Raw genomic sequence first — 288,358 nt, 5'->3', positions numbered from 1 at the left:
TCAGCATCATCTTTCAGGATTTGAAATAGCTCAACTGGAATTCCATCACCTCCACTAGCTTTGTTTGTAGTGATGCTTCCTAAGGCCCACTTGACTTCACATTCTAGGATGTCTCAGCATACTGTAGGTATTTAATAAGTACGTATTGAATAGTAAGCTAATCAAGCATCGTAGATCCATGACCTCTAACCCTAGACCCCTGCCCTATGATATCCGAGCCTCGACCTCTGACCCCAGACCAGACTGACCTATGACCTTTGACATTTGAGTCATGACCTGCTGACCTGTAACCCTTGACCTCTGACAATGGTTGAACCCCTGCCCTATGACCTCTGACCTTTGACTTCTGAGTACATAGCTTTAAATCGATACTGATTTGGGACTGTGTCACCAGGACATCAGTGTTTCATTGTCATTGTGTTTTTAAAAATTAAAACAGTTAGTTTGGGGGAGAAGGTCATAGTTCAAGAGTCAGGGATTGGAGCCAAAGGGTCAGAGATAAAAGGTCAGGGAGTCAAAGGTCATAGGGCACGGCCTGGGGCCAAAGGTCAAGGCTCAGATATAGAAAGTCGGACAGTCCAAGATCAAGAGGATTGAGAATCAGAGGTCAAGTGGCAGTGTTCCTAGTTAGAGTTCAATGGTCAGTGGCTAAGGGTCTTGGGGATCATAGGTCACAGTTAACCATCAGATCCACAGGGAAGCCAGCTGGAGAAGGCAAATTCCTGCAGGGTCAGGTGGTGACAAATAGATAAATTTTTCGTCTTTGGTGTTGACTTCATTCTATGTTCATCTGCTGCATGATTCATCTGGTGTGTGAAGCTTTATTATTTTTTTGCTGTTTGTATGTTATTTGATTAGATGTGTAGGGGTATAGATTAGGACTGGGGTCAGAGGTCTTGGGCTCTAAAATCACTGCAAATGGTGATTGCAGCCATGAAATTAAAAGACTCTTGCTCTTCGGAAGAAAAGCTATGACCAACCTAGACAGCATATTAAAAAGCAGAGACATTACTTTGCCAACAAAGGTCTGTCTAATCAAAGCTATGGTTTTTCCGGTAGTTATGTATGGGTGTGAGTGTTGGACCATATAGAAATTTGAGAGCCAAAGAACTGATGCTTTTGAACTGTGGTGTCAGAGAAGACTCTTGAGAGTCCCTTGGACTGCAAGGAGATCCAACCAGTCCATCCTAAAGCAGATCTGTCCTGGGTGTTCATTGGAAGGACTGATGCTGAAGCTGAAGCTCCAAATACTTTGGCAACCTGATGCAAAGAGCCGACTCATTTAGAAAAGACCCTAATGCTGGGAAAAATTGAAGGCAGGAGGAGAAGTGGATGACGGAGAATGAGATGGTTGGATGGCATCACCAACCCGATAGACATGAGTTTGAGCAAGCTCCAGGTGGTGGTATAGGACGGGGAAGCCTGGCATGCTGCAGTCCTTGGGGTTGCAAAGAGACAGACATGACTGAGCGACCAAACAACAACAGAGGTCAAGGGCCAGAAGTCAGATGTCAGAGATTAGAGTCAGTGGTCAAAAGCTCAAGGGTCAGAGGACAAAAGTCTGAGGTTGGGAGTCAGGGGTCAGAAGCAAGGTGGTCATGGTCAAAGGTCAAATGAACAGGGTCTGGGGATTGTGTCGGTCTCAAGCCATCTGCTCCCCAGGTGGCACTAGTGGTAAAGAACTCACCGCCAATGCAGGAGGCATAAGAGATGTGGGTTCAATCCCTGGATCAGGAAGATTCTTGCCTGGAGACCTCCATGGACACAGAAGCCTGGTGGGCTACAGTCCATGGGGTCTCAAAGAATCAGACATGACTGATTGAAATGTACACACACAAGCCATCCCCATGGGTCAGGATCATGTGTACCCAGAAACTCCATATCTGCTCTTTTCATGCAACGTGTCTTGTCCCCTCTGACATTTCCCACGTCTGAATTGAGGGTGTTGCCCTGATTAACCTGTGGTCCTTTTTCTTCTCTTAATCTTGTTGCATTCATATGAGGTTGGGTACCTTTGAGTGGGTTGCTACTATGTATTCTGCTGAGTGAAAATCTTTGGTGGTATCATATTAATATCATAGCCTATTACATATCTAGGGTCATCACAGTCTGGTTTCCCCTAGACTGAGCTCAGATCATCTTACTAGCAATTTAATTGTTATTTTATATTGGAGTAGAGTTGATGTCCGATGTTTTGTTTGTTTTAGGTGTACAGGAACTTGAAGCAGTTATGTATAGATGTATATCTATTTCTGCTTTTTTCCCTCATATAGGTTATATAGTTTGTTCAGTAGAGTTCCCTGTTCTATTCAGGAGTTCCTTTTCCATTATCAACTTGATATATATTAGTGTGTATATTTTCATTTCAAACTCTTAATTTATGCTTCCCTTCTAACTTTCTTTAGATAATAATAATTTGGTTTTCTCAGTATGTAAGTCTGTTTCTGTTTTGTAAATTAGTTCATTGGTATGAATTTATAGATTCCACCTGTACGTGATGTTTTATGATATCTGTCTTTTTCTTTCTGACTTACCTCACTGAGTATGATAATTTCTCAGTCCATCCATGCTGCTTCCAATATCTTTATTTCTTTCTGTTTTATGACTGAATAGTATTACAGTGTATAGATGCACCACTTAGTCTTCATTTTGCTGTCAATGGACATTTTGGTGGATTCTATGTCTTGGCTATTTTAAATAGTGCTACCCTGAAAATCAGGGTGCACATGTCATTCTGTATGATAATTTTTTTTGGATCTAAGCCCAGGAATGGGGTTGCAGGATCATATGATATCTCTATGTTTGGTGTTTCAAGAAACCTCCATACTGTTTTTCCATAGTAGCTTCACCTTTTACATTCCCACCAAGATGGTAAGAGGATTCCCTTTTCCATACATTCTTTGCAGTATTTATTCTTTGTATATCTGTTAGATGATGGCCATTATGACCAGTGTGAGGTGGTACCTCATTGTTGATTTGATTGGTATTGATTTAATAATTAGTGGAGTATCTTTCCATGTGTTTTTATTATTTTACACCTTGTGAGTAAATTTATCTCTTGAGACTGGCTTCTTGAAAGTTGGCCCTGTTTTGGATTCTTTTCTGATGATTTACTCCAGGACATTTCTTGAGGGCAGATGACATTTACAGCCCTGTCAGACTTGTGACTATTAAGAGCCCTTCAGCACCTGTTTTAAGGTGTGTATATTGATCTGAACCAGCTAATTACTCCCTGTCCCCCCTTTCCTTTTTGGTAACCATAAGTTTCTTTTCTAAGTCTGTGAGGCTGTTTCTCTTCTGTAAAGTTCATTTGTATCCAATTTTAGATTTTACCAAAAGTGATAGCCTATGATACTTGTCTTTCCCTGTCTTATTTCAGTTAGTATGATCATCTCTAGTTTCTTCCCTGTAACTGGAAATGGCGTTATTTCATCCTTCTTTATGTCTTAGCAATATTGCAATGTGTATATGTACCCCATCTTCTGTATCTATTCATTTGTCCTTCTGCACTTAGGTTGCCTCCATATCTTGGCTATTGTACCTAATGCTGCCATGATCTTTGGAGTGCTGGTGTCTTTTAAAATTTTGGTTTTCTCTGGATCTGTGTCTAAGTGTGGGATTGCTGGGTCACTTGGTACTTCTGTCTTTTGCTGATTTATAGTTCCACTAATGGTGTAGGGAGGTTCCCTTCTCTCCACACCCTCTGCAGAATTTATTGTTATAGGTTTTTTTACATTTGATTTGCCTTGAGGGTTTTCCAGGTGGCACTAGTGGTAAAGAACCTGCCTGCCAACACAGTAGACATAAGAGACGTGAGCTTAATCCCAGGGTCAGGAAGATATCCTGGAGGAGGGCATGGCAACCCGCTCTAGTATTCTTGTCTGGAGAATCCCATGGACAGAGGAGCTTGGAGGGCTATAGTCCATAGGGTTGCAAAGAGTCGGTCATGACTGAAGCAACTTAGCACAGCACAGCACAGAACAGCATGACTTCTTTGGAGAAATCTGCATTTAGATCTTTGGCTAATTTTTTATTGGGTTGTTTATTTTTTGATATTGAACTGTCCAAGTTGTTGGTATATGTTGGAGATAAATTCCCTGTTCTTTGTTTGCAAGATTTTTTTCCATTCTAAGGGTTGTCTTTTTCTTTCACTGATGGTTTCCTTTGCTGTGAAAATGCTTTTAGGTTTATTAGGTCCCACTTGTTTATTTTTGTTTTATTTTTCATGATTCTAAGAGGTGGATCAAAAAATAACTTGCTGCATTTTATGTCAAAGCTTGTTCTGCTTTTTCCCTCAAGAGTTTCATAGTATCTGTCCTTTTATTTAGATCTTTAATCTATTTGGAGTTTATTTTGTGTATGGTGTTAGGGAGTAGTCTAATTTCATTCTTATTTTCATTGCTAAGCAAGCTGCATGCTGTCCTCCAGAGTCGCTACTCCAAGTTTCCATTCCCAGCACCAGTGTAAGAGGGTTCCCTTTTGTCCACACCCTCTCCAACATTTACTGCTTGTAGAGTTTCTGCTTATGGCCATTCTGACCTGTGTGAGGTGATAACCTCCTTGAAGTATTGATTATTTGCATTTCTTTCATATTCAGCGATGTTGACATCTTTTCAGGTGATTTTTATAAAACATACTTTTTCAAGTTGGCTTCATGAATGACTTCCCTGTTTTAATATTTTCCCAATGACCTCCCCTAGGACATTTCTTGAGGGCAAGTGTTTTTTAACTTACAGCCTCTCAGGCCTTGTGAATGTTAAGTGCCCATGAGCATTGGTTGTTGTTATGGGAAATGACCAAAGGCGGCAGTATGTCTTTATACCCCACTCTGGCTACTGGGAGAACCAGTGCCTTAGGGAAAGTACTGTTCCTGGATTGTCTATTAGGGTGGAATGTGCCAGAAGAAACACCCAGGGCTTGTGTCCCATTCCTTCTTCCTTCCTTACCCCTATCCCCTGGACACATCCCAGATCCTGTAACATGACTCTGTGGAGGGTGCTTTCATCCATCCATAGGTGGGGAGACCCTAAAGAAGGAGGCTGGAGGTGGGAACCTGACCGCCAGGAGAAATGGAGCCCACGCGACTTTGTGAAGCTCTTCCAGCACAGAGGCTCCACATCCTTTGGGTGCAGTAGGCATAGTTTCGCTGCAGGAGGACCTGTTTGGAACTGGAGGTCATGAGCCCATACAAAGGGGAATAGGCATATCAGATCCATAGGGCAGGGTTCATTAGCTGTCCCATCCTCCCCAGCTCCATCAGCCCCATGATAGTCCATCCTTGGGATCCAAGCCTGCTCAGGCTTCAGGGATGTGACAGCAGCCCAGGTCAGCAAGGCCTAAGGGGAATAGAGTTGCATTCTCTTTTTGTAATTTGTATTTTGTATTGGTGATTAGGTGACTTACAATATTGTGAAATGAAAGTTGCTCAGTCGTGTCCGACTCTGTGACCTCATCAACTATACAGTCCATGGAATTTTCCAGGCCAGAATACTCGAGTGGGTAGCCTTTCTCCTTTCCAGGGGATCTTACCAACTCAGGGATCGAACCCAGGTCTCCTGCATTGCGGGAGGATTCTTTACCAACTGAGCCACCAGGGAAGCCCAAGAATACTGGAGTGGGTAGCCTATCCCTTCTCCAGCAGATCTTCTCGACCCAGGAATCAAACCGGAGTCTCCTGCATTGCAGAAGGATTCTTTACCAACTGAGCTATCAGAAAAACCCTACAATATTGTAGTATGTAGTTTTTTTTTTTTTTTTTTTAGGTATAGAGCAGCATGATTCACTTACATGTAGATGTGTACATGTCCTTTTTCTGGTTCTCTTTCTGTGTAGTTTATTATACAATACTGAGTAGGGGTCCTCATCCTATAGTGGGTTCTTGTTGATTATTTTCTAAAGAGTAGTGTGTATATGTTCATCTCTACCTGTTCATTTAAAAAATCTGATTTTCTCCTCAATTACTCTTTGGAGGGTCTCTCTTCATCTCTTAAATGCAGTTTTTTATTCCTCTCTGTATTGACTCTTATCATTTACATGGCACTAGCACCATAACAGCGTTCCATTTTCTCCATGCCTTTTCCACTATTTATTTTTCATAGATATTTCATGATAACCTTTCACACGGGTGCAGAGTGATCCCTCGTTGTGGTTTTGATTTCATGTCTGTCATAGTTTATGATATTCAGCAAGTTTTTATGGGCTATTTTTTAAAACACGGTGAGTAGAATTTACTATAAAAGTTTCTTTTTCATAGTGTGCTCAGTTTAAAAAAATTATTTTCTATTTGTTTCCCCTGAAAAATTTTAAAATGCTGGTATCATTTAGAGCCCAGTATTCCCTGTGAATACAAAGTGTCCATGAACAATAGTTATAGGGTTGCTATTTAGAGCATAGCCACAGTACTGCAGAAATTCTTCTATTCCTAGACTTACTACTCTAGTAACCAGAATCTTAGGGTTAGTCCTAGTTCCTGGTTGTAAATTAGAATGGAATGTGAGAGTAGAAGCCACCAAAAGCTTGTGTCTCTTTAGTAGTTGTTTTACTTTAAATTATTTTGTACTTTTTATTGGAGTAAATTTGACTTACAATGTTGTGTTTCCTCTAGAAGTACAGAATCTTGTTCACTTGTACCCATGCAGGTATCTATTCATATCTGGCTTTTTCACATATAGATTATTACAGATTGGTTAGTACCCACCCTTGGTAATGTACATCCATGTTGACTATGTATTTTATATGTATCATTGGTATAAGTTAATCCCAACCTCTATTTATAACCCTTCCATTCACCGTTACCCTTTGGTAATTGTAAGTTTTTTCTCCTAAGACTATGTGGTTATTTCAAATGTAATTGAAGTTTGTATACTACAAAGCTACAGTCATCAAGACAATATGGTACTGGCACAAAACCAGAAATATAAACCAGTGGAACAAGATAAGAAAGCCCAGAGATAAATCCATGCACCTATGGGCACCATGTCTTTGACAAAAGAGGCAAGGATATAAAATGCAGAAAAGAGAGCATCTTCAATAAGTGGTACTGGAAAAACTGGACAGCTACATGTAAAAGAATGAAATCAGAACACCTCATAACACCATATACAAAAAAAATAAACTCAAAATGGATTAAAAACTTATTAATAAATGTAAGGCCAGAAACTATAAAACTCTTAGAGGAAAATATAGAAAGTACACTCCTTGATATAAATTACAGCAAAATCCTCTATGACCCATCTCCTAGGGTAATGGAAATAAAAGCAAAAATAAATAAATGGGACCTAATTAAACTTGAAAGCTTATGCACAGCAAAGGAAACAATAAACAAGATTAAAAACAACCCTCAGAATGGGAGAAAATGATAGCCAATGAAACTACTGACAAAGTATTAATCTCCAAAATAAACAAGCAGCTCATATGGCTTGAGATCAGGAAAACAAACAATCCCATCAAAAAATGGGCAGAAGACCTAGACAGACATTTCTTCAAAGAAGACATATTGATGGCTAATAAACACATGAAAAGATGCTCAACCTTGCTCATTATTAGAGAAATTCAAATCAGAATGTTTGTACTGTGTATATTCTCACCTCACACTGGTCAGAATGGCCATCATCAAAAATTTTACAAACAACAAACGCTGAAGAGGTTGTGGAGAAAAGTAACCCTCTTACACTGTTGGGAATGCAAATTGACACAGCCACTATGGAGGACAGTATGGAGATTCCTCAAAACACTAGGAATAATACTACCATATGACCCAACAATCCCACTACTGGGCAAATGCCCTGAGGAAACCATAATTGAAAAAGACACATGTACCCCAATGTTCATTGCAGCACTATTTACAATAGCTAGGACATGGAAGCAACTTAGATGTCCATCAACAGAAGAATGGATAAAGAAACCGTGGAACATATACACAATGGAATATTACTCAACCATAAAAAGGAGCACATTTGAGTCAGTTCTAATGAGGTGGATGAACCTAAAGCCTATTGTACAGAGTGAAGTAAGTCAGAAAGACAAATATTTAATATTAACACGTGTATGGAATCTATAAGGATGGCACTGACAAACCTACTTGCAACAGCAATGGAGACACAGATACAGAGAACAGACTTGTGGACACAGGATGGGGAAGGAGAGGGTGAGATATATGGAGAGAGTAACATGGAAATATATACATTACCATATGTAAAATAGATAGCCAGTAGGAATTTTCTCTGTGACCTAGGGAGCTCAAACCTGATGCTCTGTGACAACCTAAGGGAGTGGGATGGGGTGAGAAGTGGGAGAAAGTTTCAAGATGGAGGGGACATATATATATATATATATGTATATACACCTATGGTTGATTCATGTTGATGTCTGGCAGAAACCAATGCAATATTGCAAAGCAATTATCCTCCAATTAAAAATAAATTAATTAAAATGAAGAAAGAATGCTAATAGTTTAGCCAGTCCAGTATAAATTAACATGTTTTTACTGATATTTATATCATTGTCTATTTAAATGATTGTAAAATTTTTCACCTAAAAATGATCGCACCAGGAATAACAGTAAGCTAATAAAAAGTGCCAAACTATCCCCCAATTTTCATACTTTAAGTAGAAATAAACTGAACTTTGAGAGATTGCTTTTTGGTTCAAAAGATCATATTTCACTTAATAGTAAGCATAATAAAGATTATTTACATAACATGTTAAACTTATCCTGTGTTAGGTATTTGTGTGGGTCAGTGGTGGGTAGTGAAGACATTGAATATGTTCTCCCTGTCTCTCTGTCAGTATAATTGAAAAACTAAGGTTTTAAATAAGATGAATTGAGAAGACTTCATGGAATGGAGAGAATTTGAATCAGGCCTTGAAGAATAGGCAGGACTTTAAAATATGGACATAGTTGGGAGACAGCATGTCAGGGAGAGAGAAAATCCATGCTTGGTTGTCTGAAATAACCCAATATTTTTCTTGTTTCAGGTTCAAGTTTTGAAATTGCTTTTGAATTTGTCTGAAAATCCAGCCATGACAGATGGACTTCTTGGTGCCCAAGTAAGTACTTGCATATTTTTTTTGTCTATACAGAAGTATGGATTTGTCAGACAGATTTGGAAGGAAAGATTTATCCCAAAATATTAACAGGAATTATCTCTGAGGAGCAATATTAGAAGTGGTTTTTCCTTCTGTTTTGGGTCTTTTTGCCTATATGAATTACCTAAATTTTCTGTAATGAACATATTTTACTTTTGAAAACCAGTTTGAAAAAGTCTCCCTGTAATAATAAATTATAATTTTTGTGTCTCTATTCAATTCGGGGTACTTATATCATCACATCTTTTATACTTGACCTCTTTATGTTCAATGTATCTTAGTATCCACTGAAACTCTAGTATTTATGTGCCTGATGTCTGGCTGAATGTCAAGATACACCGGTGAGTATAGCATGACATTGTGCCTGTCCTCATGAACTTACAGTTTGGGGAGAAAACACAAAAAATGTAAGAAATGAGAAAGATCATTAAAAGCTGTGGTGTTTTCTTTTTTTTCAGAGTGAGGTCCCTTTATTTTTTTAAATTATTATTATTTTTAAAATTTCAATTGGAGGCTAATTATTTTACAATATTGTATTGGTTTTGCCATACATTGACATGAATCCACCCCAGGTGTACATGTGTTCTCCCACATCCCTCCCCATATCATCCTTCTGGGTCATCCCAGTGCACCAGCCCCGAGCATCCTGTATCATGCATCGAACCTGGACTGGCGATTCATTTCACATATGATAATATACATGTTTCAATGCCATTCTCTCAAATCATCCCACCCTCGCCCTCTCCCACAGAGTCCAAAAGACTGTTCTATACATCTGTGTCTCTTTTGCTGTCTCGTATACAGGGTTATCGTTACCATCTTTCTAAATTCCATATATATGCGTTAGTATACTGTATTGGTGTTTTTCTTTCTGGCTTACTTCACTCTGTATAATAGGCTCCAGTTTCATCCATCTCATTAGAACTGATTCAAATGTATTCTTTTTAATTGCTGAGTAATACTCCATTGTGTATATGTACCACAGCTTTCTTATCTGTTCGTCTGCCTATGGACATCTAGGTTGCTTCCATGTCCTGGCTATTATAAACAGTGCTGCAATGAACATTGGGGTGTGGTGTTTTCAAGGGAGTATAAGTTGCGTTGTGGTAGAATGTCCTATAGAAAAGGGACCCTGCCATATTCATCTGCTCAGCCCTATGCCTGTCACACTGTGTGTGCTGTTAGCAATTTGTGAATTAATGAGTTTCTATGATGACTATATAAAATTAATGAGTTTCTATGATAACTATATGATGAATCTTAATGAGGAAAAATGCATTCTTTGTTTGTTCAGTTGCTCAGTTGTGTTTGACTCTTTGCGACACCATGAACTGCAGCATGCCAGGCTTCCCTGTCCTATCTCCCAGAGCTTGCTCAAACTCATGTCCATTGAGTCGGTGATGTCATCCAACCATCTCATTCTCTGTCATCCCCTTATTTTTGGCCTTTAATCTTTCCCAACATCAGGGTCTTTTCCAATGAGTTGGCTCTTCGCATCAGGCCAAGGAAATAGTATTGTTTAGCTAAAATGCAAAACCTCTTGTTTCCATTAGTTTCTTACACTGTTTCAGAATATAATGAACTGCCTCAACAAAAAAAAGACCATTTAGCTATTTAGCCAACTTTCATGGAAGGTTCACTGTTTTACCTGTTGTATGTAGAAGAATGTGCCGAAAATAAGAGCTTTAGTTTATCACCATGATGCAAAGGTGAAGGAAAAGGTAACAGTGATACCAAAATTCTAATTGATCATATTTTTCCAAAGAGTAATGTAGTCTAGAGGTAATACACATAAATTTCTCATTTTCCACCTTGTTTACAAAAGGATTATTTTGACTGCTGAATTTAAACAATAAATGTCATTTACTGTAAATATCTTTCATTATTAACACAGTTACAACTTGCCATGGTCTTCTGGTTTATTTTGGACCATTTTATTGAATGGTCAGTAAAGCTCAAATGAATATGAGGTTGTTCTGAAACCACTTTGTTTTTATTTTGCTTTAGCTATGCTACTCCAGTTATTTCCTTACACAGTGACAGTGACCTTTTTATGTGTAAGCTACCCTTCCACTGTTGAAAATGACTTGCAGTTACTCATCTGGTACAACAACAGTATGTTTCATGACTGCCCTAGGAAGGACCTTGTTCTTCTAGTAGTAATAAGATCTTATACTCCCAACCCCACCTGCCACTCTGCTTTCAGGTCTGTTCTGATCATTAGAACCTATTTTAGTCCATGAAAACTTTAAACTGTTAGGATGTTTCCTAATGTTTCCTGTTTCCAAAATGTTTCCTAATACTCACCCACTCCTGTTTAATGTGTATAACATACTGTGTGTATTAGTCGCTCAGTCATGTCCGACTCTTTTGTGACCTCATGGACTGTAACCCACCAGGCTCCTCTGTCCTTGGAATTCTCCAGGCAAGAATACTGGAGTGGTTTGCTATTTCTTTCTGCAGGGGATCTTCCCAACCCAGGGACTGAACCCACACTGCAGGCAAGTTCTTTACCAAGTATGAGCTACCAGGGAAGCCCTATACTGGGGTCAATCAAATCCATCCAAAGGCAATTGGTTAAATCAGTTATCTAGTCTTTAAAGACATTGCATCCATTGCACTGCATTTTGGACTCTTTTGTTGCCTATGATGGCTACTCCATTTCTTCTAAGGGATTCTTGCCCATAGTAGTAGTTGTAATGGTCATCTAATTAATTCACCCATTCCAGTCAGTTTAGTTCGCTGATTCCTAAAATGTTGATGTTCACTCTTGCCATCTCCTGTTTGAACAATTCCAATTTGCCTTGATTCATGGACCTAACATTCCAGGTTCCTATGCAATATTGCTATTCATAGCATCAGACTTTACTTCCATCACCAGTCACATCCACAACTGGGTATTGTTGTTGCTTTGGCTCCATCTCTCATTCTTTCTGGAGTTATTTCTCCACTGATCTCCAGTAGCATATTGGGCACCTACCAACCTGGGGAGTTCATCTTTCAGTGTCCTATCTTTTTATACTGTTCATGGGGTTCTCAAGGCAAAAATACTGAAGTAGTTTTCCATTCCCTTCTCCAGTGGACCAGGTTTTGTCAGAACTCTCCACCTTGACCTGTCTGTCTTGGGTGGCCCTATACAGCATGGCTCATAGTTTCATTGAGTTGGACAAGGCTGTGGTCCCTGTGATCAGATTGGTTAGTTTTCTGTGATTGTGGCTTTCATTCTGTATGTCCTCTGATGGAGAAGGATAAGAGGCTTATGGAAGCTTCCTGATGGGAGAGACTGACTGAGGGGGAAACTGGGTCTTGTTCTGATGGGCGGGGCCATGCTCGGTAAATCTTTAATCCAATTTCCTGTTGATGGGTGGGGCTGTGTTCCCTCCCAGTTGTTTGACCTGAGGTTAAACTATGGTGGAGGTAATGAAGATAATGGTGACCTCCTTCAAAAGGTCCCATGCAGGCACTGCTGCACTCAGTGCCCCCAACTCTGCAGCAGGTCACTGTCAACCCACACCTCTGCCGGAGACTCCTGGACACTCACGGCCAAGTCTGGGTCAGTCTCTTGTGGGGTCACTGCTCCTTTCTCCTGGGTCCTGGTGCACACAAGGTTTTGTTTGTGCCCTCCAAGAATCTGTTTCCCCAGTCCTGTGTAAGTTCTGGTGGCTCTATAGTGGGGTTAATGGCAATCTCCTCCAAGAGGGCTTATGCCATACCCAGGTCTACTGCACCCAGAGCCCCTGCCCCTACGGCAGTCCACTGCTGACCTGTATCTCTGCAGGAGACACTCACACACAGTTCTGGCTCAGTCTCTGGGGTCTCTGGGTCCTGGTGTGCACAAGGTTTGTTTGAGGCCTCTGAGCATCTCTGCTGGATATGGGGTTTGATTCTAAATGTGATTTCACCCCTCCTACAGTCTTCTGGGGCTTCTCCTTTGCCATTGGACATGGGGTATCTTTTTTTTGGTGGGATTCAACATTCTTCTGTTGACGGTTGTTCAGCAGCAAGTTGTAATTTTGGAGTTCTCGCAGAAGATGAGCGTATGTCCTTCTACTCTGCCATCCTGGAAATGCAATCTCAAAAACAACAGAATGATCTCTGTTTGTTTCCAAGGCAAACCATTCAATATCACAGTAATCCAAGTCTATGCCCCGATGAGTAATGCTGAAGAAGCTGAAGTTGAACGGTTCTATGAAGACCTACAAGACCTTCTAGAACTAACACCCAAAAAGGATGTCCTTTTCATTATAGGGGACTGGAAAATAAGGAAGTCAAGAAACTCCTGGAGTAACAGGCAAATTGGGCCTTGGTGTACAAAGCAAAGCAGGGCAAAGACTAACTGAGTTTTGCCAAGAGAACACACTGGTCATAACAAACACCCTCTTCCAATAACACAAGAGAAGACTCTACACATGGACATCACCAAATGGTCAATACTGAAATCAGATTGATTATATTCTTTGCAGCCAAAGATGGAAAAGCTCTATACAGTCAGCAAAAACAAGACTGGTAGCTGACTGTGGCTCAGATCATGAACTCCTTACTGCCAAATTCAGGCATAAATTGAGGAAAGTACGGAAAACCACTAGACCATTCAGGTGTGACCTAAATCAAATCCCTTATGATTTTACAGTGGAAGTGACAAATAGATTCAAGGAATTAGATCTGATGGACAGAGTGCCTGAAGAACTGTGGATGGAGGCTTGTGACACTGTACAGGAGTCAGTGATCAAGACCATCCCCAAGAAAAAGAAATGCAAAAAGGCAAAATGATTGTCCAAGGGGTCCTTACAAAAAGCTGAGAAAAGAAAAGACATGGAAGGTAAAGGAGAAAAGGAAAGATATATCCATTTGAATGCAGAGATCCAAAGAAAAGCAAAGAGAGATAAGAAAATCCTCCTCAGTGATCAATGCAAAGAAATAGAGGAAAACAGTAGAAAGGGAAAGACTAGAGATCTCTTCAAGAAAATTAGAGATACCAAGGAAATATTTCATGCAAAGATGGGCACAATAAAGGACAGAAATGATACGGACCTAACAGAAGCAGAAGATATTAAGAAGAAATGGCAAGAATACATAGACGAACTATACAAAAAAGATCTTAATGACCCAGATAATCATGATGGTGTGATCATTCACCTAGAGCCAGACATTTTGGAATGAAGTCATTTGGGCCTTAGAATCACTATGAACAAAGCTAGTGGAGATGATGGAATTCCAGTTGAGCTATTGCAAATCCTGAAAGATGATGCTGTGAAAGTGCTACACTCAATATGCCAGCAAATTTGAAAACTCAGCAGTGGCCACAGGGCTGGCCAAGGTCAGTTTTCATTCCAATCCCAAAGAAAGGCAATGCCAAAGAATGTTCAAACTATGAGCAATTGCACTCATCTCACACGCTAGTAAAGTAATGCTCAAAATTCTCCATCCAGGCTTCAACAGTATGTGAACTGTGAAATTCCAGATGTTCAAGCTGGTTTTTGAAAAGGCAGAAGAACCAGAGACCAAATTGCCAACATCAATTGGATTATTGAAAAAGCATGAGAATTCCAGAGAAACATCTACTTCTGCTTTATTGACTATGCCAAAGCCTTTGACTGTATGGACCACCACAAACTGTGGAAAATTCTGAAAGAGATGGGAATGCCAGACCACCTGACTTGCCTCTTGAGAAATCTGTATGCAGGTCAGGAAGCAACAGTCAGAACTGGACGTGGAACAACTGCTGCTGCTGCTGCTAAGTCGTTTCAGTCGTGTCCGACTCTGTGCGACCCCATAGACGGCAGCCCACCAGGCTCCCCCATCCCTGGGATTTTCCAGGCAAGAACGCTGGAGTGGGTTGCCATTTCCTTCTCCAATATATGAAAGTGAAAAGTGAAAGTGAAGTCACTCCGTCATGTCCGACTCTTAGTGACCCCATGGACTGCAACCTATCAGGCTCCTCCTTCCACGGGATTTTCCAGGCAAGAGTACTGGAATGGGTTGCCATTGCCTTCTCTGTGGAACAACAGACTGGTTCCAAATAGGAAAAAGAGTACGTACAGGCTGTATATTGTCACCCAGCTTATTTAACTTATATGCAGAGTACATCATGTGATATGCCACACTGGATGAAGCACAAGCTGGAATCAAGATTGCCGGGAGAAATATCAATAACCTCAGATATGCAGATGACACCACCCTTATGGCGGAAAACGAGAAAAGAACTAAAGAGCCTCTTGATGAAAGTGAAAGAGGAGAGTAAAAAAGCTGGCTTAAAACTCAATATTCAGAAAGCGAAGATCATGGCATCTGGTTCCATCACATCATGGCAAATAGATGGGGAAAGAATGGAAACAGTGAGAGAATTTTGGGGGGGAAGATCCAAAATCACTGCAGATGTTGACTGTAGCCATGAAATTAAAAGACGTTTACTCCTTGGAATAAAAGTTATGACCAAACCTAGAAGGCATATTAAAAAGCAGAGATATTACTTTGCCAACAAAGGTCTGTCTAGTCAAAGCTATGGTTTTTCCAGTAGTGATGTATGCAAGTGAGTTCAGTTCAGTTCAGTTGCTCAGTTGTGTCCGACTCTTTGTGATTCCATGGACTAGAGCAAGCCAGACCTCTCTGTCTATCACCAACTCCCGGAGTTTACTCAAACTCACGTCCATTGAGTTGGTGATGCCATCCAACCATCTCATCCTCTGTCGTCCCTTTCTCCTCCTGCCCTCAATCTTTCCCAGCAACAGGGTCTTTTCAAATGAGTCAGCTCTTTGCGTCAGGTGGCCAAAGTATTGGAGTTTCAGCTTCAGCATCAGTCCCTCCAATGAATATTCAGGACTGATTTCCTTTAGGATGGACTGGTTGGATCTCCTTGCAGTCCAAGGGACTCTCAAGAGTCTTCTCCAACACCACAGTTCAGAAGCATCAATTCTTCAGCGCTCAGCTTTTTTAGGGTCCAACTCTCACATCCATACATGACTACTGGAAAAACCATAGGTTTGACTAAATGGACCTCTGTTGGCAAAGTAATGTCTCTGCTTTTTAATATGCTATCTAGGTTGGTCATTAATTTCATGGCTGCAGTCACCACCTGCAGTGATTTTGGAACCCCCCAAAATAAAGTCTGTCACTGTTTCCATTGTTTCCCCATCTATTTGCCATGAAGTGATGGGACCATATGCCATGATCTTAGTTTTCTAAATGTTGGGTTTAAGCCAGCTTTTTCACTCTCCTCTTTCACTTTCATCAAAAGGTTGTTTAGTTCTTCTTTGCTTTCTGCCATAAGGGTGTTGTCATCTGCATGTGTGAGATTATTGATATTTATCCCAGCAATCTTGATTCCAGCTTGTGCTTCTTTCAGCCCAGCATTTCTCATGATGCAGTCTGCATATAAGTTAAATAAGCAAGTTGACAATATACAGCATTGACATACTCCTTTTCCTGTTTGGAACTAGTCTGTTCTGTGTCCAGTTCTAACTGTTGCTTCCTGACCTGCATACTGGTTTCTCAGTATGCAGGTCAGGTGCCCTTGTATTCCCATCTCTTTCTGAATTTTCCACAGCTTGTTGTGATTCACACAGTCAAAGGCTGTTGCATAGTCACTAAAGCAGAAGTAGATGTTTTTTTGGAACTCTCTTACTTTTTTGATGATCCAACAGATGTTAGCAATTTGATCTCTGATTCCTCTGCCTATTCTAAATCCAGCTTGAACATCTGGAAGTTCACAGACGTGAGAGTTGGACTATAAATAAAGTTGAGCGCTGAAGAGTTGATGCTTTTGAACTGTGGCGTTGGAGAAGACTCTTGAGAATCCCTTGGACTGCAAGGAGAGCCAACCAGTCAATCCTAAAGGAAATCAGTCCTGAATATTCATTGGAAGGATGTTGCTGAAGCTGAAGGTCCAATACTTTGGCCACCTGATGCGAAGAACTGACTCACTGCAAAAGACCCTGATGCTGGGAAAGATTGAAAGCAGGAGGAGAAGGGAGTGACAGAGGATGAGATGGTTGGATGGCATCACTGACTCAATGGACATGAGTTTGAGTAAGCTCTGGGAGTTGGTGATGGACAGGAAAGCCTGGCATGCTGCAGTCCATGGGGTCACAAAGAGTTGGACATGATTGAGTGACTGAACTGAACTGAGTCTTTCAAGAGAATGAAGCAAGTTTGAATGTGCTAATGTGTAAAAACATCCATGACATACGGTTGTTTTTCAAAATGTTGTAGGGAAATATGTATAATATGACTCCATGTTTTGTTTTTTAAATCTGAAAATGTGTGTTTCTATATGGACAGAATACTTCTGTCATTCGTATGTAGGCATTTTGATATATGTAGAATGAAACACAGACTCCTGAGAGTAAGACTAGAGAGTCAGGAAATGACTTTTCTTTGTACAGGTGCTTAGTCTAGGGTTTAAATTTACTCTGAGCATACATTTTATAGGTTTTTATTTTTCAGTAAAGTAGAAAAAAGTCACAAGATCATTTTCTCCTCTTAACTGAAAGAAGTTTTATTCATTAATTTTCATCCCTGTTTTACATGACTAAAATTCCAAGATATAAAAATACTCAGCAGTTACTTTAATAGTATTTTTCTCCCATGAGCTACTGTAACAATTTGTTGATGTATTTGAATTCAGCTAGGTTTTTTCCCCTCTACCCACCCCAGATCCCCAGGTGTTTGTTATATTCAAGTTCATAACCACCACCATGCTTAATTATTAAGTAAATCAATTTTTAAGCAGAAGGTTTCCTATTCATATATTTAAGGCAAAGCTTTAAGAGAAGCGTACTTTAAATTTCATTTGTAAATACATAGATTTCCATAGGAAGTCACAAATCCTCAAACAGAAAAATGTGCTTTCTCAGAGTTAACCTGATACAGAAATAAAACTTGGGAGAAATATTTTTACAGTAGAAAAGGGATTCAGTATATGATGAAAACATGAAAATCCTCAATTAGCTACAGTAGTAATAATGTACATTATTAGAGCTAAGAATCATTATTAGTGATGCAAACATAAGTATTAATTCCCTGAAAGGCGTGTGTGAGTGCTAAGTTGCTTCACTCATGTCTGACTCTTTGCAGCACTATGAACTGTATACTGCCAGGCTCCTTGGTCCATGGGATTCTCCAGGTAGGAATACTGGAGTAGGTTGCCATTCCCTTCTCCAGGGGATCTTCCTGACCCAGGGATTGAACCTGCATCTCCTGAAACTCCTGCATTGCAGGCTGATTCTTTACCTCTGAGCCACTGGAGAAGCCACTGAAAGGCACATTTCTTTATAAAAATGTTGCTTAGTCTTCCTCCTTGTTTAATGAAAATAAGTATTCAAAATGTACACACATTAAAACCAAGATTTGATATGCTGTTGCAGCATTGGATTCTAAAACTCCCTCTCTTCTTTTCCTTTATTATTAGTTTGAACAAATAACATTTTCTGGAGATCAGAGCATTGTGTTTGAAATGTCAAAATGTTAGAGAAAAAGAGGAAGTCATTTTAACTATCTAGAAAGATTTGCACAGTGAAAGTACACAATTAGATCTTTACCTATGTAGGTCATGGCACATCTTACCCTTTTTTAGGTGGTCCTATTTGATGGTTCCACCCTCTTGGGCAATGAGTATCAAAGTGTTCCTCAGTTACCACAGGAGAAATGGATTTCAATAAAATCTTACATGTTGGTATGGATGCTGGCTAATCAAAGAGGAATCTAGGGCACATTAGTTTTTGAAAGGCAGAAATAGACTTTTTCATCAAACCCATGGGAGAGCAGTGGAAAAACACCATAAAAAGCCTAACGTAAAGGACATGACACTTGCCTGGAGAAAAGTTTTCGAGATGAAATTATTCACTTATTACCTCCTCCTACCTTCTTCCTTTCAGATCAGTCATATCCATGGAACTGTGTCTGACCCCTATGGTTCATCTTGATAGCGCTCCTATTTGGCTTCTTTATAACATTTTGAGTATCATTCAAGCTAACCCTGCACTATATGTGACAATGTGTCTTTTGAGTATCTTAGATGTGTGAATCATGGTCTCTGTAATGAAATTTTATTGTCTTTTGCACATAGACCATGTCATTTTTTTGTTTTCCCTAGTTTCTACCATGGCCTTAGGTATACAGTAGCATGTTGGGATAATATTTTAATAAATTATCTTCTCTCTGTGTGTGTCCTTACACCTAGCCCTTCCCATATTCAGCAAAGATATTTCATCACCTAAGAGAAAGGTTATTATAGCAGAAGAGCAGAGAACTTAAAAGTTAATTCGCAGCCTTTGAGCTTTAAAAAGCCTATTAAGAGTTTCAGGAACCAGGGCTTTTGAGCTTCAGAAGCTTAAGCCCTAAAGAACCCAGGTCATACACTTCATGACATACATAATAGATTTGAAAGGATACAGGATCAACCTGAGCCAGTTTTGTTTCTCCCCAGACTAGATGAAAATTCCATGGGTTGTGAGAGGAGTGAGTTAGGACAAAATTCCTTGGTAAGACCCTTAACAGAGATGCAATTACCTGCCCTGTGGGGCAAGACCCAAGTGGAAGACAGAGGAGAGAGGGTTGGAGAAAGCTGAGTGGATGGGGCTGTGCCTGGCCTCTCCCTCACAAAGAGGGAGGCAGCAAGCTCTGAAGGGCTCTCCTAAGTCCAACCTGGCTCCAGCCCTGTGGACTAGAGTTGGTTGTAGCCTTATCATTCCCCAGACTCCAGTGAGTTCTGGGGAAGAACCCAGTGTTTTCTGAGTAGTGCTGAGTGGCCTCAAGACCTGAGGAAACTTCAAGTCAAGGTTATGGGGACATGGCAGTGATCTGACTCCAACTGAAATTGAGGCCTGGCTGGAATTTAAATATCCTTGCAACACATGTGCAGGGACAGTTAAGGCTATCCGTGACAATGTACCTGTCCATTTAAGAGAAAAGTGAATCAGAAGACAAGAAGCCCCTGCTGAGGGTTGGGTAAATTAGTACGTATTGAAGTGCTCCGTGAACTGTCCTCGCCTTAGTATGCTTTTACTCCAACACTTCTCAGCTTCTTTAGTCCTCAGCGGTGACCATGGTGTTGCAAATACTGAATACTGCAATACCCCTGGTTAGCCAAAGGAGAGTCAAGCTAGGGTCACTCAACTGTTTACTAGGGCAGGAGGGTGAATTCAGGCATTTTAGAGTTCTCCCAAACATACAAAGGTGGAAACAAGAAGAGGTTTTAATATAAGTCTCAGATACCCAACTTGGTGTGTAGTTACAAATGTATGACTTGATCACTGATTTTTAGCAGGTAAGCAGAACCGGGCAGGTTCATATTTTTAAGTGGGCCATAGCCTCAGTATTGCATATGGTAGGACCACATTATTTATTAAATTTTGTGGGCCTGCTCTGATTGTGCTATAGAAAGGCAGAGGTCTCCAGAGTCAATTGGGGTTGTCGAATCACATTCAATGAATGTCCTAGCATCTCAATTGAAGAATTCTGCTATTGAGGGACTCCCCTGGCATAATCAGTTAAAAGCAGTAGCATTAAGCAGCTAACGGTGCTGGGAAATCAATACCGGCATGGGGAAGAAACAATTCCCTGCAATGATTTCTATGCAAATTTTGATTCTTGTACCGAATGACATTAGGATCCACTAATGATACATAACTCAATGAGGAGCTTCTTTCCCAGTTAAGTGTGAAGCACATTTTTGCCCCTACAACCTTGGTGGCCACTTGGGAGGCCTACTCTCACTCCTGGGAAGCCATAGATGAGGGAAAGGCAGCCCAGCTTTCTTTGTATGTATCAATCCTGTGGGAGAGATGGGTCTCAGATAAAAAGAAGGACTTTCTGGAGATTGGCATGGGTCCCTGAAAGGGCCAAGACCGTTCCTTCTTTCATTTACTGAGCATTTGTCCATGCTGGCCCTGCACCTTTAATTGTTCCTTCTCCACTTATGGCCAGAAGAATCCAGTAAAAGACACCTGAAGCTCAGCTCAAACTGCTTTGAGACTTTTTCCAGATTCCACTTCTTCTTCACAGCCTTTTGCCCCAAAATGTGAATCGAAAGAAATGTTGTATTTCTTTTGTTCTGTAAACATGATTTGGCTTCCCAGTGAGGTCTGGGGAAGAACCTAGTGTTTTCTGGGTAGCACTGAGTTCCCTCAAGACCTGAAGAAACTTCAAGTCAAGGTTCAGGAGACATGGCAGTGATCTGACTCCAGCTGAAATTGAGGCCTTGGTGGAATTTGAATATCCTTGCAACACATGTGTGGGGGCAATTAAGGCTATCTGTGACAATGTACCTATCAGTGGTTCCAGGGTGGACAGCAGAAAACAAAAGATCAGATGGCGCTAGTGGTAAAGAACCCACCTGCCAATGCAGGAGACACAAGGGACCTGAATTTGATCCCTGGGTTGGGAAGATCTCCTGGAGAAGGAAAAGACAACCCACTACAGTGTTCTTGCCTGGAGAATTCCATGGACAGAGGAGCCTGGTGGGCTACCGTCCATGGGGGTTGAAAGAGTTGGACACAACTGAAGCAACTTAGCACAAACATTTAATCTGTTTAGAGACCACAATGTTCTGTGCTGTGCTTAGTTGCTCAGTCATGTCCAACTCTTTGTGACCCCATGGACGGTAGCCCACCAGGCTCCTCTGTCCCTGGAATTCTCCCGGCAAGAATACTGGAGTGGGTTGCCATGCCCTGCTCCAGGGGATCTTCCCAACCCAGGGGTCAAACCCAGGTCTCTTGCATGTAGTCAGATTGTTTCCTTTTTGAGCCACCAGGGAAGCTCAAGAATACTGGAGTGGGTATCCTATCCCTTCTCCAGGGAACTTCCCGACCCAGAAATCAAACCAGGATCTCCTGCATTGTAGGTGGATTCTTTACCAGCTGAGCTACCAGGAAAGCCCAGAGACCACACAGCCTCACCCAAATTTGGTAGAAAATTCAATGTCAGGATTATTGAGGCCTCCAGGGTCATGTTAAATGATGTTTCCCAGACCATCACTGGGAGTGCTCAGATTTTCAGTCTACACCCTGGATGGTCTCTTCAAGGCTAACAGCTCTGCTGATTCTGCTTAAGCTGAGGTGGAGGGTTTCTGTCCAGGCTGGGAGCCCTGGATCAGCCTGCAGTGTAGCCTTCCTTGGATACCACTTGGCCATTTTCTTCCGAGGTCTTGTCACCTTCCTGTGCACTGTTAGGAAACAGGGTGCATAAATGCTCTACTTGTAGAATTGGAAAAACTTCAGTAGCCTTGCCAGTTTGGAGGGTCAGTCTTAAAGCTCTAGGTCCCTCTTTATTTGAGGTACCAAACCTCAGAGCCACTTCAATTTCAGCACAGCAGTTTAGCTCTTTGATTCATTTTGCCTTGGCTTTACAACACACCATTCTTTTAACTTTGACCTGGGAGCTGTTGAATCCCCAGGTTTCTAGGTCATAAGGCTTGTATTACTCTTGACCTGTGGTATTGGAGAAGACTCTTGAGAGTCCCTTGGACTGAAAGGAGATCCAAACAGTCCATCCTAAAGGAAATCAGTCCTGAATATTCATTGGAAGGACTGATGCTGAAGCTGAAGCTCCAAACTTTGGCCACCTGATGCGAAGAACTGAATCATTGGAAGAGACCCTGATGCTGGGAAAGATTGAAGGCAGGAGGAAAAGGGGACGACAGAGGATGAGATGGTTGGATGGCATCATCGACTCAATGGACATGAGTTTGAGCAAACTCTGGGAGTTGGTGATGGACAGAGAGTCCTGGCGTGCTGCAGTCCATGGGGTCACAAAGAGTTGGATACAACTGAGCAACTGAACTGAACTGAGACTGTGTGCGCCTGTATGTTTGCACATGCGTGGGTGGATATTGGAAAGGAGAGAGGGAGGAGCTCTCCTGTTTGAATTTCCCCTTCTCATCCTCCCTGTTCCTTCACCCTGCTTCACTTAGCAAACTCTTAGCCATCTTTCAAGACTCAGCTTATGTGTCACTCTTTTCGATGTTTTCCGTGGTCCCTTATTCTAATTAGGCTCCCATTGCATGAATGCATAGCACCTTACAGCTATTCTACGTAGCACGTACCATAATGGTAATGAGTTATTAAAGTGATTGTTAATATTAGTTAATATTAATATTGGTTTGTAAGTTCTATAAGGATAGGAACTAATCTTTCTGTTCATTGTTATATTCTTATTGCCTTCCAATATCTGACATTTAGAAGATGAAAAAGAATGGAATAAGTGAATAAATGAAGGGTGAAATTTGCATATTTTTGAAGTAATGCAGAAGTTATTTTCTAATCTTTCTTTAAGTTTATATAGTAGTGATAGCTTATAGGATGAAAATAGACTGAGTCGACTATTATGATGAAAGAGTTGGCATAGAATTGTTTATATTATCCTTTTCAACATATATAGTATCTGTAGTGATATCTTTTTTCATTCCTTGTATCGGTAATTTGAGTCCTCTCTCTTGGACTTTATGAAATAAAAAATTTCCTATTCATCTAAGAAACACCATTAAGAGAATGAAAGGCAAGCCAGTGTGGGAGAAAATATTTGAAATCTGAATAATGGGTAAAGGGCTTATATTCAAAACATATAAACAAATTCTACAAATCAATTTAAAAAATATAGATAGCAATTTAAAAATTGTAAGGGCTTGAACAGATATTTCACAAAATAAGGTTTTGAAATGGTCACCAAGTGTCATTAAAAATCAGAGAAATGCAAATCAAAACCACAATGAGATATCACTACACATCTATCAGGATAAAAGACCAACAATACCCAGTAAAATCAAGGATGGGGGAGCTGCTAAAACTTTCATGCACTGTTGAATGGAATCTTAATTGGTACAATCATTTTGGAAAATTGGCAGCATCTACTCAAGTTGAATATATATGTGTACCCAGTGGTCTTACAAGTCAATCAATCTCTCTCTCCAATAGAAATGCATATGTGTGTGCACCAAAAGATATGTGCAAAATATTCATAGCAGCATTATTTGTGATAGCACCAAACTGAAAGAAACCCAAATGTTCATCAACATTTGACTAGATAAATGCCTTGTGGTATATTCACATCATGTCATATCACAGAATAATTAGAAAAAACAAACTACTACTAAACCAAACACCTGACTTAATTTCACAGGCATAAGGTTGAGAAAGAAGCTAGATGCATAAAAGTCCATTTATATCAAGTTCATATACAGACAAAATTAATCAATGATGATAGAGATCAGAATAATAGTAGACCAGGAGGGACATTAGAGACACATTTGGGAAGCTGATTAATGTTCTAAGTCCTGATCTAGGTGGTGGTAACGTGTGCTCAATTTATGAAAGTTAACCAGTCTGTACAATTAAGATTTCCCTTTATTGTATATATGTTATACATTGTGTGGTGTGTGTGCTAAGTTACTTCATTTGTGTCTGACTTTTTGTGACCCTATGGATTGTAGCCCACCAGGCTCCTCTGTCCATGGGATTCTCGAGGCAAGAATACTGGAGTGGGTTTTCGTGCCCTCTTCCAGGGGATCTTCCCCACCCAGGGATCGAACCCATGTATGTCTCTTTTGTCTCCTGCATTGTCAGGTGAGTTCCTTACCACTAGTGCCACCTGGGAAGCCATGTTATACTTTAAAAGTTTTTAAAAATAAAATGAAAATGAATATATCAGAGAGAGTTACACTGCGTGATTTTTAATGTTCCTTACAGTGGGCCTTGGAAAGCATCACTACGAACAAAGCTAGTGGAGGTGATGGAATTCCAGTTGAGCTATTTCAAATCATGAAAGATGATGCTGTGAAAGTGCTGCACTCAATATGCCAGCAAATTTGGAAAACTCAGCAGTGATCACAGGACTGGAAAAGGTCAATTTTCATTCCAGTCCCAAAGAAAGGCAAAGCCAAAGAATGCTCCAACTACCGCACAATTGCACTCATCTCATACGCTAGTAAAGTCATGCTCAAAATTCTCCAAGCCAGGCTTCAGCAGTTCGTGAACCGTGAACTTCAGGATGTTCAAGCTGGTTTTAGAAAAGGCAGAGGAAACAGAGATCAAATTGCCAACATCCGCTGGATCATGGAAAAAGCAAGAGAGTTCCAGAAAAACATTTATTTCTGCTTCATTGACTATGCCAAAGCCTTTGACTGTGTGGATCACAATAAACTGTGGAAAATTCTGAAAGAGATGGGAACACCAGACCACCTGACCTGCCTCTTGAGAAACCTGTATGCAGGTCAGGAAACAACAGTTAGAACTGGACATGAAACAACAGACTGTTTCCAAATAGGAAAAGGAGTACGTCAAGGTTGTATATTGTCGCCCTGCTTATTTAACTTCTATGCAGAGTACATCATGAGGAATGCTGGGCTGGAAGAAGCACAAGCTGGAATCAAGATTGCTGGGAGAAATATCAATAACCTCAGATATGCAGATGACACCACCCTTATGGCAGAAAGTGAAGAGGAACTAAAAAGCCTCTTGATGAAAATGAAAGAGGAAAGTGAAAAAGTTGGCTTGAAGCTCAACATTCAGAAAATGAAGATCATGGCATCTGGTCCCATCACTTCATGGGAAATAGATGGAAAAACAGTGGAAACAGTGTCAGACTTTATTTTTTTGGGCTTCAAAATCACTGCAGATGCTGATTGCATCCATGAAAATAAAAAAGACGCTTACTCCTTGGAATCAAAGTTATGACCAACCTAGATAGCATATTATACAGCAGAGACATTACTTTGCCAACCAAGGTCCGTCTAGTCAAGGCTATGTTTTTTCCAGTGGTCATGTATGGATGTGAGAGTTGGACTGTGAAGAAAGCTGAGAGCCGAAGAATTAATGCTTTTGAACTGTGGTATTGGAAAAGACTCTTGAGAGTCCCTTGTACTGCAAGGAGATCCAACCAGTCCATTCTAGAGGAGATCAATCCTGGGTGTTCATTGGAAGGACTGATGCTAAAGCTGAAACTGCAATACTTTGGCCACCTCATGTGAAGAGTTGACTCATTGGAAAACACTCTGATGCTGGGAGGGATTGGGGGCAGGAGGAGAAGGGGACGACCGAGAATGAGATGGCTGGATGGCATCACCGACTCGATGGACATGAGTTTGAGTGAACTCCGGGAGTTGGTGATGGACAGGGAGGCCTGGCGTGCTGTGATTCATGGGTTCACAAAGAGTCAGACACGACTGAGCAACTGAACTGAACTGACAGTTCTAACATGCTATGATTTTGAGTGAAATTTCTTTGAAAATAGTGAAATCACATACAAATAAACAGTCTTATTATCAGTGGTAGTTGAACTTGAATTCCTAGTGATTTCTTGATCAAATGGTGGCAAATAATCTTTAAATTTCTATATATTTATTTCCAACTTCACAAATTTGTTACTTCTCTCCTTTTCTGGCTATTGTTCATTTTCCTGTTTCTTTGAACTTTTCTGTCAAGACCCTGGATGAGAAACCAGAGACAAACATCATGGAGGGTAATCTTGGACCCACTTAAATTTTGAGCTGGCAATGTACAATGGCAAATCCTTGAAAAGTTTAAGGAGAATGGTTCATGATTCTTTGAGTTAGCTGTGGCTTTGCATGCCTTAGACAAGGTTTTCTACTTACATGCATAATGTAGCATTGGGAATAATAATGATTTTCCCAATCACTTGACCTCTGTTAGGAGTTCATAATTCTAATGTCAGGTGAAAATAATGCTGGAAGAATAATAAGATACATTTGCATTCATTTCCAAAAGTAGTCATTCAAATTGTATTATTTTATCATTGCCATTACTTTTCTTTCCCTCAGCCTTGCCAGTAAAATTCAGTTAATGAATCTACTAGTAAGCACAGTTAATAGAGAGGCTGACATTTTCTCAGAGATGAGGCTTTGGCTTTACCGAGGCCACTGAATTTGTTCAAAACCCAATATATATTTTTTCCCTTGTAAATGTTTCTGTCTTTCAGGTATTCATTAAGAACTCAACTTTCTAGGTATCTAAATGAAAGTTTCCTTTAAAGGTATATCACCTAATTCTTGGGCTGGGAAAAGATGTCAGAAAATTCTTTAAATCTATCTAGTAAAGTATTTTAAATGCTCATCTTGCACTTTTGAGTGAAGTGTAATTTACATTTCATAAAAGTAGAAGCTGAGCAGCAAGCTGTAAGTAATTATCATATAATTAAATGTCTACTGTGAAGGGAAGAAAAACGTGAGTGCCTTCGTGCTTTCCGTGACTGGGTTATGCAATGGCAAATTAAATTTCATCTTTTTATCTGAGGAAGGCTCCAGGGGAGCTACTCAGGGTTTGAAGAGATACCTCTGAGTTGCCAATATAGTTGCAGTTGGGAACTGAGGCGATCCCTTTGCTGTCCAAGCAGACCATATGAAAATGGATTCCTTAGCTTTGCCTTTAGAAATGGAAACCAACGTGTCTATTCCTCTCAGTGACTTTGAAAACCTTTCCCCCTTATGTTTAACATTTATAAATAGGAAACCACTATGATAATTAGTTCTTAATAATTACCATGGATGAGTTTTTTCTTTTTTTCAAATTCACAAAGCAGTTGGCTTGGGGGATGATAAGCAAATGCCAAGTGTGTTTGTAATTAGGTGAAATGCTCCCCCTGATCTAATTTTGTTTAATATGTATTTAAAAATATTCATTGAGTTCAAGATGCCATGGGGCATTCAAAGGTCAAAAAAGACATGGTCCCTGCTTTGTGGGAGATTATAGTCAGGAAGGGGATAAAAGCTATGCACACAAATAACTATAAAACAAGGCAAAATTGGATAGTTATCTGAGAATCCAAGTCGTGGAGGTGCTCAGGGGAAAAAGTAATCACTTCTTTTTCTGGCTATGTTGAGCTGGTCAGGTTTAAGGAAGACAGTATATTATCTGGTATATGAAGGATAGACTTATAAGAAGAGATATTGAGGAAACCATGAGCAATGATAGATGTGGGAAACCAGCCCAAGAGCTTCAGGGAGTGAAGTAGAACAATTTGGTTACATATTCAACAGTCATAGTGGCAATTTATCTCAATTTATGAATAATAAGTGCTGGGTTTTACAGACTTTCTCCCTAGTTGTTTTGACTATAATGTGATATTCTTGACTGTTTACACTGTTTGGGGGCATTAGATATACATGTAGGGTTATAGTGTGAGATATAGATGAAAATGGACCATGGAATTGAATTGCAAAGACTCTAGGGCACCAGTGTTATGGATATAGACTTTACTCAGAGAATCATTTACTTAAAAAGATCTTATTGGTGGACTATTGTGTGCCAGACACTTTAAAAGGCATGTAGAGTAAAAAAGAAAGAAAAGGCATGTAGAGTACAGTGCTGAATACCTTTTCTACCCACAAGGAAATTAATTTAGTGGGGGCAGTGGGTGAGAGGTGCTGAGGACATCTGTTCTAGACCCTAGACAGGATGTAAGGTGTCAGGAGAGGCATTCTAGAAGTGGTAATGTCTGAGTTGAAATATAAGAGTGTGGCTTTTCCTGAAACATGGGATAGAGGAAGGGTGTTTCAAGCAGAGAAATGGGAAGGCTATTTTGAGCAGTAGAGCAGGTAGTCATAGAGGTGTAGAGAACCTGGAGTGTCCCTGGCAGAGCTGGGTTTGAACCTAGGGTGTGAGCTGAGTGGTAAAGAGAGAACACTGGAGGACTCAATAGGGACCTGATCATGAAAAGCCTTAGAGAGGCTATTACAATCATGCATGTGGAGCTGATATGATCTTGAGTTACAAATACAACAGTGGGGAGAAAGAAGGGGGGCATGCATTTGAGAGATATTTAGGGGCTAGAATTGGCAGACTTGCTAACCAATGGAATGCCACTGACAAGGTGGATTATAGAGTGCGAAGATCAATCTGAGGCTTGAACCTGGGTGTCAGGGAGTGCCATTCACTCAGAGGAGGAACACAAGTGGATGAGAAGAACTGAGGATGAAATCATTAGCTTTGTTTTACCCATGTTGAGTGTGAGGGCCCATCAGATATACAAATGGAGATGATGGCCAAAAACGTACTGTATTATTTGGAGTACAGAAATGTAGGTTGGGCTGTAGATAGAGTATTGAGGGTCACAGTATTGGGAGTATCCAAATGTCTACAGGATCCAGGTAGGTAACATAAATGGATGATTCTGCCTGGGGCTGAAATGGGGTTAAGGCAAGAGATATGCACGGGCCCTGCTTAAAGGCAGTCACATTTTTTAAAAGTCTGGTAAACCAGGTAAATAAAACCTAGCTGCAGGCCACATGAAGCTTCAGGCAGCGTTTTCCATCTTTGATATATAGAGTAATTATCCATTAAAGTGAGTGTAGAGCGTCCATGCAGAGAGAATATGTAGAATACAAGAAAAAGTCAAACACATAACTCCAGAGGAGCAATAGAAAGAACAGGCAGATATGTGTATGTGTGGGGGGTAGGGTGGGGGAAAAGTTGGCAGAGAATTGTGTTAAATTCAACAGAGTTAGATAAAAAGTGTGAACTTTCTATAGGAATTTGCACCATAGAGGGGATTGCTAACTTTAACCGAAGTCTATTCAGTGGTATGGTGGTGGCTAAAGCCAGAATGCTGTGGCTCGATAATTTATTGGAGAAGAGGAAGTGGAAACTGTGTATAAAATTCTTTCAAGAAACATGGTTGTGAATGGGAGGTGGGCAGTTGGGTGGTGGTTGAAAATTAAAGTGAAGTCGCTCAGTCGTGTCCAACTCTGCAACCGCATAGACTGTAGCCTACCAGGCTCCTTTGTCCATGGGATTTTCCAGGCAAGAGTACTGGAGTGGGTTGCCATTTCCTTCTCCAGGAGATCTTGCTGATCCAGGGATTGAACCCAGGTCTCCCTCATTGTAGGCAGACACTTTACCGTCTGAGCCACCAGGGAAGTTTATGCAGGCATACCAGGAGAGACAGGAGCACATTTTGTGCCAGAGGGAGAGGGTGGAGGTTGAAAATGTAGGAATGAACAGGATGTATTGATGAATCTGAAGTCCCTGGAGCAGCGGGAACAGAAGAGATCCAGAGCACAGGTGGAAGAATCACCCTTAGGGCACCAATCTACTGATATTAAAGATAATTTCATTTAACACAGAGCTTTTACACCCTATTAGACACTGTTCTTGGTGCTGAAGTGTAATTATTTAAAGAAAGTGAAAGTTGCTCAGTCATGTCGACTCTTTGCGACCTCATGGACTATACAGTCCATGGAATTCTCTAGGCCAGAATACTGGAGTGGGTTGCCTTTCCCTTCTCCAGGGGAACTTCCCAACCCAGGGATCAAACCCAGGTCTCCCTCATTGCAGGCAGATTCTTTACCAGCTAAGCCACAAGGGAAGCCCAAGAATACTGGAGTGGGTAGCCTATCCCTTCTTCAGGGGATCTTCCTGACCCAGGAATTGAACCAGCGTCTCCTGCCTTGCAGGTGGATTCTTTACGAACTGAGCTATCAGGGAAGCCCAATTGTTTAAAGAAGTAAGACAAAAATTCTTGCCCTTATGGAACTTATAGTCCAGAAAGATTGAGTATGTATAAGAGAAAATATGTGTAAACAGGGATGGGGCAATGGGAAAGTAGTCAAAGTGTTCTTTTTGTTTGTTTGGTGATAAAATGCCTTTTAAAAAAATCTTTAATTGTAGGACAATTGTTTTACGCTATTGTGATGGTTTATGCCATACATCAGCATGAGATGGCCATAGGTATACATATGTATACATATGTCCCCTCCCTTTTATACTCTCTCTCACCTCCCTCCCCCTCTCACCCCTCCAGGTTGTCACAGAGCACTGGCTTTGGGTTCCCTGCATCATACAGCAAACTCCCACTGCCTATCTATTTTACATATGGTAATGTATATTATTTAAAGACCTCTATTTTCTCTGTGACCAGAGGAAGAGATATTAGGGTAGGAAGCTTAGAAGATATTGGAGAAATTTTGAAATAACTACTGTGATTCACATCAAAGAGGAGTCTAGGAACAAAGGACTTCTGAGCACCAAGATCCATATGTGTCTTGCGATAGAGGAGGGATCCATAAGTTTTTTCTGTAAAGAACTAGACAGTAAATATTTCAGGCTTTGTAGGCTGGAAGATGCCTATAATAACTGACTATTCAAATCTGTTGTAGTTCCAAAGCAGCTATAGAGAACAGGTAAATGAATGGGCATGGCTGTGTTCTATCCAATAAGACTCATTTACCAAAACAGGTGGAAGTCTGGATGTAGACTGTGCTGTAGTAGAGTCTTCACAGGGTGAGAGCTGCTTCATAAAACAAATTTATTCGGCAGGACCCTGGAGGTGGGTAGGAGGGTGGATGCTGTTGCATTGATTCGGTTAAGAGTTAAGAGATCTGAACTAGCATGGCAGCACTGAGTATGGAAAGGACGGGAGAGTGAGGAGAGATACAGAGTCGTGCCAGTAAGGGAGGAGTCGACAATGTCAAATGCTGCAGAGAGCTCTAGCAAGCTGAGGCTAGAAAAGAGGACTTTGTTATTGGCTTTGCTATTTAGGAGGTCGGTGCTGAGTGTGAAAGCAATTAATATCGGCACAGGGAGTGGAAGCCACATTGCTCCCATCAGGAGTGCTTCCACTTTCTTAAAAATTTTATCAAGTTTCCTTAAAAATGTTACCAAATTTTATCTGAATAATACATGAAAATGAAAGTATTAGTTGCTCAGACATGCCTGACTCTTTGCAACTCCAAGGACTGTAGCCCTCCAGGCTCCTCTGTCCATGGAATTTTCCAGACAAGAATACTGGAGTGGGTTGCCATTCCCTTCTCCAGGGGATCTTCCTGACCCAGGGATCGAACCTGGATCTCCTGCATTGCAGGCAAAGTCTTTACCATCTGAGCCACCAGACAAGTCCAGAATAATACATTTACAATGGTAAACATAAAATAGTACCAAAGTGCTTTCCAGATAGCAGGCCCCTGCCCATTGCCTCCTTCCTTTCACAACCAACTTGCTAGAAAGCTAACCCTCTCTCGACTATTTCTTGAGGTATTTTCATTTGTGTAAATAATAGACTTTCAGTGCTATTTCTTGGTATATGGTCTTCAGGCAACATTCCACTGATATTCTATTATGAATTATGAAGATTTAGCATTTTACATCACTCCATGCTCATCTTCTCTTCCCCACATACTATCAAGATAATTAAATTATCTTTGTTCAAATCTGTATTCAGCATTTGCCTTATTATAGCTATGTAAGTGTGATTTTACTGTTGAGATGAGTAGTGGTTTCACTATGCTGATTATGTCTTTCTGTGTATAACTTTTTGTTTATCCTGGAGTCAACAACTGCTTCACTTTTTTTCTCAATTAAAATAATTATTTTAATAAAAATTCATACTAAGAAATGTACATGAACATTCTAAGAAATAATAAAGGAACTTCCCTGGTGGTCCAGTGGCTAAGACTCTGTGCTCCCAATGCAGGGGGCCTGGGTTCAGTTCCTGGTTAGGGAACTAGATCCCGCATGCCACAACTATGAGTTTGCATGCTACAACTAAAGGTCCTGCATGTCACAACAAAGATGAAAGATCCTCTGGGCCACAACTAAGACCCACCACAACCAAATAAAATAAAACTTAAAAATATTAGTAAAGTGGAGTAATACAGAGAGAGCCCATGTAACCTTTATCCAGTTTCTCCCAATGGTAACATCTCGCAGAACTATACTGTACAGTCAAAACCAGGATTTTGACATTGACACAGTCAAGATACAAAACATTTCCATCACCACAAGGATCCTTTGTGTTGTCCTTTTAAAGTCACAGCCACTACCTTTCTGCCTCCAACTGTTCCTTAACCTCTGGCAACCACTAATCTTTCCCCCATTTCTAAAATTTTGTTGGTTCTCAAGAATCTTAAATAAATTGAATAATATAGTATGTTAACTTCTGAGACTGATATTTTTCTTTTCACCTGGCATAATTCCTAGGAGATTCATCTAGGTTGCTGCATATATCAATAGTTTCAGCCTGTTATTGCTGAGTAGTATTTTATGGTATGGATGTATCACCATTTGTTTAACCATTCACTCATTAAAGGACACCTGCATTGTTTCCAGTTTTTGTCTATTATGAATAAGGCTGCTATAAACATTTGTGTACAGGTTTTTGTGTCAACCCAAGACTTCATTTCTCTGGGGAAAATGCCCAGGAGTACAATTTCTGGGTTGTATGATAATTACATGTTTTCTTTAGAAGAAAGTGCTCTTTACCACAATGGCTGTTTCATTTTGCATTCTCACCAGCAACATGTAAGCAATCTAGTTTCTTTGCATCCTCACCCGCATTGGGGTCATTATTTTTTATTTTAGCCATTGTGACAGGTCTGTAGTAATATCTCATTAAAGTATTAATTCGCAGTTCTCTAATGGCTAATGATGTTGAATACATTTTCATGTGCTTATTTGCCATCTGTATATTCTCTTAGATTAAGTGTCTCTTCATGTCTTTAGCCCATTTTTTAATTGTATTATTTTTTACTTTGAGTTTTTAACAGTTCTCAATATATTCTAGATAGAAGTCTTTTGTTGGATATTGTACTCTGCAAGAATTTTCTCCCACTCTGTAGCCAGTTTTTTCATCTTCCTTAATAGGGTCTTTTGTAGAACAAAAGTTTTAAATTTTGATAAAGTTTGATAAAGTCCTAGGCTTGTTCTTGATCTTGCATGCATGCTCAATTGCTTAAGTTGTGTCCAACTCTGCAATCCTGCAGACTGTAGCCTGCCAGGCTCCTCTGTCCATGGGATTCTCCAGGCAAGAATACTGGAGTGGGTTGCCAAGCCCTCTTCAAGAGGATCTTCCTGACCCAGGGATTGAACCTGCATCTCCTGCATCTTCTGCATTGCAGGTGGATTCTTTACTGCTGAGCCACTGGGGAAGCCCCTTCTTGATCTTAGGAGGATATCATTTAGTATTTCATTATAAAGTATTAATATGATGTTAGCTATAGATTTTAAAGTAGATGCTCTAAATCAAGTTGACAAAAGTTCCTCTATATTACTATTTTTCTGAGAATATTTTTTATCATGATGTGTGTTGAATTTTGTCAAGTGCTTTGAATCAGTTGATATGATCATGTGATTTTTCTTCTTTAACTTATTAATATAGTAGATTACATTGATTGATTTTTTCCTAATATTGTACCAGCCTTGCATCCTGATATAAACTGTACTTGATCATGGTGCATACTTATTTTTGTGTGTTGCTGAATTATTTTTCCTAATATTTTGTTAGGGACTTTTGCATCATGTATTCTTGCCTGGAAAATCCCGGGGATGGGGGAGCCTGGTGGGCTGCCATCTATGGGATTATACAGAGTTGGACACAACTGAAGCAACTTAGCAGCAGCAGCAGCATTCATGATGAAAACTGGTCTGTACAGTTTTTTGTGCTGTCCTTGTTTGGTTCTGGTATCAGGATAATACTAGCTTTATAAAATCAATTGAGAAGTGTTCCTTCTTCTTCTGTTATCTGGAAGAAATTGTATGATATTGGTGTTAGTGTATTAAGTGTTAGTTGCTCAGTTGTGTCCAACTCCTTGAGACCCCATTGAATTATACCCATCAGACTCCTCTGTCCATGGACTTCTCCAGGCAAGAATACTGGAGAGGATAGCCATTCCCTTCTCCAGGGGATTTTCCTGACCCAGAGATGGAGCCTGGGTCTCCTGCATTGCAGGCAGATTCTTTACCGTCTGAGCCACCAGGTAAAATGAGATTGGTGTTAATTCTTATTTAAATGTTTAGTATAATTATTCATTGAAACCGTCTGGACTTAAGAGATTTGTTGTGGGGGAGTTTTGAAATTACTAAGTCAATTTTGTTATAATGATATTCAATTTATCTATTTAATATTGGATGAGGTTGTGTGCGAAGAGTCGGATGTGACTGAGCGACTTCACTTTCACTTTTCACTTTCATGCATTGGAGAAGGAAATGGCAGCCCACTCCAGTGTTCTTGCCTGGAGAATCCCAGGGATGGGGGAGCCTGGTGGGAGCTGTCTATGGGCCATGACTGAAGCGACTTAGCAGTAGCAGCAGAGGTTGTGTGGTGGGGCTTCCTAGGTGGCGCTGGTGGTAAAGAACCTGCCTGCCAATGCAGGAGATTGAAGAGATGTGGGTTCCATCCCTGGGTCGGGAAGATTCTCTGGAGGAAAGCAGGGCAACCCACTCCAGTATTCTTGCCTGGAGAATCCCATGGATAGAGGACCCTGGAGGGCTACAGTCCTTAGGGTCACAAAGAGTTGGACACGACTGAAACGACTTAGCATGCATGCACACATGAGGTTGTGTGGCATTGTATTTTCTTAGAATCAGCCCATATCAACTAAGTTGTTGAATTTATGTGTGTAGAGTTGTTTATAGTGTTCCCTTATGTCTGCAAGGTTTGTAGTGATGTCTCTTGTTTGATTCCTTATACTGCTAATTTGTGTTTTCTCTTTTTTTCTTTGTCATTTTTTCTAGAAATTTGTCAACTTTATTGCTGTTTCCAAAGAACTGTCTCTTTTTTAATTTATTTTCTCCATTGTGTCTTTGTTTTCCATTTCATTGAATCTGTTCTTTATTATTTCCTTCCTTCTGATTGCTTTGATTTTCTTTCTTTTTTTCTTGATTCTTGAGTCAGGAGCTTAGATTATTGATTTGAGACTTTTATTTTTTGTAATGTATGCATTAAGTGCTATAAATTTCCCTGTTAGCTATGTCCCACAAACTTGAATATGTTGTGTTTTCATTTTCATTTATTTTAAAGTATTTTTGAATATACCCTTAGATTTCTTCTTTGACTCATGGATTATTTAGGACTGTGTTATTTAGTTTCAAAGTGTTTAAATATTTTCCTGCTATTTTTCTATTGCTTATTTATTATATGACTTCCTTGGTAGGTTAGTCACTCATTTGTGTCTGACTCTTTGCAACCCCATGGACTGTAACCCACCAGGCTGCTCTGTCCGTGGAATTCTCCAGGCAAGAATACTGGAGTGGGTTGCCATGCCCTTCTCCAGGGAATCTTCCTGACCCAGGGATCAAACCCAGGTTTCTTGCATTGCAGACAGATTCTTTACCATCTGAGCCACTATTTATTTTAAATTTGTTGGAATTGTAGCATGTATTTTATCATAAGTGACCAGTCCAGGTTCGACGCATAAATTTTCCTCTGTTCATTTCTTTGCATTTGTGCTTTTTTAATAAAATTCTTTTTTAGAAATAAAAAAAAAAATTTGTTGAGTCTTGTTTTATGGTCCATGATATAGTCTATATTGGTATATGCTCCTTGGGCACTTGAAAAGTGTATGTATCTGTTATTATTGGTTTTAGTATTCTGTATATTACATTAGGTCCTGTTAGTTGTTTGTGATGTTCATTTCTACATCCTTGTAGATTTCCTACCTAGTTTTTCTATCAGTTGTTGAGACCTAGAGTGTTGAAGTCCGTTACCAGTGCTGTAGATTCGTCTGTTTCTCTAGGGAAAGAATTCTGTCTTTACAGCTTTAAAACCAGTTCATCAGTTTTTGCTTCATATATTTTTCAACTTTGTTTTTTGGTAAATACACATTTGATATTGCTATGTATTTCTGCTATGTATCCTGTTGTCATTATGTATTGCTGCTCTCTGTCTCTGGTAATTTTCTTTGCTTTGAAGTTTACTTCATCTGATATTAATATAGTTATTCCTAGTCTCCTTTGATTAATGTTTACATGATATATCTTTTTTCTCCTTTAACTTTTAACCTGTCTATATCATTATATTTGAATGAGTTTCTTATAGACAGCATAAAGTTGAGTCATACTTTTACATCTACTGTTCTCATCTCTGTCTTTTAATTGATGTATTTAGGCCATTTACATTTCATGTGATTATTGATATGTTAGGGTTTAAATCTGCCACATTACTTTTTTGTTTTCTGTTTGTTCTGTTTTTTAATTTCTATGTTTAATTAATTAATTTGCTTTTCTGTGGGTTAGTTGAACTTTTTTAGGCATATGTTTTAACTGTTCCCCATCTGACCTTCACTCATACTAAAAGTATGGGTGTGATCTCGTTATTGCTGGGCAGTGGTGAGAGCCCTGCCTCTCCCCTAGTCTTCCTCTAATACCACTCCAGTGGAGACGGGGAGGGACATGTTATTCCTGGCAGTGTGTGGAAATCCAGGCTCTTCAGGTGATCACCACTAATGGAGGCATCATCACCAACCAAACAAGAATGAAATCCCAGCTCCCTACATGGTTTTCTTTTTATTTATTTATTTTTGGCTGTGCTGGGTCTTCATTGCTGTGCATGGACTTTCTCTAGTGTGGCAAGTGGAGGCTATTCTCCAGTTGCAGTGTGAGGGCTTCTTATTGAGGTGGCTTCCCTTGTTGGGGAGTACAGGCTCTAGAGTGTGCAGGCTTCAGTAGCTGTGGTGCATGGACTCAGTAGTTGTGTCACACAGGCTTAGTTGCCCCACTGCATGTAGGATTCTAGTTCCCAGATCAGGAATCGAACCCATGTCCCCTGCACTGGCAGGTGAATTATTAACCACTGGACCATGAGGGAAGTCCCTACATGGTCTTCTTTGGTGCCGTGAGAGTGAAGGATTGGGGGCAGTACCTTACAACCTTGTAAGAAGTCTAGGCTTCTCATTCAGCCTTTGCTGGCATAGGTAGGGGTGGGGCTACATTTTTTTCTGTGGTGCTTGACTGGAGCAGAGTGGTAACTGACTAAAAGTTTTGTATCTTGGTAGGCTTTCCTGGTCCTTGGGCCAATGAAAACAGGCTTCAGTTTGTGCTTTCTTTTTGTTTACACTCATTCATGCTTCTGGGTTGCCAGCTTCTTCATCTCCAAGTCTGAGATATATGAAGCAAAAGAAAACTCAGGGAACTTGCTATGATGTTGTTATTTAGCTCCTGAGGTCCCTAGCTAGTCTCCCTTCTCTCCACCTTCAAGAATCTTCCTGTTTGTTTTATATGTACTTTCCAGGATTTTTAGTTGTAATTAGTGTAGGGAATAAGGGGAAATATTTATTCCATCTTCCAAGAAGCAGAAGTTGCATGTTTTTTTTTTTAAAGAAAAGTAATTTATTTGCATAGTTTAAAAAGTTAAAGAATATCTGACAAGAATCTGCAGTCCCTTGCCCCTTCCTCGTGCACTCCTGGGTTTAATGTTTTGGAAACAACCAGTTCCAACATTTCAGCCCTTTTTTTTTATTATTTACTTCCATGTTTCTAAACAATATGCTCACTCTGCTACTTACTGAACTAAAAAAATTTAGTATCTATTGATTTTCTGTGGTGGTAGATAATGATTTAGGTTTCTCATATATTTTACATAATTTTTGTGATCCTTTGAATATAGTTATATCACTATTTTTTAATCAACTGGTATCAGTGATTATATCATTACAATAATGTAAATAGTATTCTTTAATTTTTTCCAAGTTGTTCCATCCAATATACTTCACACCTGTCCTTTTCTCCTCCCTCAAACATTCCATTGTATTAACTCATCTATCATAAGATCCTCTTTACTGAAGATTTTCCTCCTTTAATGTCCTTTTCTTTCTTCTTCCTATCTGAACTGATCACTCCCTTAGCCTGCTTGGCTAATCAGCCTACCTACCTAATTTTATACCTACCTACTTACCTATTGAAATTAAGCAAATTTAGCAGAATACTAGCAGTTGTTGAATCTAGGTGAATGATACATGGGTATTACTCCTACTTATCTTTCCCCTAGTCTGTGTGTTTAACATTTTCAAACCAAAATGTTTTGAGGAAGAGTCCTATGCCATTTTGATTCTTATTCCTTTGAATGTAATTCGCCTTACCCTTCCTGTGTGAATCATGTATGAGATTCCTTTTAGAAACTTTTCTCTTCCCCAGATGTTCTGAAGTTTCAATGCTGTGACCTAGGTTTAGGGTCTTTGAACACTCACTATGTTGGACCCTTTGTGAGCACTTTTAACCTGAGACTCATGTTTTTTGGGACTGGCAAATTCTCTTATGGTATTCATTTGATAATTTCCTGCCCTTTAGTTTTTCTTATATTTTACAACCAAGGATTAATTTTTTGGATATTGGATTTCCTGAATTGATTTTATAAGACACTAATATTTTCTGCTTTCTAACTCCTTATCATTTTATTCTACCTTTTGGAAATAAATTTTCTGTTTTTTTCCTCAATTTATATTGTTTATATCATGAAAAGATGTTGAATTTTGTCATATGGTTTTTATTTTTTATTCTCTTAATGTGATATATCACATTTATTGATTTGTGTATGGTGAGCCATTCTTGCATACCAGGAATAAATCCACTTAATCATTGTGCATGATCCTTTTAATGTGCCATTGAATTTAGTTTGCTAGTATTATGTTGAAAATTTTTGCATGTATATTCATCAGGGATGAAGTATTCTTTTCTCACAGTGTTTTTAAAAACTTTTTTGGCCATGCCACGTGGCATGTGGAATCTTAATTCCCCAACCAGGGATTGTATCCTTTGCACTGGAAGCATGGAGTTTTAACCACTGGGCTGTCAGGAAAGTCCCTCTCATAGTGTTCTTTTCTGGCTTTGGTATCAAGGTACTGCTGGTCTCACATAATATGTTTGAAGGTGTTCCCTCCACTTAAATTTTTGGAAGATTTTGAGAAGGATGATCATTAATTCTTTAGAGGTTTGGTAGAGTTCACTTGTGAAGCCATCTGGTCCTGAGCTTTTCTTTACTGGAAGGTTTTTGATTACAGTTTCAGATTTCTTAGTCATTATTGGTATGTTCAGAATTTCTATTTATGATTCAGCCTTGGTAGTTTATACATTTCTAGAAATTTATCCATTTCTTTTGGATTGTCCAATTTATTGGTGTATAATTGTTCACAGTAATCTCTTATGATCTTTTGTATTTCCATAGTATCAGTTGTAATGTATTCTCTTTCCCTTCTGCATTTATTTATTTGAGTCTTCTCCTTCTTTTTCTTGGTTAGTCTAGCTAAAAATTAGTTAATTTTGTTTATATTTTCAGTGAATCAAGTCTTAGTTTTCTTAACTGTTTCTATTGTTTTCCTTTTTCAGTTTCATTTATTTTTGCTCTAATCTTTATTATTTCCTTCCTTCTGCTAACATTGGACTTAGTTTGTTCTTTTTCTGGTTCCTTGAAGTGTAATGCTATTAATAGGTTTTTTTTTTTTTGAGATCTTACTTTTTTCTTAATGTAAACATTTTTTAGCTATAAACTTCCCTCTTAGAAATGCTTTTGCTGCATTCCTTAAGTTTTGGTAGGAAATTTTTAAAGGATAGGAAAATATAACTTTACAGTTAAATTAATTCTATAATATTATATTTTCTCAAAGAAAAACTGCCACTCTTATAAAAATACCCAGTCAACAGTTTTGTACCCTGATTGTGGTGCTGTGCTGTGCTTAGTCATTCAGTCACATCTGACTCTTTGTGACCACACGGACTATAGCCTGCCAGGCTCCTCTGTCCATGGGGATTCTCCAGACAAGAATACTGGAGTGGGTTACCATTTCATACTCCAGGGGATCTTCTTGACCCAGGGATTGAACCCATGTCTCTTGGGTCTCCTGCATTGGTCAGTCAGTTCAGTCACTCAGAATTTTGTGTATTATCTCATCAATTTCTCATAATAGTTCTCAGTGGTCAATACCATTATCACCCCATTTAACAAATGAAGAAACAAAAGCTTAGAGAAATAACTTGCCTAAGGCCATATATTAATAGCTAGTAAGTTTCAGAACTGAGATGTAAGCTAAGGTCTGTCTAATGTCTAAACTCAAGTATTTTGTCTTTTACTACATTAATTCTTCTAACAACCCCATCCTGATCAAGCTTAGCCTTTCTTTTTCTAGTTGCTGAAATGTGAGCTCCCTGAATATTGAATTTATTGTTCCAGATAGATATCTCAATGGTTCCCATCAGGATGACTATACACCACCAAAACTACTTACTCAATCTTAGTCTCCATTCTAATAATTCCCAAACTTTCCACATTTATTTTATTATCTTCTGAGATTTACTTTGATTTCCCAAATTCTTCCTGTGTCTTCTTTCACTACAGAGTAGCTGCCAAGAGCTTTCACCACTTATAGAATTTTTTCACTAGCATATTTCCCTTTGGCTTTTATATTTATAACTTTTCACTTTGTATGACTCCAGCTTCTCCGGCCTTCTGTGCATAGTGCCAGGTTGATATCATCTGAAAAATATGTAACTGGCTACATATAAACCATCCAATTTCATCTTTACATTCTGCTTCTCTCACACATGGCATCATTTTCCATAAGAGAGGTGTGCGTGCGTAACAGACTACATATAATGGTAGCTTTTCCTTGCTCTACTATTACATCAATTTCTTCCCTTACCCACCCATTGCTATGTGCTATCTTCTTCAATTTTATCAATACATCTGGCATTTCATTTCTCTGCGAGAGTTTGAGAAGAAAATCATATACCAAAGGCTTTTCTTCATCCAGACACATTTCACAGCCTTTGACATTTAAAGAATTTCAGAGAAATGCTAGTACTTGTCAGTCAAATATTGCCTATCCTTTGTTACTGTTTCTAGCACTTTGAGGAGCATGCATTCTGCCAATTTTAGCACTGTCTGAAGTTAGATTCCTTGTGTCACCTTGATCATCATTTCCTTTTCCTCTCAGGGGCCATTGAAAACAGTAGCCTTCAAAGCTTTGCTGAAGCTGCTATCCTCCAAAGTCATGTTGAACTCAACAGTGAGGCTGGCAGGACTGGGAGCATTTCTCTACTTCAACAACTGGATCCTGCTGCTGTTCACTTCTGGAGCTGTCATGTCAGTTTCAATATCAGCTGTCTCTTTCTCCTTTGATTGGGTGCTTCAACATAAAGCCATGGCCCATCCCTTCTCTCTGCTCCTAAAAAATTCTGAAAAAACTCTATGATCCAAATTTCTCTTTTTGTACTGTCATTCTGTCCAATTTGTCCACTAAGGCCACCACCAGCCAATATTCTTCATTACGCACCCATTCTCAAATGTTCATAGGTCCCACCTTTAGTTTTGCTTTAGCTTTTTGCTTTTCACCTACGTCCTTGATTCTGTATACAACTTCTCCTTACTTGTTCTTTGATTTTTGCCATTTTGCTTTTGTTCTTTCTCTCTTTGCTCTCCATTACAACACACCTACGTTTTGGAATTTGTGTTTGACTCTGGAAAGCCATTGGTTTGGCCCTTTCCCTTGGAGAGTTTCCTTGAAATGTTATTTTGCAGGTCTCTCCTGTCACATCCTAAAACTGTCATGAAGCTTCTGAGAATTTATTCTGGAAAAAATAGTAATACATGTGCATGAAGATATAGATGTACAAGGTTTTCAGCACAATACTGTTTACAATGTAAAAAATTATGCACGACCAAAATTTATATCAAAAATTATTAAATAAATTTTGGTACTGCCTTACAATGAAACACTAAAAGTGCATTTGAAATAACAATGTAGAGTTATATTTATTGACATTGAAAACTTCTTCAAAAATTTTCACAGGCAGGTTACAAAGTATCAATACACTATGATTATATATATCATGTTATATATATAGTATATTTGTTAAACTCTACTGAATCTAGTCAGGCAGATTTCATTGTGAATATCAGCTTGATGATTTATTAGCTGTCTGACTGGGAAAATTATTAACTTCCCCATGTCTTGATTTGCACATTTGTGAAATGAGGATGCCCCTTCACAGATCACTGCCTTGTCATGGAGAAGGGGCTTGCATAACTCAATGAAGCTGTGAATTGCCATGTAGGGCCACCCAAGTTGGATGGGTCATAGTGGAGGTGGAGAGTTCTGACAAAATGTGATCCACTGGAGGAGGGATCACCCCAGTATACTTGCCGTGAGGACCTCATGAACTGTATAAAAACAGAAAAAAGATATGACACCGAAAGATGAGTCCCCCAGGTTGGAAGGTGTCCAGTATGCTACTGGGGAAGAACAGAGGATGACTATTAATAGCCCCAGAAAGAATGCAGCAGGTGGGCCAAAGCAGAAATGACACCCATTCGTGGATATGTCTGGTGGAGAAAGTAAAATCTGATTCTGCAAAGAATAGTATTGTATAAGAACCTGGAATGCTGGGTCCCTGAATCAAGGTAAACTGGACGTGGTCAACTAGGAGATGGTAAGAATAAACATTGACATCTTAGGAATCAGTGAACTAAAATGGATGGGAATGGGCAAATTTGATTCAGATGACCATTATACCTACTATTGTGGGCATGAATCCCATAGAAGAAATGAAGTAGCACTTCCCCTCTCAGAGGATGAGATGGCTGGATGTCATCACTGATGCAATGGTCATGAACTTGGGCAAACTCCGGTAGATGATGATGAACAGGGAGGCCTGGTGTGCTATAGTCCATGGGGTCACAAAGAGTTGGACACGACTGGGTGATTGAACAACAACAAAAACGAGGATGATAATAGTATCTAACTTGTAGGATTTATGTGAAGATTAAGTGATATAATTTGTGTTAAGTGCACAGGACAGTGACTGGATATTATTTACAGTCCAGTCGACTCTTGAACGATGCAGGTTTGAACTGTTCAGGTCCGTTATACATAGATTTTTTTCCATAATAAATCCTATAGTACAACACGGTCTGATCCATGGTTGGTTGAATCCACAGATGTGCAACTGGGGTTACAGAAGGCTGACTGTAAGTTATACATGGATATTTGACTGCATGAAGGATCCACACCTCTGACTCCTGAGTTGCTCAAGGGGAAACTGTATTTGAAAATTAAATAAAAATGTATATGAAAGTGTGTTGAAGAGCAGAAAGTGAAAGGTGATTGATAAATATTGAAACATATTATGGGTTTGTACTGATCATTTTGAGTATAGGAGAAAGGTCTCCTAAACTCTGAGATGTTCCATCCTCATGATATGCCACATAAGGATAGGAGGACTTCCCCTCTTAATAAGGGAGGAGAGTAAGGGCATTGCTACCCACAGGAAGTTACAGTTTTCTCAAAACTCAAATGTTTATGTCTATCATTTTTGACAAAATCATGGCTTAAGTAATTTATTTTGTTCCAGCTCTCAGAAGCCCTCCCTTTTTTGCAGTGTCTAATCAAAAATCAGGCCTTCAGTATCATCACAGGACAAAGTGATTGTAGGGATTTCTGAGAGTTTGTGTCACACAAGGTGGCAGGTGGGATAGAGAACTTTGTGTAAGGGGAACTTTGGGCTATGTGTGAAGGAGACACAATCGACCTCAACTATTTTGATATTTGAAGTTGTTATCATAGCTAAAGAGGTTTGTCACAGGAGGTCTTCATGGAGCACTCAGGCCATCTTCTTGAGCAGGAAGCCATTTCCCATGGATGGGAGAACTGCTCTTTCTTGTTTTCTCAGCATTCTTGGTTTGGCTGTTTCCTTTCTTACTCAATTTTCTAGACCTTAATTGTTCCTAGACTTTATAGTTACAGTTCCTAAACTTTATTCTGACGTATTCATTTTTAGGGAACAAATTATTTTATTAAAAAACAATGCTTTTTTTTCTGGTGGGGGGAGCAAGAAGAAGCCTGTTTTTGCTTAGCTTAATTTTTCTTCCAAAACAAGGCAAGCCAGCTATTGGAATCTTGCTGCCATCCTTCTGGTCCTCCCATCCTAAAAATAGGGGACTTTTCCTACACAACCCCAGAGACAGGAGGGACTTTCACACTGGTGCTGAGGGTCCTAGGGGCTGCTGGAAGTCCTTATTCCTTTCCAGAACCATCCATCCCTAGTAGAGCACAGAACCTGAAGCCTGGGCCAAGTCCCTGGTCTTTTCTTACAGTGCACAGAGTTTTTTTTTTTTTTTTTTAAGCCAATCTAATCCCAGGAGAGAAGAGGCAACAAAGCCAGAATATGAATATAACTTTAGTGGACCAATAATAAAATGCAAGAAGCCGCCCCCACAAATGTTTTTTTATAACCATCTTCAATTAGAGGTTTCCAAAGGAATAAGGAATGCCCAGTTAGTTCTGAGTTATATGGTGGGTAGTGCCAATTTTCTGGATATTTGTTAAGAATATATGGCAGGGAAACATCAGTTGAAGATACATACATTAACCCAGTGAAATTTTTGTGTTACATATGAGTAAAGCTTTATTCTTCATTTATTCAATAAGCACTGTAATATCCTACAATGTAGGAGGCACAGTGTTAGATACAATGAACTGAATGCGTAGCTGAAAGAGACACAAACTGTTTATAGAGTCTGGAAGGGGATACAAGATGTGTAGGATGTAATGAGTATCACAGAACCAAGGAAACTAATTGTTCTAGGAGTTTCAGGAGATACAGTGATCTCTTCTGATTGAAGGATTCATGGAGGAGATATATTGAAGGACAAGATGGAGAGGCATTTCAAGGAAATGAAATGGCATGAGCAAACACTGGAGAGAAATAAGGTTTTTTTTCAGGAACTATACATAGAGCTGGAGAAGACACTTGATATTGCCTTGGACTGCAAGATTAAACCAGTCATTCCCAAAGGAAATCAACCCTGAGTATTCTTTGGGAGAACTGATGCTGAAACTGAAGCTCCAATATTTTGGCCATCTGATGCAAAGAGCTGACTCACTGGAAAAGACTCTGATGCTGGGAATGATTGAAGGCAGGAGGAGAAGAGGGTGACAGAGGATGAGATGGTTAGATAGCATTACCGATTCTATGGACATGAATTTGAGCAAACTCCGGGAGACAGTAAAGAATAGGGGAGCCTGGTGTGCTGCAGTCCATGGGGTTGCAAAGAGTTGGACGCAACTTAGTGACTGAACAACAATAGTGCACAGTACATACGAATAGGAGGGGCCAAATATCTAGATTGATCAAATCACAAAATGTCTGGCCCTGAAAGGACATTTGAGATAATTGAATGTCATTTTATAGGTGAGGAAGCAAACAATTTTTTTTAAAGTAATCAAACTGATTTGTACTACTTTGAGGTTAGATTATACATAGCTTTAGATATTAGGTAAAAGATATTTCAGATCATTTGATAGGCAATGGAAAACACTGGGGATTTCTGATCAGCAAAGTGACAGCAACAGACTAGAGCCTATTATACAGAGTGAATTAAGCCAGAAAGAAAAACACCAATACAATATACTAATGCATATATATGGAATTTAGAAAGATGCAAATGATAACCCTGTATACGAGACAGCAAAAGAGACACAGATGTATAGAACAGTCTTTGGGACTCTGTGGGAGAGGGTGAGGGTGGGATGGTTTGGGAGAATGGCACTGAAACATGTATATTATCATATGTGAAACGAATCGCCAGTTCAGGGTTGATGCATGTTACAGGATGCTCGGGGCTGGTATGCGGGGATGACCCAGAGGAGGGAGGTGGGAGGGGGGTTCGGGAGGGGGAACTCATGTACACCCGGGGCAGATTCATGTCAATGTATGGCAAAACCAACCAATATAATATTGTAAAATAATTAGCCTCCAATAAAAATAAAAATTTAAAAAAAGCTCATTATAATAAATGTTTTGTACATTTACTATGTACGTGCCTGGGGCTAGCTTATATGTGGTACTTCATTTACTGTACTCTGTGAGATAGATATCATTATTAGCCATATTTGATAGATGAATGAAGTAAGGATCTTCGAGATTAAATGATTCCCCCAGATTCACAGAGCTCATAAATAGTTTGAGATTTGAACTCAGTAGTCTGGCTGAATGATAGTGCTAAACTACCACCAAGGTGTTGGATGTATTAGGAAGTGGTAGAAGGCCAGAGGAGGAACTGGAATAGGAAAAAGAATAGATTAGTTAGGAGACCATTGTAATAATTTTGGCAAGAGGTGTTCAGTTCAGTCACTCAGTCATGTCTGACTCTTTGCAAACCCATGGACTGCAGCACACCAGGTCTCCCTGTCCATCACCAACTCCCAGAGTTTACTCAAACTCATTTCCATTGAGTTGGTGATGCCATCCAACCATCTCATCCTCTGTTGTCCCCTTCTCCTTCTGCCTTCAGTCAATCCCAGGTCTTCAATCTTCATCAGGGTCTTTTCACATGAGTCAGCTCTTTGCATCAAGTGGTCAAAGTATTGGAGTTTCAGCTTCAACATCAGTCCTTCCAATGAATATTCAGGACTGATCCCCTTTAGAATGGACTGGTTGGATCTCCTTGCAGTCCAAGGGACTCTCAAGAGTCTTCTCCAAAACCACAGTTCAAAAGCATCAGTTCTTTGGTGCTCAGCTTTCTTTATAGTCCAACTCTCACATCCATACATGACTACCGGAAAAACCATAGTTTTGATGAGACGGACCTTTGTTGGGAAAGTAATGTCTCTGCTTTATAATATGTTGTCTAGGTTGGTCATAACTTCCCTTCCAAGCAGTGTCTTTTGATTTCATGGCTGCAGCCACCATCTGCAATGATCTTGGAGTCCAGAAAAATAAAGTCAGTCACTATTTCCTCATCTATTTGCCGTGAAGTGATGGGACCGGATGTCATGATCTTAGTTTCTGAATGTTGAGTTTTAAACCAACTTTTCACTCTCCTCTTTCACTTTCATCAAGAGACGCTTTAGTTCTTCTTCACTTTCTGCCATAAGGGTGGTGTCATTTGCACATCTGAGGTTATTGATATTACTCCTGGTAATCTTGATTCCGGCTTGTGCTTCATCCAGCCCAGCATTTCTCATGATGTACTCTGCATATACGTTACATAAGCAGGGTGACAATATGCAGCCTTGACATACTCTTTTCCCTATTTGGAACCAGTCTGTTGTTCCATGTCCAGTTCGAACTGTTGCTTCCTGACCTGCATCCAGATTTCTCCAGAGGCAGGTCAGGTATTTCCATCTCTTTCAGAATTTTCCAGTTTGTTGTGATCCACACAGTCAAAGGTTTTGGCATAGTCAATAAAGCAGAAATAGATGTTTTTCTGGAACTCGCTTGCTTTTTCAATGTTCCAAGGGATGTTGGCAATTTGGTCTCTGGTTCCTCTTCCTTTACTAAAATCAGCTTGAACATCTGGAAGTTCACGGTTCACGTACTATTGAAGCCTGGCTTGGAGAATTTTGAACATTACTAGTGTGTGAGATGAGTGCAGTTGTGCAGTAGTTTGAGCATTCTTTGGCATTGCCTTTCTTTGGGATTGGAATGAAAACTGGTGTTTTCCAGTCCTGTGGCCACTGCTGAATTTTCCAAATTTGCTGGCATATTGAGTGCAGCACTTTCACAGCATCATCTTCTAGGATTTGAAATAGCTAAACTGGAATTCCATCACCTCCACTAGCTTTGTTCGTAGTGATGATTCCTAAGGCCCACTACTTCACATTCTAGGATGTCTGGCTCTAGGTGAGTGATCACACCATCGTGGTTATCTTGGTCATGATGATCTTTTTTGTACATTTCTTCTGTGTATTCTTGCCATCTCTTCTTAATATCTGCTGCTTCTGTTAGGTCCATACCATTTGTGTCCTTTAATGAGCCCATCTTTGCATGAAATGTTCTCTTGGTATCTCTAATTTTCTTGAAGAGATCTCTAGTCTTTCCCATTCTATTATTTTGCTCTATTTCTTTGCACTGATCACTGAGGAAGGCTTTCTTATCTCTCCTTGATATTCTTTGGAACTCTGCATTCAGATGGGTATATCTTTCCTTTTCTCCTTTGCTTTTTGCTTCTCTTCTTTTCACAGCTATTTGTAAGGCCTCCTCAGATAGTCATTTTGACTTTTTGCATTTCTTTTTCTTGGAGATGATCTTGCTCCCTGTCTCCTGTATGATGTCATGAACCTCCATCCATAGCTCTCCAGGCACTCTGTCTTTCAGATCTAATCCCTTAAATCTATTCCACACTTCCACTGTATAAACGTAAGGGATTATACATACCTGAATGGTCTAGTGGTTTTCCCTACTTTCTTCAATTTAAATCTGAATTTGGCAATAAGGAGTTCATGATCTGAGCCACAGTCAGGTGATTAAGACCAAATCATGTGTGGGAGTTATTCGAATAGAGAGGGAGAGACTCAAGAACTATTTTTAAAAAAGATCTGATAGCTGTCTTTTCACCTTGCTTATAATTTCCTTTGCTGTGCAGAAGCTTTTGATTTTAATTAGGTCCCATTTGTTTATTTTTGCTTTTATTTCCAATATTCTGGGAGGTGGGTCTTGGAGGACCCTGCTGTGATTTATGTCAGAGAGTGTTTTGCCTACGTTCTCCTCTAGGAGTTTTATAGTTTCTGGTCTTACATTTAGCTCTCTAATCCATTTTGAGTTTATTTTGGTGCATGGTGTTAGGAAGTGTTCTAGTTTCATTCTTTTACAAGTGGCTGACCAGTTTTCCCAGCACCACTTGTTAAAGAGACTGTCTTTTCTCCATTTTATATTCTTGCCTCCTTTGTCAAAGATGTTCATTGCAGCATTGTTTATAATAGCCAGGACATGGAAGCAACCTAGATGTCCATCTGCAGACGAATGGATAAGAAAGCTTTGGTACATATACACAATGGAGTATTACTCAGCCATTAATAAGAATGCATTTGAACCAGTTCTAATGAGGTGGAGGAAACTAGAGCCTATTATACAGAGTGAAGTAAGCCAGAAAGAAAAACACAAATACAATATACTAACACATATATATGGAATTTAGAAAGATGCAAATGATAACCCTGTATACGAGACAGCAAAAGAGACACAGATGTATAGAACAGTCTTTGGGACTCTGTGGGAGAGGGTGAGGGTGGGATGGTTTGGGAGAATGGCATTGAAACATGTATATTATCATATGTGAAACGAATCGCCAGTTCAGGGTTGATGCATGTTACAGGATGCTTGGGGCTGGTGTGTGGAGATGACCCAGAGGGAGGATAAGGGGAGGAGGGAGGTGGGAGGGGGGTTCAGGAGGGGGAGCTCATGTACACCCGGGGCGGATTCATGTCAATGTATGGCAAAACCAACCAATATAATATTGTAAAATAATTAGCCTCCAATAAAAATAAAAAAAAAATAATATTGCTGCCACAAAAAAAAAAAGATCTGATAGATTGGATGCAGTGATGGGAAGGAGGAATGAAAGGGGTTGGGAAGCTCAATGAGTTGAGAATATGAGATGATTTTCAAAGAAGAGGAATGCAAAACTTAAAAACCATCAATAGAAATTTAATATCTAGAAAAAGAAAAATAACAGCTTTGCCTTAATCAGTTATTATCAAGTCAGCTTGGGCTTCCTTAGTAGCTTGGCAGTAAAGAAACCGCCTGCAATGCAGGAGAAACAGGAAGCATGGGTTCAATTCCTGCTTCAGGAAGATCCGCTGGAGGAGGGCATGGCAACCCACTCCAGTATTCTTGCCTGAGAATTCCATGGTCAGAGGGGCCTGGTGGACTACAGTCCATAGGATCGGAAAGAGTTGGACACAACTGAAGTGACTGAGCATGCACGAATGCAAGTCAAACTTAAAACATTTAGTCCTGAAACTTGACGAGTGAGATTGACGAGCCAAAGCATGTTCAGTAAAAGCTGACTAGGATAGTGAAGGACTTGGTGGCTAACAGTCATAGAAATAGGGCTTGAATAACTTGTAAAAAGGAAGGCACAGGAATGGTCATGATAACTGTTCTCAGACATCTCAAAGACTGGAGAGAAGAACAGATTCCTCTTCTTATGTTTTTCTTTAGTAAGATATCATGAAGCAGACCCAGGGCCAATGAGTAGAAGGAACCAGGAGAGAGATTTTTGGCAGAATACAAGGAAGAAATATATTGAAGTGGGAGTCATGCTAACATGGAAAGGCATAGTACAAGATGTTGGTGGAATGAACATTCCACCTTGGGAAATAGTGGTTACCCTGGCCTTGTCTCTGGAAATTTTCTAACAGTTACTGAATGACAATTTGTTGAAGAGGCTGTGAGGGAGACCAAGTAATAGGTGGGTGGCGGACTAGGTAAATTTTATAGGTCGCTACAGCACTGAGATACTTTGGAACTGTAGTTGGAGAAAGTTTGAGAGCTTATTGGTTCTCAAATATGATGAAATGAAGCTTTTTGGTAGAATTGAGGACCAGCTATCTTTGTAAAGACAATAACTCTAGTATATGTGGTTCAAAAATTGAAAAGACACAACTCAGTAAGATGCTTTCCAGTGACTGAAGGACATACCCAGAAAAGTAGGGTGCCACTGTGGGCTCAGTCACCACTGTTGGTCAGTCATTTCTAGGGGATGGTAAAGTCAGTTGAATCTTCTGAATTTTTTTGAGGGAGGGAGATTTCTCAGTGGCTGTTCATAGAAAACAGGAGGCTGAAAGTACTCAGTGACTCATGCAGCAAAAGGCAGAAAGATGTGAAAATATATCCAATTGGCACAAAACCATGTTAGTTCCAATAGTAGGCAAATAGTAGAGCAGGTGGCCTGGAAATAATACTTTCCTGCTTTCTCCGCATCGCTGCTAAGGCTGCCTGTGTCTACAGGGGACTGCCTATACACATGTTTTTATTTGCCTCAGGTCCTACCCTTAAGTTGATTTCTCCCTTCCTCTGGCCTCAAAAAATGGTCAGAACCATAATGATCCTCTTTCCAGGCACAATCTGCTGCTCACTTCATGGATCTCTCTGGAACAAAGATAATAAATAGGTTTAATCTTTTGGGCCAATTCTGATTGAATGGTAGTGGCTGCATAGGGCACTGTGGTGAGAAGTCATTCGAGGTCTCATCTGAACACAGCAGAAAGGAAAGCCAGGACTGATTCATGATGTGTAGGTCTGGCATGGGATCTGGACAGCATACATGCCTCCAAATGTACTACTCTTGGGGTAGAAGAGAAAGTTGTACAATATAGTTCTGCCCCAAACTATTATTATCTGTGTCATGCTTGGCTTAAGGGTTAGAACACAAAACTACTGATCCCTAGGCCTCATGTACTTTCTGGCCATCAGAATCAGATATAAGTTGAGTGTTGATTCTGGCCACAATATTGTTTCCTAAGTGTAGTTAAAGATGAGTCCTGGCTCTAGTCACAGATTGAGCCCCAAATCTGGCCACAGATGGCACAGACACAAATGATCATTATCAAAAGGGTTAAGACAAAGCTCTTTTCACCATTGGAGACACAACTCAAGGCCTGTATTTTACTAGAGGTGGGTCAGTAGCTGTGCCTTTTGGTGGTGAAGGACAGTGCATTATTGATATAGCAATATGCCTGTCAGTGTTTCTTCTTCAATTATCTAGCTGCAGAGAACACAAATGCTTTATTGCTGGAGTAGACAGTCTTTTCCTGAAATAGAATAAAAAAGGAAAGAAAGAAATGAAACTAAAGTGAAAGAAGTAATTTCCTGTGACTGTGAAAACATAAAGCAAATGCCTGAATATGGTTTTAGATGGGTCTGTGAGTGTGGCTGATGGACGGAAGATTTCTTGGAAAGGATGTCTACCATTAGTACTGCTGGGTACAGAGCACATTAGGGGGCAAGGAAGCCAGGAATCATGTGCTGGAAATCAGTTTCTATTAAATGAATAGGCTTCATACAGCTACCAAATCCAGTCTGGATAAATGGTTCTGTAGAATAATAATTTTAAAAAAAATCATGAAGTGACTTGATAAGGTAGTAATAAAGCTGTCAGAGTCTATACTTGGACTGAAGTTGAAGTGTAATAGGGGATTTTAAAAAATGTCTAAATCTTTGCAGGATGCAGAAGAGGGAAGCTCAGGAATGAGAACTCCGTATGACTCTTGCACCTGGGGGGCTAGGGAGGTGGGAGCTTTGGAATTGTGAAAACAGCTCTGCCCAATAGAACTTCCTGTGGTATTGGAAGTAAGCTGTATTTACACTGTCCAAAATGGTAGCCACTGGCCACCTATGGCTATTGAGCACTTGAGTGTGGATCGTGTTATAGATGACTTAAACTTTTAATTTTAGTCATAATTAATTAAAAACTACATAGTCACATGTGGCTAGAGGCTACCAGGCTGGATGACATAGCACTCAAATGTAGGTCAGTATCCAGATTCAGGAATCACAAAAGTCTAAGGAAAAGACAGAACAACCAGCAAATCCATATGTCTGTGTGCAATTTGTATCTCTGTTGAGAATAGGCTGTTTTTAGCTGTAGACAGAGAGGCACCTTGATTTTTTTAAAAAAGTGTGTTGTTTTATTTTATTTATTTACTTAGATTTTTGGCTGTGCTGCGTGGCATGTGGGATGCCACTACTCTGACCAGGGATCGAACTTGTGCTCCCTGCATTGAAAGTGGGAAGTCTCAATCACTGGGCCACCAGGGCCATCCCTGTACCTTGATTTTACATGAGAGCATGCAGTCTTGGTGGAGCATGTGTCTCTGTGATTAGTCTAAGGCTATGGAAAGTTCAAGTACATTATTTTTTACTAATGGGCATTAATGACTTTAATTAAAGTAATCTATCTTGTTTGGTGCAGAGAAATGAATGTTTCACAAAAGAAATGTAAATAAAATTTTGATGAAAGAATTTGGTAATATTTCTTCTCTGCTCTGGGTATAATAACCCAAGTTCTATCTTTATGTGGGGCATTTATAATCCAGTCAAAAAAAAACTTAATATCTACTTCAATATCATACTATGGGTGACTTGGACTACAGAATGAAATAAGAAAAAATGATATGCCAGAGGCCAAATTAATGTCTTTGCCTATAGTTTGGCTAATGAAGCAGATCTTAGACTTGATTGTCTATTTGTCCCACTGTCATTTAATGATTATAATTCTGAGGTTCAGGTCTTGCATTTGCAAAGTTGCCCTATGTGCTACCTTTATGCTTTTAAAAATTTCCCACTTTATTATAGTGCATTCATTCAGAAAACTTAGAAAAGTCTAGTGTATCTGGTGGATTGAGGATAATGGGAAATCATAAAAGACAATGGTAGGGCCTGATCATGAAGGACTTTCAAGCCATTTTGAAATATTCAGACTTTGTCATAGGAGCAGTGAGAGTGACATGAGAATTTTCAAAAGCTTAGGTGCTTCTGTGTGAGGAATGACTTGGAGAACAGGGAAGATGAACCCCTGAGTGGTTAGAAGTTTAGTGCTACGTTTAAGGTGAAAGGTAACGATGATAATCTAAGACGATGGGGGCAGGCAGTAGAGTTGGAAGGGAGCAGACAGATTCAACAAACAATTGACATAGCATTAGTCAAACTTGGTGAGTGGCCAAGTTCCTGGATAAAGAAAGATCAGACTGTACTCCCCTTGGGTAACCTCTGCTCTTGCCCTCTGCTCTTCCTAGGACAAGATTAGGTGCTCTGTCTCCCGTCCCCTGAAAAATAAATCCACCTACTTCCCAAAACATTAATGGGGAATGAGCTTTTTGCTGAATATGTCACTATGAAATGGACAGCGTGGTTACATTGCACACCAGAGTGAAATTGAATCTAATTCTCTCATTGGACATCTCTTTCCCAGTCCTGGTCATCCCTTTTCCTTCCTCCATTGGTCCTGTCTTCTCAACTCTGTTCTCTCCTAGATTTGATTTCACATCTATCCTCTTACTTATAGAGATCAATTTGCCTTTTTTTCTGGGTTTCTTTAACTTACAGCCTCATATGGCAGCCCACCCATTTTGCTTGAGAATCATCTTTAGAAGGCAGGGACATGATAAATAGCAATCAGTATTACTGATACTTTTCTTTTGCCTCAGGTTTCAATACAGCTAGATACGGGCCTGTTACTGATCCTATCTTTATTTAATATTTGGATACTTTATTCAGTGTGTATTTTTACATTATTTTTAACTCAAAAATCTTACATTAAAATGTTATTCATCTTATTTCTGAACCTTATTGCCCCTTACATTTTTATAATAAATTTTTGGAAATTTATATTTTGTTAAAAATATAACAAATAGCATAAGTAATTTAAATTATAACTGAGGAGCAAGAGTGAATCTATGAAACAGGTTGTGTCCAATAAGTCTTCTTTTTCTTATACAGCAAGTAGAAAGGAAAAAAAAAATTCCTGTCACATTGAAATATAGTCTATCGCTGTTTAGTTATGTTCTTAAATGTACCCCTTAAGTTTTGTGTTCAAGGGCAGTACCTTACTGGCCTTGGCCTTTGATGACTTGTGGGGAGTTAAAAATAATTTTTCGTGCTTTATATGAGTATAATTTTCCAGAAATATAGATTTTCATGGGCCACTCAGTCTGACCTTTTGCATATGCATGCTTCTTTCTACCCACCAGAAGTCTAGTGCAGTGGGAGAATTCATTTTTACTCATTGGACAAACATTCTTTGAGCTCTTATTTTATTCCAGGCACTGTGTGATGAAGAAGATCTTTTTAGTGGATGAAACAGAGAGGAAGCAAATAAACATGCAAAAAAATCACTTACGACTTTTTTTTTGACCAATAGGTACTAAGTACTTACTATAAAGTGTCAGGGATAATACGGCTTCTGGTCCTACGGAACTGACGACATTCTTATAGGGGAAGAAAGAGAAAATGTTCAGCTCGTTTTTGTTGTTGTTGATGATGATGATAAGGTGATTTAAGTGTAACATTACTTAGAGAAAATCATACAGAATACTGCTCTGCTTTTATCACTAGAAAAATGGTTTTCTTCCAAAGCTTAACTCAATTAATGTCTCATCTCCCCCAGTATGCCAGAACCACGAATCCTGCAGGGTGTTAGTTATGCATTAAATTCACCTTCTCATATTCATGATGGCTAAATCATTTTTACTTTTATATTGCCTTCTTCCTGATATTTTGCCAAATTCACATATGCACAGGAAGAAAGTTGATATTTTCTCTCTGTTAGCAGGAGATGCTTTATTGCTGAACTCAATGGCACCACATTAATTCAAAGGGAGAGAGTCCAATGAGACTGGAAATCAAGCCCTTCAATTCCAAATTTCCACATTTATTGCATTTGAGGATGCCAAGGCATAATGATAAAGTATTTCAGCAGGCAGAACTCACAGTTTTAAACCTATTTACTCTGCTGTAGCTGAATGTCGCTGCATATGACAAATGTTGTGAATAAGTATGTTTCAAGGCCAAAGAGCTCTATGAGAAATCCCATCATTATAAAGATCACAAAATCATTTCAGAAATTGAACAATATTACAGGAACTTAATAGCAAATTTGAATCTTGTGTCTCCAACAAGTCGAGTCCTTTAAAGCAACCTGTGGATTGTTTATGCATAACAGCCAGCATTCTTTTCCTTTGGACCTTCCAGTAACCGAAACTTAAATTCTCCCAAGAAGAGAATCAACTCACGAGTCGGTTATCAACAAAATGTTCAAGGTTCTCATGGTGGATGAGCTCAGGAAGTGAGGTGTTGTTATCATGAAAGAATCGTTTTGAAGGACCAGTGGGTCCATCATACAGTTCGAGATTAGGGAATTCATTTCTGGCTTTTAGAACCCGAATCCTTCATGTAAATCAGTAAAAATCATTACCTGAAAAGCAATGATTACTTCCAAAATTTAAAAATGCAACCAAAGCCTAATAAAACAAGTGCCTGAAATCCCTGCTGTTTTTTAAAACTTTTATTTTGTGTTGGGGTATAGCCAATTAACAATATTGTGATAGTTTGAGGTGCACAGCAAAGGGACTCAGCCATACTTATACATGCATCTATTCTCTCCCAAACTCCCCTCCCATCCAGGCTGCCACATAACATTGAACAGAGTTCCATGTGTTGTACAGTAGGTCTTTGTTGGTTATCCATTTCAAATATAGCAGTTTTATTTAATATGTGTACATCAACCCTATGTTCTAAATTTTCTGGGATGAGATCTTTAAAAAAAAACACAACTGTTCTCTTAGGCTCATTAACTATTGACATTTCCAAAACACTCCTGCATTTTCTCATGTGGATTATTATCTCCCTGACAGCTTTTTATATTCTGAGGCAGTATAAACATCTTTCATAAGATGGCATGAGCCAAAGTTGGTGTCAGCTTTGTTTACCATAATTGGGATTTTCAGTTTCAGAAAATATAAGGAAATCATTGCTTTGGAGCCTCTCTATGTCAGGGGGATGCAGACAGAAGGCAACCCCAAACTTACCTGGCTTTCCCAGACCTGACTATGATAGAAGGGACTCAACATTTAAGTCTGCTTTTGGGAAGAGGGTAAAATAGGAAGGAAAATTAAAACCACTTGGGAAAAGATATGGCCTTTACTACGTGCTTTAAGGAAGAAATGTGGTGCATATTCCTCACATGCCTTGTTTCAACGTGAAACCAATTGCACTGGTCTATAAAGTGCTCTTTGGCTTTGCTGTCCTGATTTTTTAATTTACTGATGATAAAGTCTCCCCCCAAGCATCATCAGCTTTTAATTGTGAAAGTGTCCCAGGGTTGGTGGTGTGGTTTGCACAAACCCTAACTGAACCGCTAACACACACTGAAATCTCGGCAGGATTAATTTTTTCACAGTTTGAGCGATTTTTTTTATCAGATTAATTACCACCTCCTGTAGTCCAATCTCTCACTCTCTGCCAACCCACCCTAAGAACATAGATCTATTCCTGGAGCTGTGAGAAATCTGTCATGATGCATTTAGTTGAACACAGTTTTTTTTTTTTTTTTTGGACAAAACTAGGTTCCTGGAATAATCTTTGCTGGGCTGGTGGTTGAAAATTGAGATGTTACATTGAAATAGGTACAGTGCTTTCAAGCAAACAGCAAAGTGCTTTTGTTTGAATTTTGGGTTTATTACTAAGAATAGTTGCATTTAATGGGCATTTTGTCTGGTTTAACCCCTCCAAAAGGACTTCCTATAGGTCTACTAGGTTTTTCCCCCTTTATCACTGGATAATCACACCTTATTTCTCTCTTAAAATGTGAAAACTCTTCTGCATATATATGGAACCTCTGCAGGCTTCCATCATAATATTCTAGTCATTCCCTATTGTGACTAGCAGAGCCAGATGTAGAAACTATTAAAGTTCATGCCAAAAGTAAATAAATAAAGAAACAGATAGTGGAAAAGGGATTCCTAACAACAGAATGCCAACTGATAGACGTGGAGGGAGTGGTGGAGTTGGGAAATCATTGTAGTAGAGAAGGGTTCAGGAAAGAATCATCCATAGATGCTAACTTTGGCAGATGGAATCTCAATGAGGAGCTAGATATATGTATGTTCTCCAAGTGTTTCCTCCTAGATTGCTTTTTGGTAATGAAGTGAAAAAGAGTACACAGCAGGAACACTGAACAATGCCTTGCTGCTGCTGCTGCTAAGTCACTTCAGTCGTGTCCGACTCTGTGTGACCCCATAGACAGAAGCCCACCAGGCTCCCCCGTCCCTGGGATTCTCCAGGCAAGAACACTGGAGTGGGTTGCCATTTCCTTCTCCAATGTGTGAAAGTGAAAAGTGAAAGTGAAGTCGCTCAGTCGTGTCCGACCCCTAGCGACCCCACGGACTGCAGCCTACCAGGCTCCTCCATCCATGGGATTTTCTAGGCAAGAGTACTGGAGTGGCTTGCCATTGCCAATGCCTTGACCAGTTTTCAATCTCATAGACAGACATTGTGTCCTGCAAACATGATGCTCTGAGTGGGACACATCACTTATGTGGTTTTCTGGCTGGGAATGCATTAACCAAATCTAATCCTAAGGAGGTGAGGCGAGGCAAAGTCGCTCAGTCATGTCCAACTATTTGCAACCCCATGGACTATAGCCTACCAGGCTTTTCCATCCATGGGATTTTCCAGGCAAGAGTACTGGAGTGGGTTGCATTTCCTTCTCCAGGAATCCTAAGGAAGACCCAGACAAATGAAAATTGAGGGACAGTCTATAAAGTAGTAGGCTTCTACTCTTCAAATATGTCAGTGTCATCAAAGACAAAGGCTGAAGAACTGTTTGAGATGAAAGGAAACTAAAGGTACATGACAACTAAAGGCCATAATGACGCTAGGTTGCTTGAGGAACCAAAATGCTATAAAGGACATTACTGGGACAATTGATGAAATAATATGAGCAGTAGATAAGATAAAGGTATTGTAACAATGTTACATTTTGTGAATTTAATAACTGTGCTGTGGCTATCTAAGTGAATATCTTTGTCCTTAGGAAATACAAACTGAAGTATTAGGGGGTTAAGGGAATTGATAGATGTAATCTACCTTAAAATGGCTCAGAAAATAAATTATATATGAGTATACTGTGAAGAAGGCTGATCGCCGAAGAATCGATGCTTTTGAACTGTGGTGTTGGAGAAGACTCTTGCGAGTCCCTTATACTGCAACCAGTCCATTCTAAGGGAGATCAATCCTGGATGTTCATTGGAGGGACTGATGCTAAAGCTGAAACTGCAATACTTTGGCCACCTCATGCGACAAGTTGACTCACTGGAAAAGACTCTGATGCTGGGAAAGGTTGGGGGCGGGAGGAGAAGGGGACGACAGAGAATGAGATGGCTGGATGGCATCACCGACTCGATGGACATGAGTTTGAGTGTACTCCGGGAGTTGGTGATGGACAGGGAGGCCTGGCGTGCTGTGATTCATGGGGTTGCGGAGAGTCGGATACGACTGAGCGACTGAACTGAACTGAACTGAACTGATATTAAATAAATCTATATGGAAATAACTATATGTAACAAATTATATATACATACATGCTGTATGTCAGAGGGCATCAAGGGGTGAGATGGCTGGACAGCGTCACTGATGCAATGAACATGAACTTGGGCAAACTCTGGGAGATGGTGAGGGACAGGGAGGTCTGATGTGCTGCAGTCCATGGGGTCACAAAGAGTCTGACATGACTGAGTGACTGAACAACAACAACAACATATGCTGCTGTGCTGTGCTTAGTCGCTCAGTTGTGTCTGACTCTGTGACCCCATGGACTGTAGCCTGCCAGGCTCCTCTGTCCATGGGGATTCTCCAGGCAAGAATACTGGAGTAGGTTGCCATGCTCTCCTCAAATATATACATGTGTGTATGTATATATACAGTCTATGCTTTTATTCACTATTCTATCTGCATTCCAAAACAAAGCTGTGTATATATACATATGCATATGCATATATACACACACACACTCATAGAGAACAAGATGGACCTGGGTAGAGTATCTAGACACATACTCTGTGCTTTTGCAACTGTTAAGTTTGGAATTGTTTTTCAATTGTATACTGTGGATTCCTATTGTCATTCTGTCTCTGACGTCACACACTACCATTCTCCCTAACCTGTCAAGTCATCTTCCTCGATTCCTACCTGGATTTCCAAGTCCAGCTCCAGTGTGGCATCCTTCTATGCACCACTTCCTCTTCTGTGTCACTCTAGCATGACTGGTCTCAATATCATTTGGCACGAAGCCTGAGCCTGTCAATTGGGATTCAAACAGCATAGTGGCTAAAACACAGACTGTGGAGTCAGATTGTCTGAGTTCAGGTCTCATTTCTGCCACTTACAATCCAAGTCCTGTTCCTCTGACAGGAAGCAGCATTTCAAGAGGGCAAAAGAGCACTCACTGGGGGTCCAGAGGATTGATTCTAGGTGTCCCTTTGTCACAGGGCAGTGACTTTCTGAGTCTTAGTTTTCTCACCCATAAAATAAGGTTGTTGGATGAATAAGTGGTTTTCCACCCTGGCTGACATTAAAATCATCTGGGGAGCTCTAGTATATACATAGTATATATCTGGTCAGGAGTGAGTCCCAGGCATGAGAACTTTTAAAAGCTGGCAGACAACTTTAACGTGTGGGTTAAAATTCACAGGCTGAGAACCACTGAGGCAGGTGGTTTCCAGCTTTACAAGTCTATGACTCTATAAAGAAGTACTGCTGTGAAGTCTTTGTTGTTGGTATTGAGACCCTTTCTGTCTCCCCCACAATGTGTACCCTAGGGCTTGATCGCACATCAGGGACACACAATACCAATATGTTAACTGAAATAATAATCAGCTAAGATTTCCCTCTCTTTTCTCTAGCTAGAAGAGACATCTTTGACAATCTCAGCATCTTGACAGAATGATTACTGCCTCCTAGAATCCCCCACTAGCCATAGGAAATTAGCTGTAGCCGTGTATGCTCTTAATGGGAATCTAGCATGTCAATGGGCTATTTCTGTCATTGTGGTTTAGTCTGATATTCCAATATGCCCCTGCTGCTTTTCATGATCTTAGCAAAAAAAGAAGAGGCGGCAGTTCCCCCTTGGTTCACATTTGACCAATTGCTATGCTTGAGGCAATCACAAAACACCATAGGTGTTGAAAATGATTAGGGACAATTAAGATAGTGCAGCCTCCAAGGAAAAAGCCACTATCAAGTCTTCGATCTTCTCAATGCATAAGTTGTGTGTTCCTGCAGCTGCAATGACCTAAAAATATCTAATACTTAATTACTTCCAAAGTGTCAGTCTTCATAACCGGGTATTAGAATATTCTAATTGATAGCACAGCTGCTGCTTCCCTGCCTGACACTGGCATATGGCTTGCAATACTCTACCTTAATCAGTTTTCTTTCTTCGTAAAGCTCATTTACTGCAATCTACCTAGAATTGGAATTAATGCACCTTTTATTTTGGTTGTTGTTTTTGCAATTTACTGTTTCCTTCTTTGAGTGAGATGGAAAAATACCAAGAAAGAGAGAAAGAGGGAAGGAGTGGGGGAGGGAGGGAAGGAGAGAGAGAGAGAGAGAGAGGAAGGCCAGGAAAGAGAGAGGGGGAGGACAGGAGAAGGAGGGAGAAGGAGAGAAAAGGAAAGTAAAAAAGAAAAAGAGAAAAATGGCTCAGAGGACTATGGCAACTGAATTGTGTTGGGAAACATTCTATTTTGCTTTTGCATTTCACTTTAAGAAAATCCTATACATTTCCAGTCATCAACTAGGGTCACCCTCATTATCCTTAAAATTGAAATAAGTTTGGCTGGAACCTCTATCAGGCTTTCCTCTGGTGGCTCAGCTGTAAAGAATCTGCCTGCAATGCAGAAGATGATGACTCATTCCCTTGTCAGGAAGATCCCCTGGAGGAGGGCATGGCAAGCCACACCAGTATTCTTGCCTGGTGAATTCCATGGACAAAGGAACCTGGTGGGCTACAGTCCATAGGGTCGCACAGAGTCAGACACAACTGGAGCGACTTAGCACACACTCACAGCGACTCTATCCCAGAGATCATGGGAAGTCCGAAGCCCTGTGTAAGCTGTGAATTTCCAGGGTGCTGACGCTATACAGTTGCCTGAAACCCTGAGTGCTTGCTATTTGGGAAGCTTTTTTATTTCAGGGTCTTCTTACTGTGCTGTACATACTCTTTCTCTTCTATACCATGTTGACTCAAACTCAGAACACAACTCAAGTTCTTCGTTTCCTAACAACCCACTGACACAAGGAAAGTGTGGCAGATGTTACTGAAGCTGGGGGTGGGGGCGGCAGGTGGAGAGATGTTACCACAGTTACAAACAACTTCAGATGGGGTGGTGGCCATCCTTGTCCTTTCGAGTCCCTAAGCCATTTCTGCAACCCTAGCTCCAGTTTCTCACCATGTGGGTTAGCTTCCTTCCTCTCTCTTCACGGCCTCATCCCTTTTCTTTTACTTTTTGCTTTGGCCCTCTCAGGAGGAATATAGAAGTATTACAGATTTTCTTTGTGCAGAACGATTTGTCTGTCTCTAGGGTCAATACTAACTCCAGAACTTAGCTCTGGGCCTCCCTGTGCCTACTCCTAATTGTGTACTTACTGCTTAAAAGGGCCCATCTGATTGGGTTTGTTCTATAGCATATAAATAATTAACGGCCTTTTTCTGGTGGCTATGATAGTAAAGAATCTGCCTGTAATGCAAGAGCCCCAGGTTTGATCCCTGGATCGGGAAGATCCCCTGGAGAAGGAAATGGCATCCCACTCCAGTATTCTTGCCTGGAGAATCTCATGGACAGAGACTGTAGCCTGATGGGCTACAGTCCTTAGGGTCACAAAGAATCAGACACAACTGAGCAAGTAACACACATACATAAACACACACACGCACATCTCTCCAAATTTATAAAATGTATATGGTATACCAATTACAACTTAATCTTTTATTTTGCAGTTGGATTTCCTATAAAAACAGACTCCCAACTTATGTGCAGGGCTATAGTGTCTTTCTAGCCCTAATTGATTCTCCACACATCTGTCAAATGAATCTTCTAGAAACTTTTTTCATGTTAGGTCTCTGCATACCACTCTTCATTAATATGGTGATCTGGTGAATATTTAAATGTGAGTGGTTGATAATGGATTAATGTACTATGCTCAGATAACATGCATTTTATCAGGGACTTTTAAGTCTTGAACTAGAGAAGTGAGTCATAATCTAAAATGTATGATATAATTAGAAGAGCTCCTAGAATAGAATAAGTGCTCAATAAGGCTTAGTGACTAATATTGTTATTGTTATTATATTATTCTTGGGGATTTGGTGTGGTGGTGGCTGGGTCAGTGAGAGGAAGGTATTGATAAGTCAGGGGGACTTAGAGGTGCTGCTCAAATTCCTTTATTTAAACAGCTTATTGTGCCTGTGAGTGATGTCAGAGCTAGGATTCACAAGTAGCCTCTTTGTTGTCACTGCTGCCCACCAACTTTCCCTGACCCAGTCAGGTGTGTGTGTGTGTGTGTGTGTGTGTGTGTGTGTGTGTGCTCATGCTCAGTTGCTCAGTTGTGCCCGACTCTTTGCGACCCCATGGACTATAGCCTGCCAGGCTCCTCTGTCCATGGAATTTTCCAGGCAAGAATACTATAGTGGGTTGCCATTTCCTCCTCCAGAGCATCTTCCCAACCCAGGGATCGAAACCAAGTCTCTTGTGTCTTCTGCATTGGCAGGTGGATTCTTTACTACTAGCGCCACCTGGGAAGCCTGCCCCAGATAGGAATTACCATTAAATGAACTTCCAAACTCTTCATTCTTCCACGTAACATCTTGCATGATCAGACCCATCTATTTCTCCAAACTTCAATTCCTCTGCACCCATACACAGAATTTTATGTTCTACTTATTCTTGTTTTATACCTGCAACCTAACGTATTATACTTGCTTCCCTGGTGGCTCAGACGGTAAGGAATCTGCCTGCAGTGTGGGAGACCTAGGTCAGGAAGGTTGCCTGGAGAAGGAAATGGCAACCCACTCCAGTGTTCTTGCCTGGGGAATTCCATGGACAAAGGATCCTGGCAGGTCACTGTCCATGGGGTTGCAAGGAGTTGGACATGACTGAGTGACTAACACTAAGGGAACCTTAACTGGGAATTCTCATTTTGAGCTGAGGGAATTACTAAACTGGGATCTACCAAAGGGATGGCAGTAGCTGGGGGTAGGAGATTCAGGAGTCAAGCACTGTTAAAGTTCCCCATTAGTATTCATTTCCTATTTTCTAAAGGTGGCCACGTTGGACTTCCCTGGTGGTGTAGTGGTTAAGACTGTGCTCTTCCACTGCAGGGAGTACAGGTTCAATCCTTGATTGGAAAACTGAGATCCCACATTCCATGTGGTAAGGCTGAAAAAATTAAAATAAGAAAAATTAAATTTAAAAAATGAATTACCTTTCATTGAGGTATAGTGTTCCTCAAACTTGAGATTAAAAATGTTTTCTTAGCTCCTCCAATGGCCATGCTGTCTCATTGAGCAAGGGTGCTTTCTTCTGCTCTGACTTTAGCCCCCTCCATAGTGAGGACACATAAGACCAGGGTAGGTGATCTTCACCAGAGAAAGGCAGGGTTATGTGTCTGTTAGCAGAACCAGCAGAGGCGAGGCTGTCTGTGAAAACCTCTGAGCACTGGCAGGTGGGAGGTGGAGCATTTGGACATGCTTCAGCAGACTCAGTCTCCACCTGAAGATTGTTCCAAGGACAGTTACATCCTGCCGAAGTCTGGCTCATTTGTTGGTCCACACTTTAATGAATGCTATCAATCAAAAAGCATGCTGCTTGCCCATAACGGAGTTTATTATTGTTTTCCTGAAATGCTTTCATTGGCCATCCTGTCCCCAAACAGAATTCCATATTGGAGACCATATTGAAAACACTGTTTTTTTGTGAGATGGTGAAATTGGCCCATCTGTTTCTCTCTCTGCTTACCTGTAGACCGGGAAATGGTCGGAGCCGCCTCTCGCCATGGTCTGTACTCACACCAACACGCTCCACCAGCCAGAGAATCTCACCTCATTTATTTCTGGAGATTGTTTCCTTTCACAAAAAAGAAAATAAGCTGCTTTGGGAAAGGTCACCATCCCCTCACAGGTATTTTTTCTGAGCAGACTCAACTGAGTGGAGAGGTGTAGGACAGGGAAGTCTGGATTAGGAGGAGAAACTGATGGCTGGCCATGGGGCCTGATGGGGCCAGAATACATCAGTATCAATGCCTGAATGCCTTTTTTTTTTGGTTGCATGACATGACATACAGGATCTTAGTTCTGTGACTAGGGATCGAACCCGTACCCCCTGCTTGGAAGCATAGAGTCTTAACCACTGGACTACCAGGGAAGTCCCCTGAATGTCTTAAAGGGACTGGGTGGGGGCAGGAGGGGGAGTTTGGAACCTGGAGATGCTGACATCTGTCTGGGTGCTAAAGGGTCAGACTGTAAAGATATTCTTCTCACTTGTTACCTCTCCTGTATCCTGGCCTGAAGTATGAAGTTGCTTCCTTATCTGTATCAACACCCTGCCTTGGAAACTCCACAAGGTTCTGGTGAAGATCAAGAGTGGTAATCATTGTGAAAGTCTCTGCAAACAGGTAGGGACTTGACTGGAAAACCATAGTATCTTAAGATCTGGTGAGACTTGAAAGGTCATCTAGTCCAATCTTCTGTCCTATGCTTGAAAAATCCACTCTTGTTATATTGACTTGAAGATTTACAAAGAAAAGCATTACTTGAGGAGTGACTGAGTCAGTCAATGAGTATTTATTGAGTACCTATGGTTTTTCAGATGCTGTTCTAGAAACTGTAGATAAAACAGTGAAACAGACAAGGTCTCTGCTCTCAAATAGCTTAAACTTGGACCATATAATCTGAAAAAGATTATATATGTGTGTATATATATATATATATATATATATAAAATTTCTCAGTGATACTTGGTATTCTTGCTTGTTGGTGTTTAGTCGGTCAGTCATGTCCAATCTTTTGTGACCCCACGGACTGCCAGGCTCCTCTGTCCAGGGGATTTCCAAAGCAAGAATACTGGAGTGGGTTGCCATTTCCTTTTCCAGGAGATCTTCCCCATCTTTCAGAAATCAAACCTGCATCTCCTGCATTGCAGGCAGTCTCTTTACCACTGAGCCACTGGGGAAGCTCGATACATGGTATAAAGGTAATTAAAACAGGGTTTTGTGATAGCAGATGATGGGGTGGGTGTGCAGGGAGCAACTTAGATTATGTTGTCCAGGAAGGTTTCTCTGAGAAATGACACTTAAACTTAATTTTGAATGACAAAAAGCAGCCAGATTGCGATGACCAAGTGGAAGAACATTTCCAATTAGAGGAGATAGCAAATGAAAAGGCCCTGGGGGGTGGGGAGAAGGTAAGTTTGAGGATCAGCCTGGCTGGAACAGATTTGTGAAGAGGAGAGTGCTGTGAGACCATGGGCAGGGACCAGATGATGAAGCAGATTTTGAAAAAAGCAAACCAAGAATTTATATTTGATTCTAGATGTGGTAGGATGCCATTGGAGGGTTTTAAGCAAGAGGGTTACATGATCATTTTGAATTTTAAGAAGAATCCTCTGTGTTGAGAAAAAAATTAAAGGGAATAAGAGTGGAAACTGTGGATAGCCGTTAGGCCGTGGTCATTGTATATTTGTTCAAAAATATTTTTTTCCTACCTTGCCAAGGTATTCTGTACACTAAGTGTATTTTCCTACCCCTTTAACTTTGGGTTTGGTCATGTGACTTGATTTGGTCAATTAAATATGAGAAGACATAATGTAAAACCCATCAGAGCAGAGCTTCAAATGCACTTGTAGTGGTTGACTCTGTCGCCCGTAGACTTCTGTTCTCCACCATGAGGACAGCGTGGCTTTCAGCCTGGGTCCTTTGTACACATGTGGAACTCAGCTCATCTCAGCGAGCTCAGCTAAGTTCAGTCAAGCTGCAGCCCTTTATATAACTTGAATAAGAAATAAATATTTATTTTTGGAAACTCCAGAGATTCTAGGATTATTTAAGGGTAACAGCCAAAACTCCAAACCCCAAACCAAGAAAAACAGTAGCAGTACAAATGATGAGAAGTGGTTCGATTTAACATATGTTTGGAAGACTGGAGTACCAAGAGCTGTTGACGTTTGCAAGATGTGAGATGAGAGAGAAGAGTCAAGGATGACTTTTGAGAAACTGGGTAAATAGGGCCTCCTTTACTACCAGACTCGTGGAAGAGCTCTTATGAGGGGAATCAAGAGTTCATATTTGATCATCTTAAGTTTGGGTGATTATTAGAGATCCATATATTGGCCTACTTGTGCTGCCCCCCAAGTCTTATTTTATTTATTTCCTTGTTTTATTTCACTTTCTCTCCAAAATGAATATTTGATCATTGACATTAAAGTACTAGTAAATTCATTAATGAAAAGGGATCCAGAGGGAAAATTATATTGAAAAATTCTGGCAGAGGAAAATTACTACAAGTCAATACAATTAGTTTTGAGCTTCTTAGTAACCGAAATAAAGAGGCGGAAGCAATGAGTTATAAAATTCTCATTTTCTGAAGCAGTTGTTCTCCATCTTGGTTGCAGAGTATAATGCTGGCATTTGTCCAAGCACATGGTGAATACACAACTCAGCATCTTTGCCCAGTGCCCACTCCCAAAACTCCAAATTTAACTGGGCTAGAATGAAGCTGGCAGGGCAATGTGTTTAGTATTAGATGATTCTAATGTGCAGTCAGAATTGAGAACTACTAGTTTTGTGGAAGAAAGAACACCCATTGATATGAAAAGATAAACTTGTTCCTGAGCTCTAATTAAATTTTCCTCAGGCATCTTTACAAAAGGGGTACTGAGCTATGTCATGAATGATGCTATGGATAGCAATTTCACATGAGATACAGAAACTTTCCTCCTTTGCTGCTTGTTGTATGTATCTTCCCTGAAAGCTGAAGTCATAAGGTTAAAATTATAGTCATGTAAAAGCAGAAGCCAGGGTGATAGGGTCCAGTTAGCTTTCTGATATAGTGGCTTTTTGTTGTTGTTAAGTCTTAAGTCGTGTCTGACTCTGTGTGACCCTATGGACTATAGCCTGCCAGGCTCCTCTGCCCATGGGATTTCCCAGGCAAGAATACATGCCCTCTTCCAGGGGATCTTCATGACCCAGGGACCGAACCTGCATCTCCTGTTTGACAAGCAGATTTTGTATCACTGGCTTAGCAGAGTAATAAAGCTTGGAGAACCATGAAGAAGAAAGAGTTAATGAAGTTCTCATGAACACCCATAATTTCAGCAAGACTTTGCTCAGTTTGGCCATCAAGCCAATCTGGAAGTTTGTTCAAGGGGCTGAGCTTTTTGGCTTTTCTTTCCCCCTTAACTGAGGCCTGCCTGTGCTCAGATAGGGAGTGGTTTGTATTCTCCCTCCTTCTTAGTCTTGTCACTATTATGCTTTCCCATGCCAAGCAGGTTTTTCCTTTGGGGAAAGAAACTTAGGCAGAGAATGAAATTAAGAAAGAATGTAATGATGATGGCGGCAATTCTTCGCACAGCCTAAGAGCAGTTGGCTGCTAATTGTGGAGAGGTAATAAGGGGGGCCCTGGGCCATAAGGTTTGCACTTGGAACACCTGTAGTTTTCATTTAACACCATGGATCATTAAACAGCTGCTCAGAATGGCCTTATTAAAACAAACACAGTTGCACTGTTTTATTCATGTCTTACATTGCAGTGAGCAGATCACAAACAGAGGGATCTTGTAAACATACACACACACGCACATACACACAGAAGAGACACCCAAGGCATATTTAAAGGTGTTATCTCAAGAAGGCAAATCTAGTTGGGTGTTTTTCTGCCTTTGTGAAGCTGAAACTGATGGAACTGGTTGGACTTTGCCTTAAACCCTCTTTCTGGGGCTGAGGGGCATGGAAAGCCAGCTATTGAGTCTTCTAGGGAGGAGGCCCTCACTGAAGTCGCTGGCATTTCCTTAGACTGGCCTGTCAGGTGTGCTCCTTTCATGGATGAAAGCAAAATGTGCTGACATCCGTTTTGTGATGATAACCTTATGGGAAGAAGATGAACTTTCTGGAGCGTTTCCATCACTGGGTAGGTGTCTGTTCTGTGTCATCCACACTGTCACACTGACGTCCCCTTACGAGTTTTCTCACACGTTTGTAAGGTGACTAATTAAAATTAGATGCTGAGTTTGTGTCCAGAATCAGGGTGCAGACTAGAGCTGAGATGTAGACTTTTTCTTGATGTAAAAATAATTGGCCTTTGGTGGAGATATTTTCTAATTATTTGTCAAATAATGTTTTGGATGCTTTAGCATGCAGGAGTAGTAGTTTGGATAGGGACATGTTGGTTTTTTCAGGTATATTTTTACGAGAATGACAGTGGAGAATGTATGAGAAGTGTGTGTGTGTGCATGCCTGTGTAGGCAAGAGAGAAAGATTGAAAGTTTGATCCATCAGCATGAAGTGCCAGATATGCATTAATCCCTTCTATAGTCCACACATTTATGCCCATAAGTGACACTCGATATCTTATCCTAATTCTGTAGGAAGCATTTCATAGATATTATTTGTGGCCTTGATTTCATTGGGGGGCAAGAACCATACTCCTTGTGCCTTCTTGTTTTGTCATCATACAGTCCCAAGTGGTCTACAGACTGGAAAAGACATCTTGGTGTGTCTGGGGACCTGTCCAGGAGTCAAGAGAGGTGGGAAAGGGAGGAAAGACATATTTATCCATGGTCTGAATTACATTTACCGTAAAGAAAATTAGGAACAACCACGTGAACCTTGAGCAGATGAGTTTGGCTTATAGTAACCACTGCATAGGCTTCCCTGGTAGCTCAGTGGTAGAGAACCCTCCTGCCAATGCAAGAGACTCAGGTTCGATCCCCAGGTTGGGAAGATCTCCTGGAGAAGGAAATTCTTGCCTGGAGGATCTCATGAACAAAGGAGGCTGGCAAGCTACAGTCCGTGGGGTCACAAAAGTGTTGGACACAACTTAGCGACTGAACAATAAGAATCCTCCACATACCTGTCTGTCTCCTCTCTTCTAGTAGGTACCCTTTGGTGCCCCACTGCCCCACCTCATTTCCTGGCTCTGGTATCCATTGCAAAGTCAATCCTTGGCAACACTGGTAACACTGGCAGTTTGTTCTTGGTGTTCTTCACTTCTGCCTGCTGTCTTCCTTCTTTTGTTTTCTCTTGATGAGCCAGCCTTTTCTTCCTTTCCTGTTCCCTTACTCTCCATGACAGGTTCTCAGACCTCTTTGACTATCTTCTATCCCACCCCTATGAAATCCTGCTCTGGGAGAGGATGGGGAAGCTCTGCAACATGATGGGGAAACCTCTGATGCTTCTCAAAGGGTCACTGTAGCAAGAACTTGACCTTTAGTTAATGAGATGAAGTGCTACTGTTACACATGTAGGCATCTGTTAGCTGAAGGTGAGGTTGGGGCAGGGATAGGGTGGGACATTTTTGTTCCTTCCTGTTATATTCTGAGATTCAATCACAACAAGCAAGTGGTAATTTTCTGTGTTCTCTTGCTATGCTCAGTTTGTATCTCCCAGGGCAGAGTGTAGGCAGTGGTAGCCCTTCAGTTAATTTTTTTAACAACTTAATGAATGAATGGGCAGGAGGATCTTTCCCAGACCTCATTACCTCACAGTAGTAGCTCCGCCCACTTATGAGCTAGACCTCGAACATAAAGAGCAGTGCCTCCATGCCAAAGAGTATGATGCTGTCAAGAGCATGGAATACTGTGTTGTCAACAGCATTGTCTAGGACTCCAGTCTATTGTCACAGTTCAGTGAAAGATACTTCTTTGCTGATCATATGGCCCCCAAAATGCATCTGATTCCTTTTCCACAATAGTTGAAGAAGCAAGATTTCCCTTCCTCTAAAGAGAAAGACTTTATTTCCTTATTGGAGCATATTTGCTTTACAATGTTATCTGCTATACAACATTGTGAATCAGCCATAAGTATACATGTATCCCCTCCCTTTTGATATCCCTCCACCCTACCCCTGTTCCAACCCTATAGGACATCACAGAGCACCATGCTAAATTCCTGGTGTTCTACAGCAGCTTCCCACTGACTGTCTATTTCACACATGGTAGTGTAAATATGTCAATCCTACAGTCAATCTCAATTTGTACCACCCTCCCCTTACCCCGCTGTGTCCTCATGTCCTTTCTCTACATAAATTAAGACTTTATTTTTTAAATGCTTCAAGTTTATAGTAAAATTAAGAGGAAAGTACTGAAATTTCCCATCCAGCCTCTTCCCTCAAATAGGTATAGACTTCCCCATTATCCAAATGCCCCAACACTGGCATGTTATTTTACAATTGATGAACATACCTTCAGTTCAGTTCAGTTCAGTTCAGTTCAGTCGCTCAGTCGTGTCCGACTCTCTGCGACCCCATGAATCACAGCACGCCAGACCTCCCTGTGACACATCATAATTACCTACAGTCCATAATTTGCATTACAATTTACTCATGGTGTATTCTGAGTTTTGATCAATGTATGATGACATGAATCCACCACTGTGGCATCATACAGATTAGTTTTACCACCCCCAAACCCCTCTGTGGCCTGCCCCTTCATCCCTCCCTCCCCTGTAAATCCCAGAGAACTAGATGTTTAAATCTCCTTTCAGAGTGCTTAATCCAGCCTTGTCCATAAAGAATCTAACTGACCCAGCTCACTCTATTATCAACAGACCTACTAGGAGTCCAGAGATAACAGAAAGAAGAGATCATATCAGTCTTAGTTCTCAATATTATTTGCATGGAGACTGATTCCCATAAGTTTTTGCCTATTTCTTTCAGGTCACAGATATTTGGTTTCAAGTCAATTTTTAGCTTAAAAGGGTTCAGGATGGTGGGACTCGTGTACACCCATGGCTGATTCATGTCGATGTATGGCAAAACCACTACAACATTGCAAAGTAATTAGCCTCCAATTAAAATAAATAAAATTAAAAAAATCCGAAGTTACACACACATACACACACACACTTCCCAGGCAATCCATACCTTACTCCTTGAGTTTGCTCTAGGTTTCTAATCCATAAAGCTTGATTTGGCTGCAGGGATAAGTATAAAGTATTCAAACCACTGGTATTCCCTTTCCCACATATTCCTCATCACTTCTGGTTAAAAGCTTCCAGACCATTTGGGAAACAGTAGGTTGACCACACTGAGAATATTCCTGGTTCCAGGAATTACTGATTGATTAGCTCTCAGAGAGACATGTAAATAATCTGTGTGTCCATGAAGAGTTTCTTTCTTTCATCCTTAAGTTATTGCAAGTAGAATTATTTCTAGATAGTGCTATATAAGGAAATTTAGTTATTAGCTTATTCATTTTTTTCTCACTCATTTGCTCACTCTTGCCAGGGTGTGAGTTGGGCACCTAGGTTACAATGGAGAACCAAGCAGACAGGGTTTATGCCCTAAGGCCCTGGAAGGATGTGTTCATTCTCTTCTGCCTTGGCAGAAAAGTTTGAAAAGCACTGTCACCCAATCCATGAATTCCCTCTAAAGCAAGCATGCTGCTTTCAGGCTATTCCTTAAAGGAAATGAGTGGTTAGGTGAGAAAAATTCATATGCAATACCACTCATTTGGAATCTTTGTTGAGAATAATTTAAGTGGAAGAAAGTTTCTATTGGTGAAAGCCCTGATTTGTAATATCATATCTAGAGAACTATGTTGTTTTATTGTTTCAAGTATATGTAATAAATTAACTTAAAATTATTTGCATTGATAGATATTCTGCAATAGCTGTGATGCATAGGTATTAAGATGTTTTTATAATTATAAAGATGATATATATATATACTATAAAAATATTGAAAATACAGCAAAGTATAAAGAAATACAGTGTATAATTCTAGTATTCAGAAGCAACTGCTTTTAATTAAGGTCCACATCCCTTATCTTCTCAGTGTTTTTAAATTCAGAACTTTTCAGACCTTAGTAAGATAATCCAGTGTGTTAATCAAAGATTTTATGGCATCCTCAGCAGAGTGTGGGACAATGCTTTATAATCAAACACAGTAACATTTCTGCAGCAACCTGTATAAATATTTGTTCTATGAAGAATATGGACTATAACCTCACGATTGTTCCTATCATATTTTGCTAACAAATGAGCTATAAGTATCTTTCCATCCAAGAGCCCTTTGTATTTTGGAATTGCATATAAAGGATCATGGGCTTACATTTAGCACAAACTTAGACAATTTCTAAGTACTTACTACCTTCTAGGCATCATGGGAGGAGTTTAACATGCACAGATTTGTGCTCTTCAAACTGATAGAGGTATGTCTAAAAGATTGGGGTCTAGTTCCTTCAAAAGAAGCCTTATACTAAGGAAATGCTGTCCATAGGATTTGTCTGTATCCACCCTACTTGTCAGGCCTTTTATAGCTTTTTCTTCAGTTTTGCCCTTGAATATTGACTCTGGCATTCATTCACTTGGATCTGTCATCCCCTGCTGGGATGACCCTATATTTGATCCTAACTCTGCTCCCAATTCTCTTAGGCTCAAAGGCCAGACCATGGCGGAAAAAAAAAAACAACAAACCATCCTACCCTTGGTTTTACTTTTGCAAAACTATTTTGGCCCTGACGTTTCACAGTGACCCTCCCTGCTCTACTTGGTCAAGTTAAGACAAGCATGGCCTGAAAAATGGTTGAGAAAAAAATTAAGGTGAAGGTTAAGTGCATGCAGCTTTCATTCAAATCAAAGAGATGGCTTGAAAGGCAAGTGTCAGAAATTAAGCAAGTAAATAACAGAACACTGTGAGTCACTGGTTTATATCTTGATGGCCACTTGCCTGTACCTTTTTCTGTGTCTGTGCACTAGCTTTCAAAATTCTACCAGATAATGAGTATTTTGCAGAAGCAAATGTCACAGCTCTTTCTTTCATGCAAATGAAGACAGGAAAGTTGGTGGAATGATAATTAATGGAATAAAAAATGTTGAAAATCTGTAATTACCTGTGATAAACAATATGTTATTCTTTCTTTTCTCTGTTCTGAATCTGCCACTGTGTTTTTTCTTGCCCAATGCACTATATCAGGCCAGTATTGCCTTGCAATTATGTGTCTCAAGCTACAGTTCCTGCTGATAGTGAGAATGAAAGCACATTTTGGTTGTTATGTTTTTTCTTCCCTTCGTCATGGACTCCCAGTGCCTATATGCTAATATAAGCCCCAATGACAGGAAGTCTAAATGGAAATGTTATTACAAAGCTGTGGATATATAGTTAATGAAATATGTATGATTACGATATTGCAGAACGTGTGTAATATTGATGGGAACTCAACTGATCTCAATATTTAATAAAGGTTTAATTTAAAATATGGATATTTGAGGGAATAGGTTGTTTTATCCTTTTTGCAAATGCGGCACATGTTAATTTCTTGCTGAAAATTTGTCTGGTGAATTCAGTTTCCTTCTTTAATCTGATGTTTTGAATTTCCCCCTTTTTTTTTTTTGGAAGTATACTTCTTAATGCTGGTCTGGACTCTGGTATTCCAGAAAGCCTGAGGGTGAGAGAAAGAATGACAATATGCTTTGAGGATTCTGGAGCAGCTGAATGACCCATTCATGATTCCCTATAGTCTATTTTGATTGACATTTGAACCCACTCTCTGGAAATTTGGCCCAATGACTCAGCTTTAGACACTGTTCTCAAAAAACCTGAGTCTTTAGGCATTGGTTAAAATGGTGGATACTTGGAATTGAATTTAGGAGGATTGAAATTGTCTGTGTAGTTACTGAAGACTGTGCTCACAGATTGAGCTGTGGACTTTTTTGAATGCCAAGAAAATGACAGGCTATACAGATCATTAATATGAAACAGTGAAGGGTCATAGATAGACAACTGGAAGCTATGACCCAGCAAAATCCTGTCTCCTTGGATTTGTAGATTATTGTTATCTTTGATTTCAATTATTTGACCATCTGAGAATTTACACAGTTTCAAACAAAATGATAATATATTTTGTATCCTTTTTGCCAAATGTTTTCACATGTATGCTCATTTTTCCCTCATAAATCCATTGTGAAAAGACATCTGTGTATCCATTTTAGAGTGAGAAACTAAGTCACAGAAAGGTTAAGTAAATTGCCCAAGGTTGAACATGGAGCTAGGAAATGGCTGAGGTGGGATTCCAAGTTAGGTTTATCTGTACAGAAAGAGAAAACGAAAAATGGTTAGATCATCAGATGTGTGATATATAATGATATAAAGCAGGGGAAATAGAGGAAACGGTTTTGATGAACTGGTTAAGATTTATCTTCAAGATTTATTTACCCTTTATGGCCAATTTCCTTGTGAGACTGAGCCTTGGGCTGGAGTAGACAATGAGGATGATTTGGCTAAAGCCATCTTTCTGCTGGAGGACCAACTTACAATTAGTGTTCTATCCACACATGGGATAGAGAAGTTCTGTCTTGTAAGCCTGATTAAGTACCTTAAACTGGTGCTGGGAGAATTATTATGCTGCTCACCCATTTGCTGGAAGTAAAAGAGAGTGGATTTTCAATCAAACAGCACACTTACTTGACCAAGAAGAGAACTATCTGGATGGACAAGTTCATGAACAGATGCATTTTTGTTTAGCCTGTTTTCCATGTTGTATAGTGCTTTCCAGGATGGGCAGGCTGTGATGGAGTACCACTCTGGAGGACTCTGGGAAGCCAGGAGTTGATGCAAGCAGTAGGTGCACATAGAAAGCATTCAAAGTTAAGAAGTTCAACTCTGATGTCAGATGTCCTGGATTGGAACACTGGATCTGCCACTCACTGTGTAAACTTTCTGAGCCTTATTTTGCTCAACTGCAAAATACGAATAATAAGTACTTACCTAGTAGGGATTTGGGGGGACTGGATGCATTATTTTTGTTGTTTTTCAGTCGCTAAGTTGTGTCCAACTCTTTGCATACCTCATAGACTAGATGTGTTATTAAATGTAAATATTTAGAATGGTATCTGGTCTTACTATAGTAAGACCATATGGTAATGGTAAGACCATATAGTAATGGCCTTACTATAGAATGGTATCTGGCTTATAATAAGAATTAAGTGTTGACCATTATTCCAGTTCAAGATCTGGCTTAAACTGGAAATATGGTTCTATAGAAAAGTGACTTTAGGAAATTCCCTGGTGGTGCAATGGTTAGCACTCCACACTTCATTGCATGGGGCACAGGTTTGGTCCCTATTTGGGTAACTAAGATCCCACATGCCACGTGGCATGCCCAAACATTTATAAATAAATAAAAGAAAGGTGATTTTAATTACATAAAAAGCATTTTGGGAAATGTTTGCCTATCACTAAGAATTCAGCCAATGAGATGACTGACATTACCTGTGATATCCTGTGGAATTCCTATATTTATTCTACTTTTTAATGCTTATTTCTTTGGGTTTATATGTCGTTCTAGGAATCTTATTTTAATGCCTTATTTCTGTACTGGAACTGATGAAGAACATGTTCCCTGATTATGTCCCAGTGGAAACAGGTTTTTTAAAAAGTGCAGTAACGTGCTTTGAGGAGGAAATTGATTAACCAAAGACTTTAATTGACTTGTCCATGTGAGTTTGTCATTTTAATTATTAGCTTTTTGATACTAGCAAATCAACTGATTTGGCACCAAGGAAACAACTGCTGTTGTCACAGAGTAAATAATGGTATAGTCATTCTACTGTGAAGGTTATTTTTTTATAACATTTCTTTGTGCTAGCCTGTCTGATTTATGGCTGGAACCACCCGACCCTGGCTCTGGCCCCTATCTGCTTACACAGTAATTTTAAGCCCGTCACTCTCCCAAAGACCCTGCCAAAGTATTTATGGGAGTCCCTGGGGGTTATCTTACATGAGCTCTGATTTAGCCAGACTACCACCACTGCTGCTGATACTGTGCCCTGGACCCTCAGTGCTGTGGCTGCTGTCTGGCCAGCCTGCTGCAGCCTGCTGATTGGCCTGGCTATCAACACTTTTAAGGCTCACAGAACAATAAGACCTTGGCAATCAACTGCAAAGTCAGAAAGGGCAGAGCTTTCTCCTTCTCGCATTATGCTCCCTTAGGGGATCTCATGGCACGGTTATTTGGGTCCTGAGGTGTTACAAAGTTTAGTCAGCTCATTTGGCTTTTACTCACAGTCCTTATATCCTAGACTACACATTTGCCCAGTCAGAGTAGTTGGGATGAAGTGGATTTAGGCAACAACAACGATCCTGTAATTGGAAATTCTGCCTGCCCCTCATTCTCAGCCCCCCTTGCTAAATCTGATTCACTATACCTGACATGCTCCTTGGTGGATTAGTTCTTAGGGGTCTTACAATCTGTTCAGAAACATATCTTTTGCTGGGGTCTCTGCCTGTTAGAAATCCAAGAAAAGCTATGGCTGGTATCCTTTATACGGAAGATTTTGTACCAGTGCAAATCAATTGATGTAATTGGCTTGTGAGTGGGATGATAAAGAAGGCATCACTTAATTCCACCTGCCAGATGTAATTAAATTTTAGATATGGCCCAATTGGGACCATGATTTTGTGTTTACATCTTTAATCTGCATTAAAGATATAAAATTGACACAGTCTGGAATGGTGTATATAATGATGGCGTGTATGTGTGTGTGTGTGTGTGTGTGCATGTATGTGTATACCACATATTATTTTTTTCACATATGTCCCCTCCCTCCTGAACCCCCCTCCCATCTTCCTCCTCATACCACATATTCTTTATCCATTCATCTATCAACAGACATGTGGGCTGCTTTCATATCTTGGCTATTATAAATAATGCTGCAATGAATATAGGACTGCATATATCTTTTCTAATTAGTATTTTCATTTTCTTTGAATAAATACCCAGGAGTAAAATTGCTGGATTTTATGGTAGTTCTATTTTTAATTTTTGATGAACCTCCATACTGTCATTCAAAGTGCCTGCACAATTTACATTCCTATCAAGGGTGCATGAGTGTTCTCTTTTCTTCACAATTTTGCCAATACTTATACTTGTTATTTCTTGTCTTTTTTTTTTTTTTTACAATAGTCATTGGACAGATGTGAGGTGATATCTGATTGTGGTTTTGATTTCATTTTCCTGATGGTTAGTGATGGTGAGTGTCTTTTCATGTGTATTTTGGCCATCTGTATGTCTTCTCTGGAGAAATGTCTACTAAGTTTCTCTGCTCACTTTTTCTTTTTTATTTTATTTATTTTTTATTGAAGGATAATTGCTTTACAGAACTTTCCTATTTTCTGTCAAACCTCAACATGAATCAGCCATAGGTATACATATATCCCTCCCTTTTGAAACTCCCTCCCATCTCCCTCCCCACCCCACCCCTACAGGTTGATACAGAGCCCCTGTTTGAGTTTCCTGAGCCATACAGCAAATTTTGAGAAATGTCTACTAAGTTTCTCTGCCCACTTTTGAATCAAATTGTTTGCTTTTTAAATATTAAGTTGTGTGATTTCTTTATATAATCTGGATATTAACACATTATCACATTATCAGATATATCATTTGCAAATATTTCTCCTGTTCAGGAGTTTGCCTTGTTGATGGTTTTTTCTTGTTTGATTTTTGCTGTACAAAAGATTTGTAGTTTGATGTAGTTAAATTTGTTTATTTTTGCTTTTGTTGCCCTTACCTGAGGAGACAGATTCGAAAAAATATTGGTAAGGCCCATGTCAAAGAGCTTACTGCCTGTTTTCTTCTAGGAATTTTATAGTTTCAGGTCTTACATTTAGGTCTTTAATCCATTTTGAGTTTATTTTTGTATATGATGTAAGAAAATAGTCTAGTTTCATTCTCTTGCATGTAGCTGTCTAGTTTTGCCAACACCATTTACTTAAAAAGAGGCTATCTTTCCCTCATTGTATATTTTCCTCCTTTATCAAAAATTAGTTAACCATATAAATGTGGGTTTATATGGGTTATATAGGAAACTCCTGGGTTTCCTGTTCTCTTCCATTGATCTATATGTCCATCTTTGTGCCAGTATCATACTGTTTTGTCTACCATAGCTTTGCTGTATAGTTTGAAATCAGGGCATGTGGTACTTCCAATTTTGTTCTTTTTCAAGATTTGTTTGGCTAATCAGAGTCTTCTTTGGTTCCATACAAATTTCAGAATTATTTGTTCTAGTTCTGAGAAAAATGTCATTGGTATTTTGGTAGGGATTCCATTGTAGCCATAGACTGCTTTGGATTGTCCATTGAGTCGGTGATGCCATCCAACCATCTCATCCTCTGTTGTCCCCTTTTTCTCTTGCCCTCAATCTTTCCCAGCATCAGGATCTTTTCCAATGAGTTGACTCTTTACATAAGGTGGGCAGTGTATTGGGGCTTCAGCTTCAGCAGCAGTCCTTCTAATGAATATTCAGGGTTGATTTCCTGAATTCCAATCAGGATTGATTGGTTTGATCTTCTTGCTGTCCAAGTGATTCTCAAGAGTTTTCTGCAACACCACAGTTCAAAAGCATCAGTTCTTCAGTGTTCAGCCTTCTTTATGGTCTAAATCTCATATCCATACGAAGCTACTGGAAAAAACCATAGCTTTGACTATACGGAGCTTTGTCAGAAAAGTGATGTCTCTCCTTTTTAATACATTGTCTAGGTTTGTCATAGCTTTTCTTCCAAGGAACACGCATTTTTTAATTTCATGGCTGCAGTCACCATCCACAGTGATTTTGGAGTCCAAGAAAATAAAGTCTGTCACTGTTTCCATTTTTCCCCCCATCTATTTCTCACGAGGTGATGCGACCAGATACCATGGTCTTAGATTTTTGAATGTTGAGTTTTAAGCCAACTTTTTCACTCTCCTCTTTCGCCTTCATCAAGAGGCTCTTTAGTTCCTCTTCATTTTCTGCCATTAGGGTGATGTCATCTGCATATCTGAGTTTATTGTTATTTCTCCCGGCAATCTTGATTCAAGCTTGGGCTTAATCCATCCCGGCATTTCACATGATGTACTCTGCATATAAGTTAAGTAAGCAGGATGACAATAAACAGCCTTGATGTACTCCTTTCCCAATTTTGAATCAGTCCATTGTTCCATGTTCAGTTCTAAATGTTGCTTTTTGACCTGCATACAGGCTTCTCAGTTACTAACTCTGCTTTAAATGTTTGGTAGGATATGCCTGTGAAGCCATTCAGTCCTAAATTTTTGTTTATTAGGCATGTTTTGATTACTGACTAAATTTGCTACTAATAATCTCTCTGTTCATATTTTCTATTTCTTCCTGATTCAGTCTTGGAAGATCATATGTTTATAGGAATTTATGTATTCAATATTTTTTCTAGTTTTCCAATTTGTTGGCATATTGTTTCTTGTAGTAATCTCATAATATTTTGAGTGTCGTGTTGGTTTTTAACTTATTCTCTTTCATTTCTGATTTTGTTTATTTGGGCCCTCTCTTTTTTCTTGATGAATCTGGCTAAAGGTTTGTCAATGTTGTTTATCTTTTTAAAGAATCAACTCCTAGTTTCATTGATCTTTTCTATTTTTTGTTTAGTTTTTAAAATTAATTTTTATTGGAGTATAGTTGGTTTACAATGTTGTATATTTCTGTTGTACAACAAAGTGAATCATTTATGCGTATACATATAGTCACTCTTTTATAGATTCTATTTCCATATAGGCCCTTGCAGAATATTGAGTAGAGCTTTACAGTAGGTTCTTATTAGTTATCTATTTTATATATAGTAGTGTGTATGTGTCAATCCCAATCTCTCAATTTATCCTTCCTCCCCTTTTACCCTTGGTAGCCATAAGTATTTTTTCTCATCTGTGACTCTATTTTTGTTTTGTAAATGGGTTCATTTTGTACCATAGTTTTAGATTCCACACATAAGTGATATCATATGATATTTTTATTTCTCTAACTTACTTCACTCAGTATGAAAGTCTCCATGTCCCTCCATGTTTCAGCAAATTGCATTGTTTTACTTTTTTAATCTTTTTTATGGCTAAGTAAAAACAGTGACAGACTTTATTTTTCTTGGGCTCCAAAATCACTGCAGATAGTGACTGCAGCCATGAAATTAAAAGACACTTGTTCCTTCGAAGAAAAACTATGAAAACCTAGACAGTGTATTAAAAAGCAGAGACATTACTTTGCCAACAAAGCTCCATATAGTCAAAACTATGGTTTTTCCAGTAGTCATGTATGGATGTGAGAGTTGCACCACCATGAAGGCTGAGCACCAAAGAATTGATGCTTTTGAACTGTGGTGTTGGAGAAGATCTCCTTGGACAGCAAGGAGATCAAACCAGCCAACCCTAAAGGAAATCAACCCTGAATATCCATTGGAAAGACTGATGCTGAAGCTGAAGCTCCAATACTTTGGCCACCTGATGTGAAGAGCTGACTCATTAGAAAAGATCTTGATGCTGGGAAAGATGGAAGGCAGGAGGAGAAGGGGATGACAGAGAATGAGATAGTCGGATGGCATCACTGACTCAATGGACATGAATCTGAGCAAGTTCCAGGAGATGGTGAAGGACAGGGAAGCCTGTAGTGCTGCAGTCCATAAGGTTGCAGAGTTGGACATGACTGGGTGACTGAACAACAGCAAATGTCTTTATATTTAATGTGAGCTTCTTGTAGACAACATGTAGTTTGGTCTTATTGTTTTATCTACTCTGTCAATCTCTTTATTGTAATTGATATAGTAAGATCACTGATATTTGAAGTGATATTAAAAGGTAAATTAATATCTATCATGTTTGTTACTGTTTTTGATTCATTGTATCTGCTCTTTGCTTCTTTTTGGTTTCTATTTTTCTCTGCCTTCTTTGGTTTCATTGAGCATTTTGTATGATTCCATTTTCTCTCCTCTCTTAGTGTATCAGTTAAACGTCTTCAAAAAAATTTACTAGTATTTCCAGTATACATTTACAAATAGTCTAGGCCCACTTTCAAATAACACTACGTATTTTCATAGGTAGTACAGGTATCTCTTAACAGTATAACAGAGTATTCCCAATTCCTTCCTCCTGTCCCTTATAACATTGTTGTCACTTATTTCACTTATTCATATGCTACAATCTCCCAGTATATTATTGCCATTATTACTTTGAATTATTACTTTGAATAATCAGATCTAATTATCTATTAGATCAATTAGGAATAATAAAAAGGATACATTTTGTTTTACTTTCATTTATTCCCTCTCTAGTGATTCCTTTTTTATGAAGACCTGAGTTTTTGACCAATATCACTTTCCTTCTCTCTGAAAAACTTCTTTAACATTTCTTTCAAGGAGAGTCTATTGGCAGCAGATTCCCTCTGAGGGTCTTTTAAAAGATGAATTTGCTAAATAGTGGATTTTTTTTTCTTTCAACATTTTGAATATTTCAATCTTCTCTTTTCTTGCTTGCATGGTTTCTGAAAAGCCCAATGTAATTCCAATCCTTGTTTCTCTGTAGGTAAAGTGTGTTTTCCCCTCTAACTTTTTTGCAAGATTTTCCCCTTGTCTTTGGTTTTCTTCGGTTTGAATATGGTATGCTGAGTTGTAGATTTTTTTTTTTTGGTATTTTTCCTACTTGTTATTTTCTGAGTTTACTGTATCTGTGGTTTGGGGTCTGTCATTAATGTTGGAAAAGTATCATCCATTATAACTTCAATGTTTCTTCTGTTCCTTTCTATTATACTTATCCAGATATTTACAATTTTTTGTTCTTCCTTTATTCCTAAGATTCCAAATTTCCTCACAGTATTATTTTCCTTTTATCTGAGAAATTTCCTTTAGAAATTAAGAGCAGGTCAGCTGTTCATGAATTTAGTTTCCTTTGTTTGATAATATTTTTATTTTACCTGTACTTCTGAGGGATATTTTCACTAGATACAGAATTCTGGGAAGACAATTCTTTTTTTACCCCCCTGCACTTTATAGATGCTGTGCCACCTCCTTCTCTCCCCCACGGTTTTTAAAGAGAAATATACATTCCTTTGCAACATTGTCCCCCATAGGTTATACATTATTTCTGGTTGTTTTCTGGATTTTTATTGTCTTTATTTTTCAGAAATCTAGCTATAATGTGTATTGGCATGCATTTCATTGGGTTTATCCAATTTGAGGATTCCTCAACTTCTTTAATTTGTATTTTTTTCTTTTGTTAAGCTTGAGAAGTTTTCAGCCATTATTTCTTCAAATATTTTTTCAACATTTCACTATTTTTCTTCTTCTAGACACTGAGGACACTATTGTTAAAACATTTTTAATGTCCCACAGGTCTCTGAGGCTCTGTTCACTTTTTAAAACCTTTTTATTTTTGGTATCTACATTTTAGAATGGGTATTTTCTGTTGATTTCTCTTCAACGTCACAGAATCTTTCCTCTGTTCTCTCTATTTTGCTGATGAATTTGTCTAGTGAATTTTAAATTTATTTTCATATTATTCTATTTTGATATTTCTACTTGGTTCTTTTATAAATCTTTCATTTATTTACAAATAACTTTATATTTTACTGTTTTCTTTGAGAGTTTAAAATTGTTCATTTAAGCATTTTAAAAATTGCTACTTCAAAGTCTTTATCAGATAATTCCAACATCTGAGCTCATGACTGACCTCTTGATTGTCTTTTCCTAGATGAATGGAAATTTTTGTTGTCCTCCATATGCCTAGTAATTTTGGATTTTATCATGGACATTTTGAATATTACACTATGAGATTCTGGATCTTTCTATTGAGCATGTTGAAATTTTTGTTTTTAATCAGGTAATCCATCTTGCTCAGTTCAGACCACAAGTTCCTTTGTTAGTTTTCTAAACATTTGAACCTGCCTACATGTGAGCCACCCAGTGGCCAGACTGGGACCTGGGTAGTGGTCCATCTTTTAGTTCTGTTCTGGAAATCATTGGTATGCTGATGCAGACCAGATCAACACGTGCACAGTTTGGAAGTTCATAAGCAACTTTATAGGGTTACATTCATGAGCTCCTCCCTCTTCAAACTCCCCAATATTTCCTGGTTCCCTGGGGCTCTCCTTTTTGGTCTTTTAGCTACCTACTTTCACAATTATACTGTCAGGGCCAAGCAGCAAGAGAACAGAGAGAGTATACAAAGTAATGGGTTTAGCTCTGCTCTCTTGGAGCTACACCTCAGCCTAATGGAGAGAAAAGTTGCCTCCTTCAGAATTTTGGCTCTTGCAAGCTGCTGAGCGAAGTGCTGCTGCCACTGCCATTGCTATAGCTGCATGATCACCTGGAGGCTGATATGCTGGAAATGAGGAAGAAGGGAAAGAAACTAGGGTTTTCCTCCACTTTATGAACATTACTAGTTTCCTTTCCTGTACCTCTAGCCAGAATTAGAGAGCTTCATTTGGGACTTTCTCTATCTGTACAGTAGTGCTTACTTGTGGGTTTCTGTCTGCCTTGGTTTCTGGCAGGGAATATAGGAGGGGCTAAAATGGGAAACTCACTGCTGGGTTGGTGATGGCTCAAATTCTGGTGTTCTTCCTTGCAATCCCTGTTGCTATTTACCTTTTAAATATATGCTCCTGCAGTCTGCTCAGGTTTTGTGGTTAATTTCAGTGAGAAAAAAGGTCTTACTCCAACTTACCTGGGGTCCAAACTCAATTCCATTTTTTAGAGTAGTTTTGGTTTATTCCAGCAAATGATTCCTTTTCTCTTTGAAATCAAAGCAAAGTTTTTTTTAAAAAAAGCTAAAAATTAACTGAAGCTCTTGAAAATGTTTCTTCTGTTTTTAAAGCGATTTTAAGATTTTATTGGGGTGCTGCCTTAAGTACACCAAATATTCTACCTGTTTTGACCACTTTCTCTCGCCCTATTCTCCAGGTGACACATAAAAGATGGTGATTGAATGCAAAAGGCCAGTACACTAAATGGAGAAGTAGATTTTAATTTAAGTATGCCTAATGTCATGGCCTAAGTTTTTTGCCACCATGCACTGCTGTTAAGCTAGTGCTGCCCCACACCTGTAAATTTTACACAGTGTAGTACATTAACTGTTAATTTGCTTGGCCTTCCTTTCCAGTCTCTGTAAGAGGAGTATATTTCCTTACCCCACTAATGTTGAGTGTGGCCATGTGATTTTCTTTGGCCTAGTGATGGTTAGCAAAGGAGAAAATGAAAGATATACCCATTTGAATGCAGAGTTCCAAAGAGTAGCAAGGAGAGATAAGAAAGCCTTCCTCAGTGATCAGCACAAAGAAAGAGAGGAAAACAATAGAATGGGAAAGACTAGAGATCTCTTCAAGGAAATTAGAGATACCAAGGGAATATTTCATGCAAAGGTGGGCTCAATAAAGGACAGAAATGGTATGGACCTAACAGAAACAAAAGTTAAGAAGAGGTGGCAAGAATACACAGAAGAACTAAAAAAAGGTCTTAATGACCCAGATAACCACAATGGTGTGGTCACTTATCTAGAGCCAGACATTCTGGAGTGCAAAGGCAAATGGGCCATAGGAAGCATCACTATGAACAAAGCTAGTGGAGGTGATGGAATTCCAGTTGAGCTACTTCAAATCTTGAAAGATGATGGTGTGAAAGTGCTGCACTCAATATGCCAGCAATTTGGAAAACTCAGCAGTGGCCACAGCACTGGAAAATGTCAGTTTTCATTCCAGTCCCAAAGAAAGGCAATGCCAAAGAATGCTCCAACTACTGCACAATTGCACTCATCTTACACGCTAGTAAAGTAATGTTCAAAATTCTCCAAGCCATGCTTCAACATCATGGGAACAGAGAACTTCCAGATGTTCAAGCTGGGTTTAGAAAAGGTAGAGGAACCAGAGATCAAATTGCCAACATCCACTGAATTATTGAAAAAGCAAGAGAGTTCCAGAAAAACATCTATTTCTGCTTTATTGACAATGCCAAAGCCTTTGACTGTGTGATGCTGCTGCTGCTGCTAAGTCACTTCAGTCATGTCCAACTCTGTGTGACCCCATAGACAGAAGCCCACCAGGCTCCCCCGTCCCTGGGATTCTCCAGGCAAGAACACTGGAGTGGGTTGCCATTTCCTTCTCCAACGTGTGAAAGTGAAAAGTGAAAGTGAAGTCGCTCAGTCGTGTCCGACCCTTAGCGACCCCACAGACTGCAGCCTACCAGGCTCCTCCATCCATGGGATTTTCCAGGCAAGAGTACTGGAGTGGCTTGCCATTGACAGTGTGGATTACCACAAACTGTGGAAAATTCTGAAAGAGATGAGAATACCAGACCACCTGACCTGCCTCTTGAGAAATCTGTATTCAGGTCAGGAAGCAACAGTTAGAACTGGACATGGAACAACAGTCTGGTTCCAAATAAGAAAAGGAGTACATCAAGGCTGTATATTGTCACCCTGCTTTTTTAACTTATATGCAGAGTACATCATGATAAATGCTGGGCTTGAGGTTGCACAAGCTGGAATCAAGATTGCTGGGAGAAATATAAATAACCTCAGCTATGCAGATGACACCACCCTTATGGCAGAAAGTGAAGAAGAGCTAAATAGCCTCTTAATGAAAGTGAAAGAGGAGAGTGGAAAAGTTGGCTTAAAGCTCAACATTCAGAAAACTAAGACCATTGCATCCAGTCCCATCACTTCATGGTAAATAGATGGGGAAATAGTGGAAACCGTGACTGACTTTATTATTTTTTTTTTTTTTTCTCCAAAATCACTGCAGATGGTGACTGCAGCCATGAAATTAAAAGATGCTTACTTCTTGGAAGAAAAATTATGAACAACCTAGACAGCATATTAAAAAGCAGAGATATTACTTTGCCAACAAAGGTCCATCTAGTCAAGGCTATGGTTTTTCCAGTAGTCGTGTATGGATATGAGAGTTGGACTATAAAAAAGCTGAGCACCAAAGAATTGATGCTTTTGAACTGTGGTGTTGGAGAAGATTCTTGAGAGTCCCTTGGACTGCAAGGAGATCCAGCCAGCCACCCTAAAGGAAATCAGTCCTGAATATTCATTGGAGGGACTGATGCTGAAGCTGAAACTCCAATACTTTGGCCACCTGATGCGAAAAGCTGACTCATTTGAAAAGACCCTGATGCTTGAAAAGATTAAAGGCAGGAGGAGAATGGGCTGACAGAGGATGAGATGGTTGGATAGCATCACCAACTTGATGGACGTGAGTTTGTGCAAACTCTAGGTTTTGGTGATGGATAGGGAGGCCTGTCGTGCTGCATTGCATGGGATTGCAAAGAATCAGACATGACCAAGCGACTGAACTGAACTGAGTGATGGTTAGAATGTGATCCCCCTTGACTTTGGTCTTGGCCATATGACTAAGCAGATATCACAAGAGCAGAGGCTTGGAATGTGCTTTGTGCTTGGGCTTGTCCTCTCGCCCTTCTGCCATTACCATGAGAAGAACATGTCCCAGGGACCTTGCTGCTCCAAGGAAGGTGAGAGATATATGGTGCATATTCGGACCCAACCTGCAGCTTTGTGCCAAGCCCACAGAAGCCTAACCTAAGTGATTGACGTTTAAGTATAAATAAAATGATTGATGTTTCAAGCTTTTTAGTTTAGGGGTGGCTTGCTATGCAACATTATTGCAAGTGATAGACTGATTCTGACCATATAAATATTTGGTTGAAGACTCTATGTTTTCACATGAAATTTAAATGAACATTTGGTTTTGATTTAAATTCAAAAGCCTAGGGATTCCTCTTAAACCTCTACTCTCTTTACTGCTTATTCTATTTTGAGGCGTCTTCTCCTAGAAGGTAATTCTTACCAAAGAATGGGATCTTCTTTTTTATTTCCAGCTCTGCTAGTTCTGCCAAATCCTGCTAGCTTTATTTGAGACTTAAGGACCTGGTGGGGACTTGTATGAGGTATCCGACTTCCTACTTCCCTCAACTAAATTTGTTATTCTTGGTCTCCTTTCCAAATGCAGCATCAGCATCTGTAGGTCTCTTGATATGGATTCTGCTGACAGGAAGCCGCAGGTCACACGGCTGTGTGCTGGTGCGTTCCTTGTGACTCTCTTTTCTCTCACGTGGTGAACTTTAGAATAGAATCTAGACAGACTTGGGCTTGGCTGCTATTTGCATGCTTTTATATTTGCAAGACTAGGGGTAAGCTGCATACCATCTTTAAACCTCAGTTTCCTCAGATGTGAGGTGGGGTAATAATTTCTGGCCAGCCTCCCTCATTGCAGTGTAGTGAACCTCAGGAGCTTAGTAAAGGTTAAATGAATCTTATGATTCTTGTTATTTCTCCTGAGTACGTTCAGCAAGCTAGTAGCTAGTAGCAGTCACCACCCTGCGGAGATGGAGTTGTCAGGGAGCTGTGGCAAGGAAAGTCTATTTCACTCTTTCTGGCTTTTGACACAGTCTAGACACAGCAATCTCTTACTCTTTCCTTTGCATCCTTCTTCCACCACCTGGGTCGGAGGAGCCTAACCATACACGCCATCTGCTTAGGACTCAGAGGATCCTATTTTCTTGACAGAAATGCAGGTGTCAAAGCAAGTCAGCTTGGAGGAGCTGAAGCAGTGACAGGCTGCCCTTGGCTTGACATTGCTTTTGACTTCTGAGAGTTTTCCACACTAGTTGCTTAAAGGCAGAGCAAGTGGCTTAGAGACTAAAAAAATAATATCTAGACCAGTTGCTTTCTACTGGATTCACAGGCCCCATTGTTGTTTTGCAAAGTACGGCAACTCTTATCCCTCATTCTTGGTGGTATTTCAGAACCACACAACCTGAGGAGTCTGGAAAAAAGTATGATTGTTATATTTAGCCTTTGGTTCCTAAGCTTAGTTGATAGGACTTTACAGTGGAAGAGAACTCTGGTTATTATTTGCCATGTGTCAGGTGCTTTACAGTTCTCACATCATTTATTGTGATTTAGTTCTGACATCAGCCCTTTCATCCTCTTTTTTAAAACACATATTGCTTTTCCCATATATTTTTTTGGCCATGTGGCATGCAGGATCTTAGTTCCCAGACCATGGATTGACCTGTGCCCCCAGGAGTAAAGGCTTGGAGTGTTAACCACTGGACCTTCAGGGAAGGCCCCTCATGCCCATTTTACAGATCAAAAACCTAGGCTTAGAGTAAGTAAAAATTATACAGCTAGAGATTATCATCCCACTTCACATTTGAGGAAGCTGAGGTTTAAAGACGGTATGTAACTTACCCTAGTCTTGCAAATATTCAAGGATGGAAATAGTAGCCAAGCCCAAGTCTGTCCAGATTCTATTCTAAAGCTCACCACGTGGGAGGAAACAGAGTCATGAGGAACGCACCAGCGCACAGCCGTGTGACCTGCGGCTTCCTATTGAAGTCAGAGCAGAGTCAGACAGTACATACATATCTGAATCCAAAGCTTGTGTTTTCCATGACATTGTGTAGCCACTGCTTACCTTTTGCTTGTTTTGGGTCATTCTGGGAATATGGTTATATGTGCTCTACCATCATTTTGATAAACAGTGGTTAGAGCCCGGATATGGAATCAGACAGCTCTAGCTTTGAATTCTGGCTCTATCATTTATCATCTATATGATCTTGGAAAAAATTATTTAACCTCTCTGAGTCTCAGTTTCCTTATGAGACCAATACTGTGTTTCTCTCATGGGGTTTTGGGAAGATTAAATAAGATGATACAAGTGAAGGGCCTTGTGCAATGCTGGCACACATATTATGCATTATATGTATATATATATATATATAGAGAGAGAGAGAGAGAGCTTTTGGTTGGTCTTTACTAGAGCTAGGAAATACATACATATGTTTTTATGGTCAAATACATTATGAATTAATATTGGTACTTCCAATTCAAATTTATGACTATAAGGTTTTTACTTTAGCTTATCTATTTTACATTGATTTCTTCTTTTTTTGATATTTTAAAAAAAATTTTAATTTTTAGTTGGAGGATAATTGCTTTACAATATTGTGTTAGTTTCTGCCATACAGCAACATGAATCAGCCGTAAGTACATATATCCCCTCCCTCTTTAACTTCCCTCCCTCCTCCCAGCCCATCCCACCCCTCTAGGTTGTCACAGAGCACCAGGTGTGAGTTCCCTGCATCGTACAGCAAATTCCCACTGGTTATCTATTTTACATATGGTGGTGGATATGTCTCCATGTTACTCTTTCAATTCCTCCCTCCGTCTCCTTCCCCTACTGTATCTACAAGTCTGTTTTCTGTGTCAGTGTCTCCACTGTTGCCCTGCAAATAGGGTATCAGTACCATCTTTCTAGATTTTATATATATGAGTTGTTGTTGTTGTTGTTTAGTCACTAAGTTGTGTCCAACTCTGCAATCCCATGGACTGTAGCTCACCAGGCTCCTCTGTGCATGGGATTTTTGAGGTAAGAATACTGGAGTGGGTTACCATTTCCTCCTCCAGGGGATCTTCTTGGCCCAGAAATAGAAAGGACCCAGGTCTCCTGTTCCAAAGGCAGATTCTTTACCATCTGAGCCACTAGGAAAGCCGAATATATGAGTTAAAAATGATATTTGTTTTTCTCTCTGACTTACTTCTCTCAGTAGAATAAGCTCTAGGTTCATCCACCTCATTAGAACTGACTCAAATGTGTTCCTTTTTATGACCAAGTAATATTCCATTGTATATATATACCACAACTTCTTTATCCATTCATCTAGGTTGCTAGGACATCTAGGTTGCTTCCATGTCCTGGCTATTGTAAATAGTGCTGCACTGAACATTGGAGTACATGTGTCTTTTTCAATTATGGTTTCCTCAGGGTAAATGCCCAGTATTGGGATTGTTGGGTCATATGATAGTTTTAATCCTAGTTTTTTAAGGAATATCCATATTGTTCTCCATAGTGGCTATATCAATTTACATTCCCACCAACAGTGCTAGAGGATTCCCTTTTCTCCATATCCTGTCTAGAATTTATTGTTTACCGATTTTTTTGATGATGGCAATTCTGACTGGTGTGAGGTGATACCTCATTGTAGTTTTGATTTGCATTTCTGGAGATGCTGATTGCAGCCATGAAATTAAAAGACACTTACTCCTTGGAAGGAAACTTATGACCAACCTAGATAGTATATTAAAAAGCAGAGACATTACTTTGCCAACCAAGGTCCGTCTAGTCAAGGCTATGGTTTTTCCAGTGGTCATGCATGGATGTGAGAGTTGGACTGTGAAGAAAGCTGATGGCTGCAGAATTGATGCTTTTGAACTGTGGTGCTGGAGAAGACTCTTGAGAGTCCCTTGTACTGCAAGGAGATCCAACCAGTCCATTCTAAAGGAGATCCATCCTGAGTGTTCATTGGAAGGACTGATGCTAAAGCTGAAACTGCAATACTTTGGCCACCTCATGCGACGAGTTGACTCACTGGAAAAGACTCTGATGCTGGGAAAGGTTGGGGGCGGGAGGAGAAGGGGATGACCGAGAATGAGATGGCTGGATGGCGTCACCGACTCTATGGATGTGAGTTTGAGTGAACTCCAGGAGTTGGTGATGGACAGGGAGGCCTGGCGTGCTGTGATTCATGGGGTCGCAAAGAGTTGGACATGACTGAGCGACTGAACTGAACTGAAATGAACTGAATAATGAGTGATGTTGAGTATCTCTAATAATAAGTGATGAATTGTGGTGTTGGAGAAGACTCTTGAGAGTCCCATGGACTGCAAGGAGTTCAAACCAGTCAATCCTAAAGGAAATCAGTTCTGAATATTTGTTGGGAGGACTGATGCTGAAGCTGAAGCTCCAAAACTTTGGCCACCTGATGCAAAGAACTGACTCATTGGAAAAGATCCTGATGTTGGGAAAAATTGAAGGAAGGAGGAGAAGGGGATGAAAGAGGATGAGATGGTTGGAAGGTATCACTGACTCAATGGACATGAGTTTGAGCAGGCTCCGGGAGTTGGTGATGGACAGAGGGGCCTCGAGTGCTGCAGTTCATAGGGTCTGAAGGAGTCGGACAGAACTGAGTAACTGAATTGAACTGAGCATCTTTTCATGTATTTATTAGCCGTCTGTATGTATTCTTTCGAGAAGTGTCTGTTTAGGTTTTCTGCCCACTTTTTGATTGGGTAGTTTGTTTTTCTGGTATTGACCTGCATGAGTTGCTTGTATATTTTGGAGATTAATCGTTTGTCAGTTGTTTCACTGGCTATAATTTTCTCCCATTCTGAGGGTTGTCTTTCAATATATATTGACTGAAAAAGTAACCTGTTTCTCAAAGTAGAAGTATCATTGGAGCCCAGATATCTTGTTTGCTCTTACAAGACATTATCGGAGTTTTGACAATTTAGTTATAAGATGTTAGATCTAGAGGGGATCTTGGGATTGGCTAGTCTAAGCCCCTCATTTTGAATATGGTGACACTGAGGTTCAGAGAAGGGGAGTGACATGAATAAGTGTTATCTCCCACTGCTCCCAGTTGCACCTCCTTATAAAGCAATGACCTTGGTCGAAGTCATGTTTCTTGGTCTTGCTTTATCTGTTTGAAAAGGATAAACAAAGTAAGGATCCCTCTCCTTCTATTTACCAAGGCTGAGATTTATAAGGAAAAGGGTGAGATTTTAGGTATTTACAATTAGGAAAGCATATATTTCCTCCAGCATCCCCCCTTTTCCACACTCCATGTACCATATTTCCTAGGCCAGGCTTGCAATTCAAGGGGTGTCCTCCAGCCCTACATGTCTCTTCACCCTCTTCATAATCCTTAATGTCAAAATTTCCTTGTCCTGTGTCCCATTGCCTTTGGGACCTTTTGTCTTTTAAACTGCCTGATAAAGTGAACTATAGTTTAACATGTTAATAATCTAATAGTGTATTACTTTCCCCGCATATTATTAGCAGGATGAGTCCCTCAAAGAAATGATGGATAGTGGAATTTTATAGATGAAGGCGTTAGGTTATAGAAGAGACCAATTTGAATAGGTGGTCTTTCTTCTTATACAATCTGGGTGGCCACTTGGAAAATATCTATGCTTTGGAGCCTCCTTAATGGAATGTAGGGAATCTTCTTCAGGTGAGAATGAGGTGTGACTTTCCCTGTTTGACTATTGTATCAGCAGGTGGGCAAAAGTAGAAGCCGCCTCAGCTTTTGGTGATGGAGCATGGACTGCTTGGGTTCTAGGCTTGGAGGTTGGTAGTTGAGACCTTTTATAGAGTTTATAATGGGATGAGGATTGAGATGTGTTTGAATCTGGATAAACCCAACAACAAGAATCCTGTTATTAATCCAATCAAGGCTAGGGCATTTCCTGTCATTCTTTTGAAGGCAGTAGGTTTCCACAGGTCACAAGAGAGCTGGTGTTCATCTTCCTCATCTTCTCCATGCTTATCTGGAGAGACCTTAGTGTACTGTGCTGGCTGAACCTAAAGGCTGGGCCAGCCCTGGTAATTGGCAGGGGGACTGATTCTTCCCTATCAGTATGCCCAGTGAGGCACTGAGAAAGGGACTCTTATAGCATTGCTGTTAGTGTTCTGTCTCTTCCTATTATTAGTCTCACTATACGGGAGAAAGGGTTTGTGGATATTGTCTAGTCCAACACTGCTGGGGCTAACTTGCCAAAGGTTACAGAATGAACTCCTAGCTTAGTGAGGGCTATAGCTCAGGGCTCCTGCTGCTTTACTCTGTGATTTTTCTTGTGTAGTACAGTGTTTCTATTGTGCACGTTAAGATAGCACAGGTTTCCAGATGACCCCTGTCTTTATTTATGTAGGTATACATCTACACGTCTTCCCAGGTGGCACAGTGCCACAGAATCTGCCTGCCAATGCAAGAGGCACAAGAGATGCCAGTTCGATCCCTGGCTTGGTAAGATCCCCTGGAGGAGGAAATGGCAACCCACTTGAGTATTCTTGTGTCTGGGCAATCCCATGGACAGAGGATCCTGGCTGGCTACAATCCATGGGATCGCAAAGAGTCGGACACAATTGAGCAACTGAACACACACAAACATACATGTACATGACACACATGATGTGTGTATGTACGTGTGTGTATAGTGCTTAGGAAAGTTCAGTTCAGTTCAGTCTCTCAGTCGTGTCCGACTCTCTGCGACCCCATGAATCACAGCACGCCAGGCCTCCTTGTCCATCACCAATTCCCGGAGTTCACTCAAACTCATGTCCATAGAGTCGGTGATGCCATCCAGCCATCTCATTCTCTGTCGTCCCCTTCTCCTCCCTCCTCCAACCTTTACAGCATCAGAGTCTTTTCCAGTGAGTCAACTCGTCGCATGAGGTGGCCAATGTATTGCAGTTTCAGCTTTAGCATCAGTCGTTCCAATGAACACACAGGACTGATCTCCTTTAGAATGGATCTAAAGTTGGATCTCCTTGCAGTACAAAGGACTCTCAAGAGTCTTCTCCAGCACCACAATTCAAAAGCATCAATTCTTCGGCGATCAGCTTTCTTCACAGCCCAACTCTCACATCCATACATGACCACAGGAAAAACCATAGCCTTGACTAGACGGACCTTGGTTGGCAAAGTAATGTCTCTGCTTTTTAATATACTATCTAGGTTGGTCATAAGTTTCCTTCCAAGGAGTAAGCATCTTTTAATTTCATGGCTGCAATCAGCATCTGAAGTGATTTTGGAACCCCAAAAAATAAAGTCTGACACTGTTTTCCCATCTATTTCCCATGAAGTGATGGGACCAGATGCCATGATCTTCGTTTTCTGAATGTTGAGCTTCAAGCCAACCTTTTCACTCTCCTCTTTCACTTTCATCAAGAGGCTTTTGAGTTCCTCTTCACTTTCTGCCATAAGGGTGGTGTCATCTGCATATCTGAGGTAATTGATATTTCTCCCGGCAATCTTGATTCCAGTTTGTGCTTCCTCCAGCCCAGCATTCGCATGATGTACTCTGCATATGAGTTAAATAAGCAAGGTGACAATATACAGCCTTGATGTACTCCTTTTCCTATTTGGAACCAGTCTGTTGTTCCATGCAAAGTTCTGACTGTTGCTTCCTGACCTGCATGTAGGTTTCTCAAGAGGCAGGTCAGGTGGTCTGGTATTCCCATCTCTTTCAGAATTTTCCACAGTTTATTGTGATCCACACAGTCAAAGGCTTTGGCATAGTCAATAAAGCAGAAATAGATGTTTTTCTGGAACTCTCTTGCTTTCTCCGTGATCCAGTGGATGTTGGCAATTTGGTCTCTGGTGCCTCTGCCTTTTCTAAAACCTGCTTGAACATCTGGGAGTTCTCGGTTCACATATTGCTGAAGCCTGGCTTGGAGAATTTTGAGCATGACTTTACTAGCATGTGAGATGAGTACAATTGTGCGGTAGTTTGAGCATTCTTTGGCATTGCCTTTCTTTGGGATTGGAATGAAGACTGACCTTTTCCAGTCCTGTGGCCACTGTTGAGTTTTCCAAATTTGCTGGCATATTGAGTGCAGCACTTTCACAGCATCATCTTTCAAGATTTGAAGTAGCTCCACTGGAATTCCATCACCTCCACTAGCTTTGTTCTTAGTGATGCATTCTAAGGCCCACTTGACTTCACATTCCAAGATGTCTGGCTCTAGGTCAGTGATCACATTATCGTGACTATCTTGGTCATGAAGATCTTTTTTGTACAGTTCTTCTGTGTTTTCTTGCCACCTCTTCTTAATATCTTCTGCTTCTGTTAGGTCCATACCATTTCTGTCCTTTATCGAGCCCATCTTTGCATGAAATGTTCCCTTGGAATCTCTAATTTTCTTGAAGAGATCTCTTGTTTTTCCTATTCTGTTGTTTTCCTCTATTTCTTTGCATTGATCGCTGAGGAAGGCTTTCTTATCTCTCCTTGCTATTCTTTGGAACTCTGCATTCAGATGCTTATATCTTTCCTTTTCTCCTTTGCTTTTCGCTTCTCTTCTTTTCACAGCTATTTGTAAGGCCTCCTCAGACAGCCATTTTGCTTTTTTGCATTTCTTTTCCATGGGGATGATCTTGGTCCCTGTCTCCTGTACAATGTCACGAACCTCTGTCCAGAGTTCATGAGGCACTCTATCTATCAGATCTAGTCCCTTAAATCTATTTCTCACTTCCACTGTATAATCATAAGGGATTTGATTTAGGTCATATCTGAATGGTCTAGTGGTTTTCCCTACTTTCTTCAATTTCAGTCTGAATTTGGCAATAAGGAGTTCATGATCTGAGCCACAGTCAGCTCCTAGTCTTGTTTTTGCTAACTGTATAGAGCTTCTCCATCTTTGGCTGCAAAGAATATAATCACTCTGATTTCGGTGTTGACCATCTGGTGATGTCCATGTGTAGAGTCTTCTCTTGTGTTGTTGGAAGAGGGTGTTTGCTATGACCAGTGCATTCTCTTGACAAAACTCTATTAGCCTTTGCCCTGCTTCATTCCGTGCTCCAAGGCCAAATTTGCCTGTTACTCCAGGTGTTTCTTGACTTCCTACTTTTGCATTCCAGTCCCCTATAATGAAAAGGACATCTTTTTTGGGTGTTAGTTCTAAAAGGTCTTGTAGGTCTTCATAGAACCATTCAACTTCGGCTTCTTCAGCGTTACTGGTTGGGGCATAGACTTGCATTACTGTCATATTGAATGGTTTGCTTTGGAAACGAACAGAAATCATTCTGTCGTTTTTAAGATTGCATCCAAGAACTGCATTTCGGATTCTTTTGTTGACCATGATGGCTACTCCATTTCTTCTAAGGGATTCCTGCCCACAGTAGTAGATATAATGGTCATCGGAGTTAAATTCCCCCATTCCAGTCCATTTTAGTTCACTGATTCCTAGAATGTCGATGTTCACTCTTGCCATCTCCTGTTTGACCACTCCAATTTGCCTTGATTCATGGACCTAACATTCCAGGTTCCTATGCAATATTGCTCTTTACAGCACCAGACCTTGCTTCTATCACCGGTCACATCCACAACTGGATATTGGTTTTGCTTTTGCTCCATCCCTTCCTTCCTTCTACAGTTATTTCTCCACTGGTCTCCTGTAGCATACTGGGCACCTACCGACCTGGGGAATTCCTCATTCAGTATCCTATCATTTTACCCTTTGATACTGTTCATGGGCTTCTCAAGGCAAGTATACTGAAGTGGTTTGCCATTCCCTTCTCCAGTGGACCACATTTGGCTGTGGTCCATGTGATCAGATCGACTAGTTTCCCGTGATTATGATTTCAGTGTGTCTGCCCTCTGATGCCCACTCGCAATACCTACCGTCTTATTTGGGTTTCTCTTACCTTGATTGTGGGATATCTCTTCACAGCTGCTCCAGCAAAGCGCAGCCGCTGCACTTTACCTTGGACGAGGGGTATCTCCTCAAGGCCGCCCCTCCTGACCTTGAAAGTGGAGTAGCTCCTCTCGGCCCTCCTGTGCTTAGAACAGTGGCTGGCAAATATCCTCATACATTTTAGCTACACTACGATCACTGATAATAATTTATATACACAGAGCTCAAATGAAAGCCTTGAGACTCAATAACGCACTCTTCTTAGTTCATTGGTCAAAGCTTATGAAATTCTCTCCAATCCCTTAAGTCCTCAGAGCAGTCTCACAGAGTCAGCATTATTATTGCTATTATTGTTGCTGTTGTTATCCCAACACACAGATTAAGTAATAGGCTTAGAAAAGTTGAATGGCTGGACCAAGACATACAGCAAATCAGTGATGAAGTTGAGCTGACTGAGGCCAGTACTCAGGCTCCTACACCAGACCCTCCTTCCCAAGAGCTGCAGAAGAGATAGTGCAGTTGGTACAAGTCCAAAACACAGAACAGGTTGGCACTTGACCTGCAAGACAAGTTTCAGGGAAGAAAGGAGGCTGTTGTGTGTAAGCAGAAGATGCCTGGAAGAAGATGCAGAGCGTGGGGGCACCTTAGAGTATTTTTGCTTAGCAACCACTTCTGTTAAGACTAGCCATGCTCACGAGAGTACTTCTCATCTCAGCTCCCTCTCTATGTGTGCTTCAGAAATACCATCTAACTGGAATAAATCTGACCAAAAAATGAATTCAGATCAAACTGAGAGTCCCAGCTCTGCTGTGAGAACATAATATTGCAATGTATCCCAGAAAAAGAAGGTGGACATAAGGAAAGAAAGAACATGATAAAGGGTGAGAGAGATATATGAAAGCATTTCACAGGCAAGATCTAAACACATAAAATATAGAGGTGAAAAGCGAGCAGCTGTGTTAGAACAAAAGAATGTTCTGCCCCTCCTTATTCTGCTTGCTGCCCAGACTCTTCAACTGCAGCTTCTGCTAAATAATAATGTGGCCTCTCTCTTTGCTCCCAGCTCAAAGAGAATGCTAAAACAACACAACACTCACAGTTACACTACAGCCACATATAAAAGTTGATGACTTGGAAATAACACCGTTCGCCAACACATACACTTTAGCAACCCCTACTGGAGAAACACAAAAACAAATATAATGAACAAAGAAGGAAAAGACTGTTGAGCTAAGATGGGGAAAGGAGACTTTCTCTGGTTCCTGCTGGGCTGTTTTCATGACTGCTAATGTTTATAGTGCTCAGTTTTGTAGAAGAAAGGTGGAGTGGAAGGAGAGGCTAGTTACTCTGGTGTCTCAATTCTCAAAAGACTACAGCTATTTTAGAAATGAAAGTTACACATCAGATAAAATCACAGACATTAATTTCTAGGTTCTTCTGCGAGCTCTGAATTCTACCCATTTTCAGGAAGTCATGAGATGACTGAAAGAAATCCTAGTTTTTAGAAAGGACATAATGATGGATTGGTTGTATGAAATGCAGATTGGCAAACTTGATGTCAGTTTTGTTGAAGTAATATACCCAGAAGGTATGGGTACAGATCTGCAGCTGCTGCTAAGTCACTTCAGTCATGTCCGACTCTGTGCGACCCCATAGACGGCAGCCCACCAGGTTCTCTCGTCCCTAGGATTCTCCAGGCAAGAACACTGGAGTGGGTTCCCATTTCCTTCTCCAATGCAAGAAAGTGAAAAGTGAAAGTGAAGTAGTTCAGTCGTGTCCAACTCTTCGCGACCCCATGGACTGCAGCCTACCAGGCTCCTCCATCCATGGGATTTTCCAGGCAAGAGTACTGAAGTAGGGTGCCATTGCCTTCTCCGTGTACAGATCTGGACAGTGTTAATATGATGATTCCTAGTTACAAAGTACAGGATTCTGTCCTCAACCTTGTCCTGTTAAACATTTTTATTAATGACTTTCTTGAAGTTATTAAAAACATGCTCATCAGGTTTATCAGAGGGATAGCAAATACGATGGAAGCCAGAATTAAGATTCTGCAAATTTTGACAGGTTTCATAGTGAGCTGAATCTGCAAAATGAAATCTAACAGATGTAAGCATAAAATACTCTGGGGGAAGGCCAAGAAACTCGTTACCTAAATATGGAATGTGGCTTAGCAGAGTTCGTGTGAAAAAGGTTTAGGGGTTTTACTATACAGTGAGCTCAAATGTAAGTTAGGTAGGAGATGTGTCTATGCATTTTTTAAGATTTATTAATATGGTGGGTCATACCTTTGGCTTCCCAGGTTTCAAACCAGATTGATTGAATAAGAATCTCTGAGGGCAGAGCCTAGGACTCAATATGTTTAAAGCTCCCCAGGCTATTCCAATGGGAAACTTAAGTTGAGGATCACTGTGATAATAGAATGTGAGAGAATTTATAATCCTATTGTAATGTGTATTGGTCAAAGTACTCCTAGAATTTTTCATTTAGTCTTAGACAACCCCTTTCACAAGATGGAACCAATTCAGAACAGTGTGGCCAAGATGGTAAGGGGACTTGAAGTTATGCCTAGTATGTCATGAGGAACTGAATATGAGCTGTCTCAGGGAAGAAAAATGTTGCCCTAAAATGAATGTGACAGAGGCGTTACCATTGCTCTGTTTGTCTCCAGAGATAAGAACTAGAACCAAGAAGATGAAATAACATGGAGGCAAATTTTAATTCAATAAAATGAATAATATTCCATCAGGGCTGTCTAATGGGCCACCTCAGAAAGAAATGATTGTCTTATAATTTGGGGATGCTATCTGATCTGATGCTGTTTGGCTGCTTAACCAATGAGTGAGGAGAGTGTAGAGAAGGTTTTTGTTATTCAAGACTCTTGGTATACGACAGAAACCCAATTTAAAAAGCTTGGAAAATAGACTCAATTGCATCATATAACAAGGAAGTGACTTCAGAGGCTCCAATTAGAAGGATCAAGTGATGACATCAGGCTCTATCTCACCATTTTTGTGGCCCTGTTTGTTTTTGCTTTCCTTTATTCTGCATTCAGGCTCTACAAATGGTATCCTAGCAACACTAGGAGAGAGAAAAGTTTTTTTCTGATACTTCTAAAAAAAGTCCTGGGAGAAACACTGATTCTAAATGGACCAATGTGGCCAGAAAGAGGGCAGAGGGTGGTGTGTGTGTGTGTGCGTGTGCATGTGTGTGTGTGTATGTGCGTGTGTGTTGGAAGGAGGGTGGGGAAATGAGATGCATGAAACAATAGAGGCCTTAGGCATTGGATAAGGTTGTGTAAGTGAAGAGCCCTCTCAGCCTTGAGATTTTCATATTGCTTGACAGTATGGCCAGAATGCAGCAATAAGTATAGAACAAACACTAAGGCTTCTGCTGCTGCTGCTAAGTCGCTTCAGTCGTGTCCGACTCTGTGCGACCCCATAGACGGCAGCCGACCGGGCTCCGCCGTCCCTGGGATTCTCCAAGCAAGAACACTGGAGTGGGTTGCCATTTCCTTCTCCAACTAAGGCTTCTACAGCTCATCAAATATAATCTTTTCTCTGGTCAGGCCCATCTGTTCTTCATGTCCTTTCCCATCTTCACACCTTTGCTTGTGCTGCTCAATCTTTCTAAAAAGACCTCTGCTTACTACACTCTAACTCAGAGACATCTCAAGACCTGCTTCTTCCTCCGTCATAGCTGTTACCGCTGCACAGATCTGAACCTCCTTTGAACTGCTCCAGTACTCCCCACTATTATACATTTCCTGATATCATGTGTTGAATGTTTTTCTATTTTCAATATGTTAGTCTTATAAATAGATAACTTTATTGGAACTGTAAGTCTTGAGAACAGGGACAATGCCTTCTCCTTTTCTGTTCTTCCCATGCCTAACATATAGTTGAGGACATTATATGGGCTTGAAATGTATTGATTGATGATTGTTTTTATACATACCCATCCCTTATTACTGTGTCTGGAGTCTCTGCCATGCAACTAATAATGGATTAGATGGCAATGATGGGAGCATTGTCATCCGAGGGTCTCTGTGGAAAAAAAGTAGCACCACATGAAGAGAGAATTGTAACCCTTTCCTACCGGTATAAGCTTTGCCCCGTGCTCATGCTGCCAAGCTGGTCTCCTGCCTTTTGGATTCTAGAAATGGGTAGGTTTCCTTCTTTAGGGCTTTTACTCATTCACTTATTACAGAATAATTTATTAATCACCAAAGAAAAAGTAAAGAGTGGACAGGGAGGCCTGGCGTGCTGTGATTCATGGGGTCGCGGAGAGTCGGACACGACTGAGCGACTGAACTGAACTGAACTGAACTGAAGCTCCACCTCTCACCCAACTATACCTGGGGCACCCTAATGCTGCTTTTTAGCCCTTGAAAGACTACTGTTGCTTGGCATTTTCAAAGAGATCCATGCTTCTGAATATCTGAGGAGACACAGATATGCACAAAGATTCATGTCTATGTTTTACCAGTTTCAAATATTGACAATGATGAGAGAAATGTGGTGATTTTTCACTGGAGCACATTAGTGTTGTTTTGTTACTTAGTTCCCAAAGACACACATAGCTTTTGATCCTTCCACATATCAGGGGAAGCTCATAAATTATTGGGGAAATGTCAACAAAAATGAAGAAAATGACAGAAAACTCTTCCAGACCTGCAGAAAGACATTATTTTCAAATTCATGTTCCCCAGTATTAGGAAAAATCCCAGAGGCAACAGAAATTTGTGAGAGCAAATAAGCCACTGATCATATTGCTATTTATCACAGTGCTCAATTCTGCTTCAGCTTTCAGACCTTGTTGAATCAGGAGAATATTAAAATGTGAGCATCTGTGAGATTAAAGGGGTTTGGAGTTAGAAAGTAAAGTTCTAAGAATAGTCTTATGATTCTAGAAGCTACCAGCTGGCCCTCAGTCAAGTGGTTAAGACTCATCTTCTTTTTTGAGAGTCCTACTCCCTACTTTGGGCAACAACCTTCCAAGATGTTCATGTTGTCTGCACAGGGTTCCCCCAACCTCTTTTCCATTAGAATTCTCTATCCTCTGCCATCTTGAGAAGCAAAATGACATTTATGTCTAGACCACCAGTCTTTGCGAGCAAATGGGAAGCCCATCAATAGCACAACACTTTTATTTGCCTTGATTTGAGAAATTTAAAGGAATCTGAAGATAGAGTCTGAAATATTACATTGAATATGAATAATGCTTCATAGGTGGATCAGTGGTAAAGTGGTTATAAAGAGGTGGATACAACTGAGTGACAGAACAACAACAGTTTTAAAGAACCTGTTTGCCAATGCAGGAGATGCGAGTTCGATCCCTGGGTTGGGAAGATCCCTTGGAGAAGGGAATGACAAACCACTCCAATATTCTTGCCTAGAAAATCCCATGGATAGAGGAGCCTGGTTAGTCACAAAGAGTCAGGCACAATTGAGTGACTAACACTTTCTTTCAATGGCTAGACTAGAAGACAAAGCTCATATCTATGAGCAAGCAGGCTGTGCAGTACCATGCCCCAGTGTTATAGGGACTTATCCCCTTGGTTACAAGTTGTGCCATATCACTGCAGGATGTATTTCAGGGTCAGATCCCTCTCACTGTTTGGCAGAAATCAGAGCAGAACACACCTCCTCTGTTGTCTTCCATGTATTGGGCAGAGCTCTGTGTGAACAGTGCTTTGTCCCAAGCTTCATCAGTGACAGCTCTTCTCTATAGGTATATCAATATATTGAAAGAAACATCCAGAGTGGGAAGAAGGGTCTCCCCTAATATTCTTCCATTTATTTGTTAATATTTATTTTATTTGGCTGTGCCAGGTCTTACTTGCAGAATGCAGGATCCTCAATCTTTGTTTTGGCAGGCATTATCTTTAGTTGTGGCATGTGGGATCCAGTTCCCTGACCAGGGATGAAACCCAGGCCCCCTGCATTGGGAGCACGGAGTTTTAGCCACTGGACCACCAGGGAAGTTCCTCCTCTGTTTATTTTTTCTCTTAACTCACTGCAATTAACCATCAAGCCATCTCCATGGAGGTAGGAAGTCAGCAGTTTATGACGGTCCTCTCCCACCTTGAGGAGGCTCCTTCCCCAACAGCAATTATTGAGACCACTGATGGGCAGCATAAATAGATGGTAGTGCACCCAGAAGGTTCTGGAAAGTTTTCAAAGACTATATTAATGAAATTAATATCGAGATCACATCATGCTCAGGATGAAAATTTATTCCCTATTTTATTTCCCTTTTCAAATGGTGTCCAATTGCATTGTCTTAAGTTGCCTAAGGGAAGATATACAGTATGATCAAAGGACCATTAATAATAGTTGTGTGCTACAATAGTAATATGCAACAATAAGATGCCACTCATTTGAATATAATCTACTGTTATCACATTTCTGGAGGATGTTAATGTCCAAATATCAAACTTCCTTGTACTTTTCAGTTAAAGTCCAGAGAAATAAAAGTATACATTTCTTTTTTTGTTGGTTATGCAGTGTGGCATGAGGGATCCTAGTTTCCTGACCACAGATTGAACCCATGCCCCCTGCAGTGGAAACGGAGTCTTAACCACTGGATTGCCAGGGAAGTCCCAGTATACATTTCTTAAAATCCAAAGAACTTAAAGTTCAACATAAAATTTTCTCGTCTTCATGAGGGAAAACACACAAAAAATTAAAGACCAAAAGCTATTTCCCTAGCTTCTTATCTGCTCAACCTTAACTAGGAAAGTTCTCAAGACCTGTGAAGACTTGGTGTTCTTTAGCAGCTTTAACCTGTACTATTTCTTACTGGAATACATGTGGTCATTTCAGGGCCCCAGAATTTGTATTGGTTCAATGCCAAGTCTCTGATGTTTTACATAGTTCAGTGAACTAATAGAACTGATGAGACAATCATATTGCATGCGTGCCTGCTAAGTCGTTTCAGTCATGTCTGATTCTTTTCGACTCAATGGACTGTAGCCCACCAGGCTCATCTGTCCATGGAATTCTCTAGGCAAGAATACTGGAGTGGATTGCCATGCCCTCCTCCAGAGGATCTTCCCGACCCAGGGATCGAACCCACGTCTTTTAGGTCTCCTGTGTTGGCAGGCGGGTTCTTTACCTCTAGTGCCACCTGGGAACTGGCCCTATAATTCCCAATTGGTAAACAAGCACACAACCAACTGTCTATGACAGTCACCTCACGACTCGCGTTGATCCCTGCTTCCTGGAATTTAGTCCTTGTGGTGTCCTTTCCCCTTGTGTGTGTGCTGGGCCTTTTCTAACAAATAGAATATATCAGAGTGACGGGTGTTATTCAATAAAGTTTACAAAGGACTGTGACTTTCATCTTTGCAGCAGTCTCTCAGTCTCTGGCTCTTTTCATTTGCTTGGGTTGAAAACGTCAGCTGTCATGTTGTGCGGAGCCATAAGAAGTGGCCATGTGGCAAGGAACTTGGTATTAATACCGAGGACAAGGTCCTCAGTCTTTGAGGAACTGCATTCTGTCAATAGCCAAATGAGAGAACTTGGAAATGGATGATTAGAATTTGCAAGCAAGATTAGTTCATCTAATCTTGAGGTGATTTTAGCCAGGAATAACATTTTGACTGCAGCCTGTGAAGGACCCTGATGTGGACGGTCCAGCTGAGCTGCACCCAATTCCTGACCTACAAAAACTGAGATAATAAATGTTCTCATTTTAAGTAACTAAGTTTGGGGATAATTTGCTATGGATACTTACATAGGCCAATCCACAGCCCTTAGAGAAGTTATCCCAGGCCCAATTATATTGCCCATATCCAGTACTCAGACTTGCTAAAGACTATGGTGGAAACTCAATACTATCTGCAGGAAAAATGATAGATGGAAGAAATCTTGGTTTTGCTCTTGCCAGAGAGCCCAGTCTATTCAACTATCTGGAGCCCATGGTCTGTAAAACCTCAATTTGGAGAAATTTCTCACCAAGAAGCTAAATTTGGCTTTGTATATTTAAAGGCCAATTGCATAATTATAAAAATCAGACTTCTTGGCCCAATGTAAACCTCAACAGACTGCCAAGTTCAAAATATCTAAATATTGAAGTTCAAGGCCTACAACCAAGCGGCCCTGGCTCTACCTAGAGAGTCTCATGTTATTTTAGTTTGCTATTTCTGCTGCTGCTGCTGCTAAGTCACTTCAGTCGTGTCCGACTCTGTGTGACCCCATAGATGGAAGCCCACCAGGCTCCCCTGTCCCTGGGATTCTCCAGGCAAGAACACTGGAGTGGGTTGCCATTTCCTTCTCCAATGTGTGAAAGTGGAAAGTGAAAAGTGAAAGTGGAAAGTGAAAAGTGAAAGTGAAAAGTGAAAGTGAAGTCGCTCAGTCGTGTCCGGCCCTTAGCGACCCCACGGACTGCAGCCTACCAGGCTCCTCCATCCATGGGATTTTCTAGGCAATAGTACTGGAGTGGCTTGCCATTGCCTTCTCCGGTTGCTATTTCTAGTTCTTGTCTATTTCTCTATGTTCTAGGTCCAATGCATCAGGTGATTGGCTTTGCAGAAGTCTGATGAATAACACCTGGAATTCTGAACCGAAAGAGAAAGAGCAAGGCAGATGGGAAATGAAATTAGCCCCTTTTAGTTGCCAGGTAAGCTGATATTAGAAAATGTAGCTTAGATCAATGGATAAGTAAACTTGCTAATACTGCATACCAGATGTATCCAACCAGAGGTAGCATTAGACCATTGCATGGCCCTTCCCCTTCCTGTGGATATTTATGCCCATGTAAAACTTTCTGTTTAGAAGAGCCGAGCAGCACACACACACTCTGTAGACAGCTTTATTCCCAAGAACAGGGTAAGTAAAGGGGTTGGGACAAATGGGATAGGATTTTTCTGACCATTTAGGTGTGCCCCTCTTCCTGGAAGGAAGTGAGGACATAGAGTTATGGCGAGTTATCAAATAAGGCTAAGTAAATCCCTGGTGTGGTGATAATGAGTGGTTATCGTTCAGGATTCTTCAGGGGCTAGTGTAAAGTAAGAAGGAATTATGTGATTCTTAGAAATGGGGAAAGCCAAGAAGGCTGGCTCTCGGCAAAATTGTTTAGTTGATTATGTAATTTTATGTCCACAAGTCCTTTTAGCACCTGCTCTACCCACTCTAACCCCTAAATCCCAGAAGCCAGGACCTTCTTCAGACCTGCATTCCGTTCAGTTCAGTTCAGTTCAGTCACTCAGTCGTGTCCGACTCTATGCGACCCCATGAATCACAGCACGCCAGGCCTCCCTGTCCATCACCAACTCCCGGAGTTCACCCAACCTCATGTCCATTGAGTCGGTGATGCCATCCAGTCATCTCATCCTCTGTCGTCCCCTTCTCTTCCTGCCCCCAATCCCTCCCAGCATCAGAGTCTTTTCCAGTGAGTCAACTCTTCGCATGAGGTGGCCAAAGTATTGGAGTTTCAGCTTTAGCATCAGTCCTTCCAATGAACACCCAGGACTGATCTCCTTTAGAATGGACTGGTTGGATCTCCTTGCAGTCCAAGGGACTCACAAGAGTCTTCTCCAACACCCCAGTTCCATTGGTCATACCTAAATGCTCTGGTTCTACTGAGATAAGGCCCTCTTCCTAATAAACTAATATATGCACACTCCTCTTTGGGGGCAATCCCTTTTATTCTATTTTTTAAACATTTTTGGCCACACTGTGTGGCATGTGGGATCCTAGTTTCTCGACCAGGGATCGAACCCATGCCCCCTGCAGTGGAAATGTGGAGTTTTAACCACTGGACCACCAGGGAAGTCCCTGGGGACAATAACTTTTAACCAGCACCTTTGTGTTTTACTCTAAAGGAATGAATTCTGATACAATATGACCAGCTGATGAGGAATTATAAACATAGCTAATGATGCTGGCTCCAGTTTGTACTTAAAATTTTCTGAATTAATTTTCTGTTAATTATGTCAAAAGTCTGACATAGTACCTTTAACTTCTAAAACAGACTCAGCCAGGATCCATGGGAAAGTCCATCTTCTTGGGAAAACCTTTTCTTGTTTGGAAGGCTTATACTACCACACAGTCAAGAGGATTTGGCTTTGGGTTCTTTGGAAAATTACCAAGGATGACAAACCCTTCTGGAAGAGATTATAAATTGAGGAATAGGGTGGCATTTTGCATTGTCAGTCTCACATGTCAAACATATGACACAGCCCTTTTGTCTTATACAAAAATGCTTTACCAATGTCTGAATGAAATGTAAAAACCCATGGCAACCAGATGCCCTAGCCAGGATCTTCTGCTCCTTTGGAAAAGATCAACTTAACATCTAAAAGATTTTATCACACCTTATGGGCCACCAGAGTGTTCAGAAATAACCATGGCAAATCAAATATTCTCAGGAAGAGAAGTTTCTGACTGATTTTGTTCTGTGTTCAGCTTTTTTATGTTTATCAGTTCTGAGAAGCCTAGAAGTATTTTTACACATTTCTGACAACACCTGTGCTCCCTTTCTCATGCATTATTTCTTATCAAATGCATTTGACTACAGCACAACACAGCGTTCACCCTTGGCCCTACTGTAACATAACAGTATGATCTTTTGCACAGCTTACTTAGTGTTTAGAAATATTTGCTTTATGTGTGTGTTTGTGTTGTGGGGTAGAGGACTAGGATGCAGGAGGTCAGGGAGCTAGGGAGATTCGAATGACAAAGGCTTGTTTGGTTTTGTTCGTTTGTTGTTTTTCAAAATAACATTTCAAATAAGTTGGCTTGAAAGTCAATTTCTGGAATACTGAGCAAAATCCATTCTTCGCTTTTTTTCTTTTCCTCTTTGCCAAACAAACATACCAGTTGTGTCTGCATTTATACCACATAGAATAAAGCACTGCCTACAGAATGTGGGTGTACCCAAAGTAAAATTGCCCCCAAATGTCTTTCTTTGGAGGACAGCACTTTTGTTTTCATTATTCTTTGGGACAAATATTTTGAGTATCTTGTTAAAGTGCATGTATGTTATCTAGTGGAGATAACACATTAAGTTATCATTGGCAGCTTGAGAGGTGATCCAACAGATCAAGCAGATCAAGCCTTGAGGAGAAACGGGATAAATGTTTTGAGAAATGGCAAGGATATGATCTGGAAAACATATAATTAGTACTATGCTGTGCTTAGTCACTCAAGTCATGTCTAACTCTTTGCGACCCTATGGACTGTAGCCTGCCAGGCTCCTCTGTCCATGGAATTCTCCAGGCAAGACTACTGGAGTAGGTTGCCACACCCTCCTTCAGGGGATCTTCCCAACCCAGGGAATGAATCCAGGTCTCCCGCATTGCAGGCAGATTCTTTACCATCTGAACCACAAGGGAAGCCCAAAAATACTGGAATGGGTAGCCTCCCTTCTCCAGAGGAACTTCCTGACCCAGGAATCAAACCAGGGCCTCCTACATTGCAGGCAGATTCTTTACCAGCTGAGCTACCAGGGATGCCCATAATTAGTACTACTTCCCCCATTACACCATCATCATTTATTGGATGACTAGGATGTGCCTGGTATTTTACAGACATTACTTGGTAGATGCCACTATTATTTCATTTTACATTGAGGAAACTGAGGCTCAGAAAAACTCAAAGTAATTTGCATAGTGCTTCTTAGATGGAAAGTGTGAACTCAGGGTTTTAACTCAAGTCAAACAGTAGGTAAGTACCACAGGAGCCAATCTGGACAGTAGGTATGGAACAAACATTACCTTCTGGAACATTTTGCTCAGGTATGGCTCAACTTCTAGTCACAGGTGGGAAAAACATGCACAAGCTAAATAACTCAAATGCTATGAGTTTCACTAATTTTTTGTGAGGTGAATTTGGGCTCAGGATTCATAGACCCCAACTTGCGTTGGGCACCTACACTAGGAAACCTTATAAATTGTGAGAAAACACAAGTGTGATGATACAAATTCAGAATTTCACCATAAAGGTCTTAAATGCAAGCTGTAGCAGTTCCCTATTTTGTAATAAGTAAATGTATGGATTGATTGCTTGCTAGTTGTGCGATTGAGGGTAAACCATTTTACCTTTTTTTAATATTTATTTCTATTTATTTATTTATTTGGCTGCACTGGGTCTTAGTTGTGGCTCAAGGGATCTTTAGTTGTAGCATGTGAGATCTAGTTCCCTGACCAGGGATTGAACCCTGGTCCCCAGCATTTGGAGTACAGAGTCTTAGGCACTGGACCACCAGGGAAGTCTCTTCCATTTTACCTGCTAGCTCTCTTATTTTTTTCATCTGTAAAATGGAATGAAAAAGTCCCTGTTGAATTGTCGAAAATATCAATGTGTGTGAAAGTGTTTTGCAAAGTGTTTTGTGTAGGATGACACACAGATACGTAGATGACAACAGGTGGGTCATAATAGAAACCTCATTTCCTGATCAGAGATATGGTTGGTTGTGAGTGACACTGAGGAACAAGGAGGAAAAGGAGACTGGTGGCTACTAGCTTTCCCTGTTCTGTTGGGTTTCTGCAAGCCTCTGTAGCCTGTTAAGTGCCAGTACCCACTCATGTCACCTGGCTTGAGTTTCGTTTCTGATGGATGCTTTGTTCTCTGGAACATGCAGGCATTATGAGTGCTTAACACACTGTAGCAACATTATGGTTTGAATGAAAGTTAATTATATTACTCTGATTCTGGAAGACAGGATTTCAGGGTCCTGTATACCAGAGATAGGGAGAAACTATGGCTGATACTTATAAACTGGGGGATCTAAGAGAAATGTTTCTAGTTTTTAAGATTATTCTTTGCCCAGTTTTCTATTTTTAAAATATATGCATTTATTTATTTGGCTGTGCCAGGTCTTACTTGGGGCACACGGGATCTTTAGTTCCAGCACGTGGGATATAGTTCCCTGACCAGGGAACGAACCCAGGTTCCCTGCATCAGGAGCACAGAGTCTTAGCCTCTGAACCACCAAGGAAGCCCCCTAAGAGAAATGTTTCTAAGAGTCCAACGACTCTATAGAGCATGTTCATTAATTTCTGCATTGTGTTGCAAGAACATTCTCATCTCAGTGCTATCTCTGGGAACGTTTGGGAAGTCATTAAGCTTGTCTTTGGCAACTCTAACCTTTTAATAACAACAAATGCCATTTATTGAGCATGTACCATGTGCCAAAAACTGTGTCATGTGCTTGACAAAGGCTTCATCTAAACACATTTAATCCTTGTCAGCTGTTCTGAGCTGTCTCCTATGTGTCCTGCACTATGCTGTGGACTTTCTGTACTTTATCTTATTTAATCTCCACAATAAATTTATGAGGTAGGCACTACTATTATTTATGTTTTATAGAGGAGGAAACTAAAACCCAATGGAATTAAATTATTTGCTTAAAAACATATACATAAAGATTAGTAGAATTGAAAATTAAAATCAGGCTTTCAAGGAAAGACTTGAGTCCTATTCACACTAGGTTGATTTAGGATGGGTAGGAGAGAGAAATGTCTGGTTCAGACAAAATATTTTTCATATGATCATTCATTCAACTCCTTTTTCAGGTCATTCAGGTCAAAACTCTTGGAGGCACTCTTGATTTTCACAACCATATCAATTCTATTAGCTAATCCTTCAAAATATAGTGCATTGCCCCTTGAACAATGTGGGTTTGAACTGTGTGGGTCCATTTATATGCAGATATTTTTCAATAGTAAATATTACAGTAGTACATGATCCATGGTTGGATGAAGTCAGGGATACAGAACCTTGCATTCAGAGGAACTGTGGATTATGAGGGTGGGCTATAAGTTATATTCAGATTTTTGTCAGCACAGAGGGTTTGTGCCCTTAACCCTGATGTTGTTCAAGGGTTATGGCTATATTGGCTATACTGGCTTATGGCTATGTCCACTCCTCCTCCCCACCTCCACTGCCACTACCTTAGTCCAGGCCACCATCATCTTTCATTTGGATGATTACAACATCTCCCTTCTTTTGCCTTTGCCCTTTATGACAGACACCACTAGCTGTCCATTAAAATCCACTTGACTCTTATATAGCCAAAGGGGTCTTCCCAGTTGGCACTAGTGGTAAAGAACCTGCCTGCCAATGCGGGAGATGTAAGAGACATGGGTTTGATCCCTGGGTCAGGAAGATCTGGAGAAGGAAATAACTACTCACTCCAGTACTCTTGCCTAGAGAATCCCAAGGACAGAGGAGCCTGGCGGGCTATAGTCCATAGGGTCGCAAAGAGTTGGACATGACTGAAGCAACTTAGCACACACAGATATAGCCAAAGAAATACAGCTGAAAGCACAGCTGTCCTGCTAAACCACATCATCAAATATTGCTTGCAGTTAGCTGTGGGCATGTGACTAAGTCCTCATCAATGATATGTTAACAGAAGTGACATGTGCTATTTCTGAGTCAGGGGCTTGCTTCCTCCATAACTTCCTCCTGTTCTTCTATCTGCTCGAACCTGAATATCTGACAATCTGGCTTTAACCTTGCAGACTAGGACAAGGCCCTAATTGATAGTAGAGCGACATCTTGGAAAGAATCCGGGTCTATGAATTACCATGAGCAATAGACTGGCCCTGTGGACCTGAACCATTCACGTTACGGCTGTTAGTTCAGTTCAGTTCAGTTCAGTCGCTCAGTCGTGTCCGACTCTTTGCAACCCCATGAATCACAGCACTCCAGGCCTCCCTGTCCATCACCAACTCCCGGAATTCACCCAAACTCATGTGCATCGAGTTGGTGATGCCAGCCAGCCATTTCATCCTCTGTCGTCCCCTTCTCCTCCTGCCCCCAATCCCTCCCAGCATTAGAGTCTTTTCCAGTGAGTCAACTCTCCACATGAGGTGGCCAAAGTATTGCAGTTTCAACTTCAGCATCAATCCTTCCAGTGAACACCCAGGACTGATCTCCTTTAGGATGGACTGGTTGGATCCCCTTGCAGTACAAGGGACTCTCAAGAGTCTTCTCCAGCACCACAGTTCAAAAGCATCAATTCTTCCACGCTCAGCTTTCTTCACAGTCTAACTCTCACATCCATACATGACCACTGGAAAAACCATAGCCTTGACTAGACAGACCTTTGTTGGCAAAGTAATATCTCTGCTTTTTAATATGCTATCTAGGTTGGTCATAACTTTCCTTCCAAGGAGTAAGTGTCTTTTAATTTCATGGCTGCAGAAACAAATTCCTTTGTTCTTTAGTCTTTTTGTTACAGCAATCTAGCTTCATGCTAAGTAATGCACCCCTTAGAGGACATACTCTACACAGCAACCAGAGTAAACCACGTAGTAACATAAATCATATCATTGTGTTTCTCTGCTTAAAACCCTCCAGTGGATCCCCATTTCTTGGAGTATAAATGCCAACGTCCTTAGAATGGCCTACAAAGCCCAGTAGGGCTTGTCCATCCTCCCACACCTGTATTACCTCTCTTTTATCCAGTCATTTTTCCCACCGGCCCATTCACTGGCCTCTTTTCTGTTTTGAACAGGTCAGGCATCCTCCCACCACAGAGTCTTTGCTCATAATATCCCTTCTGCCTGGAAAGCTTTTCCCCAGATGTTTGCCTGCCTCATCCCCTCACTTCATTAAGATCTTGGCTCATGTATCACCTTTCTAGAGAGACCTTTCTGGACCACTCTCTATGAAATAGCACTCCATCACTACCTGGCCCTGGCTTTAGTTTTCTTCATAGCACTGATTACTGGTTGACTTATGTGTTTGTTTATTTTCTGCCTTCTCCCTTTATATTGCACACTCCATAAAAGTAGGAAATTTTGTATGCTATTAGATCCCTAGTGCCTAAAACAATGCTGGCCAATGCTAGGGGCCCGATAAGTTGGTGAATGAATGGCTTTGTTCATTCATCTTCCAACATCCACTAAGTCACTGGTTCTCTGACTTCAGTATGCAAAAGCATCACCTGAGGTGCCTGTTAAATTGCTGACTCCTGGGGCCATAGCCATTCAGATTCTGATGAAGCTGGTGTGTAGTCCTAGGAATTTGTTTTTTTGACTCCTACACCCACCTCCTAGAATTATATATATATTTATACATGGTAAAGTGACACCTCTTAGAGAAACACTGCGCTAGGTTGTAAGAATCATGAGGACTTTCTCAATAGTATATCCGTAAGGCCTTGAAGAGTGCCTCACACATAAAGTGTTCAACAAATGTTTTTAAATGATCAATGAACAAATATTTATTGTAGTCTCTTAGGTTCCAGGCACTCTGCTAGATGCCAAGACTCATCTAGTGGGAGCACCTTATCCTTAAACTTCTGTGTCCAACAGTCCAAGTCACTGGGACCTGAAAGTCTGCTCAGTGCTGTTACAGTGTGGACTAAGCTGTTCTTTTATTTATTTATTTTAATTGGAGGCTAATTATTTTACAATATTGTAGTGTTTTTTTCCATACATTGACATGAATCAGCCATGTGTGTACGTTCTTTAAGGAAGTGCTTCTCAAGTTTCATGTTCACACGAATCACCTGCTGTATTTTGTTAAAAGATTCTGTTCTAGCAAGCTTGAGATGGGCCTGGGATTCTGCATAGCTTACAAACTCCCAGGAGATGCTGATACTCTGACCTGTCAATCACTTTGAGTAGCAAGGTCTTAGGCTAAAACGTGGAAGTGGGGAGAGCCATCCAGGTGATTGCTGTTTACCAGGGGCACCTTGCTCCTTGGCTGCACAAAAACATCTTGCCTGGAGCCCAGTGGTAGCTGCTTAATTTTCAAGCTCTACCACCAACTTTATATGTTTTAATTAAAAAAGACCCCAAATCAATTAAGATAGACATCTCTGCAAACTATAAAATTCATGTATGTAAATTGTGTTGTTGTTTTTCTGAGGGGGGATGGAATAATGTTACTGTCTTTGTTTAATTAAAAATTGAGACAAGGGAGGTTTTGGAGGTGACAGACAGATGTCTGAAAGTGCTACAAAGAGCTTGGATGAGATCATTTCTGTCTCGTGAATGTATTAGTCTCCTAGTCTACCACAGACTGGATGGCTGAAGCAATAGACATTTGTTTCCCACAGTTCTGGGGGTTGGGAAATTCAAGATCACAGGATCAACAGGGTAGGCTTCATTCTGGGGACCCTTCTCTTGGCTTGTAGGTGGCAGCCTTCTTACCATGTGCTCACATGACCTCTTCATGTATGTGTTTGGGAGAGAGTCCTAGCTCCCTTGTGTGTCTTCTTATAAAGACACCAATCCTATCTGACTGGGCTCTCAGTCTTTTTTTTTAATATTTATTTATTTGACTGCACCAGATCTTATTTGCAACATGGAGGATCTTAATTGTGTCATGCGAACTCTTTGGTATGGCATGTGGGATCTAGTTCCCTGACCAGGGATAGAACCCAGTCCCCCTGCAGTAAGAGCGTGGAGTCAGCTGCTGGATCACCAGGGGAGTCCCAGGGCCCCACTCTTATGCTTCATTTAACTTTGACTACTTCCTTAAAGTGCCTATCTCCAAATATAGCCACACTGGGGGGCTAGGGGCTTCAACATACTAATATGGGAAGGACACAGCATTCACTTCATAACAGTGAACAAGACCTACAAACAGTACATCTCTTAATTTAGGCCATCTGTGTGGAGTAGTTTGGTCGCCTTTCAAGAAACCTAAAATTTCCATCATCACTTAATTATTTTGTCTTAATGCATTTAGATTCCAGAAGTTCCTCCTTGATAACTGTAATGCTCTAGAATTAGGAAAACAGTAACTACCTAATCATTGTGAACTTCTAGGCTTTTAACTCTAGGACTCCTTATTTAGGCTTTAGGGGATCTTTGAATTCCCCCAAATTTAATTAAATATTTATGTATGTACATCTGTATTGTCTATGGCATTTTTTCTAGGGAGAGAGTCCCTAGCTTACATAGAATTCTGAGATGGATCCTATGATCCCCTTAAGCTTCAAAATTTCCTTAGATATGAGGCTAATAGAGCTTAGGATAGGGGATTTTAAATGGTAGGGGAGAAGTGTACAACACTTTATTGCATTTTGTTTTGTTTATTTTGGGGCTTCCCTTGTGACTTAGCTGGTAAAGAATCCACCTGCAATGTGGGAGACCTGGGTTCGATCCCTGAGTTGGGAAGATCCCCTGCAGAAGGGAAAGGCTACCCACTCCAGTATTCTTGGCCTGGAGAATTCAGTCCATGGGGTCTCAAAAAATCGGACATGACAGAGCGACTTTCACTTCACTTTATTTTTATGTGTCTCTTTCCCTCCATTATCTTGTGTCTCCCTTGAGGGAAAGTCATACTCATCTGTGTATCCCTCATGCCCAGCATGATATCTAGCACAGAAAAAGTATTCAGCATATGGTTTTGAAAGCAGGTTGCTTGGATAAGGTGGGAGCTCAAGGAGGTGAGGGCACTGAAACACAGGGCTCTGGGTATCTAGGTCCTCACCTAGGTGGGCATGAGCAGAGAAGAGAGAGGGACAAGAGTATCCAGAGAAAACTTTGATTAATTAATGCCTATTACAGGACTCAGGGCTTCCCTGGTGATTCAGATGGTAATGAACCTGCCTGCCATGTGGGAGATCTGGGTTTGATCCCTGGGTCGGGAAGATGCCCTGGAGGAGGAAATGGCAGCCCACTCTAGTATTCTTCCTGGAGAATTCCGTAGACAGAGGAGCCTGGAAGGCTACAGACCATGGGATCCCAAAGAGTCAAACACAAGTGACTAACACCTTCACTTTACTTCACAGGGCTCAACTTTATATACACATGTACTTTTGGGAGGTCATTTTTAATAGAATGTAAAATCCAAGTCTAACATCTCAGCTCTTCTTGTTTCCTAGTTAAGATGTGCTGTTCAATCAATAAAAATGAATAATTTAAATTCAATATCCCTCTGTCACTATCAATAATACTTTTGTGAGTGATGTAGTACTATGGTAATTCAATTTGTTAGTCGCTGCCACACTTTCACATGACAGTCTGCTGAAGTTGTAAACTTAATTTACTCTAGGTATTTGACACAAATAACATTGATGGGTTTTGTCTTTAAAAGTATTGATTTTCCCCCCACCCCAAAATATCTCCTCTGTGTTTGTCTTTATTGAGTGAAGAGGCACCTGTCTGGTTAAGGAGACGTTTTTTTAAGCTAAGGAAGCCTCCCACTTGGTTTTACACATACCTTTGTTAAACAATTTAGGCTCACAACCTCAGAATTGGGAAAGACCTCAGATGTGTTGTTCTGTTTGCCCACTTCCAGGGACAGTTTCTTATCCTCTAGAGCACAGACTCCACTGCTGGATGGCTCTCATAGAAAGTTCTCCACAGAAGAGACAAAACCTCCTATTCTACAATTCAAACCCATTATTATTAGCTTCCCTGAGTGACACACTGTAAATCTATCCATCAATAGGTTTACTATCAATAGATTTACAATCTTTCCTGCTTGCCAATTCTTTCATATATTTGAAGGCTATTTGCATGTATACCCAAGATTCCTTTCCATTTGACAAGGTTTCTAGATCACCTCACTCATGTCATACTAAAAAGCTGCAAAAATATTTACTAGTAATCTGATAAATGGTTAACAACTGAAATATATAAGGAATTCATACAGCTCAATAGAAAACACCAGACATTTTCATGTTGATAATTATTGTCAGAACATTGATTTATAACATTGGTGACATTCAATGCCACAGAATTCTACTGTATATGGTCAGATAATGTCTTTATATGGGCTTCCCTGGTGGCTCAGAGGTTAAAGCGTCTGCCTCCAATGCGGGAGACCCGGGTTCGATCCCTGGGTCGGGAAGATCCCCTGGAGAAGGAAACAGTAACCCACTCCAGTATTCTTGCCTGGAGAATCCCATGGACGGAGAAGCCTGGTAGGCTACAGTCCACGGGGTCGCAAAGAGTCGGACACAACTGAGCGACGGAACGGAATGTCTTTATATTGTGCTGTACATGTGTGTGCGTGAATTCTAAGTCGCTTCAGTCGTGTCTGACTCTGTGTGACCCCATGGACTATCGCCTGCCAGGCACCTCTGTCTATGGGATTCTTCAGGCAAGAATACTGGAAGGAGTTGCCATGCCCTTCTCCAGGGTATCTTCGCGACCCAGGGATCAAACCCAAGTTTCTTATGTCTCCTGTATTGGCCAGTGGGTTCTTAACCACTAGCACCACCTGGGAAGCCCTCATGTTTTGTGGTTTTCTCAAGAATACTTGTCTTTTGTCTTTTTGATAATAGCCATTCTAGCAGATGTGAGAGTTTTGATTTGCATTTCCCTGATTAATGATGGTAAGCATATTCTCATGAGGCTTTCTCTTGACAGGAGGTAAAGAAAGCTTAGCCTTCTGTTGCCTTGTGAGCATCTATCTTTGCTTAAATTGAGTCCATATAAGTTGGACTATGCCAAAGAAGGAAAATAAACAAATTTTAGGCATAATTTGATTTCACTTTTATTTTTGAACATGCTATGTCATAAATAGGAAGAGTACATGAACAAGGCAAATATAACCATTGGTAATTCATTAAATGTATTTAAAAACTCATATAAGAATATATTTTTGAAGAGAATATATTTATGAAGAATATATTCTTTTATACATGTTAAGTATATTTAATATATTTAAAAATATATCCTTGAATATACTTTTGAGTATATTCTTGAATAAACTTAATGTTTTCTTCAATTGTTCCATGAATATAGTGACTAGATTTAAAATATCTTCTTAAATACATATTTGGATGCATTCTTGACTATGCTCTTGAATATGAAGAATTCTTATGAACGTAACCATGTTAAGATAATCTTGAAAAATATTCACAAAACTTCCTTTTATACAACAGTATATTCCCATGAATGTGTTCTCCTTGCACCCCCAGTCTCATTCTTTTTCTACCTCTCATTCTCCAGCTGTAGCAGAAAGAAGCTAAGGCAGAAATAAATTGAATATCCCTCAAAATGCTATTATGAAGACCAAAAAGCCCTAAAACTAAAAAGATGAAAAAACAAGGAACTTAAGTCAGTTGACCAGTCAACAAGTTGACTATGAAGCTGACTGGCAAATTTTGGTGATTTGACTTAGGCTTATGGGGGGGGTGGACTGTATTTATGGCTGGGAGACATAGCATGTCATCTGGTGCTGGCATTGGGGAGTTTATTGCCTTCTCCCTGGTCTTCTCTATCCCCAAGGTGAATTTTCCGCTGCTGTCAATCAATAAACAGTCCCACTCAGTCATAATTATTGAAATTATGTCTAAAATAAAAATGATATTGAGACCTCTCTGGCAGTTCAGTGCACAGAGTTAAGGCTCTGTACTTACACTGCAGGAAGCCTGGGTTTCGTCCCTGGTTGGTCCTGCATGCTGCATAGTGGACCATAGTGGACCAAAAAATAAATTTACCTTCTGAGTAAATTAAACCACATTAGAACATTGATACCATGATGATATATATTTTTGCTTCTTTGAAACTTGTTTTTTTATTTGTTATTTTTGCTTTGTTTTTGCTTATTTTCCTTTATTTCCATGTAATTGCAGATAAATAAGGTTTCTGGAAAAGTGATCTCAAGTTGAAATAAATATGAGAGATGTACTTCTGTGGTCCTCACAGATACAATAATTTGTTGGGCAGTTTATTTTAAAGTCTACAGAAATTCCCCAAATTTGTTATACTACTGCTAGAATCATTTACATTGTTTGATCTCTAGCTATACTTTTATCTTCAAAAGAGATCAAGTTTACTTTTTTTTCAAATTTACTTTTGAAATTGAGTTTATTATCATGTAATTCTGAAGTTTTGATATGGACTAGGCTCAAGGAAATTGATTTTAGATGCTATATGTTTCTGTCTTGTGCTTTAGGAAGCATTCTGGAGTAGGAAAAGGCATTAAAAGTCCAAACATGTCAGAACACCTAGGCAATCTGGTTCCCCAGCTAGGGAAAAGGGTTCGTATCAGATCCCAAGGAGGGTGATAAATACTAGGGGTAGGTATACTAAGCGTGTGGTCCCCAAATGTTAGAGTGCTCCAGAATTGACTTAAGAGCTTGTTAAAACACAAATGATTGGATCCTAGCCCCTGAGTTTTAGATTCAGTATGTCTGGTTGTTGTTGTTCAGTCACTAAGTTATATCTGACTCTTTGTGACCCCGTGAACTGCAATACGCCAGGCTTCCCTGTCCCTTACTATCTCTGAGTTTGCTCAAACTTATGTCCATGGAGTTGGTTATGTCATGCAACCATCTCATCCTTTATTGTCACCTTCTGCTCTTGCCCTCAATCTTTCCCAGCATCAGAGTCTTTTCCAATTAGTCAGCTCTTTGCATCAGGTGGCCAAAGTATTAGAGCTTTAGCTTCAGCATCTGTCCTTCCAATGAATATTCAGGGTTGATTTCTTCTAGGATTGACTGGCTTGATCTCCTTGCTGTCCAAGGGGCTCTCAAGATTCTTCTCCAGAACCACAGTTCAAAAGCATCAATTCTTCAGAGCTCAGCCTTATTTACGGTCCAACTCTCACATCCATACATGACTACTGGAAAAACCATAGCATTGATTATACAGACCTATGTCAGCAAAGTGATGTCTCTCCTTTTTAATATGCTTCTAGATTTGTCATAACATTTCTTCCAAGGAGCAAGCATCTTTTAATTTTGTGACTGTAGTTACAGTCTGCAGTGATTTTGGAGTCCAAAGACAGTCTGTCACTGTATCCATTGTTTCCCCATGTATTTGCCATGAAGTGATGGGACCGGATGCCATGATCTTAGTTTTCTAAATGTTGAGTTTTAAGCCAACTTTTTCACTCTCCTCTTTCACCTTCATCAAGAAACTCTTTGGTTCCTCTTCACTGTCTGCCATTGGAGTGGTATCATCTGCATATCTGAGGTTGTTGATATTTCTCCTGGCAATCTTGTTTCTGGTTTGTGAGTCATTCAGCCTGCCTTTTCACATGATGTACTCTGCATATAAGTTAAATAAGCAGGGTGACAATTTACAGCTTTGATGTACTTCTTTCCCAATTTTGAAACAGTCTGTTGTTCCATGTCCAGTTCTAACTCTTGCTTCTTGACCCCCATACAAGTTTCCCAGGAGACATAAAGTGGTCTGATATTCCCATCTCTTTAAGAATTTTCCATATTTTGCTGTGATCCACACCATGAAAGGATTTAGTGTAGTCAATGAAGCAGAATTAGATGTTGATTTTTGAATTCCCTTACTTTCTCTATGATCCAATAGATGTTGGCAATTTGATCTCTGATTCCTCTGCCTTTTCTAAATCCAGCTTGTCCATCTGGAAGTTCTCGGTTCATGTACTATTGAAGCATAGCTTGAAGGATTTTGAGCATTACCTTGCTAGCATGTGAAATGAGCACAATTGTACTGCAGTTTGAACATTGGTTGACATTGCCCTTCTTTAAGATTGGAATGAAAACTGATCTTTCCCAGTCCTGTAGCCACTGCTGAGTTTTCCAAATTTGCTGGCATTTTGAGTGCAGCACTTTAACAGCACCATCTTTTAGGATTTGGAATAGCTCAGCTGGAATTCCATCACCTCCACTAGCTTTGTTCATAGTAATACTTCCTATGGCCCACTTTACCTCATACTTAAGGTAATCTGACAATACCATTGTGGTTATCTGAGTCATTATGACCTTTTTTGTATAGTTCTTCTGTGCATTCTTGCCACCTCGTCTTAATCTATTCTGCTTCTGTTAGGTCCTATATAGTCATTAATTAATTATATTTTCCTTTGTAAACATCTCTTTATTCTCTTTATTACAAAAATTTGGCTTCATTAGTTTAGTTAATGTTTCATGTTTCTCTCTCTCCCTCCTTTCATATCTTTAATTATATTGTATCTTGAATTCTTTAACAAATGTAGAAAATAAATCAGTAGGGGAAGAAATAACCCTTTAGTGCCTGTAATGGTAGGAGGAACAGTAGATATAAACATTTGAGTAAATGGCCTTCTATACCCTGTATGCAGGCACCAGTTCCAGAACTCCTCTTCTACTTTCCTATGGGATAAAATAAATATCATTTTGGCATTGCATGTCTGGGTAAGATGTATCTGCTTGTACAGTGAATGGTACTCATTACATATTACCATAATATGCAATATTGCTAAGGTAGAAAAAGGGGCGTGAAATAGCTCTCCTGATTGTGCATATTTAAAAATACTTAGATTATGCCTATGCCTAATTATTCTAGATATATGTTATTTTCTTCTACTATTGGACCTTAGGTTTAGGAAACAGGGTTGAGGAACAAATCTTCAAAATATATAATATCCTATTTTCCACTGAAGAGCTCTCCATAATCAGAGACAATGAGAAAAACTGCATTCCTCAGAAAGAGGGCTTTCCATAATACCCTGTAAAGCATCGGATGCTCTTTAAAATTGACTTATTGATGTCGAGGGAGGGAGCATAATGAATACAGCCCAGACATGATCAAGAAATGTGGCCTATGTAAAAAAAAAAACATCTAATTGCTACTTGCTGAACCCATCAAATAAGATATGTTGTCCCAGGAGGCAGGCTTATGGAAAGAGAATTGCAAAAAGCTACACACTGCCACTTAAACAGAAGCTAAAATGAGACTCTCAGCATCAAATACACAGTGTCTCTATATGTTCATTCAACCCTCCTATACCTTCATCATCATTTTCTGTGTCTGGACATGGTCTTGGTGTTCAGATAATTGCCATTCAAGTTTGCCAATAAATGAAATTTTGTGAGGTTAGCTAGCCTTGGCAAAGTATCCTGGTTTGTGCCCTACTCTTCAACCCCAAAAATATTTATTGGCCACCTATGAGAGGAATAGGTGCAGTGCAAACATAACTATAGCTGATGTCAGAATAGGATAAGGTTCTTAAAAGGAGTACACACTATTATGGGATTTCAGAAGAAAACAAGATCAAAACTGTAGGAGTCAGGGAAGACTTTCAGAGGGAAGAATATGCACAGCTTAAAAAAAAGCAGAGAGCAGAGTTTGGTGGAGTGGGATGGGGTGGTGGTAGTGTATTTCTATTTTTATCTTTATAAAATTTTTTTAAAACTTCTGGAAAGGAATAAATCATATTTTGGGTAGGATGAAATGGGTACAGGAAAATTATACTTTAAAAAATTTTATTGGACTATAGTTGATTTACAGTGTTGTGTTAGTTTCAGGTGTACAGTAAAGTGAATCATATATTTATATATGTATGTATGTATATACATTCTTTTTCAGATTCTTTTCTCATATAAGTTTTTATAGAATACTGACTAGAGAGTTCCCTGTATTATATAGGGTAGTGGATTTCTTAATAAAAGAGTAACAAATTAAATAGATCCCAAGTCTCTTCTCCAAATAATTCTTTGAAATTTTGATTTTGTATATTACATATTTTCTTCCTTCCTTATTTTCTCAAGAACCCACTTTAATATGTGTTTTTAAATGTAGGGTTTCAAAAAGTGTGGTATGTGCAGTGACACTCAAAGAACATAAGTGATAGTTGTATGTGGTACACAGGTTGATATTTTATATTTTAATAGTCACATGTTTAGTTCGATACACAGTTGAAAAACATTGCCACTCATATATCAACCCCATGATTTCATGGATATTCTGGCTTAGGAGGTGTAAAAAGTAAACAAAGGACTTGATTTAAAGAAAATGTTGAAAAAATAAAAAGATCTGCAGAACTCGTTTTCCTAACTACTAGTCTATATTTGAGTATTTGAAACTATTGCAGAAACCTTAACATCTATGACAATGAAAATGAATGCAAAATTAAGCTCCAAATATTAGGAGGTACCATTTCTGCCCATTAAAATGATCATAATATTTTGTTTTAAAGAGATTTATGGTATGAGAAATATAGTGATGAAAAAAAATACAGTTTTTTGTCATATTGTCCCTAAACTCCCCTAATGCCAGACCCATTATTTGGCAGCAACAATGCTTTCCGATAATGAACTGTTTTCCATTCAAGGCAGCAAGTCAAATATTCGTTTCTCATTAATAATTCAATGTGACAAATTTATTACCTTGAAGGTGCTGCAAGTCAATTAGACAATGGGAAATTGTGTCTTCCTTTCAGCCCATTTAATTGGCTTCCAAGTGTGACATTCATCAAAACCTTGACTTTTAATGTAAACTTTATTATATGAGCTGGAGTTTGAGTTTGACACAGGGCACACTTGACTAACCCTCAGTGTTTGGGAGCTCCAGAGCCTTCAGAGAAGCCTGGTCAATCATTGCTGACATTTTGCTGTAGAATATCAGGGCCTGGTTGTGCAGTGTTACTCCTGCTGATGCTGGGCATGCAGAAAAGCCTTTAAGATCTTTTTGAACTCTATGCAATTTTTTTGTCATTTATACATTTATCTTTTTTTTCTGTTTTTTAAAATACATTTTAAATTGCAGTATAATTGCTTTACAATGTTGTGTTAGTTTCTGCTGTACAATGTGAATCAGCAATATGATACATATATCCCCTCCCTCTTGAGCCTCTTTCCCCCTTACTCCACCCCATCGCACCCCTCTAAGTCATCACAGAACGTCAAGCTGAGCTCCCTGTGCTGTGCAGCAGCTTCCCACTAGCTATCTGTTTCACACATGGTAATGTCTATATGTTAATGCTACTCTCTCAATTCGTCCCACCCTTTCTTTCCCCCACTGTGTCCACAAGTTTATTCTCTACGTCTGTGTATTCCTGCTCTATAAATAGGTTCATCAGTACCATTTTTCTAGATTTCATATATATGCGTTAACATTTTTTCTGGTTTTTAAAGAGTGTTTATACATGGGAGAATGTAGGAGCAGTGCTTAGAGTTGTAAACAAGACTTTAAACAGCTTGCAAGGCTACTGCAGGAATTTAGTAAAAGAGAAATCTGGTGGGTAAAGTATAGCTAAAGAATAATCATTTCAATGCCAAGTCAGCACATTTGAAACACTGCAAGTCAAATGATCCCCCTATTTTTGTTTCAGAATTCAAACATCTGTATCACTTCCTAATGAAATGAAATACTTCCTAATAACATATAACAATAACATATGAAATACTTCCTAATATCATATGCTTCATGAGATAATCACTCAAATCTCTTATAGTCGCTTATTTATCTTTGATACACTCTCATGATTTTCAAAATGATGGGGCTGAACTAGCTTAGTTTCCCAAAGTGTGGCATACCTGCTAATAATACATATTAAATTCTTTTTTATCTGGATTTTGGGGGTTTATTTGGATTATTTTAGGTTGTCACATAAATATTGGAAATAAAAATGATCATCTATATATGACCTAAAAGATTTCATATGACTGGCACAAAGACCCATGATTTTATAGATATTCTAGCACAGAATGAGACTAAAGTAGATATTTGAATAAAAGCTAATTTAAAGAAAGTATTGAGTAAATAATAGTACTGCTGACACATAATGAATAGAAAATCACAGTACTGGCAGTTGATGTATTTAAAGAATTGTGAAGGTGGATATGGGTGGCTGAATTTGGGGAACACTGCAATCTGTGAGCAAGATTGGCTTTATACATTAGGTAGACTTGGTAGGTGATGCAAAGTGTGTCAGGAGTCCTTAATCTAAAGGTCTTTTCCTCATCAGTCTGTCTGAAGGGATCCTCATCAGTTTTGCATGCTGAGCATCCCACCTAAGGCTTTTTATAACCCAAGATGGACAGGTCACGGTGGAGAGTTCTGACAAAATGAGGTCCACTGGAGAAGGGAATGGCAAACCACATCAGTATTCTTGCCTTGAGAACCCCATGAACAATATGAAAAGGCAAAAAGATAGGACACGGAAAGATGAACTCCCCAGGTAGGTGCCCGATATGCTACTGGAGATCAGTGGAGAAATAAGTCCAGAAAGAATGAAGAGATGGAGACAAAGCAAAAACAACACCCAGTTGTGGATGTGATGGAAATGGAAGTAAAGTTCAATGCTGTGAAGAGCAATATTGCATAGGAACCTGGAATGTTAGGTCCATGAATCAAGGCAAATTGAAATTGGTCAAACGGGAGATGGCAAGAGTGAATATCAACATTTTAGGAATCAGTGAACTAAAATGACTGGAATGGGTGAATTTAACTCAGATGACCATTATATCTACCATTGTGATCAAGAAGAAATGGAAGTAGCCCTCATAGTCAACAAAAGAGTCTGAAATGCAGTACTTGGATGCAGTCTCAAAAATGGCAGAATGATCTCTGTTTGTTTCCAAGGCAACTCTTTCAATATCACAGTAATCCAAGTCTATGCCCCGACCAGCAATGCTGAAGAAGCTGAAGTTGAATGGTTTGATGAAGACCTACAAGACTGTCTAGAACTAAAACCCAAAAAAGATGTCCTTTTCATTATAGTGGACTGGAATGCAAAGGTAGGAAGTCAAGGAACACCTGGAGTAACAGGCAAATTTGGCCTTGGAATACAGAATGAAGCAGGGCAAAGACTGATAGAGTTTTGCCAAGAAAATGCACTGGTCATAGCAAAACACCCTCTTCCAACAACACAAGAGAAGACTCTACACATGGACATCACTGGATGGTTAATACTGAAATCAGATTGATTATATTCTTTGCAGCCAAAGATGGAGAAGCTCTATCCAGTCAGCAAAAACAAGACTGGGAGCTGACTATGGCTCAGATCATGAATTCCTTATTGCCAGATTCAGATTTAAATTGAAGAAAGTAAGGAAAACCACTAGACCATTCAGATATGACCTAAATCAAATCCCTTATGATTATACAGTGGAAGTGAGAAATAGATTTAAGGGACTAGTTCTGATAGACAGAGTGCCTGAAGAACTATGGACAGAGGGTCATGACGTTGTACATGCAACAGAGATCAAAACCATCTCCAAAAAAAAGAAATGTAAAAAAGGAAAATGGCTGTCTGAGGAGGCTTTACAAATAGCTGTGAAAAGAAGAGAAGAGAAACACAAAGGAGAAAAAGAAAGATATACCCATTTGAATGCAGAGTTCCAAAGAATAGCAAGGAGAGATAAGAAAGCCTTCCTCACTGATCAGTGCAAAGAAGGACAGGAAAACAATTGAATGGGAAAGATTAGAGATCTCTTCAAGAAAATTAGAGATATCAAGGGAACATTTCATGGAAAAGTGGGCTCAATAAAGGACAGAAATGGTATGGACCTAACAGAAACAAGATATTAAGAAGAGGTGGCAAGAATACACAGAAGAAATAAACAAAAAAGATCTTCAGTACCCAGATAATCATGATGGTATGATCACTCACTTAAAGCCAGACATCCTGGAATGCGAAGTCAAGTGGGCCTTAAGAAGTATCACTATGAACAAAGCTAGTGGAGGTGATGGAATTCCAGTTGAGCTATTTCAAATCCTAGAAGATGATGCTGTGAAAGTGCTGCACTCAATATGCCAGCAAATTTGGAAAACTCAGCAGTGGCCACAGCACTGGAAAAGGTCAGTTTTCGTTCAAATCCCCCAAAAAGGCAATGCCAAAGAATGCTCAAACTACTGCACAATTGCACTCATCTCACACACTAATAATGCTCAAAATTCTCCAAGCCATGCTTCAACATTATGTGAACAGTGAACTTCCAGATGTTCAAGCTGGGTTTAGAAAAGGCAAAGGAACCAGAGATCAAATTGCCAACATCTGTTGAAACATTGAAAAAGCAAGAAAGTTCCAGAAAAATTCTATTTCTGCTTTATTGACTATGCCAAAGCCTTTTATTGTGTGGATCACAACAAAGTGTGGAAAATTCTGAAAGAGGTGGGAATACCAGACCACCTGACCTGCCCCCTGAGAAATCTGTATGCAGGTCAGGAAGCAACAGTTAGAAATGGACATGGAAAAACAGTCTGGTTCCAAATAGGAAAAGGAGTACATCAAGACTGTACATTGTCATCCTGCTTATTTAACTTATATGCAGAGTACATCATGAGGAACGCTGGGCTGGAGGAGGCACAAGCTGGAATCAAGATTGCTGGGAGAAATATCAATAACCTCAGATATGCAGATGACACCACCCTTATGGCAGAAAGTGAAGAAGAACTAAAGAGCCTCTTGATGAAAGTGAACGAGTGAAAAAGTTGGCTTAAAATGCAACATTCAGAAAACTAAGATCATTGCATCAGGTCCCATCACTTCATGGCAAATAGATGGGGAAACAGTGGAAACAGTGAGAAACTTTATTTTGGGGGGCTCCAAAATCACTGCAGATGGTGACTGCAACCATGAAATTAAAATACGCTTCCTCCTTGGAAGGAAAGTTATGACCAACCTAGACAGCATATTAAAAAGCAGATACCCTACTTTGCCAACAGTGGTCTGTCTAGTCAAGGCTATGGTTTTTTCCAATAGTCATGTATGGATGTGAGAGTTAAACTATAAGGAAAGCCGAGCACTGAAGAATTGATGCTTTTGAACTGTGGTGTTGGAGAAGACTGTCGAGAGTCCCTTGGACGGCAAGGAGATCCAACCTGTCCATCCTAAAGGAAATCAGTTCTGAATATTCATTGGAAGGACTGATGCTGAAGCTGAAACTCCAGTACTTTGGCCATCTGATGCGAAGAGCTGACTCATTTGAAAAAACCCTGATGGTGGGAAAGATTGAAGGCAGGAGGAGAAGAGGACAACAGAGGACGAGATGATTGGATGGCATCACCGACTCAATGGACATGAGTTTGAGTAAACTCTGGGAGTTGGTGATGGATAGGGAGGCCTGGTGTGCTGCAGTCCATAGGGTTTCCAAGAGTCGCACACGACGGAGCGACTGAACTGAACTGAACTGAAGGCTCTTGCCAAGGAAATCTGTATTTAAACTGGGTGAAAACTGCATGTCACAGAAAAATGTACCAATACATCATTCATGGTTAGTTTAATCTGGTTATCAAATCCATTATTTCTTACTTACTGCAACAGAGAGTAGGATCCTGAGTAAGAGGTACAAGGGGTCGGCAAGGTCTTGTTGGGATGGAGAAGGAGAAGTCATGATTGAATTTTTATTTGTGCTTGCCTGTGTATTTGGTTGGTTGCTTGCTTGCTAAGTCACTTCAGTCGTGTCCGACTCTGTGTGACCACATAGACGGAAGCCCACCAGGCTCCCCCATCCCTGGGATTCTCCAGGCAAGAACACTGGAGTGGGTTGCCATTTCCTTCTCCAATGCAGGAAAGTGAAAAGTGAAAGTGAAGTCACTCAGTCGTGTCCGACCCTCAGCGACCCCATGGACTGCAGCCTACCAGGCTCCTCCGTCCATGGGATTTTCCAGGCAAGAGTACTGGAGTGGGGTGCCATTGTTAGGGTGCCTCAAAAGGAGATCCTTTGCTTTCAGGACACTACTCTATTGTTTCAGTTTTACACTCACATAGGTCTTCCTTTAAGAAACTATACTCTATTGGGGCTTCCCTGGTGGTCCAGTGGCAAAGACTCCATGCTCTCGATGCAGAGGGCCTGGGTTCAGTCCCTGTTCAGGGAACTAGACTCCACATGCTGCGGCTAAAGAGTTTATATGCCCCAACAAAGATCCTGTATGCTGCAACTAAGACCTCGCACAGCCAAATAAATACATAAATAAATATATTTTTTAAAAAGAAACTATACTATACTAATCCAGCCATAGGGAATATACAAATTCAGTTCTGTTCAGTTCAGTCCCTCCGTAGTGTCTGACTCTTTGTGACCCCATGGACTGCAGCACGCCAGGCCTCCCTGTCCATTGCCAAATCCCAGAGTTTACCTAAACTCATGTCCATCGAGTCGGTGATGCCATCCAGCCATCTCATTCTCTGTCGTCCCCTTCTCCTCCTGTCCCCAATCCCTCCCAGCATCAGAGTCTTTTCCAGTGAGTCAACTCGTCGCATGAGGTGGCCAAAGTATTGGAGTTTCAGCTTCAGCATCAGTCCTTCCAATGAACACCCAGGATGGATCTCCTTCAGAATGGACTGGTTGGATCTCCTTGCAGTCCAAGGGACTCTCAAGAGTCTTCTCCAGCACCACAGTTCAAAAGCATCAATTCTTCAGTGCTCGGCTTTCTTTATAGCTCAACTCACATCCATACATGACTACTGGAAAACCATAACTTTGACTAGACGAACCTTTGTTGGCAAAGTAATGTCCCTGCTTTCTAATATGTGATTTAGGTTGGTCATAGCTTTTCTTCCAAGGAGTAAGGGTCTTTTAATTTCATGACTGTAGTCACCATCTGCAGTGATTTTGGAGCCCCCAAAAATAAAGTCTCGCACTCTTTCCCCATCTATTTGCCATGAAGTGATGGGACCTGATGCCATGATCTTAGTTTTCTGAGTGTTGCGTTTTAAGCTAACTTTTTCATTCTCCTCTTTCACTTTCATCAAGAGGCTCTTTAGTTCTTCAATTTCTGCCGTAAGTGTGGTATCATCTGCATATCTGAGGTTATTGATATTTCTCCCAGCAATCATGATTCCAGTTTGTGCTTCCTCCAGCCCAGCGTTTCTCAGGATGTACTCTGCATATAAGTTAAATAAGCAGAGTGACAATATACAGCCTTGATGTAGTCCTTTCCCTATTTGGAACCAGACTGTTTTTCCATGTCCATTTCTAACTGTTGCTTCCTGACTTGCATACAGATTTCTCAAGTGGCAGGTCAGGTGGTCTGGTATTCCCACCTCTTTCAGAATTTTCCACAGTTTGTTGTGATCCACACAGTCAAAGGCTTTGGCATAGTCAATACATATACAAATTAGGGGGAGATCATTCCTGTGATAAATCGATGATTTTGTTTACTGAAAGATTCCATGATGGGCAATTTTATATAGAGAATTTCCTTCCCACATTTTATATTGTTAGATCATAACCACTTTGAGAAAAAGACCAAAGGGAACAGCAAAACTTTAGAACAAAAATATTAGGACAGAATGTCAATGAAAGTTCCATCTAAAATGAAGAGAAAACATCCTGGAGAGTTAAGCAGAGAAGGTGGAGTTTCCTTTGTAGGAGCTCAGTTTGCTGCTGCTAAGTCACTTCAGTCGTGTCCGACTCTGTGCGACCCCATAGACGGAAGCCCACCAGGCTCCTCCGTCCCTGGGATTCTCCAGGCAAGAACACTGGAGTGGGTTGCCATTTCCTTCTCCAATGTGTGAAAGTGAAAAGTGAAAGTGAAGTCGCTCAGTCGTGTCCGACCCTTAGCGACCCCACGGACTACAGGCAACCAGGCTCCTCCATCCATGGGATTTTCTAGGCAATAGTACTGGAGTGGCTTGTCATTGCCTTCTCCGAGGAGCTCAGTTTACCTGCAACATATTCAAGTATTCCTTTCATTAAAGGAGACTCATGCTAAAGGGATTTGATTTACTTATACCATATTTTCCCCTTTGTTTTCCCAAGGCTTCCTGGACAACACAATGACCTATAAAAGCTTTCTTCTGGTCCTTTGCCTCTCAGGAAATGCTTTACTTCAACCCTTGCATGTGCATCTTAGCAGGATGTGTTTGGCCACAGAGATTCATACTAGTCTCTGTTAAAGTAGATGTTGGTCCTATTTTCAATCTACTGATGAACTTAATCTTTTCAAAAATTTCTTAAAAATGTGTTCTTCAGCCTTTGAGACCTAGAGGTCTTTCTCAAGCCTCACAAATGATATGAATACCCTGTCAATACAGGATACTTTGAGTAGTAAGAGTTCCATTAAGGTGGATCCATGGACCAATAGAAACCCTGAAGGCCTCTTAGCTCTCTGCTGTTGCTGCAATGCTTCAGCTTACTCCAAGATTCAAACTCTTAGATTCAGTAGCTCCAAGAATCAAACTCTTTCCCTCCCAATTTGACAGCTGTTGGGTATGTGAGTGTGAGGTGGATGGTGTAGTAAAGTGTGACATCTACATGTTGAGAAGTGAAAATGGGAGGTGCTTGAGGGATAGAAGCAGAAGGGAAATGTACATGATAAGGTAAAGAGAGACACTGAGGAATGAGAAATATTTATTTAAAGCCATGGAGCCCAGTAGAAACTATTTTCTCAATGATGTGTTCTTTTGAAATAAGTAAAGATTACTAGCCACAGGCCTCTGTCTCTCCCAGCCCTTCCTAACTGGATGTATGGCTTTATCAGGACCGCTGTAGTATTGAGCCAATTTCATCCAAGTCAGGGTGTTTATTAATAGTGTCCCTCTGAGCCATTATCCTCCAATTAAAAATAAATAAATTAAAAAATAATGTCCCTCTGCATCTCCTGAATACCTCTAAACAGCTTTGTGAAGCTTAGAATATGGTTACACTGACTAATACTCCTGTCTGCTTTTTCTTTTCACAAGATCTGAATCAGAATCTGAGTCTTGGCTCAAGAGATGTTTCCATTGAGGGCCTAGGATCATCATTCTCCTTTGGATGGAGTATTAGTCAGTGTTGTCCAGAGAACCTATAGGAAATATATCTCATATGTATATATGTGTGTGTGTGTGTGTGTGTGTATGTGTGTGTGTATCTCCTATTGGTTCATATGTGTCAACATTTGATATGAACTAGTAGATGGCGCTAGTAGTAAAGAACCTGCCTGCCAATGCAGGAGATGTAAGAGATGCGGGTTCAAACCCTGGGTTGGGAAGATCCCCTGGAGTAGGAAATGGCAACCCACTCCAGTATTCTTGCCTGGAGAATCCCATGGATGGAGAATCCCATGGACAGAAGCCTGGAGGGCTATGGTCCATAGGGTTACAAAGAGTCACACACAGCTGAAGCAACTGAGCATGCACATGCAATAGGACCTGGTATATCCTCACTACTGTGAGGAATTGGCTCACACAATTATGGAGGCTGAGAAGTCCCACAATCTGCCATCTATAAGCTGGAGGCCCAGGAAATCAGGTTGTGTCATTCTAGTCTGAATCTGAAGGCCTGAGAACCAGGGGAGTCAATGGTATAAATCCCAGTCCAAGGACAGAACAAGACTGGTGTCCCAGCTCAGGAGGCCAGCAGAAACAAAAAGGGTGGATTCCTCCTTCCCAGACCCTTTTGTTCTATTCAGGACCTCAGGAGACTAGATGATGTCCACGCACATTGAGGAGGGTGATCTACTTTACAGAGTCCACTGATTCAAATGCTAATCTCACCTGGAAGCATCCTTACAGACACACTAAAAAAAAAAATGTTTCATATGGGCACCCCTTGGACAGTCAGGTTGACACAAAAGTAACCATCACAAATGCTTTTCTCTCTGTCTTAAAGGTATATTCTCTGAACCTGAAATTAGGTTCTCAGTTCAGTTCAGTTCAGTCGCTCAGTCGTGTCCGACTCTCCGCGACCCCATGAATCACAGCACGCCAGGCCTCCCTGTCCATCACCAACTCCTGGAGTACACTCAAACTCATGTCCACAGATGGTCAAAATCTTTGAGAAGTATGTTTTCTATCAACTGGTGAAAGGATAAAAAAGTATTACACACACACATATATATACACTTATATATATATACATATATATATACATATGTATATATGGACTTCCCTGATGGTCCAGTGGATAAGACTCCATGGTTCCACTGCAGGGGTCACAGGTTTGATCCCTGGTTGAGGAAGTTCTGAATGTCATTTGCTTTCATCTTAATCTGCCAGCAGTGCAGGAGACCCGGGTTCGATTCCTGGTTCGGGAAAGTCTCCTGGAGAAGGAAATGACAACCCACTCCAATATTCTTGCCTGGAGAATCCCATGGACAAAGGAGCCTGGCAGGCTTCAGCCCATGGGGTCGCAAGAGTCGGATATGACTTAGTGACTAAACCACCACTACTGTATGTATATATGCATATGTATATATTTAATATTATTATTATTTGGACACAGAAAAACATGATGGTTGTTACTACATGGATGAACCTTGAAAACATTAAGTGAAAGACACCTTACACAAAAGGCCATTGTGCATGGTATGATTCCATTCATATGAAATGTCTAGGATACACAAATCTATAGACCGAAAGTTGGGTAGTCTTTCCCAGGGCTTGGGAGGAGGTAGGAGGTAGAAAGTGATTGGTAATGGATATGAGGTTTCTTTTTAAGATGATAAAATGTTTTGGAATTAGATAGCAGTGAAGAAAGCTGATTGCCAAAGAATTGATGCTTTTGAACTGTGGTGTTGGAGAAGACTCTTGAGAGTCCCTTGGACTGCAAGGAGATCCAACCAGTCCATTCTAAAGGAGATCAGTCTTGGGCGTTCATTGGAAAGACTGATGCTAAAGCTGAAACTCCAATACTTTGGCCACCTCATGCGAAGAGTTGACTCACTGGAAAAGACCCTGATGCTGGGAGGGATTGGGGGCAGGAGGAGAAGGGGACGACAGAGGATGAGATGGCTGGATGGCATCACTGACTCGATGGACATGAGTTTGGGTGAACTCCGGGAGTTGGTGTTGGACAGGGAGGCCTAGCGTGCTGTGATTCATGGGGTCACAAAGAGTCAGACACGACTGAGTGACTGAACTGATGCTTGGAAAATTTTGTGATACACACAAAAAACACTGAAGGGTACACTTTAAAATGGTGAATTTTATGGTAGTGAATTATATCTCAAGCAAGTTGTTTTTAAAAGTATGTATATGACCTGTCTGTGAGATCTTAGATAAGTCACTCAAGCTTTCTTTATCTCAGTTTCTTCCTTTGTCAAAGAAAGAAGAAAACAATCCATGACCTTTCTATCATGTGTGAATAGGAGATATAAAACATAAAATGCCTTATAAATTCAAAGGCTTATTTCTCTTTTCTTCTAATTCCTCTCTTGCACTTAAGACCAAGTGCCTCTGCCACCTAACCCCAACAGAATCTAGGTGGTTTGTATGTAGTTAGGGTTGGAATCATGAGGTAAGAAAGGCCAACACTTCATTCTCTTATCACCCCCTGTATGTCACCCCCTCCCACACACATACACACTCCAGCTGAAGAATACTTTCTGTTTCTCTGTTACAGGTTAAGGAAAGTCCCTGTAAAGTCTTTTTCCTTCCCAAAGGGAGAATTCAAGCGATTGCATTAAGATACAATGGCAAGCTTTTAAGAAACTTGATTTTAGGATGGAAAAAAATAAATACAGTCTATAGTTGAAAGCACAGCATGGGAGCCAGCAAAGTGGCTACGTGACTAATCTCCCTTTTTTTCTTAGAGCAGCCCTTTTTTATACTGTTCAATTTGTTTTAGATCAAATAATGGGCAATCAACCCCCCAAATTGTTGTGTGCTGTTAATTCTGCCTTCCTGACTGAATCCAGAAGACTGGGGTGTGGGTGGAAACTGGCAGTCCTACAAGAAGCACAGTCAAATGTAGCTGAAGGATTTGTCTATAAATACGTACAGAAGCACACAAACTTGTGCACATGTGTCTTCCTTTATTTTATTTGATTGTGCCATTTGTGTATAACCCCTCAAGGTATAAATCAGTTTAACATTAATTAAAATATATGAAACCTCATAAAATGGAATTAAAATGTTAGGCTTCAGTTGCCACCCCTTTAGCAAAGGCTTATAAAAAAGATAAATCTCATCCTTCTCATCTTTTCCACCCCATCTCTTTTACATTTGAACATAGATACACACAGAGCTCATAAGTTCCTTTTCTGATGGATTTTGCTTGAGTCTCTCCAGTAGCTTCCTGTTGCCACTGGGATCAACTCTGAGTGCTTCAGCCTGGTTTTTACGGCCTGGTATAAACTTGTTCTACCTTATCTATCCAAACCTGTCTCCTCTTTCTCCATGACAAAGATCTTCTACTTCAAGTTTGCATCCTTACTGCTTCTGGCTCATGTCGTGTTTATTCTCTCCTCCTCACTTCCCATGGCCTATCCATCCTACTCATTTTCATGAAGTCTTACCTTTTCCTTTACCTCCATGAAGGCACTTGGGAACTACTTCATTCCATAGTAATCTTCATCTTCTCTGAGCTTTTATGAGACCTGCAGTCTCTGCCAAGTGTTCTCAACCATGATATTGCAGTACTAATTGTGAAATGTGTTTTAATTTGGTAACAATAATAATAATTTATTTGGGGAGGGATTATATACATGTATATGGGGCTTCCTTGGTGGCTCAGATGGCAAAGAACATGCTTGCAATGCAAGATACCTGGGTTTGATCCCTGGGCCAGGAAGATCCCTTGGAGAAGGGAATGGCAACCCACTTTAGTATTCTTGCCTGGAGAATTCCATAGACAGAGGAGTCTGGTGGGATTCACAAAGAGTCACAGTGACTAACACACACACACACATACACACACACACGGGTATATGTATATGTGTGTGTATTCACGTGGATTAGTCCTACAATGGACATCCCTTTCAATCACTTTTATTCAAATGATATGATTATGCCAAGCATGTAAGATTAATTCATATATTTATTGAATAAATATTTATTGAATCCCTACTCTATTCCAAGTATAGGGAACATTATTCATTGTATATGTTGTAGAGGGTAAAAAGTTTGAGAACTGCTCACTTATACCACACAATTTGGCACCTAATTATATATTGTCTGATATTAGTCTCTAATTGTTTCTTGAGAATAAGTTTTGCTTCCCCAACACCAAGAGAAGTTTTCTGAAATCGGTGAAGTTTATTTGAATCCTCTGCAGCAACTAGTGCCAGAATGGGCATTCCATACATAGACGCTTAATAAATACTAGCAATTGGTTAAAATATCATTAGTGCGAGACAATATATTGGGGAAATTGTAGTACACATGAGAAGCTGATATTTATACCATCCAATTAGAATTATAAACTATTAAGTTGTTTTCACTGTGGCTTTTATTTCATTTTGTTTCTACCTGAAATTAAATTAATTAATGAAACGATTGTAAATCTGAATGTTTTAAGATGTTTAATTGCTTCTCTTTTTATGTATCTGAAATTTGCTAGTTTAAGAATCTTAAAAAATATATTTAGAAAATAGGATATGTGTAGATGAAAGGGGGATTTTTAAATTAAATATATAATTTTCTAGTCATTTGCATTTGAATGCAAAATAGAATCAGATACTTTGAGAGTCAAAAGAAACTTTAGCTCATATCTAGTCCAAATCACTTATTTTGTAAGTGAGGAAATTGAGGTCCAGTGAGGGTGAGGACTTGCTCAAGGTCACACAGTCTGGGGGCAAAATGAATGTTCTCAGTTATCTGGATGCACATGGATGGCTCCAGTACTCTGGATTTTATTTGTTAAGAATGGCAGAAGCATAGAAAGATAGAATGAATGCATATCTATTACCTGGGAAATAACCTGCAAAATGACAAAGCTGACACACTCATCGACATGGTAAATTATAAGTGGCTTAAAGGAATTGCTAACCATTTTTCTGGCCAAATGGTGCAAAATGAGGAAAGATAATAAATAATCCTGAAATGACTGATGTCATGATGGTCTCCTGAAGAAGACAAAAGGCTAGCTAGTTAGTTCCATACTTCTCACCTAATCACACTTAATCATGGATTATTTCCTAAACTTCTGGCAAGATCTCAGAATACATTAAACAAGGAAGTGATTTTAAATAAGAAACTGTGCCATTCTTCTGGTTTTCAGCATAGGTATGTTTATATCTGTTTCTTTCTTTCTTTTTTTTTTCATCATCCCTCCCAAACTCAGTGGAAAAGCAATTTTGTCTTTACTATCTGGTTGATAATTATTTTCCTTTTTAATTGTAGCCTATGTTCTAAATGTATACTGTACTCTACAGTCTTGCTGTTATAGTCCTGAAGAAAGAGTAGCTTTTGGCATAAAAAGGACTAGAATTGAACCTTATTTTAATTCTTCTTGGTTCATTGGGGTATGATTACATTCTTTGAGAGAATATCTGGTACCAAGAGAGCCCCCCTCTGAGGTGAGTTTGCTCACCACAGAGCCCTCTGGAGCTGGACTGGACCTGAGAATAGCCAGGGAAGCAGTTCTGAGTGTCAAAGTGTGTTCCGTGGAATGTTACCTCTGGAATGTGATCGGTGCAAGGGGTTCCTAGATCACTTGAGTTTTGGAAACACACAGCCCAGTCTGCTTCCTTCCTAGAGGTTCTCAATCTATGTGAAAACATTTTAAGGCCCTGAGAAGCAGCATGGTAAAGAAACCTGCCTAACTCTAGCCAGTGTTACAGTCTTTTGTCCATAGCATCTACTAACATTCCGATAAACAAGATTCTTGAGGGGGAAAATCTGGTTTAGGAAATCTCACTGATTAGAAGACTGAGGATCTTCAAGGGAAAGTGGCTTACTCAAGGCTGCTAGCTCTGTAGTGGCAGAGCTGGGGCAGTACATTAATGAATCTTTCGTTACTAAGTACAATATAATTTGGCACCTTTCAGTGGAGGATGTGATGCCGGGACCTCTCTGATAGCTCAGTCATTAAAGAATCTGCCTGCAATGCAGGAGATTGCCTGCAGTGTAAGAGGCCCACATTTGGTCCCTGGGTCAGGAATATCCCCTTAAAAAGGAAATGGCAACCCACTCCAGTATGCTTACCTGGGAAATCCCATGGACAGAGGAGCCTGGCAGGCTACAGTCTGTGGGGTGGCAAGAGTTGGGCATGACTTAACGACTGACCACCACCACCAAGGACAGGACAAAGAGCTATTGTATCTCTTTTGCTTCCCATTTTATATGGCATAGACTTCTTTCCCCTGGCATCAATGACATCTGTCATATAATGTCTTTTGGTCTTTTAACTTTTCTCATCAATGTTATAGACAATAAACTCTGATCTATACCTCTTGATTATGTGATTTCTCTAGCTCTTCACATGGCTAGATCTTTATCACTATTCAAGTCTCAGCCTAAATACTACCTGTTTAGTACGGTGTCCCCAACCATTCTACCTAAGTTGTGCTTTCCTCTCCTACAATGATTATTCATTATCACAGCACTGTCTTTCTTTTCTTTTAATTTTAATTTTTTAACAGCAAAAACATTTTGTACTGGGGTATAGCTGATCAACAGTGCTGTGATCATTTGAGGTGAACAGTGAAGGGACTCAGCCATACATATACATGTATCTAGCACTGTCTTTCTTTTATGCTACTTCACAGTCTTAGGTATAGCTGTTTTGCTCACCATGTGCCCTCAGCACAGTGCCTGGCCCATAGTAGAGAGTCAAGAAATATTTACTGAAAGAATTACTAAAACAAGGAACTAAAACTGTCTCTGTTAACAATTTCCATTTGATCAGAATGCCTCTCTGCACCTTCCCTGACACTCTGGGTTCTTTATAACACTTTTTTCCCATTGGGTGAGTGACTGGGTAATTTGTGGAATTCCTAACCTATCAATGAGATGCAATTTGTCTGTACATGCTGCCCCCAGATGCATTTATATTCAAGTCAAATAACATTTATCTCCTTCACTCCAGTAAATATGTGATTCAGTATTCCCTAAAGAGAGCATTCGATGATTTCTAGAAGTTTAGTGGAGGAGACTTAGCCTCTGCCAGGAAGATAACAGAAGAGTGACAGGTCTCTAGCACAGACATGATACACATTGATTGATCTGATAGATTACATTCCTGTTCAAAAACATCTACTTCTTCCTCCCAAATCCATGGGAGGGGTATACATTTTTACTTGTTGACTTTGAACTCAATCATGCGATTTGCTTTGGTCAGTGGGATGTTAGCAGACATGATGTAAATAGAGACAAGAAATATACATGTGTTTCTTGTGCCTCTGTCATCACGTAAGGAGAACTGTACCTGCAGTCTGGGTCCCAGAATAAATAGACATAAGTAGAGTTGAGCTTCTAAGCAGTGAGCTCAGCTGGACCTGCAAGCTGGACCTGCAGCTTGACACAGAGCTGCTCCTTTGAACTCAGTCTTGATCAGCCAATCACTGTCAATCTACAGACTCATGAATAAGAAGATATGGGGTTTTTTGGGATACAGTTTTCTAAAAAAATATATTCATTTATTTTTGGCTGTGATGGGTCTTTGTTGCTTTGTGCGGGCTTTCTCTCATTGTGGCCAGTGAGGGCTACTCTTCACTGTGGTGTGCGGGCTTCTCATTGCCATGGCTTCATTTCTTGATGAGTACAGACTCTAGGGCGTGTGAACTTCAGTAGTTGCAGCATTCAGGCTCATTAGTTGCAGCTTGAGGACTCAGTAGTTTCGGTGCACAGGCTTAGTTGCTCCAGGGCATGTGGAATCTTCCTGGACAAGAGATCAAACCTGTGTCCCCTGCACTGGCAGGTAGATTTTATCCACTGTGCCCCCAGGGCAGTCTGAAATGGTTGTTCTTTAAAGTCATTGAGTTTGAGATGCTTTTTGTTTAATTTTTTCTCCTTTTTTTTTTTTTTGCTTTTGCTAGCAATAGGTGATGATTGACCTCTGGTCAATCTGTTAATTTTATCAAGACATTTCAGGTTTCTTTAAGGAACTTCATTATGATATGTTTAGGATAATGTTTGCTAATGCCTTTCTAGTCTAGGGAGAGATCCCTTTTTGAAGGTTGTGGTAAGATACCTGGAAGTTTATTGATTTGGCTACTGCCTGAAATTGAGAGGTGTGATAGAGCTAAATTGACAGGACAAGAAATAAGAAGATTGAATGTGGGCTGAGCAATAAAGAGGACTAATTATATTTCTTTAACTGAATTTTTATTAAGATAATCTAAGTTCAAATGCCATAAGAAATAATACAGAGATCTGATTTACTCCTTATGCAGTTTCCCCCTATGATGTGTGTGTGTGTGCTCAGTCATGTTGGACTCTTTGTGTCCCCATGGACTGTAACCCCCCAGGCTCCTCTGTCCATGGAATTTCCCAGGCAAGAATACTGGAGCGGGTTGCCGTTTCCTCCTCCTGGGGGTATTCTTGACCCAGGGGTTGAACCTGTGTCTCCTGCATTGGCAGGTGGATTCTTTACCACTGCGCCACCAGGGAAGCCCCCTATGATAGATAATATCTCGTAAAACAATAGTACAGTACCACAGGGTGCTTTCCAGGTGGCTCAGTGGTAAAGAATACGCCTGCAATGCAGGAGATGCAGGTTCAATACCTGGGCCAGGAAGATCCCCTGGAGGAGGAAATGACCCACTCTAATATTCTTGCCTGGGAAATCGCATGGACAGAAGAGCCTGGAGAGCTATAGTCCATGGGGTTGCAAAAGAGTCAGACATGATTGAGCCACTAAACAACAACAACAACAGTACCACAACCAGAAAATTGATATTGATACAATTCAGCCATCTTATTCAGATTTCTCCAGTGTTACTTATACTTCTGTGTGCATGTGTATGTTTAGTTCTATGCAATTTTATCACATGTATAGGCTTGTGTGTAGCTTAGTTGGTAAAGAATCTGTCTACAGTGCAGGAGACCCAGGTTTGATTCCTGGGTGGGAAAGATCCCCTGGAGAAGGAAATGGCAACCCACTCCAGTATTCTTGCCTGGAGAATCCCATGGACAGAGGAGCCTGGTGGGCTATAGTCCATGGGGTTGTAATGAGTTGGACACAACTTAGTGACTAAACCACCACCAGGCTTGTGTGTCTACCACTATATCAAGAACATTGCCATCATTATAAGGATTGTTCATGCTGCCTTTCATAACCACAGCAACTCCTTCCTGTTCACCCTTCCTAACCCCTAGCAACCACTAACATGTTCTCCATTTTTAAAATTTTGTCCTTTCAGAAACATGATGTACCAGGAATTGAGGATTTTGATGAATCATTTGCTCTTTGATGTAAACCTTTGCCTCTTCCTCACCACAAAATCTCCAGTAAAACCCACACCATCCACTATTACTTGATAGAGGGTTTTTCTTTTGATGTGGTGTAGTTCTGACTCCTCCTTTGGCGTTGACATGGAGAACATCTGAGGCTCACCAAAGGCCTGGGTTTAATACCTACGTTCAAACTGCTAAAGTGTTAAAGCACTGGGATAGATCTGAAAGGAAGTGGGACCACTCACAGGGAGAAAGTGCTTCTTCTAAAACATGGTAACAGATTTGTGAGCTCTAGGTGCTCCCAAGTATTCCTTTTAAAATTCACTGCCTACTCTCCCCAACTTGCTTTTTGCCTTTCTTTTACTCCTTTCTCTTTTCTGTCCAGATATGGGTTATCATTTGAGAGATACCGTGAAGGCTCCTCCTGCTGGTTCCTAAATCTTAACTACTGGTCTGTCTTGGTAATTGAAACTCGAATATTAGAGATTCATTCGTCTAGATTCGGGTATCATTTGTTTTTCAAAGAAAATGATGGGTATATAGTGCCTACTCAATACACATTTGCTGAATGGTTAAACACTTTAGTAGGAATTTGCTTATAAGAGAAATACATTGGAGTGGGCATTTTGATGGGGGGTAGTGTGTGAGTGCCACATTGCTCAGTGGTGTCTGACTCTTTGTGACCTCACGGACTGTAGCCGGCCAGGCTCCTCTGTCCATGGGATTCTCCAGGCAAGAATACTGGAATGGGTAGCCATTCCCTTCTCCAGGGGATCTTCCTGACCCAGGGATCAAACCCACATTTCTTAATTAAGAAGTGTTGGCAGGTGCGTTCTTTACCACTAGCGCCACCTGGGAAGCCCGTTATTTTCTCTTGTCTTATTTATTTTTAGATTATGAACTATTTCAAACAGAAAAATATAAAAATCAATATACCTGAATACCCATGACTCTAACCCAAAGTTAATAAATGCTAATGCCTTACCTTTTGTAAGAAAAAAAAAGTGTTGGTGGAGAATGGATACATGTATATGTATGGCTGAAGTCCCTTCACTCTTCATCTGAAACTATCACAACATTGTTTGTTAATCGGCTATACCCCAAAACAAAATTAAAAAATTAAAAAGAAAAACAGAAGTATTATGGGTGGAATTGTTATCCCCTGATTACATTGCTCTCCCTGCTCTCCTCACAGGTACCCCGTAGACTGTAATTTGTGTGTATGCTTCCCATGCGTGTTAGTATATTGTATATATTTGTGTTCAAAGATAGGATACAGTATTATTGTTTTCTGAACTTCATATAAATGATTTCCTGTATACATATCATTCTGCAGCTTGCATTTTTCATTTAACATTATGATTATATTTATCCATGTTAATACATGTGTATCTAGATCATTCATTGTATCTGCTGCCTTGTATTACACAGTATGACTATAACACAGATGATTCATTTCTCTTTTGATGAATACCTAGATTGATTCCTATTACAATGTTGTGCCAAACACCTTGAACAGGTTACTTTTTCACGTGTTCAAGAGTTTTTCAAAGATAAATGAGTAAAGGTGGAACTACTGGGCATTAGGGAATGTGCATATTCAGATTGACTAGATATTGCCAAATTACTCTCGTATGTGATATCCCAAAGTACAGGCAAGCCTTGCAGATAATGCGATTTTGGTTCCAAACTACTGCTACGAAGCAAATATTGCAATAGAGTCACATGAATTTTTCATTTTCCCTGTGCAAATAAAAGTTATTTTTCCACTATTCTATAGTCTATTACGTATGCAGTAGCATTGTTGAAAGAAGTGATGTACAAAGCTTAATTTAAAAATACTTTATAGCTAAAAAGTACTAACCATCATCTGAGCCTTCAGTGAGTTATGATCTTGTGGCTGGTAAAAGGTCTTGCCTTGATGTTCATGGCTGCTGATTGATCAGGGTAGTACTTGCTGAAGGTTGGGGTGGCTGTGACAATTTCTCAAAATAAGACAACAATGAACTTTGCTGTGCCAGTTGGCTCTTCTTTTCTCAAATTTCTCTGTCACATGCAACACTGTTTGATGGCATTTACCCACAGTAGAATTCTTTCAAAATTTGAGTCAATCTTGTCTAACTCTGCCCCTGCTTTGTCAACTGTTTATGTAATATTTTAAATTCTTTGTCGTCATTTCAACCATCTTCAAAGTATCTTGACCAGGAATAGTTTCCGTCTCAAAAAACCACTTGCGTTGCTCATCCATAAGAAGCCTCTCCTCATCCACAAAGGTTTTATCATGAGATTGCAGCAATTCAGTCACATCTTCAAGCTCCACTGCTAATTCTCTTGCTATTTCTATAGCATCTGAAGTTACTTCCTCCACTGGAATCTTGAGTCCCTCAAAGTCATCCATGAGAGTTGGAATCAACTTCTTCTAAACTCCTGTTAATGTTTTATTTTGACCTCCTCTCATGAATCACAATATACTTAATAGCATTTAGAAAGGTGAATTTTTTCCAGAAGGTTTTCAATGTAATTTTCTCATATCCACAGAGGAATCATTCACTATCTATGGCACTATAGCTGTATGAAATGTATTTCTTAAATAATGACTTGAAAGGGCAACAGAGGATGAGATGGCTGGATGGCATCACTGATGCAATTGACATGAATTTGGGCAAACTCTGGGAGATGGTGAGGGACAGGGAAGCCTGTGGTGCTGCAGTCCATGGGGTCGCAAAGAGTCAGGCATGACTTGACCACTGAACAATGACAATGAACAAGACTTGAAAGTGAGAATGACTCCTTGATCAATGGGCTGCAGGATGGATGCTGTGTTAGCAGGATGAAAACAACACTAATCTCATAGTCCATCTCAATCAGAGCTTTTGGGTGACCAGGTGCATTGTCAATGAGCAGTAATATTTTGAAAGGAATTTTTTTCTGAGGAGTAGGCTCAGCTGGTAAAGAATCTGCCTTCAATGCAGGAGACCCTGGTTCGATTCCTGGGTTGGGAAGATCCTCTGGAGAAGGGATAGGCTGCCCACTCCAGTATTTTGGGCTTCCCCGATGGCTCAACTGGTAAAGAATCCACCCGCAATGTGGGAGACCTGGGTTCAATCCCTGGGTTGGAAAGATACCCTGGAAAAGAGAACAGCTACCCACTCCAGTATTCTGGCCTGGAGAATTCCATGTATAGTCCCTGGGGTTGCAAAGAGTCAGATACCACTGAGTGACTTTCACTTCAAGTCTCAACAGTGGGCTTAAAATATTTGGTAAACCATGTTGTAAACAGATGTGCTGTCATCCAGGCTTTATTCTTCCAAATCTACTCTGCACAGACAGAGTAGATTTAGCATAATTCTGAAGGGCCCTAAGATTTTCAAAATGGCCAGTGGGCCTTGGCTTCAACTGCATTTGCCCCTAAGAAGAGAGTCAGCCTGTCCTTCAAAGCTTTGAAACCAGGCATTGATACTGTATCTCCAGCCATGAAAGTTCTAAATGACATCTTCTTGCAATAGAAGGCTGTTTTGTGTACATTGAAAATCTGTTGTTTAGTGTAGCTACCTTCATGGGTTATCTTAGCACTTTCTGCTTCACCTTGCACTTTTATGTGATGGAGATGGCTTCTTTTCTTAAACCTCATAAATCAACCTCTGCTGGCTTCAAGCTTTTCTTCTGCAGCTTCCTCGCCTCTTTCAGCCTTCATGGAACTGAAGAGAGTTAGGACCTTGCTCTGGATTAGGCTTTGGCTTCAGGGAACATTGTGGCTAGATTAATCTTATATCCAGATCACTAAAACTTTCTCCACTATAAGGTTGTTTCGGTGTCTGATCATTTGTGTGTTCACTGGAAGAGCACTTTTATTTCCCTTCAATAACTTTTCCTTTGCATGCACACCTTAGCTAACTATTTGGCTCAAGAGGACTAGCTTTTGGACTGTCTCAGCTTTTGACATGCCTCCCTCCCTAAGCTTAAGCATTTCTAGCATTTGATTTAAAGAGTGAGACACACGAGTCTTCTTTTCACTTGAATACTTAGAGGCCATTGTAGGTTATTGACTGGCTTCAATATTGTTGTGTCTCAGGGAATAGGGAGGCCCAAGGAGATGGGGCAGTGGCTTCCTGTTGGAGCAGTCAAAACACACTCAACATTATTGATTACATCTGCCCTTTATATGGATATGGTTCATGGAGCCCCCGAACAATTACAATAGTAACGTGGAAGATCACTGATCACAGATCACCATAACAATATAACAGTGATGAAAAAGATGCTGTGAAGAGTTCCAAAATGTGACACAGAAACACAAAGTGAGCAAGTGCTGTTGGAAAAATGGTGCCAAAGACTTGCTTGATGCAGAGTTAGCACAAACCTTCAACTTGTAAAAAGTGCAGGATTTGTGAAGCATAATAAACTGAAACAGTAAAAACGAGGTATGTATGTATATGCAGTTCCTTTTCATTTTCTTGACAATGTTTGGTATTGTCAGCCTGCACTTCTCTGGTAGCACAAATGGTAACTTACTGTTTTAATTTGTACTATCTTGATAGCTATTGAGGTTGAATGAATTTTTATATGTGTATTGGGCATTTGAATTCCCTCATCTCTGATATGCCTGTTCATCTTTTGCCCATTTTCCTATTGTCTTGTTTGTCTTTTAGATTTGCAAAAATTTATTACATATTCTGGATCTCTATCTTATGCCAGTTATATGTTCTGTAAATCCAGTCTGTGGTTTGTTTTTTAATGTGTTTATGGTGTATTTTTTAAAATATTTATGTATCTGGCTCTACCAGGTCTTAATTGTTGCATGCGGAATCTTCAATCTTTGTTGTGGCTTTGTGGGATCTTTAATTGTGGTATGCATATTCCTAGTTACGGCATGTGGGATCTAGTTCCTTGACCAAGGATCAAACCTGGACCCCCTCCATTGGAAGCACAGGGGTTTAGCCACTGGAAAGCCGGGGAAGTATAGAAGTTTTGCATTTTCATGTAGTGAAAATGCATTATCCATTTTTCCCCCAAAGCTTGCGTGTTTGTGTTTTACTTAAAGAAGCCTGAGCACCCTGAATATCTGAGGGAACAGAAGACTAGAAGGGCAGATGATAGAGGGTGGGAACAGATATCCCCTTCATTCTTGTTGTTCTTTTTCTTCTATTATTTCTCCATTTTTCCTTATCCTGAAATTAATATGTCTAACAAATAAGTTAGGCTGCTCTGTTGCTCTGATTTGTTCAATTTTGTGTCTAGATATCTCTGGCTCTCTTTTGCTACTTTCTTCAAAACTTTGCCATCTACTTTATGCTACAAGTAAATGCAGTGGAGAAGACTGGTTTTTTTCCTTTATGAATAAACAAATAAATATATATATACCTCAGAACTGAAATAATTGTGCCAAATGAATGGCCTCATATAATGAAAAGTAACAGGCAAAAGATCTCATTTGGCAAAGAATCACTTTCTAAACTTTTATTGCTTTAAATCACTACCATAGTACCACACTGCCATCTCCATAAACCTGCTCACAATCTAATCAAAATCATTGTAACCTGGGCTGGGGATTGGGGAAGAACTACGAAACCTGAAGGGCAATGTTCCATCAAGCTTTCTCAGGCTCCCTCTAACTCTTGCTCTCTCCCGCCACCCTCCACTACACATTGCAGCTTGAATTATTTAGTTACTCAAATCAATCCATTTTTCTCTGTTCTGTAGTTGGACAATAAAAGTAAGATTTACTGCAGCCAGTGAATAATAAAAAACGAATTAGCTGAAAACAAACAAAAAGCTGCTTACGTGGCAATCTTCTGTTAATCAAAACCTTGAGGACAGGTCGGAGGATCAATATTTGACTACAAGATGGAAAGAATCAAAACTTCCATTAAGGGTGAGAAAAGAGGGAGCCATGCAGGGGAAGAAAGACCTAAGGGCAGGGTTCATCAGAAGTGGTCAATGGCAAAATTTCATCCCAGTTCTCTGATTGGCCTCTTAGGGAGGCCTCCTCTGTTTGAGAAATAACAGTGTTTTTTATGCACATATCAAAGTACAGCTTGATTGTCTCATCTGGGGAAGAAAGCCATCTGTCAGTATTCTCCAAATAATCTACATAATTGACTTTCAAACAAGCCTCAAAGAAACGGGCATTTATCACCCTAATTGTGGCAGGCGGAGTGTGTGTCACTGCCATTTTATCAAGATAATGGTAAATGGCACCAGGTTTCTTCTCTCCTGCCTTCTCCCAGATTTCTTTCAATTTGTACATACAGCTACATTTCCCTTCGAGACCAAACTCAGAAAAGAGCTGTCTGTGCCTGGAGCAGGGGGGAAATTTTGCTTGCCTTGTGATAATCCCTGGACTCAGCCAGCAGTCACCTGCCACTCTTCACTCTGCTCCTAGAAACTCGATTCAGGAGGGCATCACTAAGAGACTCTGTACCAGGCCTGGACCCCTGAAAAGCTCTATTCCGTGACCCTGGATCTCCTGGCTTCAAGTTCCCTTTAGGTACTAATGGTGGGACGGAGGAGGGACCCCCTTGGAACTAGCTTGGCCCTAGCTTCTAGCCCAAGCTAACTGGGCAAACTGACCTCCAGTCCACCAGGAGAGTATTGTCAGCAATGGTGTCCTTGTTCCCATAGGCCCAAGTGGCACTGGGTGGGTGTTGAGATTGTCATGAAGTTCTTTCTTCTATGACTGAATCCAGTAACTCCTATCTGTAGGAAATTGCTACTCTACAAAATATATATTAAAATTATACTAATTCTCAGGTCTTGCCTCCAATTCAAGGTCCAGGACAATTCTTCCTTAAAGCGTAGTCTTTTGTCACCTTCAAGGCAAAAGCCACTCTTGGTTTTACCTTTCCAGATTCCGTGAACTGTGTTTCTTAACCAGGCTGGCTTGAGACGTCCCCATCATTCCTGTGTGTCCATGGAAACCAAAGACCTCACAGTGCCCAATATTTAGCAGAGAAGACCACAAAGTAAATTGCTAAACTGGGGTTAAATTGAAACTTTCTCCCTCAGAGGAATGTAACCCAGCAGAAATGGAAGTGTGTCTGGATTCCTAAACAATGTTTGAAAGTGTGTTTGCCTGTCAGTAGTCCCATTTCCCCATAGACAGGTAAGTTACTCAGTAATCCATTAAAGGGGTGATAGAAATTGAGGCAGAAGTTTCTTGTTAAAAAATAATCCACTGAGGACAAACATATAAATGGAAAGGACAGTCATATATCTGAGAATTTTTCTCCTTTCTTGTGATCATGAACCAGTTTTTGGTTTTTAGCTAGCATGTGCACATTTAAGCATCAGTACATGACAGGTCTACACTTTCCTACATACACAGAATATCATATAATCATAACCATTTCTCAGTGTTGGAAGAAGGAAATATTTAAGACTTCAGTCATTGGATATAAGACCCTTTTTTTCCCTACCCAGTTAACTCCAATATCGAACTGTCTTTTCTGCTCTATTTTCTCTCTGATGCACACAGCATGTGGCCTTCTGTGTTCTGATTAAAGAGTGGAAAACAACAGCAGCATCTGGACTGAATGGGGCAGGGAAAATCCAACTGGTTCAACCTGTTATGATGGGCAGTGTTATTCAATGACCTAGTAAGGAGATGTAGAACAAAACCTGGCATAGGGAGGCAATTACACTTGTTCCATTTGGCATGAATCTCTCTCTGCAGTGGTTTTCACATTCAGACAGTAAAGAATCTGCCTGCAATGCAGGAGACCTGGGCTTGCTCCCTCAGTTGGGAAGATCCCCTGGAGAAGGAAATGGCAACCCACTCCAGTATTCTTGCCTGGAGAATTCCACGGACAGAGGAGACTGGTGGGCTACAGTCCATGGGGTCGCAAAGAGTCAGACACGACTGAGCGACTCTCACACACACAATATAGGATGGTGGTGTCCTTCACGTCTTCCCAGTTGCACAGGGAAATTGTGATCATCATGTAAATTGCATGCACGTCACAGTTGAGAAATCAGACTTTGAGAGTGATGTGTGCTGCATGGAAGTAGAGCCAAGGACCACCTACTTGAGGAAGAGATAATAGGCATGGTATGTCAGGCCACATCAAGGAAAGATTGTGTGTCCTGGAATGTCTGAGAATTTTTCTTGTGGAACTAACAGTTTGCCTTACATGATTAAAGGCTGAAGGGCAGTGAAATGAATATATAACTATGGATATCTTGATAAATGCACTGAAATACTGAAACACTACTGCGGGGATTGTTTTGTACTCATTGGTCACTTGTTTAATGTTGTTTTGAGTCTTTTAATCCCTTTGAGTGTGCTGTTCCCAATGCTAGTATGTCTGCCCAGATGTGAAAAGAGTGAATACTGTGTGATTCCCTGCATGTGCATTTCCAGAACAGGCAAAGCTAGTCTATACTGAGAGAATTTACAACAGGGATTGTCTCTGAGTGTACATGTACATGGAAATGACTAGAAAGAGGGAGTGATGTGGATATCCTATATCTTTTCTTAAAATTTATTTATTTTAATTGGAGGCTAATTGCTTTACATTATTGTATTGGTTTTGCCATACATTGACATGAATCTGCCCGGGTGTACATGTGTTCCCCATCTTGAACCCCTCTCCCGCCTCTCTCCCCATCCCATCCCTCTGGTTCAGTGGTAGTTACGGGGTATATACATTTGTCAAAACATATCAAGCTGAAAACTTGAAATCTGTGTATTTTATTGTATATGAATTCTCTGTCAACAAAAACTGAAAATGCAGAAAAAGAAGTATTTCCAGATCACAAGAATACTGAGAGGCCCTGATGTTCCGGCTAATTCAAAGTTCAGCTACTTTTGTTTAGGACCATTTGTCATGGATTTGTTAGCGGTTCCAGGAAAAACTTCCTTTACATATAAAACTCTCTTCAGCAAAACCAAACAAAAGGTCAGCTCCCTTCATGTTTGTGGCATAATTTTATTTTTTAAGTGACATATTTCTCCAAGTCAGAGCTATTCAGTCATAAATGTCACCCCATCTGAAATTTATTCCTTCCACAAGCCTTTCCTTCTGCTACTTCTCAGCAGGGATATGGTGCCCTTGAGATCTTGTGCTTCTCTCTTTTGACTGTCTCTGCTGCTAGAAAGTGTACTTGGAAGCTGGGCCTGTGTCTGATTTCTTGCTGAATTCCAGCATCCAGCAAAGGGCCTGGCCCAAAGGGTGAGGAACTGAGGCTACACTCCTGAAATAAAGTGATCATTATACAAAGGGAGACCTGTGTGTTTAAATAAATAATTGATTCAGGGGATGGTCTCCGCTTTCTAAGAGCTCACATAAATGACATCTGGGTAGGTGATGCCTCACATGTTATAATTTACTATAGATCTTAAGAGGCTACATCTTAGCCCTTGTATTACTCTTTTTAAAAAAATATCCTTTCCATACCCCCCCCTTTTTTTTTTTTGCCATGTGGGATCTTAGTTCCCCAACCAGGGATGGAACCCGTACCCCTTGCAGTGGAAGCACGGAGTCTTAATCACTAAACCTCAGGGAAGTCCCCCTGTTCTGTGTTACTCATATTACCCTATGGCCCAACTCTCCAACCTGCCTTGGACCTCTCTATCATGAGTAAAATTAGACAGCAAAAGTGGGGACGCCACTTTTTCTAGAAGGCTTTAGAAGAAGTGCATCCATGCTAGTTTCCTGTAGACTCCTTTAGTCCCCTTCCATTATTATACCAATATGTGTTAACAGTAAAATTGAGTTAGCTGGTACATGGAGAGCAGACAGTATGAACTATAGGAGGTGAAGACTGTTCTGGTCTTTACACATTTCTGCTCACTGGTTTAGAGTGGTGGGGTGTTAAGGTGTTAGGCTAGAGACTGCAGGCCAAGGGAAGAATTGGGCTTCTTAGGGTGGTGGAGTTGATGGTAAAGATAACTTTAATTATGTGATAGCAAAGGATCCTTTTTGAATGTTTGCAAAAGGCAAATTTTGGACAAAGAAAAGACTTTTAACCTCAAAAGGTATGGTTCAGGCTGCCAAAAACATTGTTGTTCAGTCACGCAGTCATGTTCTACTCTTTGGACCCCATGGACTGTAGCACACCAGACTTCCCTGTCCTTCTATATCTCCTGGAGTCTGCTCGAACTCATGTCCATTGAGTCGGTGATGCCATCCAACCATCTCATCCTCTGTTTCTCCTTTCTCCTTCTGCCCTCAATCTTTCCCAAGAATATAGTTTTTAGGAAGGTTCAAAGCCATGAATAAAGACCCACACTGAGTCAATGAGGCACATTTGAACACTTGAGGAGCCTCATACATCTTTACCTGTAAGGCTGACTGGTTACAGGTTGAAGGAAACAACCAGATTCTTCTACTATTCATCTTCCAGGACACAAGGCTCTGAGTACAATAAACACTTGGTATGTAACGGAGTTGGAGAATGTAGAAGCGTTTTCTAATGGTAAGAAATGTCAGTAAAAAGCAAGGCTGCCGATCACTGGAGCAGCCTATCTATGGAAACCTAGGACCTTGAAGGATAGTTTGCTCTTTAAGGCTATTATGAACTTCTTCTCCTCGTGAATGTCCCAGCTCTCAGCTCCATAAAACCTGCAATAACTGCTGTTTTATGACTTACACCTGGTCATAACACAAAAGATTGATTGGGGCTCCCATCCTACAAAGAAGGAAGACAGTACTTTCAGATATATGGCCTCCCAATAGATTTTTCATGAGATGAGCCAAAAATGCTTCCTCAAGATTCATGCAAGCAAGTGTGATCAGTGCCCAAGACTGTAAATAACATATCCAGTTTTTCAAGCTTACACTCTGATCCTTTTGAGTTCGTGATGTCCTTATTAGAGCTAATAACATGTTAGAGATGGACTATGCTTCTACAGAAAAAAAATTAGATAAAAATCTTTTAGGGAAAAAAATGTGGTCTCTCTCTATATTCTTCCATTTTCTTATCTCCTCTCTCCACTCTCCACCCAGTTCAGGAAAACTTCTCTTAAATCAGCTTGATATTTTCAAGACTAGTCTAAGCTGTTGATAGTTTTATGTGACCAATAAACAAGATTAAAAATAAACTCTGTAACTTTCTGTATTCTGAAATCCATTACCAAAAAATAATAATAATAAAATAAAAAAGGAGTCTTGTTGTGTGAGAAATGTTAAATGCTGCTTTGTCAGAGAGTACTGGAAATATGATAGGAAAGATGACTTCCATATATCTAAATGGCATTCAAAAGAACAAAAATCAAGGGCTATTAATGTAGCTAGATCTTGGGATTCAGGTAATATGCCGTGTAATTCATTCTGACTGACAGTTTTGAGGAGAAATCAGAGAAAGGCTGACCAAAATACTATTCCTTAAAAAAAAAAAATCAGCAACAGTACTTCAAAACTAATCCCTCACATATCAACCTGATATCTCTGAGGGGACTCTTTTCCAGCTAAATGCTGGATTTAATTCTGTACATTACATTTCTTTGGAGAGATTTAGTAGTTTAATTATATTTTTATGTGTCACAGAACTGTAAACATAAATTACATTTTTGTTTTCTTTATCTTTAAAGGAGAGCTTAGAAAAATAATAATGATTAAAGGTGTATGTGATTTTTCTTTGAGTCTTTTTGTTGCTTGTGTGGAGGGGACAATGGTTCTCTGTATTTGTGGCTGACGAACCCTCTGGCCATATTTCCAGGCCATCTCAGGAGACTGGAAAGTCTAAAAGCCGATCAATCAGCTGTTTTGCCTACAGAGATGATGATAGTTTTAGCATTTTTTTTCTTCCTGACATGCTTTGAACTGAGTTTTCATTTGTATACAGTATAGATGTTATTTAGCTGCATCATGGGCTAGAGAAAAATCACTGGAAATGTTTTTTTTTTTAAATTTTAAAAATATTTTAATTGGAACTTTGTGGCTCATACCCAGAAAAATCTTTTTGACACAAATGTTCACATCAGTGGCAATGTACAATATAGGCAGAGTTAGAAATCTAACAGAATTGTCTGGGCATGTCTTTGCACATCAGTGAATCTGAGCAGGACCCTGTGGGATCCTCCCGAATACAAAAGCCTTTCCAAATCCATTATTTCTTATTTGTAGGAAAAAGGTTTCAGCCTCCTAGACCTTCCCTGAGTTCCACAGGGCAGATTCAAGCAGTTACTAATTAGAAGAGTGAGGGAATGTAGAAACAAAAGGGAAGGCAGTGAAGAAACAATACTGAAGCCATGGGGCTGGGTCTTGGTTCTTCCTCAAAGGATGTACAGAGCAATCTGATAGTTCTAAAGAAACTAAGACCCTGACCCAGCTGGAGGATGGTAACTTCAGGCTGAGCACAAGCACATGGACCCCAGACTGGTTGAAATCAGAAGGCTTGATTGAGATTCCTGGAACATTACCCTGTTACCTCACCACCAGACAATCAGAGGAAGGTTGCAGCCTTCCCCCCAAGTTTTGTATATAAAAACTCTTCCTGAAAATGATCAAGCAGTTTGGGTTTTTTTAGCATGAGCTGCCTGTTCTCCTTGCTCATCCCTGAAATAAATCCTTCTCTACTCCAAACTCCAATTTTTCAGTTTGGTCTCACTGTGCATCAAGCATAGGAACTTGAGTTTGGCAACATCAATACTGCATGAAGTGGAGTGAGATATTTTAAAACCAGTTGGTCTTTTAAAAAAAAATCCTATTGTATCATGTCAGCAGTTGTTTATAATGGAGAAGCTTGCTGGAAAGCTGTGTTACTCAAAGACCGACCTCTTCCCGCCTGCATCTGGCTTGTAGAGGATGCCAACTATGCTTAGTGTAATGGGTCACGTCTGTCAAGGAGGATTATAAATTGTACCTGTGATGCCCTGTAATTAGTAATCCTCAAATGACTCCAGCTGCTATTTCCCTGAGCATTTGCCTTGGTAACATCTTATAGAAAATATAACTCAAAACCAAGAGTATTTAGGTCCAAAAGACACTGCCTGTAGTGAAATAGAAGCATTTTCTTCTAATCGAAAAATCCCTTTTTCTCTTGTTGCTCTCACCAAGTTTATCAGAGGGTCTTTCATCCAGAGAGCAATGTAAAATGTGCTTCAACTTGTTGAAGAGAGATTTGGTTGTTGACTTGGTTTCAGAGCAAAATTCACCCTTGAATCATGTGAAAAGTAAATATGTCTGTTTTCAGTGTGTTAGGGTGGTTTGAGAATGAATGTGTGTCTGTAACTGGAGACTTCACACTGGGAAGCTGACCTTTTGCTTGGAAAGGAGCTTTGCTATTTCGTTGTCTCGTGGGTACATCTGCAAATGCTGGCATGCTGGGTTGTGTTTGCAGATCAGAATTCATTACTTGCTGAGACATAAGGTGCAGTATGGAAAATGTAGGTTTTGAAATTTTTTTTTCACTAGTTTAAGAGTCAGTATACCCTTTCCTGGATTTATTTCAGTGAATATTCATTACCCCATAAATGGTTATATACTAAGAATGAACTAATATCAGACTCTTACCTCATGCCTTTCAGTAGAAATTTGCTAAATGGTTTAAAAATTTAAATGTGAAAGTAAAACTATTAAATAAAGAAGAAAATATAGTTATTTTTTGTATTTATATATTCTTGTAGTAGCATATCTTTCTAAGCATAGCTGCTGCTGCTGTTAAGTCACTTCAGTCGTGTCCGACTCTGTGTGACCCCATAGACGGCAGCCCACCAGGCTCCCCCGTCCCTGGGATTCTCCAGCAAGAACACTGGAGTGGGTTGCCATTTCCTTCTCCAATGCATGAAAGTGAAAAGTGAAAGTGAAGTCGCTTAGTCATGTCCGACTCTTAGCAACCCCATGGACTGCAGCCTACCAGGCTCCTCCATCCATGGGATTATCCAGGCAAGAGTACTGGAGTGGGGTGCCATTGCCTCCTCTGTCTAAGCATAGCAGCAAAGTCATAAAATCAGGAAGGAAGAGACTGAGAAACTGATTGAATTAACGGTACAAAAACAAATGTATTAAGCCCCCTTTGCAGGTTAAAAATCCATAATCAACACAAATTAAAGGAAAATAACAAATGGAAAAATGTTTGCAGTGATATTAAGTATAACTGGTTTACTTAAACAGTCCTTATAAGTTAATTTTTAAAAGATGAAATCATAAATAGGAAAATGGACAAAAGGCATAAAAGGTAATTCATAAAGGAGGAAACAGAAAATGCCCAATAAATAAATGGCAAAATATTGACCTTCATTATCAATCAAACAGATGCAAGCTAAATCCATCCATCACATTAGCAAATTAAAAAATTGATAATAATTTGTGCTGCCAAAGATTTCAGGAAATCGAACTTTCATATGCTGAAGTCAGAATGTAAATAGGTAAATATCTTTATGGGGTAACATGAAAATATGTATCTAAATACACTAATTATGCAATTCTATTTGTAGGAATTTTCCTTAAGGAAAATGCACACTTAGTCACTAAGTTATATCCGACTCCGTGACCCATAGACTGTAGCCTGCCAGGCTCCTCTGTCCATGGAAAGCAGTAATTATAAAAATGTTTACTGTTTTTAATAGCAGAAACTACATGAAAAAGACAGTAGGAGATTGGCTAAATAAGCTGTGTATGCTCATAGGTCGAGATATTATGTAGTCATATAAAATCATGTTGTAATAGAGTCTTTACTGACCTGGAAAAGCAACCAAAATATGTGGTACGTTTATTTTAAAAAAGCAATTTATGAAACAGTAAATAGAGTAACATACCATGCTTTTTTAATACTACACACACATATGCTTGTGCAGAGACAGAGACTGAGACAAAGATATAGGCAGAGTTATAGACAGACATAAGACAAGCAGTTGTGTAGCACAGGGAACTTAGCTTGGGGCTCTGTGAAGGCTAGTGGGGTGGGGTTGGAGGGTGGGAGGCTCAAGAGGAAGGGCATTTATGTATACATATTGCTGGTTCACATTGTTATACAGCAGCAACTAACAAAGCATTGTAAAGCAATTATCCTCCAATTAAAAAATAAGACATAGAACACGAAGTGAATGCTCCAAGTAAGTAGCTCTTTTTATCTTGTCGTAATGAGATTACATGCACTTTTTCCTTGTCTTTCGAGATCTATTACTTTTGAAATCAGGAATTAGAAACAATAAAGTTACTTATGAAAAGAGATAAATGCTATAAAAAGACACACCAGCCCAGTCACAGGGAAATATTATCCATGACCAGGACAACGGATACATAGCCCAAGATTGCCTTTAGAGTCCCACTGCTGTTTTTGTGCATCTTTCTTTCTTTAAGTCATCATGTCCCACAAACTTCTCAAGTCTTCAGTGTTTTCATTCATTCAGGTATTCACTCATCCATTCGACAGATGTTTGTTGCGTTTATACCATATGGCAAACTCAGTTCTTGTCCCTGACTTGAGCTCTATGTGGTGAACAATTTCCTAGTTGTTTCTTATTGACATTTACTTATCAGTCTTGGAGACTTTCTCTCAGACCTTGTTAAGTGACTGACTAGGAAATCTTTTGAAAAGTTCTCTCTGTATTAAACAGTTGATGTTAGTATGACACTTGAACTTTAAGGAGGACCTTCAATGCCTTAACCCAAATAGTGAGTAATGTGAAAGTTGCAGACAACTCTATATGGATAGGCTTGCCAGATGATACCACTCTCTCCTGCCCACACATATTCTAACTGGACAACAAGCTTCCAACTGTATTCACTCCACCAGGTCTGGGCTCCCTACTTTAGGATTCATCCCCTGGCCTGATGCTCCATCGGCAGGGGTGCTTCTGGGTATTAGTAATGCCTATGAGGTCTCCTATTTTCTTTGTCCTCATGTCCCTCCTGTGCTTTCCGGGTTCTTGCCATCTGCCCTTCTCTGCCTTTGGCATTTATATCCTCTACTTCACGACTTGCTCTCTTGATTGTGACTTCCACACTTGTTTTGATCCAAACATTTCCTCTAACTTTCTTCAGTCCCATCATGAATTCTCTATTGAAAAAAGTAAAAATGAAGTCACTCAGTTGTGTCTGACTCTTTGCAACTCCATGGACTGTACCTGCCAGGCTCCTCCATCCATGGGATTTTCTAGGCAAGAGCACTGGAGTGGGTTGCCATTTCCTTCTCCAGGGGATCTTCCCAACCCAGGGATCGAACCTGGGTCTCCTGAATTGTAGGCAGATTCCTTACCGTCTGAGCTGCAAGGGAAGCTCTTGGGGATCTTCCCAACTCAGGGACTGAACCCAGGTCTCCTGAACTGCAGGCAGATTCTCTACCAGCTGAACCACAGGGAAGCCCAAGAATACTAGAGTGGGTAGCCTATCCCTCCTCCAGAGGATCTTCCTGACCCAGGAATTGAACTGACCTCTTCTGCATTGCAGGCGGATTCTTTACCAACTGAGCTAACAGGGAAGCCCTTAATTTTCTATTACTGCTGTAACAAATTCCCACAAACCTAGTGGCTTAAAACAACACAAATTAACGTCTTACAATTCTGGGGGGGGGGCGGTGGTCCAAAGTCCAAAATGATTTCACTGGGCTAAAATCAGAGTGTGGGTAAGGCTGCAACTTTTTTCCAGAGGCTCTAGGGAAAAATCTGTTTCCTTGCCTTTTTCAGTTTCTAGAAGCCACTTTCATTCCTTAGCTTGTGGCCCTGTTCTACTGTCTCCAAAGTTAGCAATATTGCATCTGTTTGACCATTTGTCTGTAGTCACATCTCCCTCTGATCAAAACTGGAAAAGGTTCTCCACTGTTAAAGACCTGTGGGTTGAGCTTTGCCCCCCCTCCCAAATATATGTCTGCATCATAATTCCCAGAGCCTGTGAATGCTACATTTATTGAAAAAGCTTTTCTGAAGATATCATTACAGATCTTGAGACAAAAGCTCCTCCTGGGTTACCTGGCTGGGCTCTAAATCTAATGATAGTGTCTTTAGAAGGCAAAGGCAGAGGCAAATTTGATGTAGACAGAGAGACACACAGAGAAGAGAAGGGGGCAGTGTTTTTACAGAGGCAGAGATTGGAGTGATACAGCTACAACTTAAGGGACACTTGGAGCCACCAGAGCTGGACAAGGCAAGGAAGGAGTATCCCTGGGGATACTAAACCACGCTAAACCACTCATTCTGAAGACAAGGAGTGTGTGCCAGTTGACACTTTGATTTTAGACTTCGAGCTCCAGAACTATAAGAGAATACATTCCTGTTTCTTTTAAATTAATTTTTATTGGAGTATAGTTTCTTTGGGCTTCCCTGGTAGCTCAGCTGATAAAGAATCCACCAAATGCAGGAGACCCCAGTTCGATTCCTGGTTTGGGAAGATCCCCTGGAGGAGGGATAGGCTACCCACTCTAGTATTCTTGGGCTTCCCTGGTGGCTCAGTTGGTAAAGAATCTGCCTGCAATGTGGGAGACCTGAGTTCCATCCCTGGGGTGGAAAGATCCCCTGGAGGAGGGCATGGAAACCCACTCCAGTCTTCTTGCCTAGAGAATCCCCAGAGCCTGGCAGGTTGTGAAGAGTTGGACATAACTGAGAGACTAAGCATAGCATAGTTGCTTTACAATGTTGTGTTAGTTTCTACTGTACAGCAAAGTGAATCAGCTATACTATACATATATTCCCTGTTTTTGGATTTCCTTCCCATTTAGCTCACCACAGAGCATTGAGTAGTTCCCTGTTCTATACAGTAGGTTCTCATTAGTTATCTATTTTATACATAGTATCAATGGTGTGTATATGTCATTCCCAGTGTAGAATTCCTGTTGTTTTAAGCCACCCACTTTGTGGTAATTTGTTACAGTCGTGGTGGTGGTTGATGGTTTAGTCACTAAGTCGTGTCCAACTCTTGCAACCCCATAGACTGTAGCCCACCAGGCTTCTCTGTCCATAGGATTCTCCAAGCAAGAATACTGGAGTGGGTTGCCACTTGTTACAGTAGCCACAGGAAACTAATACAGGGCCCATCTGATTTCACAGAGTCCCCCAGGATAATCCAGGATCGTGTCCCCATCTGAAATTCCTTAACCTTATTCACATGTGTGAAATCCGTTTTCCCAGGTAAGTAATATATTCACAGATTCTAGGGATTAGGGCATGAACACCTTTGGGGGGCATTATTCTGTTAATCATAGTATGCAATGAGACTGTACATCCCTAAAACCATTTTTGACCATGCCAACCACGTGTGGAGCCACTTTACAAGCTTTTTCTCTTTTTTGTATTTTGCTTTCATTGTGTCTTAATTGTCTAGGATCTGTCTCCTGGGTATCACTGTGGAATAATAGAAAACACATAAATGTGGAGTCAGGCTGACCTGTGTTTAAACCCTGGCTCTTTATTTTTTCTCTACGTTTCCTTGGGCAAATTATTCAAGCATTATGACTTTGTTTCTTCATCTATAAAATGTGAGTAGTTATACCCATATCATAGAGTCATTGTGAAGATGAAAGGAGATAGCATATATAATATGCTTATCACACAGAAGGCATTCAAGAAATGTTGCTTTTCTTTTGCTATCATCCTACAAACTGTGAACTTGTGGCAATCTGGTCTTGAAGTAGATGGTCTGGTTGAGGAGATATTTGTGTAAGAGTTTTCTAATTTTCCTTCAAATCCCACTGTAGATATAGTTTCTATTCTGATGATACATAGTGTTCCCCCGATATCATTGCATTTTGTTTTGGACTATAATTCTACCCACACAACACTGAAGTTCCTGGTTGAAAAGGAAGAAAAATCCTACCAAACTAACTACTGGGAATAACTCAGCTATCAGTTCAGTTCAGTCACTCAGTCATGTCCGACTCTTTGTGACTGTATGGACTGTAGCACGCCAGACTTCCCTGTCCATCACCAACTCCCAGAGCTTACTCAAATTCATGCCCATTGAGTTGGTGATGCCATCCAACCATCTCATCCTCTGTCAGCTATAATAACACATAAATGAATATTTCTTGTGTACCTACTGTGCATCAAGTGTTGTAATCACTAGGCAATGAGATGTACACCATACTTATGTTCCTGGAGTGGGAAAGACTGACAAGTGACTAGGTGATTCTAATTCAGTGTGATTGATGTCAAGATGAGCACAAACACAGAGGGACTTAGGGATCACAGAGCAGGGAATAAAGGCTCCCTGGAGTAAGTGCTGCCTAACAAGAGATCTGAAGGGTAAATAGAAGTTAGTTATATAGAGTCCCTCTTATCCTCCACAGAAAGGAAGGAGAGAAGAATAAAACATGAAATCTTGTTTTAATAAATTCAATTGACTTAAGCATTAATATTAATAAAACAAATTTGGGCATATAAATATAGCCAGTCTTGTTTATTAAAAAAATTTTTTTTTAGATGTAGTTTCACAAGTGTGAGAAGAATAAATGGTCCGCTGATAGACCTCTTTTAGGTCACCTGGAGGAAAAAAAGAGCTTTCATTACATTTTGGACATATGACTTCAGTGGTTAGGCTGGCAGTTTGAAAGCATACAAATACTGAAAGTGCCCTAGAATACAAAGCTCTGATTTAGAGAAGAGGTTAGCTGTGTTGTAGTGTTGTGGTCATGGTATTATGCTGGGTAGATGGTGGTACCAAATGTTTGGAAGATGTAGTTTATGGTTTGTAGGAATAATAATAGGAGCCAAAAATATGTTGTGAATTTATTATGAGCCAGGTACTGTTCTTAGCACTTTTTGTGTATTGACTCCTTAATCCTTTCAATGATCCATGAGATAGGTAATACTATTATTTTTGCTTTAGAGATAGGAAAAGTGGGATACAAATGTTAAATAACATTGTATAAAGTTAGTCAGCAAGTAACAGAGCTGGAATCTGAAGTAAGACAATTTGACTTGAAAGCCTGCGTTCTTAACTTCTATCACATGTACTGACCCTTTGGGGAAAGAGGGACCTTGTGGGAATGCACACAATGTATGCAAATGACACATAAAAAAGGAGTTCAGTTCAGTTGCTCAGTCATGTCCAGCTCTTTTTTGTGACCCCAGGGACTGCAGCACACCAGGCTTCTCTGTCCATCACCAACTCCTGGAGCTTACTCAAACTCATGTCCATCAAGTTGGTGATACCATCCAATGATCTCATACTCTGTTGTCCCCTTCTCCTCCTGCTTTCAATCTTTCCCAGCATCAGGGTCTTTTCCAATGAGTCAGTTCTTTGCATCAGGTGGCCAAAGTATTGGAGTTTCACCTCTAGCATCAGTCCTTCCAATGAACACTCAGGACTGATTTCCTTTAGGATGGATTGGTTTGAACTCCTTGCAGTCTAAGGGACTCTCCAGAGTCTTCTCCAACACTGCAGTTCAAAAGCATCGATTCTTTGGTGCTGAGCTTTCTTTACAGTCCAGCTCTCACATCCATACACGACTACTGTTTTGACTAGATGGACTAGTCATCTAGCTTTGACTAAATGGACCTTTGCTGGCAAAGTAATGTCTCTGCTTTTTAATATGCTGTCTAGATTGGTCATAGCTTTTCTTCCAAGGAGCAAGTGTCTTTTATTTATTTATTGAAAAATTTTTTAAAAACTATTTTATTTATTTTAATTGGAGGCTAATTACTTTACATTATTGTATTGGTTTTGTCATACATTGACATGAATCTGTCCCGGGTGTACATGTGTTCCCCATCTTGAACCCCCTCCCACCTCCCTCCCCATCCCATCCCTCTGGTTTTTTCATGACTGCAGTCACCATTTGCAGTGATTTTGGAGAACAAAAGAATTAAGTCTCTCATTGTTTCCATTGTTTCCCCATCTATTTGCCATGAAGTGATGGGACCAGATGCCATGATCTTAGTTGTCTGAGTGTTGAGTTTTAAGCCAACTTTTTCACTCTCCTCTTTCACCTTCATCAAGAGGCTCTTTAGTTCTTCTTCACTTTCTGCCATAAGGGTGGTGTCATCTGCATATCTGAGGTTATTGATATTTCTCCCAGCAATCTTGATTCCAGCTTGTGCTTCATCCAGCCTGGCATTTCTCATGATGTATTCTGTTCTGTTCAGTTCAGTCGCTCAGTTGTGTCCGACTCTTTGTGACCCCATGAATCACAGCACGCCAGGCCTCCCTGTCCATCACTAACTCCCGGAGTTCACTCAAACTCATGTCCATCGAGTCGGTGATGCCATCCAGCCATCTCATTCTCTGTCGTCCCCTTCTCCTCCTGCCCCCAATCCCTCCTAGCATCAGAGTCTTTTCCAGTGAGTCAACTCTTCACATGAGGTGGCCAAAGTATTGGAGTTTCAGCTTTAAACAAGATGAGAATATGTAGCCTTGATGTACTTCTTTTCCTATTTGGAACCAGTCTGTTGTTCCATGTCCAGTTCTGTTACTTCTTGACCTGCATACAGATTTCTCAGGATGCAGGTCAGGTGGTTTGGTATTCCCATCTCTTGAAGAATTTTCTACATTTTGTTGTGGTCCACACAGTCAAAGGCTTTGCCATAGTCAGTAAAGCAGAAGTAGATGTTTTTCTGGAACTCTCTTGCTTTTTCGATGATCCAATGGATGTTGGCAATTTGATCTCTTGTTCCTCTATATAAAAAGGGAAAACAGAAGCAAACATCCACATGACCATATGGATTTGTATCCATTAAGTGTCAAGAGATTGGTTGAATGAGTATTTACTGAACCTGGTGTTGAGACCTTACAGTTAGAATAATTATTTTAAATTGTAATATAGTAATAGTATATGTACTTCCATATTAAGGTATTCAGTCAAGGATTGTTAAACTTTTTCTATAAAGGGCTAGATAATAAATACGTTAGACTTTGTGGATCATATAGGCTGTTGAAACTACTCAACTCTGCCATTTGTAGTGGGAAAGCAACCACAGACAATATGTATATGAATTAATGTGGCTGTATTCCACACTGACAAAAGTGGACAGCAGGCATAGTTTGCCAAATTATAAGATCTACTGATGGGTCTAATAATTATCATAATTTTAAAGTAGCAAAAAGCATAAGTGGTATTTTGAGATAGCTACAGCACCTGTAACATGATATGAAAATATCTCTGATTTTTTTAACTGGTGACAAACTCATAGCTACTGCTGATATTAACTGTGTTTTGTACATTCATAGTTGAAGGAAATGTTAAATTAGAGGTTATTAAAAGTATCAATACATATTTAAGTTTACCCATCCAAATTCACAGGACTTATTTACTCATGGACCCCAGTAATAAGAACCCCTAAACAGATTTCCCTGTGGTCCAATGGTTAAGACTCTGTGCTCCCACTGTAGGGGCACAGGTTCTGTCCCTGGTTAGGGAAGATCCCACATGCTCTGTGGCATGGCCAAAATTTTTTTTTATAAAAGAACCCCTGAGCTAGGAGTCTTGATCAGTCGTCAAAATGTACCTGTTAACAAGGGACTAAACAATTCAAAATGAATGACAACCCCTTCTGAGTTGAGTAAGCTTTGGATAGACACAGATCCTAGTCACATATAGCTCTGAGGTGGTGATGTGGGGGTGATGGCAAGAACTGATCCCCCAAATATCCCGCAGCCCATATGAAGAGTGTCAGGATCAGTTATTAGAAGGAAACAAGTCTGGAAGGAAGCAAGGAGGGCTGACTACAATTTGTTTGAGCACAGAGAAAGAATGAGCAGGCTGGAATCTTCCAGCAATCTTAAAATTCTGAGAAAGTTGCATAAACTTATTGCATTGCCAAGATCAGAGGGTTTCGATGAGGCTGGCTGTGTTGTACACATACACATGATGAAAAGGAATATCGTTAAGGGAAGCAGTGAAAGGCCCATAACCTTGGCCAGAAAATGGTTGATATCTTTTCTGTGATTCACGCATTACCCAAAAGCCTCCCATTTCTTAGAATTGCTAATGAAAACTCCAAATATCCAAGCAATAACTTTCAAACACCTCCATTTTCACTAATACTGCCTCATACCCAATTCTGCTTTATAGTGCATTCCAGTGTAATTGTAGCTACTGCATTGATTGGCTCAGAGCATCTATGTGAATTTCTAACCAGATCCAAGTAAGAGCTTTTTCAGGACCCTGAAATGTATTGTCCTTTTAAAGTGGTAGTTAAAAGAAAAAGAAATAAGTCTGGTATTTTGAATTTATGGCAATAATAGAAAAATTGCTAGGTATTTTTGATGAGGAGTTTGAAGTGAATGTAACACTGCATATATTGACTTCATATTTCAGTGCACATCCAGATTTATTGATTAGAGCAGGACTGACTCAAACCAAGATTGATTTGATAGAAATCACAGCCTGCTTATTTATCATGTGGAGAAAATTTACACATCTACCTAGGCATAGGAGTATTACTTTATTGACTGAATTAAGTCTTGGCTGAATGTCAAGTTTTCACCTACAACCTGTAGACCCCCTTGCAAGACAATTTTTGTTTGCATTTGAGCAAATATTATGATAAGAATGTTTCTTTTTTTAGTTTAAATGCGAAGTACTTTGTAAAATCAAAATATGGTAATATCTTATTAACTGGTATTTGTGGTGATACTAAGATTGTTGGCTGAATGAAGTTTTTAAAAATATATTATCAGTAAAGAAAACAAATGAGAATAATGTTAACAAAACAAAATTTCAGGCACTTTAGAAATACTCATTTATAAACAAATATTAGGGTACCAATTGGAAGTCTTCACTTAATAAGACAGGATATTAAAGCAGATCATCTAAGAATAACCATTTGAAAGTGCTCTCTTAAGTAAATCTGCACGGACATACTTGGTTAGAATAGGAGTAAGTTAGCTAACATATAGGAACCACTTAGAATAGGTCAGGAGTATGCTACATACTTTCACTGATGATTTTTAAAAGCTTTAGAAAAGATCTGTTAAGTAGGTATTGGTATATTCTCTTTTCACATTTGAGAAAACTGAGATTCAGGGAGGCTAAGTGATTTGCCAGAGGTCCCAAGCTAATACATGGAGCTAGGACTAAAACTAACACTTTCTTACTCCAGAGTGTATGTTCTTAGCTGCTGCCCTCTATTGCCCCTTCTGCTGTGCTGTGCCAAGTTGCTTCAGTTGTGTCCGACTCTGCAACCCTAAGGACTGTAGCCCACAAAACTCCTCTGTCCACGGATTCTCCAGGCAAGAATACTGGAATAGGTTGCCATGCCCTCCTCCAGGAGATCTTCCTGACCCAGGGATCAAACCCATGCCTCTTACATCTCCCCCATTGGCAGGCATGTTCTTTACCACTAGGGCCACCTGAGAAACCCCTATTGCCCCTTACTTGAAAGTAAAAATACCTTTACATTAAAATAATATGCTAAAAATAGATATATGTATATGTATAACTGAATCACTTTGCTGTGCACCAGAAAAGTAATACAACACTGTAAATCAACTACACTTCAAAGTTTTTTTAAAAGACCAGGAAAATAATATAATGCAATTCACATATTTTCTTAATTGTGAATGGACTCACCCAAATGTTTAAAGTCATAGGCACTTGACTCTAAATCTGATGGGTTCTCCAATTTAGGGGATTTTTGAGTGAATTATTTTTCCCTTGGAATGAAGAGGAGGTAGGGGAGTAGGGGAGAGAAGGAGTAGATCAAAAATGTTTAACTGGAAATCCACATTGTCTTTGTCTTTCAGGAATTAATCATTCTGGGTACTGGTTCCTAGTTACAAACAAAGTGGCATTCAATTTTGGAAGCCATGGGGTTAACCCAGTTTGTTAATGGTTATTTCCTTTTAGCACAACAACTGCATTGCAAGGGAAATAGCTGCTCATAAGTGTTAAGGGCCTTATTACTGTTCAAATACCCTTTTCTTTTTTCCAAATGCCCTTTTAATACTTTCTATGCTGGCAAAGGTACATTACAAATGAAATACAGGGGAGGAATAATTCAAATGCCTCGGATGGTGGCATTTTGTATACCTCGAAGCCACAGTACAAATCTCTCTCAAACCTTTGGAAATCTGTCTTCATAGCACAGAGTAGGTGGGAAGGGGCTTGCAAATCCTTTTCAACCTGACAGCTCAAAAACCTAACTTGTTTTCTGATCCCTCAACTGTGACAGGTTGGTCGTGGTGTATTTTTCACTTGAGAAGCTAAGGACTCTTGCTAGAATCTGGGAGTCCAAGCAGCTGGTTTTCATGCTAAATTCTGGGCAGGAGAGACAAAGGAAAGAGCAGAATAAATTATATGTCAGGCCTCTTCTGGTGATTTGTATGAAAAGTATTTGATGATAAGCATTATGGTTTAGGAGTTCCTGTACCTTTAGACACAAAATCCTCTTTGCAAATTCTCAGCTTGTATCTTGCTTGCCATCTGTACAAATCCATTTGCTCCACTCAGTCAACCCTTTTCTTAACCCTTCCTCTTCAAGGAAGTCTGTCTCCATACAATTTGAGGTGATCTTTCTGCCCCCAATATTACTCTTATCATCCTTCCATTGAACCTGAAATTTCTACCATAATGTTCCACTTATTCAGTTAATTTTTCCACTGATATCTGTCTATATATTCATCCCTCCATCCAACAATCTATCCTCAAAATATTTATTGTCTGCTCCATGCTAGGCACTCTGCTGGGCTCTAGAAATTGTGTGGCGATTAACACAGACATGGTTTCTGCCCTTGGCTTACAACCTATTGGGGAAGAGAGTAAACAGTACAGGAATGAAGTAATTCACTTCAAATTGCACTAAGTGCTATGATGACTGTGAATGCAGCAGGGAGCAATGACAGAAGATACCACAAAGGGAACTCATTAGTGTGCTCAGGTGTCAGTTCCATGGAGACTGAAGCCACTTTCTTAGAGGGGACTCCGTTTAAAATATAAATACATTATGTAGCAGCACAATGCATTAAACACACTAGTATAATCATATTAACAGAGGATAAAACTCTGAGGGTGTGGGTCTCAGAACAAACAGCTTCTATGGATGGTGTGTGGCTTAGAGAGAGGAAAGGTAAACTAAGTGAAATCCCTTCTATATGTGAGGCTCTGGACCAGGCGCTCCTGTTTGAAGGTTATTATTTCTTCCTTCTAATTGCAGCACTAAGAGGTGGGTATCAGATCCACTCTAGGGAAGAGAAAATGGATTCTGAAAGGCTAAGCAACCTGACCAAGGTCACAAGGTTAGTTGTTGGCCTAGCCTAGGAGTAGGAAGACTGTGGTGTGGGGCTTGGGAACAATCTCAGACTCACCAAAAGAGTAACAGAAGCCAAAAAAGGGAGAAGGGATATAGTGTCATGGACCAAAGATCAATGAAAAGACCTGATCCTGTGTTTGAATTGCTTACAATTCAGCTGAAGAAAGATGATGAACTCTTGAGAAAGAAGGGGGAATGTAGTAAGTGACGCTAAAAGTCAAGTCCAAACTGCATTGTTCTTGAAGAAGATAAGTAAGGAGCATTGATGAGAGGAGTCAGTACACTTTAAAAAGGTGATGGGGAGGAGTTTTTCAAAGCCATCTAAAAGGGAGACTTTGGAAAAATACCCTGCTTGCTTTCCTTTACTTGGATAAAGTAGTTTTAAATTTCAAGCAAGTTAAGTATAAAACAATGATGACTGAACAGTCTGGAAGGCCAACAGACACATTAAGATAATTGAGTTATGAATCCCTGAAGGTTCTATGGGTTCAGGCGATATCCCAGCTGTGGGTACTATTCCAGGTCAAAATACAAAATACCAGTTGTTGTCCCCAGCTCCACTTCCCATCACTAAAATGTGACAGTGATTAAATGCAAAATGCAAATATTACAGCTTGTGAGTACAAATTTAAAACAATAATAGCCTCTTGTCAGACAATATGGAAAGGAGAAGTTGCATGGAATTTGTTATTATACTTGCAAATGCAGCAATATTTACAATGGGTTGACAATGTGCCACGTAACCCAGGACAAAGCAAGGGAAGGATTATGGAAAGCAGGACTGGAAAATTGTGAACACAGAGCAACACTGCCTTTTAAGGAATCACAAAGGAAGGCACGAAGAGGGAGGAATAGTTTCAAGGTCAGAGTTCCTTGGACATTTCTAAAATAGCCTTCATACTCCAATTATCTTTCATGAATCTAGGCACAGGCCAAATTATCAGGCTACTGAAGTTTGCTTTTGGACTGAGGTCCCCAACCTCAATTCTAATTACTTACTTTTCTTATACTTCTTTGATCTCTCATTCTTCTACCCACCCTAAGCTCCATAGGGCCAGAAACCATGTCTCTGTCTTGTTCACAACTGTATTTCTAGCAGCTAACCATGCCTGGCACGTACTGCATGCTCATTCCGTTCCGTTCCGTTCCGTCGCTCAGTTGTGTCCGACTCTTTGCGACCCTGTGGACTGTAGCCTACCAGGTTTCTCTGTCCATGGGATTCTCCAGGCAATAATACTGGAGTGGGTTACCGTTTCCTTCTCCAGGGGATCTTCCCAACCCAGGGATCGCACCCGGGTCTCCCGCATTGGAGGCAGACGCTTTAACCTCTGAGCCACCAGGGATTAGCTCAATAAGTATTCTGTATTTGAATGAACAATTGTTCCCATGGCTTTCCTCTCCTACTGACAAAAGGCCCTATAGACTCTCTGCATCTCTCCTTGCCCAGTTGTTTTCACTAAAACCTTCTTATTCTATATTTTATTCTCTCAGGGACTTTCAAAAGAGAGAAGATTTTAACCAGTGAGATTAGTCGTTGCAGGCACAACATTAATCCAGGTCCAACCAGAAAGAGAAGGCAATGGCACCCCACTCCAGTACTCTTGCCTGGAAAATCCCATGGATGGAGGAGCCTGGTAGGCTGCAGTCCATGGGGTCACTAAGAGTCGGACATGACTGAGTGACTTCACTTTCACTTTTCACTTCCATGCATTGGAGAAGGAAATGGCAACCCACTCCAGTGTTCTTGCCTGGAGAATCCCAGGGACGGGGGAGCCTGGTGGGCTGCCGTCTATGGGGTCGCAGAGTCGGACGCGACTGAAGCGACTTAGCAGCAGCAGCAACCAGAAAGAAGACAACCATTCTGAGTGGTTAAACCAGAGGTGTTTGGGACTTCCCTGGTGGTCCAGTGACTAAGACTCTGTGCTCCCAATGCAGGGAGACTGGGTTCGATCCCTGGGCAGGGAACTAGACCCCATATGCCTCAACTAAGAGTTCATAGGCCACAAACTAAGACCCAGTGCAGCCAAATAAAAAGAAACAAAAACAGAGGTGATGTCATGTGGGGAACCAGTTACACAGATGATGAGGTATGTATAAGGGCAGTTTTATCTCCCAGACTGAGTACATTGAAAGTAGCTCTCCTGAAACATAATTCTATATGTGCTCACACAATCTAAGGGATAAGAAGAATCTTAAACTTCATTCAATTCAGACTCATCAGATAGCTGTTATGTCACGGATGTCAATTGCCTACACCAATCTCTCTTCTCCTCTTTCATCTTATGTCCAAAATGCTAACTTTCAGATGGACACCTTTCTACCAAGAGTTAAAGATTCTACTTCCCTGCCTTCTTTGCAGCTGGCCAAGGCCATGAGACTAACTTTTAGGCAGTGATGTAGAAGCAATGGTTTCATCTGGGACTTCCAGGGATGTTTCTAAAAGGGACATTTTAGACAAATTGTCACATTTAAGAGGGGCCCCTTTTGTGTTTTTTGTGCATTTCCTCCTGTTTCAGGCTTACACTGAGGTTGTGATGTTTGGAACTCCAAGGGACCATGAGGAATCCTTAAGGGAGGAAGACAAGTGATAGGATGATGCAACGGAAGGATAGGAACCTAGGTGTGTGAGGACACCATGAAGTTACCCTGCAGCTTTGCACTGCTTTCCTCCAAACCTCTCACAGGAAAGAGAAATATATCTCTCTATATTATTTAAGCCATTATTTTACTGTCTGATATATATATTTTACTTTCTGCTATATATAAAACTGAATAGAATCTGAACTAGTCCAGACATATTATTTTCATTGCATTTGGGACAAATGGCCATTAAACTGTGACTTGGACACTTCCAGTGGTGAGGAAGTGACTAACCCTTGATGTGGCCTATCTATTTTGGGACAGCTGTTACTAATGGGAACTTTTCTTTACAGAGTGCAAATTTCTATTTATGTAGCATTCTCCCATAAGTCCTAGAATGGCTTTGGGGGTCACACCTGTCTAATCTTTTTCCATGTGTCACGTGTCTGAAGAAGTGCTCCTGTTCCTTTGACTTGACTCATCTCAAGGCTAAATATGCCGTTATCTCCATTCCTCCTCCAAAGACATGGCTTCTTCATTTCAACAAGCTTAGCTTAGTGTAAGTTTGCTCCACAAATGCTCATGGGAAAGAGCTCCGGGCTAGAAACTTCAGCTGTGTTGCCTGCAGCCCTGTTTATTTAACAGATTCCACTGAATTAAAAAAAAAGATACTTTTTTTACTTGCTTGATGCCAAATTAACACACTTCAGTTTACATAATGGACCTCACTGTTTTGGGTGAGCTAAAATCTGGGTTAAAACAAACATGATCATTTAATCCTCTACTATATTATAATCAGTGTGTGTGGCAAGAGACTTAAAGTTTTAATTCATTATTAACCACACTGTACACAAACCAGCTTCTTTTACATAGTAAGAGGCAATGTTTCCAGAGTCATTAGCTGTTGCTTAATCTGCTTAAACAAAGCTCCCTTCCTGCCTGTTTTCTGTGGAGGTAGCCCTTCCAGATGCTTGGGCTCTCATCTCCACGACTGCCTGCTTAGCACCTGTCAATCACTTCAAATGGAAACCTACTCGAGTAGTCTACTGAGAAACTGCTTTCAATATGCATTAAAAAAAAAAACTTTACAGTCTTTCAAAATAAGTGTCTAAGAGTTATGCTGCTACCCTTATACTCCACCAGAACAAAATGGGCAAAAGTCACTGAGTCCTGTCAAATGCAATAAACTAATATGTTTCCTCTCAGCTGACACATCTCTGTAGTATTTGACACTGATGACTCACCTATTTAGAAAATTCTTTTCTCCTTTGGCTACTGACACCACACCCCTACTGGTTCTTTTCCTTATCTATGGCCATTTGCTAGTCTCCTGTATTGGGACCTTTTCCTCTAAACACCTTTTGATTTTTGTTCTTCAAAGTCCTCTGTACTTCTTACTTTCTACTTTTCCCCTGGGTAATCCCACCCATTTCTGCAGTTGCCAGCATAGCTTGATAACTTTTGTGTCTGTATCTCCAGCTCTGACTTCTCTATTTTAAGCTTCAAACCAATATTTTCAACTAACACAGGGGCAGCTTTCGCTTGGTGACTCATAGGCACCATAAACCATATATCCTCAAAACTCATTACCTTCCCCTCCAACTCAGATACTCAAGACAAAAGTCTGAGAATCAGGCATTTTCTTACCTTTCTATAGAGATTCCTTTCAACAACCATGTCACGTAAGTATTATCCCCATTTAGAGATAGGAAAACTGAGGCTTAAGATGGTTAAGCAGTGTGCCCACCAATCCCTCAGTGACCATATGGCCGATTCTAATGAATTTCAGGCTGACTCTGGAGCTTAAACTCTTGACTATGTTAAATTCCCCTTACTAGAGGATTCTATTATAGGATATTTTGTCTTCATCTTGAAAATCAGAGGCAAGAACCTGAAGGAAGAGAGCACTCAAGGGGAAGAGTTTACAATAGCCTACTGTTTAGCACTGAAGTATACTCAATGTCTCGTAATAACCTATAATGGAAAAGAATGTGAAAAAGAATATATGTATATGTATAACTGAATCACTTTGCTGTATCCTTCAAATGAACACAATATTGTAAATTAACTATACTTCAGTTTAAAAGAAAAGAGGAGGGAGTTTGGGTTGGACATGTACACACTGCTAAGTCACTTCAGTCGTGTCCAACTCTGTGTGACCCCATAGACGGAAGCCCACCAGGCTCCCCCGTCCCTGGGATTCTCCAGGCAAGAACACTGGAGTGGGTTGCTGTTTCCTTCTCCACACACTACTATATTTAAAATGGATAACCAACAAGGACCTACTGTATAGCACGTGGAACTCTGCTCAATGTTATGTGGCAGCCTGGATGGGAGGGGAGTTTGGGGAAGAATGGATACATGTGTATGTGTGGTTGAGTCTTTTCACTGTTCACCTGACACTATCACAACATTGTTCATCGACTATATCCCAATATGGGCTTCCTGGGTTGTTCAGCAGGTGAAGAATCCACCTGCCAATGCAGGAGACATAAAAGACATGGGTTCAATCCCTGGGTCAGGAAGATCCCCTAGACGAGAAAATGGTAACCAACTTCAGTATTCTTGCCTGGGAAATCCCATGGACAGAGGAACCTGATGGGCTACAGTCCAATGGGGTGCAAAGAGTTGGACACAACTGAGCATGAAGTCTTAGTCTTAACCCAATACAAAATAAAAATTTTAAAACATAAAAAAGAGGAAAGAGTTATTGAGGTGATTAGGTTAAGAGGGAAGGTGAAGCCCTGGAGCAACCTGGCAGAAGCACAAGCTTGAGGGCAAGGAGCAAAAGTTCTTAGAAGGAACAAAGGAGTAGAGCCAGGATAGCAAGGTGGGAGGGGCCTCAGGCCAAACTTGTCTTCCATAAGGTCTTGCGGTGAGAAAAACTGACCTCACTGAGTTTCATTGGTTTCCAGGGGGAAAGGGAAAAGCTTTTGGTAATCCCCAACCTTAATTCCCATATAACTTGTACTGAAATTAAAAGGGCATGTTGACTGATCCACAGGTCTGGTAAACAGATGATTAGTTTGAATTAGAACCCCAAAGCTACAATTTTCATAGAAAGCTCAGCCATGAAAATTCTAAGCAAAATGAGAGAGTAAAATAATTATTGAAAAAATATTTTTCCTTTTTTTTTATTGGAGGAAAATTACTTTACATTAATATATTGGTTGGTTTTGCCATACATTGACACGAATCCACCCCGGGTGCATATGTGTTCCCCCTCTTGAACCCCCCCCTCCCACCTCCCTCTTCCCCATATCCTCCCTCCGGGTCATCCCCGTGCACCAGCCCCAAGCATCCTGTATCGTGCGTCAAACCTGGACTGGTCACATATGATAATATACATGCTACAATGCCGTTCTCCCCAATCATCCCACCTTCACCCTCTCCCACAGAGTCCCAAAGACTGTTCTATACACCTATGTCTCTTTTGCTGTCTCGTATACAGGGTTATCGTTATCGTCTTTCTAAATTCCATATATATGCGTTAGTATACTCTATTGATGTTAACTCAGTTTGGTTGAGCATATTTTTATTGTTGTCATTTTAATCCTTTCCTTAAACTTTTTAAACCATTTTTTAAGAAAGTACTTATTTTTATCTATTGGTTTGGCTGTGTTGGGTCTTAGTTGTGGCACACGTGACCTTTAGTTGTGAACTGTTAGTTGGCATGTGCAATCTATTAACAGTTCCATGACTCAGACCCCCTGCTTTGGGAGTGCAGAGTCTTAGCCACTGTATCACCAGGGAACTGATGCTTCTGAACTGTGGTTTTGGAGAAGACTCTTGAGAATCCCTTGGACTGCAAGGAGATCAAACCAGTCAATCCTAAGGAAATCAACCCTGAATATTCATTGGAAGGACTGATGCTGAAGCTGAAACTCCAATACTTTGGCCACCTGATGTGAAGAACTGACTCATTGGAAAAGACCCTGATTCTGGGAAAGATTGAAGGCAGGAGATTGAAGAAGGTGATGACAGAGAACGAGATGGTTGGATGGCATCACTGACATAATGGACATGAGTTTGAGCAAGCTCCAGGAGATGGTGAAGGACAGGGAAGACTGGCGTGCTGCAGTCCATGGGGTCACAAAGAATTGGACATGACTGAATGACTGAACAATAATAACACTAGAGAAGTCCCCCATTTTTTTCACTTCAGGTTTCAAACTAAGCAAGACATCAGGGCAGCAAATTTCTTTAATCTCAACATTTTATCAGTATCTGTTGTTTTAGTTGCTCAGTCATGACCAATTCTTTAACGACACCATGGACTGTAGCCCGCCAGGCTCCTCTGTCCGTGGAATTCTCCAGACAGGAATACTGAAGTGGATTGCCATTTCCTTCTCCAGGGAATCTTCCTGACCCAGGGATCAAACCTGTGTCTCCTGCATTGGCAGGCAGATTCTTTACCACTGAGCCACCAGGGAAGCCCATCAGTGGCTGTTGCTGCTGCTGCTGCTGCTGCTAAGTCACTTCAGTCGTGTCCGACTCTGTGTGACCCCCATAGACAGAAGCCCACCAGGCTCCCCCCGTCCCTGGGATTCTCCAGGCAAGAACACTGGAGTGGGTTGCCATTTCCTTCTCCAATGTGTGAAAGTGAAAAGTGAAAGTGAAGTCGCTCAGTCGTGTCTGACCCTTAGTGACCCCATGGACTGCAGCCTACTAGGCTCCTCCATCCATGGGATTTTCTAGGCAAGAGTACTGGAGTGGCTTGCCATTGCCTTCTCCAACTCAGTGGCTGTTACTTGACCTAATTGATGTATTCCAATGATACTGACTACAAGACAAATCCTGTTTTACTGTTGCCTCACATTAGAACACCGAAGATGTGTTCCCATGTGTACCACCCCATTGCCAAATAGAACATGTTAAAAATACTGAGAGACATAGGTGCCAAGAAGACATTTCGTAGATGACATTGATGCCATGATAATTTGGGGGAGGGCAGGTATTTTCTTAGGGGTCTCTCTTCTGCCATAGGCCCACTGTTCCTCTTAGCCTTCTTCAGAAAACGTGTTTATCTTAAGTATGGGTGATTTCTTTAGCATATATCTTTATTCTTTCTATGGGTCAAATAGTATCTAGAAAGTATACTGTGATACTGTATCTCACCACTAACTACTTTGTTTTAACACAAGGTTCTCCAGAATAAAATTTAGATACTTCAAAAAGTAAATTAAATATTTAAAAAATCAGTTATGTAAATTAGAACTGAGGCTTAAATGAATTTATTTAAAATAAAGAAATATTTTAGTTAATGTTCAGGTTCCTACTGCCTTTTCTTAAAAACAAGTGCTTTCATGTGGTTTATGGTTCAATTTATAAACTAGTTAGTGAAAAAAATGCCAAATACTTAAATATAAATTGTTGTTTAGTTGCTCAGTCATATCTAACCCTTTGTGACCCCACGGACTGCAGCACATCAGGCTTCTCTGTCCTTCAACAACTCCCGGAGCTTTTAAACTCATGTCCCTTGAGTCTATGATGCCATCCAACCATCTCATCCTCTGTCGTCCCCTTCTCCTCCTGCCTTCAATCTTTCCCAGCATCAGGGTCTTTTCCAATGAGTCAGTTCTTCACATCAGGTGGTCAAAGTATTGGAGTTTCAGCTTCAGCATCAGTCCTTCCAAAGAATAATCAGGACTGATTTCCTTTAGGATGGACTGATTGGGTCTCCTTGCAGTCTAAGGGACTCTCAAGAGTCTTCAACACCACAGTTCAGAAGCATCAGTTCCTCAGTGCTTAGTCTTCATTATAGTCCAACTCTTGCATCCATACAAGACTACTGGAAAAACCATAGATTTGACTAGATGGACCTTTGTTGGCAAAGTAATGTCTCTACTTTTTAATATGCTGTCTAGGTTGGCCATAGTTTTTCTTCCAAGGAGCTAGTGTCTTTTAATTTCATGGCTGTACTCACCATCTGTAGCGATTTTGGAACCCAAGAAAATAAAGCCAGTCACTGTTTCTACTGTTTCCCCATTTATTTGCCATGAGGTGATGGGACTAGATGCCACGATCCTAGTTTTTTGAATGTTGAGTTTTAAGCCAACATTTTTACTCTCCTGTTTCTCTTTCATCAAGAGGCTCTTTAGTTCTTCTTCACTTTCTGCCATAAGGGTGGTGTCATCTGCATATCTGAGGTTTTTGATACTTCTCCCAGTAATCTTGACTTCAGCTTGAGCTTCATCCAGCCCAGTGTTCCTCATGATGTACTCTGCATATAAGTTAAATAAGCATGGCAAGCCACTCCAGTACTCTTGCCTAGAAAATCCCATGGATGGAGGAGCCTGGTAGGCTGCAGTCCGTGGGGTCGCTAAAGGTCGGACACGACTGAGCGACTTCACTTTCACACGTTGGAGAAGGAAATGGCAACCCACTCCAGTGTTCTTGCCTGGAGAATCCCAGGGACGGGGGAGCCTGGTGGGCTTCCGTCTATGGGGTCACACAGAGTCGGACACGACTGAAGTGACTTAGCAGCAGCAGCAGCAGCAGCAAGCAGGGTGACAATATACAGCCTTGACGTACTCCTTTCCCCATTTGGAACCAGTCCATTGTTCCATATCCAGTTCTAATTGTTGCTTCTTGACCTGCATATAGGTATCTCAGGAGGCAGGTAAGGTGGTCTGGTATTCTCATCTCTTGAAGACTTTTCCACAGTTTGTTGTGATCCACACAGTCAAAGGTGTTAGCATAACCAATGAAGCAGAAGTACATGTTTTTCTGGAATTCTCTTGCTTATGCCCTGATCCAGCAGATGTTGGCAATTTTATCTCTGGTTCACCTGCCTTTTCCAAATCCAGCTTGAACATCTGGGAGTTCTCGGTTCTAAATAGCTACTGATTTATTTTTGAGGCAGCTGAGGCCATGCAGTCCTTATAAATTGATAAAAGGCAGGACTGAGAATTTCTTTCACGTGTTTCAGTTTCTAAATATCCTATTTGTTATCCATAGACAAGCTGCATAACCTCTGCATTGTTATATTTAAAATAATAATTTATCATTGGCCTGTTTCCTTATAGCATTATATGAATTAAGGACTAGAAAATACTTTGAGAATCATGGATATATCTGGCTTTTTAAAGATGTGTCACAGGCATTCAATGATATAACTAGTTTATGAATTTTCATAGCTTTTCTCTGAATTATTTTGTCCATTTCTCATGTTTTTATAAGAATTTAAGACCTGCCAGATTGGGTCATATCAGTATTCCCTGCGGGCTAAGAGTCTACCTTCAACTATGGCAGTAAGAGAAATTTTGTGGAAAGATGGATATATTTGCTTTTCATGACATCAACCTTCAAAGTTTAGGAACAATGCCTATAATCATAATGCCTATAATAATCTTGACTATTCCCCAATTCATTAAGGATCTATCTTATATAAACTTTTTTACTTTAAGATTGTTATTAACTACTTTAGAGTTGGACTACAGTGCTTTTCTATGTGCTGATCAACAACTGCTTTTACTAATCTTTGTGCATCAAATGGCCTGATTCATTGACAAAATGTTTAATATTTCCATATTTTATAGATCCAGCCATAGGCACACACCAAATAAACAAACTGAATAGAGAAAATGCTTGTTGATAGGCCTGAGGGCATTGTCAGGCACCCCTGGTATTTGACAAAATCCCTTTTCAGGGAAAACAAAGGGCATGACAAGACCAATTGTCAGATCAGGTCAGCATCAAATATCAGTAACCATAGAAAAATGGAAGAACTGGTGGCAGAGCTGTGTCAGGAGCCAAGTGCCAGGTGTTATTAAACATATATATGAGTATAAATGTAATGTGAACTGCTTGGTTATTGATTTCAAAATAATATTGATAGTTAAGATTGGAAAATCCTGTGGCCTGGGTCATGCCCTTCCAGATGATTCAGTTACTGATAAAATCACTTATTTAAATTGGAGGTCGAGAGAAGGAGGGGATATTTACATAAGTGTGAAATCCCAAGCCAGCAAGGAAATGGGCCAGCTCTAATCATTGCTGACCAGGTTTCACATGGAGTATTAGAATATTTTTGGACACCATCCTTTAAAGAGATATAATCAGACTAGTGTTCTTTCAGAAGAGGATTGCTAGTAAGATGAATAGACTCCAAGCCATGACATAAGGAACCCAGGATATTTAATTAGGAGTGAAAAAAATGTCTAGAGAGGGCTGCTTTGTCCACAAGGGATTAAGTTTGTTGTGTGGATATTTATGACAAATCTTGGAACAGATTGTAGCTGAATACAAGGAAAATTTTTCTATCAGTTCGAGCTGCTCTAGCAAGAAAAGGGAAGCCTAGGTAATGTTTCCTATTATTCTAGGTCTTCAGGTATAGAGATGGAGGTTGAACAATGGACTGGAAGAGGGAGAAGGGATTCTTAAAGTGTACAAATGCTTGGAGCCAATCACTTGTTGGTACAGTATGGGATCTGTATGACTGCGGCTGCTGCTGCTGCTAAATCACTTCAGTCATGTCCGACTCTGTGCGACCCCATATACGGCAGCCCACCAGGCTTCCCCGTCCCTGGGATTCTCCAGGCAAGAACACTGGAGTGGGTTGCCATTGCCTTCTCCGTCTGTATGACTAGTGAAGATTAAACAGAAAATTCAAAGTACTGATACAAGTTTACAGCTTTTGATTTTCTTTTAACCATGTAAGGCCTGATAGGATTTTGGGGATAAAAGTTTTTTTTTTTGTCGATAGATAACACTTTTCTTCTCTTCCTGAGTCTGAAACCCGTTGGAAATTGGAGCTAGGCTACTAGAGTCTGAATATAGACTTGTGGCACTTACTAGCGGAATAACCTTAGTAAAATTCTTTAAACTTTGTGTGTGTCAGTTTCCTTATCTGTAAAATAGGATAATACTTAAGTGTAAGCATGTGAACAGTTCCTTTTTCATAGTAAGTGTTCTATAAGTTTTAGCAATTAGATCTTAATTGAGGTATATATAAAGGAGTTAACTGGAAGATAAAAAGATCACTATTAACCCAGCAATCCCACTTCTGGGCATAAACCCAGAGAAAACCATAACTGCAAAAGATATATGCACCCCAATGTTCCTTGCAGCACTATTTACAATAACCAGGACATGGAAATAATCAAAGTGTCCATCAACAGAGGAATGGATAAAGAAGATGTGGTGTATATATATACAATGGAATAATATTCACCCATAAAAAGGAGTGAAATTGTGCCATTTGCAGAAACGTGGATGGACCTAGAGACTGTTATACAGAGTGAAGTCAGAAAAGAAAATAAATATCATATATTAATGCATATATGTGGAAATTGGAAAATGGTAAGTTATGACCAACCTTGATAATATATTAAAAAGCAGAGACATTACTTTGCCAACAAAGGTCCGTCTAGTCAAGGCTATGGTTTTTCCCGTGGTCATGTATGGATGTGAGAGTTGGACTGTGAAGAAAGCTGATCACCGAAGAATTGATGCTTTTGAACTGTGATGTTGGAGAAGACTCTTGAGAGTCCCTTGTACCGCAAGGAGATCCAACCAGTCCATTCTAAGGGAGATCGATCCTGGGTGTTCATTGGAAGGACTGATGCTAAAGCTGAAACTCCAATACTTTGGCCACCTCATGCGACAAGTTGACTCACTGGAAAAGACTCTGATGCTGGGAAAGGTTGGGGGCGGGAGGAGAAGGGGACGACGGAGAATGAGATGGCTGGATGGCATCACCGACTCTGTGGACATGAGTTTGAGTGAACTCTGGGAGTTGGTGATGGACAGGGAGGCCTGGCGTGCTGTGATTCATGGGGTCGCGGAGAGTCGGACACGACTGAGCGACTGAACTGAACTGATCTTATTTGCAAAGCAGAAATAGAGACACAGATGTAGGTAACAAACATACAGATAACAAGGGGGATAGGGATTGGTGGTGGGATGAATTACAAGATTGGGATTGACATATATACACTTTTGATACTAAGTATAAAATAGATAACTAATGTGAACCTACTGTATAGCATAATGAACTTTACTCAGTGCTCTGTGGTGACCTAAATGGGAAGGAAATCCAAAAAAGAGGGGATATATATATATGTATAACTGATTCAAAAAACTAAGATCATGGCATCTGGTCCCATCACTTCATGGCAGGTAGATGGGGAAACAATGGAAACAGAGACAGATTTTATTTCCTGGGGCTCTAAAATCACTGCAGATGGTGACTACAGTCATGAAATTAAAAGATATTTGATCCTTGGAAGAAAAGCTATTACCAACTTAGACAGTATATTAAAAAGCAGAGACATTACTTTGCCAACAGAGGTCCATTTAGTCGAAGCTATGGTTTTTCCAGTAGTCATGTATGGATGTGAGAGTTGGACCCTAAAAAAGCTGAGCGCTGAAGAATTGATGCTTCTGAACTGTGGTGTTGGAGAAGACTCTTGAGAGTCCCTTGGACTGCAAGGAGATCCAACCAGTCCATCCTAAAGGAAATAAGTCCTGAATATTCATTGGAAGGACTGATGCTAGAGCTGAAACTCCAATATTTTGGCCACCTGATGTGAAGAGCTGACTCATTGGAAAAGACCCTGATGCTGGGAAAGATTGAAGGCAGGAGGAGAAGGGGACGACAGAGGATGAGATGGTTGGATGGCATCATGGACTCAATGGACATGAGTTTGAGCAAGCTCCGGGAGTTGTTGAAGGACAGGGAAGCCTGGTGTGCTGCAGTCCATGGAGTGGCAAAGAGTTGGACACAACTGAGTGACTGAAATGAACTGATAGCTGATTCACTCTGCTCTAAAGCAGAAACTGACACAGCAGTGTAAAACAACTATGCTGTATGTGCTTAGTTGCTCAGTCGTGTCCAACTCTTTGAGACCTCACGGACTGTAGCCCTCCATGGGCAAGAATACTGCAGTGGGTTTCCATGCCCTCCTCCAAGGGATCTTCCCAACTCAGGGATCGAACCTGCATTTCCTGCATTGACTAGCAGATTCTTTACCCTCTGAGCCACCAGGGAAGCCCAAAGAAACTATACTCCAATAAAATAATATCACTGTCAGCTATTAATAGCACTGATAAAGCAAAAATGGAGGCTGTGGCTCTATATCTGCAGCCAGGTGGCTGTGGTAATACTTCAACCCTGCTCGACTTATTCACCCATCCATTGTTCCAGCTGGACAACTGTTTGGCACAAAATGTGAACATCCATGGACAAGATGGCTCCAGAAAGTGCAATCTCAGAAGGGGCCAAGGTAAAGATTCTCAGTTCCTTCTTTCAAACTTACTATCAAATAATTCACTCCATCTCCTATGGAGAAAAGTAAATGAAGGGTGAGAGAGGGAGGAATATTATTTTAGTGGAGCTCTTTCCCCGTGGAGATCTTAAGACAAGAAATGAAGGCTCACACTCTAATGAGGACACTAAGGGGAAAAAAGCCCTACTATTTTGAACATCGTCTCATACCTCAAAAATAGAACGAAGCGAAGTCCATTAATAAATGTAGCTTTCTACCAGAATGCCTCGATTTTTCACAGACCTGCAAAATTTCATTAGGATTTGGCACTAGTCTCTGAACTAGCCTTTGGGAACCACTGTAATAAATGACTTTTAAGGTCCTTCTAACCATGAGATGTTATAATTCTACGATAGGATTTCATTTGTACCTAGCCGGTAGAAGAAACCAAGGGACTGAACCTGGGTCAAGGGAAAGGCAGAGCCTAAAAATGTGTTTGTAAAAAGGTTGGCAGTCAGGCCCAGAGCAGGGTATTTTCTCTCCTTAGAATTCTTAATATATTTCCCTACTGTCAATAATAAGAAGAATTTATCTAAAAAGTCCAGAGGGTTGTTGTGAGGAGAACTTGATGATGAACCTCAGTGCCCCATCTTGGGCTTTGGGATTTCCATTGCCAGACTGTGAGCCATGATAGTTGGAAGAAAAGATAGATACGTCAGTTTCAGCCTCTCTCACAGTAATATCATTTCAAATGTGTTTATTTCTTTGTCTTAATATTTTATTATCAGTTTGTTGTTCTCCATATCCCACCTGTGGTCCCTCTCCTCCCCTCATGAACTGATGAACTACATTGCAACAAATTGAAATAGAAAACCACATATCCAAGGTGATTTATTGTTAATGTGAAATTCTGTCCTAATCTGAAAGTCAAGGGGCAGGAATCCCAAGCTATTTCAAAATTCACATTACAAGACAGACAATCAGATGCCCCCAAACCACAGCATTTTGTACTCTATTAATTGTACACTGACAGAGCCCTTTGGTTGCATTTGTATTTCCAAATAAATACAAACATATGTCACCATTTTTTATTGATTTTGGACTTTCCTAGGAAGAAAATGCTGTTAAATTATAATAAATGGTGTCAACTAAAACAAATAGCGCAAAACCCATTAAGAAGACATTTGTTGCAGAACTTGGTTTGATTTGTTGGCATCAGTTGAAATCATGTCAAAATAATGTCTTTAGAAACCAAATAAAAATTTGTTTGCAAATTTGTCTGCAGCAAGCATTTCTAGAACATAAAAACCCTTAAGAATCAATATGGTTTTATTCAATATGCAAATGTACTGAAAAGCATTATAGCAAAAATTCCATTGCTGAATTATATGATAGTGCTACTGAATTAATAAATAATAATAGATGATAAATAATATAGTGACTGAATTAGATAATACATTTATGAAGAAGTAGAGGGGGAAAAAGATTAAGGGGGATAGTCTTGGGAGAAGATCAATTTTCAGATAAGCTAAACTAACATTTTATATTCAGAAAATTAATGGAGTTTAGTCCAGTGACTCACAAAGTCCAGTTCAACTAAATTTCACTGCTGCCTTTAAAAAAGGAAGGGAGATGCAGAATGCCTAGCTTTGAAGTGATCACCGTTTGAGTTCTAATATTAGTCAGTCCGCATCTGTAGTTTGCATAACTGTGTTTGCCTTCCAGGTAATTGGGAATTTAATTGCTATCAGAATAAAGTTTGAGTCTTATTTTCAAATGATGTCGGTGCAGTGTATCCCAATGTGCAGTTTTGAAAGTCACTATAAATCGTGCAAATAAGAGGGCTGTACTGGAAGCTGGGCTTTAATATAAAATAAAAAAGGGTTTATCTTCAGTATACCCCAAGTCCTCTTCTGCGACTATACATGTTCTCCTTTCACCACCTTCCAGGGTGCAGTTTCTTTTTAAATACTTATTTATTTTTATTTATTTGTTTGACTCTTAGTTCTTGCATGCAGGACCCAGTCCCATGACTAGGGATGGCAACCAGGCCCTGTGAAATGGGAGCTGTGAGTCTTAGCCAGGGACAAGGAGGGAAGCCTGTGAGGATACAATTTTTTTTTAATTGGAGGCTAATTACTTTACAATATTATATTGGTTGGTTTTGCCATACATTGACATGAACCCGCCCTGGGTGTACATGTGTTCCCCGTCTTGAACCCACCTTCCACCTCCCTCCTCCCCTTATCCTCCCTCTGGGTCATCCCTGCACACCAGCCCCGAGCATCCTGTATCATGCGTCGAACCTGGACTGGTGATTCGTTTCACATATGATAATATGCATGTTTCAGTGCCATTCTCCCAAATCATCCCACCCTCGTCCTCTCCCACAGGGTCCCAAAGACTGTTCTATACATCTGTGTCTCTTTTGCTGTCTTGTATACAGGGTTATCATTACCATCTTTCTAAATTCCACATATATGCGTTAGTATACTGTATTGGTGTTTTTCTTTCTGGCTTACTTCACTCTGTATAATAAGCTCCAATTTCATCCACCTCATTAGAACTGATTCAAATGTATTCTTTTTAATGGCTGAGTAATACTCCATTGTGTATATGCTTTCTTATCCATTCGTCTGCAGGTGGACATCTAGGTTGCTTCCATGTCCTTGCTATTATAAACAGTGCTGCAATGAACATCGGAGTACATGTTTCTCTTTCAATTCTGGTTTCCTCGGTGTGTATGCCCAGGAGTGTGATTGCTGGATCATATGTGGAGATTCTTTAAAAAACTGGAAGGATACAATTTTTTTAAAAAGCCTCACCTGTGGTGTTTAAGCTACTTCTGCCCTTTGTGATCCTCTGTTTATCCTCCCACTGAAATAGGTGCATCCTACCTCCCCCACCATCTTCTAATTTCATTCCCAGAATGTTTCAATGCTGAGTCGCTAAGTCTTGTCTGACTCTGCGACCCCTTGGACTTCAGCAAGCCAGGCTTCCCTGTTCTTCACTATCTCCCAGAGTTTGCTCAAACTCATGTCCATTGAGTCGATGATGCCATCCAACCATCTCATCCTCTGTCGTCCCCTTCTCCTCCTGCCCTCAATCTTTCCCAGCATCAGGGTCTCTTTGCATCAGGTGGTCAAAGTATTGGAGTTTCAGCATCAGTCCTTCCAATGAATATTCAGGGTTGATTTCCTTTAGGATTGACTGGTTTGTTCTCCTTGCAGTCCAAGGGACTCTCAAGAGTCTTCTCCGGCACCACAGTTTGAAAGCATCAATTCTTCGGTGCTCAGCCTTTATTATGATACAACTCTCACATCTGCACATGACTATTAGAAAAATCATAGCTTTGACTATATGGATCTTTGTTGGAAAAGTGATGTCGCTGCTTTTTAATATGCTGTCTAGATTTGTCATAGCTTTTCTTTCAAGGAGCAAGCCTCTTTTCCTCAGTGCCTCTTTGCTTTCTGCCATAAACGTGCTGTCATCTGCCTATCTGAGGGTTTTTATATTTCTCCTGGCAATCTTGATTCCAGCTTGAGCTTTATCCAGCTCGACATCTCGCATGATGTACTCTGCATATAAGTTAAATAAGCAGGGTGACAATTTACAGCCTGAACATACTCCTTTCCCAATATGGAACCAGTCTGTTGTTCCATATTTGGTTCTAAATTGCTTCTTGACCTTTATACGGATATCTCAGGAGGCAGGTAATGTGGTCTGGTATCCCATCTCTTTAAGACTCTTCCACGGTTTGTTGTGATCCACACAAAGGCTTTAGTGTAATTAATGAAGCAGAAGTAGACTTTTCCTGGAATTCCCTTGCTTTTACTATGATCCAACGGATGTTGGCAATTTGATCTCTGGTTCCTCTGCCTTTTCTAAATCCAACTTGTACATCTGGAATTTCTCAGTTTATGTACTGTTGAAGCCTAGTTTGAAGGATTTTGAGCATTACCTTGCTAGCATGTGAAATGAGCGCAGTTGTGCGGTAGTTTGAACAAGGAGCTAATTTGCTAAACTAGTTATTGTTTTTGTCTTTATCTCTTATCTCTCTCTCCCATGTAGTTTATTTTGCGAAATAAAAACAATAACAAAAACAACAACACTCCCAACACACAACCAAAATAAAAATTCCAATCTGAATTTCAACCACCAATTACTATCACCATGATATTTAGGGAAATTAAAGAATGGGCAGTTTAATGTTCCCCTCCCCACACAGTGAAAATAAGAAGGAGAGATCATGGAATAAAGGACAGTCCTTTTATTTGCATACATTTAGCTTATGAGGAACTCTCATTACACTGACCTTATTTTTCTAATTTTGTAAAAAAAAATATATATACACATATATATGTATACACACATGTACACACACATGTACACACACATGTACACATATATGTATACACACATGTACACACATGTATACATATATGTATACACACATGTATACATATATGTATATATACATATATGTATATGTATATCAGTGAGACTTCAGCACAGCCCAGCACTATTTTGTAAACTGGTTTTTGAAAATTGTTTTAAACGTATAGCATTGCTGTGGTGTCCAGGGGGAGGGCTATGGTGCTTGTTATTAATTTTCTGTGGTGGAGTGAAATATGGTTATGGATCAAAGCAGGAAGAGACTATGGGGCTCACCTTGGGGATCGGACAGGAACCACAAGCTCAGGAGTAAAGTAGAAAGAGGGCATGGCATAGAGCAAAGAAGAATAAGCCCTGATGAGTGGGGAAGTGTTGTTGGGGGTGGGAATCAAAGAAGCTTTACAAATCTGACTGCTCGAGGGGAAATGCCCATAAGTTCTTTTCCTGGTGCTCACAACCTCTTTGATGTGAATGACTGGAATTTAGGGCTTTGCGTAATGGGTCTGGCCTTTGCTGTCCACCTCACCCCGTGCAGTCCACGTCCTTATTACGATGACTGGATACTGCAATTTCCTTTCCTCTGTAAGGCACCGCTGATATTACCCCACTCCAAATTGGCAAGACAGCATTTTAAAATTGATTTGAATTTTGCAAAGTGTTCTGTAAGCAAAGTTCTTTTAGAATCATTGAGAGTGAAGTTGCTAAATTATGCATGTTATATGTACATCATATATTTGTATATGTGTGTGTTTTCCAGCTTCTAATACAGATCATATCAGTATCTTTTATTTATTTATTTTTGCAAAAAAAAAAACAACCCAAAGGGCTAAATCAAAGCTTGAACTAAATGCTGTCAAGGTCCTGGCTTTGGGGATTGTTAGAAGCCGTTGCAAGGAAAAATCCAACAGAACAATGCCCTGTTGTTAGTTGTGAGTGAATCCTAGAGACCATCAGAGGGAGTACTTTAGCTGCTGTGTAAGGGCTCAGAGGGAGACAGATAATAAATGTACAACAAACAGTCCAATGTCAGAAAATGATCACTATTGCAAAATGAGACTGAAAGCCTTTTTTTTTTTTTTTGCAGTTTCTACCCAACTCTGGCTATTGCAAATATTAGCTGGATAATTTCCTGAATCTGGCTCATGTGGAATCTTGCAAGGACAAAGAGGATTTGCTCACTCATCGGTAAGAGAGGTACTGGTCATGCATGCTTACATGTGCTAATAATTCTGGTCTTCAGTGGTACTGATTTAATGAAGACGATGTTATGCAATTTTAATTGGTCACCTATGATTTGACATTAGCCATGCCTTTGTGATGAATACGAAGATATTTTAGCCAGCACTGATATTAGCTAAAACCTGGATCTTCGAACTGTCAGTTCATTCCACATTCCCCTTGTCTTTGCTTTCTGTAGTGCTGTGGTCCTCATTGATGGGTCCCACTTGCAGCCCAGACATTTCCAATCCTATTCCTAGATCAATTTTTAAAATGTCAGAAAATGATGTACCACCAACCTCAGACCTCTTTAGTGGAGCTTGAAGCACTGAGTTTTATGCATTCAGTCCACCCTGATTGCATGCTCCTCATTTTTACTTTCATCTCCCACTCTACAGCTTATCCAGTGATTCTCCCTTGTCCCCCTCTAGAGATGGGCTCCCACCCTGAATCTTGCCTATCTCCTGCCCATCTTCTCTCCCTAGACTTTGACCCAGCCCACTCCTTGATATTCTATCAATTGGCAAGATATGGACAAGTCATGATGTTGACAGACACTATGGTGGTTGACTTCTGGGTTAGAACCTTTCTAGAATTTCTTGTTTCTGGGTTTGATCTCCTCCTTCTAACCATTGTTTGCAGCTGCAGACCCCACCCTGGAAATCCCAACTGTCCTGGCTGAGACCAGTCTCTGCATTCTGGTCACATTCCTTCAGTACCTTTGATCCAGCTTCCTCTTTCATCATCCTCTGTGGTTGAATCCATCTATGATTTGTCTTTGTAGATGATACGATGAGTACTGCCAGAAGCTCCAACCCCCAAATCTCTATCAATGATATGCGAAATCTCTTGCTATCAGAGATTCAGATCTTTGAGTTCGGGGATTGTGTGTATAGCAGACATCTTTAAAAATGCATATATTCCAGGTGTCTTAGTAACGCTAGGCTAGGCTATTCTGTGGTAATGACTAAAACCAAATATGTAATATCTCAACACAGCACTCTGTATGAATTTTCAGCCAGGTAAAATGTTTCTCCTCACAGTTGTTTAGAGACTTTTTCCCATCTTGTGGCCCTTCAATCCCTCAAGGCCTCGTTAGTACCTACCCTCAGCTGGTGGAATACAAAAGTGCACCTGAAGAGTCAAACTCTTTTCTTAAAAGCTTTGGCCTGGAGGTGACACCTGGAAGTGATTCTCACATGTCATTGGTCAGATTCAATCACATGGTCACATCTAATTGTAAGCAAAGCTGGGAAATGCAGTCTAATCATGTTACCAGGGAAAAAAATGGCAGAATAGATTTTGGACGACAGCTAATAGTCTCCACCATACCAAATAGGATAACACATTAATTTTCAGCCTGGGATACTGTAACACAGTTTTGTTTATGAAATTGCTAATACTTTAGGAAGCAGATTACAAAAGAATAAGATATAGGCTAGATTAGGGGGAGTAAATGGGGAGAGTAGGAGAAAACATTGACCCAATACATGGGTCAGTGATGGGAAAAGTCAGGTTTCTCTGAGATGACAAATTTAAGTGAGCAGGATTCTTAGCCAGGGATCAATATGAGGGTACTAGAAATATTAGAAACAAAGGTATGGAAACAAAGTAAAGATGAAAAGTGTGTCTCAATTTTGTTTCACGTTAAAACTGACTCAATATCTATATCCAAAATGCTTGCCGAATGAAGGTCTTCAAAATGGGAATAATCTAGTTTTGTGCATGTTTCTGCCAGTCATCTGTTTTTGTCTAGGGGTGGGAGCAAAATATTTCTAAAGCCCTGATTCCCAGTGTGCTCTACTAGGTTCCTGCTTCTCATAAGATTTTTCAACTTAGGACCGAACCAGAAGTATTAAAATCCCATCAATTTCATCATTCTTTGATCTTTGCTCAGGTCACAATGAAGCAATAGCTTTCTTACAGCTATCCATTTGGTTTCAGGCTGCCCACTGGGAGCCTTATTATGTATGAGGCAAAATCTTTTCATGTAGGATTGGGTTTTGTTTCCTGTTGGACTGGTCACTTTCTACAAACAAGGACTGATGTCTAGTTCATTTACATCCTCCCTTCCTTCACAGCCCTACACTGTGAAAGATTGATCCATGCTGGTGACCTACCGACACATCCTTAACCACCTGGGTTGGAGCATGAGTTGATTCAGCAGGAAGCAGGAAGGTGAGTGGAAGGATGGAGGTTGCCAAGCAATGAGCCTCAGCTGTTGTCTGCAGCACTGTTAATAGGGATGAATCTGCTCTGTGTTTAGCTTGAAAGCACATTGCAAAGGCAGATAAGAGTCAAAGGTCTGGAGATGTGGAGGCATAGAAGCCATAGATTTTGCTTTTTAGCTTGTGTCCTGGATGTGTTCACTGGATGACAAAAGAATCATTGAAAGTAGACTGTGATGGGCAGTCAATCTATCCTGGATGGATAGGTTTCTAAGGGCTTTAAGGTCTTGTTAGTGGTAGATGGTTATCCTTGCAATGTGATGTGAGAAGTGTTTCCAAAATATTTTTCTTATAGTTACTTAAACCCCATCATTAAAGATCATCCTTTAAGAATTTTCAAAAGCAATTTTTTTTTTTTTTTTTTGCCACACCTCGAGGTATGTAGAACTTCCCTGACCGGGGATTGAACCTGCACTTTCTAAAGTGGAAGGACAGAGTCTTAGCCACTCGACTACCAGAGAAGTCCCAAAAGCAATTTTTAGTAAATTAACTTTATTTAATAGGCACTTATGTGGCACTGACTGTATACTAGGCACTGAGGGCCTTAGAGATGTCAACTACTATAGTTATTCCTTGTAACAACCCTATGAGGCAGGCACTAATTTTAGTCTCCCAGTTTTAGAGATGAGGAGACAGAGAGAGAGGGAGAGAGGTCCAAAAACTCACAGCCAATGAATGACACAGCCAGGATTGCAAACCCAGTCAGGCTGGCTCCAGAGTCTGTGCTCTTAACCATTAAATTATGCTGACTCTCAGAGCATAAGGTGTTCCATTTATTTGGGGGGATGTGTGACTCTTTCTAGTGAATTTTTTAACCTAATGATGCTATCATTCCCTCCACCTAGTAGAGAGCAGGATTTGGAATGCTTTGAAGGGAAGGGGCATAAAAGGGCCTGATGAGACTGTTGGGGAAATGATGCTGTAAGGATGAGAATCTTGTTAAAGGGCTAGATCCCCCAGCACCTCTTCTCCCTAAACACACATCATTCAAGGAACTGTGTTTTCACCTCTATCTTCTAGTTTGTATGAATTTGATTCTAGTGGTTAGCACTCAGTCTTACCTCTTGTTTTTCTTTTATATATTCAGAGGTGGATTCTCATTCACCCAGGTAACAAAGAATGGTTTGGGCTGACTGGGAAGCCTTGGGTGGCCATCTTAAAACCAATTCCCAGTTCTGTATTCGGAGTCAGTGCACATTGCTTTTCCAGGACAGCTCCTGGAGACTGCCCTGACAGGATGACTTCCTCTTCCCTGAATACTTTGTTGTTGTTGTTGTTTTTAACTTGGGGGCACACTGAGCAGCGTGAGAGACCCTAGTTCCCCCACTAGGGATCGAACCCACACCCTCTACAGTGGAAGGGTAGAGTCTTAACCACTGGACCACAAGGAAGTCCCTCCCTGAATACTTTGGGACTGGATGCTGCTCTCTGATCACTCAAAGCCCCCATTAGCTTTTCCCCATCCTGCTTCTTCCTCACACTGTACTTCACAGGTGATTGACCACCTGCTTGGTTGGTATCACGTGGCAAAGGGTCACTTCTGTCTGTCCAGAGGGTTGTCACCTGGTGTCACATAGCCCATTATTTTCAGTCTATAACTGACTTTTTTACATGCCCCTGTCTATGGTTTTTCAAAACTTCAATTTTCTGTATTAGACTAACACGTTTCCCTCAATATTCCAGAGGACTATCAGATGGAAAAGGGGGCTGGTGAGGATTTGGATGGATATTACCCCACTGATCTTTGTCCCTGGAATGTTGGCCCCAGCCAGATACTATAATAAAGTCAGAAATGCAAACACCTACTACGCACAAGATGCTACATAAGCTATTGCATGCCCCAGGTGCTGCTCTGAGATGACCTCACTAGATCATGGCATTCTCTGCTCCAAGAGAAAGAAAAGGTATCTTGACTGACAGACTTCGTTCTCTGTGTGTGATTGGGAATTCAGCTCCTACACTTTGGCACTGAGCTCATTGTCTTCATAATTAATGCTAAAAAGAATGGATTCGGAAAGAACACAGGAATAAGAGGCTCAGTCTCTGGAGGGGGCCTTAGAAGTGGACTCGGTGCATTTTCCCCCACCCCGTTAATCCCCCATGGTCACATGTGGGGAATACGAATGCCCTTCTCAGGCCCTCCGGTTCAATTTCACCAGAAGACAATTGACCTATCGCCACTGTGAGAATCCAAGCCTTGAACAAAGCAGCTGCCGAAAGGACTCTGTCAAGCTGGCAATGAATTATTAATATGGCTCTGAAAGGGAACGGCATCGGAAACCAGGTTCTTTATTATTTACATTAATGAGCCGGAAGATGATGCAGTGAACAAAAATCCCAAGTTTGGAGAATGCTGTGTACGAATGAAGAAACAACGCAAACCTGCAAATGTAAATTCAGACATCTCGGAACAAAGAGCCCAAAGAGGGAATTGTTTCAGAGCAGCAAAAGGCTAGAGAGAGCAGGGTGTCAAGTCATTACCGAAATTCCCTGCCGTCAGTTTGTTTGAGAATGAAGCTCAGACTTAGGAAGGAAGAAAAAGACCCAGATTGCCTGCTGGACAGACACAATACAATGCCCCCATCAAAGGTGGCGGCGTTATCTCTCTGAGAGATGTGTGCCCAGTACAATATGCCATTTGCTTCTTATCTGAGTTGAATGGTAAATTATTCTAATATAATATCATACTCTGCTCTTCAGAGAGATTCCAAATCTTCACAGTTTGATTGGCAGAGGTGTCTCTATAGGTGTGGGCTTTCTGTGTACTTCCTCTAATGCTTTCCTTTCACTGCATAGAGAGCCCTCTTTTTCATCAATAAGCTCCTTCCCTTTATCAGAAATGGTCCTTTGTTTAACCCTCTCTGTCTTGACTCCAGCCTGTATTTTGACTGTTTCACCGTGTAAGCCCCAGTGTGGCAATGCCTACCTCCACAGTAAGCCCAACAATCTCCTGAGATGAGACACCGTTTTGTCACATTAAATTAGATCCTTCCCCCAAACTGACATTCCTATTTTGTTTGAATCGTACTTTGTCATACTGTTTCTCTGTCTCTAGGTATTTGGCTACTTGTCTCCTTTCCAATTTCTATCTTTTACAGAGCCCCCAGTTTCTGTTTTACTCTGGCTTCAATCATCTGTGGCCTCTTGGTTATTGTTTGCTTATTAGGCTTCTGCCCCACGAGTTCCCCTCACCTTCTCTGTTCCCTTTTGCTCTGACACTTTCTTGCCTGGGCTGCTTGACCCAGATCCATTGCCTGCTGTGATTTCTAGAACTTGCATAATTGCTAGTAAAATTCCTTGCTTCACTGGCCTACCTTCTCTCCTATGGAGTACTTGGACTTGGTATAATTAATACTCTGAAATGATGCCATTTTGAATACTTCTCCTTGTACAACTCTGTACTATTTTTTCCCCAATACAACTTTGGGTCAATTTGAAAAGAGATAGGAGGATGGCTGATGGGTGTGTATAGGCACCTATACATATGTATCGACCCACTTGGGAGGTAATTTGGTCACTTTCTGTTAAATATCTATCACAGTAAACAAGACATTTAAAAATTATCTTAAACTGTGTCAATAATATTGGTTCACAGTGATAGACCTAGGCTGTGGCTATCTTAATCTTGAATCTTGAGTCAGGAAGGCCTTGGCCACGTTTGGGAAAGAAGTTTGATTTGATTTAGCCAGTCTTATTGGTGAAGCATAATATAATCTATGTGCATATTTTTAAAGTAGCAACAGTTAAGACTGATCATAAATGATCTTTGGCATTTTACAGTTTAAACTTCTCTTAAAATATACTTTTTGGTTTAATCTTTTTGTTACATTGAACCATATGAAATTGTTGATATTTGAACATTCAGATCTTCAAAAATGAAATGGCAGTTTCATACAGTTCACCCTCATAGTTTACAGATGAGGAAACTGAGCCTTGGCAACATGAAGTGGCTTCTCCAAGTTCCTCCATTTACACCCTAAGTAGTAGAACTGGGATTCAAATTCCCCTGTCTCACTCTCATTTGCTCCATTGCTTCCTACTTCTATTTTAGGTTCAAGATTCTCTGGAAAAGCTCTCGCTACTTGTTCTAGAGCTCAATTATTTGTTTTTATCTACAGTGACCCTTTGGAATTAATGATTTTGAAACAGAACAGACTCAGAAACTTCAAATTGACTAAGGAAAAAAAAATCAGCAAAACCTCACACAAATAGTAATTCTGCACCTGTGTGACCTCTGCTTTGGAATATGACAGTATCTGGATATCAGTCTCACTCTCTCCCTTGCTCACGACTTTCTTTTATTTACTTTGCTGTCTTTTTAGAGGGTCACCTTCTCTTACTATTCTCCTTTTCCCCCTTCCCCTCCCTGCCCCCAATCTTGTGTCTTGAGCCTAAGTTCTTGAGCCTCTTTCTCTCTTTAGGAGTCTTTTTCTTGGCCAAGATCTGATTGTACCGTTGACATCAATTCCAGTCATCTCAGCAAATAACGTCTTCGAACAGGAAAACTAAAGTGTGGAATCAGATAGCCCAACAAGGGCTACAGTCACTTGCTCTTTGAGAGCTTCCTGTTTTCTAACAGGAAGAGTTTCAGGAGGAGGCAGGCAGGCACGTCACCCTGCAGTGCTGCTAATGCTGTCCCAAGGGAACACCCTTCAGCCCCGAACAGTCTCCTCTCTGGGCTGGACCACAATATTATTGTCAAGTGGAGCTTTGCTTAATTAAGTCAAACTGGTGAGCACCGTGCATATTAATGAGCACCCTGATAAGCATTAATTTTTGATGTTCTTCGTTAACAAGCATTATAAACTGCAACAAATTTTCGTTTGACTTTGTGCCAAAATGAGGATGAGTGGTTGTTTAAAGCTGTAAATCTGAAAGCTTCCCCTGGGACATGGAGGACTGCTTATTAACACTTCCGGATTTCCCAATGTCAAATAAGACGAATAAATGACCCGATATGATTCCCTCTGGCCCTTCCCCCACCTGCCTTTATCACACCTTTCTTTTCTAAACCGACTTCTTAAAGCATGCATGCACACACACACACGTTTACTGAAAACCACTTTTCACTTTAGACTTGGAAAAATGCTCACATCTTGGGAGTTACTAGACCTAGTAATTGCCTGCAAATTTCAGATAATGGAACTTCCAGCTTCAAAACACAAACGCTTGGCAGGGATAAATAGATGGATGGAGAGATGTTGCTTTTAATTGAGATTCGGAAACTTCATTAGATTTTTTTTTTAAGCCACATTTTGTTCTTCCACTGGTAGTTGAATAAGTGCAAGCAATGATGTGTTTAAGGCACATGTCAAACCCAGAAGGAAAAACAGACATGAGAGGAGGAGCAGGAAAAGGTCTTTTGGCTCCAAACCTTTTTCCCGGTGGGCCTGCCAAGGTGTCCAAATTCTTGTCATTAGATTTCCTCTTTAAGGGTTTTCTCTTTTAATGGAGCTATATTTCGGGCCCTTAATTCCACAGCCTGCAGGATGGCAATGAACGTAATGAAATAATCAAATCCTGTTACCAGGTAACTAATGGGTTACCCCTCCCTGGTAATATAATGCAGGCTGTGGAATTAAGGGCCCGAAATATAGAACGAGTACCTGTGCTTTGTTGGAAGAACAAGACTGGGATTTTTTCCCGAGTCTGATGAGGTGCTGTGGGAAGCCAGAGGGAAGTCACACGGCAGGAGGTCACCAGGTGTCTGAATGTGGATGAGCACTGAATAGTAGCTTTCTGGCTTTCCAAATTTCCAGGATCTGCTATAGATCTTTACATCCAAGATTTACCAAAATGAGGATAAGGGCTGGATCTAAACGGTCTAAAGGGTAGAAATTAGGAATATGGCCTTCAGAGAGTAGGTTCAAATCCCAGCTCAAACAGCTCCTAGCTGTGTAATTTTGGGAGAAAGCCCTTAACTTTTTCTGAGCCTCGGCTTCCTTATCAGGGAAATGGGTCTGCCCATAGCAGCATTGATCTTGTGGGGATTGTTGTGTGGATTAACATCAGTTGATTTGTGCAAAGAGTTTAGCAAAATGGCTGACAATAAACACTCAAAAAATAGTGGATGTTGTCCTTTTGTAAAATGATCTTCATGGTCTGATGAGTAGAATATGCAACACCTAGAAGGTCTCTCTCTCTCTTCCTCCCTTGGTCTCTGTCTCACTTGTTTTTTTTTTTTAATATTTATTTTTTAATCTATTTATTTATTTGGCTGTGCCAGGTCTTAGTTGCAGCATTCAGGATCTTCATTGCAGTACGTGGGATCTTTAGTTGTGGCATGTAAATTCTTAGTTATTGCATGTGGGGTCTAGTTCCTGAAATCTTAGCCATGGGACCACCAGGAAGTCCCTGTATTACTTGCTTTTTTCATTACCTTTGTCATGGCAATCTATGCAATTTTTATCTTCCTTAGATAGTCTTTCTGCATCAGCCACTGTGTTCTCAGGTCTCCCCTGGCCCCTTTCTCATTGTGTTCTTGTAGATGATTTCAACACTATTCAGGGAAACCCTAATGAGTTCAAAGCACATCTGCCTTCCAGATCATAGAAGGGATTTCAAATCCAAAATGAAATGACTTTTGGATTAACTGTGACATTATTTCCTCTTTCATTGCTGCCCATAATATAAGTTGTTCTCACAAAATGTTACCTTCTTACCTGCCAGTGATGTGGAACAAATAAAGGAGAAAATAATTTGGTATAGAGGAAGGAGGTAGGGAAGAGAGGGGTGGACTTTGCAGAGATTTCTTTCTGTTGCTCTAAAATCTGGGAGTACATTTTGGCACTGCTTGTAGGCATACAGCCACACTGAACGTGACAGGCTGATTCAGTCAACTGACACCTACTTACTTTTTCTGTGTCCAGTCAGATGCCAGGTACGCTGGAGCTATTAGGACTTACAAGATACTATTCCTGACCTCAAGTTGCTGAAAATTTAGCTTGGAAGTTGAGATTCTTTATTTAGTAAATAGTTAAATAATAGTGCATGGGCTTCCCTGCTGGCTCAGACAGTAAAGAATCTGCCTGCAATGAGGGAGACCCAGGTTTAATTCCTGGGTCTGGAAGGTCCCCTGGAGAAGGGAATGGCTACCCACTGCAGTATTCTTGCCTGGAGAATATCATTATCATGACCAGAGGAGCCTAGCAGGCTACAGTCCATGGGATTACAAAGAGTCAGACATGACTGAGCGACTAACACTTTTACTTTCACTTTCAAATAATAGTTCATAAAGCTAGTAGATAAAAATGAAGTGGGGAGGGACCTCCCTGGCAGTCCAGTAGTGAAGACTTCATCTTCTAATGCAGTGGGTGCAGGTTCGATCCCTGATCAGGAAGCTAAGATCCCATATGTCTTGTGGCCAAAAATCCAAAACATAAAACAGAAGCAGTGTTGTAACAAATTCAATAAATACTTTATGAAGTGGAGGAAATGGGACCTGAACTAGACCTTGAAGGTTGACGTTGGATAGCAGAGGAGGATAGAAGACATGCCAGTTATACATATTGGGAGATGGTAGGGAATAGGAGAAATACTGCTAATAGAAAGCTTTGGAGCAGGAACAAATGTGATGTCTGCAGGAGACAATGAGGAAATCATGTGAACAGGAGCAGAAAATGCCTGGCAGAGAGTGGTGGGGAAAAATGACTGTAAAGCATAAAAATAGACAGGTCCTAAGGGGTCTTGAGGAGAAGGCAATGGCACCCCACTCTAGTACTCTTGCCTGGAAAATCCCATGGACGGAGGAGTCTGGTAGGCTTCAGTCCATGGGGTCGCGAAGAGTCGGACACGACTGAGTGACTTCACTTTCCCTTTTCACTTTCATGCATTGGAGAAGGAAATGGCGACCAGTGTTCTTGCCTGGAGAATCCCAAGGATGGAGGAGATTGGTGGGCTGCCGTCTATGGGGTCGCACAGAGTCGGACAAGACTGAAGTGACTTAGCAGCAGCAGCAGCAGCAGCAAGAGATCTTGAAAGGCAGGCTGAGGACTTTTTAAATAAAACTTTACTGAGGAATACTTTAAAAACATAATTGTATATGTTTAAAGTGCACAATGTGATGACTGTAGAATGATACCAATATCAAGATAATTAACACATCCCTTCACTTTACATATTTAACACGGTTACTTTTTGTGTGTGTGGTGGGAATGCTCTCAGTGTCTTTCAAGCATACAATATTGCATTATTATTTTTAAATTAATTTATTATTTTTGAATGTGTTGGGTCTTTGTGGGCACACAGAAAGACCCAGTGTATGGGCTCTTCATTGTGGCATGCAGGCTTTCTCTAGAGTTGCAGTGAGTACTGGCTCCCTAGTTGTGGTGTGCAGGCTTAGTTGCCCTGAGGCATCCAGGTCAGGGATTGAACCTACATCCCCCACATTCAAAGGTGGATTCCTAACCACTGGACCACCAGGGAAGTCCCACAATACTGTATTATTAACTGTAGTTACCATTCTCTATATTAGATCCTCAGAATATATTCTTCTTAAAACTGAAAATATGTATCCTTTGACTTGTATGACCCTGTTTTCCCCTCCTGCAAGGCTCTGGCAACCACCATTGGATTCTCTGTCTCTATGCTGCTGCTGCTGCTGCTAAGTCACTTCAGTCGTGTCCGACTCTGTGTGACCCCATAGACGGCAGCCCATCAGGCTCTCCCGTCCCTGGGATTCTCCAGGCAAGAACACTGGAGTGGGTTGCCATTTCCTTCTCCAATGTGTGAAAGTGAAAAGGGAAAGTGAAGTCGCTCAGTCATGTCTGACTCGTAGCGATCCCATGGACTGCAGCCTACCAGGCTCCTCTGTCCATGGGATTTTCTAGGCAAGAGTACTGGAGTGGCTTGCCATTGCCTGTCTCTATGAAATCAGATTTAAAAAAAAATTCTAGGGACTTCCCTGGTGGTCCAGTGGTTAAGAATCTGCCTTCCAATGCAGGGGGCATGGGTTCCATCCCTGGTTGGGAAACTAAGATCCCACATGTCATACAGTGTGGCCAAAAAGTAAAAAGAAATAAAATTTTTTGTAAGAAAGATTCCATATGTAAGTGATGACATATAGTATTTGGCTAAATAATATTCCATTTCAATGAATATCCAATGACTGAATAAGGAAAATGTGACATTTTGTTTATCCATTTATCTGATAAAGGACATTCAGGTTGTCTTCTTATTTTGGGTATTGTCAGTAATGCTGCAAGGAACGTGGGATTGTAGCTATCTCTTGGAGATACTGATTTCAATTCCTTTGGTTCTGTACCCAGGAGTGGGATTGCTGGGTCATATGGTAGTTCTGTACTTTATTTTTTTGAGGAGTCTCCATACTGTTTTCCACAGTGGCTGCACCAAATTACATTCCCGCCAATGGTGCACAAGGGTTCCCTTTCCCCCACATTATTGCCAACACTTGTCATTTTGATAATAGGCTGTGGACTTTGACTTTACATGGTAGGTAATAGGGAACTGTTCTACATTGGGAAGGAGGGGTGTAATGGGCTTGAAGCAGAGAGATAATTGAGGTAGAGATTAGGTGAGAAGCTGTTGCAGTGGTATGTGGCGAGCTACTAAAGCAGGGCCTATCAGCATCAACATTAGTGTCCCCTGGGAGCTTGTTAGAAATGCAAAATTTTTCAGGCCTCATACCAGATCTACTGTGTAAGTTATCTACTGCTAAATTACAAATTACCTCAAAATCTGTTAGTTTAAAGCAACAAATATTTAACTCACATTTTTGTGGTGAAGAATCTAGGAGTGGCTTAGCTAGATGGTTCTAGGTTAGAATCTCTCATGAGGTTGTAGTCAAGATTTCAGCTGGAGTTATAGTCATCTGAAGGTTTGACTGGAGCTGAAGGGCCTTTTTCCAACCTCACTCATGTGGGTGTTGGCAGGTTTCAGCTTTCACTAGCTGTTGGCTGGACATCTCAATTTGTCACTATATGCTTCTCCATACACTGCCTTTGTAACTTCTCCACAAGGTAGTTGGCTTTCCCCAGAGGGAGTGATCTAAGAGAGACAGAGAACAACCAAGACAAAAGCAACATTGTCTTATAGTCTAATCTGAGACATGATATACCATTACTTCTGTCCCATTTTTTGGCCATACAGACCAAACCCCGATATAATATAGGAGGAAACAATCCAGGGAGTTAATACTGAGAGATGGGGCTCATTAGAGGCCATCTTGTAGGTTGCTACCATACCTACTGATGCAGTATCTACATTTTAACAAGCTCTCCAGATAATAAGTATGCACACTATTCACATTAGCCTAGGGCAATAATACTGCAATAGCAAAAGTGAGGAAGACAGATGTGAAAGGATAAATTGATGCATTTACTGGATCTAGGGAATTAAGTACAGAGATGAGTCAAAGTAAAGAATCCAGTTTCTAACTTGGGAGCTAAAAAGCAGGGAGGTTGAGATGAAAAGTGGATGACATGCTCACTTTGACATGCTGAATTTGAGATGATGAAATATCTAGATTTGAAACTCTAAGGGTGTGAGGCTTCCATTGTGGTGAAAGGTGCCCCAGGGAGTCAGGAGCAGAAAGGTAGTGAAATCATGAATGAGCGTAGAAAGTTCAAGACAAATGAAGAGACTGAGATGATGGAAAGGACAGGCCCCCCATTGCAGGTGGAAATTTTACCGTCTGTGCCACCAGGGAAGCCCATACTAAAATTAGTAAGAAGCTACAGTGCAAGGCATAGAAAGTGGAAATTATGGAACAAAGAAAAGGATAAGTGGGAGGAGATGAGGTCAAGTATTAAGATGCTTGGGAACAGAAATCATTTATGCTTTAAATTATTTAATTTTTAAAATAGATATTATTTAAGCTTTTGATACAGTACTCAAAAGGTATAAATTTCTTTCATTCTTGTCCTTTTGCCAGATATAACTTCTTATGTAACCTCCCAAGTATATTCTCTGCATATTTCTTTATTTAACATAGTCTTAAATAGTACTTACTATGTATCAGGCACTGTTTGAAGACTTTTACAAACATTAAGTAATTTAATCCTCAAAAATGAGCCCAACAAGGTAGGTGATACAGATGAGGATATTGAAGCATGTAGAGCCACTTTATAACTCTAAACCTTGTCAGGTTCTTTTACACAAGGCTTAGAGCATGCTACAATTTGTCTAAAATCTGGGGGAAAATATATGTATGTGAAAGTAAGCAGAGAATAATGGTTGAGAGTATGGATTCTGAAGTCAACCAGTTTGGATTTAAATCTTGGCTCTACCATTTTATAACTATGTGCTTCAATTTCATCTGTAAAATGGGGATAATTTTATTATCTACCTTGTTGGGATTTTTTTTTTTTGAGGATTAAATTACTTAATGTTTGTAAAAGTCTTCAAACAGTGCTGGCTCAGACAGTAAAGAATCTGCCTGCAATTCAGGAGACCTGGGTTCGATCCCTGGGTTGGGAAGATCCTCTGGAGAAGGGAGTGACTAACAGCTCCAGTATTCTTGCCCAGGAAATCTCATGGGCAGAGGATCCTGGTGGGCTACAGTCCAACAGGTTGCAAAGAGTCGGACACGACTGAGTGACTTTAACTTAAATAAAGAAATATGCAGAGAATATACTTGGGAGGTAACATAGGAAGTTATAGCTGACTAAAGGACAAGAGTGAATACATTTTTGGAGGGCATTTTCTACTATTAACATATAGATGTTCACTGGGTTCTACCAAAATTGATAAACAAGTTTCCTATTGATAAACATTTAAAGTATTTGTAATCTGTAGCTACTGCAAAAATACTCCAATTAATATCTTGATATTTGTCATTTATTATACATGTACATACATATAGGGTTAATTCTTAAAAGTGGAATTTCTAGGTCCAAAGGAAGTACATTTTAAATTTGATAGATATGGGCAAATTGATCTCCATACAGGCTGTGCCAATTATTTTCCTTTCAACAGCTTGGAGGAGTGACTATTTCCCTACATTTTCACTAGCAGAATGTGTTAGCAAAATTTTTCATCATCACCTGTCTGATGGGTGGAAAATACTATCTCAGTGAGGTTTTCATTTGTATTTCTCTTATTATGGGTGAAGTTGAGCAACTGTCAAATGTTTAATTTACTGTTTTATTTCCTATAAATAATCTGTTTATTATCCTTTGACTATTTTCTATTTGGTTGTTGGTCTTTCAAAATTGATTTATGAGAAGTCTTTTGTTATATTAAGAAAGCCCATTTCAGTGATGTAAATTGCAAGTATTTTCTCTGTTTGCCATTTTTTAACCTTATGGAAGTTTTTGCCATGAAGGAATTTTCATTTTTATGTAGTCAACTGTGTTGAACTTTTTTTTTTGGCTTCTGGGTTTTGTGTCATACTTAGAAAGGACTTCCTACTCAAAAATTATTTTTAAAATTATTTCATTTTCTAGTGTTTCTCATAGTTTTATTTTTCATGTTAAAACTCTGATCTATTTGGAATTTATTTGGCTCAGGTGTGAGTTATGGACTACATTTGCCTGGATTTCTCCCTAGATGTCGCAACATCACTTATTCAACTCTCTGTTCCTCATGGATCCAAATACCACTTTTGTGCTTAGTCGTGTCCCACTCTTTTTGACCCCATGGACTGTAGCCCACCAGGCTCCTCTGTCCATGGGGATTCTCCAGGCAAGAATATAGGAGTGGGTTGCCATGCCCTCCTCCAGGGGATCTTCCCTACCCAGGGATCAAACCCAGTCTCCCTCATTGCAGGCAGATTCTTTACTGTCTGAGCCACCAGGAAAGCCCAAACACAGAGGAATAATAAACCCAAACATAGAGGAATATAGGACATGCTGTATCTGTGTTTGGGTTTATTTCTGTACTTTCTCGTCTGTTCTATGGAGGGATCCCTCATTTTTTGAAAGGACTCGTCAGCTTATTAAAAGATTCCCAAAGGAGTCCTCTAAATATTCAGCTGCCTTTTAAATCTAGCCTTGGTAAATTCAAAAAATTTGAAATCATTCCAAGCATCTTTTCTGATCATAATGAGGTAAGATTAGATGTCAACTACAGGAAAAAAAAACTGTTAAAAATACAAACATATGGAAGCTAAAAAACACACTTCTGAATAACCAACAAATAACAGAAGAAATAAAAATATGCATAGAAACTAATGAAAATGAAAACACAGCAACCTCAAACCTATGGGACTCAGTAAAAGCAGTGCTAAGGGGAGGTTCATAGCAATACAAGCTTCCCTCAAGAAACAAGAGAAAAGTCAAATAAATAACCTAACTTTACACCTAAAGCAACTAGAAGAGGAAGAAATGAAGAACCCTGGGGTTCTTAGAAGGAAAGAAACCATAAAAATTAGGGCAGAAATAAATGAAAAAGAAACAAAGGAGACCATAGCCAAAATCAACAAAGCTAAAAGCTGATAAATAAAATTGACAAACCATTAGCCAGAATCATCAAGAAACAAAGGGAGAAGAATCAAATCAACAAAATTAGAAATGAAAATGGAGAAATCACAACAGACAGCACAGAAATACAAAGAATCACAAGAGACTACTATCAGCAACTATATGCAAATAAAATGGACAACTTGGATGAAATGGACAAATTCTTATAAAAGTATAACTTTCCAAAACTGAACCAGGAAGAAATAGAAAATCTTAACAAACCCATCACAAGGATGGAAATCAAAACTGTAATCAGAAATCTTCCAGCAAACAAAAGCCCAGGACCAGAAGGCTTCACAGCTGAATTCTACCAAAAATTTAAAGAGCTAACATCCATCCTACTCAAACTCTTCCAGAAAATTGCAGAGGAAGGTAAACTTCCAAACTTATTCTATGAGGCCACCATCCCCCTAATACAAAAACCTGACAAAGATGCCACAAAAAAGAAAACTACAGGCCAATATCCCTGATGAACATAGATGCAAAAATCCTTAACAAAATTCTAGCAAACAGAATCCAACAATATATTAAAAAGATCATATATCATGACCAAGTGGGCTTTATCCCAGAGATTCAAGGATTCTTTAATATTTGCAAAGCAATCAATGTGATACACCACATTAACAAATTGAAAGATAAAAACCATATGATTATCTCAATAGATGCAGAGAAAGCCTTTGACAAAATTCAACATCCATTTATCATAAAAACCCTCCATAAAGCAGGAATAGAAGGAACATATCTGAACATAATAAAAGCCATATATAATAAACCCACAGCAATCCATTATCCTCAATGGTGAAACATTGAAGGCGTTTCCCCTAAAGTCAGGAACAAGACAAGGGTGCCCACTCTCACCACTACTATTCAACATAGTTTTGGAAGTTTTAACCACATAAAACAGAGAAGAAAAAGAAATAAAAGGAATCCATATTGGAAAAGAAGGAGTAAAACTTACTGTTTGCAGATGACATGATCCTCTACATAGAATACCCTAAAGACTCCACCAGAAAATTACTAGAGCTAATCAATGAATATAGTAAAGTTGCAGGATATAAAATCAACACACAGAAATTTCCTTGCATTCCTGTACACTAACAATGAGAAAACAGAAAAACTAATTAAGGAAACAATTCCATTCACCATTGCAACAAAAAGAATAGAATACTTAGGAATAAACCTACCTAAAGAAACAAAAGACCTATATATAGAAATCTATAAAACACTGATGAAAGAAATCAAAGAAGACACAAATAGATGGAGAAATATACCATGTTCCTGGATCGGAAGAATCAATATAGTGAAAAAGAGTATACTACCCAAAGCAAGGGCTTCCCTGGTGGCTCAGAGGTTAAAGCGTCCGCCTCCAATGCGAGAGACCTGGGTTCGATCCCTGGGTCGGGAAGATCCCCCGGAGAAGGAAACGGTAACCCACTCCAGTATTCTTGCCTGGAGAATCCCATGGACGGAGAAGCCTGGTAGGCTACAGTCCACGGGGTCGCAAAGAGTCGGACATGACTGAGCGACGGAACGGACAGATGGACAGACGGACCCAAAGCAATCAATAGATTCAATGTAATCCCTATCAAACTACCAACGGTATTTTTCACAGAACTAGAACAAATAATTCACAATTTGTATGGAAATACAAAAAACCTTGAATAGCCAAAGCAATCTTGAGAAAGAAGAATGGAAGTGGAGGACTCAACCTGCCTGACTTCAGGCTATACTACAAAGCCACAGTCATCAAGACAGTATGGTACTAGCACAAAGACAGAAATATAGATCAATGGAACAAAATAGAAAGCCCAGAGATAAATCTATGCACCTGTGGACACCTTATCTATGACAAAGGAGGCAAGAATATACAATGGAGAAAAGACAATCTCTTTAACAAGTGCTGCTTGGAAAACTGCTCAACCACTTATAAAAGAATGAAACTAGAACACTCTCTAACACCATACACAAAAATAAACTCAAAATGGATTAAAGATCTAAATGTAAGACCAGAAACTCTAAAACTCCTAGAGGAAAACATAGGCAAAACACTCTCTGACATAAATCACAGCAGGATCCTCTATGACCCACCTCCCAGAGTATTGGAAATAAAAGCAAAAATAAACAAATGGGACCTAATTAAACTTAAAAGCTTTTGCACAACGAAGGAAACTATAAGCAAGGTGAAAAGACAGCATTTGGAATGGGAGAAAATAATAGCAAATGGAGCAACTGACGAATTAATCTCAAACATATAAAAGCAGTTGCTGCAGCTCAATTCCAGAAAAATAAATGACCCAATAAAAAAAATGGGCCAAAGAACTAAACAGACATTTCTCCAAAGATGACATACAGATGGCTAACAAACACATGAAAAGATGCTCAACATCACTCATTATCAGAGAAATGCAAATCAAAACCACAATGAGGTACCATCTCACACCAGTCAGAATGGCTGCTATCAAAATGTCTACAAACAATAAATGCTGGAGAGGGTGTGGAGAAAAGGGAACCCTCTTACACTGTTGTTGGGAATGCAAACTAGTACAGCCACTATGGAGAACAGTGTGGAGATTCCTCAAAAAACTGGAAATAGAACTGCCATATGCCCCAGCAATCCCACTGCTGGGCATACACACTGAGGAAGCCAGAATTGAAAGAGACATGTGTACCCCAATGTTCATTGCAGCACTGTTTACAATAGCCAGGACATGGAAGCAAGCTAGATGTCCATCGGCAGATGAATGGATAAGAAATATATATATATGTGGTACATATACACAATGGAATATTACTCAGTCATTAAAAAGAATGCATTTGAATCAGTTCTAAAGAGATGGATGAAACTGGAGCCTGTTATACAGAGTGAAGTAAGTCAGAAAGAAAAACATCAACACAGTATACTAACACATATATATGGAATTTAGAAAGATGGTTAACGATGACCCTATATGCAAGACAGCAAAAGAGACACAGAGATAAAGAACAGACTTTTGGACTCTGTGGGAGAAGGTGAGGGTGGGATGATTTGAGAGGATAGCGTTGAAACATATTTATTATCATATGTGAAGCAGATCGCCACTCCAGGTTCGATGCACGAGACACGGTGCTCAGCGCTGGGGCACTGGGGTGACCCTGGGGGATGGGATGGGGAGGGAGGTGGGAGGGGGATTCTGGATGGGGAACAGATGTGTGCCCATGGCTGATTCATGTCGATGTTTGGCAAAAACCACTACAGTATTATAATTAGCCTCAAATTAAAATAAATTAATAAAAATAAACAAATATTGGACTGCCTTTTGTATTTGTGTTGCTTATACATCATTAAGTACTTGGCAGAGAAGATAGGGGCAAGAGGGAAGGAGGCAGTGAAGCTTAAGACTAATTTGTTAAGAACAAGTACATCTTGACAGTCCATCTGAAATTTTCATTGTAAATCAGTGAAAAATAGCAGTTGGTTTAACGAAAAAGGAACCCTCTGTTGATCTAAAATATGAGATGTATCCATGAAGTCATTCACAATGTGCTATTCCAGAATATGTGACAGTACTCTGGAGTCAGTCTGTCTGGGTTCAGATCCTAGCTGTAAATAAGATCAAGAGTAATACTTTGAAGACATGTTATGGCTATTTTCTAAGGGCCTCAATGTATTGCCTAGCTTATACATTCTTACACAGTTCTTTTGCAACATAGCTTGATAGATTTACCTGCTCTAAGTCCAGTTAACTTTGGCCACTTAAACACTTGGTAGATTTGTGGTCTCACTACTACTACTGCTTGATTGCTTAGAATTCTTCTAGGGCAGGGCTTGGCAAACTACTGTCAGCAGGTCAAATCCAGCCTACAGCCTGTTTTTCTACTGAGGTTTTGAAACAATTATATAAAACAACAAACTCAAAGAAGATGTGACAGGCAGTATATGACCTGTAAAGTCTAAAATATTTACTATCTATTTTTTGTAGAAAATGTTTGCCAACCCCTCTTCTGAATATGAATTCGTTCTTTGTCTTCTAAACGTCATACTTATCTTGCCAATGGTAAAGCAAGATGCCTATCACATTCTGATACAGTGTAAATATGGTATAGGAATAGATTGTTGGTTTATTCCCCACTATGTAGTTCATCTAACCTTTGTTTTCAATGTAGCACCTAAGGGAGATTTTAAAGCTCACTGGAGAATTTCCTTTGCATGACTTTGAGGCAGGATTGTGTTGAAAATCTATGTGTGTGTCCAAGAAAGACTTTTTAGACTGTGACCCATCCAGGCTGCAGGCTTGTTTAGAGTAAGTACAAGTAACTAGACATCAGTTCAGTTCAGTTCAGTTCAGTCGCTTAGTCGTGTCCGACTCTCTGCGACCCCACGAATCACAGCATGCCAGGCCTCCCTGTCCATCACCAACTCCCGGAGTTCACTCAAACTCATTTCCATAGAGTCGGTGATGCCATCCAGCCATCTCATTCTCTGTCGTCCCCTTCTCCTCCCGCCCTCAACCTTTCCCAGCATCAGAGTCTTTTCCAGTGAGTCAACTCGCCGCATGAGGTGGCCAAAGTATTGGATCAGTTTGTTTTTAAACCATCTATTTTCTTCTGGTTGGTTTTCTCGTGTGCTCATAATGAATTATTTCTTTCTTTGGCTCTTCCCCTACCCTTTCCTCTGTGTGCACACACACATGTACATGCTCCCTTCAGCTGAATCTCTGTGGTCTGGAAATTATTTCTTGGGTACATAGGATCACTGAATCATAGACTATTAAAGCAATAATATCATGTCATATTTTTGTAATATTTAAGGAGTTTCAAAATATTTTACACCATTGCATTGTATACACAATTAAACTAAGGTTCTTATTTCACACACCAGAAAACTGGAGTCATGAGAAGTTTAGTGAAATCTCCAGGATCACACAGCCAGGAAGGGACAGAGCTGGACTAGGGGCTAGGTCTCCTGACTGTCATTTCATTATCAAAAAATACAGCACTTTCCCTGCTATGTGTATGTCTCTTCTTTTCTCTGAGGTGCTAAAAGCAAGGTGGGTTGGAAAGAAAGTGTAAAGGCAGAGACTGGCGTTCTAGCTTGTGCTCTCTCCCTTAGCACTCAGATTGGGCCTGTCCAGTTTCTCTCTCCATACTCCACAGTAAGGGAAAATATTCCATTCAGTTTTAGCCTTTTATTCTTACTTGTCCCTGGATTGCTATGACTACTCATCTTATTATTTTTGAAACTAAAGCTATTGTTGGTTATTTAGAGACAGACTCTGTTCTTTTTTCTTCCCAACTAATTCATCATTTTCAACCTCATCTGGGATATGATTACCTTGAAGACAGAGAATTCCCTTGTTCTGCTAATCTCAACCTAGGTATACTTTGGCAAGCAGGGGCTGAGATTTCTAGGCTTCATTTTTTGGTCTTATCTCCCAGATCTTCTTTTTAAAAATATTTATTTATTTGGCTGCACCAGGTCTCAACTGTGGTGTGTGGGATGTTTTCTTCATTGCGGGATGCAAGTTCTTTAGTTGTAGCATGAGACCTAGTTTCCTCACCAGGGATTGAACTCAGACCCACTGCACTGGAAGTGTGGTGTCTTGGCCACTGGACCACCAGGGAAGTCCCACCGAGATCTTCCTTAATCTCAGCCTCTCTCTCTGTCTCTCTTTCCTTCTCTCCCTCTCCCCTCAGGAATATGTTTTAAAGACTTCTGTGAAAGTTCTTAAGAAAGGCTTCTGTCTCCATAAATGGAGAAATAAACAACCTAAAGTGTCCACTTCATTTTAGAAGTTACGTGGTTCATTTTTTCATGTCTCTAGAGACCGGAAAGAATTTTTTTCCCCAAGGTAGAGCAGATTCTAGTAGGATTTAACAAGTGGAAACTGTGTGCAGAGTGATAGGGTTTAAAGTGGATAAAGATTCTTTTTTTTTTAAGCTCATGAAAATATCCATGGTTGAATTCAGAGAACTCTCTATGTTTAAGATGGTCTCTTAGGGCTTTTCATCTCTCAGCTCAAATTCCAAGCTTTTCAGGGATCACTTAACATTAGCTATACCTGTGTAGCCAAATCACTCTCCATATTTTGTAGGCTAAGATATATTGTCAGTGACTGGGAACCAATGATGGAGACGTTGAGCACAGACCAGTCTGAATTAATGAAGCACTTTAGTCTTCTGTTGCCTGGGATATGTGTCCTTTGAAGAGCCACTTAAAAGTTTAAACACGAGTTGTTGGGTTTTCCATAAATGGTTAGCTGAATATTTCTTTGTCTAGATTAAGTAGCCCTCTAGCTTGCTTACAGTAATCACCATTAAGTCATTACCAATTCTATGTGTGTAGGGTCCTAATCAGTGGGTCTCCCATATAAACCAGGCTTATTCTTTGGATTACAAGAAATTATGCTATAGTCACCGGCAGGTACACCCACAGTCAGATCACATGGAAACAGATAAATCACTTAAGTAGTAATAAAGGAACAGAAGATAGTTTCATGCATTTAAAAGAAAATCCAGATGCTACAGAATGGAGGGGGAAGCACAGGATTTTTTTTTCCCCCAAAAAGCAAATATCTACCTCTGGTCACTGGGCACTTCTACCTGGCCTCATGCTAACTTTTCTGACTTTTTAACTCAACACACATGGATCCAACGTGCACTCTGTCCAGGTGCTACCTTTTGTCCTATACTTCACAAAGGCCCTTTTGTTTAGTGGCTCTTTAAAGTGAGCAGTGTAAACGATGGTCAACGGCTTTTTAGTAGCTCCTGCTGTTGCCGATCATTGGCTTCACTTCGCTTCAGTTCCCCTGTTCGTTACTCTGACATTTGATGAGTTGAGATCTACCCTTTCCGCACTGTGCAGAAAGCCTACAGCCTCTTTAGCCGAGTAGCCGGCATTCACTGAGTACACCGACATGGATTCACCAGATGCTGAATGAGAGCTGAGCACGGAGGTGCTCCTTAGTGATTCCGTTAAGTACCACATTCTGAGAGAGTGGAGGGCCTTGATGGAGGAAATATTTGAGATGCATGAAGAGGATGGTCAGGTGTCCTGGGCCAGGAACCTAAGTTATGACAGTGGCATTTTTAAGTTTCATAGCTTTGATTTATTGCAAATAAAGCTTTTTTAGTTAGGCCAGAGTTGGACAAGACTTAATGACTGAACAACAGTGACTCCTACCCTTTCAGACTTTCCATACCCCAGCACTTGGATAAAAGGAAAATATTTGAAGACGATATCTTGCTAAGATTGTGTTCTAGTGGCCCATTCTCCCATTCATTTGTAGGCTTGAGTGACTGACATAGGTACCCAGACACCCATAAATTGCAGCTCTATCTGGGCTTGTTTGCTGTTGTAGATTCTGTTACTATCCCCACCACCCATCTTTACTTTATCTAAAGAGTCCTGTTCTTTGAGGGTCTTATTCTACTCAATCAAAATTGTAATTGAGGAACCACATACGTGAACCCATGCCTGTGCCAATCTCTTGCTTCTCTCAAGCAAAAATGTATCCATATAATTTCAATGGTCATGATTCCACAAGGGCCTAAATGTTAATTGTTTGTCACTGAATTCTCTCACTGAATGGTGAAATTGTCAGGCATTTGACAAGTCAGCAGAAGAAGGATTTTTGATGGTGGTGGCAGCAATGTTCCTTGGTATTTCCTTTTGCTATCCTTGGAAATAACCACCTTTTTGTTGTTGTTCAGTTCCTAAATCCTGTCCGACTCTTGGGACTCCATGGACTGTAGCCCACCAGGCTCTCTGTCCATGGGATTTCCCAGGCAAGAATACTGGGGTGGGTTACCATTTGCTTCTCCAGGGGATCTTCCTGACCCATGGATAGAACCTGCATCTCCTGCATTGGCAGGTGGATTCTTTACCACTGCACCACCTGGGAAACCCAACCACCTTTTTAAACCACATGCAAAAATCCCAGTGAGCATTTTCCATACACTTGGATTCCATGACCTAAGTGATTGTGATTCCAGTAATACTGCATAGAAGCACATAGGTTCAAATAGACACAGTTACTCTAGAGTAGTGGCTTGAGGGTCATGCTCTACCAAAGGCAATGGAAACAGACCCAATTCTATAATAGGCAAGCCCCCTTCTATATGGGAACTACTGCCAATATTCAAATTTGCTTCTACTGGAAGGTGGCTGGCTATATGCTATAAACAAAAGAGGGATTACCACCCTTCCCGTCACCGCATTCAGTCACCAGGGCTCTCAATTCTGCTTCCTCAATGTTTTCCATCTTTCAGTTACCATTTCCACAGCCTTAGCTAAGATGTTCATTGCCCTAAGCATGGACAATGATAGCAGACGATTCATGACCCCCCTACTCCCCACCACAGTCTTTAGTTTCTCCCTCCTACAGTCCTCTCTATGAAGCACATAATAGATACTGCAAAATGTTTACTCAACTAAATAGAATGCCACAAATTCAATTTTACTATAGTGTGGTTGTGATTATTATTATTTTTTTTACTAAGCTAGAATTGACATATATAATTGGTTTCAGATGATGATGAGGTCTTTTCTTGCTCAAACCCATTCTTTAGCTCTCTGTTGCCTGCTGAAATAGGTGCATGATCCATAAATGGTTCTCCCCAGTCTTTTTCCTGCTTCTGCTCTCCTGGTGCTCCAAGATGGACTGGAGGTTCCTGGCATATATAACTTAGCCTTTATCCTTTCCAATAGTCAACGCTTTCTGTGGTACACCTCCACCTTACTTCAGGTTCCTCCATTTACCTCCTTCACACTGAATCCCAATAAGTCTTCAATGTCTGTCTCAAATGCCTTGACCTGTTCTCAGCCCTTCCTACCCTCCCACCCCATATTAATTTTCCTCTGTGTCATATCACCATTTGAAATGCATTTTACTTATTTGTTTGGTTATTGTGTCCCCTCACCCCAATAGAATTTATATTCCATAATGACGGGGACCTTTGTAGTTTGGTTATTGTTATAATCATTACTGGTGTACATACACACTATTTTATATATACATATACACATACCTTCCAGTACTTAATAGGTTCTTAATATTTTTTAATGAATACATAAATATCATTTATCATGAAAACCAACTGAATATCTCAGTTGGAAGTTTTAACTCCCTCCTCTGTGATGTTTTGGTACTTTGTTTATATTGTATTTCTCATATTGTGCCTTGGATTATGAATATCTGGTTATTTTTTTATATACCTACATACATCTGTGTAGTGAGGGTGGAAAAACATTCATTTTGAAATAGAAATATCGGAGTTCAACAATTAGATATTACCACACATCCACCACTATGACTAAAATTTAAAAATGTGACAAAGCCAACGTGCTAGTGAAGATGTGGAAGAATCGGAAGTGGCAAACATTGTTGGTGGGATTACTAAAATGGTACAGCCAGTTTGGGAAGAGGGTCTGGCACTTATAAAACTAAAAATATACCTGCCCTATGACCATTCAATTCCATTCCTAGGTATGTACCTAAGAAAGTGAAAGTGTTAGTCATTCAGTCGTGTCCAACTCCTTGCAACCCCATGGACTATAGCCTTCCCGTCTCCTCTGTCCATGGAATTCTCCAGGCAAGAATACTGGAGTGGGTTGCCATTTTCTTCTCTAGGGGATCTTCTTGACCCAGGGATCAAACCCATGTCTCCTGTCTCCTGCACTGCAGGCTGATTCTTTACCATCTGAGCCATCAAGGAAGTGAGACGTGAAAATACATGTCCACACAAAGACTTGCACAAAAGTTCATAGCAGCAGTATTTAAAATAGTCAGAAAGAGGAAATAGTATTAACAAGGAAACAGATAAATAAACTGGGGTATATCTATAACCACTTGAGAATAAAATGGAACAGAATACTGATGAACAAAAATGACATGGACAAATTGTTACACAAAAGAGTACATACCTTACAATTCCATTTATATACACAGAACAGGAAAAACTGAACATGGTGGAAGAATATAAGAACAGTGGTTTCTCTGGGGATGAAGGTAGAATTGACGGGGAAGTGGCATGAGTGAACTTTCTAGAGGCAATGGTAATGTTGTAAATCTTCATAAGGATTTGGGTAACTAAAGGTGTGTGCATTTGTTAAAATCCAGCATTTATACATGTAAGATTTGTGCATTTCATAAGTACATTTTAGAAAGATGTGTAAACAAACATTAAATGCTAGTTGATGATAATGCATGCTATAATCATATAGCATGTAGGTTGAAGTATATTGATGTCTGCAATTACTCTGTCATGCACATGGATTTATTGATGAATAGAGGGATGGATAGATAGATAAAGCAAGTATAGAAAAATGTTAATGACAGAATTTAGGTTGTGAGTATATGGTTTTCACCAGAGAAGGCAATGGCACCCCACTCCGGTACTCTTGCCTGGAAAATCCCATGGATGGAGGAGCCTGGTAGGCTACAGTCCATGGGGTCACTAAGAGTCGGACACGACTGAGCGACTTCACTTTCACTTTTCACTTTCATGCATTGGAGAAGGAAATGGCAACCCACTTCAGTGTTTTTGCCTGGAGGATCCCAGGGACGGGGGAGCCTGGTGGGCTGCCGTCTATGGGGTTGCACAGAGTCGGACATGACTGACGTGACTTAGAAGCAGCAGCATATTGTTTTCACACTCCTCCAAATTTTCTATATTTTGAAAACATTTTACAAATAAAAATTTTGGAAAGAAACAAGATCTGGGTTTGAAGCCTGACTCTCTGGCAGTTAGAGCAAGTGACTGGGAAAATTACATGAACACTTTCAGTTTTTCTCTCTCTGCAAAATGGACATGCTAATAGGAGGAGGGACACCCAATGAGGTAGCTACCAGCATTTCACAAACTGATACTTGAGACCAAATATGAACATTGTGAATGTAGTTATGACTTTTTTATTCAAAAATATTTGTTTTGTTGCATATGGGGTTCCATGAGCCAGGGTTAGGCCACTGGCCAGCAACCTTTAGAGGCTGATGATATTACCGTGGTTCAGTTCAGTCACTCAGTTGTGTCTGACTCTTTGTGACCCCATGAACCGCAGCACGCCAGGCCTCCCTGTCTGTCACCAACTCCTGGGGTTTGCCCAAACTCATGTCCATTGAGTTGGTGATGCCATCCAACCAGCTCGTCCTCTGTCATCCCCTTCTCCTCCGGCCCTCAATCTTTTCCAGCATCAGGGTCTTTTCAAATGAATCAGCTCTTCGCATCAGGTGGCCAAAGTATTGGAGTTTCAGCTTCAACATCAGTCCTTCCAATGAACACTCAGGACTGATCTCCTTTAGGATGGACTGGTTGGATCTCCTTGCAGTCCAAGGGACCCTGAAGAATCTTCTCCAACACCACAGTTCAAAAGCATCAATTCTTCTGTGCTCAGATTTCTTTATAGTCCAACTCTCATATCCATACATGACTACTAGAAAAACCATAGCCTTAACTAGATGGACCTTTGTTGACAAAGTAATTTTGTTATTATCCACATCTGTCCCTTGATACATAGGTAATATTTTTGCATAGGTAAGACTTTTATTCATTAAAATTTTCAGAGTGAATTACATTCATTTCCTTTTTGATGTATACGCACACACACACACACACACACACACACACACAAGAATCCTATAAATTGATGATCCAGCGAATTGTTGCAAATAATTGCTGGGAACCCTGAAGCCCTTCGTATTCCATCATTCATTCAACAAGCAAAGATTTATTGAGCACTTACTATATGCCAACACTGTCTGAGTCTCCAGGGTTATAGAGTTGAGTAAAACACAATTTCTGTTCTCCAAGAGCCCACAGTTTAGTGGGAAAACAAATAGGCATGATAACAAAGACAACATCGAATGAGAAGAACTGTGAGGGTGGAAAGGACAGGTAACAGGACTCCTGCTGCTGCTGCCATTTAGTCGCTCAGTCATGTCCGACTCTTTGTGACCCCATGGACTGTAGCCCACCAGGCTCCTCTGTCCATGGGATTTCCCAGGCAAGAATACTGGAGTATGTTGCCATTTCCTCCTGCTGCTGCTGCTGCTGCTGCTAAGTCACTTCAGTCGTGTCCGACTCTGTGTGACCCCACTGACGGCAGCCCACCAGGCTCCCCCGTCCCTGGGATTCTCCAGGCAAAAACACTGGAGTGGGTTGCCATTTCCTTCTCCAATGTGTGAAAGTGAAGTCGCTCAGTCGTGTCCGACCCTTAGCGACCCCACGGACTGCAGCCCACCAGGCTCCTCCATCCATGGGATTTTCTAGGCAAGAGTACTGGAGTGGCTTGCCATTGCCTTCTCCACCATTTCCTCCTACAGGCCATTAAATTGAACTTGGTGCCCCGAAGTGTTGTACTGCTTCTCATTCATAGAGGTGACACTGAAAGCCATGTCTCTGCTAGTTTTCACTGAGGCAACCACCTTCTCTCAGTGACCCCTGTGACCAATGGCACAGAACTGTGAGATGACTGGCCAGAGTTCAGGGGTCAGTCTATGGCCATGGAAGAAAGTAGAACTAATTGGTCCACCTGGGCTTCAGATTGGCAAGCATGGCCTTGTTAGCCCTGTGTTGGCTCCTCCCTCCTGCATGTTCTGGCTACCAATTCTGTTTCCCAAAGGGACCTTTGGAATCCAGGGATCCTTGGTCAGGTTTTTTTTCTCTCTGGGTCTCATAAACATGCCCAAGAGTATTCTTTGTCCTTGATTTTCAGGAATCAAGGAACAAGGAAAAGCAGACTGAAGTGATGGTGCTGACCATCTCATGAGTTTTCCAGCTTCTCTGATGAGTTTTTATATCCTCATCTAATCTTTTCATCCCTAGGGTGAGTAATAGTCACAACTGTTTCTTCTACCAACACTTGACCTTCTAAGCTGTGGAGGGTTGCTCATCACAAATTGTAAGGTTAGCTCTGAAAATGAGTCTTTCAGACACAGATGGGGGAAAATTCTCCCAATCATTCCTTTGTCTGTTTCATCTTCATGCCTCCGCCAAGTTCAAATCACTCTGTTCCTCCAAAATTTCAAGTTTTCTCCCTTGCACTCCCTGGTCCTTAACAAGCTGTTGATGTTCCAGGAAATGTCTTTTCCTATGAAAGACACATCATGGCAGCGAAACAGCTGGAGTCCTCTGACAGCAAATCAGTGAGGCCTTGGGGTATCAGTGTGATGAGCAACTCAGCCAGAAAGTGTCTATTCTCTAGCTGAGCAAATGTCATCTCCACCAGGAAGCTGCAAAAGGATGGCGAGAGACTGAACTGAAGTGTCTGTGAGGCTGAGTTCCAAGGGGAAAAAAAATCTATAAATACAAATATGCTGCAATATGGGAGTGCCTAATTCAAGGGTAAATATATGAATGCATCTCTCTTTAGAAGGTTCAGAAGCACAATTTACACGCTCTACACATTAAATGGAAATGATTATAAGTAATGTGTCTTAATAACATAAGCTTAATAATATTAATTCATAGATTTCCCTATGATAGACTCTTGTAAGAAATTAACTGTGGAACTAAACTAAATAACATTTACTGCCTTTGTACTCGATGAAAATGGCTACCTACCACCAGCAGGATAAGTCTGTTGAGTTTGGCTGTTAATTGGAATTGGTTTGCACTAATCTTTCCATACCTTTATTAAAGTTGTCAATATCTTCCTGAGCAGAGGCCCAGGCCAGTTCAAAATAAAATTGTGTGTCTGTGTGTATTGGGATAAATGTAGATACATACCTGGAAGACTAATATTAAATTGCCAGAAATTTATTTTTCCATGTAGGAACGTACACAATTACCAACTACTATTATTGTTATTTTATGAAAGAAAAGGCAGTTTAAAAATAAGCAAGCATGAAGGCCAGAGTATTAAAATAAAAACAGCCAATTCAGTTGACTACATTAAATTAATAGGACTATCTTAGTCTCTGTGAAAAACAAAATTGAAAAATAGGCAAATCAAAAAATAAAAGCAAAAACATAATTAAATTTAGTCTTTGTTATCTTTGTTTTTGTTTTCACTTCATCCCCAGCAGGGGTAAACTATATCATAGACTGGCACAGTTCCATGAGCTGCCATATGGAAACAACTGATTGAGCGTTTGGATGGATCCCAACTATTAATATAAGAAATGGGCTAGGGACTATAATTCTGAATCAGGTCCTTTCATGAAGCTTTGTTCCAAATGTGAACCTTCCCTCTGACTAGACGATGCCCTCATTATCACAGGATTTTGACAAGGTTTCTAAGCATCAAAAAAAAAGATCTAGGTGTAACTTGGATTCTCTTGTCTGCTGAATATTCAGTGAGGGATAGTCCATAACCAACCAAACAAACAAAGAATAGGATGATCAATGGGATGTGAAAACCTGATCCAAAAAAATTGTTAGCATATTAAAAAATGAAGCTACTCCTCTTGTATCTTGGAAGAGCTAGTCAGTAATGGTAAGTCTTTCAAAATTATACTCTTTACCCCAAATTCTACTGAAATAATTTGACGTTAAACCAGCTGATCACTTATTATATTACATTAGGTATTTAGACTTTCTGTATGGTTTTGACTATCTGCTTTCCATTAGTTGATTCTTTTTGACTGTATATTGATCATTGTGACTTATGCCAGATTCCTATTGGTCCCTTTACCCTGTGATCAGGATATTAGCAAATAATAGTTGTCCTTTTTATAATCTTGTGGTTTGCATCCTGGCACAATCTCATGCCAAATGATTCACACTCCTCCTAGCTTCCTTTACCATGTAGACTTGTGGTGCTTACACATATTTCCTTCTGGCTTATTTCTTATGCTGGGATAATTCTGACATCTCTTTCACTTGACATTATTTTCCCATATCTTTCAGTGTTCTCACTTATTTGTTACCCAGCAAGATGTAAATGTAGTTCTCAACTGAAAATTAAATTCAATAAAGAGATATTTGGAGCTACTATTGCAAGGCACTGTGTTAGGCTCTGTGGAGAATTCAGAGTTGGCTGTGGCTTAATTTTTGCTTCTAAAGAATTTATGGTTGAATAAATGGTGAGGATAAAATAATCACCCCAATGTCTACTAAGAGCTGGACCAAAAATATCTACTAAAAGCTAGTTTCTCAGAGGAGAAATATGAGGAAGAGAGTGTATCTAGATAAGTGACTAGAAAAAGGTTTAGAGAGGAGTGGGTATTTGAATTGGATCTTGAAGGTGTATAGGATTTTGATAGGCAGGGATGAAGAGAGCTGAAATGATTCCTGATGTTGGGGCCAGTGTGAGGAAAGCGGAGAGACTCCATCTTGAAGTCTATCATCCATCTTAAAGACAGGATGTGAACTGGGCCTGAACCCTGACCAAGAGTAAGAAAACTGTTGCTAGTGAAAACCAGGTCTTGTGGAGACTTCCCTCCCTAAAGATGGCAAATGCAGATTGTAGTTGAGGTCAGGCTACCCCTGTTAGATTAACCATGGAGACATCCCCCCCCAGCTTGTTAAGTATTGTTCCCCACCACCTTTAACCTTGTTTGTTCTCCTAGCACCTGCTTGTTGTAAAACTGAATCATGTACAACAAAGAGGTTGCTAACATGTAACCAGTCAAGTAGCGGGGGGTATAAAACTGGGCATCTCAGAAATATCAGGGTCCTTGTTGGGAACCGATTCCCCTTGGTCCTACTGGTGTAATAAACTGGGTGTAAGAGTGAAAAAGTTGGCTTGAAGCTCAACATTCAGAAAACAAAGATCATGGCATCTGGTCCCATCACTTCATGGGAAATAGATGGAAAAACAGTGGAAACAGTGTCAGACTTTGTTTTTTTGGGCTCCAAAATCACTGCAGATGCTGATTGCAGCCATGAAATTAAAAGACGCTTGCTCCTTGGAAGGAAAGTTATGACCAACCTTGATAGTATATTAAAAAGCAGAGACATTACTTTGCCAACCAAGGTCCGTCTAGTCAAGGCAATGGTTTTTCCCGTGGTCATGTATGGATGTGAGAGTTGGACTGTGAAGAAAGCTGATCGCCGAAGAATCGATGCTTTTGAACTGTGGTGTTGGAGAAGACTCTTGAGAGTCCCTTATACTGCAAGGAGATCCAACCAGTCCATTCTAAAGGAGATCAATCCTGGATGTTCATTGGAGGGACTGATGCTAAAGCTGAAACTGCAATACTTTGGCCACCTCATGCGACGAGTTGACTCACTGGAAAAGACTCTGATGCTGGGAAAGGTTGGGGGCGGGAGGAGAAGGGGACGACGGAGAATGAGATGGCTGGATGGCATCACCGACTCTGTGGACATGAGTTTGAGTGTACTCCGGGAGTTGGTGATGGACAGGGAGGCCTGGCGTTCTGTGATTCATGGGGTCGCGGAGAGTCGGACACGACTGAGCGACTGAACTGAACTGAACTGAACTGAATAAACTGTACTCCATTCTCTTGAGTGTCCTCTGAGGTGTATTTTTCGACTCTGGATTCCACAACACTGATGATTGCTCACACAGAATTTGGAGTCTATGGCAAAGGTAAATAAATAAAAATGCTACCAATTTAAAGGCTGCTGCTGCTAAGTCACTTCAGTCATGTCCGACTCTGTGCGACCCCATAGACGGCAGCCCACCAGGCTCCCCCGTCCCTGGGATTCTCCAGGCAAGAACACTGGAGTGGGTTGCCATTTCCTTCTCCAATGTGTGAAAGTAAAAAGTGAAAGTGAAGTCGCTCGGTCATGTCTGACTCGTAGCAACCCCATGGACTGTAGCCTACCAGGCTCCTCCGTCCATGGGATTTTCTAGGCAAGAGTACTGGAGTGGCTTGCCATTGCCTTCTCCGACAGAAAATTATAATTGGCTTAACATAAGTATTTTGAACTGTGGTGCTGGAGAAGACTCTTGAGAGTCCCTTGGACTGCAAGGAAATCCAACCAGTCCATTCTAAAGGAGATCAATCCTGGGTGTTCATTGAAAGGACTGATGCTAAAGCTGAAGCTCCAATACTTTGGCCACCTCATGCGACGAGTTGACTCACTGGAAAAGAGTCTGATGCTGGGAGGGATTGGGGGTGGGAGGAGACGGGGACGACAGAGAATGAGATGGCTGGATGGCGTCACCGACTCGATGGACATGAGTTTGAGTGAGCTCCGGGAGTTGGTGATGGACAGGGAGGCCTGGCGTGCTGTGGTTCATGGGGTCGCAAAGAGTCGGACACGACTAAGCGACTGAACTGAACTGAACTGAACTGTTTTCATCCTGTTAAGAGTAGTGAGTTAATAAATTAATTTATAAAAACACGTGGATTTAATTGGGTTCACATCTGTTGGCTATGCAACCTTTGGCAGGTTACTTAGCAGATCTATGCCTCAGTTCCCTTACCTGTTAAAACTGAGATAATGGTTAAAACAATGTCTGGCATGTAGTAATATTAGAAGTTAGAACACACCCTCTGTGTGTGTGCTCAGTTGTGTCTAACTCTTTGTGATCCTGTGGACTGTAGCACGCTCCTCTGTCCATGAAATTTTCCAGGCAAGAATACTGGAGTGGGTTGCCATTTTCTCCTCCTGGGGATCTTGCCAATCCAGGGATTGAACCTGCTTCTCTTGCGTCTCCTGCATTGACGGGTGTATTCTTTACCACTAGTGCCACCTGGGAAGCCCAAGCACACAATAGATTGTTGCTATTATTTTTTCGAAACAGAGTTGGCTTATGGAGTGAGATTGTTTCTTGAAGTCTCTCTGCACTTACGGAGGTCCCATGGGCCAATCGGAGAAGGCAATGGCAACCCACTCCAGTACTCTTGCCTGGAAAATCGATGGACAGAGGGGCCTGGTAGGCTGCAGTCCATGGGGTCGCTAAGAGTCGGACATGACTGAGCGACTTCACTTTCACTTTTCACTTTCATGCATTGAAGGAAATGGCAACCCACTGCTGTGTTCTTGCCTGGAGAATCCCAGGGACAGCGGAGCCTGATGGGCTGTCGTCTATGGGGTCACACAGAGTAGGACACGACTGAAGCAACTTAGCAGCAGCATGGGCCAATTTGCAGACTGACCACTGAAATTCTAGATCTGAGCTCTCTGCCCGTAGCCATGATCTGGAAGTCTTATTATACTAGGTAGAACTTAGGCTTGAAAGGTTACCAGGAAAAAGGAACACATGTGTATTCCAAATCGTATGTAGCTGGCAGAGAGGTTTGAAGCTTACTGAGCGTCACTTTGCTTGAAGTAGACAATTTTCCAGATTTAGTTACAGGATGCTCAGAGCTGCTGACACCTTTGTGAGCACAGGTGTGAGGCAGTTAGGCGTGGATGTGCGAGATTTTGGTTTTTTTTTTCAGCTGATACAAAGAAAATCTGATTGCTTTGCATTGGTGCCTAACAATAGGCAGAGCAGCTGTGGGTTCACGCTAGGATTACTGGGAGGGAACGTGTTTTCCTCCTGGGGAGGGGGGAGGTTTTAAATCTGGGAAGTTGCTTTGTGAAAGAGGGGCTGGAAGAAGTTGCTGCTGCAGGCTCCTCGGCTTTAGGAAGACCAGGTTTGTCAAACTTACTTAAAAGGTCAACTACATTTATTTATTTTTTTAGGGTACAAAAGCATTCCTAAAATTTGAAGGTGCTTCCTGAGTGTATTTATGCTTTGTTAACATATGATAGACTGTTGACAGAGAGGAGTCAATATGAAAGCCTTTGCAGCTATGGGTCTTTGAAGATCCATATAACTTGAGAGTCGGGGTTAGTATAAAAGTCAGATTTGCTTTATTTATAATCCCTTTTTGTTTGCCACTTATATTTGTTACTTTGTCCAGATTCATACTGCTCACCCCATGACAGGCTGATAAATCAAGAGCCGGGGTGTTGGGGCGAGGAATAGCGACATTGTTTGGGAAAGCCAGCAAACCAGAAGGTGGTGGGCTAAAGAATCATCCTGCCCGGGTTTGGACATTGGTTTCTTTTGTGCTACTAAGAGTGGGGTGGGTACAGGCTGGAGGTAAGGTCAAAAGACAATAGGTCTTACAAATGTTTTGATGCTGGCCAGCCCCTAAGGGGATTTGTTGCATTGTTCATCCAGCACCTATTCCAACTTGGGCCTGGTTGGGATGTTGCCTTGAACTAAACAAATATATTTTATGCTCCAGAGTGGGAGGTCAGGTTCACCAAAATGGTGTATCTTTTAAGCTAAAGGTCACATCCCTTTAGTGCTTAACTTGCCTGCCTGTTAGTAAAAGCCAGTTTGAGTGTCCACCACACAGAGAGGCCGAATTGAAATGCCAGAATTTGGAGCAGAGAAAGGTTTATTGCAGGGCCAAGCCAGGAGAGTAGATGGTTTGTGTGCAAAATCCCCCAAACTCTCGGGTGGTTTGGGGCAGGGGACACATTTTTATAGGCAAAATTTGGGTTGAGGGCTGCAAGGTGTGTGGCTTTCTTCCGACTGATAGGTGATGAGGTAACAGGGCGGGGGTCCACGAATCTGGTGCACAGCCTGGAGTTACTGCACCCACCTGGTTGGACGCCTTTAGTTCCTGCAGAAAAACTCAAAGATACTGTTTTGTATATCCTTTCCAGAGAAATGGGGAACTTGTCTTATGGCTGCAGTATTGTTTCTTGACTGCTCCTCTGTTTCTGCATCCCCTCCCTTCCCTGATGAGCAGCTGTTAGAATCTGCCCTTTGGAACTCAGGGAAGGTCTAGAAGGCTGAATGAGGCCTAATACCTACAAATGAAAAACGGGGGACCCAGAAAGGCTTTTGTGCCCAGAAGGGCCCCACAGGGCCCTGCTCAGTTTCATGCCTGCTTGACCTAGTACAACTAAGCAAAAGCAATTGAATACAAAGGCTAAAGTGAAAGAATTTGATCACTTATGGAGTTGGGTTTGTTCTTCCAGATCACACATCGAGCTTCTGCAACGGACCAGGCATTGTAATAGGCACTCGAGAAACAAGGATATTCCTAGTCCTCAAGGATCTTCCCTTCTGGTTTGTGAGGAAATGGTGAGTCCAGTAACAGATGTATGGAGTAGCGAATGGCAGCTAAGGTGGAGTGACTGGGAATTGTGTTTACTTCATCTCTGATCTCATGCCTCTCCCAGTGCCTGCTTGACAAATAGAGGTGAAAAGATTTTTGAATTTACAATAGTAAGGGGAATTTTACACAAATCTGCTGGAGTCCAGAGTGTGCATAAAGTCCAGCCACTGAAGCGAGTCATAGCAGCCATAAAGTCTTTTCTGCATCGAGGACTCACCTCTTTGATGAATGAGCTTGGAGTCTTTCCTTTGGATGCTGCTGACTCTCTTCTCGTCATTTCTTTACCTTGTGAGGGTCTGTGCTCAGCTGAGGTCTGTTAAGATCCATCTTACAGTTTATTTGAGCCTGGCTGCACTAAACAGGTGAGGCAGCTCTCGGACTCTCTCATCCTCATGGCTGCCACTTCTACTTAGGACCAGAAGTGCTCACTGTTTTTCTGAAGAAATGCACAAAGTCAGGAGGGCAGCCACACTTGGCCCTAATCTGCTCAGAAGTTGAAGGTGGTATATATGAGTCAGGAACGAGGTATGAGGAAGAAATGACAACAGACGTAGAGATGCAGTTAGCCAAGGCACCAGTTTTGAGAAATCCATCTTCTTGGCCGGTTGGATCAGTTTCTGTTAGTAGTAAAATGGAATCTTTGAACTAGTTTGACGAGTTGGACTATTGAGAAGCATTCTTACTCTTTTAATTCCAGTTCAGAAGGAACATTGCTCAGCTCACTTTCTGTGATATGTAACCAACCCCTGGCAAAATTACGAAGTCAGGAAAATTGGTCTTTGGTAGTTCCTCATCTTCACTCCCTTCATGGCCTGTTTCGTCCTCCTTATCTCCATGATGGTTTCTTCTTTCCTTTTTCCTTCCCTCCTAGATTCCCAGAGGCCACAACCTTTCTTCTGTCCTATCTATAAAATCCTGTCCTATGAGAGCATGGAGAACTGCTCCTTCATAAAGGAGGAATGACTGATGGCAGCCCCAAGAGCCACTGCATAGAAGGGGACTCAGTTGGTGGGGTAAATCTCTATATGGAATTTTTGGCACTTGGCAGTTGAAAGTGGCTGGAGATAGGGGTGAGATGGGATGGAGGCATCTTGTTTCCTTACTGATGCTCTCTGAGTCTAAATTTCAACAGGCAAGTGGACTTCTTGCTTAGTATAGTGGTAAAGAGATCGGACTGACCTGGATTATACCCTGGATTCATCGTTTAATAGTTGTGTGGCTTTCAACAAGTTCTGCAACATGTTTGTAACCAATCTGTCTCAATTTCTTCTTGAATGTGGGTGAAAATACCTGGCTCATAGGGTTATTCTATGGATTTGGGGATGTGGTAAAGCTCTTGGCATGGGCGTTATCCCATGGAGTGATCATTTAAGTGTTTAGTGTTCCAAATGCCACCCTATTTATGTCACTTCTCTGCTCAGAAGGTTTCCATGATTTCCCGCTGTCCTAGAGAACCAAGTCCTAAACCTTGGTGTTTCCAACTCTAAGATTGGACCAAAAAATAAAATACTCTTAAGAATGCTTTGGACAGTCTCTTTCCATCATCTTTGACTATAGAGTTAGACTTGATGGAGAGAAAGCTTTTCCTGGAGAGCAGTGAAATGTATATTCGGTTAAGTTCAGTCGCTCAGTCATGTCCGACTCTTTGCAACCCAATGGACTGCAGCATGCCAGGCCTCCCTGTCCATCACCAACTCCCGGAGTCTACCCAAACCTATGTCCATTGAGTTGGTGATGCCATCCAACTGTCTCATCCTCTGTCGTCCCCTTCTCCTCCCGCCTTCAATCTTTCCCAGCATAAGAGTCTTTTCAAATGAGTCAGCTCTTCACATCAGGTGGCCAAAGTATTGGAGTTTCAGCTTCAGCATCAGTCCTTCCAATGTGTAAAAGCATAGGTAAAACCAGTCCTATTCTGTAGAAAAGCATGCAAAAATCTGACCTAAGTCCTCTTCACTTTGCGCAGGGCTTGGATAGATCCCAGAAGCATGCAGCGTATGCTGGTTCTCCGTGAACAGGTAATAGGTTCTAGTCACAGTTAAACTGATGCCGAAGAAAATAAACCACACAGCTCAGGCACAGAGACCTTGAATTATGACCCTATTGTCCTGGCTTTCAGTCTTGTGGATTTTAAGGCCGCTTTTCCTCTACTGACTGGAGAAGGAAATGGCTACCCACTCCAGTATCCTTGCCTGAAGAATCCCACAGACAGAGGAGCCTGGTGGCCTACAGTCCATGGGGTCGCAAAGAGTCAGACATGATTGAGTGACTAACACTTTCTTTTCCTTTACTGAACCATGCTGTCTCCTGTTTTCTAGAGTGGGATAGATGTGGGGCTGAATAACAAAACTCCTTTTCAGCCATTAACAAATTAGTTGTAATTAATTTCTCAGAGGCACTTGCAATCCCATGTGTTACCTTAAGGAAAGGGGTCACTTAGACAGGAAAGTATAGGAGAGAGATGGGAGATTCTACAGGGAGGTCAACACCAGATGGTACTCGGCAATGGAAGGCAGCAGGAGGGCCCTGGGCAGCTGGAGAGCTGCGAAAAGAGGAATGCCCTGAGCAAGTGTCCTCTGCCTTTCAAGTGTACTTCATTTGCCTTTGGGGGCTGGAAGGGGAGATATATTGATGGCTGAGATTCAGGGTTGACTTGAAATCTGCAGAGGACAGGTCACCTAATACTGACCTTCAGACATTGACTGGTGTTGAATTTTGCATACAAACAAGTTACTCTTTGCAAAAAGGACTCCACAAATGAGTCCTTTTTGTAAGCCACACTGAGCATGCTCATGAATCATGCTTATCTATGGATTTACCTTTGAAGGACTTAGAGATGCAGTCTATTAATAGTGGCTTAGATCCTCATCCTGCCTCTAGGATTGTCATTGATGAATGTATTTGGATGGTTGGAGTCCCCATTATGGCACCTCCATAGAGCTTGGCCCAGACCCTAGTTTTTAGCTGTGCTTGTCTTGTGCTCCGACACCTCATGAGTCTTGCTATTTCTAAATTTTATGCAATTTAGATTAAAAAATTTAAAGATATTTCCAAGGAATGGAATACTCATATTGGATGACCGAGGAAACGTTTCCTGATCTTCATGTACCCAGGAAACCAAATTGGTAGAGCAGCTTCAGTGTATTATCAAGAACACTTAACACTTACCAGTGGTGTGACCTTGGTCAAGTCACTTTCCTTTGAGTCTGGTTTCCCTTCCATGATACAGGGAATGATTTACCTACTTCATAGGCCTGTGGTGTTGATTAAATGAGAAGGTGTTTGAAAGCAGATGATAGCGTATGAATTGCAGAAGGAGCTCATCAGAGGAATAAGAGCCTGGAAGAAGCAAAATAATATGCAAATATCAGGTATTAATGTCAAGAGGTATTGCAATCCAGTGATTTGCAGTGGTTCCCAACCTTCCTGGCACTGGGGACAGGTTTCATGGAAGACAGTTTTTTTTTCATGGACCAGGGGAGGGGGGATGGTTTGGGGATGATTTAAGCACATTACATTTATTGTGCATTTCTAATCTAATGCCACATCTTATCTGACAGGAGGTACCAGTCCATGCCCAGAGGTTGGGGACCCCTGGATTACAGAATAGGTTCTGTAATCAAACAGCTTGGCCTCACATGATGTTGTTACCATTTACTAGCTGTGTCATTTTGTATGTTAAACTCTTTGAGGCTCAGTTTCCTTACCTGTAAAATGGGATAATAATGGAACCCATTGCCATAGAGTAGTTATGAAGAGTAAGTTATTAATGAATGCTCAGTGCTTAGCACAGGACCTAGCACATAGTCAGCTGCTATTATGAACAAAGTAGTGAAACAGTAACCAATTCCTTGCAGTGTGCAGCAATGATCAACTTCCATGCAGTCACGTTTGATTATTAAATACCTTTGTTGTGAGGTTGGCAGGACAGATATCATCATTTTATATGGGGGTTGATGAGCCCCTCAGGGATCCTCAGCAATGGTGAAAGGCCTTTGTTTTGGAACCCAGAGCTCTGGATTCCTTAATGTCAAAGCCTCCCTCCTCTGCCTATGTTTGAAGCCTGACCTACCATATGGATTATTATCAAGTGATCAAATAAGCCACAGGCAAGGGCAAATGAGGCTTTGTCACTTCTCTGTGTTGGGTAACACACCGAAATCAGAGCTCCCTCACTTTGGCTCTTATTACTAATAAATATATTTCATCATGAACTAGATTGCAGCTTCTTTCTAATAGAATTTAAGAATGTTACTGTCTATTGTGTTCTGTAAGCCTTTCCCACGCTTATTTCTTACGAAGCTTTTTTTTTTTTTAACTCCTTTGTTAATCACAGTAGATATCTCTGTCATTTGGGGACCCACTCTGTATTAATGAATATGGATTGGACTCCTCCTAATTGTTCTCTGAATACCTCCCAATTTTCAGGAGGGTAATTGATTTCAATCAACTTCTTTAGCACACTCTCTACACTGTTGAAGCCTGTAATTTTCAAGTTCAATATTTGTGTGCTCACACCCTCAGGAGTGCTTCAGTTATATCCTGTTTTAATCCTGGGATTCTAACCAGTCATCAACTTGGAGTATATTTATCATTAAGCTCATTTATTGTTTAGTATGACTGGGCCATGCTTTAAGGCATAACTCATATATGACCTCTAAATTTTCTGAAAAGTCAAATTACAAGAGCACTTTTAAATTTAAACTACAAACAATCTACTTGGCTTTATTGAAGAGTTTATTGAAATGTTTCCCATGCCTTTAGCTGTATAATAGTCTGGGGTGAAGAGACTAAAGGTCACATGTTAGGTGTTTACTGTGGACAATTAGTCAAAGAGGACACAACTCAGAAATAAGCTCATTGGGAAGACAATAATTCATTTACCAAAATCCAGTTTTAGTTTAAATTCTAGAAATGCAGATAATAAATATATTTGGATACAGTTCCATACAATAGTTTTTTCTAGTTTTGAAAAATTTTCCCCATCCTAAATTTTTTTCTTCCCCCCACCTCAAGTGCATGTTCAAAGATTTATGGTGATTTACTATTTTTCAATGTAATTTGGAACAGCTAATTTTACCCTACACTAGATACTCTATCATTAGGTCAGCCTCTAAGAGGTCAAAGCTTATCAGATATTTTTGGGAGGAATACCTGAATTGAGAATAGCTGCTTTCATCACTATATTTGTACTACAGTTAACCTCATTGAGGTTCTTACTGCCATTCTTCAGCTGGACTATTGCAAAAGCTTAACTGGTCTTCCTCTTGTCTCCCCATATCGTTATCACACACACTATTGCCAGAATAATCTCACCCAAACATTATGCTTTCCTTTGTTAGCTCTGCAATGGCTCCCTGTTACCACTGGCCTGGAATGCCAGATCCCATAATCTGAATTTAAAATTTACTTTTCCAACTCAATTTGCTATTATTACTTCACATACCATATGCTCCAGCCAGCCTAACTGTTGTGATTCCTTGACAATAGGAATTGTCCATGCACGTTCATACGTACCCCTGTGTCTACTTCAGCTGCTCCTTCAATCTCCAATAATACTCTCTTCACCACTTTTCTCCATCTGCATTTTATGCATCTGCATTTTTTAGGGTAAACAGAGGGCCTCCCCCCCATTTAAAAAAAGGTGACCATAGAGTAAAATGGCTTTAAAAATTCAGAAGTTCACATTTCTCTCACGTGAAAGGTCTGTTGTGTTTCAGAACGATAGTGGCTCTGCTTTGCATCTTCGTTCCAGAATTTAGGCTTCTTTACAAGTTGTTAATTCAACAAGTTATTGCTCTAGCATTCCCTAGGATGTGATTCTCATTTGAGTGGTGGAGGCTGCCCCACCTCCCTGCCAACACACATCCAGGATCTAGCTGGAGGAAAAAGAAAATGAATAAGGCATGTCCACTCTGTCAAGGTGGAGGCCTGGAAATGGTACATGCCACTTCTCACATTCCATCAGAAGTTAGCCACACATTCCGAGAGAGGCTAGACAATGTAGTCTAGCCACACATGTGGAAGAAATAGAGGACAAATATTGGCGGCCAGCTAGAAGCTTGTCACATTGTTGAAATCTGACTCACATGCTGTTTCCTTTAGATTTTTCTTGAGCCCCTCAGCTGAAAACCATTTCTCTTTTGAACTACTCTAGCCTGGGGCTTCTGACTATCAAGTGTATCAAAATCTCCCATGGTTCTTGTTAAACTATAGTCTTGGTATTAGCATATACACTAATATATATAATAGATAAATAAGGACCCACTGTATAGTACAGGAAACTGTGCTCAATATCTTGTAATAACCTGTAGTGGAAAAGAATCTGAAAGAATATATATAACTGAATCACTTAGCTGTGTACTTGAAACTAACAACATTGTAGATTATGATAAAATAAAAAGATTTAAGATTGCAAACGGAAGGGAAAAAATGAGTCTGAATCAGAGCAGGGCCTGAGAGTCTGCACTGCTAACAAACTTCTCAGTGATACCCACTCACTGGTAAGCAGAACACGCTTTGAGTATGGAGGTTCAAACCTATTTTCTGTTCCCCATCTGTGGGATGTAACTTTTCCTGCTTCATACTAGCTATTCCTGTGCATATCTTAACCTCCTTACTAGACAGTTGACTCTCATAGTAGCCTTGGGATCTCATTGGCATCTTTCTCACCATGCCTCCCTCCATCACCAAGAATAGTCTTGTACACTTAGAGGTACTTAATAAATATTTGAATAATTGATGAGCAGTGTCAAGTAATTCAGAATGTTGAGCATAAACTTTCAAAAAGCAGCACTGTTTGTGCCAAGTTCTGGACTATGCTTAGTGCAATCACTTGTTTGGAAATGCTTTATTGGAAACCCTCATGCCCATGTAGCCCAGCCAAACCCAGGGAGAAGCTGCCAGAGAGCTGAGCTAAGTGGAATTTAGCAAATGGAGACCACGTTTTATCAAGGACTTTTCCCCTCCATGTGCTGTGGAAATGCTAATACCTGTGTTTAGAATTCATTTCCAGAGTGTTTCTCTGTAACAAGAGTGGGTTGTTTTTTTTGTTTTGTTTTCGTGTGTGTGTGTGCAAGGGCTTGTGTGTGCACATGCCCATGCCCACAGGGCCTCACAAGCCAGTGTGATAAATTTTGTTGAACTGGCAGTTTTTCCACCTGGAAGCACTCAATGATCTTTCATTTGTAAAGTCTCAAGTTGGGCTCCAGTTAAGACTGGATGAGAATGACCCTTCTCAGCTTGGCATCATGTTATCTTGTTCTTTTCTCAATCCTGACATATGTATTCATGTTCTGGGCCTTGAGGATTGGAGTAGAAGAAGAGAGACGGCCTGAGGTAGGCTGGGGTTTTAAGACCGAGGCCATTTGGTAATCTCACTCGAACCACGTGGGGCAAAATAAGACCTGAGGTCTCCTGTCTTGCTTTTCTTGCAGGCAGGATGAAACCTCTACCTGGAAATTGCTGTTCATGAGACAGGACTGAAGTTTCCTTTTGGGGCTCTATGCAAAAAGATTTCACAGGCAAATGATTCATGTTGTCAAGATCTTAGAGATTCTTAGCCTAGTTGAAGAAATGGTTTTAGTCTCTTGAGGGATTGGGGAAAGGAGGAGACGGGGACGACAGAGAATGAGATGGCTGGATGGCATCACCGACTCGATGGACATGAGTTTGAGTGAACTCCGGGAGTTGGTGATGGACAGGGAGGCCTGGCGTGCTGTGATTTATGGGGTTGCAAAGAATTGGACATGACTGAGCAACTGAACTGAACCCCACCCCACAATTGACTAAGGCAGCAATCACAAAGCACAGAACTTCATTGTGGGGTCCTCACTTTCACCTGCAAGACTTACCTGCTCCTTGGCAGTACCTTTTTAGCCCTTAATTCCATTAGTAGGCTTTGGAATTGAAAAAGGAATATTCAGACATGCTACTCATTTTTCCTGACCCCTCACTTTCCTTACTGTGATGATGTAAGGGTTTACAATATTATCTGCATGTCGTGTCTTGATAAGTTATTGCATGTTATTGTACAGGATTTTCTAAGTATTCTACATGTTTTAGCCTTTCCCCTTCCTTGGTGAGACCTCTAGCATCATGAGAATAAAAATGTCCCTAACAGGGTTGGGACTATGGTGAGGCATGTCAGGTCCCTATGGAGGAAAATTTAAGGAGGTGCTCACTTGACAAGTATAACCCTGTTCTTGCCATACCCTGAGAGTGACAGTTTCCTGAAATCTTGTGCTTAGGAGCCTGTCTGGCCTTCTCCTAGTTCAGGTCCTAGCTGTCAAAGCAGAGACCCTGAAGTACCAGTGTTTCTGAGATTATTTGGAGAGTAGAGTCCTTTCTTTAACCCCCTTTGTTTTTGGTAAATGCAAGGATCCTCCACATGCAGACAGGAGACACTAAAAATAAAGCTCAGCAATCATGTTTTTATTCATCACATGAATGTAACTGTCATTCTCTTCACTTGCCCTCCATGCTGTAGCTAAAGAAAGTCTTGACTGAGACTTCTAACAAGCACACATTCATTATTAGTTCTGGGGCTCTCCTTGGATTTAACCCTTGACATTGGTCTCAAAGCCCCTTGAATTTTCAGACCATCAATGGCACATCTCAGTGCAGACAAACACATTATTCCTCTGCTGCCTAACAATACCCACTTGCAAGGTGTACGCGAATACCACCTAATTAGCTGTGACATGCATTTTTGGCATATGTCGGAAGTTAAAGCCACTTCCTTAGAGGAACTCAAACTCTGAATTTATCTCTATTAAGGCCTTGTCCAAATGATAAATATACACTGCCTCCTTGCTATCTACTGCTTGGAAATAAATCACTTTAGGATTGATTTGCTAACGACTTTCTTCACTCCAAGTGTCCTCCTGCCCCAGAGGTCATGCTGTCCTTCTTCACAAACACTGGTAACCAAACAGACCCCAAGCTGGCCATGCAGTGAATGAAGTGAGGAAACTGGCATGAGGGGAAGTGATTCCCTTCACACAGTCCAGAAAAAGCAGCTTTACAGGCACAATATTCTGGGAAAAAAAAGCCCGCCAAACAAGTGTGGCATTGCAAAGAGTAGGACATGACTGAACAACAACAAAACAAATGTGGAGTATGTGAGTGATGGGGTGTGTTCACTTATTTTTAAGCAAAATGCTATGAACTTTGGTACTTCAGAAAGTACAAACTCCTCCAGGAGTCTGCTGTAGTGGAGTAGGGAGCCTATACCTTTTCCAGTGGACCTTCCTGACCCAGAGATCTCCGGCACTGCAGGCAGATTCTTTACCAACTGAGTTATGAGGAAAGCCCCCAGGAGTCTGCTAGGTAATTGAATAAGCAAAACTGGCTGTGTAGGAGACATTCTTGAGGGGTGGGGACTTCTGGGAAGCAGAAGAGATATTTCTCCTCCACACCAGCCTCCTCTTGCCACATGGGAATGTGGGACAAATCTTGTTAGATCTTTTGATTCTTCAAGAGGATGTATATGACTTTTTCCCTAACACAACATTTTTGTCCTTTTACGTTGGAAACTTAAACTTTTTTTTTCTTTTTTTTTTAATTGGAGGCTAATTACTTTACAATATTATATTGGTTGGTTTTGCCGTACATTGACATGAATCCACCCCGGGGATACATGTGTTCCCCATCTTGAACCCCCCTCCCACCTCCCTCCCCATCCCATCCCTCTGGGTCATCCCAGTGCACCAGCCCCGAGCATCCTGTCTCATGCATCAAACCTGGACTGGCAATTCATTTCACATATGATAATATACATGTTTCAATGCCATTCTCCTAAATCATCCCACTCTCACCCTCTCCCACAGAGTTCAAAAGACTGTTCTATACACCTGTGTCTCTTGCTGTCTCGTATACAGGGTTATCATTTGCATCTTTCTTAATTCCGTATATATGCGTTAGTATACTGTATTGGTGTTTTTCTTTCTGGCTTACTTCACTCTGTATAATAGGCTCCAGTTTCATCCACCTCATTAGAACTGATTCAAATGCATTCTTTTTAATGGCTGAGTAATACTCCATTGGGTATATGTACCAAAGCTTTCTTATCCATTCGTCTGCAGATGGACATCTAGGTTGCTTCCATGTCCTCGCTATTATAAACAGTGCTGCGATGAACATTGGAGTACATGTGTTTCTTTTTAAGTTACTATGAGGGACAAAATATCCCAGAAGGAAAGATTTGTCTCACTAAGTCTTGAACTCTAATGCCAGCTGAGTTCCTTGCTCAGGATCACAACTTAAAAAAAAAAATTTTTTTTTTATGTGGATCATTTTTAAAGTCTTGACTGAATTTGTTACAACTTTGCTTCTGTTTCATGTTTTGTTTTGTTTTGACTGTGAGTCATGTGGGACTTCAGCTCTCCAACCAGGGATTGTACCTGTGCCTCCTGCATTAGAAGGCAAAGTTTTAACCACTGGTCTGTCAGGGAAATCCCAGGACCACAACTCTTGATTTACTTGGTGACATTTAATGACTCTGCCAGTCAAGATTTGGTTGTATATTCTTAAGATAACCAGATATTAAGATTTTATTTTCCAAAGTCAGGTTTATGAAGATCTTTGTCTCATTGCACTCACTAAACTCCTTCTGGCAGAACACAGCTGTAGACACCTGATTTCCATTAGCACATGCAGCTAAGTGTTCTTCCTTTACCTTTAGAGTGAGGCCACAAGAACCCTGGGAACTTTCTGCTTCCTGAGGAAGCAACTCGGCTTTCTTAAAATTCTTCACATCTTGCTTGTCTCAACTATTTGCTTCTTGGCCATTTTGAATCCTCCTGACTGACTTCTGAATTTGTCAGGTGTTGACTGATAGAGGTGGAGCTCGAATCTAGGTAGCTCCATTCTTGAAGGAATGTGTTCTCTCAGTTTATTCTTTGTGGAATGAAGTAATGTATCTTAGATATGCCTAGAGGCCTATATGTCTTATGTCTGCCTGGCCTGCCCCTGTGATCTAAGATGTGAAATTACTTCATGGTCTGTGGAAACTCAAACACATCCTAAGGATTTTGGGTGACTTCCAGGGGAGCCTCATATACTTCTTGGTCATTCTTGCTGACCCTATCACACACTATATTTACTTGGTATGAAACATACACAGTATGTATGGGCTTCCCTGCTGGCTCAGACAATAAAGAATCTGCCTGCAATGTGGGAGATATGAGTTCAATCCCTGGGTTGGGAAGATCCCCTGGAGGAGGGCTTGGCAACCCACTCTGGTATTCTTGCCTGAAGAATCGCCATGGACAGAGGAGCCTGGTGGACTACAGTCCATGGGGTCACAAAGAGTCAAACATGACTGTGTTTCACACAACACATGAAACATAGGCTCTGCCTCTCTCCCCATCAGGCTCTGTGTCTCCCGGCCAAACCACCCATGAGCTCAGTAGACTTTCTTCAGTGCGTATGTGGGCAGAGTCACGTCATCACTCACTCCCACAGACTTGTTCCATGTCACTTGCCCTGTTACTTTCCCATCTCAGCTCCTCACTTCCCTCCCTCCTATTTTGTCCTGATAACGCTAAATTTCTCCTCTATACTGGCAGAGCAGCCACTTCACACTCTTCTGTGTTCTTGTCGCCGGTTAACACTTGGGTTGTTCAGGTTGGGATCATCTTTGTGAACTTGTTAAAAACATTCTTCTTGTTCATTAACAAAAGTATCTAGTGCTAAAAAAACTTGTTGTCCTAAAATCTTAGGCTCACAGTATTTTGCTGTTTGAAATTGGGCCAGAAATAATGGAACATCCCATTCTTACTTGGAAACCACCTTGATTTCCAGTCCGGTTGCAGAACTTCATGGGATTTTGGGAACACCATTCCATGTTTATCTTAATTCTGTAGTTACCAAGGAGGTAAAACCCTGGGTTCACTTGTCAGCTCAGGGCTAAGGTTCACCCTTTTATACACAAGCCCTGCTCTATTTTGAGACCATCAAACCATGGCTTCATTTACATTGTACCTACACACTTCCCCCCACATTCTGCTTGCCTGATCCAAAATAATGCTGTCCCTTCCTTTGTTTGGTGAGGTTACATCATGGTTTCTCAAGTGTGCAATCTCATTTGCTATAGCAAGTTAATAAACTAATATCTGACTACCAGGGAGTCGGTGGCTATCTTTATCAAATGGGCTTTATGATGATAAAGCCACTGCATTATCTGCTCCACTGTTCCAAGCACTTATTAAAGTATTTGCTCCTATACATGCAATTTTCTTCCTAAAAGAACCTTTCACTGTACAAAAACTTTCATAAAGGCAGGGAATTTTGTCTGTTTTCTTCACTCCAATAGAACAGTACTTGGGATGTGTTGACAGAATGAATTTTGTTAATATCACTTACAGTTATATAAGAATGTGGAGATTTTATAAAAGAGTATGACACCTCATTTTATCTTCCCTTGAGCCCTGCATCGAGTTGTGGAATCGGAAAGACCTAGGATAGACCATGTCTTAGTTTCTTTAGGCTACTATAACAAAATACTATAGACTGAGTGGTTTATCAACAATAGAAAAATACTTCTTGTAGTTCTGGAGGCTGGGGAGCTTAAGATCAGGGTGCTAGCATGGTTGGGTTCTGGTGAAGGCCCGCTTCTGGCTTGCAGACTGTAGCTTCTATTGTTTCATGGCAGAAGGGACAAGGGAGTTCTTTGAGGTCACTTTTACAAGTGTGCTAATCTCACTTATGAGGATTCCTCCCTTGTGACCTAATCACCTCCCCAAATGCCCCACCTTGTAATACTTTGCAGTTAGAATTTTAGCATGGGAATCTGGGGGAGATACATTCAGTCTATAGCAGACCCCTATTCCAACTTTTAACTAGTGTATGATTTTGGGTGAATTATTTACTCTCTTCATACCTTATTTTTTTTTAATTCTAGAATTTTTTTTAGACTGTAAAGTGGGGATGATGCTACCTATCTTGATTGTTGTGAGGATTAGGTGAGGTGATTTATGTAAAGAGCTTATCATGCAGGCTGGCACATGTGAAGTTAAACATCAGTTAATCTTTTTCACTTTAATTCTCCTTGGCCATCATCATTCCAGATGCCGGGGACTTACGTATCTCTGGACCTCTGCCACCGTCAGCACTAAATTTCATTTTGTGTAGTACTATGTATGTATGTCTTCTTTGTTTTAGTTGTAAACTCTGACAGGGCAAAGTCTATGCCTTATGTATCCAGGTATCATTTTAGATAAATGCATCCATATATCACTGACACATGGTAAACACTCCAAATACTTGTGTTTGGAAAGTCTGCCTGAAAAGGAAGACTTCAGTAAGTGTACAGAGCCAGGCCTGATTGGTGAGTGCAGAGCATGCAGTGAGTGCTAGGTGATGACGACCCAGCATTGACAGCTGCTTTCCTGAGCAGTTTCAGATGCTAACAACTAAAGAGAAAGGGGTAGGAGCAATGAAGGAGCTTTTGGGAGTGATGTGTGCCCCTGCTGAATGTGTGTATTTGAATAGCCCAGGGGAAATGAGAAAGGGCCAAAAGTGGTGGGTATAGAGAAAGAAAGTGAAGTTACTCAATTGTGTCCGACTCTTTGCAACCCAAAGACTGTAGCCTACCATGCTCCTCCATCCATGGGATTTTCCAGGCAAGAGTACTGGAGTGGGTTGCCATTTCCTTCTCCAGAGGATCTTCCTAAGCCGAGCCAGGGATCGAACCTGGGTCTCCCACATTGTAGGCAGATGCTTTACCATCTAAGCCAGCAGGGAAGGCTAAGAATACTAGAGTGGGTTGCCATTCCCTTCCCTGGGGGAATCTTCTTGATTCAGGGATCGAACTCGGGTCTCCTGCATTGTGGGCAGATCCCTTACTGTCTGAGCCACCAGGGAAGCTAAGTGTGCTTCTTCCAGCCCAGCGTTCCTCATGATGTACTCTCCATATAAGTTAAATGAGCAAGGTGACAATATACAGCATTGACGCACTCCTTTTCCTATTTGGAACCAGTCTGTTGTTCCATGTACAGTTCTGACTGTTGCTTCCTGAACCATACAGGTTTCTCAAGAGGCAGGTCAGGTGGTCTGGGATTCCCATCTCTTTCAGAATGTTCCACAGTTTATTGTGATCCACACAGTCAAAGGCTTTGGCATAGTCAATGAAGCAGAAATAGATGTTCTTCTGGAACTCTCTTGCTTTCTCCATGATCCAGCGGATGTTGGCAATTTGATCTGTGGTGCCTCTGCCTTATCTAAAACCTGCTTGAACATCTGGAAGTTCACGGTTCACATATTGCTGAAGCCTGGCTTGGAGAATTTTGAGCATGACTTTACTAGCGTGTGAGATGAGGGCAATTGTGCAGTAGTTTGAGCATTCTTTGGCATTGCCTTTCTCTGGGATTGGAATGAAGACTGACCTTTTCCAGTCTTGTGGCCACTGCTGAGTTTTCCAAATTTGCTGGCATATTGAGTGCAGCACTTTCACAGCATCATCTTTCAAGATTTGAAATAGCTCAATTGGAATTCCATCACCACCACTAGCTTGGTTCGTAGTGATGCTTTCTAAGGCCCACTTGACTTCACATTCCAAGATGTCTTTCTCTAGGTCAGTGATCACGTTATCGTGACTATCTTGGTCGTGAAGATCTTTTTTGTACAGTTCTTCTGTGTATTCTTGCCACCTCTTCTTAATATCTTCTGCTTCTGTTAGGTCCATAGCATTTCTGTCCTTTATCGAGCCCATCTTTGCATGAAATGTTCCCTTGGAATCTCTAATTTTCTTGAAGAGATCTCTTGTTTTCCCTATTCTGTTGTTTTCCTCTATTTCTTTGCATTGATCACTGAGGAAGGCTTTCTTATCTCTCCTTGCTATTCTTTGGAACTCTGCATTCAGATGCTTATATCTTTACTTTTCTCCTTTGCTTTTCGCTTCTCTTCTTTTCACAGCTATTTGTAAGGCCTCCTCAGACAGCCATTTTGCTTTTTTGCATTTCTTTTCCATGGGGATGGTCTTGGTCCCTGTCTCCTGTACAATGTCACGAACCTCCGTCCAGAGTTCATCAGCCACTCTATCAGATCTAGTCCCTTAAATCTATTCCTCACTTCCACTGTATAATCATAAGGGATTTGATTTAGGTCATATCTGAATGGTCTAGTGGTTTTCCCTACTTTCTTCAATTTCAGTCTGATTTGGCAATAAGGAATTCATGATCTAAGCCACAGTCAGCTCCTGGTCTTGTTTTTGCTAGCTGTATACAGCTTCTCCATCTTTGGCTGCAAAGAATATAATCAATCTGATTTCGGTGTTGACCATCTGGTGATGTCCATGTGTAGAGTCTTCTCTTGTGTTGTTGGAAGAGGGTGTTTGCTATGACCAGTGCGTTCTCTTGACAAAACTCTATTAGCCTTTGCCCTGCTTCATTCCGTGCTCCAAGGCCAAATATGCCTGTTCCTCCAGGTGTTTCTTGACTTCCTACTTTTGCATTCCAGTCCCCTATAATGAAAAGGACATCTTTTTTGGGTGTTAGTTATAAAAGGTCTTGTAGGTCTTCATAGAACTGTTCAACTTCGGCTTCTTCAGCATTACTGGTTGGGGCATAGGCCTGGATTACTGTGATATTGAATGGTTTGCCTTGGAAACGAACAGAAATCATTTTTAAGATTGCATCCAAGTACTGCATTTCGGACTCTTTTGTTAACCATGATGGCTACTCCATTTCTTCTAAGGGATTCCTGCCCACAGTAGTAGATATAATGGTCATCTGAGTTAAATTCACCCATTCCAACTGTGTTGTTGGAGAAGACTCTTGAGAGTCCCTTGTACTGCAAGGAGATACAACCAGTCCATTCTGATGGAGATTGATCCTGGGTGTTCATTGGAAGGACTGATGCTAAAGCTGAAACTGCAATACTTTGGCCACCTCATGTGACGAGTTGACTCACTGGAAAAGACTCTGATGCTGGGAAAGGTTGGGGGCGGGAGGAGAAGGGGACGACTGAGAATGAGATGGCTGGATGGCATCACCGACTCTGTGGACATGAGTTTGAGTGAACTCCGGGAGTTGGTGATGGACATGGAGGCCTGGCGTGCTGTGATTCATGGGGTCGCGGAGAGTCGGACACGACTGAGCAACTGAACTGAACTGAACTAATCTGTAACTAGGGACCATTGTGTTGAGCTGTACTGGAGTTTTGCTTTCCTAGCAGCCAGGTGGGGATCTGCGAACCCTTTGCTATTTTAGTCCCTCAGGGATCTGACACTAAAGGCAGAGCAAGTAGGCTGAGCTCTGAGTGGCTCTCCACTTGGGAGTATTCATGGCAACTGCTATCTCGGCCTCTCTCACAAGCTCTGTCTGATGCAGGGCTTAGAAAAGGGAACAAGAGCCAAGACCGAGGGGATGGTAAGAGGGCAGGGTTTCTTCCACACCCCTTACCCTCACAAATTTACTTCTTTTTACTTTTCCCCTTTCCTTTTCCCAGTGTACTAATCCTCTTTAGTAATGGGTTGGCCAAAATACTACATTTAGTACATGGTTGGCCATGTAACAAGGAAAAACCTGAACAATCTTTGTAGCCAACACAGTATTCTCCAAGGGGGTACGTTTGATGAAGACTAAGGTTTTTGGGCTCCAAAGTCACTGTGGATGCTGATTGCGGCCATGAAATTAAAAGATGCTTACTCCTTGAAAGGAAAGTTATAACCAACCTAGATAGTATATTAAAAAGCAGAGACATTACTTTGCCCACAAAGGTCCGTCTAGTCAAGGCTATGGTTTTTCCCGTGGTCATGTATGGATGTGAGAGTTGGACTGTGAAGAAAGCTGATCGCCGAAGAATTGATGCTTTTGAACTGTGATGTTGGAGAAGACTCTTGAGAGTCCCTTGGACTGCAAGGAGATCCAACCAGTCCATTCTAGAGGAGATCAATCCTGGGTGTTCATTGGAGGGACTGATGCTAAAGCTGAAACTCCAATACTTTGGCCACCTCATGTGACGAGCTGACTCACTGGAAAAGACTCTGATGCTGGGAGGGATTGGGGGCAGGAGGAGAAGGGGATGACAGAGGATGAGATGGCTGGATGGCATCACCGACTCGATGGACATGAGTTTGAGTAAACTCCGGGAGTTGGTGGTGGACAGGGAGGCCTGGCATGCTGTGATTCATGGGGTCGCGAAGAGTCGGACACGACTGAGCGACTGAACTGAACTGAAGGGGTCGCGAAGAGTTGGACAAGACTGAGTGACTTAACTGAACTAAACTGAAGGTCCCTTTGAACTTCTGATGTGGTAGTAAACTAGATCTCTAGGGGGAAAAGCCCTGATGTGTAATGTTTGCTGATTTCTGTAGTATAAATATTCCCATATAGGTGGACTTCCAACTTATAGTCTCTGAATGTGGTTTTGGGAGATCCTGTGCATCTTTGGCTGTTGTCAAACAGTTTGTGCTGGCTTCAGCATCCCATTGCCTTGAACACTTAACATGACCCCTTTCCTCTCCATTTCCACATACAGTCCTTTTGCAGTATCTACAATACCAAAACTAGACTATAAAGCTCATACTGAAAAAGCAAAGAAGGAAAGCATTCCTTGCAGACTTAATACACATAGATTATGATATCAAGATTGTGTCAACGATGGATGCTGGCTGCTAATTTTCAGTGGTAATTAGGGCCAAAGCAGGTGGCTCAGCTGTAAAGAATTCGCTTACCAAGTAGGAGACCTGGGTTTGATCCCTGGGTCCGGGAGATCCCCTGCAGGAGGAAATGGCAATCCACTCTAGTACTCTTGCCTAAAGAATCCATGTACAGAGGAGCCTGGTGAGTTACAGTCCATAGGGTTGCAAAGAGTTGGACAGGACTTAGTGACTAAGTCATGCCAAAGCAGCAGGAAAGACTAGATTTTGTGGTTCTCTAATGGTTTGTGTGCACAACTGCACTCATCTCACACGCTAGTAAAGTCACTCTCAAAATTCTCCAAGCCAGGCTTCAGCAATACATGAACCGTGAACTTCCAGATGTTCAAGCTGGTTTTAGAAAAGGCAGAGGCACCAGAGATCAAATTGCCAACATCCGCTGGATCATGGAAAAAGCAAGAGAGTTCCAGAAAAATCATCTATTTCTGCTTTGTTGACTATGCCAAAGCCTTTGACTGTGTGGATCACAATAAACTGGAAAATTCTGAAAGAGATGGGAATACCAGACCACCTGAACTGCCCCTTGAGAAACCTGTCTGCAGGTCAGGAAGCAACATTTAGAACTGGACATGGAACAACAGACTGGTTCTAAATAGGAAAAGGAGTACATCAAGGCTGTATATTGTCACCCTGCTTATTTAACTTATATGCAGAGTACATCATGAGGAACTCTAGACTGGAAGAAGCACAAGCTGGAATCAAGATTGCTGGGAGAAATATCAATAACCTCAGATATGCAGATGATACCACCCTTATGGGAGAAAGTGAAGAGGAACTCAAAAGCCTCTTGATGAAAGTGAAAGAGGAGAGTGAAAAGATTGGCTTGAAGTTCAACATTCAGAAAACGAGGATCATGGCATCTGGTCCCATCACTGCATAGGAAATAGATGGGGTAACAGTGGAAACAGTGTCAGCCTTTATTTTTTTGGGCTTCAAAATCACTGCAGATGCTGACTGCAGCCATGAAATTAAAAGATGCTTACTCCTTGGAAGAAAAGTTATGACTGACCTAGACAGCATATTAAAAAGCAGAGACATTACTTTGCCAACCAAGGTCCGTCTAGTCAAGGCTATGGTTTTTCCCGTGGTCATGTATGGATGTGAGAGTTGGACTGTGAAGAAAGCTGATCGCCAAAGAATTGATGCTTTTGAACTGTGGTGCTGGAGAAGACTCTTGAGAGTCCCTTGGACTGCAAGGAGATCCAACCAGTCCATTTTAAAGGAGGTCAATCCTGGGTGTTCATTGGAAGAACTGATGCTAAAGCTGAAACTCCAATATTTTGGCCACCTCATGTAAAGAGTTGACTCACTGGAAAAGACTCTGATGCTGGGAGGGATTGGGGGCAGGAGGAAACAGGGACGATGGAGAATGAGATGGCTGGATGGCATCACCGACTCCAATGGACATGAGTTTGAGTGTACTCCGGGTGTTGGTGATGGACAGGGAGGCCTGGTGTGCTGTGATTCATGGGGTCGCAAAGAGTCGGACACGACTGAGCGACTGAACTGAATGGTTTGTGTGAATTAAGAGAAGCCTGTCAAAATGAAGCATCATGTATGCTGGTGCTATGTCCCCGAGACACTTTTTATGACAGACTTGTCTCTCCACTAGTTATGGTAAAGCTGACAGGGAGCAGTGTTAAAAATATATACACAGGTACAACATTATTCACTCTGGTATTTCACATTTTTCCCATGCCCTAACAACATTCCTCTGGAAAAGGCTCCCCCCTCCTTTAATATAGCAATTTCTGCTGCCAGTAGAAGCTTCTGCAAATTAAATGTGTTTAACTTGGAAGACAGGGTTGAATGAAAAGAGCTGTAGCTGCTTGCAACTGGTCCAGGTGGGGGAAGCAGAGAAACAGCTAGAGTGGAGGTTGGCCAGAACTGCTTAACCTGTGTAAGGTTTGGTCCTAAATCCTTCCATTTTCAGAGGCACCTCCTGCTCATTCTTCAGCCTTGTGCAGCTGCCTCAGACAGTCCCTCCTTTCCTATCTTTTTCCAGGATCGAGCTGTTGCCCCACAAGTTTTCTAGTCACTTGGAGACACCTAAGCAAAATGCACTAGGAGTATAGTGACAATTTGTGTGTGTGTGTGTATAGTTAGCAGTGACAAGGAGCCTGTGGTGTGCTGGTAATGGTTTCTAGAGAAAAAAAGGATATGTGGATGTATTCCTACATTTTACTAACATAGGATGGGTAGCACACAATTAAAAAGATATTAACATATATTACTCCTTATTTAAAGTTTCCTGTAGCCAGTTTATTCCCACAGAATGCTTATTTCTCCCCCCGCAGGCATCTTGTAATTTATTTGTTATTCCCAAGCAATAGCTCCAAAAGTTTTGCATTTTATAACACTCTTGATAAGAAAATAAAATTTAAATAAAAATACATTCTCAACAACACGTTTATACACAAATTCACTACATTGTTTTGATAACTTACTTTTTCAAACTGGACACTGTAAAAACCAATATCTCCTAGCAACATATTTTCTTTATTCTTGAAGAATTGTATCCATATCCAACCTATGGTTGTGATGAACCAATATAGTCCAGAGGTAGTATTGGTTGATATTTTCAAATCTGTTAATGAGGTAGATGAAAGTGAGACAACAGAGATGGCAGGGCAGAACTTCATTTATTCATTAGTGATGTGAGCAAACTTCTTGTTGAATTAGATGACAGTTTTCAAAATACTGGAAGAAAATGTCCTTCCATTTTGTGTTAGGCATAATGTAATAGCTACAGCTCTAACACAAAATGCTCTTAAATTTAATTCGTGTTATGAACACTTTTGCTGCCACTTTGTTAAAGTCTAGACAACCAACCGTGTGATAAATCAAGTGTTGATTTCTAGCATATTCAAATTTCCATGTTGTAAAGCAAGCCCCACCCATTACTACTGGGGACTAAGTGGACTGAATTGTCAAACTATAACTGTAAAGTAACTGAACAAGGAGTCAGAAGTGATGCGCAAGAGCATGCTATTACAAGGTATTTCCATTGCATCAGTTCAGTTCAGTCGCTCAGTCATGTCCGACTCTCTGCGACCCCATGAATCACAGCACGCCAGGCCTCCCTGTCCATCACCAACTCCCTGAGTTCACTCAAACTCATGTCCACAAAGTCGGTGATGCCATCCAGCCATCCCATCCTCTGTTGTCCCCTTCTCCTCCCATTGCATAGACAGACACAAATAACCTTGACTGCATAGACAGACACGAATAACCTTGACAGCATAGAAAAAATAGTAAGATGTAGTACAGGAATTAGGAAAAGGGTTTGGAGTATTACCTTTCTTTTAATATAATTTGTATAGTGCAGATATGCATCATTGAACTTTAAAAAAACTTTTTATATTGGGGTGTTTTCTGATTAAGAACGTTGTGCTAGTTTCAGGTGAATAGCACAGGGATCCAGCCATACATATACATTTATCCATTCTCCCTCAAACTACGTACCCCCCCCCCATTCAGGCGGGCACATAACATTAATGGGGCTGTTTTTAACAACCCGCTCACATACTATCTAAACATTTAATAATTGACTCCTGGGAGCTAGAGTAGGCCAACTTCAGCACATGGGTAAGGAAACAAACTTTGCAGGACTTCTATATAGGTTAGACACTGCATGTATCACTTCTTTTAACAATAACAGTATATAATTCAATACCACTGGCTCTTGTTCTCCCTGCTTCTGGAAAGGTCTCAATACCCTCTTGTGTCTTTTTAAATCCTTCAGGAAGTCTCTAGTGGGCATTTCTTATATGATTATGAACAAGTCTGCTCTTGCCATGTATTGTTGCTGCTTTGCTGGAGTTAACTGGGTATCCACCTGTTCTTATTATTTCTCTCTAACGCTCTGCTGTTTTTGCTGCCACTACTTTCCTGAACTGTCATGGCTCCTCCTGACTCTGTTGCTCTTCTTCTGGGTATTGACAACAAAGCACAGAAGTGTTCATGGTACCAGAGCACCTGAATAGTTTGTCCCCAAAGTAGAGGAGAATGTGCCTCTCATTTGTTTTATATTTTTTGGAAGGAGTCTTCAGAGCTACTGGTAGTCTTACCACTTTTTTTTTTTTAATAATCATTTTATTTCAGAATAGTTTTTAGATTTACAGAAAATTTGAGATGGTAGTACAGGGAGTTTCTCCTATTAATATTTTATATTATTGTGGTATCCTTGTCACAATTAATGAATCAATATTAATGCAGCATTATTAACTAAAGTACATGCTTTATTCAGATTTCCTGTTTTTCCTAATGTTCTTTTCCTGTTAAAGGGTTCCACCCAGGATCCTGCATTACATTTAATAGTCATGTCTCTTTGGATTCTTCTTGGCTGTGACAGTTTCTTCTAAGGCTTTGCTTTTGATGACCTTGACAGTTCAGAGGAGTACTACTGGTCAGGTTTTTTTGTGTAATATCCCTCAAGTGAGATTTGTCTAATGTTTTTCATGTTTCACGTTTAGACTTGGGTTTGTAGTTTTGAGGGAGAAGACCACAGAGGTAGAGTGCCCTTCTCATATCAAGGGTACCTGCTGTCAAGATGACTTATCACAGTTGATGTTGAACTCGATCACTGGGTTGAGGCAGTGTTTTCCAAGTGTCTCCACTATAAAGTTCCTCTTTTTTTAAACACCTTTCTATATGGTACCCTTTGGAAGGAAGTTGCAATACAGAGCCAGTGTTTAAGGAGTGGGGAGTGTCTTGAGAGTAGCATATCGACATAAATTATTTGGAATCTTCTCCACAGGAGACTTGACTCTCCTCACTCATTTGATTATCTCATCATTTATATTAATATCAGTGTGGACTCATGGATATTTATTTTAAACTTTGGGTTATAACCTAGTATAGTCCTCAATATTCATGGGTTCTGTATTTTTGAATTTGCCTACTGGCTAAATAAAATTTATGTTTAACTCCAAAATCAATACTTGTGGCACAGTCATGTTCATTTGCAGACATGCAGGAAAATAAAAAAAGCTTGAGTAGCCTGACATGCATGTTTCCAGCTGAGGTTGAACAAGGTGATGCTCTGCCTTCTTATTTTATAAGTAAACAAGTAGCCTTTTCATGGTCTATTTAGTGTCACACTTTCCCCATTTTTGTGGGTTTTTTTTGTTGGTAATTTCAAAGTTTAAAATGCATTCCAAGCTTAGTGCTGAAGTACCCCCTAATGTATTCCTGTGTACAAGAAGGCTGTGATGGAGAGAACATACATGTGTTAGATAAGCTTTGTTCTGATGTGAATTACAGGCCATGAGTTTAATGTTAATGACTCAATATATATAACTAAGTTGTCTATAAACAGAAACCCACATAAAACAGGCTTATGTGATTATTGTTTAAAGAGAACATTGTGATCAGAGGCTTGCAGAAAAATAATGCTGTATTTACCCTAGGAGCAGTGGTTCAGTATTCACCAATTTGGTGCTTGTGGAGACGTTATAGAACATAACTACCATGATTAAATGAGTAGTCTGTTCTTTATAAACAGACTTGCTAAAATGGTTCTCACTTTGGCCATTGGAGACACTTTCATTTGACTCTTGCATCTTTTTGTCCCTTTTGATATACTGTCATCAGTCTGTCAGGTTTTTTCCCCAAAACTTTCTTAATTTCTGGTAATTCCTTAATTTCTTGTCCCATTCCTAGAATCAGTCATTTCTCCAAGGAGCCCTGGTTCTTTTTCTTGGAGAATGGTATTGGAAACCAAGATCTGGGCCCTAGGTGTGTTTGTTGCTATTGAGGTGCTATCACTTCTAGGCCCTCTTAGCTGACAGAGTAAGGAGATATGTGTATAAACATGAGTTGGTACAGATATACATATATCTATAAATACTTCTATATGTGGCCATAATCTGTATGAAGCTAAACATGAGTTTAAACTGATGTCTTCCACTCTATTACCATATGGATCATTCTAGCCTCTTCCCTTAATTGTCTATAACCTCTTTTTCAACAGCAATAAACCTAGCTCTCATCAGCTGTCATCCATGTACTTAATTGTTCGATTCTATTATACATGTAGAGTGGCTTCAGAATTATTAACCTTCGGCCCTATGGGAAACAATTTTCTCAGAGTATGGTGGTTAGGTACAGTTCCTATTGTTTTTAGTAGTCCAGTCCCCACTCACCTCCAAAGTTACTTAGCTTGACACTTTTCCTTCCCTTTACCGCTTTGAGTAATACTCTTTAATGTCCTTATTTCATTTTTCCTTCTTCAGACATAAGACGTGGGATTGGGCTAGGAAACAGATCCAGGTGGCAGACATCACACTATACTCAGGATCCCTGATGACTAAGCTATTTTACCCCCTCCTGCTCTATCTCCTGATCAAGGTCCGTGTGTCTTATTCTTTCCTGTACTGCAACTCTTCTCCAGGCACTTCCTCACCTTAGGCAGAAATAGCTTTCTTTTGGGTTGTTTACAGATTGTACCAGATGTACCCAAACATGTTTGCGTCCTAGTTAGATATAAGCTGTGACCCTAGTTCTACATGCTTCATCTCATTTAACTTCACTTAATTCTCATACAAATAGTTCCTAAAATTTATTAAGCACTTTCTATTGTCAGGCATTTTCTAGGTGTATTAGAAGTTGTTAACTGGATTAAACCTCAACATCTTATGAGGTGCGTGATCTGCTAATAGCCTGCCATTTTACAGGTAGGAAACAGAAGCTCAGGGGTTAATTTGTTCAAGGTCATACACTTCAAAGTCTGTGCTTTTTCTATTATACAACACTGCCTCAAGTTATATAGCACCTAAACCTGAAACTTATGATTAAAAACAATTAATTTTATGTCTTTCTTTTATTTTAGAGAACAGTTTTTAGGAATTTAAGCCATCGTTGGCCATAGTAAAACAGAAGGCAATCTGGATGGATATTGATGCATTGTATTTCTTGTATAATTTGTCCTACATCTTTCTAAATAGTTCTTGCTGTACCCACACTCTTTAGTGAAGGTAATTGAGCAGAAAAATCCACAAAGAGAAGGAATACTGCAGATGACCAGAGACTGTTTTCCTAGTTCTGTTCTTCTCCCATCCTTAGCCATTTCTGAGATGTTTGTTGAACTGAAATATGTTTATCAACTGAGCACTTTGCACAGGCATTGTGCTAGACACTAGTAGGGAATAGAGAAATGTGTCAGGGATGGTTCCATGGTTAGACCTTTCGGCTTGGTGGGGAAGAACAATGTGTATCTAAAATACAATTTTGAGTACTATGGAAAGGGAATACAATTCTGACTTATTAACAAGCCCCACCTGTTCTTTTGGGGGTTTTATCTTCTGTGCTAGGCTTGATTCATCTTCACATTAGCATGACTCTCTGGTGATTACCAATGATCTGGACATCATGGGAATATCCTGAGACTCAGAGGGAGGCCAATCTGGGATTCCAAAGTCACTGTGGATCACCCACATTATTGATTATTACAGGTTGGCTCTGGGCCTCTGTAGAGGGTTAGTGCTCCCAGTCCAGCAGAGGCCGGATATGGTGCTTTGTGCTTGCCTTGTTTCTGCTTAGCACTCACCGAGGGACAGTCTGAGCTTTTCCTCATTTCCTTTTGGCTCTCAGATCTCCACAACCCACCCCCTTTCAGGTAGGCATTTCCTTGCTCCTTCACCACCCACTTTTTTTCTCCCCACTCTAATTAGTAGGTTGGTGGGAGGTAGCCTCAGAAAGGGGAGGCTTTTCCCTGTAAATGCATTCTTTGCAGCAATCCAGCCATTTGGGCTTTAATTGACTTCAGAGGTCCCCTCAGTGCTTTGTCCTCTGTGCATCAGGAAGTTAATTACTTAATAAACCAAGTGGGAGTCTTTGAAAAGTGCAATGTTAGTTCTTTTCATTCTTTGAGCACAACTTGGGCCAGGCTAGAATACTCCAGTCATCATGAAAACCAGCCTAAGACAAACATGGGCAGCTGGAGAAGTCTGTGTTGTGTGCTCCACACTTAGGAGCCCTCTTTCAAGTGTGGCCTGTCGTAGACCCCCAGGGCCCTTTCCTACAGCATCTCCCTGGGGCTGGTCCTTTTTCAATGCCTGACTCTACACTTTGACTCGTTTTTAGTGGTCCTTTCTATCAGAATAGACTTTGTGTTTCATTTCTAGGAGGTTCTGTACCTTTACTCTGATAAAGCAATTTACAGTAGCTGTAACAACAAACACAATGGAATCCAATCCTTAGAGGCATTCTGCTAATTTTATTGTTGCTGTTCAGTCATTAAGTCATGTCCAACACTTTGTGACCCCATAGACTGAAGCATGCCAGGTTTCCCTGTCCTTCACTATTTGCCAGAGTTTGCTCAAGCTCATGTCCATTGAGTCAGTGATGCTAACCATCTCATCCTCTGTCATTCCCTTCTCCTGCCTTCAATCTTTCCCAGCATCAGGGTCCTTTTCAATGAGTCAGCTCTTGTTTTGTACCAATTCATGAAATCCACCCAACAACCCTGTGAGGTTGATTGTTCTTATGGTAGCCATTACTCAGATGAATAAATCAAGGCCCAGAGAGGTTAAGTGACTTATCTAAGAGCCCACAGCTAGCCATCAGTGTAGCTGTTATTTGAATCTAGGTTGTCTGACACTGGAGCCCATGCTGTCCGAATCACCAAATTGTAAGACCCAGTGTATCTTACTAATGACTGATAATGACCTACTGTGGAGACATGTTTGTATACGTTCTGAGTCTTTTCCCAGAGTGCTTGCACATTTATTGAGCATCTACTATGAGCAAGATGACATTTTCATCTTAACAGTGACATTTAATGCCTTAATTCTTAGGAGTGATGAATATAGACATCATGAAAGGATTAAGGGACAATTAAGTGTTAAATTGCTTAGTATTGATTGTAAGTACACCAGTATTTTAGGAGATGGAACTGTGCTAGGGTTGAGTAGGTAAAGATAAAGGAGAGGGAAGGCATTTTTGACAGGGGTACTAAAACAGCAAGAAGAGGATTGAAAAGAAGGTGAGAAGGGAGCAATAATGAGATGTACTTGGCTAGCACAGTGGTTTTCAAGTCTCTCTAACTAGGAGTAGAAGCTCCCAGACCCTGTGGCCACAGATCTTCCTGCTATATCTGCCAAGGAATATCTCTAGCAGAGAAGGCATATTGTTTTATAATAACAGGTAACATTTGTTGAGCGCATGGTTCTACAACATTTATGAGAATTACTGTTTAATCCTCAAAACCTTATGAAATTTGGAAGTGTTAGTCTCCCCACTTTAGCTGAGGAAACAGAGGTTCAGCCATGCCAAGAAGCTTACCCAAGATCACAAAGCTAGTAAGAAGCAGGTCTGGAAGATGAACCTGGAGAGCCTGGCTCCTGAGAATGTGATCTTCCTCATAAAGCTATACTTGCTCCGTTTGGGCTGTACTACTTTGGGCAAGCCTCTTGTAACCCCTTGATAAGTTCCTCCCCTTGCTTTGTTAAGCCAGACCTTGTGTTGGCCAAAAAGTTCCTTCAGGTTTGTAAGATGATACAGAAAAGCCCAAACGAACTTTCTGGTCAACTCACTATTGAAGGGACTACCTTTGTCCTTGGTGCCTATCACCTAGACCAGAAGCAGACCAAGTAGCTTCTTTGAATTCCCCCCACCAGGGCCAAACCTTGGTTGTTGGCCCTCAATGTCATCCCTGCTGCTGCTGCTGCTAAGTCGCTTCAGTCGTGTCCGACTCTGTGTGACCCCATAGACGGCAGCCCACCAGGCTCCCCTATCCCTGGGATTCTCCAGGCAATAACACTGGAGTGGGTTGCCATTTCCTTCTCCAATGCATAAAAGTGAAAAGTGAAAGTGAAGTCACTCAGTCATGTCCAACTCTTCGCGACCCCATGGACTGTAGCCTACCAGGCTCCTCCACCCATGGGATTTTCCAGGCAAGAGTACTGGAGTGGGGTGCCATTGCCTTCTCTGCAATGTCATCCCTACTCTTCTGAAATTCAGCACAGAAAAGCAAGACCAAAGAAAGTCGGGCCCTCTCTCCTTAAGTTTAGAGCAGGTCTGGCGTTATTTGTTGTTGCTAGGTTTTTTTTTTTGTCTTGGGTTCAACCATGATCCTGTTAGGCTTTACAAGTGATAGAGTCCTTCTTGTTAGATGATTGAAGAGGAAGACTTATTTCTCAGAGAAAGAAGCAATGGGAAGAGCAATTTTCTTTGTCTACATATAGAGCTTTTTATATATAGAATGTTTTCTTGTCCTCCACCAGATGCTGTTCCTCCTAACCTGGTGTACATATTGGGTTTCTTGGAGGCTGTTTTGATCCTCAGATCTTTGATCTTCACAAGAACTTCTTTATTGTAGACTTGGAGAGAGAGGCTTGTGCTTTCCTTTGGTGGTTGGACAAAGCCATTATTACACCACAATTTGTTGCTCTGGTTTTGTTTCTCCCCACCATGCGGCATGTGGTATCCTAGCTCCTTGACCAGGGACCAAATCAGCGTCCCATGCACTGGAAACATGGAGTTTCAACCACTGGACCACCAGGGAAGACTCTGTTGCTCTGTTTACCCTGGAAGATTACAAGTCCAGCCTGTGGTCACCCAGGAGTGTTGCTCTTTCCTTCATTAACGAACTCAGTGAAGAGTCCCAGTCCTACCTCTGCACCTCCATGGAACTGCCTTTCTGATCCTTGCCATCTGGGCCCAGTGAAATGGGAGTTATGGCTCTTAGAACTTCTGTGACTGTCTCTTTCACATGTGCCCCCTCCCCTCAAGATTCGGAAACTGGTTCACACAGGGAATTGCTTCCATTGAATTTACCAAACTACAGCAGAAAGCAGCCTTGCATCTTTTCTCTCACCTCTTTTCTACACAGCTATGTTAGAACATTCAATATTACAGTAATTCAAGTCTATGCCCTAACCAGTAATGCTGAAGAAGCCGAAGTTGAACGGTTCTATGAAGACCTACAAGACTTTTTAGAACTAACACCCAAAAAAGATGTCTTTTCATTATAGGGGACTGGAATGCAAAAGTAGGAAGTCAAGAAATACCTGGAGTAACAGGCAAATTTGGCCTTGGAGCACGAAATGAAGCAGGGCAAAGGCTAATAGAGTTTTGCCAAGAGAACGCACTGGTCATAGCAAACACTCTCTTCCAACGACACAAGAGAAGACTCCACACATGGACATCACCAGATGGTCAACACCGAAATCAGATTGATTATATTCTTTGCAGCCAAAGATGGAGAAGCTGTATACAGCTAGCAAAAACAAGACCAGGAGCTGACTGTGGCTTAGATCATGAATTCCTTATTGCCAAGTTCAGACTTAAACTGAAGAAAGTAGGGAAAACCACTAGACCATTCAGATATGACCTAAGTCAAATCCCTTATGATTATACGGTGGAAGTAAGAAATAGATTTAAGGGTCTATATCTGATAGAGTGCCTGATGAACTCTGGACGGAGGTTCGTGACATTGTACAGGAGACAGGGACCAAGACCATCCCCATGGAAAAGAAATGCAAAAAAGCAAAATGGCTGTCTGAGGAGGCCTTACAAATAGCTGTGAAAAGAAGAGAAGCGAAAAGCAAAGGAGAAAAGGAAAGATATAAGCATCTGAATGCAGAGTTCCAAAGAGTAGCAAGGAGAGAGAAGAAAGCCTTCCTCAGCGATCAATGCAAAGAAATAGAGGAAAACGACAGAATAGGAAAAACAAGAGATCTTTTGAAGAAAATTAGAGATTCCAAGGGAACATTTCATGCAAAGATGGGCTCGATAAAGGACAGAAATGGTATGGACCTAACAGAAGCAGAAGATATTAAGAAGAGGTGGCAGAATACATAGAAGAACTGTACAAAAAAGATCTTCATGACCAATATAATCATGATGGCATGATCACTCACCTGGAGCCAGACATCTTGGAATGTGAAGTCAAGTGGGCCTTAGAAAGCATCACTACAAACAAAGCTAGTGGAGGTGATGGAATTCCAATTGAGTTATTTCAAATCCTGAAAGATGATGCTGTGAAAGTGCTGCACTCAATATGCCAGCAAATTTGGGAAACTGAGCAGTGGCCACAGGACTGGAAAAGGTCAATCTTCATTCTAATCCCAAAGAAAGGCAATGCCAAAGAATGCTCAAACGACCGCACAATTGCAGTCATCTCACACGCTAGTAAAGTCATGCTCAAAATTCTCCAAGCCAGGCTTCAGCAATATGTGAACTGTGAACTTCCATATGTTCAAGCAGGTTTTAGAAAAGGCAGAGGCACCAGAGATCAAATTGCCAACATCTGCTGGATCATGGAGAAAGCAAGAGAGTTCCAGAAAAATATCTATTTCTGCTTCATTGACTATGCCAAAGCCTTTGACTGTGTGGATCACAATAAACTGTGGAAAATTCTGAAAGAGTTGGGAATACCAGACCACCTGACCTGCCTCTTGAGAAACCTGTATGCAGGTCAGGAAGCAACAGTTAGAACTGGATATGGAACAATAGACTGGTTCCAAATAGGAAAAGGAGTATGTCAAGGCTGTATATTGTCACCCTGCTTATTTAACTTCTATGCAGAGTACATCATGAGGGACGCTGGGCTGGAAAAAGCACAAGCTGGAATCAAGATTGCTGGGAGAAATATCAATAACCTCAGATATGCAGATGACACCACCCTTATGGTAGAAAGTGAAGAGGAATTCAAAAGCCTCTTGATGAAAGTGAAAGAGGAGAGTGAAAAGGTTGGCTTGAAGCTCAACATTCGGAAAAGGAAGATCATGGCATCTGGTCCCATCACTTCATGGAAAATAGATGGGGAAATAGTGGAAACAGTGTCAGACTTTATTTTTTTGGGCTCCAAAATCACTGCAGATGCTGACTGCAGCCATGAAATTAAAAGACACTTACTCCTTGGAAGGAAAGTTATGACCAACCTAGATAGCATATTAAAAAGCAGAGACATTACTTTTCCAACAAAGGTCCATCTAGTCAAGGCCATGTGTGGTCATGTATGGATGTGAGAGTTGGACTGTGAAGAAAGCTGATCGCCGAAGAATTGATGTTTTTGAACTGTGGTGCTGGAGAAGTCTCTTGAGAGTCCCTTGGACTGCAAGGAGATCCAACCAGTCCATTCTAAAGGAGATCAATCCTGGGTGTTCATTGGAAGAACTGATGCTAAAGCTGAAACTCCAATACTTTGGCCACCTCATGCGACGAGTTGACTCACTGGAAAAGAGTCTGATGCTGGGAGGGATTGGGGGTGGGAGGAGACGGGGATGACAGGGAATGAGATTGCTGGATGGGATCACCGACTCGATGGACATGAGTTTGAGTGAACTCCGGGAGTTGGTGATGGACAGGGAGGCCTGGTGTGCTGTGATTCATGGGATCGCAAAGAGTCGGACACGACTGAGCGACTGAACTGAACTGGCAAAGAGGATTTAAAAAATTTTTCATTAGAAGATAATTGCTTTGTGATGTGTATGGGTTTCTGCCTTACATCAACATGAATCAGCCATAGGTAAACACACGTCCCCTCCCTTTTAAACCTTCCTCCCACCCCATCCCACCCTTCTAGGTTTTCACAGAGCATGGGGTTGAGCTTCTGCCTCATACAGCAAATTTCCACTGGCTATTTTACATGTGGTAGCGGAGAGTCGGACACGACTGAGCGACTGAACTGAACTGAACTGAATATATGTTTCAAGGCCACTGGCAGAGAGGATTTAACAATGTATTCATTGCCCCAAGCTGGCCCCCACCAAGAAAATGTCAAGACTAAAAACATCCTATTCTTAAGTGTATCCCTGTTCTCAACAATAATTTCAAGTTCTAAGAAATAGCAACAAAGTCTCAACCCCCCAAATCCTCCCTTCTTTGTTTACACAGAAATAGGCTTTTTTTTAGCAGTCTGTAGGTGGCCATTACAAGTCCTTAAGCAGCTGGATAACAGTCGTGTTCCCCAAGGGTTGATCTGGCCAGAGCCCATGGCTGATTTTTTGCAGGCTGTGTGGTTGGTCTGTCGTTACTCCTTGCCTTTGCTTTTGAGGTGTGAGAGAGAGCCACAGACCATAGGTGAAGGAACCAGTATGGCCGTGTTCTCATAAAACTAAAGCTACAGAAGCAGGTGGTGGGCTGGATTTGGTTCACGGGCTGGAGTTTGCCAACCCATGGCACAGTAGGAACTGAGTTGAAGAGATTCTTTGTCAGTCTCACCAATAAGCCAAGTCTTGCCTTGGAAAGGGGCATGAAGGGTTGCAGAGAGGCCATGTGGGTTTCTCTTGTGGAAACTTCCAAAATGAAGCTGAAACCTGGGAAGTGCTTGTTCCTTCTGATGGGGACCATTGACAGACTGGAAGGTAAATTGGAAGAGAATGTGGAGAGAGCCTTATCTTTGGAGATATGGAGCTGGAGGTGAAAGTGGCAAAAACTAAAACTAAGAGATTCTCCACCCTTACCAGCACAGCCCAGCACTGCATGTAGGAGGGGTATAGCGGGAATCTCAGATACCCTTGCAGGTAGGACTCAGTGAGTGAGTCATCTCCTTGGAGGTGAAATTTTGGCAGTGGAGGGGTCTACGGAGTGTGGCTGGAAAAGTGAAAAGTCATCGAGGCAAAATACTTGGAACATTCAGTTTAAATTCTATAGAATTATAAGATGACAGAGGCATAGAAGAAAGATGGGAAAAGTAGAATGGGGAGGAGACAGTGTCGGTAAGTGGCCATGCCTTACTTCCTATGATGCTTGGCCCCCTGACAGACATACCAGAAACAGACAATAAGAAAGTAATATTGAGTAGGTGCCAAGAAGAAAATAAAACATGGTAATGGGAGAGAGAATGGCTGAGGGATTGGGAAATATTGGTATGAAAGCCATTAGAAAAGGAGGTGACATTTGGGCTGAAACCTGAGTGGTGGCCAGGCAAAGATATAGGAGAAGAGGGTCCCAGATGGGAGGAAGAGCAGGTGCACAGACTTGGGACTGGGAACAAGTTGGCAAGTCTAAAAAACGTAAAGAAGGTCACTGTGGATGGAGCTAGTGATGGCATGGGGGTGGTGAGTGTATGAGGTGACGTTGGAGAAGCAGGTGGAGTCTGGGTCACTCGGGGCCTCATGGGCCAGGATACGCAGCTTGGATTGTGTTCCAGAAACAGTGGGAGGTCCCTGCTGGCTTTACCAGTTGGCTTCTGCGGTTTGCCTTTGGGGCCCCTGTGTCCCTCATCTTGCTGCTTTCTAGAGTGAATGATGCCCAGTTTTCCCTGTCCCAGGGGAATGCTTGGATCTCAGGTGGTCTAAAGCCATCCATTCTGTGCTGTCACTGCCCCTCCCCAGTTTCATCTCCCTCTGCCCCGTCTCTGAGTGAGAAATCCTCATCGTTCTTAACAGAGGGGCACAGCTGGAACTGGGGGATCAGATCAGAAGAAGACACCCCCTCCAAGATGGAAAACAACAAGAGTCTTCCTGGAGTGGAACAGTGCTATCTCTTGTAAGCAGCATCTCAAGACAGAGGAATGAAGGTACAACCATGGGTGTGAGTGTGTCCAATGCCAGGCAGGGCAGTGTCCCCAGGAAGGTGTCCACCTTGGAGGGAATTCACAGCACAGAGTCTGAAGACAGCATCCATCATTTCAGCCTGTGCTTCACGAGGAGACAGCAGGATGATGGAAGCTTTGGGTGTCTAAGAAGGAGTTTTGAAAAAGCTACTAGAGACTGAGACTTCTCCATGTTTCCAAGACACGGAGACTACGTGTGGGGCTCTGAGTCCTTAGAAAAACAGTATCTGTAGTGTAGTAAGGATTTGTTTTTGGTTCCACTGGAGTGGGGTAAAACTGCCTGTAGAACTCTCTAGCTCCTCTTTTTCAAATTCTACGTGCACCAAACTGCCATCTTATTGCCAAGCATGACTACTCCAATTGTATCATGTTCTCTGGTTCACAAAATGTTTTTCAGCTATCCTAAAAATAATAATGGTAAGTGGTAAACACTATTCTTTATACAGATCAGAAAACTCAGGCCCAAAGAATCAAGTTACATGAAGCCATGAACCTAGATTTAAATAGATGTAGTTTATCTTTATTTTCTCTTCTTTTGAGTTGTTTAATGAGTTCAGTTTCCTTCCTGGAGAGCAGGCTAGTGGGCCCAAGTATTCCGGCTATTAGGTCTATCCCACCATCTGTCCCTCTAAGTTGGTGGTCCAGGTTATCGGTCTGTTTGAGTTTGGCTACTGTGAACCAGTCCCTGGAGGCTGGGGAGGTTGACAGAACAAAGGTGCTGTAGAGTGTCAGACCCTGGATTGTGGTGACCACACCAAGGTGCAGACACCCTTATAAGGCCTGGCTAGAAAAGTCTGCTGACCTTTCCCAAACTCTTAACAAGATCATTCTGCTATTTCCACTTCGTTTTCAAGCTGCTTGAAAAACAGCAAACAACTCTTAACTTCACTTAGCCCTTTTGCCAGCTCGAGATGCAGCATGGCATGGGGAGCTGATTAAAATGAGGTGGTGCTTTATAAACCAGAAGCCAATTGACCTTAACTGTGTTTCTTCCAGCTTTTATATATCACTGCTAAAGCTGTAGGTAAGTGATTTGCTGGTCTCAGCTCTGGCGAGGTTTTATATATTGTTCATGTGGTCATAATTCTCACCCATTTTCCTTTCATACTTCTCAGTTAGGGGAATAATTACTGCCTTGGGTTCCTGCTTTTGGGGTATTATTATGTGATTCATTGAAAAGCCAGATCTGTCTGTCCTTCCTTCTTCCTTCCTTCCTTTCGTCTTTTAATGTCTCTTTGTTTAGAAGAAAGAAATCAATTTTTGAATTGATTTCAAATTGCATTTGAATTTGGAAAATTAAAACAGATGAACAGCAAAATACCATTATTTTTAGAGCTCATAAGACAAAGCCTGGCTGACTGGGGGTTTTGACTATTGGTTCTTATAACAAATGGCTCCTTTAAGATGGCACCAAAGTCAATACTAATGGTTATTATGATTAAGTACAGCTCCCTTGGCATCAGTTTCCTGCTCTCTGGCCTCCCTCCCTTCCCTGCAGTACACACACATGGACTCTGTAAAGTCAAACGTCCCTGAGATGCACAAGGCCAAGGAGAGAAAGTTTGTAGCTGGCCCTTCTGCCTCCTTTTGTCTTCTCTCTGCCTAACGACTCAGTATAGTGGCTCTACCAGGGCCCCCACTTCAGAGCCCCCTCCCCTTGGCTTGCATTCACCCTCTAAATGTCATCTGAGCTAAAAGCATTTCAGGACATTTTAAGATTCTCCTTCCATCTCCCCTTTTCTTGAGATCACCTATCCTGGGCCCACCCTTTTAAGGAGCCTGCTCTCTGCCAGGTAACCATGAGGTCAAATGCTTGCAGTAAAGTTTCATAATGGTTTTCAATGTATTTTGTGTCTGAGATAGCATTCAGCCAAGAGTATGACTGGTTTGATTTTTCAGGAGATTTTGTGGTGGATGTCCTAGAGAAAGCAGAGATACTTCTTTAGGTGCCTCACATAATCATGTTTGTACAGGACTCTACATTGGACCAATTACTCTCACATTCATTTTAGTTTTTTCTTCCAAAGAGTATTGTGAGGTGGGTGAAGTTATTTTTTCATATCAAAAATGAAGAAGCTGAGGCTCAGAGATTAGGCAGTTTGTCTGATGTTATGCAGATAGTAAATGGCTAAGCTAACACTGGAACCCAGATCACTTGATGCGAAATTCCCTGGGTTTTTGGCTTTGCTACACTGTTTCATAATCATTTATCTCAAATTTTGAGAACTAATTTTGCATGGTCCTGTGGGGATACAGTGAATGAAACAGACATAGTCATATCTTCACTGGAGCTTATTATGTTCAAGTATATGGAAACAGACAATATGCAGGTAAATATATTTTTAAAGTTGCAAATGAAAGAAGCCAGAGGTAAGGAATATCGGTGGAAGAGCTTCTTTACGTAGGTCTCTTTGGAGTCAGGTGGCATTTAGGCTGAGGCCTGGGGATCAAGAAAAAGCTAGTAAGGAGGGGTGGAATCCAGGCAAAGGATGTGTAAAAAGGCCTCGAGGCATATTCATAGCATACAAAGGGTGGCTGCACCCCTTCCATGTCCTCAGGAGCCACATTTTGTACATGCATTTAGAGCTTGATGAAGTCTCATCAGGCATTATAACACCATCATGTCAACTACATATACCAATTCCCTTACACACTGGGGGCTCATTTGCTTTTTTATTTTAAGAAGGACCTTTAGCAACTAGGCTGACTTTTTTTCCTCACTAAAACTTCACAAGGTTTGCTGTTGAATTTGGGCATTTCTCCCAAGCTGCATCTTTATTTTTTTCCAAGCTGCATCTTTAGCCTCACCTGTCATTTTTACAGATACTGTGTCCCAAGTATGAGATTGTGGTTGGTGCAGGCAAACCCACCTTCAGTATTGGAGACACAGCTCATGAAAGCTGCACTGACAGGGGGCCAGAAGGATGTGACCAGCTGGAATTTTGTGTGTGAAACCAGAATAGTGAAAACAGATGTGTGTGTTCTGGGTTTATAAGGAGAGGACTTGGCCATCTTTTGCTGATGGGGTTCTATCCCACTAAGGTGGATGGTGCCTTATACTTTGGCGGTGCTCAATATGGTGATAGTGCATGGATATTAGGTTACCTGTCTCCCTGACTCACTCACTGGTAGGCCTCCTTTCCAGATATTTCTAAACCACATTTTTTGTTAAACTTAAATTTTTGATTTTTTAACGTTTAAAAAAAATTGTTTTGGCTGCATACCATGTTGGAGTGTGGTTACCCAACCAGGAATCGAACCCATGCCCCCTGCATTGGAAGTGCAGAGTCTTAACCATGGGACCTCCAGGGAAGTCCCTAAACCAATCATTTAATTAAGCTTCAGCTGTGTGCCCCTCCTTGTGCCAGTCCTTGTGGTATATGCAGAAGTATTCCTATCATAGTTCCTGCCTCTGAGGAAGCTGTAGTCTAAAGTAGACAAAATACAAACACTTTTGACAAAAAGAAAAGTCAAATATCCTTTAAAATGCGAGGTGTTGGCATAGACAGGTGCAGTAGGAATTCAGGAACGAGGAGGGCACTTTTGGAAGCTGTCTGATTGGACACGAGGTTTGATGAGTGGTAGGTGTTGGATTTGTAGAGAGCAAATACCAAAGGACATTCCAGGAGGGCAGTGTTGCTGTGCCCTAGTTACAATTGGCTCTTTGGACATGGGGTCCTTGTTGCTGCACGTGCAGACTAACTCACAGATACAGATGGTTGCAGGAGGGAGATGTACCTACTCTTGTGCTGAGAGAGCCCCTCCTTAGGCACTAAATTGCATTTTGAGACTTTCCTTTTCCACTGCAGTATTTTTGGGGCTTCCCTGGTGGCTCAGATGGTAAAGAATCCGCCTGCAGTGCAGCAGTCACAGGTTCACTCCCTGGGTTGGGAATGGCAACTCACTCTTGTGTTCTTGCCTGGAGAACTCTATGGACAGAGGAGCCTGGTGTCTACAGTCCAGAGGGTCGTAAAGAGTCTGACACGACTGAGCGACTGACACTTTTACTTTTAACTTTCCCGCTTCTTGGATGCCCTGGAAGTTTGTTTGTGCTGACATTAACCTAGATACAAGGATGGGTGCTGGGGTGTGTGTGTGTTGGAGGAAGGATGTGCTTGGCATTGAAGCAGATCACTTTCTTTACAGTGGGATGTTTCCCAAGGATGTCGGTGAACTTTATCCTTCAGTAGTGGCTCTGGTCTGAGCAGAGGGGTGGAATTGGAATGAACATGATTCATGTTGGGGTTGGGGAGGAAACAGTCACAGGTACAGAAAATTGGAGTGCAACTGAGAACACTACCCAGAAGCCTTAGAGCACGCCACCAACACCATGGGGCTGCAGAAGGAGCAGAGATGTGGTCCACACTCTCACAAACCGTCAGGTTAGTGTGGCTGCAAAGACAGTACACAAATGGAAACAGCGTCAGATGGCAGAAGCAGCAGAGATATTCCGTGTAGCTCCATAGGAAATCTAGGGAGGCAGATGGGGATGGGGTAAGAGGATGGCCTTTTAACCATGAGAGCTGTTCAACAGCAGAAGGCCTGCCATGTCATGGCATGCAGAGCTTCCTCCCTTTAGAGGTGTTCAAAGGTGGGTTGCCTCTCTGCCAGGATGTTGCGATCCAGTGTAGTTGGTGTGCCTGCAAACCTCCTTTGCCTCCCTCCCTGAGTCTGGGAATTTGCAGCTCCGTGCCTTTTCAATGACCTGGCACTTGGAGGACCATGTAAGCCACCCGCTGTGACAGCCAAGGCTGGAGCAGCAGGTTGGAAGGGCACAGTAGACTCAGAGTGAGTCCCCCAGCTCTGCAGCGGGGCCTCTGTCTGGTTGGGAAGAAAGGTGGCACCGCCTGGGATGCTCCAGGGCTGCTCTGGGAAGGTGGTTTCAGCCTCTGCCCTTCATAGGCAAGTGTCAGCCAATCGTGTGGCTAGTCAGCTCACGCTGGGAGGTGCCTTTATGCCCAAAGCTCCAGGAAGCCCTAGAACTAAAACATAGCCTGAGGGAATCAGCTGCCGGTTGGCTCTGCAAACCTCATCCAGCTAATGAGGAAGGCATGATGGAAAGCGGTGGAGGGAAATTAAAAAAAAACAGAGGCGGCAGCTTGGAGCCTAGCAACCTCCCATCCACTCTGCTAAAAGCTGAGGCCTGGACCCCCACACTCCTGGGAGGAAAAGGAGACTCAGAACACTGGATTGAGTCTTCAGAACTGAAATCCGGGTGCCCCCACCCCAAGCTTGGAAAGATTCTCCTTAATGGTCTTCGGGGACTAGGGGTCTGTGGAAAGCAAAAACTACTTCCCAGCCCTTTGCTAATGTGCAGTGAAATTCACGGCACTAGGCTGTCTGAGCTCCCTTAAAGGAAGACAAGCTCTTACTCAAGTGTCTTAGAGATCTCCAGGGGCACGGTAAGGAGGCTGAGAAGCCAGAAAGGTCTGTTTCTTGCTGATGCGGTTTTTAGCCAAGGTCTGGTTCTGCACCAGGTCTAAAGGAATGATCCCAATGATTCATATTCATGGCTGGTCCAATTTAAAATTTCCATCACTGACAGAAACCTCAAAGGACTCACTTGGGGCTTAAGTGGGGAACCAGACTCTGAAATCACCCTGAAAACAAGGGATCTGACATTTATCAAGACCCTCCTATTCATCTGACTTAAAGGTTTGGTATATCCTGGCCCATCTGAGCAATAATTTATACCTTTCTGGTTCTGTCATTTGTCACACATTTGCTTTCCTTCATGCTCTACCTCTTGGGGAGAATGTGTTTAGTATGTGTGTGTCTGTCTGAAATATGATGACCTTCTATTTGCCCTCAATAGTAAACTGCCCCAGAACTTGACTTCCAACAACCAAGTGCTTTGGCTTGAACAGTCAATGGTGTCTGATTTGGCCTCAGTTTCTCTGGCAGGGTATCTTATAGATCAGCGGTCCCCAGCCTTTTTGGTACCAAGGACCAATTTCGCATAAGACAATTTTTCCATGGACCAGGAAAGGGGGTGTGATTCAAGTATGTTACATTTATTGTGTACTTTATTGCTAATCTAATGCCACCGCTGATCTGACAGGAGCTGGTGCACTGCCTGGAGTTTGGGTGAAAGTGAAAGCGTTAGTCAGTCATGTCTGACTCTCTGCAACCCCATGGAGTGTAGCCTACCAGGCTCCTCTGTCCAAGGAGTTCTCCGGGCAAGAGGACTGGAGTGGGTTGCCATGCCCTTTTCCAGGGGTTCTTCCCAACCCAGGGATCAGACTTGGGTCTCCTGAATTGTGGGCAGATTCTTTACCATCTGAGCCACCAGGTAAGCCTGGAGGTTGGGGACCCTTGTTATAAATTGCCAGGGCATCCAAGATCATTTTGGAATTGTTCTGGACCTCTGAGGTCTGCCTCTGCTCCAGCTGACTTGGGATAACCCTTTTATTTACTCCTAAGTAAAGGGACTTGACAAGAGTACCTGCTCAGGGCCAGGTGTGGCCCTGTGAGCTCTTGCAGCAGGTTACTTAAAACTTCCCTGTGCCTGGGAAGTACACACGTGCATAGCTGCAGTTTTGTTAAACTTTTTGCAGGATTTCAAAATCCAAGGCTCCAAAGACTCTGACACGTACACCCCCTTGGCATCTTCATCATTTGGGACTCTCCCTTTTCTCTCCTCTTTTCTCCTTGCTGAAATATGTTTCTAATCTTCTAACACATCGGTGTTTCCTGCTTCAGTGGTCCCGGCGGAGTCACTCATTCTGTATTTAATGTATTCTGCGCTTTAAATGGGCCTGTTAATTACTCCCTCCTCACTCTGAATTTACTAATTTATTGATCAAATTTCTTTTCGTGTGTGTGAGTTTTATTTTCTGTGTGCAAAGAATTTGTTTGGATCGATTATATTGAACCCCCCACCCTCCCCTGCCTCCCAGGATACTTTTCCAAACTTTAATTAAGTCTCTGTGAAGTCTTTTTGCTTAAAGAGGAGACTCTTGCTTCCTCCTCTTGTGAGGATGAATAGCAATCTGAAGACTCCAGGCTAAGGTGAGTCGCACCACATTCTCAAGCAGGTGGATAGCTGAAAGGGTAATCAGAGTGGAGAACTAGGGCAGGGGCTTTTGAAAGTGTGGTCCCCAGACCAGGTGCCTCAGAACCACATGGGAACTAGTTAGAAAAGCAGATTCCTAGACTCCATTTTAGAGCTACTGAATTGGAAACTCTGGAGGGTGGGGCCCAACAACCTGTGTTTTAACAAGTCCTTCAGGGGATTCTGACACCTACTAGAAATGGACAACCAAGGCCCTAGGGCAGGGTTTCTCAAGCGAGGCACTACTGACATTTTGAGCCAAATGATTCTTTGTTGTGGGGCTGTCCTGCGCGCACTCTGCCGTTCAGCCGCCCACTGGTCTCTGATAACCGGATGCCCCAGTGGCACCCCCTAGTTGCAACAACTAAAAATGTCTCCAGGGAGACACTGCCAAATGTCACCAGGGAGACAAATCATTCCCATTTGTGGGCCGCTGAACTAAGGGTTCAAATTGCTCGCCTTTCCCTCTCTCAGTTCAGTTCAGTCGCTCAGTCGTGTCCGACTGAACTCTTTATTTCACTTGGGGGTTTACACATCACATAAAAGTAACTAAAAGTAAGTCTACACCTCATGGCCTCTAGCATGCTGCCTCATTTAATGTTTCATATGTATATTTCCTATTCCCAAATATTCTGTCTCGGGCTGCTGCTGCTAAGTCACTTCAGTCGTGTCCGACTCTGTGTGACCCCATAGACAGAAGCCCACCAGGCTCCCCCGTCCCTGGGATTCTCCAGGCAAGAACACTGGAGCGGGTTGCCATTTCCTTCTCCAATGTGTGAAAGTGAAAAGTGAAAGTGAAGTCGCTGTCTTGGGCTAGGCAGATAATAAGCTCAATGCCTGATTTGTTTTAACAATTCATTTAGCCATCCAGGATTAATGCCCCAGCTTCTGGCCTTGGTACAAAATCTAACTTTTCCAAAGAGTGATCTGATTATTTCTGTCCCTCAGAGAGTGAGTTGGTGGGGGATTTAGACAGTGGCATCACTCAGGAGGGGAGTAGGGGAGGAGGGCAGTAGCAGAAGCTGCTACCTACTCCTCCCTGCTAAGAGCACCCTAAATACCTAAGTGCCCTTTCGAGGAGAACAGAGGGAACTTATCATCTGGCCTGGAGTTAACAGTCTTGGCTGAATGAATTCACCTCTGGACAGAAGTCGTCTTCTGCTCCAACTTCCTTCCTCTTTGCGAATATTTCTCTCTTTCATAACAGGTACATGGCAAGCCTGTCTTCACTCCACTAACCTAAATGACTTCATTTCTACTCCTCGTGAAGCATGAAAGCAAGTTTAGTTGCTCAGTTGTGTCCAACTCTTTGCAACCCCATGAACTGTAGCCCACTGGGCTCCTCTGTCCATGGGATTTCCCAGGCAAGAATATACTGGAGTGGGTAGCCATTCTCTTCTCCAGGGGATCTTCCCAACCCAGAGATCAAACCCACATCTCCTGGGTCTCCAGCATTGGCAGGCAGATTCTTTACCTGCTGAGTCATTGGGAAAGCCATTGTGAAAGCATAGCCATTGGTCAAGCATAGCTGTTAGCACAGAGAGAGCCAGAATACACACTGAAAGAGGCACTGGGTGCATGGTCATGCCACTGTCAACTCCAGCATCTACCAGTCAGAGGGGCAGTCATGAGAACCTACTTCCCACTGCAGAAATGGGCCAGAACACTTCACTTTTTTCCAAAGGCCAATCTGGGAGATGGAGTATCTGTCTGTTAGCAGTACCCACAAGCCCACAGGGCATTCTCCCCCACACTGAGGCCAGGTGGCCAATGAAGAGGCAGCCAGTTGTGGACTTTCCATGGTGCCAATCTAGCTGGACCCTAAAATGTGACTGGGATAAACCAGCAGTGTAGTGCTAATTTCTTAAGGTTTTCATTCTTGGCTTCACGTAACTAGGGACATGCAAATTGGTTCTGCTCCTTTCAAAGTGGACAACATCCTTGCGTGAAAATGAAAAAACCCAAACAAACACCACCACCACAAACTTGCTTTATAGTCAGTCAGTTGGCAGAAACGTTCAGCCCTAATCAGTACAGGTAGTAGAAACAGAAGATGCGCTGACCAAACTTGAATCCCTTTCATATGACTCTTAAGAATTTGTTTGGTTCAGAAATTTGAAAAAGGAAAAATGGAGAGTGAGAATGAGGTAGAAAACATACTGCTATGACAGTCTTGGCCCCTGGCATAATCAATGACTCTCTTTTATTAATAGCAAATCAGTTTTGCCCCACCTCCACTAAATTAAACAAATATTTAAAAAATGTGCCCAAAGAATCCCTGTGTACCAATTTTACAGGAAGCACCTAAAAATGCATTGCATTCGTTGGCTTAGGGGATTAAGCTTTTCAGCCCCGTACTTCCTTCTCAGTGTCTGCGTCGTGCCTTGTTTCGCGTGCCTCTGTGTTTTAAGCGACCCTTGAGTTCCTGTCTTGAATCTCCCTTCTCACCTTACTTTCTTTAGACTTGGTAGCCTGGTTCCCATAGAAGCTGCCAGTAGGAATTGCCCCACTCTCCCACCTTCAGAAATTCTGCTCGCATGCATCTGCAACAGCAATGGAGCTCAGTCCCAAACTCAGGTGTGCATAAAAGGTAGCTTTCTTGATTTAAGTTGTTGTGTGGAAAAAGAGTGCGGTCTCAGAGTTTTTAACTAAGTCTTGGTCATTTGTAAGAAGTCTGTTGGTACTATAAGAAGGAAGTGAAGAAGTACTCATTAGCCAGACTGAAGACCGTCCCTGACCCTTACATACAAATCACAGGCTTTATTTTTTTTAATTTATTTATTTTAATTGGAGGCTAATTACTTTACAATATTGTATTGGTTTTTGCCATACATTGACATGAATCCACCCCAGGTGTACATGTTGAACCAGGCTTTGTTTTATACATGAGCACAGCCTAAGAGTCCTTCCTAAGAATTGTCTTGTGGTAGCCGGGGATGAAAGGTCTTGTGGTCTTTGGATGGAGATGGTGAGACCGTGTGACATTCAGCAGGGCATAAGAAGTCATAAGTTTGCGAACTTCCAAAAGGCTATTTAAAAGAGAAGCTGTTAACCTTAATTTGAAAGGCTGGGGGGATCATTGTTTGTCTCGTGAAACATTAGGGATCATTCTGCCCACACTTTCTCTTCTAATTGCTGACTTGGGACAGTGCCTTTTAATGGAACAGCTAGTTTCTTCCTCATATTCTCTCATCTGTGGATTGTGAGTCCACACGTTTTAAAAAATAATTTTGTTTCTTTCTTTCTTTGGCTGTGCTGGGTCTTCACGGCTGCATGGGCTTTTCTCTAGTTGTAGAGAGTGGGAGCTACTCTTTGTTGTGATGCACAGGCTGCTCATTGCGGTGGTTTGTCCTATTGCGGGGCACAGGCTCAGTAGTTGTGGTGCGTGGGCTTAGATGCTCCATGGCATGTGGGATCTTCCCTGACCAGGGATTGAACCTGTGTCTCCTGCATTGGCAGGTGGATTCGTTGTCGCTGAGCCACCAGGGAAGCCCTGAGTTCACATATTTTTACTTGTACATGAATATGGCTATGAGTATGCTTCATCAAGCATTACCCTTGTTCATCCTCACTGGAAGAGATGCTCAGGGGAGATGCACAAGGTGGAAGCCAGTATGGAAGCTCTTCCTGGTGTATGATGGCAAACTACAATGGTAAGCTAGGTGAATGGGGTTAAGGCTTCGGTTGGTATTAATTAGTTGTTTCCCAGTTTGTGTGATGAGCCCTGAGGTTATCTGCCCATGCATTTCTGAGACTTCACTGTAGTCTTCACCTCAATGAGTTGTAGATGCCCAGAATGACTCCCTTTTCCCTTCTAGGCTAAAAGTGCCACTGGCTTTGGACACCTAGGGGTTCCCATATAGGCCCTGAGATCTTTAGTTGTGTCTGTGTTTTGCAGAGGAGTTAGGTTTGCTCCATTTTATGGGCTTGTGGCTTGAGTTCTTGGCACTGTGGTTCACAGATGAGGCAGGCTTGCAATTAGATGTGTTTCTGTCTGGTGGTCTGGAGACCATACAGCTGTGTCTGTGTGCTACAGACTATTTGTGTCTGCCTCCAAATCCTTAGGTTGAAACTGAACCAGAAGGATATATTTTATGTGCATTTGGCTCTTTGGAAGGTAATGAAGTAATGAGGGTGGACCCCCCATGAATGGGGTTAGCGACTTTATAAAAGATTTAAAAGAGCTCCCTTGTCTCCTTCCACCCTGTGAGGACACAGTAAGGAGATGGCTATCTAAGTATCAGAATGCAGGTCTTCACCAGACACTAAATCTGCTGGAGCCTTGAGCTTCCCAGCCTCTGTGTTTAAGCCACCTGGAGTATAGTATTCTGTTGTAGCTGTCTGAACTAGGGAATTTCAAAGTACCTGGCATCTCTGAGTTTAAGGTGGGTTTCTTTTCTGGAATTTCTTTGCTTGTACCTAGTCTTCTGGAGGGCATGGATACCTTGCTGTGGAATTCAGTTTTGGTTTGGCAGCCTGCAGACGTTCTGAAAGGAAATGTAAACAGTTGCCCTTGACGAGAAGACTGCAATGTATCCTTTGGCATTTGAGGGTAAGTGCTGGGCTGTTAGCTGGAGGACAATTATGTGGAGGTTGAGTTGTGACTTGCAGCTCATAGGTTCATCATAATTTGAAGGGCCTTAGGTCACTTAAGGCCTGTTTCATGGCTAAATGTACTTAGTCCCTAATGTCACAATTTGTTTTGCTTCTATTTTGCCAGAGCTTTGAGAGTGGTAAAGAAAATGTGTTTGAAATGTGATTTTTTTTTACAGCTCTAAGTACATGTTGGAAATTTTGAACTATAAAACAAAAATCTAGGTCTGAGTTCATGTTAAGAGGAATTCAACAGAGAAGAAATTCCTGGAGCACTTTTAAAAAACAATGGTAATAACACCTCCCTACTGCAGAGGAAAGCTTCGAGCCATCCATAAAAAAAAAGTCACATAGCTAAGCCATGAGAGTGTCCCATTTCCTGGAAACAGTCAATAAAATCAATTTGCAGGTAGGTGAAGGTTCTATATCACATTTCTAGCAGCTTCACATTATAAGCAGCACAGAGAGGATAGCACATACACACTGAGAAAATGATATATTGGAAAATCTCTATCATTTCAGCATTTAAAATTTATTCCATTATACCCCTTATCCCATTACACCCATGTGTACTTTAAATGGGATGCTGGGCTAGGATGGAAGGAAGACCATAGGATTCTGGTGAGGATATAGTGAACGGGGTAGAGGAGACAGGTTGCTATCAAAGCTGGTGTTCTCTCAGTGAGGATCCCTCGAATAGATGGGACAGGTAGGACCTGGGGATACAGCAGTGGGGTGTCTGCTGTGGGCTGACAGTCTGAAGGGAGAGCAATGTTAACAGCTGTGTCACCTCAAGCATGTCCCTTTTAAGTATTTTAGCTGTGTGATCTACCAAACAAATCTACCTGGGAACTAAAAATTTCTTAAAAATTAGATTTATATAAAAATGACAAGCCTAAGGGTCTTAGATTTTCAACACTGAAAATAATAAAATTTTGCTTTCAAGTCATAACTGGAAATTACCCATTTAAAATTAGATTTATAAGGCTATCACTAACAAGGTAAATTATTTCATGTGTCACAAATATGGAAAAATATCAAATATGCACTGCTTTCTTAAGTCAAAGTGTTAGTCTCTTAGTCATATCCAACTCTTTGCAACCCCATGGACTGGAGCCTGCCAGGCTCCTCTGTCCATAGGATTCTCCAGGCAAGAATTGTGGATTAGGTTGCTATGCCCTTCTCCAGGGGATCTTCCCAACCCAGGGATCGAATCTGGGTCGATCCTGCATTGCAGGGAGATTCTTTACCATCTGAGCCACCAGGGAAGCCCAAAGTAGCTTGTCTTAGAAGAGGATGGTTAAATTCTTTTATGTGTCACAAATATGTAAGAAAATAAAATATGCACAGCTTTCTTAACACAAAGATAAAGCTATAATGGTTTGCTACTCTTAAATATCTCTGTACATACTTCTGAATCATCCCACAGAAGGAATCACCATACCAGATAAGTTAGGGTATCTACCAACAGAGATTTAGGGCTGGAGGCTAGATTCTCATTCATGACCCTGAAAGGCATTTTGAACCCTATTTGAGGCACTTCCGTGAGTGATTCAATAACCTTTAGCAGTGAGCATTCAGCCCACTCCGCTGAGTAAAGTTTTATACGTTATGTAATAAATCTGCAGCTTCTATCTGGTTGATAAAACCTTATGATATATTAATGTATTTTTTTCACTCTAAAAAACTTGGAAATTGTGATCCCAAGATATGTTAGTACTCTTCACGTTCATTGATATTCTTAGAATCATGTAAATCTTAAGAATACTAAAATTTATACCGATTGAGTTCTACATAATTCACTTAGCTTTGCCCAGTTGGGGGCCACAGTTCATGGTCATTCTGATATTCCTTTGAAGTCAGAAAATGCCCTCCAACTGATGTATTTACCATTCTACTTTCGATATTTTCCACTGATAGCAATGATTATTGTGCTTCATGGATGAGAAATGCATTCTATTCTGTTAACCTCCTTTTATAATCATTTGTTACCTTTTTTCTTTGTGTCAGTCATTATGGACATATGGCTTCTCATACATTAACTATAGTCATTATTCTCCTTTTAAAAATCACTTTATTGAGGTATGATTGACATACAAAATTGTAACAGCTTTGGCCAGTGGAGTCTTCTAAATTTTCTCCTGTGTCCTTCTCACATGACCCACTAATCATTGAAAATTTTGTTGCTTTTTGCCACAGTAAGATTTTCCAGGCTTATCTTGTGCCTTTCTGCCCCAAAGAATCACTCTTCTCCAAGGAGCCCTGGTTCCTTTTAGTATAAAAACAGTATGAGAGACCAGAATCTGAGCACTAGGGGGCACTGTGGGGATTTCATTGCTTTTGGGTCATTTCAATGAACAGAGCCAGAAAAGACATGTGCTTTTTCTTATTTCATATTGATATTTCCAATTCTCTTCTAATGGTATAGAATTCCTTCATAAATTTTTGATTCCTGACACAGTAAGTAGAATTACTTCTTGGCTTAATCTGGGAAAACAGGAGTTCTGAAGTAACAATAGAGTATTAAAACAAATGATAAAGTTATTGAATTAAGTTCAAGATTCAGTACAGTTCCTTTTGTTCTTAGCTGCATCCCACTAAAAACGTGTAGATTTCTTTATTCTAAAATCACTCAGCTCCTCATTCTGTGTGGATAAATAAGAATTAGTCTGATCGTTTTGTTCTGTTATTTGTTTGCTTTCAAACTGAAGGCTTTGACTTTTAGCAGTTGATAGATCTTTACGAAAGTTTTTACTACTCTTTTTTGCTGGTGAAGATAGAAATTAAAGGAAGGGGAGGGTCCACTTACCTGTCTACCTGAAGATGTTGGAAAATTTCAGATGCTGTTTATAAGGTTCTGTTCCATATACAATGGTACAACATTCACATATACGATTTCTGGCTGAATAAACCAATTCTGACTTCTATTTAATTTCCAGTAATGTTAGAACTTCATATTTTCAAATATCTTTTAACTCTACTGAATTCTGTCCTTATCTTGAAACTAGTTTATTTCTTGCTCTTTTCTGAGCTGCAAACTTTTCCTTGTAATAACATTGCAACATTTCCTTAAAAATTACATATATTATCCTCTGTCATCTTAACCAAAGTTTGTAGTTTATAAAATGACCTTTCCAATTGCTATTATTTTATTTTATTGAAGTATAGTTAATTTACAATGTTGCATTAATTACTGCTGTATGGCAAAGTAGTTATATATGTTCTTTTTAAAAATATTCTTTTCTATTATGATTTATTATAAGATATTGAATATAGCTCTCTGTGCTATATGATAGGATCTTGTTTATCCATTCCATATATAATAGCTTACATCTGCTAACCCCAGCCCCCTCCTCTTTGGCAACCACCAATCTGTTCTTTATGTGATTCTATTTTTGTTTCATAGGTTAGTTTGTGTTATATTTTAGATTCCACATAAGTAATATCATACATTATTTGTCTTTGTTTCTGACTTGCTTCACTTAGTATGATAATCTCTAGTTGCAGCCATGTTGCTACAAATGGCATTAGTTCATTTTCTCTTATGGCTGAGTAGTATTCCATTGTATATATGTGCTGCATCTTCTTTATCCACTCATCTGTTGATGGACTTTTAGGTTGTTTCTATGTCTTGGCTATTGTGAAAATAGTGCTGCTATGAACGTAGGCATGCATGTATCTTTTTGAAATTACAGTTTTGTCCAGATATATGTGCAGGAATGGGATTGCTAGATCATATAGTGACTCTATTTTTGTTTTGGTTTTTTTTTAGGAATCTCCATATTATTTTCCATAGTGGCTACCAGTTTAAATTCCCACCAGCAGTATAGGAGGGTTTCCTTTTCTCCACAACCTCTCTAGCATTTGTTATTTGTAGACTTTTATTTATTTTTTATTTTATTATTTTTATTGGCATATAATATACAACACTGTAAACCAACTATATGCCATTAAAATAATCGTTACTGTTATTTTAGTGAGATAGCATTATCTTTAATTTTCCTACTGAGGTTCAAGATGGTACCTAGTAGAATTCCATATGACTTTTAAAAAAATACCAGTAAAGAGAAGTTCTGGAGGTTTTGCCCCAAACTCCTTTGTGTCATAATTCAGATTTCTTATTTTATATTGCCAGTATTCTTATTTAACTGTATATGTTTCTTTTGTACAATTTTCATTTTTAGAGGCTTTTGGATAAGTATCTTAATGCTATATAAATTCAAACTTCAAGAAGCCAGTTAAAACAGAAAATACAACTAGTATATAAAAATACTGGAAAGCATATCTTTATACAGAAGCCTCGATTGGATTTGAAACCTTTCCAGATTATCTATGTCTGCTAGAATTTGAGACTAATTTAGAATTATAAGAATTTCCACTGAGATCACAAGTCTTAATGTTTACACAAAGCTCTAGGTATTTTCATTTCAGTGCAGAAATCCTAATCCTTGCATGGGGGCAAATACACCATGCCCCCATTCCTGATTTTGCTTTCTGTAGGTGCTGCACAAAATTGCATTCTTGAATATTAAGGTAAGCAAAAGACATGTTTTAGTTGTACAATGTGCTTTTAAAAGATATTCAATACTAAATTCCCACATATTAAAAACCAGGATTCAAAATGAGTATTTTATGCCAAAAGAGATTTAAGATAAACTGGCTCTGAAGATTTTGTCCATGTGCTGTAGTCCATCTGTGCCTTTTTTTTGGTACTTCCTGTGAGGAAATTGGGGGATTGATCTCTTCCTGAGGAGTACCCATTGGAAGTTCATTTAATCCAATAAAGAGACAGAAGAGTCCACCTCAAGTCTTCGAGGTCCTAATGGGGAATGTTCACAACAAAATGACACTGGGAGCCTAGATTCTTACTTGAAATGGCAAGGCCTTTTTGAGCTGAGAAGGGCTCAGGTAGAGTCAACAGGCATAAGAAGGGAGGTGAGGAAGAACAGGCCTTTCTAAGTACTTTCTCTGTGTCCACCCATCCACCCCACCTGTCATTGTGGATCTGTGTTGCCTTTTCTTCTGTGGAGTCTTGGCTGGCTTCTTGGCCTGCAATTGGAAAGCTGAGGTCTCCAGTCTCTACTTTGAAGACCTGCACATCTCATCCTCTGGCATCTTGCTGCTGCACAGCAGGCAGGGTCAGGTGGTGAGTGTCAGGGTTAGGGCAGGGTCAAAGGTGAGGTGGAGAGCACCCCTGTCTCCTAGTCTGATTTTCCCCAGCAGAGTAAAAATCTGTCTCCCTTCATAGTTGGGCTAAGACATTTTGTCTTGACCAGAGAAACTACTTCCCCTAAGGGTTTAAGCTTTGAGCTCAGTTGGAAAAGAGTCCGCCTGTAATTCAGGAGACCCCGGTTTGATTCCTGGGTCAGAAAGATCCACTGGAGAAGGGATAGGCTACCCACTCCAGTATTCTTGGGCTTCCCTTGTGACTCAGCTGGTAAAGAAACTGCCTGCAATGTGGGATCCCTGGGTTGGGAAGATCCCCTGGAGAAAGGAACGACTACCCACTCCAGTATTCTGGCCTGGAGAATTTCATGGACTGTATAATCCATGGGGTAGCCAAGAGTCAGATGCGACTGAGCAACTTTCACTTTCAAGGGTTTTAGCTTTGGGAATTTAACTAGCCAACCATTCTGGCTTTTAGTTCTGTATTCTCCTTTGCTACATGCCTCTTTTGACATAAGCACAGAGCAGTTAACTTGCTTGGATAAAGGGAAAGGAAGGATCAAAATGCCAGAGGGCGTCTACCCCACCTCCTAGATTAATAATTAAAAAAAAATTCATCACAGTCACACATCCAAGCCCAGGCCCTTTGGAAATGAAGGCCTATAGAAGGGATTGCATCTATTAAAACAGTGTGAGAAGAAGTCCCGTGGATGTAAGTTTTTTTTTTTTTTAAAGCAAGAAGCACATCAACTGGCCATTATAGGGAGAATTCAGGAAGATTTCTTGCTAGATTTAGAAGTTGTATTTAACATTTTACTACTCCTAAAGGCCATTTATCTCCTGTCAGATTACTTTTTCCCCTCATCTGAGGAAGTTGTTGGAAAAAGAGAAGGAGGATTCTCCAGCTATTAGGGAATATTTGAAAGAAAAGCCAAGTTTTCGAATATTACCCCACCCATTCAGTGACATTTCAGAAAAGGAGAATGAGCTATTGTGAGTCGTGAGGACCTCTCTCCTCCCCTACTGTTGCCCCACCGTGCACTGGAAGATTATATGCTCCCAGAGAGAAGACAGAAAACTAGCACTCTAGGAAAGGTAGACAGAAAGTTTCCTTTCCACTGAAAGTCTTTTCTTTCAGCTTTGCTATCAGGCCCCAGAAGGCTGGTGGATGGTGTCTCCTGGTGGAGTTGTTCAGTCACTCAGTCATGTCCAACTCTGTGATCCCATGGACTGCCGGGTTTCCATGTCCATCATCAACTCCTGGAGCTTGCTCAAACTCATGTTCTTCAAGTCTGTGATGTCATCCAACCATCTCATCCTCTGTCATCCCCTTCTCCTCCTACCTTCAATCTTTCCCAGCATCAGCGTCTTTTCCAATGAGTCAGTTCTTCGCATCTGGTGGCCAAAGTACTGGAGCTTTAGCTTCACCATCAGTCCTTCCAATGAATATTCAGGACTGATCTCCTTTAGAATGGACTGGTTGGATCTCCTTGCTGTCCAAGGGACTCTCAAGAATCTTCTCCAACACCACAGTTCAAAAGCATCAATTCTTCGGTGCTCAGCCTTTTTTATCGTCCAACTCTCACATCCATACATGACTACTGGAAAAGCCATAGCTTTGACTATAGGACTTTTTAGGTGAGGTGGAGGGGAGTAGGCATCTGTATCCAGACCCCATGGCCTGGGAAGAGCTCTGATATCCCAGAAAGGAATGTGTGCAGTAATACAGGGGAAGAGTGAGCCAAGGCTAGCCTGGGGAGAACATGGGCACCTAATTGAGAATGATGCTGAGCAGCGCATAGTACTTGTGTGTGTGCATGTATATCTTAAAAAAACGGACATCCTTAGATGCCCAGATAGGGTTACAGCCTAGGAAAGCAATGATAAGCTAAAAATTAATGGATGGAATAAAAAAGCCAATGCAACAAGGCAGTGACTGTCACTTCCCAAAAAATACTTGGGTAAGAAAAAGACTCGAGGACATCAGTGCAAGTGAAGATGTCAACTGACTAGGTCGGCTTATACTTTTCTCAAAGACCCCAGGAGACTGATCCTATCAATAAGCCTATATTTTATACTTAGTTCCTCCCTTTCTTTTGGAATAATCTCAGCCTAGATACATTAAAAAAAAAAACTGATTGAGAGTTTGTTGGAGGTCTGATAGTGTTTGAAAGTTTATTCAAAAGAAAGGAAAACCAAGACCACTGGCCTGGCATATAGAACACAATTGGAGAAAGCTGGCCCAGAAGCTCTTGGGTCACGATGGGGGGAGGGACATTCACGTAGGCTTACTAGTCCAGAAGTCAAAGTCACAAGCATTCACTGTGTTTTGCAATTATGGAGCACACTTATGCTAATGAGACCAGATTTACAGATTAGCAATGCATTTTAACGATTTAATTATAATCCCAAAGTGATATACAAGGGATGAAATTGTACATTGCAATGCTTTTAGTAATCAGAGCTGCTTTACTTTCTTATTTTTAAGGGTGTACATACATGGGTGGGGGAAGAGGAAGGAAATTTATATGAGTTTTAGACATACTCTTGTAATGGGTCCCCGGTTTATAATAAAATAACTAGAGCAGAGAAACTGCAGCATTGTTAACAGAAGGGGTTTCCAAGAAGTCTTTAGTTTCTGAAAAGATTAACTGAATAAGGGGCCATCTACCTCCAAATGCCACCTCCTTGTAAGAGCCAGCCAATGAAGGATTTTGTTGAAATTAGTATTAAACCAGCTTTAAGGCATTGTAAGCCGCTAAGGGTCAAAGATAACATATGGGTGAATGGCTTTTAAGAAAGTCATTTATCTGAATCGCTTATTTAACATTCACTGTCATTTCATTGAGAGCAGGCTCTCTTGGAGAGACAGGAAGCTTGCTAGGGGTTTAGCGTAGAGCAGAGGAGAAAGAGTTGCAAGATGGAGTCCTGTTTGGCTCTCCCTGGCATTAGGAGTCACAGCATGAGAGTATAATAGTCAGGGCACAGAGGACCAACAGACTTTATCCACTTCCAAACCTGGCTCTAGTAAGTCCTATTATTTACTTTACCAGGAAACCTGAAACTAGAGAGAGAAGTCATTAACATTTTCATATTACTTTCCAGTTTTGTAATGAGTTCTTATTGCTTTTGATCTTCACAAAACCCTATGCAATTCTCAGGTTCAGGCTTTGTTGTACATTTGGCTACAAATGTACAAAATAGCTACCTGCATTTTCATCCTCTTCTATTTTTGTGGTGGCCCATTCTTAAGCAGGGAAGAGGCTCAATAACTGGGTAGGGACTTAAAGAAATACAGTGCCAACTGGACACAGGGCGTTTCCTATATCTGGGTAGCATTTTTTTGAAGTATCACTGACCTACTACACTGTTAGTTTCAGGTGCACGACATAGTGATTCGATTTCTGTACGTTGCAAAATGATCACCATGATAAATTTCATTACCATCTGTCACCATGCAAAGATAGTACAATATTATTTACTGTATTCCCCATGCTATACATTTCATCTCTATGACATGTATTTTGCCACTGGAAATTTTACCTCTTAAGCTTCCTCACCTGTTTCTTTTTTCACCTCTCCACACTGGCAACCACCTGTTTGTTCTGAGTTCATTTCTGTTTTCTTTCTTTTTTTTTTTTTGCCTTTATTTATTTATTTTTTTATTGTTTTCCTTTTTTTAATTTTTAAAATTTATTTATTTTAATTGGAGGCTAATTACTTTACATTATTGTATTGGTTTTGTTTGTTCATTTATTATTTAGATGCCACATGAGTGAAATCGTATGGTATTTATTTTTATCCGCCTGACTTATTCAACTTATCATAACACCCTCTAGACCCATCCATGTTTTTGCTTATGGTGAGATTTCATTCTTTTTTATGTCTGAGTAATCCATCACGTGTGTGTGTTATACCACATCTTTATCCATTCATGTATTGATGGACAGGTAGGTTGCTTCATATCTTGGCTATTGTAAATAATGTTTCAATGAACTCTAAAAGGGTGCATAAATAATTTAAAATTAGTCTTTTTGTTTTCTTTGGAAAAATAACCAGAAGTTGAATTGCTGGATCATTCCAGAGCTCTATTTTTAATTTTGGGGGAACTTCCATAATGTTTTCCATAGTGACTGCACCAACTTACATCCCCAGCAACAGTGCATGAGAGATTCCTTTTATCAACATCTTCCCCAACACTTGTTGTTTCTTATCTTTTTGATTGTAGCCATTCTGACAGGTGAGGTGATATATCATCATTTTGATTTGCGTTTTCCTGGTGGTTAGTGGTGTTGAGCATCCTTTCATGTGTCCATTTGCCATCTGTATGTCTTCTTTTGGAAAAATATCTATTCACATTCTCTATCCACTTTAAAATCAGGTTGTTTATGTTCTGGATGTTGTGTTGTGTGATTTCTCTGTATGTTTTGCATATTACCCTATGACATGTTGATCATTTGCAAGTACCTTCTCCTGTGCAATAGAATAGGAAAGACTAGAGATTTCTTCAAGAAAATTAGAGATACCAAGGGAACATTTCATGCAAAGATGTGCTCGATAAAGGACACAAATGGTATGGACCTAACAGAAGCAGAAGGTATTAAGAAGAGGTGGCAAGAATACACAGAAGAAATGTGCAAAAAAGATCTTCACGACCCAGATAAACATGATGGTATGATCACTTACCTAGAACCAGGCATCCTGGAATGTGAAGTCAAGTGGGCCTTGGGAAATATCACTACGAGCAAAGCTAGTGGAGGTGATGGAATTCCAGTTGAGCTATTTCAAATACTAAAAGAGGATGCTTTGAAAGTGCTGCACTCAATATGCCAGCAAATTTGGAAAACTCAGCAGTGGCCACAGGACTGGAAAAGGTCAGTTTCCAGTCCCTAAGAAAGGCAATGCCAAAGTATGCTCAAACTACTGCACGATTGCACTTATCTCAAATTCTAGTAAAGTAATGCTCAAAATTCCCCAAGCCAGGCTTCAGCAATATGTGAACCATGAACTTCCAGATGTTCAAGCTGGTTTTAGAAAAGGCGGAGGAACCAGAGATCAAATTGCCAACATTCGCTGGATCATCAAAAAAGCAAGAGAGTTCCAGAAAAACATCTATTTCTGCTTCATTGACTATGCCAAAGCCTTTGACTGTGTGGATCACAACAAACTCTGGAAAATTCTGAAAGAGATTGGAATACCAGACCACTTGACCTGCCTCTTGAGAAACCGGTATGCAGGTCAGGAAGCAGCAGTTAGAACTGGACATGGAACAACAGACTGGTTCCAAATAGGAAAAGGAGTACGTCAAGGTTGTATATTGTCACCCTGCTTATTTAACTTATATGCCGAGTACATCCTGAGAAACACTGGGCTGGATGAAGCACAAGCTGGAATCAAGATTGCTGGGAGAAAATCAGTAACCTCAGATATGCAGATGACACCACCCTTAAGGCAGAAAGTGAAGAGGAACTAAAGAGCCTCTTGATGAAAGTGAAAGAGGAGAGTGAAAAAGTTGGCTTAAAGCTCAACATTCAGAAAACTAAGATCATGGCATCCAGTCCCATCACTTCATGGCAAATAGATGGGAAAACAGTGGCTGACTTTATTTTTTGGGGCTCCAAAATCACTACAGATGCTGATTGCGGCCATGAAATTAAAAGACACTCCTTGGAGGGAAATTATGACCAACCTAGACAGTATATTGAAAAGCAGGGACATCACTTTGTCAACAAAAGTCCATCTAGTTAACACTATGGTTTTTCCAGTAGTCATGTGTGGATGTGAGAGTTGGACTATAAAGAAAGCTGAGCGCTGAAGAATTGATGCTTTTAAACTGTGGTGTTGGAGAAGACTCTTGAGAGTCCCTTGGACAGCAAAGAGATCCAACCAGTCTATTATAAAGGAGATCAGTCCTGGGTGTTCATTGGAAGGACTGATGTTGAAGCTGAAACTCCAATACTTTGGCCACCTGATGCGAAGAGCTGACTCATTTGAAAAGGCCCTGATGCTGGGGAAGATTGAAGTCAGGAGGAGAAGGGGATGACAGAGGATGAGATGGTTGGATGGCATCACTGACTCAAGGACATGAGTTTGGGTAACTCTGGCAGTTGGTGAAGGAAAGGGGCATCTGGTGTGCTGCGGTTCATGGGGTTGCAAAGAGTCAGATAAGACTGAGTGACTGAACTGAACAGTAGTAAGCTACTTGCTTGATATCACAGAGGATACTGCCTATGTTTTTCAAGGATTTTTATGGTTTCAGGTCTTACATTTAAGTCTTTAATCCACTTTGAGTTCTTTTTTATATGTAGTATGAGAAAGTAGTCCAATTTAATTCTTTGGCATGTAGCTGTCCAGTTACCTAGCCCAATTTCTGAAAAGGCTATCTTTTTCCTATTCTTGCCGCCTCTTGTCATTGATTAATTGCCATGTAAGTGTGGGTTCATTTCTGGGCTCTCTGTTTAGTTACACTGATATATGTATCTGTTTTTGTGCCAGTGCTATATTGATTTGGGCTTTTCTGGTGGCTAGGCTGGTAAAGAATCTGCCTGCAATAAGGGAGACCTGGGTTCGACACCTGGGTTGGGAAGATCCTCTGGAGAAGGGAACAGTTACCCACTCCAGTATTCTGGCCTGAAGAATTCCATGGGGTCGCAAAGAGTCAGACATGATTGAGCAACCTTCACTCACTCGATCACTATATTGATTATTGTAGCTTTGTGGTATAGTTTGAAGTCTGGGGTTGTGATATCTTCAGCTTCATTCTTCCTTCTCAAGTTTGTTTTGGATACTCAGGATTTTTTTTATTTCCATACAAATTTTAGGATTGTTCTAGCTCTGTGAAAAATGCCATTGGTATTTTGATAGGGATTGCATTGAATCTGTATATTGCCTTACAATTAATATTTCATTATAAAAATACTAATTCTTCAATTTATTGAGCATGGTATATCTTTCATTTTGTTGGTGTCATATTCTAATTTCTTTTATCGGTGTTACAGTTTTCCAAGTACAGGTGTTTTACCTTCTTGGTTAGATTTATTCCTAGGTATTTTATCCTTTTGATGCAGTTATGAGATTTTCTTAATTTCTCTTTCTTGTATATTATTATACAGAAATGCGACAGATTTCTGTGTATCAATTTTGTGTCCTGCTACTGTGTGTCTCCCTGAAGATTTATTGATTTCATCTTTTTAAAGAACCAGCTATTCCTTTCATACTTGTTTTGGACTCTATTTCTGCTCTGATCTTTATTCTTTCCTTCTACTAAATTTGGACTTTGTTCATTTTCTAATTCTTTTCAGTGTAAGATTAGGTTGCTTATTTGAGATTTTTATTTCCCTGGGTAGGCTTGTATTGCTATAAACTTCCTTAGAACTGCTTTTGTTGCATCTCATAGATTTTTGGATTGTGTTTTTGTTTTAATTTCTAGCCAGGTATCTTTAAATATCCTCTGTGCTTTCTACCCATTGGTTGCTGGGTAGCATACTGTTTAGTCTCCACATGTTTGTGTTTTTACAGTTTTTTTCCTTATAGTTGATTTCTAGTCTCATAGTATTGTCAGAAGACATGCTTAATAAAATTTTAGTCTTATTAAATTCACTAAGATTGTTTTGTCATCTAGAGTGTTATCTACTCTGGAGAATGTTCCATGTGCACTTGAAAAGAACGTGTATTTTGTTTTTTGGATGGGATATATATGTGTGTGTGTGTGTGTGTATGACACGTTAGATCAGATTGACATCTATAAAAATACACATAAGTATCTGATCCAAAGTACCATTTAAGGCCAGTGTTTCCTTATAGATTTTCTGTCTAGGTGATCTGTCTGTTGATGTAATTGGATGTTAAAGTTCCTTGCTATTACTATAAATTTCTCCCTTTTAATTTGTTAATGTGTACTTTATATATTTAGCTGCTTATAATGAATATATTTACAATGGTTGTATCTTCTTGTTGGATTGATCCTTGATTCATTGTATAATATCTCTATCTCTTGTTACAGTCTTTGTTTTATAGGTATTGCTACCTCAGATGTCTTTTTCTTTCATTTGCATGGAATACCTTTTTACATTCCCTCACTTTCAGTCTCTGTGTGTCTTTGAAGTGAATCTCTTGTAGGCAGCATATTGTGTTTTTTTTAAATCCATTCAGCCACTCTGTCTTTTGTTTGGAATGTTTAGTGCGTTTACATTAACGTAAATTATTGACAAGTATGTACTTTTATTAACATTTTCTTTATTGTTTTCTGGTTGTTTTGTAGTTTCTTTTGGTTCTCCCTTTGTGGTTTGAAGACTATTTTTAGTGTTATTTTTTGATTTTTTTACCTTTTTATGAGTGCATCTATTATAGATTTTTCGTTCGTGATTTCCATGGGGCTTATAAATAAAACTATATATAAATAGGTCTTCCCTGATGGCTCAGTTGGTAAAGAGTCTGCCGGCACTGTGGGGGACCTGAGTTTAATCCTTGGGTCAGGAAGAGCCCCTGGAGAAGGGAATGGCAACCCACTCTAATCTTACCTGGAGAATTCCATGGACAGAGGAGCCTGGTGGGCTATAGTCCATGGGGTCACAAAGAGTCAGACACGACTGAGCGACTAACACTTTCACTATATATAAATATATATATATATAATATATGTAATCTGTTGATCTCTTTGGTTGAACACATTTTGACAGGCTTGTATTTTTACTGACAGCCTTGTGATTTTAGTCCCCTCACTACATGTTTAATGCTTTTAACATTATATTACATTTTTCTGTGTATTCCTTAACTACATATTATGGATATAAATAATGTCAATAGTTTTGTCTTTTAACCTTCCTACTAGTTTTATTATTTGATCTCCTACTTTACTGTGTATTTGTTTCTATCAATGAGATTTTTTTTCTTTCATAATTTTTATATTTCTAATTGTGGCCTTTTCTGCTTAGAGAAGTCTCTTTAACATTTCTAATAAAGCTGGTTTTGTGGTGCTAAACTTTCAGCTTTTGCTTGTCGGTAAACCTTTTGATCTCTCTTTCAAATTTGAGTGATAACCTTTGTGGTTATTCTTCGTTGTAGGATTTTTTATTTCATCACTTTAAGTACGTTGTGCCACTTCTTTTCTGTCATGCAGAATTTCTGCTGAAAAGTCAGCTAATAGTCTTATGAGAGTTCCCTTGTATGTGATTAGTTGCTCTTCCCTTACTGCTTTCAAGATTTTTTTCTTTCTTTTTTTGGACATTTTAATTACAGTGAGTGGATCTCTTTGGGTTCATCTTGTTTGGGACTTTGTGCTTCCTGGACCTGGATATCTGTTTTCTTTCCCAGCTGAGGGAAGTTTTCAGCTTTTATTTCTTTAATTAAACTGTGTGCCCCCCTTTCTCTCTTTTATTCTAGGACCCCTATATTGCAAATGTTTGTATGCTTGATGTTGTTCTTGAACTTTCTAACATTATCTTCACTTTTAAAAATTCTTTTATTTATTTCTTTTTTCTGTTAAGCTTGGGTGATTTTCACAGCTTTGTCTTCTAGTTTGCTGAGCAGCTGTTGCTCCTTCTAGTGTATTTTTTATTTCATTATTCTTCACACTATTCTTCATATTTTTTCAGTTCAGTCACTCACTTGTGTCCAACTCTTTGCGAACCCATGGACTGTAGCACACTAGGCCTCCCTGTCCATCACCAACTCCTGGAGTTTACTCAAACTCATGTCCATTGAATCGGTGATACCATTCAACCATCTCATCTTCTGTTCCCTTCTCCTCCCGCCTTTAATCTTTCCCAGCATCAGGGTATTTTCAAATGAGTCAGTTCTTCGCATCAGGTGGCCAAAGTATTGGACTTTCAGCTGCAGCATCAGTCCTTCCAATGAACACTCGGGACTGTTCTCCTTTAGGATGGACTGGTTGGATCTCCTTGCAGTCCAAGGGACTCTCAAGACTCTTCTCCAACACCACAGTTCAAAAGCATCAATTCTTCAGCACCCAGCTTTCTTTATAGTTCAACTCTCATATCCATACATGACTACTAGAAAAACCGTATCCTTGATTAGATGTATCTTTGTTTCAAAGTAATGTCTATACTTTTTAATATGCTGTCTAGGTTGGTCATAACTTTCCCTCCATGGAGCAAGTGTCTTTTAATTTCATGGCTGCAGTCACCATCTGCAGTGATTTTGGAGCCCCCTCAAATAAAGTCTGCCATTGTTTCCACTGTTTTCCCATCTATTTGCCATGAAGTGATGGGACCAGATGCCATGACCTTAGTTTTCTGAATGTTGAGCTTTAAGCCAACTTTTTCACTCTCCTCTTTCTCTTTCATCAAGAGCCTTTTTAGTTCCTCTTCACTTTTTGCCATAAGGGTGGTGTCATCTGCATATCTGAGGTTATTGATATTTCTCCCAGCAATCTTGATTCCAGCTTGTGCTTCTTCCAGCCCAACATTTCTCATGATGTACTCTGCATATAAGTTAAATAAGCAGGGTGACAATATACAGCCTTGATGTACTCCTTTTCCTATTTGGAACCAGTCTGTTGTTCCGAGTCCAGTTCCAACTGTTGCTTTCTGAGCTGCATACAGATTTCTCAAGAGGCAGTTCAGGTGGTCTGGTATTCCCATCTCCTTCAGAATTTTCCAGAGTTTGTTGTGGTCCACACAATCAAAGACTTTGGCATAGTTAATGAAGCAGAAATAGATGTTTTTGTGGAACTCTCTTGATTTTTCGATAATCCAGCGAATGTTGGCAATTTGCTCTCTGGTTCCTCTGCCTTTTCTAAATCAAGCTTGAACATCTGGAAGTTCACAGTTCACGTATTCTTGAAGCCTGGCTTGGAGAACTTTGAGCATTACTTTACTAGTGTGTGAAATGAGTGCAACTGTGTGTAGTTCAAGCATTCTTTGGCTTTGCCTTTCTTAGGGATTGGAATGAAGACTGACCTTTTCCAGTGCTGTGACCACTGCTGAGTTTTCCAAATTTGCTGGCATATTGAGTGCAGCACTTTCAAAGCATCCTCTTTTAGGGTTTGAAATAGCTCAACTGGAATTCCATCACCTTCACTAGCTTTGCTTGTACTGATGCTTTCTAAGGCCCACTTGACTTCACATTCCAAGATGTCTGGCTCTAGGTGAGTGGTCACACCATCATGATCATCTGGGTCATTAAGATCTTTTTTGTATAGTTCTTCCGTGTATTTTTGCTACTACTTCTTAATATCTTCTGCTTCTGTTAGGTCCATACCATTTCTGTCCTTTATCGAACCCATCTTTGCATGAAATGTTCCCTTGGTATCTAATTTTCTTAAAGAGATCTCTAGTCTTTCCCATTCTATTGTTTTCCTCTATTTCTTTGCACTGACCACTGAGGAAAGCTTTCTTATCTTTCCCTGCTATTCTTTGGAACTCTGCATTGGGTCTGTCTTTTCTTTTCTCCTTTGTTTTCTGCTTCTCTTCTTTTCACAGCTATTTGTAAGGTCTCCTCAGAGAGACATTTTGCTTTTTTGCATTTCTTTGTCTTGGGGATGGTCTTGATCCCTGTCTCCTGTACAGTGTCACAAACCTCCGTCCATAGTTCATCAGGCACTCTGTCTATCAGATCTAGTCCCTTAAATCTATTTCCCACTTCTACTGTATAATCATAAGGGATTTGATTTAGGTCATACCTGAGTGGTCTAGTGGGTTTCCCTACTTTCTTCAATTTAAGTTTGAATTTGGCAACAAGGAGTTCATGATCTGAGCCACAGTCACTTCCTGGTCTTGTTTTTGCTGACTGTATAGAGCTTCTCCATCTTTGGCTGAAAAGAATATAATCAGTCTGATTTCACTGTTGACCATCTGGTGATGTCCATGTGTAGAGTCTTCTCTTGTGTTGTTGGAAGAGGGTGTTTGCTATGACCAGTGTGTTCTCTTGGCAAAACTCTATTAGCCTTTGCCCTGCTTCATTCCGTACTCCAAGGCCAAATTTGCCTGTTACTCCAGGTGTTTCTTGACTTCCTACTTTTGCATTATATTTTCTAACTCTTTCTTAAACTTCTTACTGTGTTTGTTCTTCTCCTATGTTCACGAAAAACTTTATTATCATAACCTTGAACTCTTCATTGGTTACATTGCTTATCTTCCCTTTGCTTAGTTCTTCTGTGGTTTTATCTTTTTCCTTCATTTGGAGCATATTTGTCTGTTTCCTAATTTTGTCTAATTCTCTGTGTGAGAATATATTCTTACATATTATGTTTCATGATCTTGGAGAGGTGGCCTTCTATAGGAGACCTTCTATGAAGTACAGCTTCTGGTCACCAGAGAGATATGCTCTAGGGATGCAGCCTATGTTGGCTTCATGGGCCCCTCTGTTGTGAATCGGTCTACTACTCTGGATGCACTGGTAGGTGGGGCTGTACCCTGGACCAGTTGGCTTCCAGGCCCTGCCTTGTGTGCAGGATGTTGGCCCACTGGTGGATGGAGATTGGTCCTTGAATGCTTGCTGCTTTGCCTGGGTTGTCCCTCAACTGGTGCCATCTGGCTGGTGGGTGGGTAATCTTCCAGTGCTCATATTTTAGAGAGGGGTCTCTGAATTGGTGCTTACTAGGATCAGTATCCTTGTGGTAGAATAGCTCCGCCAAATGGCTGCTACCAGCATCTGTGTCCCCAGGAACTTGTCTCCATTGTCTTCTGACTCTCCAGGAGGCTCTCCAAGATCAGCAGGTAGGTCTGGCCCAGGCTGATTTTGATTTACTATTTCTGTCCTGGGTCTCAGAGAATTTGAGATTTTGTATATTATATTTTGGAGCAAAATCTCTATTTCCTAAATCCTCCTGACTCCCATGTACAATCACCACTGATCTTCAAAGCCAGATGTTCCTGGGGGCTTGTCTTGCCATTGCTAGACCACCTTGAGTTGGAGAGCCTGATATGGGACTTAGACCCCTCACTCTTGGGGAGAACCTCTGTAATTATGACTATCCTCCCATTTGTGGGTCACCTTCCTTGTTGTTGGGTCTTGATGATACCACGTTTCTACCCCTCACACCTGCCTTGTAGTGGTTTCTGTATATCTTCAGTTGTGCAGAGTCTTCTGTTAGTATTCAGAGCTTTCTCATTGATAGTTGCCCTATAAATAATTGTAATTTTGGTGTGCTTGTGGGAGGGGATAAATTCAGATCTTCCTTCTCCACCATCTTGGCCCTGGAATGCATTTTAACAACAGTTCTGTTGAAATGTAATTTGACATAAACAGTATCATTGCACATTTAAAGCTTAAGTTTTGAAATATGGATATATCTTTGAAACTGTCACCACAATCAAGATGATGAGTATATCTAATATTTTCAAAACTTTCCTCATGCCCCTTTGTAATTAATCCCTACTTTCCTTCCCCAGATTGTTTTTTTTTTGGCTGCACTGCAGAGACTGTGGGACCTTAGTTTCCAAACCAAGGATAGAACTGTGGCCCCGGCAGTGAAAGCACCAAGTCCTAACCACTGGACCACCAGGGAATTACCTAGATTTTTAAGGTAGAAACTGAGGACATTGATTTGAGAAATTTCTTTTCTAACTTAGGGACTTTAATGCTATAAATTTCTCTCTGGGTACTGCTTTGTTGGTAACCCCAAACTTGGATAGGTTGTATTTTCATTTGGTTAAAGTTTTTTTTTTTTTAATTTCCGTTTTGAATTCTTCCTTGACCCATGGATTTCAAATAGTCAAACAATGTGTATTTACTTCCTAGATATTAGAGAATTTCCAGGAATATTTCTGTTACCTATTTATAGTAATGCCATTGTAGACAGGAATGTAATTTTTATGATTTGAAACCTTTGAAATTTGTCAAAGGCTTGTTTTATGGTCCATAATATGGTCTGTCTTGGTAACTCTTCCACATGCATATGAAAAGAATTTGCCTGTTGAGTGCAGTGCTCTATAAATAGCATCTTGTTGAAATTGGTTGGCAGTGTTAAAATATATGTTGACTATCTACCTACTTGCTCTATCAGTTGTTGCACGAGAGAGGTGTTGGAATCTTTAGCTACAATTGTGGATTTGTCTCTGTCTCTGCATTTCTTTCAGTCTTTTTCACATACAGATCTTCCTCAACTTATGATGGGGTTATATCCCAATAAACCCACTCTAAGTTGACAATGCCAAGTCAAATGCACTTAACACACCTAAACTACTGAACACTATTTATTTCCATCCATGGGCTTCTCTGGTGGCGCAGATGGTAAAGAATCTGCCTGCCATGCGGGAAACCCAAGTTTGATCCCTGGGTTGGGAAGTTTCCTTGGAGAAGGGAATGGCAACCCACTTCAATATTCCTGCCTAGAGAATCCCATGGACAAAGGAGCCTGGTGGACTGCAGTCTATGGAGTCACAGAGTCAGACACGACTGAACGACTAACACATATATACACATATTTATGTCCTTTTACTTCTAGCTTATTTAGATATGAAATGTGTTTCTGATAGGCGGCATATAGTTGAATCTTGCTTGTGTGTTCAATCTGACGATCTTTCCCTTCTAATTCAGGTATTTACACCATTTACACGTAATGTGAATATTGATGTGGTTAGGTTCAAATCTGTCATCTTGCTATTTATTTGTCCTATCTGTTTTCTGTTCCCGTTTCCTCTTTGTCTGTGTTGTTTTGGATGAATTGAATATTTTTACAATTATATTCATTTCCTTTGTTAGCTTATTAGCTATATTTCTGTTTTATTTTTGTGGTTGCTTTAGGGTTTAGAGTACATATCTTTAATCACAGTCTACCTTCAAGTTATACCACTTCATGTATAGTATGAGAACTTTATAATAGTTTACTTCCATTTCTCCCATCCCAACCTTTGTGCTTTCATTGTCATACATTTTACTTTTACATATGGTATAAACTTATAATGGACTATTAAAATAAGGTAGTATATTTTGAAGAGATTTTTTAACCTAACTTAGAGATTTTTTAAAATAAAAAATATTCCATATATCTACCCAGATAGTTACATTTTCATTGTTTTTTTTTTTCCTTTGTTTAGATCTAGATTTTCATTTGGCATTATTTTCCATTTTCCTGACACTGACTACTAGTAAGGTTCTGTCAGTCCCAAAGAAGGCACCTGGGGATGAGGAGCAAATGATGATTGTTGCACACATAAAAATCTAGGCTTGGTTTCAGGGTTAATGACCTTTAGGGATGGGTCATAACCTTTACTCAGGAGGAATATAAAGTCTGAACTCTGTTCAGAGGGGTCCAGATGTGATTACCTTCATGAAACAAAGGAAAAAGCAGTGGATGGTTATGAGAGAAATAAGTCTGTAAAGCTATTGGATATGACCCATTTGGGAAGTATTCATCCAATTGAAATATGGCAAAATAATTCTGAGCAGTGTAATGGATAAGTTTGTGTAAATTCAGCCAGCTGATCAGTATGTATATTTGTGGTATATGGTATGGTATGGGGGCTTCCCAGGTAGTTCAGATGGTAAAGAATCTGCCTGCAATGCAGGAGACCTAGGTTCAATTCCTGGGTTGGGAAGATCCCCTGGACAACAGAATGACAACTCACTCCAGTATTCTTGCCTGGAAAACCCCATGGACTGAGGAGCCTGGTGGGCTACAGTCCATGGGGTCTCAAAGAGTTGGATATGATAGTGACTGAGCATTCATGGTGTGGTGTGGAAGAGGACAGGAGAAATAGAAAGCAAGGTCTCTTCTAACCTCCTACATGTTATTGTGATAATCCATATTGTAGCTGATGAGGTTCTACTATGGTACTGGCAGTGGAAAACAATGAAATTAATATAAAGATGATAGAATCAAAAGAACTTAGTGACTAATGTGATGTGAGGGAAAGGAACAGAAGACTTTAAGATGTTTTTTGAACATCCAAGAAATATATGTGTATGCTCAAATTTCAAGTATCTCATTTCAATTTAAGTCTTTTATAACAGTAATGGTCTTCATAAAGCCCTCAGCTTCCAGTGTGCCTACTTGAAGTCATCAGGTTGAAATCATATCCTTGACTTTTCCATAGAGGCAGCGTTATCTCCAATTTTCATTTTATACTTCCTCAGTAATAGGATCATTATCTTCTTGTTGGACTTTTGCTTCCCTTGTGGCTCAGCTTGTAAAAAACCTGCCTGCAATGTTGGAGACCTGGGTATGATCCCTGGGTTGGGAAGATCCCCTGGAGAAGGGAATGGCTACCTACTCCAGTATTCTGGCCTGGAGAATTCCATGGACTGTATAGTCCTTGTTGCAAAGAATTAGACACAACTGTGTGACTGTAGTTTAAGTTTTGGACTTATGACCATTCACAAAAAGAACTATGTTGTTGGATTGGTTATATAAGGCCAATGGGATGACAGTAGAACTACATGGCAGTTTGGGGGAACCTTTCTTAAAAGAAACTTGGCATGTTCTGTTTACTGTCTTTCTTCTTC

The sequence above is a fragment of the Moschus berezovskii genome, chromosome X, assembly GCF_049115385.1.
Source record: "Moschus berezovskii isolate FMDL1 chromosome X, NW_MosBer_1.0, whole genome shotgun sequence".
NCBI lineage: Eukaryota > Metazoa > Chordata > Mammalia > Artiodactyla > Moschidae > Moschus > Moschus berezovskii.
The sequence above is the reverse complement of the archived record's forward strand: the minus strand, read 5'-3'. Positions refer to the sequence as shown.